This window comes from Cherax quadricarinatus, chromosome 16 (assembly GCF_038502225.1).
Source record: "Cherax quadricarinatus isolate ZL_2023a chromosome 16, ASM3850222v1, whole genome shotgun sequence".
Classification (NCBI taxonomy): domain Eukaryota; kingdom Metazoa; phylum Arthropoda; class Malacostraca; order Decapoda; family Parastacidae; genus Cherax; species Cherax quadricarinatus.
Window position 1 is genome coordinate 28,031,070 of NC_091307.1, and position 288,358 is coordinate 28,319,427.

A 288,358-nucleotide genomic window follows, 5' to 3' on the forward strand; every position below is an offset into this window, starting at 1 on the left:
ATTTAACAAGTTGCTGTGAGTTAACAGCGTAGTTGGGGGTACATAATAGCGACTTTTCAAAGCATATTGGCTGAAGATTTTCTTTCCCCTCAAGGAAGGTTCCTTGATGTTGGTGAGGGGCTCTTCATTTAGGGAATTGGATCTGTGCTCCAGTTCCCCGAATTAAGCCTGAATGCCTTCCACATCCCCCCCCCCAGGCGCTGTATAATCCTCCGGGTTTAGCGCTTCCCCCTTGATTATAATAATAATAATAATGAAGATTTTCTTTGCCTTTCACAGGTTCATTAAATTTTCTATGGTATTCAAAATACCAGAGTTAATGAAAATACGACAGTACATACTGTAACGAACAAATACAGCAAAAAAATCAATTATAACATGAAACTTACTAAAACTTGGCCAAAAACTAGAAATTCTAGTGATGCCGGCCATTATCCCTGCTTGCTGCTGCTGCTGTCAAGTCAACTTCTTAACACACTTAAACTCTCATTTGAAACTTTTTTAGCTCATTTTGTATATATGTACATAAAAATTTGTGTACATAATATATATATATATATATATATATATATATATATATATATATATATATATATATATATATATATATATATATATATATATATATATATATATATATATATATATATATATATATATATATATATATATATATATATATATATATATATATATATATATATATATATATATATATATATATATATATATATATATATATATATATATATATATATATATATATATATATATATATATATATATATATATATATATATATATATATATATATATATATATATATATATATATATATATATATATATGTCGTGCCGAATAGGTAAAACTGGTCAGTTAGCAAGAGCTCATTTCAAATTAAATCCTTTCTAAAATTTTCTCTTATACCCTTATACCTAGAGAGGGTTCCGGGGGTCAACGCCCCCGCGGCCCGGTCTGTGACCAGGCCTCATGGTGGGTCAGGGCCTGATCAGCCAGGCTGTTACTGTTGGCGGCACGCAAACCGACGTATGAGCCACAGCCCGGCTGGTCAGGTACCGACTTTAGGTGCTTGTCCAGTGCCAGCTTGAAGACTGCCAGGGGTCTCTTGGCAATCCCCTTTATGTGTGCTGGGAGGCAGTTGAACAGTCTTGGGCCCCTGACACTTATTGTGTTGTCTTTTATCGTGCTAGTGACACCCCTACTTTTCATTGGGTGGATGTTGCATCGTCTGCCATAATACCAGCTTACCTCATAATTTGTAATATTTTACAATTAAGAATAAAACTAAGTATGCCCGAAATGCCTAGCCATGCTAAGCGTTCTAGTGGTACACTCTGTAATCACAATTTTACTACATGTAAACCAAACAATAACCAAATTTCTGTAAACTCAGCATTGTAATCCTTATAGAGAATAAACTTTGAATTTGAATTTGAATTTGAAATTTTGCTTTCGTAGGGAGTGGTTTTCATATACAAGTTTGGTACTGATCTCTCTAGGATTTTCCAGGTGTATATAATCATGTATCTCTCCCGCCTGCGTTCCAGGGAGTACAGGTTCAGGAACTTCAAGCGCTCCCAGCAATTGAGGTGTTTTATCTCCGTTATGTGCGCCGTGAAGGTTCTCTCTACATTTTCTAGGTCAGCAATTTCACCTGCCTTGAAAGGTGCTGTTAGTGTGCAGCAATATTCCAGCCTAGATAGAACAAGTGACCTGAGGAGTGTTATCATGGGCTTGACATCCCTAGTTTTGAAGGCTCTTAGTATCCATCCTGTCATTTTTCTAGCAGATGTGACTGATACAGTGTTATGGTTTTTGAAGGTGAGATCTTCCGACATGATCACTTCCAGGTCTTGTACGTTAGTTTTTCGCTCTATTGTGTGGTTGGAATTTGTTTTATACTCCGTTGTAGTTTTAATTTCCTCACATTTTCCATATTGGAGTAATTGAAATTTCTCATCATTGAATTTGTATTGTTTTTTGCAGCCCATTGAAAGATTTGGTTGATGTCCGCCTGGAGTCTTGCGGTGACTTCACTGGAGGACACTGGCATGCAAATTCGGGTGTAATCAGCAAAAGAAGACACTGCACTATGGCTAATATCCCTGTCTATGTCAGATATGAAGATGAGGAACAAGATGGGAGCGAGTACTGTGCCTTGTGGAACAGAGCTTTTCTCCGTAGCTGCCTCAGACTTTACTCTGTTTACTACTACTCTTTGTGTTCTATTTGTCAGGAAATTATAGATCCATCTACCAATTTTTCCTGTTATTCCTTTATCACGCATTTTGTGTGCTATTACACTGTGGTCACACTTGTCAAAGACTTTTGCAAAGTCTGTGTATATTACATCTCAATTTCGTTTGTCTTCTAGAGTATTCAGGACCTTGTCATAGTGGTCCAGTAGCTGGGACAGACAGGAGTGACCTGCTCTAAACTCATGCTACCCTGGGTTGTGTAACTGATGGGTATCTAGATGGGTGGCGATCTTGCTTCTTAGAACCCTTCCGAAGATTTTTATGATATGGGACGTTAGCGCTATCGATCTGTAGTTCTTTGATATTGCTTTACTGACCCCTTTATGGAGTGGGGCTGTCTCTTTTTTTTTTAGCTGTGGGACGACCCGTGTGTCCATGAATGCACAGAATGCACAGTCACAATACAAGGCACATAAAAGGCCCGAAGATCTGGAACTCGCTACCGGAATAGGTCGAGGATCCTCAGACAGCTTATAAATTTAGGACTTTGCTAAAAAATCATCTTATCTCACACTATTAACCAAATCAACCAAACATCTGCTAACTAGTTTTATCATGTGACCTCTAAGCTCTTAATTCTGCAATCCATAAAATCATTTTGTTTCTCAGTATTAACGAAACCTGCCTGTGGAAAATACTGTATATATTTTCTGGAAATACGGTAATTTATAGGTAAATAGATGCCCTATATTGTATTTTTAAAAGAAGTATGTTATCGAAAAAAAGAAGAGACACTCGCCATCTTGGTATTGATTTTGTATTAGAAACGTTGGTGAATGGGGAAGAATTTTTCGTGCTCTAGAGGTTAAAATTGTGCTGACACCTCTCAAATAGGAGGCGAAATTGGTGGATATGCATTCCTGCATAACTTGAGATTTCAGACGACTGGACAAGACAGCTCCAGGAACCTCAGATAAGCTCTCTAGATTTGTGTATAATTCTGGCCAGTGTTTTCATAAATTTAGTTAGTGAGGTTTTTCTGAGTATGATACAACTTAATATCCAGTCAAATTGGTGAGTGATATTAAGATATATTTTCCTTCTGTTATGTAACTGTGTATATATATATAACCATTTATTATTTTTAATATACAGTCCACAAATTTATATATTTACCAGTATTCCTGGTGTACCTGGAGTTTACCTGGAGAGAGTTCCGGGGGTCAACGCCCCCGCGGCCCGGTCTGTGACCAGGCCTCCTGGTGGATCAGAGCCTGATCAACCAGGCTGTTGCTGCTGGCTGCACGCAAACCAACGTACGAGCCACAGCCCGGCTGATCCGGAACTGACTTTAGGTGCTTGTCCAGTGCCAGCTTGAAGACTGCCAGGGGTCTGTTGGTAATCCCCCTTATGTGTGCTGGGAGGCAGTTGAACAGTCTCGGGCCCCTGACACTTATTGTATGGTCTCTTAACGTGCTAGTGACACCCCTGCTTTTCATTGGGGGGATGGTGCATCGTCTGCCAAGTCTTTTGCTATCGTAGTGAGTGATTTTCGTGTGCAAGTTCGGTACTAGTCCCTCTAGGATTTTCCAGGTGTATATAATCATGTATCTCTCCCTCCTGCGTTCCAGGGAATACAGGTTTAGGAACCTCAAGCGCTCCCAATAATTGAGGTGTTTTATCTCCGTTATGCGCGCCGTGAAAGTTCTCTGTACATTTTCTAGGTCGGCAATTTCACCTGCCTTGAAAGGTGCTGTTAGTGTGCAGCAATATTCCAGCCTAGATAGAACAAGTGACCTGAAGAGTGTCATCATGGGCTTTGCCTCCCTAGTTTTGAAGGTTCTCATTATCCATCCTGTCATTTTTCTAGCAGATGCGATTGATACAATGTTATGGTCCTTGAAGGTGAGATCCTCCGACATGATCACTCCCAGGTCTTTGACGTTGGTGTTTCGCTCTATTTTGTGGCCAGAATTTGTTTTGTACTCTGATGAAGATTTAATTTCCTCATGTTTACCATATCTGAGTAATTGAAATTTCTCATCGTTGAACTTCATATTGTTTTCTGCAGCCCATTGAAAGATTTGGTTGATGTCCGCCTGGAGCTTTGCAGTGTCTGCAATGGAAGACACTGTCATGCAGATTCGGGTGTCATCTGCAAAGGAAGACACGGTGCTGTGGCTGACATCCTTGTCTATGTCGGATATGAGGATGAGGAACAAGATGGGAGCGAGTACTGTGCCTTGTGGAACAGAGCTTTTCACCGTAGCTGCCTCGGACTTTACTCTGTTGACGACTACTCTCTGTGTTCTGTTGGTGAGGAAATTATAGATCCATCGACCGACTTTTCCTGTTATTCCTTTAGCACGCATTTTGTGCGCTATTACGCCATGGTCACACTTGTCGAAGGCTTTTGCAAAGCAGTATATATTACATCTGCATTCTTTTTGTCTTCTAGTGCATTTAGGACCTTGTCGTAGTGATCCAATAGTTGAGACAGACAGGAGCGACCTGTTCTAAACCCATGTTGCCCTGGGTTGTGTAACTGATGGGTTTCTAGATGGGTGGTGATCATGCTTCTTAGGACCCTTTCAAAGATTTTTATGATATGGGATGTTAGTGCTATTGGTCTGTAGTTCTTTGTTGTTGCTTTACTGCCCCCTTTGTGGAGTGGGGCTATGTCTGTTGTTTTTAGTAACTGTGGGACGACCCCCGTGTCCATGCTCCCTCTCCATAGGATGGAAAAGGCTCGTGATAGGGGCTTCTTGCAGTTCTTGATGAACACAGAGTTCCATGAGTCTGGCCCTAGGGCAGAGTGCATGGGCATGTCATTTATCGCCTGTTCGAAGTCATTTGGCGTCAGGATAACATCGGATAGGCTTGTGGCTTGTGGTTCTCTCATAAAAAATTCATTTTGATCTTCGACTCTCAGTCTGGTTAGCGGCTTGCTAAAAATGAGTCATATTGGGACTTGAGTAGCTCACTCATTTCCTAATAAACAATAAACAATATCATATTCCTTATCACTGTCAACTGCCTCAAATGTTCTATTGAAGAACGTCAGTAAGTTTGTCAGGCAGGAACGACCTCTCTTGAATCCATGCTGAGATTCATTTATCAAGTTATGCTCTTCAAGGTGACTTCTGATAATGTCAGCTATAATTGATTCTAATAACTTGCCCACTATGGATGTCAGGCTTATTGGACGGTAATTTGAAGGAGTGGACTTCTCCCCTGATTTGAATATAGGAACCACATTAGCCATCTTCCACAACTCTGGCACAACACCGGTAAGGATGGACGCATTGATTACACTCGTTAATGGCTGACTAATCTCCATCTTGCATTCCTTAAGTAACCTGGAAAACAACTCATCGGGTCCCGGGGACTTATTTTGTTTCAGTTTGTCTATCTGTTTAATAACCATGTCCCTCGTGACAGTAATATTAGTTAACTTAAATTCATCAGGAACTAAATAATTGTTAATTACTGGAATCTCATTTACATCTTCTTGTGTAAAAACTGACAAAAAATAGTCATTAAATAAGGAACACATTTCCAGTTCATTATCCGTCAGCTGTCCATTCCCAGTTTTCAGAGGTCCTACTTTTTCCTTCACCTTCGTCCTATACACTTGAAAGAACCCCTTTGGATTCATTAGCAACTCTAATTTCATAGTCACGTTTAGCCTTTCTAATCGCCTTTTTTTTTTACTTCTCTTTTAAGCTGAACATATTGGTCAGTAAGGTTAACCTCTCCTCTTCTGATGCGCCTATAAATTCCCCTTTTCTCCCCTAATAGATGCTTTAGCCTCCTGTTAACCCATTTGGGATCGTTATTATTAGACCTAATTTCTCTCTGGGGAATGTATATACTCTGGGCACTGTGTACATTATTAAGAAAACAATCATAAGTATGATTGTCGTCAATAAAATCATTAGCTAGATAACCCCAATCAAGATTAGACAGATGTTCCCTAGGTCCATGTATTTATCCAACCTAAATTTGAAACTACCCAAAGTCCTAGCCTCAATAACCCAACTAGGTAGACTGCTCCACCCATCAACTACCCTATTTCCAAACCAATACTTTCCTATGTCCTTTCCAAATCTAAACCTGTCCAATTTAAATCCAATATAGGCCAATATCCAACTTACACCCTCTCTCTAAAATCTTCGAAAAATTAATTCATAAGCGAATCTATTCCTGCCTCATCTCCCACAACATCCTGACCAGCCGGGCTGTGGCTCGTACGTTGGTTTGCATGCAGCCAGCAGCAACAGCCTGGTTGATCAGGCTCTGATCCAACAGGAGGCCTGGTCACAGACCGGGCCGCGGGGGCGTTGACCCCCGGAACTCTCTCCAGGTAAACTCCAGGTAAACCCCTGTCAATTTAGGTTCAGGCCTAATAAAAATACTAATGATGCTATTATACACATGCTAGAACACATATACACTGCAATAGAGAAAAAAGAAGTCCCACTGGGGATCTTCATTGACTTACGTAAAGCTTTTGATACAGTTGACCATGACTTGCTCCATATAAAATTGTCGCACTATGGTATAAGAGGGCACTCCCTCAACTACCTAAAGTCTTACCTCAGCAACAGAAGCCAATATGTGTACACAAACGGGGCAAACTCTTCCGCACAGCCAATTACAGTTGGTGTCCCACAGAGAAGTGTCCTAGGCCCTCTTCTCTTTCTCATATACATAAATGACCCACCAAATGCATCGCAACTACTCAAACCAATACTATTTGCAGATGACACTACATACGTCTTCTCTCACCCGAGCCCAGTCACGCTAGCCAATACTGTAAATACCAAATTACAGAATATATCTACCTGGATGAGGACTAACAAACTTACTCTAAACATTGACAAAACCTACTTCATTCAGTTTGGTAACAGAGTTACAGACGTCCCCCTTAACATAATGATAAATGGATCACCTACCACAAAACTCACAGAGGGAAAATTCTTAGGAATCCACCTTGATAATAGACTCAAATTTCAAACACATATACAACAAATTTCCAAAAAAAAATCCAAGACCGTAGGCAGATCAGGCTCTGATCCACCAGGAGGCCTGGTCACAGACCGGGCCGCGGGGGCGTTGACCCCCGGAACTCTCTCCAGGTAAACTCCAGGTACTATCGAAGATACGGTACTATATCCCACAGTCAGCCCTCCTGGCCCTATATCACTCACTTATTTACCCCTATCTCACCTATGGAATTTGTGCATGGGGCTCAACAACAATAAACCATCTCAGACCATTAATTACCCAACAAAAGGCTGCAGTCAGAATGATAACAAATTCCCACTACAGACAGCACACTCCACCAATATTCAAAACTCTAAACCTACTCACAATACAAAACATCCATACTTATTACTGCAACTACTACATACATAGAACACTTAACTCTGACATAAACCCTCCCCTCAAACATCTTACCAACCTCAACAGAACACATGACCATAACACAAGGCACAGATCTCTCTTTGATGTTCCTCGTGTCCACCTCACGCTATGCAAAAACTCAATGCACATAAAAGGCCCTAGAATCTGGAATTCACTACCTGTGAATATAAAAGAAACACTGTTTATAAATTCAAGTCTCTTCTAAAAAATTACTTACTCACCCACAACTAAATAAATACTGAATAATTGTATCACATAAATTGTATCTCCTAAATGTTTCTCATTATTGTATATCAAAAATGTCTAACCTGTGACCCAATCAAACTTTGTTATTTTTTTTAATTACATTACCTAACAGAATACTCCGTTCTATTGAATGCACAGCAACACAGTAAATGACCATATGACCTGTCTTTGTAATACTCATTTGTGCTAAATTGTTATCTGTTTACAATAATGTTTTTACCACTGAATATATCATTGCTTAGTTAATCTTTAATTAATATTAAGCCTGCCCATAATGCTTTGCATACAAGGGGCTTTGGCATGTTGTACTTTAATAACTGTATCCCTTTGTAGTTCCCTGTATCATGTTCAAATTAATAAATAAATAAATAAACCTGGGATCCATATTTCTTTGTCCAAGTGATCCTTTATGTGGGTCTCTGTGAAAACCGCGAACATTGCGTTTAACTCTGTAAGCATTCCACGGATGAAAGGTATTTTGTTGTTCGTTGCTGGCTTTAGACCCTGTATATTTGCAAAGAAGAATGTCGTCGGATTGGTGGTATTGGGGGGTGGGGTCTTTTTTTCCTGGCACTAATATCTGTATCTGTTGTTTTGGAGTGAAGGCCATCAACTGTGATTCCACTCCAGAAATGATTGGATTTGGTGTACGATTTCTATCATTTTCTGCCAGCTTTTTTACATTCTTGGCACTAAAAACCTCTCTCTCTTGAGTGACTGTGGCTTTCCAGGTTTTCCCATGGTCTGGGTGTTATATTTTTTTCCCCTTTAGGTGGTGGCTAAAGCTCCCGCTTCACACACGGAGGGCCCGGGTTCGATTCCCGGCGGGTGGAAACATTTCGACACGTTTCCTTACACCTGTTGTCCTGTTCACCTAGCAGCAAATAGGTACCCGGGTGTTAGTCGACTGGTGTGGGTCGCATCCTGGTGGACAAGATTAAGGACCCCAATGGAAATAAGTTAGACAGTCCTCGATGACGCACTGACTTTCTTGGGTTATCCTGGGTGGCTAACCCTCCGGGGTTAAAAATCCGAACGAAATCTTATCTTATCTTATCTTATAGCACTGTCTTTCCTGAACTGAAGAGTGACACATTTCAAGGTGGAAAAACTTACAGGAAGGGAGGTTGCATTTTCCTTTTGTCATATGGGCACGGCATTTTCTAGGGTGGTCAAAGTTGCACGTCCCATCTGTTTTTTCCAGATATTCCATGCCTGCAGATATCAAGTGCATAGTATTTGCATAGGCCTGGTTTCTGTTTGCATTTCTTTTTGTGACTGTATTCCTTGCCGGTGCATGTTTTCCTGTCTCATTTCAATCTTCACTGGTACTAACAATGGAGCTTTCAACAGTTATTTCTGGTAATTTTCTTCACTATTTCTAGGGGCATCCCCTTGTTTACTATCTCCTGTGGTATTGCTAGTTTGTAATATTGGTTTTCTCATGTCCTTGACTACAACTGTTTCCCCGCTACAGCTGTCTCCATCCAGGCCACTAATATATATTTCTCCATGCTTGCAGTTACTGTCAACCAGGACAGCATCTCCAGTCTTACCGTTACTGTTTACCAGAACAGCATCTCCATGCTTGCAGGACATCATCTCCAGTCTTACAGTTACTGTCTGCCAGGACATCATCTCCAGTCTTACAGTTACTGTCTACCAGGACATCATCTCCAGTCTTACAGTTACTGTCTGCCAGGACATCATCTCCAGTCTTACAGTTACTGTCTACCAGGACATCATCTCCAGTCTTACAGTTATTGTCTGCCAGGACATCTTCTCCAGTCTTACAGTTACTGTCTGCCAGGTAAACATGCACCAACAGGGAATACAGTCACAGAAACCCAAGGCAAACGGAAACCAAGCCTGTGCACATACTATGCACATGGTATCTGCAGGCATGGGAAATCTGGAAAAACAGATGGGACGTGCAACTATGACCACCCTAGAAAATGCCGTGCCCATATGACAACAGGAAAATGCAAACTCCCTTCCTGTAAGCTTTTTCACCCTGAAATGTGTCCCTCTTCAGTACAGGAAAGATTGTGCTATAACTTAAATTGCCAGGCACACCATCTAAAGGGGACAAAAAGATACAAAACATCCAGGCCATGGGAAAACCTGGGTACCCACAGCCACTCAAGAGGGAGAGGTTTTTTAGTGCCAGGATAGAACAAGTGACCTGAAGAGTGTCATCATGGGCTTGGCATCCCTAGTTTTGAAGGTTCCCATTATCCATCCTGTCATTTTTCTAGCAGATGCGATTTATACAATGTTATGGTCCTTGAAGGTGAGATCCTCCGACATGATCACTCCCAGGTCTTTGACTAACTGATAAATAATAATTATCTTTGTTCATTTACTGTTATGTAAATAATGATACATCCAAGTAAATGCAATTTTCCACAGTAAGTATGTAAGTTTATTCAGGTATACACAAACACAGTTACATAGAATTATCATACATAGCAGCATATAGTCCTGACAAACAGAGACTGTGACCTCTTTCACTGTCGTATCTCTCTTGGTGGAAACGTAGGATCTGACCATATCCCTGTCATAATACAACTACAAACTTGTCCATTTAGAATGCCTGTACCTCCTAAACCCAACCTCAACTCCCTAGGAATTTTTATTGACCTAAGAAAAGCTTTTGACACAGTAGACCACGACATCCTACTCCACAAACTTGACCATTGCGGTATAAGAGGCCATGTGCTTGCATATTTCAAATCTTACCTTACTAATAGGTATCAGTATGTCACCATTAAAGACACAGCATCAACAACACGGCCACTTGATACTGGAGTTCCGCAGGGAAGTGTCCTTGGTCCCCTGCTCTTCCTCATATACATCAATGATCTTCCAAACGTATACCAACACCTGAAACCCATTCTCTTTGCTGACGACACGACTTATGTCATCTCTCACCCTAATCTTGCCACCCTCAACACCATTGTTAACGAGGAGCTGATCAAAATATCGACTTGGATGACAGCCAATAAACTTACGCTTAACACTGACAAAACCTACTATATTATGTTTGGTAGCAGAGCAGGAGATGCACAAATTAACATTAAGATCGACAACACTCTAATTACCAGACATAATGAGGGCAAATTCCTAGGCCTATACCTTGACAACAACCTGAATTTCAGCACCCATATCCAACACATAACCAAAAAAGTATCCAAAACGGTTGGGATCCTCTCCAAGATACGATACTACGTGCCGCAAAATGCCCTTCTCACACTATACCACTCACTTATTTATCCATACCTCACCTATGCTATTTGTGCTTGGGGATCAACTGCAGCAACACACCTAAAGCCAATAATAACCCAACAGAAAGCTGCAGTAAGAATAATCAATACTGACACATAATAAACACATTAAAACGCTGGTAACTCCAGAAGTTAGTTTAATATGTTTATTATGCACCCCATACCCATCCTGTGGGCGGTAGTCAAAAGATTACAGAGGTACATAATTGGTCCAGGGACTGGGCCTCAAAGTTTTGATAGCTGAGCAAGTTACAGAGGTAATGAATTCACAATTTACAAAGGTAATGAACTCACAATTTACAAAGGTAATGAACTCCAGGTAGGTCTAGTCACAATCATGACAAGTTACAAAGGTATTTACAGATTACAGAGGTACACAATGGGTCCAGGGACCGGGCTCCAAAGTTTTGATGGCTGAACTAGGTACAAGGTAATGAACTCACAAGTTACAAAGGTAATGAACTCACAAGTTACAAAGGTAATGAATACTGTAAGAATGGTTACTTACGTTTATACATGGCTGCAATCATGAACAAATTTTAGAGTAATGAGCAATTCACACTTCCACACCCGGTCACAACTGTAGTGAGTTATTGGTGCAAATGTTGATTGCTGAGTCTCTCTCTCTCACACACACACACATACAAATTCATACACACACACACATAAACACACACACACACACACACACACACACACACACACACACACACACACACACACACACACACAAACTCATACACACACACGCACACACACTCATACACACACACACACTCATACACACACACACACTCATACACACACACACATACACACACACACTCATACACACACACACATACACACACACACTCATACTCACACACACACACACACACACACACACACACACACACACACACACACACACACTCACACACTCACACACATACACATACACACAAACACACACACACACACACACACACACACACACACACACACACACACACACACACACACACACACACACACACACACACACACACACACACACACACACACACACACACACACACACACACACACACACACACACACACACACACACACACACACATGCACATATGTGGTAATGCTTTATTTACAGCTAGCAAAGTCAGGGTATTTCTCCAGAATGGTCTGTAATATACCACTGTGGATAAAATACTTAGCCATTTCTTGAACACTTCTGAGTGAGTTGTTTCTAAATTCATTAATTTTATCACACTCCAGTACATAATGACGCAAGGTGTGACAATAATCCATCTGGCAAAGTTTACATTTCGTTTGGTCTACATCTGGTGGTGGTGATTTAACCTGCCAAAGATACTTGTAACCCAGCCGGAGCCGGGCGGTAGTGACATCCAAGAGTCTGCTTATTTTGTTGGATGCACCATAGACATGTGGCTCCTCCTGCATGATAGAATGATGATAGATGGACTCACTGGTGTCAATCTCCCTGAGCCTTAAGTCCATAAAATTCAGCTGAAGTTCTTTTCGTATTATTGTTCTCAAACTACTACCTGACAAGCCAAGATTGTAATCTACTCCCTCTTTGAAAGCATACAGCTTAGCCAATTTATCAGTTCTATCATGCATCTGAAGACCAATGTGAGATGGAATCCACAGCATGTGCACTCTGACTCCACTGTCCACAATCCTACCATACCCCAGAAGCTGGGCCTAGTGTGTGACCTTGAGAAGTTCAGTGTGTTTATTACGACCAGCGGTGTACCACTCTCACCTATATTTACATCAACAAAAGTGTATTCTAAGTGATAAAGTGTACACTTGGTGTACTTGGTAACACTTGTCATACATAGTAACGCGTGTGTAAGTGAGATTGTTTAGGTACTGGTTCAAAAAAAGCTGCAGTAAGAATAATCACTAAATCCCATCCCTGGCAGCACACCCCCCCCCCCACTCTTCAAAGATCTAAACTTACTCCCAGTTCAGTACATCCACACTTACTACTGTGCAATCTATATCTACAGGGCCTTAAACTCTAATATCAACCTTGACCTAAAACGCTTTCTTGATAGTTGTGACAGAACCCACAGGCATAACACCAGACACAAACATCTCTACGACATTTCCCGTGTCCGACTAAACCTTTACAAAAATTCAATGTATGTCAAAGGCCCTAAAATCTGGAATACCCTACCTGAGAACTCTAGAACTGCAGACACATTCATCACCTTCAAAACTATCATTAGAGAACATCTTATCTCCCTGATACACCCCGTCAACTAACTACACGAATACCACCTGGTGGTTCACACTTACACTCGCTCACTCATTTGACCATAAACAGACATATTAATCTCAGTCTTAAAATAATGAATCCTGTGATACTCCAATACTGAAACTATATACTGTGCCAAAACAAAAGCATTCACATTGCTATACTCATAAACTAGTATTTAGTCACTTAGCCATAATACCAACTTACCTCATAATTTGTAATATTTTACAATTAAGAATAAAACTAAGTATGCCCGAAATGCCTAGCCATGCTAAGCGTTCTAGTGGTACACTCTGTAATCACAATTTTACTACATGTAAACCAAACAATAACCAAATTTCTGTAAACTCAGCATTGTAATCCTTATAGAGAATAAACTTTGAATTTGAATTGAATTGAATTGAATCTATCTACAGCTGCACACTTATGCTTGCATACATGTATAACATAGTAAAGTGTGAGTTACCCAGGATGGACCAAGGAAGTCGACCAGAGTGATTTATCTCATTGTCATTGTAACATTACCTAGTTTTTTTTTTTTTTTTTTTTTTTTTTATTAATACTGTTTACAATCTATGGTTGGGGTAAGAGGTTGTCTTCAGCATTCATTGTGATGTCTGCTATATTATTATTTCAGTGAGGTACATTAGGTGACAGTAGCCTGAACTAACTCAAGTGGAAGTTATCATTGAATTTGAACCTCATGTTTAATGTGATGTATGTCAGAATTCTAATTTTATGCTCAATATTACCTACTTTGTCTCTCTCTCTCTTTTCATCTTTGTAATTTGTGATAAGGTGTAAGACCTCGCCTGTACCATCCATTATATCATTATATGTACCATATTATTAACACACATACAAGAGGTCTCTGAGTGTGTTTTTGGTGGGGTGTGTGTCGTATTGAGTGGTGGTGGTCTGGGTTGAGTATGGTTGGAGGTGTTCATTGAACTTGAGCACTTGTGTCTTGTGATCTATTTTGGACTTCTGACTTTGTAGTGAATATTTGCTCTTGCATAAGCTATAAGCGAGGAATTCTTGTGTTGTGAGTCTTACACCAGATATCATCACTGGCAAACATGGCAACTGTCATAGAGGAACCTATTTCTGCAGGTGATGGAAATGATGATAGCTTCCAGACCTTTAAAAGTAAACAAAAGAGAAAAAGTGTGAAAGGGCTAGAGCGTCGACGTAGTCAGACTCACTTGACTCGTACACAATGTGATACTAAACGTCCTTGGTGCACAGAGGCTGCAAGAAGTCTTTCTTCAAAGGAAGAATGTGTTAAGCTGAACTTCCCTGACAACACCCCGCTGCCTGCTAAGTGTGCATGGCTAATGGAAGCTGTAAACAAGCATCCTAACTCAAGGATCCAATTTAGGAAAAACACACACAACTTTGTGTTTGTGGAACAGAATAAAGAGCTGATCAATGATCTACTTAGTACACCTTATGGGGATATTAAGCTGCTCCGACCTCCATCAGACACTCACCACTTTAAAAAATGGGTCAGTATCATAATCTTTGGATACCCTCTCTGCATGGACCCATCCCATCTGACTCTAAGTGAGCATATCATCAAGCCTAAAAGACTTAAAGGAAAATCCCAAATTATTGCCAATTGGGTAGGTCCTGTGCCCCTCCCCCGGAATATCTGGGTGCATGGTTTACGTTTCCTAAACATCGAAGTGTACCTACCCCCTAAACGTAGATGTTACAAATGCCAGCACTATGGCCATGTTGCAGTAGACTGCGGAATACTACATTCTTGGTGTGATAAGTGTGCTGGGAAACATTCCACTAGAGAATGCACAGTAGGCCCTGACAGCCGAAAATTTAAGTGTATTAACTGTAAAGAAGTTGGGGTTACAGTTTCCCACAAGGACTGCAGTCAGAACCCAAACAACCTTCGATGTAAACCTGATAACAGTCCTTTAATGGTAACTGAGGATGGGGCCATCCAGTCTACCACAGCCAGATCTGAGACTGAACCTCTGCAAAGTGTGCAAGAACCCCACCTCACTGCAAAGGATTCTGGTGATACCAGAATGCCATCACACACACCAGCTGTGGAGGAGCTAGCCATCCCTGCTAGCACATATGGAACTACTGGTCTGCCACTACAGATACCTATGGCTACACCTGAATATGGGGATGAGTTTGTCATTTCTCCCAATACACACAACTACAACAGTCAGACGGACACCACACAGGTAACCTCCCTGGAAATTGGAGATGAGTCAGATGCACAGGACCTACCTGCAATGAATGATGAAACAGAGAACACTAATGTAACCATGGTACCTGTTAAGGTGATAGGTGTTAAGGAAAGCACTAACCCAGAAGTGCCATCCTCCGGAGAGGCATTGGATTCGCCTGACCTTCCTCATATTATAACAACTTTCCAGAAAAAAATTGAGCATCTTGAACAGATCCTGACAAGTTTAATAAATCAGGATGATGCTCTTGAGCATGGTGATGATGTCAAAAGTGCAGCAATCTCCGTTCAGCTTCCAGCAATTTGTGAGAAAGAAGCCCATAACTCTTGCCTTCAAGACTTGCCATATAACTGGCTGCCAAAATGCCGAAAAATGCTTAAAAATAAAGGTCCTGAAGATAAAGACGTACAAACTATGCTATTTGCTCTTAAGTATCTGCACACTGTAGTCAAAGCATAATAGTTTTACCATCTTATGAGCAAGAGATTGTAATAACTCACTACAATGGATACATTACAAATCTTTTCATGGGACATTGCTTCCATCAGGAAGCGGTTGCCTGACTTACATCATATTAGTGCAACTAAGAATATTGATGTCATCTGTTTGCAGGAATGTAGATTGAAAGATGGAGCACCTCCACCAAACTTGCCTGGATATGCAGCTTATAACCTAAGGTCAACCAACTGTTGTGTGATGTATGTCAGAAAGAGCTTGCCACATTCACTCCTTTCCTTGCAGAGTCGAGTTAACATGCAGTATCATGGTGTCAAAGTATATGCAGGTGATTTTTCCATAAACATTTTTAATCTCTATGCCCCAGCGAACCAGCTTCGACCTGATGCTTTACCAGATCGCATCAATAGTGAACCTACCATCATTCTTGGAGATTTTAATGCCAGACATAAGAATATTGGTGGGTCTATAACAAACACCAATGGAACTAAACTAGTGAGATTGCTAAATGAGCATGATAATGTTCGAATTGTGGGCACTACTGAGCCTACTCACATATATGGTGGCATACTAGATCTGTGTCTTGGATTTAATACATCATATACGATGCATGACTCTGTCATAGTTGATGATCTTCTATCTGATCACTTCCCAAGACTAACAACTGTCAATCTTGATCACATCTCCAGACACAAACATCTCTACGACATTCCCCGTGTCCGACTAAACCTTTACAAAAATTCAATGTATGTCAAAGGCCCTAAAATCTGGAATACCCTACCTGAGAACTCTAGAACTGCAGACACATTCATCACCTTCAAAACTACCATTAGAAAACATCTTATCTCCCTGATACACCCCGTCAACTAACTACACGAATACCACCTGGTGGTTCACACTTACACTCACTCACTCATTTGACCATAAACAGAAATATTAATTTCAATCTTAAAATAATGAATCCTGTGATACTCCAACACTGAAACTATGTACTGTGCCAAAACAAAAGCATTCACATTGCTAAACTTACAAACTAGTATTTAGTCACTTAGCCATAATACCAACTTACCTCATAATTTGTAATATTTTACAATTAAGAATAAAACTAAGTATGCCCGAAATGCCTAGCCATGCTAAGCGTTCTAGTGGTACACTCTGTAATCACAATTTTACTACATGTAAACCTCACAATAACCAAATTTCTGTAAACTCAGCATTGTAATCCTTATAGAGAATAAACTTTGAATTTGAATTTGAATTTGAATCAAGGAGCTAAATACAGAAGGAGGAAACTTATTCTCAAACCAGAACACAGAGACAACTTTATTAACCACTTGGATCAATGGTATAAGAATTACGAGCCCATTGGCACACAAAAATTTAATGATGATTTAATTACCACTATTGAGAGTGTTCTCACAGATCAAGTGGGCAGGAATAGGAAACAAAAACCCTCCACTATAAATAACAATAAAAACCAATGTAAATACTATAATGATCCACAGCTGCGCAATCTAACACATGCAGCTAGGAGGATTGGTAAAGCATACCGTGAATGTAGAACCCCAGACCTGCTCAGAACGTTCCAAGCTGCACTAACAAATGCAAGGAATAGAAAGGAAGAACTTAGGCAACAGGAATGGGAACAGTTTGTTAGTGGATTAAATAGGTCCACCCCTTTGAGTTTGGCTTGGAAAGGTATAAATAAAATAACCAGGAAAAAGACTGGCAATGTTGCTCATCCCTTTCCTCTTGAAAAAGCAAATGACCTCATAAATGACTGGTCCAAAACATCCAGGCATGAAAGCCTTCCATCTCATATTATAAAAAATTTAGAGAGTACTTCTGAAGAAATGTTGAAACTGATTAATTTTATGAGCCAAAATATTGATGAGAGTGATTGCCTCTTTACCGAGTATGAATTAGATAATGCATTAACCAAAGGTCGATCAACTGCTCCTGGAGAGGATGGTATAACCTATGATATTCTCAGAACTCTAAGGCACGTGCCTGATAACCCTTTGTTGGCACTGTATAATCTCAGTTACATTGAGGGCGTTCTTCCTACTTCCTGGACCAATAGTCTCATTGTGCCTATCCCTAAGCCCCAACAGCCTGATACATTTAGGCCGATCTCCTTAACTAGTTGTCTTTGTAAAACTTTTGAAAGAATGATGCTTAACAGACTGTACTACAGAATCAGACATCAACTTTCCCCCTACCTCTATGGGTTCATGAAAGGTAAAAGTGTGCAGAACTGTATTTCCACCTTTCTCAATGCACACACCTCTACTAGTTTTACCACTTTTCTTGATCTAAAATCTGCATTTGATATTGCGAACAGAACCGTTATACTACATGAACTAGCCAAAATGAATTTTGGTGGTAGCTTACTCTGCTGGATAATAGGATACCTGTCAAATAGAGTATCCTCTGTCCTTTACCAAGGCTTCAGAAGTGATTCTAAAGAAATGTCTTTAGGTACACCGCAGGGAGGAGTTCTTAGTCCCATGCTATTTAATATTCTGATTAATGCTCTCCTAAATGCTCTACCTGCCTCACCTAAACATATAGCTATAAGCTATGCTGATGATATCATGATCCATACAACAGGGCATAAGAAGATGAATACCATTCTTAATGAAGTTCAAGCAATTTGTAATCGACTAGGCCTCATAATATCTTCCTCTAAAACTAAGATATTAACAAGCAAACGACATCCCCCACCCATCTATTTGCAGGGTGAAATCATTAGCTACGTTAAAACTTACAGATATCTTGGTGTAGATGTACCCTTTAACAAATCCACTATACCACAACTAAACAAGAAATGTAAAGCTAGGCTAAATGCTCTCAAAGCTGTTGCTGGCTACAATCCCAACTATGGTGCAAATGTGAGAATCGTGAGAATGATGTACATAGCCTATGTTAGGTCCTTAATTGATTATGCTGCTCCCATTTTGATATTAGCTAGAGAAAGTTCTCTCCGACCCTTGGAGTTAATGCAAAATGAAGCTCTCAGGATTATTCTTGGCTGTCCCAGATCTACAAAAGTTCTTAACATGAGGAAGGAGCTTGGTATTTCTAGTATCAGTGATAGGATTGTTGAAATTAACACTGTACTCGGTATTAGAATGTTGAGAAACGAACCAGACACTGTCAAAGTGAATCTTACCAAGTGTCTAGAGGTAAATACACACAGATCTAAATGGATTGTGAAAACGTGCTATTGCATTAAGTTTTATAACCTGCATGAACTGTATCACTGTAGGCAACAAGAGCATTTCACCCCTCCATGGAAGATGTGTTCATTTAATATCACATACCTACAAGTCCCTCCCAAGAAGCTCATTGCTAGTAATCCCTTCCTTAAATCTCTTGTTAGAGCAACTGCTCAAGAAGAAATTTCTCACCTAGCTGGTAGTAACAAGTTATCACAAGTTATATACACTGATGGATCTAAACAGGAGTCTTCTGGCAGGGCTGCATCTGCTCTTGTTGCCACCTCCCTAGTTAAGAACGATAATAAATTTGTTGAGTTAGGCATAAGAATTAACAACTGGGCGTCTACACTGCAAACTGAATTGTTTGCAATCCTAATGGCGCTAAAGCTAACCTATGACACTGAGCTTGACTCTATCATCATTACTGATTCTATGTCATCATTGAAGGCTCTTGGCTCATATAATGACTCCAACAACATGCTCTTTGGGGAAGCCAGGTATAGATACTCAAAAATTAGGGACAAAGGAATTAATGTACAATTGCTATGGATCCCATCACACATTGGATTACTCCTTCATGATAAAGTTGATATGTTAGCCAAGAAGAGTATCGAGAAGGAGAATGTAGAATATAACTTTGGTATAACTGTGTCTAGCATTAGGAATAATATTAGGAGAGAAGTAAATAATGAAAATGATTGTTATAGGAATGCAGTTAGAAGCCTGAGTAGATCTATAACCCACTATGATAACATGAACGTAGATAAGTATGTTTATGGAGCAACTTAGGCTTGGTTACAAGTACTTCTGGCAGTTTGGGAGACACACAGATGATGATCAAACTAAATGTAAATTATGTGATCAGGCATATGGTCACTCTCTTGAACACTATGTGCTTAATTGTCCACTTATTGAGGAATACAGAGACAGACAGTATAATAACCTATGTGACATGTCAAGATATCTTATTAATGAAAATAAGATACCAGATATACTAAGCAAATTTCTTAAATTTGCTTGTAACAGATAAGTGAACTATAGATATGTAGATATAAATCCATATGTATTCCTGTTAACCCTTTGGGGCCTAGTTCCTAGGCCTTTTGTGTATCCATTTGCTCTCGCGCTACCGTCGACAGGATGGATATGGGGTGCACAATAAACTAGCCACTTCGGTGGTAAAATCTAAAATCTAATCCTGTTCAGTACATCCACACTTACTACTGTGCAATCTACATCTACAGGACCTTAAACTCCAATATCAACCTTGACCTAAAACGCTTTCTTGATAGTTGTGACAGAACCCACAGGCATAACACCAGACACAAACATCTCTACGACATTCCCCATGTCCGACTAAACATTTACAAAAATTCAATGTGTGTCAAAGGCCCTAAAATCTGGAAAACCCTACCTGAGAACTCTAGAACTGCAGACACATTCATCACCTTCAAAACTACCATCAGAAAACATCTTATCTCCCTGATACACCCCGTCAACTAACTACACAAATACCACCTGGTGGTTCACACTTACACTCACTCACCCATTTGACCATAAACAAAAATATTAATCTCAATCTTAAAATAATGAATCCTGTGATACTCCAATACTGAAACTATATACTGTGCCAAAACAAAAGCATTCACATTGCTAAACTCACAAACTAGTATTTAGTCACTTAGCCATAATACCAACTTACCTCATAATTTGTAATATTTTAAAATTAATAATTAAACTAAGTCTGCCCGAAATGCCTAGCCATGGTAGGTGTTCTAGTGGTACACTCTGTAATCATTATTTTACTACATGTAAACCACACAATAACCAAATTCTGCAAACTCAGCATTGTAATCCTTATAGAGAATAAACTTTGAATTTGAATTGAATTTGAATTCGGATTTGACCCCTTTAGGGCATTTCTGGGTGAAGATGAAATTGTGTCATTGGAAAATCTACCTTCCACTGCAATTGTCGACGCGATCAGGTCCCTTCACAATCGAATAATTGATGCTACTAATGCAACTTGCCAATTAGCTTCCACAAAGATCTACCAACAATATAAACCTACGAGGGAAATTAGAGACGGTATTAGAAATTATCAAACAGAATGTCGAAGGCATCTTCAAACGCGGCAACCACCAGTAGCCACATTGTATAGATTGAGGCAAGAATTAATTAACATGATTAGTCATCATAAACGTGACTTATGGAAATTGCTAGTTCTAAAAGCTAATCAGTATAAACGAGAACCTGCAAAATTTTGGAGTAAGATTCGGCAAATTTTAGGTGCAAAACACAAGGCTCCTTCCTACCTAATTCGTACCTTCACTGATGATGATGATGAAGAGGTTGAGATTAAACTTGATGATCCACAGGACCAGGCTAATTTGATGGGTGATGTATGGGAGAAAATTCTTTCCCACAATAACAGTCGTCGATTTAATAATAATCACTATCAGTTGGTCAATGAATGGAGAGATGAGAACCGAGCTGATCTACAACCACTACCTTTCATCGATACATCAACTCTTGAAGACGACCACCCGCTTACTAGACCTATTATACTACTTGAGATGAGTCAAGTTATTGGAAGAATGCGAAATAGAGCCCCTGGCCTCTCTGGAATAACAATGAAACAAATAAAGTTCCTACCCAGAAATTGTAAACAGTCTTTGGTTAATATCTTTAATGCCATCTTGGCCTCCGGACATTTCTCATTGGTTTTTAAGACTGCTAGGATGATCTTTCTTGCTAAAGCCAATAAAAACATCCATCAACCAGAAAACTATAGACCTATATCCTTACTTGAAGTCACTGGGAAAGTTCTTGAAAAGATCATTTCCAACAGACTGAACTACTATATGGAGTTTAACCACCATTTTACTGAAAAACAGTTTGGCTTTAGGACACATAGAGGTACCCATCATGCAATAAATATTATTTTTGATACTGTAGCGAGTCTGAAACATCAGGGCAATCTTGCCCTAATTGCCACCAGAGATATTCATAAAGCTTTTGATAGCTTATGGCATGATGGTCTTATATACAAACTTGTTGACCTACCTGACTATAACTGGACATTTCTCAGATTTATATATAACTTCTTAACTCAAAGAAAAATCATTCCTACCTTTCATGGCAAGTCAACAGAGCCTTTTATACCGACAGCTGGTGTCCTACAAGGTTCTTGTCTTAGTCCAATTCTATTCAACATTTATGTGAATAATCTTCCTCAACCAGAGTTTAATGATACAATTATAACGCAATTTTTCCTGTTACTCCTGTAACAGGAAAATACAAATATGAAAGAGTCATAGAAAAAATGAATATTGAACTTCGTCGAACATCCAGTTGGGAAAAGAAATGGAGAATTATGACTAACCCTGACAAAGTCCTGGTTAGCACGATAGGATGTTTTGCATCAACCATCGAAGATAAGAGGGGTATCTCCATCAGAGGTACACCTGTAGCCATTAGAAATCCTAACAAGATCTTGGGATATGAAATAGACAGGCTGCTCCACTCAACATCTCACGTCAATAAAAAGATCAACATAGCCAAAGCCGGTCTTAGCAGTCTCTTTAGATTTAATCAAGCCCCTTCATATGTTAGTTAGTTTAATATGTTTATTATGCACCCCATACCCATCCTGTGGGCGGTAGTCAAAAGATTACGGAGGTACATAATTGGTCCAGAGACTGGACTCCAAAGTTTTGATAGCTGAGCAAGTTAGAGGTAATGAACTCACAATTTACAAAGGTAATGAACTCACAATTTACAAAGGTAATGAACTCCAGGTAGGTCTGGTCACAATCATGACAAGTTACAAAGGTATTTACAGATTACAGAGGTACGTAATGGGTCTAGGGACTGGGCCCCCAAAGTTTTGATAGCTGAACTAGGTATAAAGGTAATGAGCTCACAAGTTACAAAGGTAATGAATTCTGTAAGAATGGTTACTTACGTTTATACATGGCTACAATCATGAACAAATTATAGTGTAATGAGCAATATGTTAAAAAAAATCTGTATAAAATGATGATAAGACCAATACTCGAATACCCATGTGTCCCAATGTCGTTAACAACAAAGACCAACATGCTAAAGTTACAACGGGTCCAGAATAGAGCTCTCTGCTTTATTACGGGTACCAGGAGAGACAGAGTCAAAATAGCAGATTTACACGTACAACAGGATATTACTGCCTTAAATGTACGCCTTGATACACTGAAGATACAGATACTACAGATACTACAGATACAGATACTAATGCCGGAAAAAAAATCCCCCCCCAGTACCAACAATACCACCAGTCCGATAACATTCTTCTTTGCAAATATACAGGGTCTAAAGCCAGCAACAAACAACAAAATACCTTTCATCCGTGGACTGCTTGCAGAGGCAAAGGCAATGTTCGCGGCTTTCACTGAGACCCACATAAAGGATCACTTGGACAACGAAATATGGATCCCAGGTTACAACCTATACAGATGTGACAGAGTGAACAGGCAAAAGGGGGGGGGGGGGGGTTGGCCTGTACAATGCAGAGTCACTTGTTTGCACAGAACTGCTTAATGCCTCAAATGATGTAGTGGAAGTTTTAGCAGTAAAGGTCGAGAACCAAAACCTAGTCATTGTGGTAGTCTACAAGCCTCCGGATGCAACATCCCAGCAATTCCAGGAACAGCTGTTAAAAATTGACCACTGTCTGGAAAATCTTCCAGCTCCTGCACCCAACATCTTGCTCCTGGGGGACTTCAACTTAAGGCACCTAAAATGGAGGAATATAGCAAATAATATTGTTGCAGTAATAACACCAGGAGGCAGCTCTGATGAAAACTCACACTCACACGAGCTTTTAAATCTCTGCACAAAATTCAATTTAAACCAGCAAATAATAGAGCCTACTAGACTGGAGAATACACTAGACCTCATCTTCACTAACAATGATGATCTGATAAGAAATGTCACCATATCAAAAACAATATACTCAGATCACAACATAATTGAGGTTCAGACATGTATGCGTGGAGCCCCAGACCGACAAAATGAGACTAGTCACGAGTGAGCATTCACCAAATTCAACTTCAATAACAAAAACATAAAGTGGGACCAAGTAAACCAAGTCCTAACCGATATAAGCCGGGAAGATATACTAAGCAACACAGACCCAAACTTATGCCTAGAACAGATTAACTCGGTGGCACTCGATGTATGCACAAGGCTTATTCCTCTAAGAAAAAGGAGGAGTAGATGTAAAATAGAAAGAGACAGGCGCTCCCTTTACAGGCGACGGAAAAGAATAACAGAGCGGCTAAAAGAGGTCAATATATCTGAAATGCGCAGGGAGACACTGGTCAGAGAAATAGCAAGCATCGAACTTAAGCTAAAAGAATCCTTTAGGAGTCAGGAATCGCGGGAAGAACTAAAAGCCATAAATGAAATCGAAAGAAACCCAAAGTATTTCTTCTCCTATGCCAAATCAAAATCGAGAACAACGTCCAGTATTGGGCCCCTACTTAAACAAGATGGGTCCTACACAGATGACAGCAAGGAAATGAGTGAGCTACTCAAGTCCCAATATGACTCAGTTTTTAGCAAGCCGCTAACCAGACTGAGAGTCGAAGATCAAAATGAATTTTTTATGAGAGAGCCACAAAATTTGATTAACACAAGCCTATCCGATGTTATCCTGACGCCAAATGACTTCGAACAGGCGATAAATGACATGCCCATGCACTCTGCCCCAGGGCCAGACTCATGGAACTCTGTGTTCATCAAGAACTGCAAGAAGCCCCTATCACGAGCCTTTTCCATCCTATGGAGAGGGAGCATGGACACGGGGGTCGTCCCTCAGTTACTAAAAACAACAGACATAGCCCCACTCCACAAAGGGGGCAGTAAAGCAACAGCAAAGAACTACAGACCAATAGCACTAACATCCCATATCATAAAAATCTTTGAAAGGGTCCTAAGAAGCAAGATCACCACCCATCTAGAAACCCATCAGTTACACAACCCAGGGCAACATGGGTTTAGAACAGGTCGCTCCTGTCTGTCTCAACTACTGGATCACTACGACAAGGTCCTAAATGCACTAGAAGACAAAAAGAATGCAGATGTAATATATACAGACTTTGCAAAAGCCTTCGACAAGTGTGACCATGGCGTAATAGCGCACAAAATGCGCGCTAAAGGAATAACAGGAAAAGTCGGTCGATGGATCTATAATTTCCTAGAGGGACTAGTACCGAACTTGCACACGAAAATCACCCACTACGAAAGCAAAAGACTTGGCAGACGATGCACCATTCCCCCAATGAAAAGCAGGGGTGTCACTAGCACGTTAAGAGACCATACAATAAGTGTCAGGGGCCCGAGACTGTTCAACTGCCTCCCAGCACACATAAGGGGGATTACCAACAGACCCCTGGCAGTCTTCAAGCTGGCACTGGACAAGCACCTAAAGTCAGTTCCGGATCAGCCGGGCTGTGGCTCGTATGTTGGTTTGCGTGCAGCCAGCAGCAACAGCCTGGTTGATCAGGCTCTGATCCACCAGGAGGCCTGGTCTCAGACCGGGCCGCGGGGGCGTTGACCCCCGGAACTCTCTCCAGGTAAACTCCAGGTAAACAGAACACAGAGAGTAGTCGTCAACAGAGTAAAGTCCGAGGCAGCTATGGTGAAAAGCTCTGTTCCACAAGGCACAGTACTAGCTCCCATCTTGTTCCTCATCCTCATATCCGACATAGACAAGGATGTCAGCCACAGCACCGTGTCTTCCTTTGCAGATGACACCCGAATCTGCATGACAGTGTCTTCCATTGCAGACACTGCAAGGCTCCAGGCGGACATCAACCAAATCTTTCAGTGGGCTGCAGAAAACAATATGAAGTTCAACGATGAGAAATTTCAATTACTCAGATATGGTAAACATGAGGAAATTAAATCTTCATCAGAGTACAAAACAAATTCTGACCACAAAATAGAGCGAAACACCAACGTCAAAGACCTGGAAGTGATTATGTCGGAGGATCTCACCTTCAAGGACCATAACATTGTATCAATCGCATCTGCTAGAAAAATGACAGGATGGATAATGAGAACCTTCAAAACTAGGGAGGCCAAGCCCATGATGACACTCTTCAGGTCACTTGTTCTATCTAGGCTGGAATATTGCTGCACTCTAACAGCACCTTTCAAGGCAGGTGAAATTGCCGACCTAGAAAACGTACAGAGAACTTTCACGGCGAGCATAACGGAGATAAAACACCTCAATTACTGGGAGCGCTTGAGGTTTCTAAACCTGTATTCCCTGGAACGCAGGAGGAAGAGATACATGATTATATACACCTGGAAAATCCTAGAGGGACTAGTACCGAACTTGCACACGAAAATCACTCACTACGAAAGCAAAAGACTTGGCAGACGATGCACCATCCCCCCAATGAAAAGCAGGGGTGTCACTAGCACGTTAAGAGACCATACAATAAGTGTCAGGGGCCCGAGACTGTTCAACTGCCTCCCAGCACACATAAGGGGGATTACCAACAGACCCCTGGCAGTCTTCAAGCTGGCACTGGACAAGCACCTAAAGTCAGTTCCTGATCAGCCGGGCTGTGGCTCGTACGTTGGTTTGCGTGCAGCCAGCAGCAACAGCCTGGTTGATCAGGCGCTGATCCACCAGGAGGCCTGGTCACAGACCGGGCCGCGGGGGCGTTGACCCCCGAAACTCTCTCCAGGTAAACTCCAGGAAGAAGAGACAACTCTATGCAATGCAAGAACTCTACATACCAGATAGAGAACATCCTCTCCAAGTTGAAAATACCACTGACTATATCATTAATACTGCTCCTCACAGGACCCAAAGAATGACTCTCCCACAGAGGGTGCGTCGCTTCATCCATAAAGACGATTACCATCGACCAATGATCTTGAGCAACCTCCCTGCAGATGAAGATGATTGGGTAACACCAAAACCCTTCTATGTCTACTAAGAAAATCATCGCCCCTAATTAGGGAGATATCTTGTATAACATTTCTACTGTTATAAATATGCTACATTTACTATGGCGGGACACCACCCTGAAAGAAGCTAACGTGTCAAGTAATTCCTTACGAACTGTCCAGACAATTACCGCCTTGTCTTGTCGTTTAAATATTCGTTATGCAATCGAAAAAAAAGCAATTGCACCTTGTATATCTACTACTAATTCAGAGTCATGTACCTAAATATCTATTATATCTATGTGACTCTAATGGGTTAGTATTATACCCCTTAAGAATATTCTATTATTACACATACACTTTTTAAATTGCACCAAAGTGGTTGGGCCACTTACCTTTTATATTCTACCTCACTTTCCCCTCCCACCACTTTCCAATATTTCCATCCTTACCCATCCTTCTTCCTTACCCATCTTACCAAAGACTCTGGTCATATGAAGGTGGAAACGTTGGGTATGTTTCCTTACACCTGCTGTCCCTGTTCACCTAGCAGTAAGTAGATACCTGGGTGTTAGTCGACTAGTGTGGGTCTCATTCTTGGAGACAAGATTGAAGGACCCCAATGGAAATAAGACAGACAGAGAGTAAGATTTCCTTCGGATTTTTAACCCCGGAGGGTTATCCACCCACACTTGTCGACTAACACCCAGGGTGCCCTGCAATGCATAACATCATGGGCCACCACCTGGGGTTTAGAGGTTAGTGACACTAAGTCCAAGCTCTTATGCTTTACTAGACGCCGACTCCCCACTCTTCCATCAGTCTCATTGAACCAGACGCCAATCCCTTTGGTCTCTTCTCATCGTTGGTTGGGAGTCACCTTAGATGCACCATTCTTGACATGGAGGAAACACATAGCGACCCTTCACCTTCACATTGCACGTCACATTGCACTTATGCGCCGGATCTCTGGCACCAAGTGGGGGGCGGATCGAGACCTTCTCTATAAGTTCTATATAGCTATGGTTCGCAGCAAGCTCACTTATGCGAGTGAGGTGTATGGCTCGGCTTCTTCCTCCTCTCTTCATCGCTTAGACATTCTCCAGAATTCAGCCATCCGTAATATGCTGGGGGCATTCCCCTCCGCCCCTATCGCAGCCTTGGAGGCAGAGTCGGGGATAGTCTCTCTCTCGTCGGTGAGGACAGCGAGGAACTGTTTACGACTCCATCATATGGCCTCTCTGCCTTGTACTCACCCCTGTCGCCTCTCTTCACAGATGTGGGAGACAGCCTCTGTCCCCCCACGTTTGACTCAGCCTTCCTTTGTAGTCAGAGCCCAGCGTTCTCTGTCCTGCCTTACTCTTCCTGCACTTGTGATGACTCCCTCCCCTCTCCACTCTCCGGCACCCCCCCTGGCTGGACCTGACACGATACATTCACCTGGATTGGCACTACAGGAACAGGGAACCCCCTCATTTAGTTGCACTTCTATTTGAAGAGTTTCGCTCTGTTACATACGGCTCTTCATTCTCCGTCTACACGGATGGCTTGGCACGGTCCTCAACCCCTTCCACATCATCTGCGGCCTTCTTCGCTAATCTCTCCCTGTGTCAAACATGGCGGTTGGACCCTGCTCATTCTGTTCTGGCAGGGAGCTCTTTGCCATTCACCAGGCTCTGGCTTTTGTCCTAGACCACATTCCCTACAACCATTGGTTCTCTTCTCAGATTCCCAATCTTCCCTGGTACTTTTGTGCTCTGCCCGTCCACGATCACTGCGCGTCCTCGTTCGTCGGACACAATCTCTCCTGCGCTTCTTGTGGAGCCCAGGTTGGAGCATCTCCCTTCAGTGGGTTCCCACCCATGTTGAAATCTGGGGTAATGAAGTGGCAGATTGGGCGGCCTCCCTCACGCACACACTTCCTACTCTTACCCCTCTTGCCCTGGGCCACAGTGATTTCACAAGGGCTGTTTGGAAGGGAATCCGTCATCAGTGGCAAGAGGGCCTTGCACATTCCCTCTCTTCTTCGGCGTTGGGCTCTGTCCGAACTTTTAATGGCCACTGCCCTTGGGCTCGCCATCCCAACCGCTCAGTGGATGCTGCACTGACTCGCCTTCGAGTCGGGCACTCGCGACTGGCGGCTCATCTATATCGCCTTCGGATGACGGACTCTCCGTACTGCCCGTGGTGTCCCTCACAGCCTGAGACGGTGGAACACTTCCTGCTGTGGTGCCCACGTTATCACTGCACGGACTACTCTCCGTGCGGCCTTGCGCACACTTGGGGTGCACTTTCACTCTACCTGTCCTCCTCAACTGGGAGGGGTTTCGCCCTCTGGACTTTCAGGAGATATTGGCCTGTACCTGCTCCTTCCTGCTGGCTTCAGGGCGTATCAGAGACATATGATACATAGTTATTAGTCAAGACATTCTTCCACTTTGGTCGATACTCCTTCTCCTAGCACTGAACGGACAGGCTCGATACGGCGTATGCTGTCAGTGGCCCTGAAACCCAACAGAAGAAGAAGAAGAAGAAGACTAACACCCAGGTACCTATTCGCTTGCTAGGTGAACGGGACAACAGGTGTAAGGAAACACGCCCAATGTTTCTACCCTTGCCGGGAATCGAAACTCGAACACTCAGCTTGTGAAGCGAAAGCTTTGCCTACCAGGCCACAGGCCAGCGTGTGATAGCTGCCACCTTCGGGAAGTTCTACGGCAGTCAGGGTGGCCCGGTGGTCTTAGGGTGGCCCGGTGGTCTGGTGGCTAAAGCTCCCGCTTCACACACGGAGGGCCCGGGTTCGATTCCCGGCGGGTGGAAATTCCGACACGTTTCCTTGCACCTATTGTCCTGTTCACCTAGCAGCAAATAGGTACCTGGGTGTTAGTCGACTGGTGTGGGTCGCATCCTGGGGGACAAGATTAAGGACCCCAATGGAAATAAGTTAGACAGTCCTCGATGACGAACCGACTTTCTTGGGTTATCCTGGGTGGCTAACCCTCCGGGGTTAAAAATCCGAACGAAATCTTATCTTATCTTATCTGTCAGACACACTGTTAGAACGCTCCCTGGCTGACCTTTACTGCTGTTGCACTCTAGCATCGTGGCCTGACAGAAGACACCTGCTTCTCCCAGGGTGCCTCCCTGGGTCGTCACCCACGTCCCATTTATATTATAATAATTATTTATATTATAATAATAAGGTAAAAGGACCCCAATGGAAATAAGTCTCTCTGTCTGACTTTTTTATGTTATCCCAGGTTCTCTACACATATGCTGCTATGTATGATAATTCTATGTTCTCTTATTTGTGTATACCTGAATAAACTTACTTACTTACTTAGGCAGGATCGTCAGGGCAATTTTTCCCCGAACGCACTGAAAAACAAGGCAGGAGATTTAAATACCTTACCACCCTTTATATACAAAAAAGCGTCACAAGTACTATCACCAATCATTGCAACACTCTTTAACAAATCCATTGAATCCTCCACCTTCCCTACAGTTCTCAAAATAGCAAGGGTCACCCCGATCCATAAAGGAGGAGACCAAACAGAGTTGAATAACTATAGGCCAATATCCAATTTACACCCTCTCAAAAATCTTCGAAAAATTAATTCATAAACGAATCTACTCCTACCTCATCTCCCATAACATTCTCAACCCCTGCCAATTTGGATTCAGGCCTAATAAAAATACTAATGATGCTATTATACACATGCTAGAACATATATACACTGCAATAGAGAAAAAAGAAGTCCCACTGGGGATCTTCATTGACTTACGTAAAGCTTTTGATACAGTTGACCATGACTTGCTCCACGTAAAATTGTCACACTATGGTATTAGAGGGCACTCCCTCAACTACCTCAAGTCTTACCTCAGCAACAGAAGCCAATATGTGTACGCAAATGGGGCAAGCTCTTCCGCACAACCAATTACAGTTGGTGTCCCACAGGGAAGTGTCCTTGGCCCTCTTCTCTTTCTCCTATACATAAATGACCTACCAAATGCTTCGCAATTACTCAAACCCACACTTTTTGCAGATGACACCACATACGTCTTCTCTCACCCGAGCCCAGTCACGCTAGCCAATACTGTAAATACCGAATTACAGAAAATATCTACCTGGATGAGGACTAACAAACTTACATTAAACATTGACAAAACCTACTTCATTCAGTTTGGTAGCAGAGCTACAGATGTACCTCTTAACATAACGATAAACGGATCACCTATCACAAAGCAAACAGAGGGAAAATTCTTAGGAATCCACCTCGATAATAGACTCAAATTTCATACACATATACAACAAATTTCTAAGAAAATTTCCAAGACTGTAGGCATACTATCGAAGATACGGTACTATGTTCCACAGTCAGCCCTCCTGGCCCTTTATCACTCTCTTATTTACCCCTATCTCACCTATGGAATTTGTGCATGGGGCTCAACAACAACTAACCATCTCAGACCAATAATTACCCAACAAAAGGCTGTAGTTAGAATGATAACAAATTCTCACTACAGGCAGCACACTCCACCAATATTCAAAACACTCAACCTACTCACCATACAAAACATCCATACTTATTATTGCACTTATTACATACATAGAACACTTAACTCTGATATTAACCCTCCCCTCAAACATCTCCTTGCCAACCTCAACAGAACACATGACCATAATACAAGGCAAAGATCACTCTTTGATGTTCCTCGTGTCCATCTCACGCTATGCAAAAACTCAATGCACATAAAAGGCCCTAAAATCTGGAATTCATTACCTGTAAATATAAAAGAAACACTACCTGTTTATAAATTCAAGTCTCTTCTCAAAGTTCACTTACTCACTCAAAACCAAATAAATACTGAATAACTGAACCATATAAATTGTATATCCTAAATGTTACTCACAATTTTATCACACAAATGTTAAACCTAACTTTGTTATTTTTTTTTTAAATACACTACCTGAATGAACAGCAATGCATGCAACCATATGACCTGTCTTTGTAATACTCATTTGTATTTTATAGTTATCTGTTTACAATAATGTCTTATCACTGATTTCATCATTGCTTAGTTAATCTTAAGTTAATTTTAAGCCAGGCCGTAATGCTATGCATATAAGTGGCTTTGGCATGCTGTTCTTACCTGTATTTTTTTGTACCTCTGTATGTATGCTAAAATTTATAAATAAATAAATAAATAAAATAAACTCCCGGGCGACAAGACTTAATAAAACGTTATCTTTGGTGGCCCTGAATAACCCCAACAACAAGAACAAGACTGTAGTCGTGGTAGATAAATTTTCTGTTAACTTAGTATTGCAGCAGTCAATACTTTACCCTGGATATAGGTACAGGTAAGGAGAGTGGTGTATCGTGTTGAAACTGTAGAACACCTGTAGGGAAATACCACTGACACTGATAAATGACTGATGACATTGAGTACAATATTGACTTTAGTTTCATTGTGCACACACTATGAAGTATATAAAATTAAAGGATCCTAGGTCAATATTACACTCTAGTTATGTAGAGCATGATATTGGAATAAAATGATCAAACTGCTACACATAACAAGGACCCCAGTGGAAATAAGCGCCTCAATAGAAATAACAAGGTCCCCAATGAAAATAATCGAGGACCCAATGGAAATAATGAAGGGTCCCCAATGTAAGTAATCAAGGATCCCAATGGAAATAACCAAAGACCCCAATGGAAGTAATCAAGGACACCAATAGAAATAAGTCACTTCGACTTTTTAGGTTATCCATATGTTACAAGTATAATAATTGTACTCATGTACACTTGTACCTAAATAAACTTATTTACTAACCTTTGAATCTTTAAATTCCATGTACTACTCTATTAGTCCATATGCACTAATAAATGTTATCCAGTTTTGTAACAAAGTACTTTGTGGAAGTAAATGTATTATGTATTGTTATTATCATTGTGGGTTTACCTTGAGGGTATTCCGAGGGTCAGTGCCCCCACAGCCTGGTCCATGACTGGGCCTTGTGGTGGATCAGGGCCTGATCAACCAGGTTGTTACTGCTGATCGATGTACACAGACCGATGTACGAACCCCAGCCCTGCTGGTCAGATACTGAGTTCAGGTGTCTGTCTAGCTCCCTCTTGAAGACATCCTGGGATCTGTTGGTAATCCCCCTTATGTATGCTGGGAGGCAGTTGAACAATTTTGTGTGCCTGATGCTTATTGTATTGTCTCTTGGCTGGTGCGGATATTGGCCAAATTGGATTTTGGCTGCTTTTTTGGCCGAAATTCTATCCTGGATTTCAGCCAGCAACTCGGAAATTGGCAGTATTGGACGTGTCCGTCCGCCACACTGTGTGCGTGAGTCAGTCTGGCTGCCTCTCTCATTGAGTGAGCAACACTCTGCGCATTTATCCAAACATTTCATTATAATCCATTGTTTTTTGTGGTTGTTTATTAAGTGTGACTGCAAAATAAGCCACCATGGGCCCAAAGAAAGTTCCCAGTGCCAGCCCTTTGGTAAACAAAGTGAGGAACACAATAGAAAGAAAGAAGTTGTAGCAAAGTACAAAAGTGCTGACCACTGAAGAGCTCTCAAGCTGGTCTTAGTGCCAGTAAAAGACAAAGAAAGGAAGTAATCCCAGATAGGGACTTGATACTTGAAGCTCTTATGGAGGGGATTCCTCTTCCAAACAATAATCAGTCCTCCCTCTCTCCTCCTCCTTGTCTTCCATATGCCAGCAAGAATCTTCAATAGAGATAAAAGTGATGTTAAATGTTCATTTATCCATTTCATTAATAATTTTATTTAGTTCTCATTGTTTTGTGTATGTAAAACTATAGTTAATCTTTAAAAAATGTATTTTTTGTTAATATTTTTGAGTGTCTGGAATGGATTAATTGCATTTACATTACTTCTTTTGGGAAATACTACTTCGGTTTTCAGCCTTTTCGGATTTAGGCCGACCTTCTGGAACGGATTACGGCCGAAATCCGGGGTTCCACTCTATTAATATTCACTTCCAACCTTCCTGGAGTTTACCTGGAGAGAGTTCCGGGGGTCAACGCCCCCGCGGCCCGGTCTGAGACCAGGCCTCCTGGTGGATGAGCCTGATCAACCAGGCTGTTGCTGCTGGCTGCACGCAAACCAACGTACGAGCCACAGCCCGGCTGATCCGGAACTGACTTTAGGTGCTTGTCCAGTGCCAGCTTGAAGACTGCCAGGGGTCTGTTGGTAATCCCCCTTATGTGTGCTGGGTGGCAGTTGAACAGTCTCGGGCCCCTGACACTTATTGTATGGTCTCTTAACGTGCTAGTGACACCCCTTCTTTTCATTGGGGGGATGGTGCATCGTCTGCCAAGTCTTTTGCTTTCGTAGTGAGTGATTTTCGTGTGCAAGTTCGGTACTAGTCCCTCTAGGATTTTCCAGGTGTATATAATCATGTATCTCTCCCTCCTGCGTTCCAGGGAATACAGGTTTAGGAACCTCAAGCGCTCCCAATAATTGAGGTGTTTTATCTCCGTTATGCGTGCCGTGAAAGTTCTCTGTACATTTTCTAGGTCGGCAATTTCACCTGCCTTGAAAGGTGCTGTTAGTGTGCAGCACTAATAAAAAGGTTTTCTTCTTTGCTTGGTGGTTATAATTAATTTCCCCTGTTTGCACATTATTATTATAATCAAAAAGAAGCGCTAAGCCACAAGGGCTATACAGCGCTGCAGGGTAGGGAAGGAAGCGAGGGTATTGGGCGGCAGAAGGGGGGAGGGATGATCAGTAGGTTACAGAAAACAGCGGAGCAGGGGATAGTGCGGGGGTAGAGGGTAGCAAGAGATTGAGGTAGAAAGGGCTGAAGTTATCAGAGTTTGTGAAGTAAGTCAGTTGTTGTCAAAAAGTCAGAGAGAGAGTCCGGATGAAAGGTGGGTCCATCAGCGAGAAGGGAAGGTAAAGAGAGAGCAGCGGAGCGAAGACGACGACGGAGGTAAATTCTGCGTGCTCGTTGATAAAGTGGGCAGTCTAACAGAATGTGGCTGACTGATAATGGAACCTGACAATTCTCACAGAGAGGAGCAGGGCGCCTCTCCATGAGATATCCATGAGTAAGACGAGTATGGCCGATGCAAAGACGGGAGAGAGTAGTCTCCCGACCTCAACACTGGTGACAAGAAGACGGCCAGTAACCTATACTCGGGTTAATAGATTGAAGTTTGTTACCGAGCATAGTAGACCAATGTTGTTGCCAACAGGTGTGAAGGTGGGTAGCTATTGCAGCAAAATAGTCCGTAAATGGAATACCTCTATATGAAACTGGTAGGTCATGTACTGCTGACCGCGCAGCAGTGTCTGCCTGTTCATTGCCCTGTACGTCAACATGACCAGGGACCCAACAAAAAACAATATCTTTATGCTTGGTAAAGATGCGTCGTAGTCAAAGTTGGATACAAAGGACTAAGGGGTGAGGTGTGTCAAATTTCTGTATAGCCTGTAAAGCACTAAGGGAGTCTGAGACAACCACAAATGACGACACAGGTATAGATGCAATACGGATAAGTGCTGCAAGAATGGCATACAATTCAGCAGTCAAAATACTAGCCGAAGATAGTAAATGCCCTCGTACGACGCTGTCCGGTAACACTGCTGCGAATCCTACGCCGCCAGAAGACTTAGAGCCATCTATGTACACTGCAATGGCATGAGAATGAGAGTGGAAGTGGTCGAGAAAAAGAGAGCGGGAAGTGACCGTAGACAGTTGGGCTTTCGAGCAAGGGAGAGAGAAAGAACAGACTCGAACAGCTGGAACTTCCCAGGGGGGTAGGGAAAAGTGAGATGCTACATGAACATAGAAAGGTGGTAATTGAAGAGAAGACAAGAGCGAATGTAGGCGAAGAGAGAAGGGACAGAGTAAACAGGGACGGAGAACAAATAAAGAATGTCTACTAATATCAGTGACCATTCTATAAATGGAAGGATTGCGGAGATCATGAGAGTGTACATAGTAGCGAAGGCAATGGGCATCATGGCGATCGGATAAGGATGGAACGTTCGCTTCTGCATAGAGGCTCTCAACAGGGTAAGAGCGAAAAGCACCAAGGCATAAACGTAATCCTTGGTGATGAATGGGGTTAAGGCTAGAGAGAGTAGTAGGAGAGGCCGCTGAATAGATCTGGTCACCATAATGCTGTATAGCCCTTGTGGCTTAGCGCTTCTTTTTGATTATAATAATAATGATCACCATAATCAAGTTTCGATAAAATGAGGGTGGAATGTAGGCAAAGGAGAGTTCGACAATCAGCTCCCCATGAAAGATGAGCAAGGGTTTTAAGAAGGTTCAGACGGCTGTGACAAGTTGCCTTCAGAGAGGTAATATGAGGTTTCCAGGATAACCTACGGTCAAAGAGGAGGCCCAGAAACCTTACTGTATCACGTTCAGGGATACGGGAGCCATAGAGGTACAAAGGATGATCGGAGATGACAGAGCGTCTAGTGAAAGTAATTTGGTGCGTTTTGGTACTGGAAAATTTAAACCCATGTGTGGTGGCCCAATTGGAAACACGGTCGACCGCATGCTGGAGAGAAACTGTAATGAGGTGACAGTCAGTGCCTGCACAGGCAATAGTAATAGCGAAGTCATCGACATAGAGTGATGACCAAATATTTGATGGAAGACTAGAGGCCAAATCATTTATAGCAAGGAGAAAAAGTGTTGTGCTCAGAACACATCCCTGGGGGACACCTTCAGCTTGGATAAAGTCTGGGGAGAGCACATTATTAACCCGAACATGGAACTGTCTGTCAGTTAAAAAGTTCTTAAGGAAGGATGGTAGATTGCCTCGGAGGCCTAAGGAGTAGGCTTGGGTCAAAATGTTATACCTCCAAGTTGTGTCATATGCCTTCTCAAGGTCAAAGAATATGGCAATAACTGAGTGGTTATTCGCAAAGGCAATACGAACATACGTATCCAAGCGTAGTAAGGGGTCTATGGTAGAACGTCCCTTACGAAATCCATATTGACGAGTGGAGAGACTGTTGTGTGTCTCTAAATACCACACTAAACATCTATTTACCAGGCGTTCCATCACTTTGCAAACTGCACTGGTAAGAGCGATGGGACGATAGTGGGAGGCTTCATGTCCTGTAGTACCCGGCTTGTGGAAAGGGAGAACAATGGCAGATTTCCAGGGCTGTGGAAGAACTCCTTGTGACCAAATGAGATTGAAAAGGCGTAATAGGACTGCAAGGGCTGACTGATGTAAATGTCGTAGCATACGAATATGAATGTTGTCGGGCCCAGCTGCCGATGATCGGCAAGCTGAGAGTGTTGCCTCCAGTTCTTGAAGTGTAAAAGGCACATTATACTGTTCTTCTCTGAGAGAAGAAAAGTCCAAGGGTGCTAACTCTCTGGCAGACTTTGAGGAAAGAAACGAGGGGCATAGATGGAGCCCCTGAGAAATACGGACCAGATGATTGCCGATTTCATTGGCAACATCTGGTGGGTTTGCTATATCAACACCGGCAACCCTCAGAACAGGAGCCGGGTCAGAATATTTACCACTCAGTTTTCATACTTTTTCCCAGACTGCACTCATAGAGGAAGCAGAGGTGATGGTGGAGACATAATCTCACCAGCAAGTGCGTTTATCGTCACGGATGACACGGCGAGCAATTGCACGCTTCTGCTTAAAATGAAGAAGTCTCTCCATGGTTCTGTTGTACCGGTACCTGCCCCACGCAGCGCGTTTCAAACGTACACGAGCACAAGCAGGAGACCACCAAGGCACGCATTTCTGAGAATGCCTGCCCGAAATTTGGGGTGTAGAATGAGAAGCTGCAGTTAAAACGGAGGACGAGAAGAGTTTATTCTCTATAAGGATTACAATGTTGATTTTACAGAAATTTGGTTATTGTGTGGTTTACATGTTGTAAAATAGTGATTACAGAGTGTACCACTAGAACGCTTAGCATGGCTAGGCATTTCGGGCAGACTTAGTTTTATTCTTAATTGTAAAATATTACAAATTATGAGGTAAGTTGGTATTATGGCTAAGTGACTAAATACTAGTTTGTGAGTTTAGCAATGTGAATGCTTTTGTTTTGGCACAGTACATAGTTTCAGTATTGGAGTATCACAGGATTCATCATTTTAAGATTGAGATTAATGTTTCTGTTTATGGTCAAATGAGTGAGTGTAAGTGTGAACCACCAGGTGGTATTCGTGTGGTTAGTTGACGAGGTGTAAAAGCTCATCAATGGAGGACGAAGAAAGAACCTCACTAAAAACAGTTAGTTGTGAGTAAAGGTTCTAATTTGCCTGATCAAATTGCCAGCGTGGGATACGAAGAGGTGGTGAATATGAAGGGAAAGTAAGAATGATTGGGAAATGATCGCTGTCATGTAAATCCGGGAGAACAGACCAGGTGAAGTCTAATGCAGCGGAGGAAGAGCAGACTGAGAGATCGATGCAAGAGAGAGTGTGAGTCCGAGGATCAAAATGGGTGTGAGTACCTGTACAGTGGACCCCCGCATACCGATTTTAATCCGTGCAAGAGGGGTAATTGTTATGCGAAATAATCGGTATGTGAATGAATTTTCCCCATAAGAAATAATGGAAATAAAATTAATCCGTGCAAGACACCCAAAAGTATGAAAAAAAAATTTTTTTTACCACATGAAATGTTAATTTTAGTACACAAACTGAAAAAGGCATGCACAATTACATGACACTTACTTTTATTGAAGATCTGGTGATGATTGATGGGATGGGAGGAGGGGAGAGAGAGTGTTAGTGTTTAGAAGGGGAATCCCCTTCCATTAAGACTTGAGGTGTCGAGTCCTTTTCTGGGGTTACTTCCCTTCTTCTTTTAATGCCACTAGGACCAGCTTCAGAGTCACTGGACTTCTTTCGCACAACATATCTGTCCATAGTGGCCTGTACCTCTCGTTCCTTTATGACTTCCCTAAAGTGTTTCACAACATTGTCAGTGTAATAATCACCAGCACGGCTTGCAATAGCTGTGTGAGGGTGATTTTCATCAAAAAAGGTTTGCACTTCAAGCCACTTTGCACACATTTCCTTAATCTTTGTAGTAGGCAACTTCTTCAATTTCTCTCTCCCCTCCTCTGAACCAGTTTTCTCAGGTCTGGCCTCTTGCTCTTGAAGTTGATCTATCAGCTCATCAGTGGTTAGTTCTTCATTGTCCTCCTCCACCAACTCTTCCACATCCTCCCCACTAACCTCCAACCCCAAGGACTTTCCCAATGCCACAATGGATTCCTCAACTGGCATAATCCTCTCAGGGTTAGCCTCAAACCCTTCAAAATCCCTTTTGTCTACACATTCTGGCCACAGTTTCTTCCAAGCAGAGTTCAAGGTCTTCTTAGTCACTCCCTCCCAAGCCTTACCTATAAGGTTTACACAATTGAGGATATTAAAGTGCTCTCTCCAAAACTCTCTTAGAGTCAGTTGAGTTTCTGAGGTCACTACAAAGCACCTTTCAAACAGAGCTTTTGTGTACAGTTTTTTGAAGTTTGCAATAACCTGCTGGTCCATGGGCTGCAGGAGAGGAGTGGTATTAGGAGGCAAAAACTTCACCTTAATGAAGCTCATGTCCCCATAAAGTCGCTCTGCCACGTCTGTAGGATGACCAGGGGCATTGTCTAACACCAGGAGGCACTTAAGTTCTAATTTCTTTTCAGTTAGGTAATCTTTCACATTGGGGGCAAATGCATGGTGTAACCAGTTATAGAAAAAGTCCCTAGTGACCCATGCCTTACTGTTTGCCCTCCACAGCACACACAAATTATCCTTGAGGACATTCTTTTGCCTGAACGCTCTGGGAGTTTCAAAGTGATACACTAATAAAGGCTTAACTTTGCAATCACTACTAGCATTGGAACACATCAACAAAGTAAGCCTGTCTTTCATAGGCTTATGTCCTGGGAGTGCCTTTTCCTCCTGAGTAATGTAGGTCCTGCTTGGCATTTTCTTCCAAAACAGGCCTGTTTCATCACAATTAAACACTTGTTCAGGTTTCAGTCCTTCAGTCTCTATGTACTCCTTGAATTCATGCACATATTTTTCAGCCGCTTTGTGGTCCGAACTGGCAGCCTCACCATGCCTTATCACACTATGTATGCCACTACGCTTCTTAAATCTCTCAAACCAACCTTTGCTGGCCTTAAATTCACTCACATCAGCACTAGTTGCAGGCATTTTTTAAATTAAATCCTGATGCAACTTCCTAGCCTTTTCGCTTATGATCGCTTGAGAGATGCTATCTCCTGCTAGCTGTTTTTCATTTATCCACACCAATAAGAGTCTCTCAACATCTTCCATCACTTGCGATCTTTGTTTCGAAAACACAGTTAAACCTTTGGCAAGAACAGCTTCCTTGATTGCCTTTCTGGTGCCCACAATAGTAGCGATGGTTGATTGGGGTTTCTTGTACAACCTGACCAGGTCGGCGATACGCACTCCACTTTCATACTTATCAATGATCTCTTTCTTCATTTCTATTGGAATTCTCACCCTTATTGGTGTAGGGTTGGCACTAGAAGCTTTCTTGGGGCCCATGGTCACTTATTTTCCAGAAACAGCACCGAAAACACTGTAATAATACGAAATATTCCGATTGTATGCTTGAATGTTACCGCGGAGGCTGGCTGGTAAACAATGGCACGGGCGGCACATGTGAGGCTGGCTGAGGGCGCACATTGGACGCGTCTCGGACGAAAATCGGTGAGCGGGTTTTTAAGTGGTATGCGAGGCAAAATTTTTGCGATTAAAGCAAGCGGTATGCGGATTAATCGCTATGTGGTGCCATTGGTATGCGGGGGTCCACTGTATTTAAAACATGGAGGGGGTGGGTAGCAAGAAAAGCCTCTAACTGAATGCCACGGGAATCACAGTGAGACCCCTCCCCGGAGGAAATGACGGGCATTAAAATCGCCAAGTAACAGAAGCAGTAGCAGTAATGACGAAAAAAGAAAGGCAATATCCGGAATAGATAATGCCCGAGAAGGAGAGAGATATAAAGAACAGAGCGTATACCACCTATGCAAGTGGATACGGGCTGCTGTGTAATGCAGCGAAGTACGAACAAATAGCTGATGGTACGGAATATCAGTGTGTAGAAGAAGGGCACTTTCATTAAAGGTCCCATCAGGAAAAGGATCTGAAGAATACAATAAATTATAGCCTGAGATGGGATAGATAACAGCAGAGTGTAATTTTGGTTCCTGTAAGCAAACACCAACAGGGGAAAACTGGGAGAGTAACATCTGAAGCTCACCCTGATTACCCCTGAGGCCGCGTATATTCCACTGTAAATAGGCCATGATTGGCAACGATAAAGATACCTGAAATCTGCAGGTAAGGGTTCCTATGGACTAGAGGGGTTAGAAAAGTCCACATGCGGAGGCAGCGGAAAGCGTTCAAGCAGCGAAGGAACGGTGCGCTGTGAAGAAAGGAGTTGTGCAGATGAAGGAGAGGAGAGAGAAGGAACAGAGGGTGGATCAGTGTCCATTGATGGTTTGGTCTCTGCAATATATTTAGAGATTGCTTCAGGTATTTTGGAATTCAGAGACGTCGTATGGGAGACAATATTGGAGATGGTAGGGGGAGGATGAGTAAAGATTGGAACTGTAATAGACTGTACCAAGGTAGGGGGGGGCAAAAGGGTGGAGGGAACTGGAGAAGAAGCGTGGAAGGGGACAGAAGAAGCAGAAACCTGGGAGGTGGCACAAGAGGAAGAAACTTGGGAGGGAACAGGGGAGGAAGGTACAGTACAAGGAGGAGGGTGAACCTCTACACTTGTAACAGAGCCAGTGAGAGGGAAAGAACCAGGTACAGAGACAGGGAAGGTAAAATGAGGAGGTGGAAGAAGGGAAGGAGGGGTTAAAGGACCTTTTTTTGACTTCTGAGAAGTAGAGGGACGATTGGGAGGAGGTGTCGTATGAGATCTCGTCGATACTGAGGTTTGTGAGGGAGAACACGAAGAAGCGAGAACAGACTGAGGCGTTGAAGTAGGGACGTCTGAGCCTAGGACAGCAAAAGAATTAGATACAGAAGTGACTATGGGAGAGGTAACCACAGAGGAGGCTGCAGAAGATGGGACCCCAGAAGTGGGGGGACGTTTTGAAACACGGGAATAAGAAACACGAGGTAGTCTCCCTTGGAGGCGGAGATGAGAAACTGCCATGGCATAAGGGAGACCTTCTGCCTCTTTGAGGTAACGGATTTCCCGCTCATTTAAGTAGACTTGGCAACAGCGAGAGTACGAAGGGTAAGCCTCATGACAATTAAGGCAAGAGGGAGGTCGATTGCAAGACTCATTAGAATGGTCATCGGCACCACAGACTGGGCATTCGGCTATAGATCTGCAATATTTCGCTGGATGGCCAAATCGCCAGCAATTTCTACACTGTTGCGGTGTAGGGATCACCTTTCGAACTTGTAACCGATGTCCTGCTACATAAACTGAGGATGGGAGTTCATGGCTGTCAAAAGTTAAACGAGCCACATTGCTAGGGTATCGTCTCTGCCCACGGGCAGGAAGAACATAAGTATCTACCTTGAGGACTGGGAGATCTTGGAGTTCCAGCTGTTCAAGAATGTCATTGCCACATGTCTGGAAATTTTGTTGAACTATGGTATGGGGCAGAATGACAGTACCACTACAAGAATTGAGGGAATGATGTTTTTCAATAGTGACAGAAACAGTATCGATATGGGAAAGAAGAGAAAGATCATGAGCTTGGGTAGCATTCTGTACAGTGATGATGCGTGTACCGCTCTTAAGAGCATGAAAAGAAATATCTTTACCAACATGGCATAGGAGTGCCTTGCCAATACTATGGTCGGAAAGATAGGCAGTAGAGGAAGTCGGTCGTAAAGTGAAGAATTTAGTCCATTGTGCATTCTGAAACTGAGCGTGGAAAGGGAGTGCAGGACGTGTCGATCTTTTCTGAGAAGAATGAGAAGGTGGAGAAGTATCATCAGCAGGTAATTGTCGTTGGCGTTTAGGAGTGGAACCAGAGTTGGTCCGACGTGGAATGGGCCGGTGATTCGAAAATTGCCGCACCGTAGAGGGAGAGGCCGGAAGCATAGTCAAAGGAGAGCAGAGGTCAGATAAATTGAAGGAGTCAGTCGAGACCTCAGTACCTGAAGAGGGTGAGGAAACAGCACCGGCAAGAGGTACAGAGGCATTAGGAGTGTCTGAAGAGTGGTCCAAAGACGAGGCGGGGTCAGAACGGCATGAGGTATCAAGAAGGGGCCCGGGGGTAGCAGGTTCATGGACTAGGGCTGCCATGGTTAGGTTACTTCTTTCTTTTTGTTTTTAAGAAAAAAAAAAAGAAAGAAGAAAAGAAAATAAAAATAAAAAAAAAGAATAAAAAAAGGGGGGACCAGGGAGGGATAGTTCCTAGGAGGAATGAAAGGGCCAGAAATCTCCCTCTGCACCCAAGAGAACCTCAGCACCGCAAGTAGTGCAGATGCAGCATGGAACCCGTGCCATACCCTACCCATCATGCCAGTAAACCAGCAATCCGGGATAGCAACCTCACATCTGCTGAGCTACCTCGGTGGACAAAAGAGAGGGCGGCCGGATATCAGCTACAAAGGATACCTCCTTCGGCCACCACCCCCGGAATTCGAAAGGTGGCTTCCAGAGACAAACCCGTCACCCGAGAGACACCCAAAGCCACCCTCCGGGATACCGGAGAGGGATCGGGACATCCCCAGGCAATCCAGATTCCATGGCAAACTACGCCACCGCCAAGAACCTCAACGGAATGGGATAGACCCTGGTACCCTTTCCCCTACCTAAGAACTAGCGTGCCTGTGGGAAAAAATCCCAAAGGCCAAAAAGGAAGGGCAAAAAGTAGGGGTGGGGAGGAGGAGGAGGAGGAAAGGAAAAAGGGGAGGATGAGAGAGGGAAGGGGGGATTGGGGGGTAATTAGGTTTGGTCTGAGGAAGGAGACCGACAGGTCTAATTCCTCAGACCAAGAGCCTCTTCACCATGCCAAGGAGCCCCCCTTGAAGAGGCCCTGTTTGCACAGGTCTTCAGCAGTTTTGGTACGTATCACTGGCTCATTAATTACTGTGCACACATGGCAGTGCTGTTTAACTCTTTGACCATGTGTCCTTAGATACTTTTGAAGAATATGCCCAAATGTTTCGCACTGACAGCAGCCCACACAGCTGATATGGTACAGAGTTCTGTTGCCTTGTGACTTTTTTTTTTTTTTTTTTTTTTAGTTGGCATAAGATGGTATTGAATCCTAAGAAGATCAGTGTAATCTGCTCATTTCATTAGTGTTCTACCATTTCTCATTCCTGCATGCCAGCACTGTCTACTGATGGGACAAAACAGTTGCCATGCTTTATCTATCTTCTTTCTGGAATAAACTATGATGCTTTTTATTTTATTCCTGCTAGTAGACCTCATCATATTTGAGATATTCAGGTGTTCAACCACCTTGTACCAGCTGAATGACGGGGAGCTCCATGCTGTGGAGCGAGTTTAGTCTGTTTCTTCCTATGAAAGCTTCATGGAACTCTTCCATTAGAACTAACTGATGGATCACAGATCCTGGTCCTCCTTTAGCCTCTTGATATCTACATTAATACTTCTCTAGAAAGTGAGTGTGACATCCATACACAGGGACCATTCTCTGTTTACTGTGCTTCTGAGCTACACCATAGAGATGATACCAATTTCTGACCACATTCACAGGAACACACTTGTTTTAAGTGTTATGATTGTAAAAAAGCACTTTGCTTTCATCAGTATCACTCTAAGCAAAAAGGTGGTCCTAGTGAAGTATCAGTCGAGTGCTTGTTGGTTGAAAATATCAATACCTTCGTGATGTATTTCTCTACATAAATTTTGAAATTAATCTTAGATTCTAGGACTGTTTTTTTCTCATTTTATTTATTCCATCATCATTGTCGGGATAAAGCTGTTAGAGTACTGTTATATATGTATTTTTTAATACGTCAGCCATTTCCTACCGATACAAGGTGACACTAAAAGAAAGAAAAAAACTCTCATCATCATTCAGCACTTTCACCATCACTCATACATGATCATTGTCTTTGCAGAGGCGCCCAGATATGACAGTTTAGACGTCCCTCCAAACAGCCAATATCCTAAACCTCTCCTTTAAAGTGTAGGCATTGTACTTACCATTTCCAGGACTCCAGTCTGGCTAACTGGTTTCCCTGAATCCCTTCACAAAATATTATCCTGCTCACACTCCAACAGCTCATCAGGTCCCAAAAACCATTCATCTCCATTTACTCCTAACACGCTCATGCACGCTTGCTGGAAGTCCAAGCCCCTCGCCCACAAAACCTCCTTTACCCCCCTCCCTCCAATCTTTTTTGGGGATGACCCCTACCCCGCCTTCCTTCCCCAATCATTTTACACGCTCTCCAAGTCATTCTAGTACTTTGTTCCATTCTCTCTAAATGACCAAACCACCTCAACAGCCCCTCTGGCTAATACTTTTAGTAACTCCACACCTCCTAATTTCCACACTACGAATTCTCTGCATAATATTTACACCACACATTGCCCTTAAACACGACATCTCCACTACCTCCAGCTGCCTCCTCACTGCAGCATTTACAACCTATGCTTGAAACCCATATAAGAGTGTTGATACCACTACACTCACAAACATTCCCTTCTTTGCCTCCATGGATGATGTTCTTTGTCTCCACAGATATCTCAGTTCACCACTCACCTTTTTTCCTTCATCAGTTCTATGGTTTACCTCATCGTTCATAATCTCATCCACTGACAAGTCAACTCCCAAATATCTGAAAACATTAACTTCTTCCATACTCCCTCCCTCCAATATGATATCCAATTTTTCTTTATCTAAATCATTTGATACCCTCATCACCTTACTCTTATCTACATTCACTTTCAACTTTCCACCTTTACTCACCCACCCAAACTCGTCCACTAATCTTTGCAACTATTCTTCAGAATCTTCCAAACACACAGTATCATCAGCAAAAAGTAACTGTGTCAACTCCCATTTGATATTTGATTCCCCATAATTTATTCCCACCCCAGTCTCCAACACCCTAGCATTTACTTCTTTTGCAACCCCATCTATAAATATGTTAAGCAACCATGGTGACATTACACATCCCAGTCTAAGACCTACTGTTGCTTGGAAGTAATCTCCCTCTCTCCTACACACCCTAACCTAAGCCTCACTATCCTCATAAAAACTCTTTACAGCATTTAGTAACTTACTACCTGTTCCATACACTTGCAACATCTGCCACATTGCTCCCATATCCACTCTATCATATGCCTTTTCTAAATCCATAAATGCAATGAAAACTTCTCTACCTTTATGTAAATACTGTTTACCTATATGCTTCAATGTAAACACCTGATCTCCACATCTGCTACCCATTCTAAAGCCTCATTGCTCATCTGCAATCATGCTCTCTGTCTTACCTCTAATTCTTTCAGTAATTACCCTACTATACACTTTACCTGGTATACTCAGTAAACTTATTCCCCTATAATTTTTACAGTTTCTTTTGTCCCCCTTCCCTTTATGTAAAGGAATTATACACACGCTCTGCCAATCCCTAGGTACCTTCCTACGTTTAGTAAACAAAAATACCAACCAATCCAACACTATATCTCCCCCTGCTTTTAACATTTCTGTCATGATCCCATCATTTCCAGCTGCTTTACCCCCTTTCATTCTATGTAATGTCTCACACATCTCCCCCACACAAACATCCTGCTCTTCTTCACTCCTAAAAGATGTTAAACCTCCTGGCCAGTGCACGAAATTACTACCTCCCTTTTTTCATCGACATTTAAAAGTTCCTCAAAATATTCCCACCATCTACCTAATACAGTGGAACCTCGACTTACGAGTTTAATCTGTTCTGTGACCTAGCCTTTAACTCAATTTGCTCATATATCAAATCAATTTTCCTCATTTAAATTAATTGAAATGTCATTAATCCGTTCCACTGGAATTCCTGCTCTTGGGAGGCAGGACAAAATACTTCAATATGACACTAATATCAACTCTACGGCTTATTTATCTATTACAATTCGTCTAATATGACATAACAAACAATAAAAGTAATATAGAAACATGATATGTACTCTAGAATGAATGAAATATGTCATTACAGTAGATTGTCATTTAACACAGTTGTTACTTTCCTGAAAAATGCCATGTTAGGTGAAACTGTTAGATGTACTGAAGAACTTATGGGAAAAATAGGGTTATGTTCCTAGGAGCCCCCAAAAAGCTAAACGACTTTTTTTTTTTAGACCAACAGATCTTACAAAAATAAAAGTGAATATGTAATTGTAGTTCATTGTTGTGATGTATTATGTTATTTTCACTGCTTAAGATTACAATGCAACAGAAATCATAGTATTTCTTACCTTAAATTGTGGGTGCTTGTGTTTGTGGATGACTGGAGAGTGGAGAGTTATGCTGTGGTCCTACTGGGCTGAGGTGGATGGTAGAGGTTCTGGTACTAAAGTCAATGGTTGTACTTGAGTGTGCATAAATTCCGTAATGGATTTCTGCTCTATTTTACCCAGTAGTACATTATACAACTGACGGTAAGGCATCAGCTGCTCTAGACACCGTTTCTGGATCCTCTTCAGTGAAAAAGTCTAACTTTAGGTCAATCAGTAAATCAAGCCAATTCAGTAAATCAGACAGTCAAGTCAGTAAGTCAGTCAAGTCAGTAATACAGTCAGTAAGTCAATAAGTTAATCAGTAAGTCAGTCAGTCAGTCAGTAAGTCAGTCAGTCAGTCAGTCATCACACAAGCTCGTATTTGAAGATTGAGACAGTTATGCAACATCTGGGAATCTTTATTAAGGAAACATTTCGCCACACAGTGGCTTCATCAGTCCAATATAAAACAGAAGGTGCAAGGAGAGGAGGAGTTTGAGATAATCAGTCCCTCAGCCTGGAGTCGATGTGTTCAGTCCATCAATCTTGTAGAAAGTACAGCATAGGGCCGTAGACGTGGCTTATATACTGTAGTCAGGTGAGGCGAAGCAGGAGGAGGTGGGGTCATAGTGATAAAATCCACTAGTCAAAGAAGGTCTTCATCCAAAGATTGGACAAGTTTTGAAGAATTCTTTGTATCAAGATTCCATGATGATGCAGTGTCTGACAGTTGTGTTGAATGGTTTTGAAAACCAACAAGTTGAAGATTGAGACAGTTATGCAATATATGGGAGCCTTTCCTTAATAAAGATTCCCATATGTTGCATAACTGTCTCAATCTGCAACTTGTCGGTTTTCAAAACCATTCAGCACAAACTCGTATTTACCTCATTCTTATGTGCTGACACACAACAAGGCAGCAGCTTGAGCTGGGGAAATTTTTTCCCTGCCCACAAATGGAATCATGTAAAGTTAATTTTACAAGGGTTGTATAAAATTGTGCCGCAATTTTTCAATCGTGCTATAACCAAATCGTGCCAAATAAACTCGTATTAAATGATGGTCTACTGTACGTGATGGGCGGTGGCGGCCATTGCCGCTCCCGCATTGACCATGCTTCTCCTTCAGAGGTATTATTATAAGAGACAGCTAAGAGACTGAACAGTTTCTGGCTAACACCCAGCATTCTCAAATCCATAAATACAAAACACCGATATGAAAAACAGTACAGAATGGGTCACATAACCAGAGACCAAACAAAACGTTACTCGTCAATCCTAACCAGCCTGATAAGAAGGGCAAAAAAATTGTATTATGAGAACAGATTATCCAACTTACGAGGTGATATAAAAAAGACCAGGAAGACCCTATCAGAAATTCTGGGAACAAAAAAGATATCACGACAGCGAAATAAAATTAGCAAAATCAGATGAACCCCAACTCCCACCAACAGAAACAGCAAACAGACTCAATGATTTCTTCTCCACTATAGGTCAAAACCTTGCCAATAATATCCCAAGCTCAGATACCCCACCAAATGACTACCTCACTGGCAACTACCCGAACACACTGTTCCTATCTCCGACTAACCCATACGAAGTCTCCCTTATTATCAACGCACTGAAAAACAAGGCAGGAGATTTAAATACCTTACCACCCTTTATATACAAAAAAGCATCACAAGTACTATCACCAATCATTGCAACACTCTTTAACAAATCCATTGAATCCTCCACCTTCCCTACAGTTCTCAAAATAGCAAGGGTCACCCCGATCCATAAAGGAGGAGACCAAACAGAGTTGAATAACTTTAGGCCAATATCCAATTTACACCCTCTCTCAAAAATCTTCGAAAAATTAATTCATAAACGAATCTACTCCTACCTCATCTCCCATAACATTCTCAACCCCTGCCAATTTGGATTCAGGCCTAATAAAAATACTAATGATGCTATTATACACATGCTAGAACATATATACACTGCAATAGAGAAAAACGAAGTCCCACTGGGGATCTTCATTGACTTACGTAAAGCTTTTGATACAGTTGACCATGACTTGCTCCACGTAAAATTGTCACACTATGGTATTAGAGGGCACTCCCTCAACTACCTCAAGTCTTACCTCAGCAACAGAAGCCAATATGTGTACGCAAATGGGGCAAGCTCTTCCGCACAACCAATTACAGTTGGTGTCCCACAGGGAAGTGTCCTTGGCCCTCTTCTCTTTCTCCTATACATAAATGACCTACCAAATGCTTCGCAATTACTCAAACCCACACTTTTTGCAGATGACACCACATACATCTTCTCTCACCCGAGCCCAGTCACGCTAGCCAATACTGTAAACACCGAATTACAGAAAATATCTACCTGGATGAGGACTAACAAACTTACATTAAACATTCACAAAACCTACTTCATTCAGTTTGGTAGCAGAGCTACAGATGTACCTCTTAACATAATGATAAACGGATCACCTATCACAAAGCTAACAGAGGGAAAATTCTTAGGAATCCACCTCGATAATAGACTCAAATTTCATACACATATACAACAAATTTCTAAGAAAATTTCCAAGACTGTAGGCATACTATCGAAGATACGGTACTATGTTCCACAGTCAGCCCTCCTGGCCCTTTATCACTCTCTTATTTACCCCTATCTCACCTATGGAATTTGTGCATGGGGCTCAACAACAACTAACCATCTCAGACCACTAATTACCCAACAAAAGGCTGCAGTTAGAATGATAACAAATTCTCACTACAGGCAGCACACTCCACCAATATTCAAAACACTCAACCTACTCACCATACAAAACATCCATACTTATTATTGCACTTATTACATACATAGAACACTTAACTCTGATATTAACCCTCCCCTCAAACATCTCCTTGCCAACCTCAACAGAACACATGACCATAATACAAGGCAAAGATCACTCTTTGATGTTCCTCGTGTCCATCTCACGCTATGCAAAAACTCAATGCACATAAAAGGCCCTAAAATCTGGAATTCATTACCTGTAAATATAAAAGAAACACTACCTGTTTATAAATTCAAGTCTCTTCTCAAAGTTCACTTACTCACTCAAAACCAAATAAATACTGAATAACTGAACCATATAAATTGTATATCCTAAATGTTACTCACAATTATATCACACAAATGTTAAACCTAACTTTGTTATTTTTTTTTAAATACACTACCTAACAGAATACTCCATTCTACTGAATGAACAGCAATGTATGCAACCATATGACCTGTCTTTGTAATACTCATTTGTATTTTATAGTTATCTGTTTACAATAATGTCTTATCACTGATTTCATCATTGCTTAGTTAATCTTAAGTTAATTTTAAGCCAGCCCGTAATGCTATGCATATAAGTGGCTTTGGCATGCTGCTCTTACCTGTATTTTTTTGTACCTCTGTATGTATGCTAAAAATTTCTAAAATAAAATGGAATTTGTGAGGCTAACTGCAGTAAATCACTAGTTTCAACCCCAACAACAAAGATAGGCAGAGGAGATTGGAGGAGTTCATTTCGTTTCATGCTTCTATCACTTAATTGCTTAACTTACTTGCTACACTCTTAATGCTACACTTTATCGCTGAACTTAATTGCTACACTCTTAATGCTACACTTGATCTCTTAACTTAATTGCTACACTTAATGCTTAATGTGAGGCAGCACCAGCATAGCAGAAGTATATACTATGCTCGTACTGCCTCACAAGCAACCTGCACACCTTACACCTCACTCGTGTTTATCTATGATTTCATGCTTTAATTCCATGGACATCATCTTTTTATTCTCAGCACTGTCCTTTGAACTTTCTTTTTTAGGACCCATGGTTAGAAAAAAGAAATTTGGCAGAATAACTACACAAAATGCAAGCAAACACGAGAGAAATACTTCCACATTGAGATAAACAGTACATTGTGCCAGCTAGCGGCATTCTGAAGCTCCTCGTCATTATTATTATTATTATTATTATTATTATTATTATTATTATAAATTTAGAAAACTGAAGCTTGCTCGTTATTATTATTATTTTTATTTTTAATTTAGGGAATTGGATCTGTGCTCCAGTTCCCTAAATTAATAATAATAATAATAATAATAATAGTGATCGAGCTTCAGTTCCCTAAATTAATAATAATAATAATAATAATAATTATTATAACAACAATAATAATAATAATGAGGAGCTTCAGAATGCCGCCAGCTGGCACAGTGCACTGTTTATCTCTCTGTGGAAGCATTTCTCTCGTGTTTGCTTGCATTTTGTGCAATTATTTTGCCAAATTTCTTTTTTCTAACCATGGGTCCTAAGAAAGTAAGTGCAGAGGACAGTGCCGAGAAGAAAAACAAGATGACGTCCATAGAATTAAAGCATGAAATCATAGATAAACAAGCGAGGTGGGTTGTGGGTTGAGGGGAACGCTCCCTTGTAACTCGGATGTTGGGTCGTAACTCAGAGCAAAAAATTGACCGAGTAACGGCTTGTATCTCGAATGCTGTATCTTGTATGCTTGTATCTTGTATGCTGGGATTCTCGTAAGTCGAGGTTCCACTGTACCTCCAGCTCTCCATCTACTAACTCCCCTACTCTGTTTTTAATTGACAAATACATTTGTTCCCTAGGCGTTCTTAACTTGTTTATCTTCAGAATTTTTTCTTATTCTCAGCAAAATTTCTTGACATTGCCTCTCCCACTCTATCATTTACTCTTCTTTTGCACTCTCTCACCACTCTCTTCACCTTTCTTTTACCCTTCATATAGTCTGCCCTTCTTATATCACTTCTGCTTTGTAAAAACCTCCCATAAGCTACCTTTTTCTCTTTTATCACACCCTTTACCTCATCATTTCACCAATCACTCCTCTTTCCTCCTGCACCCACCCTCCTATAGGAAGGTGGGTACCCCATATTCTATGGGTGCCCCATATTCTATGGGTGCCCCATATTCTAATACTGCATTTTTAAAACTATCCCATACCTCTTCAACACCCCTCTCCCCTACCCATACTTGCACTAACCCACCTTTCTGCCAAAAGTTACTTATATCTCACCCTAACTTCCTCCTCCCTTAGTTCATAAACTTTCACCTCTCTCTTACTGGCTGCTGCCATTTTCCTTTTGTCCCATCTACCTCTTACTCAAACTGTAGCTGCAACTAGATAATGATCCGATATATCTGTTGCCCTTCTATAAACATGTACATCCTGAAACCTACCCATCAACCTTTTAACCACCAATACATAATCTAGCAAACTACTTTCATTATGTGCTATATCATATCTTGTATACTTATTTATCCTCTTTTTCATAAAATATGTATTTTTTATTACCAAACCTCTTTCTACACACAGTTCAATTAAAGGCTCCCCATTTTCATTTACCCTTGGCACCCCAAATTTACCTACTACTCCCTCTACAATATTTTACCTACTTTAGCATTGAGATCCCCAACCACAAGTTCTCTCTCACTTGGTTCAAAACTCCCCATGCACTCACTCAACATTTCTCAAAATTTCTCTCTCTCCTCTACACTTTTCTCTTCTCCACGTCCATAAATACATACTATAACCCACTTTTTACATCCAGCCCTTATTTTACTCCCCATAATCCTTGAATTTATACATTTATATTCCTTCTTTTCCTACCATAACTTATCCTTCAACATTATTGCCACTCCTTCCTTAGCTCTGACTCTATTAGAAACCCCTGACCTAATCTCATTTATTTCTCCCCACTGAAACTCTCCTACCCTCTTCAGCTTTGTTTCACTTAGAGCCAGGACATCCAGCTTCTTTTCATTTATAACATCCACAGTCATCTCTTTCTTATCATTCACACTACAACCATGCACATTCAAACATCCCACTTTGATTGTTTTCTTCTTTTTTTCTTTTTAGTAGGCTGTACGGGAAAAGGAGTTACTAGTCCATTGTTCCCGGCATTTTAGTTGACTTTAACAACACGCATGACTTACATATTTAGTTGCAGGGGTATCATAAAGTTGTCTCTTCATGATTCTTGTTCTTTTAGGATGGAGTCCATGCTTAATAAACTGAGGTCCAGTGTGAGCAGTGCTGCTACAAGTGCAGTATCTAATGCCGTTCAAATTGCCTCACAAGTTTCAAATTACCTACCTGGGAACCCAGTAACAAGGGAATTTGAGGCTACTGCACACACAGCATCGGCTGGACCTGGTAAGTGTATTCAAGGATAAGTTACAATACTGTACATTAAACCCTTGATTTAATGGACCTCAATTGAACAAACCTCATACACAATAATAATAACAATTACAATTTTATTTTAGCATGATACATGTTTGTACAAAGGAGTGTAACAATTTGGTGAACATGCCAAAAGTCCCTTTATATGCAGAGGATTTCAGGCAAGCTTAACCCTTTGACTGTTTTGGTCGTATATATACATCTTACGAGCCAGTGTTGCAGACGTATACATACTCAATAATTCTAGCGGCTTCAAATCAAGCAGAAGAAAGCTAGTAGGCTCACATGTGAGAGAATGGGTCTGTGTGGTCAGTGTGCACCACATAAAAAAATCCTGCAGCATGCAGTGCATAATGAGAAAAAAAATTGACAGTTTTTTGGATTAAAATGCTGACTTTGAGGTGTATTTTTGTATAGTATTTATCATTGTATTCTCGTTTTCATGGTCTCACATGATAAAATGGAAAACACATTACAGAAATAGAGATGATTTTGATTAGTTTCACGATGAAAACGACCTTGAAATTGAGCTCAAAGTAGCGGAAATGTTAGATTTTTATAAATGTTCAAGAGTAAGCAAATCACACCACACGTCCAATACACGTCAACTGGGGAGTCTAATTTTGTTTCACTAGTGCACTGATATTATTTATACCATTTTTATAATAATGCAGTAGTCTGCATAACAGTAAAGTTTGTATTTTTTATATGAATAAAAAACCAAAATAGAAAGCAATAGTAATATAAGAGGGACCTAGAGATGTGGCTAATGAACAGAGGATATGTTATTTTAGTGCCAAGAATGTCTACATTGTTTATTCTGAACCCTACTTTGAAATTGGCATCTTTTTTAATTTGCGTGAAATTGGCCAAATTGCCAATTTCTTACCACTTTATTGGGTACTTCAAATCGGTAAAAGGGCGGTTTCTTGTACTCAATTGATAGGAAAAATGGAGTTCTAAAGAAATAGCTATGAGTTTGGTCAACTGGAACAACGGAATTGGCCAAAAACAGGGCTCGAAGTCGGTGAAATCACCGATGCGTATATGTCGCCAAGACCGCTAACTTCGCAGGAGCGTAATTCCGTGAGTTTTCGACCAAATTTTGTACTTTTGGCGTCATTACCATCGGAAAAAGATTATCATTTCATAAGAAATTTTTTTTTTCCCAAAAATTTTGCGACATAGAATGAGTTTCAGAAAGGGGCTTGCGACAGTCAAAGGGTTAAGACTAACTGAAATTCTTGGAACTAAAATGTTATCCAAAAACAAAACAATCAAATTAACAAAATCAGACAAACCCCTACTCTCACCAACTGAAACAGCAAACAGACTCAATGTTTTCTTCTCCACCATAGGAAAAAATCTAGTGAACAAAATACCAAGCTCAAACACCCGTCCATCAGACTACCTCATAGGTACCTACCCAAATACGCTATTCCTAGCTCCAACCAACCCACCAGAAGTCTCGCTCATCATCAACACCCTTAAAAACAATGCAGGAGACATAAACAACTTGCCTGCTTTTATGTACAAAAAAGCTTCACAAGTATTGTCACCAATTATTGCAACGCTCTTTAACAAATCCATTGAATCATCTACCTTCCCAACAATCCTCAAAATAGTGAGGGTCGCTCTGATCCATAAAGGAGGTGACCAAGCTGACTTGAATAACTACTGACCAATATCTAACTTAGCACTGCTCTCTAAAATCTTTGAAAAATTAATTCATAGACGGATCTATTCTTACCTCGTCTCACACAACATATTAAACCCTTGTCTGATTGGATTCAGGAATAATAAAAGCACAAATGATGCTATCATACACTTGCTAGAACTAATATATACCGCACTCAAAAAGAAAGAAGTTCCGCCGGGCATTTTCATTGATTTACGTAAAGCTCTTGATACAGTCGACCATGAACTGCTGTACTCTAAATTAACGCACTATGGTATCAGTGGCCACTCCCTCAACTACCTAAAATCATACCTTAGTAACAGAACTCAATGTGTGTATGCAAATGATGCAAACTCTTCCACCCAACCAATCACAGTAGGAGTCTCACAGGGAAGTGTCCTTGGACCACTCCTCCTTCTCATCTACATCAGTGGTCTACCGAATGCATCACAGCTACTCAAACCCATATTACAATATGTATTTGCAGATGACACTACATACGTCTTCTCCCACCCAAACACTGTCATACTAGCAAACACAGTCAATGCCGAATTGCAGAAAATATCTGCCTGGATGATGACTAATAAACTTACCCTGATTACTGATAAAACCTATTTCATTCAGTTTAGAAACAAAGCTGCAAATGATCTGATTAACTTAACGCTAAATGGATCATCAGTCACAAGACTCACAGAGGGAAAATTCCTAGGTATCCACCTTGACAGTAGCCTAAAGTTCCGGACACACATACAACAAATAACCAAGAAAATCTCCAAGACTGTAGGCATACTATCAAAGATAAGGTACTACGTTCCACAATCAGCTCTCCTGGCACTGTACCATACACTCATATACCCTTATCTTACATATGGAATTTGTGCATGGGGATCAACAACATCCAATTGCCTAAAACCCCTAATAACCCAGCAAAAGGCAGCAGTAAGAATGATAACGAATGCCCACTCTCGCCAGCATACTCCACCAATTTTCAAAAGTCGGAATCTGCTCACTATTAAGAACATCCATACTTATTCATGTGCCTGCTACATACACAGAATAATACATGCAAATATAAGCCCTCCACTCAAACTTCTTACCAACTTAAACAGGACACATGACCACAACACAAGACACAGATCTCTTTTTGATATACCTCGTGTGCTTATCACACTGTGTAAAAGCTCTATGCACATAAAGGTCCCCAAAATATGGAATTCATTACCAGAAGATATTAAAGTAACCCAGTCTGAAAATCAATTTAAGACTCTTCTCAAAAGCCACTTAATCACCCTAGACTAAACGCTAAATACTCAGTACACACATACAGTAGGGCCCCACTTATATGGCAGGTTAGGTTCCAGGCTACCGCCATAAAGCGGAAATCGCCGTAAAGTGGAACACCCTTTTTTTCCACTTATAAATGCATACAAACACTAGATAACAAGTTTACACTAACATATATTAAGTTAGCAATAGAACCAGGCATCAAAAAACAATAAAAAAGTACAATACACACATAGTGCACTCATTACTTACCTTAAAATATTTATAGTCTTAATCTAAGATGAGACAAGTAGTATTTATTGTAAGAAATCAAGTGTGGTATGTATGGTAGTCAGCCGGGCTACCATACCAGACCACATAATACAGTGGACCCCCGCATAACGATGGCATCACATAGCGATTATTTCGCATACCGCTTACTTTAATTGCAAAAATTTTGCCTCGCATACCGCTTAAAAACCCGCTTACCGATTTTCGTCCGAGACGCTTCCAATGTGCGGCCTGAGCCACGCTCACATGTTCCGCCGGTGGCATTGTTTACCAGCCAGCCTCCGCAATAACATCCAAGCATACAATCGGAATATTTCGTATTATTACAGTGTTTTCGGTGCTGTTTCTGGAAAATAAGTGACCATGGGCCCCAAGAAAGCTTCTAGTGCCAACCCTGTGGTAAAAAGGGTGAGAATTAGTATGGAAATTAAGAAAGATTTTGAAGGGTTTGGGGCTAACCCTGAGAAGCCTATGCCAGTTGTGGAATCCATTGTGCCTACTTCAAAAATTAAGGAAATGTGTGCACAGTGGGTTGAACTGCAAACCTTTATGGATGAAAATCACCCTGACACAGCTGTTGCAAGCCGTGCTGGTGACTATTTCAATGACAATGTTGTGGCCCATTTTAGACAAATCGTAAAGGAACGGGAGGTACAGAGCTCTATGGACAGATTTGTTGTGCGACAGAGGTCCAGTGACTCTCAAGCTGGTCCTAGTGGCATTAAAAGAAGAAGGGAAGTAACCCCGGAAAAGGACTTGCTACCTCAAGTCCTAATGGAAGGGGATTCCCCTTCTAAACAGTAAGAAGATAATGCTCTCCCCTCCTCCCATCCCATCAATCATCACCAGATCTTCAATAAAAGTAAGTGTCATGTAAGTGTGCATGCCTTTTTCAGTTTGTGTGTATTAAAATTAACATTTCATGTGGTAAAAAATTTTTTTTTTCATACTTTTGGGTGTCTTGCACGGATTAATTTTATTTCCATTATTTCTTATGGGGAAAATTCATTCACATAACGATTATTTCGCATAACGATTACCCCTCTTGCACGGATTAAAATCGTTAACCGGGGGTCCACTGTATTCTATTACATTTAAGCATCCCAGAGTGATAAAATGCATATACAGTTTACTCATTACTTACCTTAAAATATTTGTAGTCTTAATCTAGGGTGAGATGAGTAGTATTTATTGTAAAAAATCAAGTGTGGTATGTATGGTAGTCAACCGGGCTACCATACCAGGCCACTCCACCCACACATACTATTCTATGATATTTAAGCATCCCAGAGCGATAAAATGTATATACAGTTCACTCATTACTTACCTTAAAATATTTGTAGTCTTAATGTAGGGTCAGGAGTAAGTAAATGAGACAAAACGAATAAATGAGGGAGAGAGAATGAGTGCATGAGAGAGGACAGGCGCAGAGTTATGTAAACAAACCTGGCGAACGTAAGTTTTTTTAAACAAAAAAGTGTACACGTCTGGTTTGTGTACAAATTACATTGTGTACAAGTTGTCTCTACACTGATACGGTAGAATAAATAAAGAAGAACACTCCCATTCTCATGTAACATCATTTTGAGAAGAAATGATGCTCTGAGTGAAGGCAATGGAAATAAGCCACTCTGACTTTTTTGGGTTATCCTAGGTTCTCTACACATATGCTGTTATGTATGATAATCTATGTAACTATTTGTGTATACCTGAATAAACTTACATACATAGGAAAGGAATAATTTTCTACAGTTACCCCCAGTAACACATTTTCTCTTATGTTAGATTAGAGAAAATATTATTCTTGCCATCACTTGTACAAGTTATCTGGCTACTCATCTCATATTTGTTTATTTATTTTATTGTGGAGTGTATTTATCATCTTTATATGTTATGTATCGAGTTTATTATATAATTTTGAAATAAACATCATGGATGGATTAATGAAAATGTGTATATTAACGTAATACGTTATCATTTCTAGTATGGCGTCACTTGTGCAAGTCATCTGCTACCACATCTCATATTTATGTTTATTTATTCTACTGTGGGGTGTATTTATCATATTTATATGTTATGCATCGTGTTTATTATATAATTTTGAAAAAAATATCATAGATGGATTAGTGAAAATGTGTATATTAACGTAATATAAGACATTTAATGAGACTCGATGATTATTATTATCATTACTAATATGACATCTGGAGACATAAGACAGTTTTACTGATTTTAATGTGTACCTGCATGCCAGCACAGTGTGTAAGTTTATTTAGGTACAGGTATACATAAGTAAGAGTATATATAAAATATTAAATAACTTTTAAAAACACTTGAAATTTTGGAGTTTCCAGACAAAATGGAGAGACTTAGTGCTGACGGATCTCACAGAGAATGTAAACAAACCGGGTGGGGCGCAGTGACCGTATTAGAAAGGCAGGTGGGGGGAGCCGTATAGCGAATTTTGGTCATAATTTGAAATGACCGTATTAGCGGAACGCCGTAAAGCGAAACGCCGTAAAGCGGGGCCCTACTGTACTCACTTATGTACTCCCACATCATAACTTCAAGAATCACTTTGAACCTTTTATCCGTTGTTGACAGGAATATAATTGAATCATTGTTTTCACAAAAAGCATTTTAGAATATATGAATATATCTTTTGTCTTATACAAATTTGATTCACTTATAATTAATAATCTACTGTACAACTATGAAATAATTACTATCCTACTGTACAACTATGATATACTCCTTAGTGTTAAGTAGTCTGTAAGCCAATAATGTTAAGTTAGCCCATAATGCTTAAGCATAATAGAGGCTCTCTTTGCATTGCAACCCACTATTGTAAATACAAAATCTCAGTGTACTGTTTGCAAAGACATAAAATAAAAAATAAATAAAATAAATAAATACACCTACCATCCGACTTACGACCGAGTTCGGTTCCGAGAAACCGGTCGTAAGTCGAAATGGTCGTAAGTTGAACTTTACTACTGAATATCAACAAAACATTTTTGTAATGACTTTATTTTATTGTTTTATTTTGGTATTTCATGTTTTACTTTACTTTTTATGTTGTTAGTACTGTATTTTATACTGTAAGGTTTAGGATAAACACTGTGTACAACACAAATAGTTGTTTATTTCCCAGAAATTTGGCATAAAAAACACGGTCATAAGTCGAGTGGTCGTAAGTTGAGCAGGTCGTTGGTAATCTTGGCCAGCAGTCCCTTACATTGAGTTGTCCTTCCTCTTGCAGTGTATCTTAGACATTTTTTTATTACTTCTGCAGAATTAGTTGCATCTCTTTTATTTCAATTTTAGCATTTTGTATCATTTTTATTATTCATTATTTTTTGCCTTATTTGTTCTTGCTCAACTTCTTTGCCATTATGCCTCACATACCTTCAAGTGATACTTTAGTGAATGGCGACACTCAGACCTCTCGGGCTACTGCTGCTTCTGTCCTCAGTGCTCATAGTTCCTTATCAACTGACAGACCGACCCAGACACTGAGACACTATAGTTTTACTCGTGATTCCCTTGATGCGTTACCTTTATTCAATGGCCATGTACATAGTCTTGAAGCATGGTTTACTGCCATTCGTTCTCATGTTAATGCTCTAGTTGACGGTCCTCCTTCAGAGGAAAGTCTTATCAGACTTGCGAAAGAAGCTCTTCATCGGTCCCCTGCTGCTGTTCACGTTGTTGACCTCCTTGAAATGCGAGACTTCAGGAATCTTACTAAGTGGTCACAATATGAGGAACTGATTCGTTCTTTCCTTGTACCAGTAAAAACAGCTGATCCATATGTCGTTCTTCGGGAACTCGTGAATGCTACACCCATAACTAATGAATCATTGAGTGCATTTGCTGTTAGGTTAGATAAACTTTTATCATCATTTATCAGTGCTGTCCAGTCCTCAGCTTTTGTCCCTGACGAGGATAAACCATCAATAGCATCGTTTGCTAAAATAGCAGCTTTTGGAGCAATCAAAGAACTAATGCCGCCTGCTTCTGTGTGTGCTTATGAGGCTAATCCTCCAACTGTGACGATGGAACCACTTACAGCCCTAAATCATGTATGTTCCTTGTGCCCCCAGGGTACTTTCCCATGTATCAAAAGTAACTTCACACCTATGCCTCAGTCTGCACCACCTCTTGTTTGTGCCACAACAACTCCTGGTCGTCAACCATCACAGCGATCACCAAGGACCAGTCATTGTAAACCTCGTAGTATTCTTAGTACAGTGGACCCTTAACCAGTGATGGCATCGATTAACGATAAATCTGACTAGTGATACATTTTAACGCAAAAATTTTGCCTCAACTAGCGCTTAAAAACCCGACCAGCGCTATTCGTTCCGTACCATACGCGTCCACTTTGGCCTGAGCGCGCCTCACTTGTCCCTTGGATGCCAGTGTTTACAAGCCAGCCAGCCACCGTGGTCACTTCCAAACATACAACAACTGGAACATTTCATATTATCACAGCCTTTGTAGTGATTGTACCTGCAAAATAAGTCACCATGGGCCCCAAGAAAGCTTCTAGTGCCAACCCTACAGCAAAAAGGGTGAGAATTACTACTATGGAGATGAAGAAAGAGATCATTGCTAAGTATGAAAGTGGAGTGCATGTCTCTGAGCTGGTCAGGTTGTATAATAAACCCCAATCAACCATCGCTACTATTGTGGGTAAGAAAACAGCAATCAAGGAAACTATTCTTGCCAAAGGTGCAGTTGCTACTGCACCACAGTCAGCTGTTGTTGCTGCTGCACCACCATCAGCTGTATTACTCGAAGATGTGGAGAGAGTGTTGTTGGTGTGGCTTAACGTGAAACAATTACTGAGAAACGATTAACCCCGGAGGGTTAGCCACCCAGGATAACCCAAGAAAGTCAGTGCATCATCGAGGACTGTCTAACTTATTTCCATTGGGGGTCCTTAATCTTGTCCCCCAGGATGCGACCCACAACAGTTGACTAACACCCAGGTGAACAGGAAAAAATGCCTGGAACTAGTGCTCATATTGGTGAGGTTAGTGGGGAGGATGTGGAAGAGTTGGTGGAGGAGGACAATGAAAAACAAACCACTGATGAGCTGCTAGATCATCTTCAACAGTAAGAGGGCAGACCTGAGGAAACTGCTTCGGAGGAGGGGAGAGAGAAATTGAAGAAGTTGCCTACTTCAAAGATTAAGGAAATGTGTGCAATGTGGCTTAAAGTGCAAACCTTTTTTGTTGAAAATCACCCTCACACAGCTATTGCAAGCTGTGCTGGTGACTATTACACTGACAATGTTATGAAACACTTTAGGATAAAGGAACGAGAGGTACAGGCCTCTATGGACAGATATGTTGTGCGACAGAAGTCCAGTGACTCTGAAGCTGGTCCTAGTGGCATTAAAAGAACAAGGGAAGTAACCCCAGAAAAAGACTTGCTACCTCAAGTGCTAATGGAAGGGGATTCCCCTTCTAAACACTAACAAGATCAACGGTCTCCCCTCCTCCCATCCCATCAATCATCACCAGATCTTCAATAAAGGTAAGTGTCATGTAACTGTGCATGTCTTCTTCAGTTTGTGTGTATTAAAATTAATATTTCATGTGGTAAAATTTTTTTTTTTCAATACTTTGGGGTGTCTTGCACGGATTAATTTGATTTCCATTATTTCTTATGGGGAAAATTAACTTGACTAACGATTATTTCGATTAACGATGAGCTCTCAGGAACGGATTAATATCGCTGGTTGAGGGTCCACTGTACATTCAGTAACCATTGTCAGTGGACTTGTTACAACTGTGGTTTCCGTGGCCATATTGCAATTAATTGTCCTGATAGTCACCCTAAGAGGCGTCGTACTGATGATGAGTACCAGTCAGCTCTTCCCTACTGTACTTATCATAGAGTACATGGACATGACACATCTGAGTGCAATGCTCTCTACAACCTTCAGTACTCTAGATCTTTCCATGGCCGTTCCAACCGCAGAACCAGGAGAGGAAACAGACGTCGTGGTTCTCAAACTAACCAGAACCAGGCTCATTCTTCCAATTCGGGGGAATTCGAGCGCCCCAGTCAAACCATCCCATGGTGACAGTAGGTGATAATGAGTACACCATCCCCATTCACAATTCCTTTGAAGCCTTAAGCAGTCTCGAGAATGACAGTCCTGCTGATGATGTTGCTTCACATGTCTCTGACGTAGATGATTTTGGGGATGAAGTGGAACAAATCTTTTCTGATGACAATCCACCTTTTTGTTTGCACATAACTTCCAATGCAACCATAGGCCCTATAGTGCAAGCATCTGTTCATAATGCGCTCGTTCATTTGTTCATGTACTCTGGTGCGCAAGTCAATATTATCAGGTCTAGTTTGTTTAGGGATAAGCAGTTATGACATGTCCTTCTCGTAGAACCGACTTGTGTGTCCTCCCTTAGTGGAGTAGCTGGTTCTCACCTGCGTGTCCGAGGTCGGACTTCCCTCACCTTTTCTATCCAAGGTAGAGACTTTACTGCTTTCTTCCTTGTTGTCGACCAGATTACTTTCCCTGGTGACCTTCTACTGGGATTTGCTTCCATGCGAGACTTACTCATTGTGCTCGACCCTTATCGATGGCATGCCCAAATTGATGACTTGATCATACCATTTTGGGGTTACCAGCTTGGATCCGAGATCTGCCATACTGCCGCAGAGTACGACGTTCTGATTAAGTCCTTACAGGCCAGTGCATTTTCCAGTAGCGTACCCAAGCGGTCAGGCACTGGTGATCCTGTCACTCCTGTCTGTGTTCCTGCAACTTCAGGCTTGGAAGATAGTGTCCAGTTACCTCAAGTGTCCGAGGACGCTCTGACTACCTTGAGTGCTGAGCCTATCCCTGCAATGTCTGCTAGTTCAAGTAGTAGTTTCTCCACAGGGGACGCCTTGTCGGAAAATGATTACTTGCAGCTAGTAATGCCATCTCTTGTTGATGTCACATGCCGTCTGCAGAAAGACGTTTCTGTCACGGCTAGTGACCTCACTAGAGTGTCTGTTGTTGTGCCTAGTGTTCCAGATGGTGATAATGTCCTAGTTGACAGTGATTCTTGCAAAGTAAAGGGTCTAATTGTTGAACCATCCTTACATGTTGTAAGAGATAGTAAGATCCATTTCTTCCTAGCTAACACTTCTGGTCACAGTGTTCATCTCAGAACAAATACCAATCTTGTTGACCTTGTTCACTATCCTTACCCTGTTCAGGTAGAGGATGAGTTGTCACCTGACCAGTGGGTCGGTGCTATTTCTACCGGGGAGACCTCATCCACTTCACTGGATCAATCTGTTCCACCAGTTGAGGAGAAAGACTTAGCTCCCACTGACTTCCCAGACGAGGTCAAGCGTTTGTTGACTCTGTTGAACGAACGTCGTAAAGCCATTGCCTTACCAGGTGAGAAGATGGGTATAATGAACTTATTGTCCCATCGTATTCCACTTGAACCTGGTACTAGACCTATCTACATACCTGTGTACAGAATGCCTCATTCACAAGTTGCTGTCGCAGAAGAATTGATCAATCAAATGCTTGATGATAGAGTTATTGCACCTAGCAATTCACCTTGGAATGCTCCGTTGATCCTAGTGCCTAAGAAGGATGGTACTTGGCACCCAGTGATTGACTTTAGGAAGTTAAATGCGAAAACTATTCCAGATCGCTTCCCACTTCCTGTACTGGGTGAACTTTTATATAACATTGGAGGTTACAAAGTCTTTTCAACCCTGGACTTGTTACAAGGGTTTTGGCAAGTTCCTCTTCACGAGGACAGCCAAGAGCTAACTGCATTCTCCACTCCTACAGGTCATTATCACTTCCTCCGTATGGCCTTTGGATTACGATCCTCCCCTATCATGTTCTCAAGGCTCATGACTAATATGTTTAGAGGTCTCATAGGTAATGCACTTATGGTGTACTTAGATGGTGTAATCGTCATGTCTAAAGACATGGATACACACTTGAAAAGACTTGATGTAGTACTTGGTAAGCTTGAAGAAGCCAATTTAAAGATGAAACTGTCTAAATGTCAATTTTTCAGATCAGAAATTAAGTTTCTTGGTCACGTAGTCACTCCTAGAGGGGTTACGACTGACCAAAGTAAAGTAACTGCGGTACTAAATTTTCCAACTCCCAAAACTGCTGATGCCGTAAGATCCTTTGTGGGCTTAGCAGGCTTTTATAGATCTTTCATTGCCAATTTTTCTTCCATAGCTGCTCCTCTAACTGAGTTGCTTAAGAAAGATGCTCCTTTTGTTTGGACCTTCTGTCAAGAAAGAGCATTCCAAACTCTAAAAGAAAAGCTAACATCTGCTCCAATTTTGAAATTTCCAGATTTTTCTAAGCCCTTCTATCTGACAACTGATGCTAGTTCTATTGGCATAGGTGCCGTACTAGCTCAGAAGACTGATGGCAAGTACAACGCAGTTGCATTTGCTAGCCGAGTCCTTACGAAGGCTGAACATAATTATACAGTAACTGAGCAAGAAGCTTTAGCAATAGTATGGTCTTTAAAGCACTTCCAAGACATTATTTATCAGTACTCTGTTCATGTCTTGACAGACCATGCTCCACTGATACCTTTATTCCAGAACAAACAACCTACTGGAAGGTTAGCCAGAAGGACCTTGACTATCCAAGAGTTCAATCCCACCTTTGAACACTTACCTGGCAAGTCAAATGTAGTCGCAGATGCCTTATCGCGACATGTTAGTATAGTAACTGCAGACCCTCCATTTACTGCCGAAGATGTAAAGAATGCTCAACGAGCAGATCCCATGTGGTCTGGTGTGATTCGATTCCTACTCCAGGAAGATCTTATTCTGACTGTGAAGCCACCAGCACCCATCAGTGACTTTGTCATGAACTAAGAATTACTGTATCGAACAGCCGAGTTGGGTACTCCTAGCAGAAGAGTATACCAGTTAGTAATTCCACAGTCACTAGTGAATGTAGCTCTACAGCTAGTTCACGATGCACCAGGTGTTGCACACCCTGGTATGGATCGTTCAGTAAAACAAGACAGATTGAAATACTTTTTGCCTCGTATGGCAACTGATATTTCTGAGTATGTTAAGAAATGTACTGTCCGCATGCAACATAAAGGTAATGCTAATGGTCCTAATCCAGTCCAAGTGTATCCAACTACTAGCGAACCGTGGGAAAGGGTTGCGCTAGATCTGTTAACTAATTTCCATTGTTCCCTCCAGGGCAACAAACATCTGTGTGTTATGGTAGACCATTTCACCAGATATTGTGAATTAGTTCCTATTGCAGATAAGACTGCTGAGACAGTAGCTAAAGCATTTAAAGAACGCATTATCTGCAGGCATACCACCCCTAAGTCCCTAGTAACAGATAATGGAGATGAATTCTGTAATGAGATTCTTGAAAATTTGTGTACCTTGTACAAGATCTCTAAATCCACCATTGGTCCTCATCATCCTGCCAGCAATGGGTTAGCGGAACGAATCAGTAAGAAAGTACTTGATGTCTTGAGAGCCATTATCAATCCCAACAGTGAAACTTGGGATGAAGTTATACCTGAAGTGCAGTGTGCTATAAATTCTGCTTGCAATGTTTCTATAGGTGACACTCCACATTATGCATTGTATGGTGTAGATAAACGCTTGCCTTACAAGTTGCTATATTCTAATCCGAAACCAAATTACAACCCTGATGATTTCATAGCAGCTCGTACCAACTTAGCTCAAAGCGTCTTTAGAAGAATCCGTGAAACACTTCATAAATCAACAGCAGAATTTACAAGAGTCGCAAACACTCGAGCAAAGCCATCCAAAATCAAAGTAGGTTCGAGAGTTATGCTGACTAACTTTAACAAAACATCTGCAGTGCCAAAGCTTGATCAAAAGTTTGTTGGTCCTTATCGAGTAGTTGAACATATCACTGGCAATAAATATAAGGTTAGAGAAATTAGTAGTACTGGTCAGTATAAAGAATCTCATTTAGATCATATGAAGTTAGTATGTGATGATAATGATGTTCCAACCCAGACTGATGTGACAGACTCTGACAATCCTCCTGATCCTGTACTTTCTACCTCTAATACTCAGTCAGATGATCAACCTGAATGTTGTTATTCCCTACGTACACGACAGGTATTGAGAAATCCTCAAGTATCATTTGTAACTACCAATTCAGATTTGCCTCAAATACGGCATGAGTTAGCCAGTGCAACAGAGTTTGATCCTCCCAGAGATGACACCCATTCTGCATATGTCAATCTCACCCTAGCAGAGTTGGGGTTAAATGTAAATAACCTGTATAGATGAATAATTACAGTATCAACTTATCAGTATTCAAGAATTTTTTTTTTTTGTGGTCACGTTCTCTCCGAATTCTGAGATTTAACAGTCTAGATTTGAGTGCACCGAATCTGCCTTTCTGTTAAACACTTCTTTCTTTGTATATATATATTTCTTCCTCAGAATCCGTAGATCACATGAATACAGATCGATCGATCAAAAAATTTTTTTTATCACTTCTATTGTGTAATCCCAATGTTGAGTGTCATTCGATGAGTTGTGCTATATTATACCTTATAATGCATTACAGTTTCATTGCAATAAGTTTCATTATAGTCAATTACATAAGCTTCCATTCCAATATTCTCCTTATGTTATAATGTTCAATTGTTGTGTACTTTGACATTGTATAGAATTAGCCAAAGCCATACACCTGCCGTCTCTAGTTTGTATTAGCTGTATGTCGGGATGACATACATTAGTGTCGCCGAGCTCTCAGTAGTAGTACTAGTTACCAGCAACCAGTTACCAGTAGATGACTCATTACCAACCGTCTGTGTGAATCACTGACTGTTATTCATGTTGCTGCTGACCATTGCATGTTTTTGAATGCCGTTCACCTGCTAGGCACTGGTGGGTCAGTCTGAGATAGAGAGCAGAGAGAGGCAGGTCGGCTGATGGTGCTTCCCATACTTTCCGTTATAATTATACGTACTAACCAGCCTACATGAGTATTTTTACCCCATCCACGTTATCGAACCCACATGACAGAGAATTTGTAGTTTGGAAGTTAGGAGGAGGTGCGGGATTGCCAAAACTGTTGTCCAGAGGGCTGAGGAAGCGTTGTTGAGGTGGTTCGGACATGTAGAGAGAATGGAGCAAAACAGAATGACTTCAAGAGTGTATCAGTCTGTAGTGGAAGGAAGGTGGGGTAGGGGTCGGCCTAGGAAAGGTTGGAGGGAGGGGGTAAAGGAGGTTTTGTGTGCGAGGGGCTTGGACTTCCAGCAGGCATGCGTGAGCATGTTTGATAGGAGTGAATGGAGATAAATGGTTTTTAATACTTGACGTGCTGTTGGAGTGTGAGCAAAGTAACATTTATGAAGGGATTCAGGGAAACCGGCAGGCCGGACTTGAGTCCTGGAGATGGGAAGTACCGTGCCTGCACTCTGAAGGAGGGGTGTTAATGTTGCAGTTTAAAAACTGTAGTGTAAAGCACCCTTCTGGCAAGACAGTGATGGAGTGAATGATGGTGAAAGTTTTTCTTTTTCGGGTCACCCTGCCTTGGTGGGAATCGGCCAGTGTGTTAATAAATAAAAAAATAAATTGTTTAGAAAGCATATGTATTGCTCAGGGCAGCACTTGCTTTAATCTGCTCCTGTTGGTAAGTCCAATAATTTAACTTTAACCCTTTGAGGGTTTTCGTCGTACTAGTACGTCTTATGCGTAGGGGTTTTTGACGTACTAGTACTCATAAATTCTAGCGGCCTCAAATCTAGTGGGAGAAAGCTGGTAGGCCTTTATATGAAAGAATGGGTCTATGTGGTCAGTGTGCACAGTCTAAAAAAAATCCTGCAGCACACAGTGCATAATGAGAAAAAAAAAACTTTGACCATTTTTTTTTAATAAATCAGCGACTTTGCAGTGTATTTTCGTATGGTATTTATTGTTGTATTCTAGTTTTCTTGGTCTCATTTTATAGAATGGAAGACATATTACTGAAATTGAGATGATTTTGACTGGTTTTACAATGAAAGGTGCCTTGAAATTGAGCTCAAAGTAGCAGAAATGTTCGATTTTTACCAAACTTCAAAAGTAAACAAATCGTGCCAAGCGTGCAATACACGTCAACTGGTGAGTCTAATATTCTTTCACAAGTGCACCAATAATATTTATACCATTTTTTACACTAATGCAGTAGTCTGCATAACAGTAAATCTTATATTTTTTGTGAGAATAAAAATTCAAAGTGGAAAGCAAAAGAATATAAGAGGGGCCTTGAGACGTGACTAATGACTAGAGGAAATGTCATTTTAGTGCCAGGAATGTCTTTCTTGTTTATTCTGGACCCTATTCCGAAATTGGCATCTTTTGAAATTTGTGTGAAATTGGCAAAATTGCTAAATTCTGACCACTGTACTGGATAGTTGAATTTATAAATGGGTGGTTTCTTGCACCCATTCGATAGAAAAAATGGAGTTTTAGCGAAATATTCATGTTTTTTGTCGACTAGTACAGTGAAATTGGCCGAAAATGGGGCTCAAAGTGGGCAAAATCGCCGATGCGTAAACATCGCCGAGACCGCTAACTTTGTGAGAGCATAATTCCGTAAGTTTTCTATCAAATTTCAAACTTTTGGTGTCGTTATGATCGGGAAAAGATTCTCTATCTTTTCATAAGAGAAAATAATTTTTTTTTTTTTTAAATTTGGCCGACCCTGAGAACGAGTTTCGGAGAGGGCCTGTCGACCCTCAAAGGGTTAATGATATCTTTAAGAATTTTGGAATTTATCTTTAATTTATTTAATTTCAGGCTTAGTTTGGAAAGTGTACAAAGGATTTAAGAAGTCCACAAAACAGGAAGCAGCTATATTTGTGTTTGAGAAGCGTCTTCTAGATAAATGGGATAAGCAAGAGAGAGAAACTATGTTGGACAAATTAAGGAAAGGTGTATCACAGCTTACACGATTAAGACATCCACAGGTAATCTTTATATGTAATTGCCATTGCTTATACATTGTGATCTAAAGGTTAAAGTATGTACATGTGTAATAAAAGAAGCCAGGAAAGGGAAAGGACAATCAGGGAACACAGAAGTAGGTTTTTATTTATTAACACATTGGCCATTTTCCAACAAGGCAGGGTGGCCCAAAAAAGAAAAACTTTCGTCATCATTCATTCCATCACTGTCTTGCCAGAGGTGCGCTTACACTACAGTTATAAAACAACAACATTAACACCTCTCCTTCAGAGTGCAGGCATTGTATTTCCCATCTCTAGGACTCAAGTACAGCCTGCTGGTTTCCCTGAATCCCTTCATGAATGTTACCTTGTTCACACTCCGACAGCATGTGAAGTCCTAAAAATCATTTGCCTTCATTCGTTCCTATCTAACATACTCATGCATGTTTGCTGGAAGTCCAAGGACCTTGCACACAAAGCCACTATCATGCCGGGGCATTTCAGGCAGACTAATCCTAGTACATAATAATTACTACTTAAATCTAGACAAGATAATTGGTTAGTTTTTATTAAAATCTTTATTTAATCTTAATATTAATGCAAGGTAGTCAAGGTGAAGGTTTATAAGAATAATAATCTTGAAGTTGCATATAATAAAAGCAATATTACAGTTAATGGTTCATGCAGTAATATTTCATGGATTCGCCGATGTTTAACCCATAAACTGTCCAAACGTGGATCTACGTTCACTTTTGCAGCCCTCCGAATATTTTGAAAAATAAAAAAATTGTTTTTTTTTTAAATGAAGAGCACATTTTTAGAAATGTTATAGGGCAAAAAAAAAAAAAAATTAGGGCCAGTACTTACCAAGGTTATAAGAGGGTGGGGGCAGGAGGAAAGAGGAGTGATTGGTGGAATGATGAAGTAAAGGGTGTGATAAAAGAGAAAAAGGTAGCTTATGAGAGGTTTTTACAAAGCACAAGTGTTATAAGAAGAGCAGAGTATATGGAGAGTAAAAGAAAGGTGAAGAGAGTAGTGAGAGAGTGCAAAAGGAGAGCAGATGATAGAGTGGGAGAGGCACTGTCAAGAAATTTTAATGAAAATAAGAAAAAAATTTGGAGTGAGTTAAACAAGTTAAGAAAGCCTAGGGAAAGTATGGATTTGTCAGTTAAAAACAGAGTAGGGGAGTTAGTAGATGGGGAGAGGGAGGTATTAGATAGATGGCGAGAATATTTTGAGGAACTTTTAAATGTTGAGGAAGAAAGGGAGGCGGTGATTTCATGCACTGGCCAGGGAGGTATACCATCTTTTAGGAATGCAGAAGAGCAGAATGTAAGTGTGGGGGAGGTACGTGAGGCATTACGTAGAATGAAAGGGGGTAAAGCAGCTGGAACTGATGGGATCATGACAGAAATGTTAAAAGCAGGGGGGGGGGGATATAGTGTTGGAGTGGTTGGTACTTTTGTTTAATAAATGTATGAAAGTGGGGAAGGTACCTAGGGATTGGCAGAGAGCATGTATAGTCCCTTTATATAAAGGGAAAGGGGACAAAAGAGATGGTAAAAATTGTAGAGGAATAAGTTTACTGAGTATACCAGGAAAAGTGTACGGTAGGGTTATAATTGAAAGAATTAGAGGTAAGACAGAATGTAGGATGGCGGATGAGCAAGGAGGTTTCAGAGTGGGTAGGGGATGTGTAGATCAAGTGTTTACATTAAAGCATATATGTGAACAGTATTTAGATAAAGTTAGGGAAGTTTTTATTGCATTTATGGATTTAGAAAAGGCATATGATAGAGTGGATAGAGGAGCAATGTGGCAGATGTTGCAAGTACAGGAAGGCCCCACTTATACGGCTGGTTAGGTTCCAGGCTACCGCCATAAAGCGGAAACCGCCGTAAAGTGGAACACCCTTTTTTTTCCACTTACAAATGCATACAAACACTAGATAACAAGTTTACACTAACATATATTAAGTTAGCAATAGAACCAGGCATCAAAAAACAATAAAAAGTACAATACACACATAGTGCACTCATTACTTACCTTAAAATATTTATAGTCTTAATCTAGGGTGAGACAAGTAGTATTTATTGTAAGAAATCAAGTGTGGTATGTATGGTAGTCAGCCAGGCTACCATACCAGGCCACCCCACCCACACATACAATTCTATGATATTTAAGCATCCCAGAGCGATAAAATGTATATACAGTTCACTCATTACTTACCTTAAAATATTTGTAGTCTTAATGTAGGGTCAGGAGTAAGTAAATGAGATAAAACGAATAAATGAGAGAGAGAAAGAATGAGTGCATGAGAGAGTACAGGCGCAGAGGTATGTAAACAAACCAGGCGAAGGTAAGTTTTGTAAACGAAGTGTACACGTCTGGTTTGTGTACAAGTTACATTGTGTACAGGTTGTCTCTACACTGATACGGTAGAATAAATAAAGAAGAACACTCCCATTCTCATGTAACATCATTTTGAGAAGAAATGATGCTCTGAGTGAAGGCAATGGAAATAAGTCACTCTGACTTTTTTGGGTTATCCTAGGTTCTCTACACATATGTTGTTATGTGTGATTATCTATGTAACTGTATTTGTGTATACCTGAATAAACTTACTTACATACATACGAAAGGAATAATTTTCTACAGTTACCCCCAGTAACACATTTTCTCTTATGTTAGATTAGAGAAAATGTTATTCTTGGCATCACTTGTACAAGTTATCTGGCTACGACAATCTCATATTTGTTTATTTATTCTATTGTAGGGTGTATTTATCATCTTTTTATGTTATGTATCGTGTTTATTATATAATTTTGAAAAAAATATCATGGATGGATTAATGAAAATGTGTATATTAACGTAATATACAACATTTAATAAGACTCGGTGATTATTATTATTATTATTAGCATTTCTAATATGGCGTCACTTGTGCAAGTCGTCTGCTACCACATCTCATATTTATGTTTATTTATTCTGTTGTGGGGTGTATTTAACATCTTTTTATGTTATGTATTGTGTTTATTATATAATTTTGAAAAAATATCATAGATGGATTAATGAAAATGTGTATTCAACGTAATATACGACATTTAAATGAGACTCGATGATTATTATCATTACTAATATGACGTCTGGAGACATAAGACACTCTTACTGATTTTAATGTGTACCTGCATGCCAGCACAGTATGTAAGTTTATTTAAGTACAGGTATACATAAGTATAATTATCAGAGTATATATAAAATATGAAATTACTTTTAAAAACATTTGAAATTTTGGAGTTTCCAGACAAAATGGAGAGACTTAGTGCTTACTGAGCTCACGAAGAATGTAAACAAACAGGGTGGGGCACGGTGACCGTATTAAAAAGTCAGGTGGGAGGAGCCGTATAGTGAGTTTTGGTCATAATTTGAAATGACCGTATTAGTGGAACGCCGTAAAGTGAAACGCCGTAAAGCAGGGCCCTGCTGTATATATATCAATACAGTGGACCCCCGCTTAACGATCACCACCAAATGCGACCAATTATGTAAGTGTATTTATGTAAGTGCGTTTGTACGTGTATGTTTGGGGGTCTGAAATGGACTAATCTACTTCACAATATTCCTTATGGGAAAAAATTCGTTCAGTACTGGCACCTGAACATACTACTGGAATGAAAAAAGTTCGTTAACCGGGGGTCCACTGTATATATATATATATATATATATATATATATATATATATATATATATATATATATATATATATATATACATACATACATACATACATACATACATATACACATACATACATACATACATACATACATATACACATACATACATATACACATACATATATACATACATACGTACATACATATACACGTACATACATATACACATACATACATATACACATACATACATATACACATACATACATATACACATATATACATATACACATACATACATATACACATACATACATACATACATACATACATACACAGTGGAACCCCGGTTAATGATATTTTTTCATTCCAGAAGTATGTTCAGGTGCCAGTACTGACCGAATTTGTTCCCATAAGGAATATTGTGAAGTAGATTAGTCCATTTCAGACCCCCAAACATACACGTACAAACGCACATACATAAATACACTTACATAATTGGTCGCATTGGGAGGTGATCGTTAAGCGGGGGTCCACTGTATATATATATATATATATATATATATATATATATATATATATTTTCAACAAGTCGGCCGTCTCCCACCGAGGCAGGGTGACCCAAAAAAGAAAGAAAATCCCCAAAAAGAAAATACTTTCATCATCATTCAACACTTTCACCACACTCACACATAATCACTGTTTTTGCAGAGGTGCTCAGAATACAACAGTTTAGAAGCATATACATATAAAGATGCTCAACATATCCCTCCAAACTGCCAATATCCCAAACCCCTCCTTTAAAGTGCAGGCATTGTACTTCCCATTTCCAGGACTCAAGTCCGACTATATGAAAATAACCGGTTTCCCTGAATCCCTTCACTAAATATTACCCTGCTCACACTCCAACAGATCGTCAGGTCCCAAGTATCATTCGTCTCCATTCATTCCTATCTAACACGCTCATGCACGCTTGCTGGAAGTCCAAGCCCCTCTCCCACAAAACCTCCTTTACCCCCTCTTTCCAACCCTTTCGAGGACGACCCCTACCCCTCCTTCCTTCCCCTATAGATTTATATGCTTTCCATGTCATTCTACTTTGATCCATTCTCTCTAAATGACCAAACCACCTCAACAACCCCTCTTCTGCCCTCTGACTAATGCTTTTATTAACTCCACACCTTCTCCTAATTTCCACACTCCGAATTTTCTGCATAATATTTACACCACACATTGCCCTTAGACAGGACATCTCCACTGCCTCCAACCGTCTCCTCGCTGCTGCATTTACCACCCAAGCTTCACATCCATATAAGAGTGTTAGTACTACTATACTTTCATACATTCCCTTCTTTGCCTCCATAGATAACGTTTTTTGACTCCACATATACCTCAACGCACCACTCACCTTTTTTCCCTCATCAATTCTATGATTAACCTCATCCTTCATAAATCCATCCGCCAACACGTCAACTCCCAAGTATCTGAAAACATTCACTTCTTCCATACTCCTCCTCTCGAATTTGATATCCAATTTTTTTTTTATCTAAATCATTTGATACCCTCATCACCTTACTCTTTTCTATGTTCACTTTCAACTTTCTACCTTTACACACATTCTCAAACTCATCCACTAACCTTTGCAATTTTTCTTTAGAATCTCCCATAAGCACAGTATCATCAGCAAAAAGTAACTGTGTCAATTCCCATTTTGAATTTGATTCCCCATAATTTAACCCCACCCCTCTCCCGAACACCCTAGCATTTACTTCTTTTACAACCCTATCTATAAATATATTAAACAACCATGGTGACATTACACATCCCTGTCTAAGACGTACTTTTACCGGGAAGTATTTTCCCTCTCTTCTACACACCCTAACCTGAGCCTCACTATCGTCATAAAAACTCTTAACAGCATTTAGTAACTTACCACCTATTCCATATACTTGCAACATCTGCCACATTGCTCCTCTATCCACTCTATCATACGCCTTTTCTAAATCCATAAATGCAATAAAAACTTCCCTACCTTTATCTAAATACTGTTCACATATATGCTTCAATGTAAACACTTGATCTACACATCCCCTACCCACTCTGAAGCCTCCCTGCTCATCCGCAATCCTACATTCTGTCTTACCTCTAATTCTTTCATTTATAACCCTACCGTATACTTTTCCTGGTATACTCAGTAAACTTATTCCTCTATAATTTTTACAATCTCTTTTGTCCCCTTTCCCTTTATATAAAGGGACTATACATGCTCTCTGCCAATCCCTAGGTACCTTCCCCTCCTTCATACATTTATTAAACAAAAGTACCAACCACTCCAACACTATATCCCCCCCCCCCTGCTTTTAACATTTCTGTCATGATCCCATCAGTTCCGGCTGCTTTACCCCCTTTCATTCTACGTAATGCCTCACGTACCTCCACCACACTTACATTCTGCTCTTCTTCACTCCTAAAAGATGGTATACCTCCCTGGCCAGTGCATGAAATTACCGCCTCCCTTTCTTCCTCAACATTTAAAAGTTCCTCAAAATATTCTCGCCATCTACCTAATACCTCACTTTCCCCATCTACTAATTCCCCTACTTTGTTTTTAACTGACAAATCCATACTTTCCCTAGGCTTTCTTAACTTGTTTAACTCACTCCAAAATTTTTTCTTATTTTCATTAAAATTTCTTGACAGTGCCTCTCCCACTCTATCATCTGCTCTCCTTTTGCACTTTCTCACCACTCTCTTCACCTTTCTTTTACTCTCCATATACTCTGCTCTTCTTATAACACTTGTGCTTTGTAAAAATCTCTCATAAGCTAACTTTTTCTCTTTTATCACACCCTTTACTTCATCATTCCACCAGTCACTCCTCTTTCCTCCTGCCCCCACCCTCCTATAACCACAAACTTCTTCCCCACATTCTAATACTGCATTTTTAAAACTATTCCATGTATATATATATATACAGTGGACCCCCGCATAATGATTACCTCCGAATGCGACCAATTATGTAAGTGTATTTATGTAAGTGCGTTTGTACGTGTATGTTTGGGGGTCTGAAATGGACTAATCTACTTCACAATATTCCTTATGGGAATAAATTCGGTCAGTACTGGCACCTGAACATACTTATGGAGTGAAAAAATATCGTTAACCGGGGTTCCACTGTATATATATATATATAATATATATATATATATATATATATATATATATATATATACTATATATATATATACCTAGGGATTGGCAGAGAGCATGTATAGTCCCTTTATATAAAGGGAAAGGGGACAAAAGAGACTGTAAAAATTATAGAGGAATAAGCTTACTGAGTATACCAGGAAAAGTGTACGGTAGGGTTATAATTGAAAGAATTAGAGGTAAGACAGAATGTAGGATTGCGGATGAGCAAGGAGGTTTTAGAGTGGGTAGGGGATGTGTAGATCAGGTGTTTACATTGAAGCATATATGTGAACAGTATTTAGATAAAGATAGGGAAGTTTTTATTGCATTTATGGATTTAGAAAAGGCATATGATAGAGTGGATAGAGGAGCAATGTGGCAGATGTTGCAAGTATATGGAATAGGTGGTAAGTTATTAAATGCTGTAAAGAGTTTTTATGAGGATAGTGAGGCTCAGGTTAGGGTGTGTAGAAGAGAGGGAGACTACTTCCCGGTAAAAGTAGGTCTTAGACAGGGATGTGTAATGTCACCATGGTTGTTTAATATATTTATAGATGGGGTTGTAAAGGAAGTAAATGCTAGGGTGTTTGGGAGAGGGGTGGGATTAAATTATGGGGAATCAAATTCAAAATGGGAATTGACACAGTTACTTTTTGCTGATGATACTGTGCTTATGGGAGATTCTAAAGAAAAATTGCAAAGGTTAGTGGATGAGTTTGGGAATGTGTGTAAAGGTAGAAAGTTGAAAGTGAACATAGAAAAGAGTAAGGTGATGAGGGTGTCAAATGATTTAGATAAAGAAAAATTGGATATCAAATTGGGGAGGAGGAGTATGGAAGAAGTGAATGTTTTCAGATACTTGGGAGTTGATGTGTCGGCAGATGGATTTATGAAGGATGAGGTTAATCATAGAATTGATGAGGGAAAAAAGGTGAGTGGTGCGTTGAGGTATATGTGGAGTCAAAAAACGTTATCTATGGAGGCAAAGAAGGGAATGTATGAAAGTATAGTAGTACCAACACTCTTATATGGGTGTGAAGCTTGGGTGGTAAATGCAGCAGCGAGGAGACGGTTGGAGGCAGCGGAGATGTCCTGTTTAAGGGCAATGTGTGGTGTAAATATTATGCAGAAAATTCGGAGTGTGGAAATTAGGAGAAGGTGTGGAGTTAATAAAAGTATTAGTCAGAGGGCAGAAGAGGGGTTGTTGAGGTGGTTTGGTCATTTAGAGAGAATGGATCACAGTAGAATGACATGGAAAGCATATAAATCTATAGGGGAAGGAAGGCGGGGTAGGGGTCGTCCTCGAAAGGGTTGGAGAGAGGGGGTAAAGGAGGTTTTGTGGGTAAGGGGCTTGGACTTCCAGCAAGCGTGCGTGAGCGTGTTAGATAGGAGTGAATGGAGACGAATGGTACTTGGGACCTGACGATCTGTTGGAGTGTGAGCAGGGTAATATTTAGTGAAGGGATTCAGGGAAACCGGTTATTTTCATATAGTCGGACTTGAGTCCTGGAAATGGGAAGTACAATGCCTGCACTTTAAAGGAGGGGTTTGGGATATTGGCAGTTTGGAGGGATATGTTGTGTATCTTTATATGTTTATGCTTCTAGACTGTTGTATTCTGAGCACCTCTGCAAAAACAGTGATAATGTGCGAGTGTGGTGAAAGTGTTGAATGATGATGAAAGTATTTTCTTTTTGGGGATTTTCTTTCTTTTTTGGGTCACCCTGCCTCGGTGGGAGACGGCCGACTTGTTTAAAAAAAAAAAAAAAAAAAAAAAATATATATATATATATATATATATATATATCCTAGGTAGTAGGTTGGTAGACAGCAACCGCCCAGGGAGGTACTACCATCCTGCCAAGTGAGTGTAAAACGAAAGCCTGTAATTGTTTTACATGATGGTAGGATTGCTGGTGTCCTTTTTTTCTGTCTCATGAACATGCAAGATTTCAGGTACGTCTTGCTACTTCTACTTACACTTAGGTCACACTACACATACATGTACAAGCATATATATACACACCCCTCTGGGTTTTCTTCTATTTTCTTTCTAGTTCTTATTCTTGTTTATTTCCCCTTATCTCCATGGGGAAGTGGAACAGAATTCTTCCTCCGTAAGCCATGCGTGTTGTAAGAGGCGACTAAAATGCCGGGAGCAAGGGGCTAGTAACCTCTTTTCCTGTATATATTACTAAATGTAAAAGGAGAAACTTTCGTTTTCCTTTTGGGCCACCCCGCCTCAGTGGGATACAGCCGGTGTGTTGAAAGAAAGAATATATATATATATATATATATATTTTTTTTTTCAACGTCGGCCGTCTCCCACCGAGGCAGGGTGACCCAAAAAAGAAAGAAAATCCCCAAAAAGAAAATACTTTCATCATCATTCAACACTTTCACCACACTCGCACATTATCACTGTTTTTGCAGAGGTGCTCAGAATACAACAGTCTAGAAGCATACACATATAAAGATACACAACATGTCCCTCCAAACTGCCAATATCCCAAACCCCTCCTTTAAAGTGCAGGCATTGTACTTCCCACACACACACACACACACACACACACCCTTATGGCTTTTCTTCTATTTTCTTTCTAGTTCTTGTTCTTGTTTATTTCCTCTTTTCTCTATGGGGAAGTGGAATAGAATTCATCCTCCATAAGCCATGCGTGTCGTAAGAGGCAACTAAAATGCTGGGAGCAAGGGGCTAGTAACCCCTTCTCCTGTATATATTACTAAATTTGAAAGGAGAAACTTTCATTTTTTCTTTTGGGCCACCCCACCTATGTGGGATACGGCTGGTACGTTGAAAGAAGAAAGAAGCATAAAACAGTGGTACATTGTTATCGCATTTAAGTTTTTGAAGTCTGTATAGAAGGTTCTGTCCCTTTCTGGTTAGCCACTCATTAGCATACACATTAGTTTTTTTCTCGATGGAGGCACTTATTAGTTTTTTTTACAGCAATTTAATTGAATCTTAACACTTTGCTTTTGACCCGGCCCTGCCAAGCAGTCAGGCCTCCTTGATAGGGCTGGTTTCAATGTTGATATGTATCTCATCTTTTATTAGCTGAAGTGCTTTGTTGGTGCAGTTGTCATGGTTTGTATCTGATGGTAGGTTAGAGCTGGTTAAAATAAGAGTCTAGGAACTTGTCTTGTTCAATCATGTCCCTTTGATACTGGAAGCATGCACTCTATTGGGATTCCATGTTTAACCTCCAATCTTGTGCAGCTTCTGACAACTTGGTGGTAAGGGAATCTAGTTGTTCAGTATGTGTGGGTATGGTTGTTTGCAGGTTTGCATGTTGCTTGGCCATATTTGTTAAGAGTGTTAGTTTGTCTTGTAATTCACTAATCCTTGAGTTTTGTTTCGTTAGATGGCGCTCTGGGTTGTTAATCCCTGTGTTTTGGGTAAATATAGAGTGCTCCAGGTCTGCAAGTTGTACCTAAGCTACTCTCTCCTATGTGCAGGTTATTTATGTATTGTTCCAGTCACAGTATTGTATCTTTTTGTTATTTCTGTGTAATCATGTTTCTCATATGAAATTTTTTTTTTATATCTTTATTTCTTTAAGTACATGTACAAGGTATACATGTCTAGTTAACATCAATGACATACTACTATATAGAAGTTCCCTTGTTATGCAGAGCACTTCGGGCAAATTATGTCAGTTTTGTCTCAGGATGCGACCCACACCAGTCGATTAACACTCAGGTACCCACTTTTGCTGATGGGTGAACATGGACAACCAGTGTAAGGAAACACACCCAGTGTTTCTACCCTCACCTGGAATTGAACCAAGACTCTCGGCGTGTGAAGCAAGAGCTTTTGCCACCAGGCCACATGTTGGGTCTTACTGACATCCTCCATTGTGCAGTATTTTTACATGTACATAACATAAGCAGACTTCTTTTGTGGGCCTTGTTGTTTCAGGTGATATTGGCCCACTACACTAGGGTGTGTAGTGTCTTACATGTGCATAGGGTTAAGTAGAGTCCTTGTGTGGGTCATTTTATATTGGGTCATGCTACTCCACTGTAGAACTGTATATATTTTTTACATGGTCATACCATACACTAGTCTCTTGTTTGGGCACAGTAGTGTCAGCTTGTATTTGCAGGAGTAGAGCAAACCTTGTGTCATCCTGTCTTCAGTATTTAATCTGCCATACAGCTGTAAAATCTTTATGATAATTTCCTCTTGTAAACTTTCATTGCTATATCATTCCATTTACAATAAAACTTTCTATTTTTTAGACAGCTCTTGGTAATAGTTATAGCCATTTATTCTGCCAGTTGATAGGGTTAGGAAGGCTTCCTTGTCAATTCTTTAATTTTTTCAACACGCCGTCCATCTTCCACTGAGGCAGGGTGACCCAAAAAAGAAAGAAACACTTTCACCATCATTCAACACTTTCACTACCATTCACACATAATTACTGTCTTTGCAGAGGTGCCCAGATATGACAATTTAGGTGTCACTCCAAACAACCAATATCTTAAATCCCCCCTTTAAAGTGCAAGCATTGTACTTCCTACCTTCAGGACTCGAGTCCGGCTAACCGGTTTCCCAGAATCCCTTCACAAAATTTTACCCTGCTCACACTCCAACAGCTCATCAAGTCCCAAAAACCATTCATCTCCATTCATTCCTATCTAACACACTCACACATACCTGGTACATGTCCAGGCCTTTTACGACACGCATGGCTTATGTAGGAAGAATTCTGACTCAGTAAACTTATTCTTCTATACGTTTTACAATCTCTTTTGTCCCACTTTCCCATATATAATGGAATTATACATGCTCTCTGCCAATCCTGAGGTATCTTCCCCGCTTTCACACATTTACTGAACAAAAATACCAACCACTCGAAAACTATATCGCCCCCTGCTTTTAACATTTCTGTCATGATTCCATCAGTTCCAGCTGCTTTACCCCCTTTCATTGTACCTAATGCCTCACGCACCTCCCTTACACTCACGTCTGGCTCCCCTTCTTTCATATCCTGTTTTAATCTTGAATGTGGTTATTATGTCTCCTCTTTTCTTTGTATCAGCCAAAGATAACTTTTTCCTTATATCAGCCAAAGATATCTCCAGTTTCTTTAGAATATCTTCATAGCTCATATTTTTAGCTCTGAGATTTATTTTTTACCTTGTCTTTGAACTTTTTCTAGCTTTCCCACAAGTTCTTTTAGGTGTGGATAGTGTACTTCAGTGTATATTTGCCAGTACCACATGTTGTGAACAGTCATTTTTCTGCTCTTGGCAGTCAGCCATTTTCCTGGGCCTTCACTGTTGCTCCATGTTGCCCTTTGGGGCCTTGTGCCTGTCTCATCTGCTTGGAGTCCTTGTCAATGGATTCTCCTATACTTTTCTAGCTGCTGGTGGGCTCGGAGCCAATATTTGTATTAACCTTCTTGGCATTGCTGTTATTTTGTCTATGGCACATTTATGCTGTGGCTCATCTCTGTCTCCTTGCCCTTTCGTGCATGGATGCTCTTTAATCTCCCACAGCCCATACTGCTCCTTGGCAATTTGTAGGTTTGGACCTGGTAGCCCACATCCTTTTGCCTCGGCTTTATGGCTTGTTCTCCAGCAAATTATGAATTCTTGGGTGATTTTTTTTTTTTCAACAAGTCGGCCGTCTCCCACCGAGGCAGGGTGACCCAAAGAAAAAGAAAATCCCCAAAAAGAAAATACTTTCATCATCATTCAACACTTTCACCTCACTCACACATAATAACTGTTTTTGCAGAGGTGCCCAGAATACAACAGCTTAGAAGTATATACGTATAAAAATACACAATATATCCCTCCAAACTGCCAATATCCCAAACCCCTCCTTTAGAGTGCAGGCATTGTACTTCCCATTTCCAGGACTCAAGTCCGGTTATATAAAATAACCGGTTTCTCTGAATCCCTTCACTAAATATTACCCTGCTCACACTCCAACAGATCGTCAGGTCCCAAATACCATTTGTCTCCATTCACTCCTATCTAACACGCTCACGCACGCTTGCTGGAAGTCCAAACCCCTCACCCACAACGCTTCCTCTACCCCCTCCTTCCAACCTTTTCGAGGACGACCCCTACTCCGCCTTCCTTCCCCTACAGATTTATACGCTCTCCATGTCATTCTACTTTGATCCATTCTCTCTAAATGACCAAACCACCTCAACAATCCCTCTTCAGCCCTCTGACTATTACTTTTATTAACCCCACACCTTCTCCTAATTTCCACACTCCGAATTGTCTGCATAATATTTACACCACACATTGCTCTTAGACAGGGCATCTCCACTGCCTCCAACTGCTTCCTTGCTGCAGCATTTACAACCCAAGATTCACACCCACATAAGAGTGTTGGTACTACTATACTTTCATACATTCCCTTCTTTGCCTCCATAGATAACATTTTTTGCCTCCACATATACCTCAATGCACCACTCACCCTTTTTCCTTCATCAATTCTATGATTAACCTCATCCTTCATAAATCCATCTGCTGACACGTCAACTCGGGTGATGTACACATTATTTTCTTTCCTCTGGGGTTCCTGCCCCAGCATCCTCTTTACACTTGAGGTGGGTCTGTCTGCTCTGTGCCATGTGTCATGTTTCCAGATTTTTGTGTGACTTAAGCAAGTGAAGGATGGTCCTCTGAGCACCTCTTCCCTTCACTGCACACCCAAAAATATTGGCTACATATTCTTAGGCTGGGATTCCATATGCTCTATTGACAGTTTCCAGGACAAAAACAGCAGTTCTCAGTTAGGTCACTGTTCTCACCAGGGCATCCAAGCCTGATGAGGTTAGGTCTTTTAATGCACAGCTAAACTTCTATAGCCCCAGCACCTTATACCAGGAACCTCTTGCAGTCTAGTGGTTTAAAGATTTGGGGTGCTTGGCTCTAAGGACTATCAGGAATACCTGTTATGAACCATACAGGTGTATTTGTGTCCTTAACCTTTTTGATTGTACTTGCATTCTTATCTGATGCCTACAGTTCTGGTGCTTGTGTGAATGCAATGGCAGGGTCTTTTGGCCTCACAGGATGTCTAGGCTTACTGTATTCCAATGATGGCTCAGTCGTGGGCCAAGTATAGAGAGCCTCTTTTACACTGTTTCTGGTGTGATTTTTTAGTGTCAAAATAAACTGACTTGTGAGTTTCTTGTTTATACTAATTTGTGAATGAAAGACTTATTTGAGAAGCTTTGATTAACACTTGTTTCATTCAGTGTATCCTACTTATGCCTTTCTGGTTTGTGCTTTTTTGTTTTATACCTGCTTTGATTTTGCCTCTATGTAACAACTGCTACCTCCATTATGATTATCATTGAAACCTCTATGGTCCTTAATAGATTAATATGTTCTGACTCGAGAAAAGTGTATGTCACCTAAACCATACCCCGGCCGGGATTGAACCCGCGGTCAGAGAGTCTCAAAACTCCAGACCGTCGCGTTAGCCACTAGTCTGGAGTTTTGAGACTCTCTGACCGCGGGTTCAATCCCGGCCGGGGTATGGTTTGTTTGCAATCGTGTCATTACGATTTCGTGAGTCATGTATGTCACCTCTTCCCATAATTGTCTTGTTTCCAGATGCCAGTTGCATTGCTATGGTTTGATGGTCTCAACTGATTTGTGTGCTCTACAACATTCAGATAATGACTGTTTGAGAAGTCAGATTAAGGCTTGAGTATCTCGGACCATACTGGCATTATCTGAGGTAATAGTTAAGAAAAGGTGTGACATACAGTATTAAAAGGTAGTGGTGTATTCCCACAGATATGTTTTTCAAACTTAAGTTTTATGATAGATTTATATTTTTCAGGTTCTCACAGTCCAGCATCCTCTTGAAGAATCAAGAGAAACTTTAGCATTTGCAACTGAGCCAGTGTTTGCATCATTAGCAAATGTTCTTGGAAATAGTGACAATATGCCTATACCCCCACCACTTAAGCTAAAAGATTACAAACTTTATGATGTTGAAATTAAGTATGGTTTGATGCAGGTAAGTGTTGGAGTGAGGGGGAGGGAAAGTGTGTGTGACAGTGGGAAGAATGAAAGAAGGTAAAGTAGCTGGGATAGATGGGTTTAAGACAGAGATGGTAAAAGCAGGTGGGTATACAATGTTAAAGTAGTTGGTATGTTTGTTCAGTATATGCCTGACAGAAGGAAAGGTACCAAAGGATTGGTAGAGAGTATGCATAGTTTTGTTGTATAAGGAAAAAGGGGTCAGGAGAGAATGTAAGAATTATAGGGGATAAGCCAGCTGAATATACATTGTAAAGTTTATGGTAGGTTTATTATTGAAAGGGTTAGAGGTAATGTTACAAATTGCACTCTGTCAGGCCAGGAGTCCATCTCCTAACCTGACAGGAGCCTGTTTCAGTGATTGTAACACTAAAGTACAGTTACTCTCTGGAATCAGTTAAATAAGCAATTCATAATATTTTCAGTAAATGGCAAGGGAGAATGAAAAGAGAGACAAACTTTTAATAAAACTTTGCAGTGAGTAATGTACAGTACAAGATTCAGGAGTTATTGTGTACATTGACAAATGTCCAGATAGTAAACAATATGTCCAACTAGAATATAATAAAGAGCAATGGACGAACCATAACCTTACCAACTGTAGGAGAAACTTCCACCTAGGAAACAGTCCATAGTAAAACTACACACATTTAAAGAAAAGCAAAGGTAGTATGGGAGTAATAGGCCAAGAATTCTAATATCAAAAAATGAGAAACTTTTTGATATAAAATTGTATTTTGCAGGTTAGTGAAGGATTGGCCTTTTTACATAATTCTGTGAAGATTGTCCACTGTAATGTCTGCCCTGAAAATATTGTGCTAAATCATCAAGGTGCATGGAAGCTCTTCGGATTTGACTTTAGTGTGGCTAATCAAGCATCTCCAGATCAGCCTGTAAGTCACTAAAGGATCTTTACACTATAGTGGAACGTAGAGTTGTGCCAAATAGACGTCAGTTAAACTCAGCTTGCCTGACAAAAATCATTATGAAAATCTAAGCAAAATTTTCAAGGGAAAATTTACTGGAGAAAAAGATACAGAAGTGTTTAGGGTTTGAAGTCAGTTGAAGCAGGTGTTCTCAGATAATACACAAATGCTTCGGAGGAAGAAAAAAAAAAGAATAATTTTAATCACTCATTTAGAGACACAGTAGAATATATCAAGTTGCACATTCATAACTTGTTTGTCAAATCTGAAATTGTCATAAAAATAAAGGACATTTATGATTTAGCAGATAAAGTTCCTTATATCTGAAATTAATTTGTCCAGCAGATCAGAAGAATAATGAGCAATTCTGCTTCCAAATATTGTTCAGCCACAGATTTTGTTTGTTAAATCTGAAGTCCATTTAATGGGGGTCTGTTAAATCAAGGTTCTACTTTATTTGTGAACGAATGATGAGTATTGTTCTCAAATGTATTTCAGTCTTCATAATTCTCAGTTGATGTGATATGAAAGATTTCATTAACTTTGCTGAGAAATGTGAATTTTTTCCTCAGCCATATTGGCCATTTGAAGAGTATGATTCAAGACGACACCCTAATTGCCAGCCTCATCTCAACTACTTGGCACCTGAGTATGCACTCACTCACACATTGGACACTGCTGCTGACCTTTTTTCACTGGGAGTCATCATTTATGCACTCTTTAATGAAGGAAGACCCATCTTTCATAACAATCAAGATTTTGGAACTTTTAAAAGAAACTGTTGTGAAGTAAGTCCAAGTTTACACACAGTATTTCTGCTTAACAAATTTTGTTTGTGGAGTCAAGTTTCAGCTCATGGGCACTGCCACTAATTGTCTGACATCATGCTTCCATATTCCCTTTTGTAGGGTGTCCAACTCAACCTCATCCTCTAGTTCATTGACTCCCAACCTTTAATTTGTGATATTACATTTCAAAATTGTTGAAACTCCTTGAAATTAAAACAACTTATTCATAATTAGGTATTTTGTTGAAACTAGAGCACCATGAAAACTGTAGTTACTTTATGTGAAAAATATAAGAATACAATCTATGAAAGCAATATTCAAACTGAGATTTTTAATATAGCTGAATACATTTATTCCTACAAAATTGGCTGAGGGTTATATTCCTAGAGGTCCTGCTAACCTAAAACTCATAAATAATGCAAAATTTAACCTGCATAGCAAATTTAGTTTCATTTTAGGCTCTTTTTGTTTTTTAGACCACATTTCTTAAATATCTCGCTGATTTGTTTAATTCACGAGAAAGTCATAAGAAATAATGATCAGTGCACAAATAACCTGTACAGACGCTACCCTACTTATGAACATTTAAGTTACGAACATTCAGACATACGAACAGACTGCCATATTAGTTTATTGTACCAATTAAAAAGGTAAGAAGTTTTTTATTATAGTATTTATTATTAATGTTGAAGGATAAGCTATGGCAGGAAAAGAGGGACTATAAATGTATTAATTCAAGGATTATGTGGAGTAAAATAAAGGTTGGATGTGAAAAGTGGGTTATAGTAAGTGTATATGCACCTGGAGAAGAAAGAAGTGTAGAGGAGAGAGAGAGATTTTGGGAAATGTTGAGTGAAGTGTGGTTGGGGATTTCAATGCTAAAGTGGGCAAAATGTTGTGGAGGGAGTAGTAGGTAAATTTGGGGTGCCAGGGGTAAATGAAAATGGGGAGTTTTTAATTGAGCTATATGTAGAAAGAGGTTTGGTAATAAGTAATACATATTTTATGAAAAAGAGGATAAATATGCAAGGTATGATATAGCACGTAATGAAAGTATTTGTTAGATTATGTATTGGTGGATAAAAGGTTGATGGGTAGGCTCCAGGATGTACATGTTTATAGAGGGGCAACTGATATATTGGATCATTATTTAGTTGTAGCTACAGTGAGAGTAAGAGATAGATGGGAAAAGTGGAAAATGGCAACAACAAGAGGGAGGTGAAAGTGTATAAACTAAGGGAGAAGGAAGTTCAGGTGAGATATAAGCCACTATTGGCAGAAAGGTGAGCTGGAGCAAGTTTGAGCAGTAGGGGGGTTGAAGAGGGCTGGAATAGTTTTAAAAATGCAGTATTAGAATGTGGGGCAGAAGTTTGTGGTTATACGAGGGTGGGTGCAGGAGGACAGAGGAGTGATTGGTGGAATGATGAAGTAAAGGGTGTGATGAAAGAGAAAAAGTTAGCTTATGAGAGGTTTTTACAAAGCAGAAGTGTTATAAGAAGAGTAGAGTATATGGAGAGTAAAAGAAAGGTGAAGAGAGTAGTGAGAGAGTGCAAAAGGAGAGCAGATGATAGAGTGGGACAGGCACTGTCAAGAAATTTTAATGAAAATAAGAAAAAAATTTTGGAGTGAGTTAAACAAGTTAAGAAAGCCTAAGGAACGAATGGATTTGTCAGTTAAAAACAGAGTAGGGGAGTTAGTAGATGGGGAGATGGAGGTATTGGGTAGATGGCGAGAATATTTTGAGGAACTTTTAAATGTCGACGAAGAAAGGGAGGCGGTAATTTCATGCACTGGCCAGGGAGGTATACCATCTTTTAGGAGTGAAAAAGAACAGGATGTGAGTTTGGGGGAGGTGCGTGAGGTGTTACGTAGAATGAAAGGGGGTAAAGCAGCTGGAACTGATGGGATCATGACAGAAATGTTAAAAGCAGGGGGATATAGTGTTGGAGTGGTTGGTATTTTTGTTTAATAAATATATGAAAGTAGGGAAGGTACCTAGGGATTGGTGAAGAGCATGTATAGTCGCTTTATGTAAAGGGAAGGGGGACAAAAGAGATTGCAAAAATTATAGAGGAATAAGTTTACTGAGTATACCAGGAAAAGTGTATGGTAGGGTTATTATTGAAAGAATTAGAGGTAAGACAGAATGTAGGATTGCCGATGAGCAAGGAGGTTTTAGAGTCGGTAGGGGATGTGTAAATCAAGTATATATGTGAACAGTATTTAGATACAGGTAAGGAAGTTTTTATTGCATTTATGGATTTAGAAAAGGCGTATGATAGAGTGGATAGAGGAGCAATGTGGTAGATGTTGCAAGTATATGGAATAGGTGGTACGTTACTAAATGCTGTAAAGAGTTTTTATGAGGATAGTGAGGCTCAGGTTAGGGTGTGTAGAAGAGAGGGAGACTACTTCCCGGTAAAAGAAGGTCTTAGACAGGGATGTGTAATGTCACCATGGCTGTTTAATTTTATTTATTTATTTATTTAATGTCTTTGCAAACAGTACATTGAGATTGTGTATATACAATAGTGGGTTGCAATGCAAAGAGAGCCTCTATTATGCCTAGGCATTATGGGCCTATGGGGTTGTAAAAGAAGTAAATGCTAGAGTGTTCAGGAGAGGGGTGGGATTAAATTATGGGGAATCAAATACAAAATGGGAATTGACACAGTTACTTTTTGCTGATGATACTGTAACTATCAGAGATTCTAAAGAAAAATTACAAACGTTAGTGGACGAGTTTGGGAGTGTGTGTAAAGGTAGAAAGTTGAAAGTGAACATAGAAAAGAGTAAGGTGATGAGGGTATTAAATGATTTAGATAAAGAAAAATTGGATATCAAATTAGGGAGGAGGAGTATGGAAGAAGTAAATGTTTTCAGATATTTGGGAGTTGACATGTCGGCGGATGGATTTATGAAGGATGAGGTTAATAATAGAATTGATGAAGGCAAAAAGGTGAGTGGCACGTTGAGGTATATGTGGAGACAAAAAACGTTATCTATGGAGGCAAAGAAGGGAATGTATGAAAGTATAGTAGTGCGAACACTCTTATATGGGTGTGAAGCTTGGGTTGTAAATGCTGCAGCGAGGAGGTGGTTGGAGGCAGTGGAGATGTCCTGTCTAAGGGCAGTGTGTGGTGTAAATGTTATGCAGAAAATTCGGAGTGTGGAAATTAGGAGAAGGTGTGGAGTTAATAAAAGTATTAGTCAGAGGGCTGAATAGGGGTTGTTGAGGTGGTTTGGTCATTTAGAGAGAATGGATCAAAGTAGAATGACATAGAGAGCGTATAAATCTGTAGGGGAAGGAAGGCGGGGTAGGGGTCATTCTCGAGAAGGTTGGAGGGAAGGGGTAAAGGAGGTTTTGTGGGCGAGGGGCTTGGACTTCCAGCAAGCGTGCATGAGCGTGTTAGGAGTGAATGGAGACAGATGGTTCTTGGGACCTGACGAGCTGTTGAAGTGTGAGCAGGGTAATATTTAGTGAAGGGATTCAGGGAAACTGGTTATTTTTATATAGCCAGACTTGAGTCCTGGAAATGGGAAGTACAATGCCTGCACTTTAAAGGATGGGTTTGAGATACTGGCAGTTGGGATGATGTGTAATAGGATGGTGTACATATATGTATAATTGGGGCTCTAATATCATATTCTGTATGAAGTTTATTATATTATTTCAGGTCACTTTTTATATTGTATCTTTATATATGCTTCTAAGCTGTTGTATCTGGGCACCTCTGCAAAAACAGTGATTATGTATGAGCGGGGTGAAAGTGTTGAATGATGATGAAAGTATTTTCATTTTGGGGCTTTTCTTTCTTTTTGAGTCACCCTGCCTAGGTGGAAGATGGCTGGCTTGTTGAAAAAAAAATTAACACTTGCTGTCTCCCACTGAAGTAGGGTGACCTGAAAATGAAGAAACACTTTCACCATCACTCAATTCACCACTGTCTTGCCAGAGGTGTGCCAACATTACAGTTCAGATGCAACTACAAGCTGCAGTAACCCCCCCCCCTCCTTCAGAGTGCAAGCACTGTACTTCCTGCCTTCGGGAACACCAGCTAACTGGTGTTCCCGATTCACTTTATAAATGTTACCTTGTTCACACTCCAACAGCACATCTCATTAAAAAGTAGTTGCCTCCACTCTCTTCAATCTAACATTCTCACACACACACCTGTTGGATGTCCAAGTCCCTTTGCATACAAAAATTTCCTCTACTCCTTTCTTCCACCCTTTCCTGGGATGATTCCTACCCCTCCTTCATTCCACTACAGATTTATACACCCTTCAAATTATCCTGTTTTGCTCTATCATCTCTAAATGGCCAAACCCTTCTCAGCCCTCTGGATAATACTCTTAGTAACCCTGCTCAAACCTCTTTCTCTGCAGTGTTTAAATCTCATGCTTCAAACTCATTATTACATTTTATTCCCAAGTGGATATATTAATTTGTATTTTATTCAACAGTTGAAGAATCCAAATGCACTGAAGCTAACATCCATCCCAGAGGGTTTAAGGGATCAAGTGCGACTGCTACTCCATGCAACACCTCAGTTACGACCGGATTCATTACAGTTCTCCAAGGTAAAATAATTATTTAAAATTATCAGTTGTTTCATTTCAGATATATATATTTCTGCTGTGGGACCCTGGGAAAGGTCTAATTGGAAGATGTTCTGCTTATTTTTTACATAATCTTCTCTCCTAGTCCCCTTCATTGAAGGTGTCTTGATGCTGGTGAAGCGTTCTTCATCCAAGGAATTGGAACTACCCTCTCCTTTCTCAGATCAAGCCTGATTACCTCTTGTTCCCTACATATTGCATGATCCCAACAGGGTTAGCACTTCTCCATGAATATACAACCTCTCTTAGCTCCTGTAATGTCTAGGTGCTCAGTTATATCCTCAGTCACTTCTACTCTTGTGGTGACATGCAAGTCCTAGCTGTGGCTTGTGTGAGTAAACAAAGCACTTTCACCTCTACTTCTTTATTACATTCTCATCAGCTGCTGCTGCTGCTTCTACTTTGTTTAACTAGGTCATTAAGGATGTATAGGTTTTCTTAACTTACCTACTCTTTGACTTTGACTTGACTTTGACTTAACCTGTGCCTTTGTATCCCAGAGCTGTAGCATCATGTTGCTGGCCCCTCTCATCTGTATCCCACTAAAGCAGGCAGCTCACCAATATGTCATAATGTGAGGCCTATGCATTCCCCAAGGTCTCTATGTTTTCTCCAGGCATGTATCTTCTAGCCTGGCTAGCCTTCCTCCCATGCCCCTCCTAGCTTGGCTGTCCTTCCTCCCATGTCTGTCCTAGCTTGGCTGTCCTTCCTTCCATGCCCCTACTAGCTTGGGTGTGCTTCTTCCCATGCCCCTCCTAGCTTGGCTGTCCTTCCTCCCATGCCTGTTTTAGCATGGCTGTCCTTCCTCCCATGCCCCCCCTAGCCTAGCTGTCCTTCCTCCCATACTCCTCTTGATCTTGTAGGCCTTTCTCTCATAGCCCTTTTTCCCTTGCCAGCCTTCCTCCCATTCTGCTTCTAGCTTTGGTGGCCTTCCTATGCCCCTAATGGTTGTTCTCAATGGCGCATAGTTTATAAGGCAGTCATTCAGTGCCAGTATTCCACAAGGCAGTATGCTTGGTCTATTGTTATGGAATGTCTGTTTCAGTGGCCTGCTTCATCTCATCCCAGAATCCCATGCCTGTGTACATTACTGTGGTTTATACCTATGCATGAAAGGATATGCCATCTGCTCTCAGGCACATTAATCCCAGTTTATAGCTATATTAACCTTGGAAAAAACGTGGCAGGCTGTATTTACTTTTAGGATAACACAAATGATGATCTCTAGACAGTATGATGGTAATGATGGAGCTGTAGTATTAATGAACAGGAGAGTGTTAGAACCCAGGGATAAGGTGGGTATCCTAGGAGTGACATGATTTCAAATATGACTATGAAGAAGCTACCAACATTATGACATAACTCGTACCTGCTCAGCAGCAGAGGCTGCAACACTTGGCATTAGGCACAAGTATACTCTCACCTTGTGTATACACCACTTTCCTGGACTGCTTGCCTTTGTCTACTGCAAGGTGATTTGTTTTTTGTCTGAACCCAGTTTCACTGGATCTGTCATTTCAGCTGATCCTTCAAAACTGGAAAGATGTGGGTAGCCTTATTTTGTGTGTACAAGACCAATGTTATCAAAGTGCCTCACTTTGTGGATAGTGGGAAGACAGCTTCTGTTCCAAGAGAGAGGAAGGAAATTGCAACTACATTCTGGCTGTGGCCTTCACAAGCACATCACTTTATTTACAATTTTTCATTCTTAGAATGACTTGAGTCTGGAACATCTTTATACAGCTTACACACATCAGTGAAATAAAGTCAGATCTTTCTTTCAACACACCGGCCATATCCCACCGAGGTGGGGTGGCCCAAAAGGAAAAACGAAAGTTTCTCCTGTTACATTTAGTAATATATACAGGAGAAGGGGTTACCAGCCCCTTGCTCCCGGCATTTTAGTCGCCTCTTACAACACTCATGGCTTGCGGAGGAAGAATTCTATTCCACTTCCCCATGGAGATAAGAGGAAATAAACAAGAACAAGAACTAGAAAGAAAATAGAAGAAAACCCAGAGGGGTGTGTATATATATGCTTGTACATGTATGTGTAGTGTGACCTAAGTGCAAGTAGAAGTAGCAAGACATACCTGAAATCTTGCATGTGTATGAGATAGACAAAAGACACCAGCAATCCTACCATCATGTAAAACAATTACAGGCTTTCGTTTTACTCTCACTTGGCAGGATGGTAGTACCTCCCTGGGTGGTTGCTGTCTACCAACCTACTACCTAGGAAATAAAGTCAGATGACCACACAATATACCCATGGAAATGACTTCATCTTGTTCCCTAATTGTATTTTTCATAACAATAAAGGTTTTATTGTAGAGTGGGAGGGAAGGGGAGGAGTAAACCCCATGCATAGTGCCGGTTTGGCTAAACAGTATTAAAAAAATTGCAGCTTTTTTCATAGAGCAGGGAAATCTTTCATATTATGCTCCATAAAGCTAAAAAAAATTAAGAACAGTAACTTGCAAAGTTGGATTGTAACCTTAATAGACTTTCACAAACTACTAATCATGCCACAAGCAGTGCTCCCACCTGCCCTAAACCTCCTATCCTTATTGCCAAGCTATAGGAAATCATGTCCACTAGAGAGCATGTTTCCAACAAAACTGGTAACAGTTTTCTCAAATTTGTATACCTTAAAAATGCTTAATTTATATAAAAAGGTTATAGATAATATTCAGTGAATCAATATTCAAGAATTTTCAGAAATTCAGTAGATTAATACTAATGGGATTTATTAACTCTAAAGGCTAGTATATTAACCCAGTAATGTACTTTATCATAATTGCATATAATTATGCATTTCTGCGGCTTTAACAGTAATGTAATTATAGCTGTAAAAATACATGTTGAACATGTTAATGAGTGATAACGAGGTATGAAAAGCTATTAAGGGAAAACATTGTGTAGTGATGGTGTGATCCTGACTGAGGTGCAGCCATGACAGATTTGTTTGCATTGAGGGGTTAATAGGGCTTCCACATCTTTCACTGTATTAAGCTGTATCGACTTAAAGTTAACACCTCTCTATATTTCCCAGACAAACTCCAACACCACTGGGAGTAGGACTCATGAAGCAAGCCCTTGTAACCTTTGAAAAACAGCAGCAACCACCTCCCATACCCTTTTTTTTTTGGTGGGAACTAGTGGGACCTCCCACCCGGAGTTCCCACTAGTCCCTACTTGTACGAGCTACATTGGCTTCCTATCAAGGCAAGAATTGAATTTATACTCTATTTGTTAAAATTATAGGCTGTTATGTTTAAAGAAACCAAGTGTCTGTCTCATGCACTTGTACTTTTTACATCTGGCTTGTGAATGTTTCTACTAATTGTCATGGACCCTTTCAGACTGATTAAACTTCATTCTGGTGAGAAGAAATCATTATATAGTCTGAGAAGTATGTAGTTCTCAGACTGTATAACAGGTTGATAGTTAAGACATGTGCAATAGTTAGGTATCTTTATTCCAAAATGTTTCACCTACACAGTAGATTTCTTAAGCCAAATACAGAGGAGGCAGCAGAAACAGTAAAGATGTAAAGACGATGTAATCAGTCCATCATCTGTTAAGATTCAGGAATCTGTTAATGTTTTTATGTCTGAGTTGAAAGCACATCTCATTTCTAGAGCTTATGATCCTGATGACCATATATCACTCTTGAATTTAATAGTTATATCTTTTTATTATTGTTATTGCATTTATTTATTTATAGCCCAAGGACCTTTTTTTTTGAGTGTGTAAAGCTACTTATCCTAGAATTTTGAGTATGTTGGATTAAAACTCCCAAGCCTCTTGAAGGTGTGGTTTTCCAGCTTATGGATCTCTTGCATGGTGTGATCTATTGCTCCTTGTTATCTTTAGGAAGTTTAACTGCAGCTAGTCTGACTCTTCTATGTTTTGAGGTACAGCCACAGTACAGTACTATGCCTCTTGCATGCATTAAGATACAAGAGCTGGAGTTTTGGAATAGGGGGGATATCTCTCTAGCTAGAGATACTTCCATTACACTGGGGCTCAAAAAAAATGATATTGAGCTAATGAGGCATTTCATATTTGAAGGCAACCATCCAGGGCTCCTTATTCAGAATTGTGCTACTCAAATTAAATCATGCTTTTCTATACCTCTCTGAATCTCTGTATATAAAATATCACTGAGTCAGTATTTTTTGCCTTTGTAGACAAATATGTATTTTATCTTGCAAATGCCAATAACTGAATTTTCATAATTTTAAATTTCAGAAAATAAAAATTAGTAATTTCTTTGATTAAAAGCATGTTTACCTTCATTTTTTCAGATATCATATTTTGAAGATGTTGGAGTTAAAACATTAAGCTACCTTGACCAGATGTTTCAGTGGGATAATATCCAGAAATCACAGTTTTATAAAAGTTTACCTCAGATTATTCCTCAAATACCACACAGGGTATGCGTGTTGAGGTGAGTTAATTGTTCATTAAATTTTGACCTGCTTGTTAAAGCTGTAGGAATGATTACAGCTGTAGTTATTGTGGAGACATTCAGTTTATTTTAAATTTCCTTATGTAGCATGTCCTCTCTAGAGGTTCAGTTGAACCCTACTCCTTCCTTTTTTTGCTGTCCATAGACAAATGCTAGATAATGCCACTAATTTTGTAGCGGGTGCACAATATTTAAAGGAGTTACAGAAGAATAATGATGCACAATCTGTGTTAACCCATTGAAGATGTGCCTGGAAATTTATTACACCCAGAGTTCCTTGGCAGGATGGGTTCTGGTGAGAGGTTAGACCATCACAGTAGTGATGTAGTGGAGGTGGGACATTGATACCTATGAAGAATTCTTTTTATTTGACTTCTAGTTTCACTCTTAATTTGCTTGCTTCCAATATTACATTACTCATACTGGTCACCAATTAGCCCATCCTCCAACTTAAACATAAATTGTTGTGTTACTATCACTTTATGGAGCAACAATTCATTCCGTGTTGCAAGAGGTAAACTGTCTGTTTATTTTCTTATTAGCAGTTAACTACAGTTTATATAAAATAGGTTAATTTAAATAAAAAATAAATTTTATTTTTACAATGTACATAATTGTTACAAAATTAGATGACATTTTGAAAGGCCCCTGGTTATACAGAGCATTTCAGGCATACTAAAAGTAGAACTTAATAACTATTTGACATTATGCAGTTGTGTAGTTGAAGTTAGTTTATGACTTACTGTAATAGTGGTTCCAGATGGACTGAAATGGCTTCATGAGTTTCCTTTCCTGAGTGCTTGTTATTTGTGGATTATTCGAGTACTAGTTTAATATAATTAAGTTGACCTAAGGTATGATTATTTAATGTAATGATAGTTTTAAGTAATAAAACTATATTAAAACAACAGTGTTAATATGAAGAGATAGTAGTACAAAATTGTAATGGCAGTTTTGGTTAAAATAATAATTAGTGAGGTAGAAATGTAGTGGTAAGCATGAGTACATGAATATGAATATTAATTTGAATCTGTGTAATTAGATTGTATGATATACAGCCTCTCTTCACAATAGTATAAGATAGATTTAGAAGTGCAGCAGCACTTGAAAGAGGAAAAACAAGAGGAAAATTGAAGTACAAAGGAAGTTCACTGCAAAGGGGTTAGCTGGTGTGTTCGTCTGTGTTTATATTCTCTGCGTCTTTCATGGCATCTTAAGAAATTATTAAACTCATGGAACAAGGTATGTCAATGGTAATAAAAATTATAATAAAAATAGTAAAAAAAATTATGATAAAAATAGTAGGTTGGTAGACAGCAACCACCCAGGGAAGTACTACCGTCCTGCCAGATGACTGTGAAACAGAAACCTGTAACTGTTTTGCATGATGGTAGGATTGCTGGTTTCTTTTTCTGTCTCATAAACATGCTAGATAACAGGGATATCTTGCTACTCCTACTTACACTTTGGTCACACTTCACAGACATGCACATGCATATATATATACATACATCTAGGTTTTTCTCCTTTTTCTAAATAGCTCTTGTTCTTCTTTATTTCTTCTATTGTCCATGGGGAAGTGGAAAAGAATCTTTCCTCCGTAAGCCATGCGTGTCGTATGAGGCGACTAAAATGCCGGGAGCAATGGGCTAGTAACCCCTTCTCCTGTAGACATTTACTAAAAAAGAGAAGAAGAAAAACTTTATAAAACTGGGATGCTTGAATGTGTGTGGATGTAGTGCGGATGACAAGAAACAGATGATTACTTACGTTATGAATGAAAAGAAGTTGGATGTCCTGGCCCTAAGCGAAACAAAGCTGAAGGGGGTAGGGGAGTTTCGGTGGGGGGAAATAAATGGGATTAAATCTGGAATATCTGAGAGAGTTAGAGCAAAGGAAGGGGTAGCAGTAATGTTGAAGGATCAGTTATGGAAGGAGAAAAGAGAATATGAATGTGTAAATTCAAGAATTATGTGGATTAAAGTAAAGGTTGGATGCGAAAAGTGGGTCATAATAAGCGTGTATGCACCTGGAGAAGAGAGGAATGTAGAAGAGAGAGAGAGATTTTGGGAAATGTTAAGCGAATGTATAGGAGCTGTTGAACCAAGTGAGAGAGTAATTGTGGTAGGGGACCTGAATGCTAAAGTAGGAGAAACTTTTAGAGAGGGTGTGGTAGGTAAGTTTGGGGTGCCAGGTGTAAATGATAATGGGAGCCCTTTGATTGAACTTTGTATAGAAAGGGGTTTAGTTATAGGTAATACATATTTTAAGAAAAAGAGGATAAATAAGTATACAAGATATGATGTAGGGCGAAATGACAGTAGTTTGTTGGATTATGTATTGGTAGATAAAAGACTGTTGGGTAGACTTCAGGATGTACATGTTTATAGAGGGGCCACAGATATATCAGATCACTTTCTAGTTGTAGCTACACTGAGAGTAAAAGGTAGATGGGATACAAGGAGAATAGAAGCATCAGGGAAGAGAGAGGTGAAGGTTTATAAACTAATAGAGGAGGCAGTTAGGGTAAGATATAAACAGCTATTGGAGGATAGATGGGCTAATGAGAGCATAGGCAATGGGATCGAAGAGGTAAGGGGTAGGTTTGAAAATGTAGTGTTAGAGTGTTCAGCAGAAGTTTGTGGTTACAGGAAAGTGGGTGCAGGAGGGAAGAGGAGCGATTGGTGGAATGATGATGTAAAGAGAGTAGTAAGGGAGAAAAAGTTAGCATATGAGAAGTTTTTACAAAGTAGAAGTGATGCAAGGAGGGAAGAGTATATGGAGAAAAAGAGAGAAGTTAAGAGAGTGGTGAAGCAATGTAAAAAGAGAGCAAATGAGAGAGTGGGTGAGATGTTATCAACAAATTTTGTTGAAAATAAGAAAAAGTTTTGGAGTGAGATTAACAAGTTAAGAAAGCCTAGAGAACAAATGGATTTGTCAGTTAAAAATAGGAGAGGAGAGTTATTAAATGGAGAGTTAGAGGTATTGGGAAGATGGAGGGAATATTTTGAGGAATTGTTAAATGTTGATGAAGATAGGGAAGCTGTGATTTCGTGTATAGGGCAAGGAGGAATAACATCTTGTAGGAGTGAGGAAGAGCCAGTTGTGAGTGTGGGGGAAGTTCGTGAGGCAGTAGGTAAAATGAAAGGGGGCAAGGCAGCCGGAATTGATGGGATAAAGATAGAAATGTTAAAAGCAGGTGGGGATATAGTTTTGGAGTGGTTGGTGCAATTATTTAATAAATGTATGGAAGAGGGTAAGGTACCTAGGGATTGGCAGAGAGCATGCATAGTTCCTTTGTATAAAGGCAAAGGGGATAAAAGAGAGTGCAAAAATTATAGGGGGATAAGTCTGTTGAGTGTACCTGGTAAAGTGTATGGTAGAGTTATAATTGAAAGAATTAAGAGTAAGACGGAGAATAGGATAGCAGATGAACAAGGAGGCTTTAGGAAAGGTAGGGGGTGTGTGGACCAGGTGTTTACAGTGAAACATATAAGTGAACAGTATTTAGATAAGGCTAAAGAGGTCTTTGTGGCATTTATGGATTTGGAAAAGGCGTATGACAGGGTGGATAGGGGGGCAATGTGGCAGATGTTGCAAGTGTATGGTGTAGGAGGTAGGTTACTGAAAGCAGTGAAGAGTTTTTACGAGGATAGTGAGGCTCAAGTTAGAGTATGTAGGAAAGAGGGAAATTTTTTCCCAGTAAAAGTAGGCCTTAGACAAGGATGTGTGATGTCACCGTGGTTGTTTAATATATTTATAGATGGGGTTGTAAGAGAAGTAAATGCGAGGGTCTTGGCAAGAGGCGTGGAGTTAAAAGATAAAGAATCACACACAAAGTGGGAGTTGTCACAGCTGCTCTTTGCTGATGACACTGTGCTCTTGGGAGATTCTGAAGAGAAGTTGCAGAGATTGGTGGATGAATTTGGTAGGGTGTGCAAAAGAAGAAAATTAAAGGTGAATACAGGAAAGAGTAAGGTTATGAGGATAACAAAAAGATTAGGTGATGAAAGATTGAATATCAGATTGGAGGGAGAGAGTATGGAGGAGGTGAACGTATTCAGATATTTGGGAGTGGACGTGTCAGCGGATGGGTCTATGAAAGATGAGGTGAATCATAGAATTGATGAGGGAAAAAGAGTGAGTGGTGCACTTAGGAGTCTGTGGAGACAAAGAACTTTGTCCTTGGAGGCAAAGAGGGGAATGTATGAGAGTATAGTTTTACCAACGCTCTTATATGGGTGTGAAGCGTGGGTGATGAATGTTGCAGCGAGGAGAAGGCTGGAGGCAGTGGAGATGTCGTGTCTGAGGGCAATGTGTGGTGTGAATATAATGCAGAGAATTCGTAGTTTGGAAGTTAGGAGGAGGTGTGGGATTACCAAAACTGTTGTCCAGAGGGCTGAGGAAGGGTTGTTGAGGTGGTTCGGACATGTAGAGAGAATGGAGCGAAACAGAATGACTTCAAGAGTGTATCAGTCTGTAGTGGAAGGAAGGCGGGGTAGGGGTCGGCCTAGGAAGGGTTGGAGGGAGGGGGTAAAGGAGGTTTTGTGTGCGAGGGGCTTGGACTTCCAGCAGGCATGTGTGAGCGTGTTTGATAGGAGTGAATGGAGACAAATGGTTTTTAATACTTGACGTGCTGTTGGAGTGTGAGCAAAGTAACATTTATGAAGGGATTCAGGGAAACCGGCAGGCCGGACTTGAGTCCTGGAGATGGGAAGTACAGTGCCTGCACTCTGAAGGAGGGGTGTTAATGTTGCAGTTTAAAAACTGTAGTGTAAAGCACCCTTCTGGCAAGACAGTGATGGAGTGAATGATGGTGAAAGTTTTTCTTTTTCGGGCCACCCTGCCTTGGTGGGAATCGGCCAGTGTGATAATAAAAAAAAAAATAATAATAATAATACATAGGTAGTAGGTTGGTAGACAGCAACCGCCCAGGGAGGTACTACCGTCCTGCCAAGTGAGTGTAAAACGAAAGCCTGTAATTGTTTTACATGATGGTAGGATTGCTCGTGTCCTTTTTTCTGTCTCATGAACATGCAAGATTTCAGGTATGTCTTGCTACTTCTGCTTACACTTAGGTCACACTATACATACATGTACAAGCACATATATACACACCCCTCTGGGTTTTCTTCTATTTTCTTTCTAGTTCTTATTCTTGTTTATTTCCTCTTATCTCCATGGGGAAGTGGAACAGAATTCTTCCTCCCTAAGCCATGCGTGTTGTAAGAGGCGACTAAAATGCCTGGAGCAAGGGGCTAGTAACCTCTTTTCCTGTATATATTACTAAATGTAAAAGGAGAAACTTTCGTTTTTCCTTTTGGGCCACCCTGCCTCGGTGGGATACGGCCGGTGTGTTGAAAGAAAGAAAGAATAATAATAATAATTCTAGGTAGTAGGTTGGTAGACAGCAACTGCCCAGGGAGGTACTACCATCCTGCCAAGTGAGTGTAAAACGAAAGCCTGTAATTGTTTTACATGATGGTAGGATTGCTGGTGTCCTTTTTTCTGTCTCATGAACATGCAAGATTTCAGGTATGTCTTGCTACTTCTGCTTACACTTAGGTCACACTGCACATACATGTACAGTAAGGCCCCGCTTTACGGTGTTTCGCCTTTCGGCGTTCCGCTAATACGGCGATGTCAAATTATGACCAAAATTTGCTATAGGGCAAGTGGAATAGGAATAAGATGGACGAGTTGAGATTAGTTGCTAGTGTAGGTAACGTTGATGTATTTGCAGTGAGGAGGTGGTTGGAGGCAGTGGAGATGTCCTGTCTAAGGGCTATGTGTGGTGTAAATATTATGCAGAAAATTCAGAGTGTGGAAATTAGGAGAAGGTGTGGAGTTAATAAAAGTATTAGAGGGCTGAAAAGGGTTGTTGAGGTGGTTTGGTCATTTAGAGAGAATGGATCAAAGTAGAATGACATGGAGAGCGTATAAATCTGTAGGGGAAGGAAGGCGGGGTAGGGGTCATTCTCGAGAAGGTTCGAGGGAGGGGGTAAAGGAGGTTTCGTGGGCAAGGGGCTGTTGAAGTGTGAGCAGGGTAATATTTAGTGAAGGGATTCAAGGAAACTGGTTATTTTTATATAGCCGGACTTGAGTTTTGGAAATGGGAAATACAATGCCTGCACTTTAAAGGAGGGGTTTGAGATACTGGCAGTTGGGATGATGTGTAATAGGATGGTATACATATATGTATAATTGAGGCCCTGATATTATATTCTCTATGAAGTTTATTATATTATTTCAGGTCACTTTTTATATTGTATCTTTATATATGCTTCTAAGCTGTTGTATCTGGGCACCTCTGCAAAAACAGTGATTATGTATGAGTAAGGTGAAAGTGTTGAATGATGATGAAAGTATTTTCATTTTGGGGATTTTCTTTCTTTTTGAGTCACCCTGCCTAGGTGGGAGATGACTGGCTTGTTGAAAAAAAAATTAACACTAGCTGTCTCCCACTGAAGTAGGGTGACCTGGAAATGAAGAAACACTTTCACCATCACTCAATTCATCACTGTCTTGCCAGAGGTGTACCGACATTACAGTTCAGATGCAACTACAAGCTGCAGTAACCCCACCCCTCCTTCAGAGTGCAAGCACTGTACTTCCTGCCTTCAGGAACACCAGCTAACTGGTGTTCCCGATTCACTTTATAAATGTTACCTTGCTCACACTCCCACACTTCCACCAAGCGTCCGTGAGCGTGTTAGATAGGAATGAATGGAGATGAATGGTATTTGGGACCTGATGAGCTGTTGGAGTGTGAGCGGGATAATATTTAGTGAAGGGATTCAGGGAAACTGGTTATTTTATATAGCCAGTCTTGAGTCCTGGAAATGGGAAGTACAGTGCCTGCATTTTAAAGGAGGGGTTTGGGATATTGGCAGTTTGGAGGGATATGTTGTGTATCTTCATATGTATATGCTTCTGAACTATTGTATTCTGAGCACCTTTGCAAAAACAGTGATTATGTATGAGTGAGGTGAAAGTGTTGAATGATGATGAAAATATTTTCTTTTTGGGGATTTTCTTTCTTTTTGGGTCACCCTGCCTCGGTGGGAGACAGCCGACTTGTTGAAAAAAAAAAAATCTAAAGCTTGGAGATTAGGTGTGGGGTTACCTAAAGTACATTTCAGAGGGCTGAGGAGGGGGTTGTTGAAGTGGTTTGGACATTCAGAGAGGATAGAGAAAAAGAGGATGACTATGATGGTTTATAAATCTGGGGATGAAGGAAGGTTGGAGGGAGGAGGTAAAGAAGTTTTGAGTGCTAGAGACTTGAACATCAAACAGGCCTGTGTGAGTGCATTAGATTGCAATGAATAGAGACAAGGAGTGTTTATGATTTGATGTCATGGGTAATGTGTTAAAAAATTAATAACAGTTTAAACTTTCAAAGATATAATCATTATTTTCTGTAATTATGTATTTTAAAATTTTTTTTTTTTTTTTTTTTTTTTTTTTTTTTTTTTTTCAACAAGTCGGCCGTCTCCCACCGAGGCAGGGTGACCCAAAAAAAAGAAAGAAAATCCCCAAAAAGAAAATACTTTCATCATCATTCAACACTTTCACCACACTCACACATTATCACTGCTTTTGCAGAGGTGCTCAGAATACAACAGTTTAGAAGCATATATGTATAGAGATACACAACATATCCCTCCAAACTGCCAATATCCCAAACCCCTCCTTTAAAGTGCAGGCATTGTACTTCCCATTTCCAGGACTCAAGTCCGACTATATGAAAATAACCGGTTTCCCTGAATCCCTTCACTAAATATTACCCTGCTCACACTCCAACAGATCGTCAGGTCCCAAGTATCATTCGTCTCCATTCACTCCTATCTAACACGCTCACGCACGCTTGCTGGAAGTCCAAGCCCCTCACCCACAAAACCTCCTTTACCCCCTCTTTCCAACCCTTTCGAGGACGACCCCTACCCCTCTTTCCTTCCCCTATAGATTTATATGCTTTCCATGTCATTCTACTTTGATCCATTCTCTCTAAATGACCAAACCACCTCAACAACCCCTCTTCTGCCCTCTGACTAATGCTTTTATTAACTCCACACCTTCTCCTAATTTCCACACTCCGAATTTTCTGCATAATATTTACACCACACATTGCCCTTAGACAGGACATCTCCACTGCCTCCAACCGTCTCCTCGCTGCTGCATTTACCACCCAAGCTTCACATCCATATAAGAGTGTTGGTACTACTATACTTTCATACATTCCCTTCTTTGCCTCCATAGATAACGTTTTTTGACTCCACATATACCTCAACGCACCACTCACCTTTTTTCCCTCATCAATTCTATGATTAACCTCATCCTTCATAAATCCATCCGCCGACACGTCAACTCCCAAGTATCTGAAAACATTCACTTCTTCCATACTCCTCCTCCCCAATTTGATATCCAATTTTTCTTTATCTAAATCATTTGATACCCTCATCACCTTACTCTTTTCTATGTTCACTTTCAACTTTCTACCTTTACACACATTCTCAAACTCATCCACTAACCTTTGTAATTTTTCTTTAGAATCTCCCATAAGCACAGTATCATCAGCAAAAAGTAACTGTGTCAATTCCCATTTTGAATTTGATTCCCCATAATTTAATCCCACCCCTCTCCCGAACACCCTAGCATTTACTTCTTTTACAACCCCATCTATAAATATATTAAACAACCATGGTGACATTACACATCCCTGTCTAAGACCTACTTTTACCGGGAAGTATTCTCCCTCTCTTCTACACACCCTAACCTGAGCCTCACTATCCTCATAAAAGCTCTTTACAGCATTTAGTAACTTACCACCTATTCCATATACTTGCAACATCTGCCACATTGCTCCTCTATCCACTCTATCATATGCCTTTTCTAAATCCATAAATGCAATAAAAACTTCCCTACCTTTATCTAAATACTGTTCACATATATGTTTCAATGTAAACACTTGATCTACACATCCCTTACCCACTCTGAAGCCTCCTTGCTCGTCCGCAATTCTACATTCTGTCTTACCTCTAATTCTTTCAATTATAACCCTACCATATACTTTTCCTGGTATACTCAGTAAACTTATTCCTCTATAATTTTTACAATCTCTTTTGTCCCCTTTCCCTTTATATAAAGGGACTATACATGCTCTCCGCCAATCCCTAGGTACCTTCCCCTCTTTCATACATTTATTAAACAAAAGTACCAACCACTCCAACACTATATCCCCCCCTGCTTTTAACATTTCTGTCATGATCCCATCAGTTCCAGCTGCTTTACCCCCTTTCATTCTACGTAATGCCTCACGTACCTCCACCACACTTACATTCTGCTCTTCTTCACTCCTAAAAGATGGTATACCTCCCTGGCCAGTGCATGAAATTACCGCCTCCCTTTCTTCCTTAACATTTAAAAGTTCCTCAAAATATTCTCGCCATCTACCTAATACCTCCCTCTCCCCATCTACTAACTCCCCTACTCTGTTTTTAACTGACAAATCCATACTTTCACTAGGCTTTCTTAACTTGTTTAACTCACTCCAAAATTTTTTCTTATTTTCATAAAAATTTCTTGACAGTGCCTCTCCCACTCTTTCATCTGCTCTCCTTTTGCACTCTCTCACCACTCTCTTCACCTTTCTTTTACTCTCCATATATTCTGCTCTTCTTATAACACTTCTGCTTTGTAAAAACCTCTCGTAAGCTACCTTTTTCTCTTTTATCACACCCTTTACTTCATCATTCCACCAATCACTCCTCTTTCCTCCTGCCCCCACCCTCCTATAACCACAAACTTCTGCCCCACATTCTAATACTGCATTTTTAAAACTATTCCAACCCTCTTCAACCCCCCCACTACTCATCTTTGCACTAGCCCACCTTTCTGCCAATAGTCGCTTATATCTCGCCCGAACTTCCTCCTCCCTTAGTTTATACACTTTCACCTCCCTCTTACTTGTTGTTGCCACCTTCCTCTTTTCCCATCTACAAAGTAGAAGTGATGCAAGGAGGGAAGAGTATATGGAGAAAAAGAGAGAAGTTAAGAGAGTGGTGAAGCAATGTAAAAAGAGAGCAAATGAGAGAGTGGGTGAGATGTTATCAACAAATTTTGTTGAAAATAAGAAAAAGTTTTGGAGTGAGATTAACAAGTTAAGAAAGCCTAGAGAACAAATGGATTTGTCAGTTAAAAATAGGAGAGGAGAGTTATTAAATGGAGAGGTAGAGGTATTGGGAAGATGGAAGGAATATTTTGAGGAATTGTTAAATGTTGATGAAGATAGGGAAGCTGTGATTTCGTGTATAGGGCAAGGAGGAATAACATCTTGTAGGAGTGAGGAAGAGCCAGTTGTGAGTGTGGGGGAAGTTCGTGAGGCAGTAGGTAAAATGAAAGGGGGTAAGGCAGCCGGGATTGATGGGATAAAGATAGAAATGTTAAAAGCAGGTGGGGATATAGTTTTGGAGTGGTTGGTGCAATTATTTAATAAATGTATGGAAGAGGGTAAGGTACCTAGGGATTGGCAGAGAGCATGCATAGTTCCTTTGTATAAAGGCAAAGGGGATAAAAGAGAGTGCAAAAATTATAGGGGGATAAGTCTGTTGAGTGTACCTGGTAAAGTGTATGGTAGAGTTATAATTGAAAGAATTAAGAGTAAGACGGAGAATAGGATAGCAGATGAACAAGGAGGCTTTAGGAAAGGTAGGGGGTGTGTGGACCAGGTGTTTACAGTGAAACATATAAGTGAACAGTATTTAGATAAGGCTAAAGAGGTCTTTGTGGCATTTATGGATTTGGAAAAGGCGTATGACAGGGTGGATAGGGGGGCAATGTGGCAGATGTTGCAAGTGTATGGTGTAGGAGGTAGGTTACTGAAAGCAGTGAAGAGTTTTTACGAGGATAGTGAGGCTCAAGTTAGAGTATGTAGGAAAGAGGGAAATTTTTTCCCAGTAAAAGTAGGCCTTAGACAAGGATGTGTGATGTCACCGTGGTTGTTTAATATATTTATAGATGGAGTTGTAAGAGAAGTAAATGCGAGGGTCTTGGCAAGAGGCGTGGAGTTAAAAGATAAAGAATCACACACAAAGTGGGAGTTGTCACAGCTGCTCTTTGCCGATGACACTGTGCTCTTGGGAGATTCTGAAGAGAAGTTGCAGAGATTGGTGGATGAATTTGGTAGGGTGTGCAAAAGAAGAAAATTAAAGGTGAATACAGGAAAGAGTAAGGTTATGAGGATAACAAAAAGATTAGGTGATGAAAGATTGAATATCAGATTGGAGGGAGAGAGTATGGAGGAGGTGAACGTATTCAGATATTTGGGAGTGGACGTGTCAGCGGATGGGTCTATGAAAGATGAGGTGAATCATAGAATTGATGAGGGAAAAAGAGTGAGTGGTGCACTTAGGAGTCTGTGGAGACAAAGAACTTTGTCCTTGGAGGCCAAGAGGGGAATGTATGAGAGTATAGTTTTACCAACGCTCTTATATGGGTGTGAAGCGTGGGTGATGAATGTTGCAGCGAGGAGAAGGCTGGAGGCAGTGGAGATGTCATGTCTGAGGGCAATGTGTGGTGTGAATATAATGCAGAGAATTCGTAGTTTGGAAGTTAGGAGGAGGTGCGGGATTACCAAAACTGTTGTCCAGAGGGCTGAGGAAGGGTTGTTGAGGTGGTTCGGACATGTAGAGAGAATGGAGCGAAACAGAATGACTTCAAGAGTGTATCAGTCTGTAGTGGAAGGAAGGTGGGGTAGGGGTCGGCCTAGGAAGGGTTGGAGGGAGGGGGTAAAGGAGGTTTTGTGTGCGAGGGGCTTGGACTTCCAGCAGGCATGCGTGAGCGTGTTTGATAGGAGTGAATGGAGACAAATGGTTTTTAATACTTGACGTGCTGTTGGAGTGTGAGCAAAGTAACATTTATGAAGGGATTCAGGGAAACCGGCAGGCCGGACTTGAGTCCTGGAGATGGGAAGTACAGTGCCTGCACTCTGAAGGAGGGGTGTTAATGTTGCAGTTTAAAAACTGTAGTGTAAAGCACCCTTCTGGCAAGACAGTGATGGAGTGAATGATGGTGAAAGTTTTTCTTTTTCGGGCCACCCTGCCTTGGTGGGAATCGGCCGGTGTGATAATAAAAATAAAAAAATATCAGTTGCCCCTCTATAAACATGTACATCCTGGAGCCTACCCATCAACCTTTCATCCACCAATACATAATCTAACAAACTACTTTCATTACGTGCTACATCATACCTTGTATATTTATTTATCCTCTTTTTCATAAAATATGTATTACTTATTACCAAATTTCTTTCTACACATAGCTCAATTAAAGGCTCCCTATTTACATTTACCCCTGGCACCCCAAAATTACCTACTACTCCCTCCATAACATTTTTACCCACTTTAGCATTGAAATCCCCAACCACCATTACTCTCACACTTGATTCAAAACTCCCCACGCATTCACTCAACATTTCCCAGAATCTCTCTCTCTCCTCTCCACTTCTCTCTTCTCCAGGTGCATACACGCTTACTATAACCCACTTTTCACATCCAATCTTTATTTTACTCCACATAATCCTTGAATTTATACATTTGTAGTCCCTCTTTTCCTGCCATAGCTTATCCTTCAACATTATTGCTACTCCTTCTTTAGCTCTAACTCTATTTGAAACCCCTGACCTAATCCCATTTATTCCTCTCCATTGAAACTCTCCCACCCCCTTCAGCTTTGTTTCACTTAAAGCCAGGACATCCAGTTTCTTCTCATTCATAACATCCACAATCATCTCTTTCTTATCATTTGCACAACATCCACGCACATTCAGACTTCCCACTTTGACAATTTTCTTCTTCTTATTCTTTTTAGTAATCTTTACAGGAAAAGGGGTTACTAGCCCATTGTTCCCGGCATTTTAGTTGACTTTTACAACACGCATGGCTTACGGAGGAAAGATTCTTATTCCACTTCCCCATGGATATAAAAGGAAAAGTAATAAGACCAAGAACTATTAAGATAAAATCAAAGAAAACTCAGATGAGTGTGTATAAATAAACGTGTACATGTATGTGTAGTGTGACCTAAGTGTAAGTAGAAGTAGCAAGACGTACCTGTAATCTTGCATATTTATGAGACAGACAAAAGACACCAGCAATCCTACCATCATGTAAAACAATTACAGGCTTTCGTTTTACACTCACTTGGCAGGACGGTAGTACCTCCCTGGGTGGTTGCTGTCTACCAACCTACTACCTACTACAATTACTGTACCTATTTCACTTCATGAGGAGTGAGTGCCAGCTCTTTGTCCCTCATCACAACAAGCCCATTTTTATAGGCATAATACTCCTTATTCTCCATAGGGAAGTGGAACCGAATTCTTCCTCCATAAGAGGCAACTAAAATGCCAGGAACAAGGGGCTAGTAACCCTTTCTCCTGTGTACATTTTTAAAGTGAAAAAGAGAAATGTTTGTTTTTCTTTTAGGACCACTCTGCTTCAGTGGGATATGGCTGGTTTGTCGAAAGAAGAAGAATTTTCCTCATGCGATAAGATGTGCGGTACCGTTCTGTGATTATAATGTCCTAAATGAATTTTTGTTTTGGGCTCTAGAAAAAGTAGTTTGTTTTGCACATACCACTGAAATTATATGGCTGATATGAGCTGGTGATATACTGAGTAGGATGCTTGCTCTCACATCTTTAAACTTATATTGTCTACAGCTTCACACCTACCAGGTTGTATTAACTGTTTGATTTTTCTCATTTCTATTCTCAGTATTTTGTTCTGGGGCTACTTGGAATGAGCACAGCACCCATTGGATAAAATTGCCCAAGAGACTGAGTATTCAGAATTTATACAGTTACTTTATTATAAAAGGAAATTTATTATAAATCTATTAATGTTTTATTTTGTTTTCGTGTTGGTTACAGAATTGTACCTTCCTTGATGAAAGAGTGTATCAATGCAACTATGGTACCTTTTGTTCTTCCTGTCATCTTGTTGGTAGCTGAACGTGCAAGTAAGGAAGAGTTTGTGGAACACATCCTCCCTCACCTTAAGCCAATCATGAAGCTTTCCGAGCCAGTACAGGTATTGTGTCCATTGCATGTAACTGGTTAACCTTTAATTGCATGTAACTATTTTTTTGGTGAGCAGTACTTTGATAAAGGTAAGGGGCAGATGTTGCAAATGTATGGAATATGAGGTAGGTTACTAAAAGCAAATGAGTTTTTTATTCATAGACCGAGGCCCAGGTTAGGGTATGTAGGAGGGACAAGGACTGTTTGTTAGTAAAAGTAGTGTTAACATAGGAATGTATGATGTTACCGTGGTGGTTGAAATTTGCCCAAAATGCTCTGCATATAAAGGGGCTTTTGGCATGTTCACCCAGTTGTTACACTCCTTCGTACAAACATGTATCATGCTAAAATAAAAACATTATATTATTATTATTATTATTATTATTATTATTATTATTATTATTATTATTATTATTATTATTATTATTATTATAGATAGGGTTGTGAAATAAGAGATGGAGTTTGGGACTGAAAGATGTTTGATCTGATAAAAGTGGGAGCTATCCCAGTTGCTCATTGCTGATGACTCAATTCTTTAAGGGGATCCTGAAGGTAAATTACAAAATTGGTTGATAAAGTTGGGATAATATGTCAGAGAAGGAAATTAAAATTGATTATAGAAAACAGCACAGCAATGATAGATGAAATATTAGATTAGAGAGGAGGAGTCTAAAAGAAGTGGATGTACATGATTTAGATATTTGGAAGTGGACATGTCAGAAGATGGGTCTATGAAAAATGAGGTGACCATAGAATAGATGAGGGGAAAAAAGTGGTTGTTTTGTTGAAATATCTGTAGAGAGAAAGAAGCTTGTTAATGGAGGCAAAAAACATGGAATATTCCAGAGTTTAGTGGTACCAATGCTTATATGGGTGTGAGGCATGGGTTTTGAATGTTGCAATGAGGAGCCTGGAGGCTGGTAGAGATGTTATCTTTGAAAGTAAAGTGGTGTGAATATCATGCAGAGAGTTTGCAGCATAGAAACTAAAAGGTGATGTGTGGTGCAGAGGGGTTGTCAAAGTGGTTTGGGCATGAAGAGAGGATGGACAGGGAGAGGTATAAAGGTAAGGTGAAAGATAGAAGAAGGACAGGGGTTGTGTCAGGAAATTGGATGAAGGGGGTACAAGAGGTATTAAGGTTTAGGGGCTTAAGCATTTAGCAGGCTTGTGTGAGTGTATTAGATAGGAGTGAGTAGTGATGGGTGATTTTAGTGGACATTCTGTTGGAGTGTGAGCAGAGATACTTTTATAAAGTAATTCAGGGGAATTAGCCAGACTCGAGTCATGGAGGAGCATTCCTGGAGTATACCTGGAGGGGGTTTTGGGGGTCAACACCCCTGTGGCCTGGTCTGTGACCAGGCCTCATGGTGGATCAGGACCTGATCAACCAGGCTGTTAGTGCTTGCCATACATAAACTGATGTACGAGCCACTGCCTAGCTGGTCAGGTACTGACTTTAGGTGTGGGGACACATGTATGTACCAGGTGTCACCATGCACGTCTCCTTCTTGCTAGAATTCCTCAGCAACTGCACAATGAGGGTTAAACCTAGAGTAATTACTCTTTCCCCAAGATAGCAAGGGTCACACCAATACACAAAGGTGGTGACCCCACAGATGTAAGCAACTACAGGCCAATATCAAACTTACTGTTGCTATCCAGAATCTTCGAGAAGCTTTTGCACAAGAGATTATATTCCTTTATAACAGCACAAAGCATCCTCAACCCTTGCCAGTTTGGCTTCAGGAAAAGCAAAAGCACAAACGATGCAATTGTAAAAATGTTAAACCTGCTTTACACAGCACTTGAAAAAAATTAATATCCATTAGGACTCTTTATCGACCTAAGGAAAGATTTTGATACAGTAGACCACAGCATCCTACTCCACAAACTTGATCATTATGGCATAAGAGGCCGCGCACTTACGTATTTCAAATCTAACCTTACTGACAGGCATCAGTATGTCTCTATTAAGGACACAACCTCATCAGTAAGACCTCTGGATACTGGAGTACCACAAGGAAGTGTCCTTGGTCCCCTGCTCTTCTTCTTATACATCAGTGATCTTCCTAATGTATCACGACACCTTAAACACATTCTCTTTGCTGACAACACGACTTATGTCATCTCCCGGCCTAATCTTGCCTCACTCAACACTATTGTTAATGAGCTTGTAAAAATATCAACCTGGATGACTGCTAATAAACTTCACTTAATATTGACAAAACCTTCTACGTTTTGCTTGGGAACAGAACAGGTGTTGCCCAGCTGAACATAACAATTGACAACACTCTTATTGTTAAACATAATGAGTGCAAATTCCTGGGCCTGCACCTTGACAGCAAACTGAATTCAACACCCGTATTCAAAAAATAACAAAAAAGCATCCAAAACAGTTGGGATCCTCTCGAAGATATGTTACTACATACCACAATCAGCCCTACTTACACTATACTATTCACTCATCTATCCTTACCTCACCTATGTTATTTGTGCCTGGGGATCAACAGCAGCAACTCACCTAAAGTCAATAATAACCCAACAGAAAGTCGCAGTAAGAATTATCACGCAATCCAATGCTAGACAACACCCCCCCCCCCCACTCTTCAAACCCCTAAACCTACTCACTGTACAGAACATTCACACCTACTACTGTGCAACCTACATTTACAAAACCATATATTCTAATATTAACCCTGTACTAAAACACTTTTTTCATAGTTGCAACAGGACCCATAGACACAATACCAGACACAAAAATCTCTGTGACATTCCTCGTGTTCGGCTGAACCTCTACAAAATTTGATGTACATTAAAGGGCCTAAAATCTGGAACTCCCTGCCTGAAAACTCTAGAACTGCAGACCCATCCACCATTTTCAAAACTACCATTAAAAAACTACTTATAGTGGAACCCCGGATTTTGTACTTAATCTGTTCCAGAAGGTCATTCTAAATCCGAAACGTACGAAATTTGAAGTAATATTTCCCATAAGAAATAATGTAAATCTAATTAGTCCATTCCAGACACCCAAAAATATTCACAAAAAATTTATTTTTTAAAGAATAACTATAGTTTTACATACAGAAAACAATGAAAAATAAATATAAAGCACTAATTTTAATGATAAATGAAAACTCTTGTTGGCGTATTGAAGAAGGCGAGGAGGGGAGAGGCTATCTCTATCACCATCACTACCACCCTCTACCACAATCACTACCACCCTCTACCACAATCACTACCACCCTCTACCACCGTCACTACCACCCTCTACCACAATCACTACCACCCTCTACCACCATCACTACCACCCTCTACCACAATCACTACCACCCTCTACCACTATCACTACCACCCTCTACCACCATCACTACCACCCTCTACCACCATCACTACTACCCTCTACTGCAGTCACTACCAACCTCTACCACCATCACTATCACCCTCTACCACCATCACTGCCACCCTCTACCACCATCACTACAACCCTCTACCACCATCACTACCACCCTTTACCACCATCACTACCACCCTCTACCACCATCACTACCACCCTCTACCATCATCACTACCACCATCACTACCACCATCACTACCACCATCACTACCACCCTCTACCACCATCACAACCACTACCACCATCACTACCACCCTCTACCACAATCAGTTGTATCGTGTTTCTTACTTTTTTTACCAAAGGGCTGGCACTAGGAACTTTCTTTGGGCCCATGGTGGCTTGTTTCGCACTCGCAATCAATAAGCAAGCACAAAAATTGTGAAATGTTTCAGATGAATGCTCACTCAACCAGTGACAAAGCCAGACTGAGGCGGCGTCCTAGTGGGCGAACATGTCTGATACGTATGATTCCTGGGACAAGGTACGAAATCCGGAGCAAAATTTTGCCCAAAAATGTGTTCTAAATCCTAAACATCCGACATCCGGTGCGTGCGAAATCCGGAGTTCCACTGCATCTCCCTAACACACCCCATCGTCAGCTAACCAAATGAAAACCACTTAATCCTCTTTTTTGCATCATGAACACATCCAAAACAATATAGTCTTACTCTCGTTTTCTGTAATTCCCCCTAATTTACACTTACGCTCACCCAAATCAAACAAATAAACAAAGTTTATTTCTTTGCAAGGTTACATTGAGATTATGAAATTACAATAATGGGGTACAGTGCAAAGAGAGCCACTATCATGCCTAGGCATTATGGGCAGACTTATTTTAATGGCTTACATACTGCTTAATACTAAAGAAATTTATACATCTTCTTTGTTTAAAGCAGACAGTAGTTTTACTCTGATTACAGTAGTTTCAATAATGAATACTGAAATTAAATTATGGGAAAATAACATTGGGAGTTGTTGAAAGTAGTTTAAAGTATGAGAATGCTACAGTTGGGTGTAAGACAGTATTATTTTGGGTAGGTATTTATACTACAAAGTAGGATTAATAATGTATGAGCATTGGGCGTCTAGATTCGAAGTTTTAACATGACCTCCTGGCACTCCTTCAGTCACTAAAAACACCCTTCTCCTGCATTATTCTTATTTAGACCTGGCTTAAGCAGGACACAATAGATATCTACCCTCTACCAGGATACACAGCAATCCACAACTGCAGACCATACCAAGTTGGGGGTAGTATTGCAATCTATTACTCTAACCAACTATCTTGTATTAGCACCACTTGCTTTAGTGATGAATATGGGGAATACTTTTTTGCTAATTTTACTGTAAAAAACCTTAAGACGCCTATAACAATCGGTGCTATTTACCGGATACCCCACACAAACATCCCAAATTTCAGTGAGAAATTAAAGTCACTAATAACAAACAGACAAATGAGCAAGCACCACCTTCTCTTAGCTGGAGACTTCAGTATCAACCTTGGCCTACTAGATGATCAGCTTGTAACTGATTTCATCAACAATGTGAACAACACACTTCTCATACCAACAATAACTAAACCAACCAGGCTCACTGAGACAAGTGCAACCATAATAGACCACATATGGACCAATATACTAGCCCCCCTTAAATCAGGGATAATCACAGACAACACTACAGACCACTACCCTACCTTCCTCTTGACAAACATTAGTAAACCACCACTGGAATACAACAAAGTTTCATTTAGACTCCATGACGAGGGCTCAATAAGGAATTTCACAGCTGACCTAGAGACTGTTGACTGGCCTACAGAATTCTCCAAGGCCAATGGTATTGATGACCGGACGGACATTTTTCTCAACAAATTACTTAGACTATACAAAAAACATTGTCTTATAAAAACGAAACAGATCACGAATAAACGGCTTGGTTGCCCATGGCTAACCAGCACCATTCTGAAATCCATTGATAAGAAACACTAATATGAAAAGCAATATAGACAGGGCTTAATACACAAAGATATTCTTAAACACTACTCATCAGTTCTCCCCAAAGTAATAAGGAAAGCCAAACAACTATACTACTCCAGCAGATTCACTGACACAAGAGGAGATACAAAAAAGACCTGGAAAACACTCCCAGATTCTAGGGACCCACAAACTGAAAAAAACAAGAATATTGTCCTAACTAAACCTAATGAAACACCACTGCATCCCACTGACACAGCTAACAAGATAAACGACTTCTTCTCAACCATAGGATCTAATCTCGCCAATAAAATCCCACATACCAATGCCCATGCCGGGGACTACCTAGATGGGAATTTCCCAAATTCCTTCTATCTTGTGCCAACTTAGCCCACGGAAGTCACTGAGATTATAAAGTCACTTAAAAATAGCTCAGGGAATCTGTCTCATGTCCCACCATTATTGTACAAGCGAGCGGCCCATGTCCTTTCGCATGCTATTTCATTACTTTTTAACAAGTCACTAGAAACTAGCACCTTCCCGAAACTACTCAAGACAGCAAGGGTTACAATAATACATAAAGGTGGTGACCCTACAGATTTAAACAACTATAGGCCAATATCAAACTTACCATTGCTATCCAAAATCGTAATAAAGTTGGTAGAATTAACGACAATATGTAAAGTAAAAGGACACAAGTGCAACTAATGTGACATTTATTGTGGCAACGTTTCGCTCTCCAGGAGCTTTATCAAGCCATTGCAAACAATACATGGACACAGAGGGTATATAAAGGCTCAGAGTGAGGTGCAATGCTAGTGAGGTACCATTTCGATGTTCACTAGTGGTAGTAGTAGTAGTAGTGACAAAAGTAATACAATATGGTAGAGCAATTACGAATTAATTGTATGAATTAATTGCTCTACCATATTGTATTACTTTTGTCACTACTACTACTACTACTACCACTAGTGAACATCGAAATGGTACCTCACTAGCATTGCACCTCACTCTGAGCCTTTATATACCCTCTGTGTCCATGTATTGTTTGTAATGGCTTGATAAAGCTCCTGGAGAGCAAAACGTTGCCACAATAAATGTCACATTAGTTGCACTTGTGTCCTTTTACTATCCAAAATCTTTGAGAAACTCGTGCACAGGAGACTATATTAATTTATAACGGCACAAAACATACTCAACCCCTGCCAATTTGGATTCAGGAAAAATAAAAGCACTAATGATGCAATTATAAAAATGCTAGATCTGCTTTACACAGCACTGGAAAATGAGGAATATCCGCTAGGAATTTTTATTGACCTAAGAAAAGCTTTTGACACAGTAGACCACGGCATCCTACTCCACAAACTTGACCATTATGGTATAAGAGGCCATGCGCTTGCATATTTCAAATCCTACCTTACTAATAGGTATCAGTATGTCACCATTAAAGACACAGCATCATCAACACAGCCACTTGATACTGGAGTTCCGCAGGGAAGTGTCCTTGGTCCCCTGCTCTTCCTCATATACATCAATGATCTTCCAAATGTATCCCAACACCTGAACCCCATTCTCTTTGCTGATGACACGACTTATGTCACCTCTCACCTTAATTTTGCCACCCTCAACACTATTGTTAACGAGGAGCTGCTCAAAATATCGACTTGGATGACAGCCAATAAACTTACGCTTAACACTGACAAAACCTACTATATTATGTTTGGTAGCAGAGCAGGAGTTGCGCAAATTAACATTAAGATCGACAACACTCTAATTGCCAGACATAATGAAGGCAAATTCCTAGGCCTATACCTCGACAACAACCTGAATTTCAGCACCCATATAAAACACATAACCAAAAAAATATCCAAAACTGTTGGGATCCTCTCCAAGATACGATACTACGTGCCGCAAAATGCCCTTCTCACACTATACCACTCACTTATTTATCCAAACCTCACCTATGCTATTTGTGCTTTGGGATCAACTGCAGCAACACACTTAAAGCCAATAATAACCCAACAAAAAGCCGCAGTAAGAATAATCACTAAATCCCATCCCTGGCAACACCCCCCCCCCCCACTCTTCATAGATCTAAACTTACTCCCTGTTCAGTACATCCACACTTACTACTGTGTAATCTACATCTACAGGGCCTTAAATTCCAATATTAACCTTGAACTAAAACACTTTCTTGATAGTTGTGACAGAACCCACAGGCATAACACCAGACACAAACATCTCTATGACATTCCCCGTGTCCGACTAAACCTTTACAAAAATTCAATGTATGTCAAAGGCCCTAAAATCTGGAACACCCTACCTGAGAACTCTAGAACTGCAGACACGTTCATCACCTTCAAAACTACCATTAGAAAACATCTTATCTCTCTGAAACACCCCATCAACTAATTATATGAATACCACCAGGTGGTTCACACTTACACTCACTCACCCATTTGACCATAAACACAGATATATCAATCTTAATCTTAAAATAATGAATCGTAACTAGTCATAAGTTGGCCTGTGATACTCCAATACTGAAACTATGTATTGTGCGAAAACAAAAGCATTCACATTGCTAAACTCACAAACTAGAATTTAGTCACTTAGTCACATTGTCCTATAAAAACGAAACAGATCACGAATAAATGGCTTGGTTGCCCATGGCTAACCAGCACCATTCTGAAATCCATTGATAAGAAACACCAATATGAAAAGCAATATAGACAGGGTTTAATACACAAAGATATTCTTAAACAATATTCAACAGTTCTCACCAAATTAATGAAGAAAGCCAAACAACTGTACTACTCCAGCAGATTCACTGACACAAGAGGAGATATAAAAAAGACCTGGAAAACACTTTCCCAGATTCTAGGAAACCACAAACTGAAAAAAAACAAGAATATTGTTCTAACTAAACCTCATGAAACACCACTGCATCCCACTGATACAGCTAACAAGATAAACAACTTCTTCTCAAACATGAGATCTAATCTCGCCAGCAAAATCCCACATACCAATGCCCGTGCCGGGGACTACCTAGATGGGAATTTCCCAAATTCCTTCTATCTTGTACCAACTGAGCCCACGGAAGTCACCTCGATCATAAAGTCACTTAAAAATAACTTGGGGAATCTGTCTCACGTCCCACCATTATTGTACAAGCAAGCGGCCCTTGTCCTTTCGCATGCTATTACATTACTTTTTAACAAGTCACTAGAAACTAGCACGTTCCCGACACTACTCAAGACAGCAAGGGTTACACCAATACATAAAGGTGGTGACCCTACAGACGTAAAAATCTATAGGGCAATATCAAACTTACCACTGCTATCCAAAATCTTTGAGAAACTCGTGCACAGGAGACTATATTCATTTATAATGGCACAAAACATACTCAACCCCTGCCAATTTGGATTCAGGAAAAATAAAAGCACTAATGATGCAATTATAAAAATGCTAGACCTGCTTTACACTTTCAAAACTACAGTTAGAAAACATCTTATCTCTCTGATCCACCCTGACAACTAACTACATGATAACCACCTGGTGGTTCACAATTACACTCACTCACCCACAGACTATAAACCCAGAAATACTAATCTTAATCTTAAAATAATAAATCCTAACTAGTCATTAGTTTGCCTATGATACTCCAGTATAGACACTTTGTATTGTGCCAAAACAAAAGCATTCACATTGCTAAACTCACAAATTATGATGTAGTCACTTAGCCTTCATACCATAATCTGTAAGGATTTAATATTAAGAATTAATCTAAGTCTGCTCGAAATGCCTAGCCATGCTAGATGTCCTAGTGGCCCCCTCTGTAATTAGTATTTTATAACATGTAAACCACACAATACCCAAAACCTGTAAACCCCACATTGTAACCCTTATAGAGAATAAACGTGAATTGAATTGAATTGAATAATACCAACTTACCTCATAATTTGTAATATTTTAAAGTTAAGAATTAATCTAAGTCTTCCCAAAATGCCTAGCCATGCTAGGTGTTCTAGTGGCCCCCTTTGTAATTAGTATTTTAAAACATGTAAACCACACAATATCCAAATTCTGTAAACTCAGCATTGTAATCCTTGTAGAGAATAAACTTGATTTGATTTGATTTGATTTGATTTGGATAATTTTTTTGGTAGAGTTAAATATTGAGTATTTAGTTTAGGGTGAGTAGGTGGTTTTTGAGAAAAGCCTTAAACTGGTGCTCAGACCTGGTAATGAATTCCAAATTTTGGGGCCCTTTATGTGCATTGTGCTTTTACACAGATATGGACATGGGGTACATCAAAAAGAGATCTGTGTCTTGTGTTGTGGTCATGTGTCCTGTTAAGGTTGTTGAGGAGAAGTTTGAGTGGAGGGTTTATGTTTGACTGTAAACATAAAATTCCTAATATAGCTATTGCCTATTAAATCTTAAGTTAGTCCTAAGTTTGCCTAAAATACTCTTATAATATATGAGCTTTAATAGAACAGTGTATCATGCCAAGACAAATCCAATCCCATTACTAAATAGTATGTAACTAATAATGTATATTAAAATGTACTGCTCCATAACCTATACCAATATAGAGTAAGAATTAGTAAGTAAGTAAGTAAGTTTATTCAGGTATACACAAATACAGTTACATAGAATTATCATACATAGCAGCATATGTGTAGAGAACCTGGGATAACACAAAAAAGTCAGACAGAGTGACTTATTTCCATTGGGGTCCTTTTACCTTATTATTATAATATAAAGGTTATAATATTTTCTTATTATTCTATAATGAAGATAACATCTTATTATCATACTAAAAAGACTATATACTACACGAGGGTCATTAAGACTATCTACAATACGAGGGTCATTACTAGGAATAAGGTAAAATTTACACGTATGTTAGCTAAAAAATAGAAAATCATTCCCCTCCCTTTCTGTAGCTACATTCATCAGACATCTTTTGGCACTCTTCTTGAACTGGTTCATGCTATGACTGGCTTTGACATGTGCGGGTAGTCTGTTCCATTCCTTTATTGCTGTACAATAAAAAGTGTTTGAAGCCTGGCCAATGACTGTGGGTACTACAAAGTTGTGCTCTCTCCTCCTAGTACTATGATTGCTTTGGTTCCCAACCTTGACAAAATTGACAGCAAGATATTCTGGACACTGTTTGTGAGCAATTTTATAAACAAGGTTTAGCTTCAGTTGTTTTACTCTGTCTTCAACATTCAGCATATCCAACTGCTGTAATTCATCCTGGCCTACATGTTTTCTTGGTCCCAGCCCCAGGATGAATCTTACGATTTTGTTCTGGGTGATTTGCAGTCTATCTTTCAGTTTTTTTGTCAATGCAGAGTACCATGAAGAGCAAGCGTAATCCATATGGCATTGTATAAGGGCTAGACATAGGGTCCTGCGAGCCTCAATAGGTAGACACTGTGCTTGTCTATACAGGAACTTCAGTCTGGCATTCGCTTTCTTTACTACACTGTTCCTTATCAATTCTCCTGACATGCATGGGTCAAAGGGGATTCCCAGATATTTTACTGATGAAACCAAAGTGATGGGCTCCCCATTACACTGGACATTAACATTATTTACCCTTCTCAGTTTATGTTTTGTGCCAAAGAGAATGGCTTCAGTTTTCCCGAGGTGTAATGATAGTTTGTTGTCTACTAACCATTTGCTGCAGGACTCCAGTTCCAGTGTTAAAACATTAGCTATATCTTGTGGGCCTTTACCTGACACTAACAGGGCACTGTCATCTGCATACAGTAGGAGTTTGCACTTGACACTGATAGGCATGTCATTGACATAACATAAGAATAATAAGGGACCCAGAATACTACCTTGGGGAACTCCACATGTTATCGGCAGGGGTTCTGATTCCATTTTGTTGATTTTGACAATTTGTCTCCTGTTGCTAAGGTAGGACTTAAACCAGTCTACAGAACCTATACCGATAGCTTGAAGTTTCTTACATAATATATTGTGGTTGACAGTATCGAAGGCCTTTTGCAGGTCTAAGGTTACCACACCTATGAGGTTCCCCTTTGACATTTCAGTTCTCAGGTAATCCATCAGATTAATTAGGGAGGTGTCGGTTGAGTAAGATCTTCTAAAGCCCGATTGGTAGCTATGGAGAATGTTGTTGTCATTAAGGTACTTAACTACTTGAGAGTACACCGCCCTCTCTAGAATTTTGGATATTATGCTGAGTATACTAACAGGCCTATAGTTGCTGACATCAGACCTACTAATTTTCGTGAAGATAGGAGTAACTCTGGCCTCCTTGAACCCCTCCGGTACGGTATTAGTGGTGATTGATAGATTTATTATGTGAGCAATAGGGATTGACAGTTCAGAAGCACCATCTTTTAGGAACTTAGACGGGATGTTATCAGGGCCTGTGCTCCTAGTTGGGTTTAACCTGCTTAGTTCTTTTTGAATAAAGTCATGAGATACACTTACTAGTTGACAACTGTTTGGGGTTACCCCTTTATTGGTATAGTATGTTTGAAACTTGTCAGAGTCTGTGTTAAAGGTATTTGATGCAGCTGGTAGTTTACTTGCTAGTGTTGATGCAACAGATGTGTTGTAGGAATTAAAGCAATTTGCCACCTTAGATGTTTCGTGGCATACCTCATTATTGATAGTGAGTACTATGTTAGACCTATCTACTGGCTTATGGCTATACCCCAACTGTTTTAGTTGTTGCCAGAGCTTTCTGGGGTTGTGCTTATACTCTTCAATTTTTGAGCAGTAGTGCTTTGCCTTTGCTCCTTTTATAAGTCTCTGTACTCTGTTCCTCACCCTTTGGAATTCATTTAGTGCTGCAATATCCTGTCTGTTTGCTTTAAATCTTTTTAGCAGCTGGTCTCTGAATTTCATATTATCTAATATCTTAGTATTCATCCAGGGTTCAGTTCTTCGTTTAATCCTAACCTCTTTAACTGGTGCAATATTATCAAGGATGGTACTGAACATTGTTTTGAATTTTTCCCAGGCATCGTTTATGTCCGTGCAACTTGTTATCTCTGTCCAGTCACAATTTTGTAGCCTATTTACCAGTGTTTCTTTACTGTAGTTTCTAGTTGACCTCATTTTTATTGTCCTGTGTAGGCCTATCCTATCCCTAGTGATTTTCCTGGTGCAGTAAATGATGAAATGATCACTAAGACCTGTGGTAATGACGCCTGACTGACTAATGTTCTCAGCGCGGTTACAAAGTATGTGGTCAATTAGGGTGGCTGAGAACTGTGTGATCCGGGTTGGTGTATTAATTGGTTGAGTGTAACTATTTAAACCTAGAATTTGCTTATACCTTTTGCATAGCCCGTTATTTTGCTGCTGAAAACAGATATTGAAGTCGCCCAGTATTATTGTCTTGCAATTGTTTTCAAGTCCGGACAATACTCTAGAAAAGTCTTCTAAGAACTGGTCCTGGGTAGGAGGGCGGTAACTAGTTCCTACTAAGATGGGTTTGGTCTTGGGAAGTAGCACTTCAAACCATAGAATCTCCAGTTTATTGTTATTTAAATCAGGTCTTGGGTTGTAAGCTAAGTCATTTCTAATGTAGGCACATACTCCACCACCCTTTCTGTTCCTATCTAAGCGTTTTATATTGTAACCTTCTATTTTGACCTCGTCGTCAGTCACCATGTCATCCAACCAGGATTCAGAGATGGTTATAACTGCCACCCTAATTTTGTTAGCTAGAATCTTAATCTCTGCCAATTTAGGAAGAAGTGATCTTGCATTGACATGAATAAAGTGAAGGCCTGTTTTCATAAAACAATTATAATCATCAATATATGACAATGGGTCATTTGTATTAAAATTAGGTAAATCAATGTCATCATTGCTAAAGAGTAACTGTGCCAAAGTGCATTTGTTACACACAAAATGAATTCTGGCACCATTGCTATAATTGTACATACATCCATCATGCACCCACCCCTTACACATTTTACATAAGGTGCCTTTTCTGTTTTTCATGCATACTTTAGTACAGTGTATGCACCTGTTTGGTAGTGTTTGAGATAATAATGGCTGTATTGTCTCACATTGACCTATGTATGCATTACATATGGAGTTAAGGTTATCATTCCTAGCTACTAGACCGTCATTATCACCGTCATTTATCTGTCTGTTTTGCCTCTGCACAATAGTTTGAGGTCCTGGATTAATTCGGATATTACCACTTAAGAGCGCTACAATAAGAGCTGTGTGCCACTGTTTTTGTTTGGGTATGCGGTGTTGCCATACCTTGCGGCGATAGTGACATTTACTTTTCTGGTAGGATGGCAACTGTTGGTCTTTTACTGTCCAGGGCGCTGTTACTCCATTCACCTTTTCCAGCCCCGATGACTGATTTCTTTCTTCATGGAATTGAAGAAGAAAGATAAATATAATTATGGCAGCCTGTACCCCCCTAATGCCTGCCATTTTCACTCTTCGCTCTTTTACTCATATACAATAATATTTATTTCTCTTTTCCAGTCACCTAGTACATTTAGTATCTGCTTTACCAATCACCACTGAATTACTAGCAAATTTTCTTCTTCAAAACCCTCTTCACTGCTCACTTTTCCCTTAACTTCACAAATCCCTTTCAGTTAACCCCTTATTACACACTCCCCTTCCCACCTCACTTCACAGTCCGGCTTCACCTATTAACTTCTAACTCCTTTCCATTCTGGTAGACCAGAAAGGTTTAATCAATGATTTTATCCTTCCAAATTCCCCTCAGTTCCATTTATCGGGGGTTGTGTCGTGTTGTTGACTCCTGACCTGGTCTGCTGACTCGGCCATTTTTAAAACACTGAGGGAAGTAAACGCCACCTACAACCTGACTTTCCTTGAGCTAATAGATATATTTGGCGTTTCCTGCTATGATTCTCTCACTGTACACTGGTCAGCTGAATATTCACCTATTTACCTATTCACTTCTTTCCCACGACTGGCACTGAGGGATAACCGTCCTATAACCTTGGAGTTTTGTACTGTTGATTTGACGATGTCTCCTGTGTTTCCCTCTCGTTAGCACTGGTACAGGTGATATGATGATGGTACATATATGATGCTACTGTCAACAGATGAACGTCAGTAAAGATGAGAATTTCACTTCACTAGTTGTACGTCTGGCAGTAGCTGGTGTGTGGATGCCGGTCAGCCATGTTTAAATGCTCATTTCTTTCCCTTGTTTGGCACTGAGGAAAAAAGTATTAGTCTGCCCAAAATGCCAAAGCATACTACTGGCCTTCTTTGTAACACATAAACCACATATTGTGAGCTTCTACAAGGAAATAAACATTTGAATTTGAAAAAATTAAGGGAAAGCCTGCACCCCACTTAGTCTACAAGTCAGGGGTGTTATAACTATTAGCCCACAGCTAAATGACAGGGAAACGACCCTCTTGTGTTAATCCTTGTCACAATGTGTAGCAAGGAAGGTATATAAAGCTGAGTTCAGCATTTTCCTTTGTGGGACAAGGGTTGAGGGTGCCAGGCAGGACGGCAAACTAGGTTGAATTCAAACATGAGAGCGTGAATACATCACAAATCTCCCACTGAGAACAAAGAAAATAATGATTGTATGATAAACTCTGAAATACTGTCAATCTTGACTAGGAAAACTAGTGTTAAAAACAAATGCGAGTGTAGTAATCCACAGTATAAATTACGATAAAGTGTAAGTTAGCATGTGACACCGTGGCATGCACTCAGTCCTAACCAAAGGGACAAAATATCACCCTATTGTGAATCGAATGGTGTTACTAAAGACTGAGGCGTTATGAGTAAGGACAATATAACTATGCAACTGTAGCAGCCTACTCAAGACATCATTCTCAGCCTTAATGGCTCTGTCATTGCCATATGCTCCTGTTACATGAGCTAGGTAAGTCTTAATCTCACTTGTATCGCCAAAGAAGTACTGTAGTCCATAGGTAGACACGAGTTGATTAGGGCTGCCCTATTCTAGGCATCATCTACAGGCTTTAAGTCCTGTAGCTCGATCACTAGCGCACTCAGCTCACACACTGAGGTGCGGGATTCAAATCTCCTCCAGTACGGCTGGAAAATATTAGGGACATGTTTCCATAAGACACCTGCTGTCCCTGTTCACCCATCAGTTCAAAATGGGTACCTGGGTGTTAGCCGACTGGTGTGGGTCGCAAAACTGACCTAATATGCCTGAAATGCTCAGCATAACAAGTGGCTTTCTAATTAGTAGTACATGTATATCATTGATGTCAGCTAGGCCGTATATCATGTACAAGTACTTATAGTAAATAAAGATACGTATTATTATTATAAAACCAGTGAGTACCACTACGCATTTCAGTCAGTTGTGAAATGCTGGATATATGCTCCTTTGGGGCAAATTGTAATATTTTATTCACTACTCAACAGCCATTATGGACACTACTACAACAGATATGAAGGCAATTTCATGGAGAGGCTGCTGAAAATCATGCTGTTACAAGATAAGTACCACTCTTTGTTATCATGTGTTTATTATCATGCAGGAAAGTATACTTATCTAACCAGTTCCTTCACATTAGGTGCCTGTCCAGTGCCTTCTTGAAGACAGCCAGGGGTCTATTGGTAATTCCTCTTATGTATGCTGGGAAGCAGTTGAATAGTCTTGGACCTTTGACACGTAGTGTGTTGTTTCTTGGCGTACTCGTGGTGCCCCTGCTTTTCATTGGGGGGATGTTGCATCTCCTGCCAAGTCTTTTGCTTTTGTAGGGAGTGATTTTCATGTGCAGATTTGGGACTAGTCTCTAGGATTTTCCAAGTGTCTAGTATTATCATGTATCTTTCTCGCCTGCATTTCAGGGAGTACAAATCAAGGGACTTCAACCATTCCCAATAATTTAAGTGCTTTATCATACTTATATGTGCCATGAAAGTTCTCTGTATATTCTGCAGTCTTTAATTTCACCTGTCTTGAAAAGAGCTGTTAGTGTACAGCATTAGTCCAGCCTAGAGATAACAAGCAGTTTGAAGAAAATCATCATGGGTAGACAGGGCAGTGCTTGCACTGTGAAGGAGGGGTAGGGATATTGCAGTCGGAGGGGTCAACTGATTGTGATGTCTTTGTAAAGATGGGGATTGAGTGAATGTTGTTGAATGCATTTTTTTCTTTGGGTTACCCTGCCTTGGTAGGAGACAGCTGTTGTAATACAAAAAAAAAAAAAAAGGAATCCTGGAGGTGGGATGTACAGTGCCTGCACTCTATATGAAAGGTGGGGATATTTGCTGTTTGGAAGATCATTTGAACTGTCATATCTGTGTGCCTCTGGCACGATAGTGGTAATGTAAATGATGGTGAAAATGTTTCTTTTTCAGGTCACCCTACCTTGGTAAGAGACAGCCAGTGTGTTAACAAAAAAAAAAAGCAATAATGAAGTTATTGAGCACTTTTAATTTTTCCCTGGAGAACTGGCACTTGTTGGAAACTAACCAGGTGATGCATGATGCAGTGAAATGGTAAAAAGATTTTCAGCCAGTAAGACAGCAAGATCTTTTACACTCTCATCAACTTTTTGATGATAGCATATTTTTTGTATCGGCAGATAATGTTGCAGTTGATGCAAAAGATGGAGTTACTACTTGTAAAAACTCCAGGTGATGATGTGAGAAGTGATGTCTTACCTCTGCTGTATCGTGCCTTGGAATGTGACACACAACAGATTCAAGAGTTATGCTTAAGTGTCATACCAGCATGTGCACAGCTAGTAGAAAACCATGCCATGAAAAATGCTCTTCTTCCCAAAATTAAAAAGCTTTGTCTGGGAACTGGATATCTCTCAGTAAGTAGGAAATATACATTCTGTATTGTATTCTTTATCTGTACTGTAATATGCAGTGCCAACTGAAAAAAATGTGAAAGATATTTTTATTGATTTTTTTTTTAATTTCTTTTTCCCCCATTCCTTATTTCTCACCAAGGTAGAGTGAGTTAAAGAAGGAAACACACTATTCTAATACTAGGTCTTCTACTTTCAACAAACTGGCCGTATCCCACTGAGGCAGGGCGGCCCAAAAAAAAAAACGAAAGTTTCTCTTTTTAACTTTAGTAATGTATACAGGAGAAGGGATTACTAGCCCCTTGCTCTCGGCATGTTAGTCTCTTACAACATGCATGGCTTACAGAGGAAGAATTCTGTTCCACTTCCCCATAGAGATAAGAGGAAATAAACAAGAAGAAGAACTAGTAAGAAAATAGAAGAAAACCCAGAGAGGTGTGTGTGTATATATATGCTTATACATGTATGTGTAGTGTAACCTAAGTGTAAGTAGGAGTAGCAAGACGTACTTGAAATCTTGCATGTTTATGAGACAAAAAAGACACCAGCAATCCTTCTTCTTTCTTCTTTCAACAAACCGGCCATATCCCACCGAGGCAGGGTGGCCCAAAAAGAAAATTTATACAGGAGAAGAGATTACTAGCCCCTTGCTCCCGGCATTTTAGTCGCCTCTTACAACACGCATGGCTTACGGAGGAAGAATTCTGTTCCACTTCCCCATGGAGATAAGAGGAAATAAACAAGAACAAGAACTAGAAAGAAAATAGCAGAAAACCCAGAGGGTTGTGTGTATATATATGCTTGTACATGTGTAGTGTGACCTCAGTGTAAGCAGAAGTAGCAAGACGTACCTGAAATCTTGCATGTTTATGAGACAAAAAAGACACCAGCAATCCTACCATCATATAAAACAATTACAGGCTTCCGTTTTACACTCACTTGGCAGGACTTTAGTACTTCCCTGGGTTGTTGCTGTGTACCAACCTACTACCTAGGGTGAATTATTTATTTTTTTATTTAGTTAAATGTTTTTAGATTTATATATGTAGGGGAAACAGCCAGATCTCTGGACATTAGGATCGCAGAACACAAAAATGCTTGCAGAAATGATGACTGCAAAAATGCGTGTGTTCAACATAGGGACGATGTTGGACACCTCATGAAATTCAATGAAGCTAAATTAGTGATTAAAGAAGACGACTTAAGACGGAGAAAATGCACTGAAGCTGCACTAATCACTGTCAGTAACACTATAAAGGAAAAATCCGGTAGTTACAGTATTTCAAAATTACTTATCAAGAAGATATTACCCATCCTGGGAACTGCTGTTACATGATGTCAGCAGGTCCCTCTCTAACCTCACCTCCTTAGTTCCACTACTACTACTACCACCTCTACCCATGCGTCACTTCACCTGACTCCTGCCACTATATATATGCGTTTTCTTAGTTTTCTCTGTATTAGGACTGAAAAAGCCACTCGTGGCAAAACGTTTCCTTTAATAAATGTCCTGAACTGTATATAAGTGTCTTTTTCCACATCTTGTCGGTATCACCATACCATTTTCTCAAGAATATAAGAACTTAAGAAAGTAGGAACGCTGCAACAGGTCTGCTGGCCCATACTAGGCAGGTCCTTCACAAATCCAACCGACTAACAGAACAAATGCTACCCAAGCAATAAGCTCAGGTGCAAGTCCGACTCAAATCCAACCCCTCTCACTCATGTACGTATTTATCCAGCCTAAATTTGAAACTTCCCAAGCCATAGCTTTTAGAACATAAGAAAGGAGGAACACTGCAATAGGCCTGTTGGCCCATACTAGGCCGGTCCTTCACAAATCCAACCCACTAACAGCATAACTGCTATACCCAAGCAATAAGCTTTGATAAACCTATTTACTCATGTGCAAGACCGATTCAAACCCAACCCCTCTCACTAATGTATTTATCCAACCTAAATTTGAAACTACCCAATGTTTTAGCTTCGATCACCCTACAAGGCAGACCGTTCCACTCATCAACTACCCCTATTACCAATGTTCATTTATACATTTTATTAGTGCTTTACATTTATTTGGCATTCTTTTCTGCATGTAAATCTATATTTAAGCTAGGTAAGTGACCCCTGAAGTGACCTAGAGCCATAAGAACATAAGAAATGAGGAACACTGCAGCAGGCCTGTTGGCCCATACTAGGCAGGTCCTTTACAATTCATCCCACTAACAAAACATTTGCCCAACCCAATTTTCAATGCTACCCAAGAAATAAGCTCTGATATGCAAGTCCCACTCAAATCCAACCCCTCTCACTCATGCATTTATCCAACCTATCCTCAAAACTCCAGCCCGTCGCGTTAGCCACTAGACCAGCTAGCCACAATAAGATTCATCCAACTAGGTATATTTCTACACCATAGGAAAGTTAGCACAGGCACCTCTGTGACCACAAATGCAAGTTTTTACAGACGAATCTCCAGCTAGCATGGCCGTGACGAACTCTAGCTCGAGTCCCTTCACTGCCGTCAACATGACTCAAGAAATCGTAATGACACGATTGCAAATAAACCATACCCCCGGCCGGGATTGAACCCGCGGTCATAGAGTCTCAAAACTCCAGCCCGTCGCGTTAGCCACTATGGAGGGGGATTCCCCTTCCAAACAATAACCTCTCTTCCCTCTCTCCTCCTCCCTGTCTTCCATTCATCAACAACAGCCTTCAATAAAGGTAACTGTCATGTTGAATGTTCATTTTTTTGTGCATGTAAATCTATCTTTAAGGTAAAAAAAAATTGTTGATACTTCTGGGTGTCAGGAACGGATTAATTGTATTTACATTATTTCTTATGGGGAAAATTGATTAAAAAAATCGTAGATTTCGATAATAGTAGCACCTCCAGGAACGGATTAATTACGAAAAGCGAGGGACCACTGTATTCCAAAACATTATACATTGGTATCTAATGCAATACTCTTTACGTACATATATCTAATGCAATACTCTTTACATATACTGTACACTTTCTCAGTGCTGTGATTGAGTGTTTGGTATGGGAGGAATGGAATGACAGGTATAGGGGCAGGCAGCAGCTGGATTGCCTCCCTCTCTTTCTCACTCTTTCTCACTCATCATATCTAATCCAAGACTCTTTACATATGCTCACTACTCCCTCATTGTTTTGGTGAGAGTTAATGTGGTTGGGTATAAAGTGTTGAAAAGTAGTGGTTTGGATAGTTGCGTGAGGGAGGGCATGGCATGAGCTACCACTGTCCTGTACCTCACCTATGGACACGTCCAGTATGCAGGCAACAGAGATGGTTATTACTATAGAATGTAGATATTTTATCCATAATTCTTAACAAATCTCTACCAAAAATTATAAGTTCTTGCTTATAGCCTCTGCAAAAGAAATCTTTGCAATTAAATGCAAAAAAGTTTGCCAGTGATTGAGCAACAAACAATATTTCATATTTCCAACCAGGTAAAGAAAATTAATTAGAAATAGTCATACGCCTGGCAGCACCCTAACTCTGATAACATGACGTAGTAGTATGGCACTTTCTTAGTAACCCACAGCCCATAGTAGATGGAGATGTTACACTTGTAATTCATTCCTTTTGGCCTGTATGATTGTCTACTTTTTTCACCATCTAAAGCTGTTTCTGTAAATAATAATGAGTTGGTATAGGCTTTGTATGGAGGATAAGACTCTTATCATTACTCCTGAATGAGGGAGTCCTGTGAAGAATATTGCAGACATGTTGGGATGCACTTCAGAGTGTATCTGGAACCTCAACAAAGCTGTAAGAAACTTGTCTCATGGTACCACTTCCATTAGAAGAGAGGGCCTAGGAGGCCCCTGAAGACCAGCTCATGCACTGACACTCTTCAGAAGGGGTAAGCTAGGCTAAACCTTACAATTACTGTTCAGGAATTAAAAAATAAACATCCTGATGTCCTGGGAGAAGTGGCTGTATTCTTACTGAAAAAGTATCTGAGGATGCCATGTCATAGTGCTGGCAAGAAACCCCCTATCTCTGAGAGAATGTGCAAAGAACACCTTGCTTTCATGGCAAGCATAATGATTGGGGATGATAGATGATTGGAGGAACATCATGTTTAGTGATAAATAAATTTTTTGTTTCATCAGGAATGTCTCTGGGTGGGCTCATCATTCATGTAGCTCATCGAGGTTTGATCCTTGCTTCACAATCAAAACTATCAACAAACCCTGCCAAGGTCATGGCTTGGAAGTGTTTTAGCAATAACAGTGACCATGATGACCATTATTTCCTGCCCAAGGGTGATATGATAAATGGGGAGAAATATTTACAAGTCCTTGATGATAAACTTTTCACTCATTACCATATTCATGGCACCAGCACTTTAATGCACAATGGAGCCTCCTGCCACTACAGTATATTCCCAAATAAAGCTCATTAAATTGTTTTATGTTTTTAATTTTTTTTGCAGCAAAGTTTTTTTTTTGCAGAGACTGTATATTGGTACATAAAAAATACACAAAATACCAATGTATTTGGTAATAAACTAACGTAATTTTTTTTTAATTTGTCAACTTCAAGAGCCTGGCCAAACAGGTAGTCAGCAAGGAAGACTAGCCCCAGGCTGGTTTTATGAGGATAGATAACCCTCAAATCTGGTCACAGGTGTATGCACTTATGCATATATGTATGTATGTATATACTCATCTATGTGTACTTGCTTGCATTGGCTGTAGGGATTGCATATTAGCTCCTGGCCCTGCCTCTCAACTTGCTGCTTACCAGATTCACTCCAAGCCTTGTTGGTTCTATCATACCTGCTCTTAAAACAATGTATGGTGCCTACCTCAATCACTTTTTCACCGAGCTTATTCCACTTTCCAACCATCCTGAGACTGAAGAAATAATTTCTGACATCCTTGTGACTCATCTGTGTCTTTAATGTCCAGCTTATTCCCTGAGTTCCCATTTATCATCTCTCAAACAGCCTGTTCCTGTTTGCCCTATCAATTCCTCTGAGTACCTTGTATGTTGTTATCAGGTCTCCCTTGCTTCTTCTGTTCTCCAGTGTCACTAGATTCTATTCCATTAGCCACTCCTCCTCATAGCTCATGCCCCTTAACTCAGGAACAAGCCTTATTGTGGACTTATGCACTTTGTCCAGTTTTTTAACATTCTTTCTCAGGTGTGGGTTCCACACTGGTGCTGCATACCCCAAGATGTGTCTCACATGTATAAAATGCCTGGTAAGACTTTGTTGAGATTCCAAAAGGCTATTGTTAAATAGCACCTGTTCTCCCTAACATAATTGATACAGCTGTGTCACACAAAACCTGCTCATCGTGTTCTTCTTCCATCTTCCTTCAACACCCATAGAAGATTGGTTGTACATATTGTTCCATTATATTTCTACTGTAACCAAGTAACTTTCTGTATCTTTACCATCTCAATTCAATCACTCCCCAAAACAGAAAATCATTGAATCAGTTCAAAATAATAAGTCATACTTCTGAAAGTGTACCATTTAATACCATTTAATAGTCTATGTCTAATTCCTAAGTAATCTTTTAGCATTAGGATTAGTTTGCCAAAATTGTTTTGCATACTCATGGGTTTCTTTTGTGATTCCAGTATTTTACTACATGTAATCTACATTATTTTTGTACCACAAAAGAAATAATATATGAATTTGAATTAGCTAGATATCTAAGCTTTGGCTTTCCTTTAGTATTCACATATGGCACTTAGGGTTTCTGATAGTTACTGACATCAGGCAAGGAATCATGAGTAGTAGTATAGTATCATACATATCAGCCACCTTTACTGCATCTGTAAAGGAAATAATTTAATTTTAACAATTATAGACTGGATTGGTTGTGGCATACAGTTATAAAATTCTTCAAGCACAGTACTTTTAATTCAAACAATTTGCCATAACTTTTCCCCACATTTGCTGCCCCATAACAACAACAGATTAGAGCAATTTTCTTAGCCAGTGGAAAACCAAGTAAGATTGTTGGTATAGTATCTTATTCTCCATATTTTTTTTACATTTTGGATAACCACATTTTAGTTAACATAATTTAACGTTTACAGATCAGAGTCAACTGTCTAGTATGTGTGGGCAAAATACTGGAATATCTTGACAAGTGGTTGGTTATGGATGACATTTTTCCATTTCTGGAGCAGATACCATCACGGGAATCTCCTGTAGTCATGGCTATTGTTGGTGAGTTGCCTATCATTGTGATGTTGAAGAGTGTCTAAGCAGTCCCATGTAAATATTCAGTAATCTTCTAATTCGGCAAGATCACAAGAAAAAAGTGATATCTTAACCCTCTGACTGTCGCAAGCCCCTTTCTGAAACTCATTCTATGTTGAGAAATTTTTGGAAAAAAAAAAAAAACTATTTTTTCTTATGAAATGATAGAGAATCTTTTCCCGATGGTAATGACAACAAAAGTACGAAATTTGATTGAAAACTTATGGAATTACACTCCCTCGAAGTTAGCGATCTCGGCGATATATACGCATCGGCGATTTCGCTGACTTTGAGCCCTATTTTCGGCCAATTCCATTGTTCCATTTGACCAAACTCATAGCTATTTCTTTAGACTACATTTTTTCTATCAATTGAGTACAAGAAACCACCCATTTACCAATTTCAACTACCAAATAAAGTGGTCAGAAATTGGCAATTTGGCCAATTTCATGTAAATTAAAAAAATGCCAATTTCAAAATGAGGATCAGAATAAACAGTGTAGACATTCTTGGCACTAAAATAACATATCATCTGTTCATTAGTCTCATCTCTAGGCCCCTCTTATATTACTCTTCCTTTCTATTTTTATTTTTTATTCACACAAAAAATAGAAGATTTACTGTTATGCAGACTGCTGCATTATTGTAAAACTGGTATAAATAATATCAGTGCACTAGTGAAAGAACATTAGACTCCCCAGTTGACGTGTATTGGACGTGTGGTGTGATTTGCTTACTCTTGAACATTGGTAAAAATCGAACATTTCCGCTACTTTGAGCTCAATTTCATCATGAAACTAATCAAAATCATCTCTATTTCTGTAATATGTTTTCCATTCTATCAAATGAGACCAAGAAAACGAGAATACAACCATAAATACTATACAAAAGTACACCTCAAAGTCAGCATTTTAATCCAAAAACACGGTCGGAGTTTTTTTTTCTCATTATGCACTGCGTGCTGCAGGATTTTTTTATACAGTGCAAACTGACCACACAGACCCATTCTCTCACATGTGGGCCTACCAGCTTTCTCCTGCTTGATTTGAAGCCGCTAGAATTATTGAATATACAGTATATATACGTCCGAAACACTGGCTCATAAGACGTATATATACGACTGAAACAATCAAAGGGTTAATATGAATCTTAAACAGTTTGAAAGGGAATTAAATTCCAAGGACCCTCATCATATCTTAATCACATTCTTGAGGAATGTGACTTGATGGATTACAAAGGCGCTCGAAATTCGTTTCTCTTTTAAAGTAATTAAGTTACATGCTATTCTAACCTGCTCTTAAGTTTTTTAATCCATCATGGGACGTTTTCCATTTTTACTCATTTTTTTTGTATTTTGAATTCTCAATATCCAAACCATCAAAGTATGTTTCTTAACTCATCCTATAAACTAAAATTTCTAAAGTTATATGCTTGCATACCTAAAGTCTTATCTTAGCAATAGACACCAGTGCATGTCCACTGCCAAATACAGTCCAGGCAGGCCCTGCTTTATAGCGCTTCGCTTTGCAGCATTTTGCTTGACAGCATTTCATTAATGCATCAGTTTCAGTTATATCCATTCTTCATTTATTCAGACTTTCTACAATAAATATATTCACCACTCATTATAAGCTAGGGATGAAAATGCCTTAATGTTAGTAATGTGTGTACAGTAGACCCTCAACCAACGGCATTAATCCGTTCCAGAGAGCTTGCCATTAGTCGAATTTGCCGTTGGTCGAATTAATTTTCCGCATAAGAAATAATGGAAATAGAATTAATCCGTTCCTGACACCCCAAAGTCTGATTTTTTTTTTTTTACATGAAATATATTATTCCTTACACCAGAACAAATGGGACATGCAAAATAAAAAATAATCCATACCCCCGGCCGGGATTGAACCCGCGGTCATAGAGTCTCAAAACTCCAGCCCGTCGCGTTAGCCACTAGACCAGCTAGCCACAATAAGATTCATCCAACTAGGTATATTTCTACACCATAGGAAGGTTAGCACAGGCACCACTGTGACCACAAATGCAAGTTTTTACAGACGAATCTCCAGCTAGCGTGGCCGTGACGAACTCTAGCTCAAGTCCCTTCACTGCCGTCAACATGACTTAAGAAATCGTAATGACACGATTGCAAATGCCTCTTACCTTTATTGTGGAGTTGTTGATGAGTGATGTGCCAGCAGCAGGGGAGATTCAGGATTGTCTATTGCTTGGAAGGAGAATCCCCTTCCATAAAGACTTCAGGTACCAAGTCTTTTGGTGGGGTTACCTCCCTTCTTGGTTTTTTAATGCCACTAGGACCAGCTTGAGAGTCACTGGACCCCTGTCGCACAAAATATCTGTCCAGAGAGCTCTGTTTCTCACATGCCCTTAGGATTTCCCTAAAATGGGACATGAGAGTGTCATTGTACATGTTGCCAATGCGGCTTGCAAATTCTGTGACAGGATAAAATTCTTCGATAAATGCTTACACCTTCGTAAACATTGAACGCATTTCCCTAATCCTTGACGAAGTCATCTTCCTCCCTCTTTCTTCATCCTGCTCTGTAGAGCATTCCTGAGATGTGATCTGTTGCTGTTGCACCTGAAGCTCTTGCAGGTCTGCAGTGGTTAGTTCTTCCTCATCATTCGGCACCAACTCTCCCACATCCTCGTCACAAACCTCCAACCCCAAGGACTTCCCCAATGACACAATAGCTTTCACTACTGGCATAGCCTCCTGAGGGTTAGCCCCAAACCCTTCAAAATCCCTCTCTTCTACACATTCTGGCCAGTTTCCTCCAAGCAGAGTTCAAGGTCCTCTTAGTCACTCCCTCCCAAGCCTTACCTATAAGGTTTACACAACTGAGGATATTGAAGTGACCTTTCCAAAACTCTCTTAGGGTCAATTGAATGTCTGAGGTCTCTTCAAAGCACTTTTGAAACACTGCTTTTGTGTAGAGTTTTTTGAAGTTTGAAATGACCTGGTGGTCCATGGGCTGGAGGAGAGGAGTTGTATTAGGAGGCAAAAACTTCACCTTAATGAAACCAAACTTCCCTGCAATTTCCTCTTGCAAGTTGTGAGGATGAGCAGAAGCATCATCCACTACCAGGAGGCGCTTGAGTGACAATTTCTTTTCCTGGAGGTAATTTTTCACAGTGGGGCCAAACACACCATAAAACCAGTCCAAGAAAAATTCCCTAGTGACTCATGCCTTACTGTTTGATCTCCACAGCACACACAAATTACCCTTGACGATATTGTTTTTCTTGAACACACTGGGAGTATCAGAGTGATACACCAATAAAGGCTTCACTTTGCAATCGCCACTAGCATTACTACGCAACATTAATGTCAGCCTATCTTTCATAGGCTTATGTCCTGGGAGTGCCTTTTCCTCCTGAGTAATGTAAGTCCTGTTTGGCATTTTCTTCCAAAACAGGCCTGTTTCGTCACAATTAAACACTTGTTCAGGTTTTAAGTTTTCAGTCTCTGTGTATTCCTTAAAGTCCTTCACATATTTTTCAGCCGCATTTTTGGTCACCACTGGCTGCCTCACCATGCCTTACCACATTGAATATTAAATCTCTCAAACCAGCCTTTGCTGGCCTTAAATTCATCAGCAGCAGCACTATTTTGAGGCATTTTCTTAATGAGATCATCATGCAACTTCCTTGCCTTTTCACAAATTATAGACTGAGAAACACTATCACCTGATAATTGTTTTTCGTTTATCCATACCAATAACAGTCTCTCTACCTCTTTAATTATTTGTGGTCTCCGTTTTGAAAACATACTTGAACTTTTCACAGCAACAGCTTCCTTGATTGCCTGTCTGTTAGCCAATATAGTACTGATGGTTGAATGTGATTTGTTGTATTGCCTTTCCAACTCAGCCATATGGACTCCACTCTCGTATTTTTCAATGATCTCCTTCATTTCCATCATAATTCTCATCCTTTTTAACACAGGCTTGGCACTAGAAGCTTTCTTGGGGCCCATGGTGGCTTATTTAGTGGTTACAAGCACTAAAAACAGTGGAATAATAGAAAAATATATGGGAGGCACACATGGAAACCAACCGCAACAGCTTGTAAACAATGGCACACTGAGTCTTGGAGTGGCTGGGCCTGCTCAGGTCGTGCTCCCAGCACATGGACATGTTCTGGATGAACGTCGTTGGTAGAGACTTTTTTTATGCCAAAAAGCGCCATTAGACGAAATTGCTGTTACTTAATGCCACCATTAGTTGAGGGTCCACTGTACTGTACAGTGGATCCCCGGTTATCAGCCTGTGCAGATGTCAGCCAAATTGGATTTCGGCCGCTTTTTTGGCTGAAATTCTATCCTGGATTTCAGCTGGCAACTCGGAAATTGGCCATATTGGACGCATCTGCCCGCCATACTACTGCATGCGTGAGTCGGTCTGGCTGTGTCTCTCGGTGAGTGAGCATCACTCTACACATTCATCCAAACATTTCGTTATAATCCATTGTTTTTTGTGGTTGTTTATAGAGTGCGGCTGTGAAATAAGCCACCATGGGCCCAAAGAAAGTTCATAGTGCAAGCCCTTTGGCAAAGAAAGTGAGAAACACGATAGAATTCAGTGACAAAACCTTGTCCCACTTCAGGCAATTCTTAAAGAGATGCCAGAAACAGACCTCTCTGGACAGTTTTTTGTGCAACAGGGGTGCAGTGACTCTCAAGCTGGTCCTAGTGCGAGTAAAAGACAAAGAAAGGAAGTAACCCCGGATAGGGACTTGATACCTGAAGTCCTTATGGAGGGGGATTCCCCTCCCTAACAATAATCAGTCCTCCCTCTCTCCTCCTCCCTGTCTTCCATACGCCAACAAGAATCTTAGTTATTTTATTTAGTTCTCATTGTTTTGTGTATGTAAAACTATAGTTATTCTTTAACCCTTTGACTGTTTTGGTCGTATATAATATGTCTTATGAGCCAATGTGTTTGACATATTAATATGCCAAAATTCTAGCGGCTTCAAATCAAGCGGGAGAAAGCTGGTAGGCCCATATGTGAGAGAATGGGTCTCCATGGTCATTGTGCACAGTATAAAAAAAATTGGGGAGCCAGTGGTGCATTGTGGAAATGCCATTTCAGTAGTCCTTGTTCAGCATGCCTAGGGGTAAGAAATATCTGACTCCCTGGCAAATCTGGGCCTCTTCTCTTCCCAAGTGATTGCTCTAACACAGATGAAAGTGTCAGTGAAGATGAATTTCATGGTTTTGAGGAGTTTGTGACCGAAAGCAATGCTCAGGATGCCAGAAGAAAGAAAGAAAGAAAGAACAAAAGTGAAAAAAGGAAAGAAAGAAAGAGAAAGAAAAGAAAGAAAAAGAAAGAAAGAGAAAGAAAAAGTGTCGCGTGGGTACTTAGTGGAGATGTAGGAGTAAGGAATACACTCATGGGACGGTTGGTACATGTATATTGGCAGAGTCTTGAGGGGAGTGTAGCCCAGCCTACCTGTTCTTGTCTGTGCCTGAGAACAGAGTGAGAGTGGGTTTCTCTCATACCCTACTCACATAGGTGTAGCTTAGTGACATCACAAGCTAGTCATTGAGCCTAGCAAGGGATCCTATATATAATATGGTTGATACAACTTACGATATACTACACAAGTATATTACATTAGGAATTCAGTAACCCTACTGACAGTGGGACCAGATGAGTGTAGGTGGGGGCAGGGGAATGTGAGTGGGACTGGGTGAATGTTTGTTACATGGGGTTCGAAACATGGATTGGGTAATAAACACTCACATTGGATGTTCTCGTATGTATATTGAATGGAATATATGGGAACGCCAGGCCTGACCTGTCTCCTCTCTTGTATCTGATACTAGTAGTATCAGTTACCAATAGTGTCAGTAGTAATGACTCATACCAGCCGTTACTGATTCACCACCTTCTGAATGACTGTTATATCAAGAAAGAAAGAATGAAGAAAGAAAGAATGAAGAAAGAAAGAATGGAAGAAAGAAAGAATGAAAAAAAAAAGAAAGGTAGGTAGGTAGGAATGATGACACTTGACCATTTACCTAGATAACTACCTAACACAAATGCCTGCTACTACTTTGAAGAAAACTGCTCAGACAAGGTGCTTTGTCTGTGCACATACAAAAAAAAAACAACAAAAACTCAGAGGTACTTGTTTTATGTGTGAGGAATGTAAAACACCATTGTGTATGAAACCATGTTTCAAAGAGTTCCACAAGCTGCAGAACTTCTAGGAACATGTCCAGTGACTGTACATTTGTATATATATTATAGAACAATAGTAATAAAAAATTTTTTGTATTGTTGGTTTGTGTAAACAAGTTTTCTAAACAATATAATGATAATAATGTTTGTGCGGTTATTGTGTTGCATACGATTGTATATATGTACATTGCAGGCCACATAAGTTATTTGGAAAAAAAAATATTGGAAAATACAAGAAACCTTCGAATGGGAGTAAATATAAGTGTACCGGGTGAGTGACATTCATTGCTGTTGCCATATGCTGCTCATTTTCTACCAACTTTGCACCTCTATATCTCGGTAAGTAATGATCGCAAAAAAAGTTTTTAGGCTTAAAACACTCAGCAGGTTAATCCTAACATTTTGGTGAGAAAAAATAATTTTTTTATTTTTCGAATATTTTTCGACATAGGAAGACAGTTTCAGAAATGGGCTTGCGACAGCCAAAGAGTTAAAAAATGTATTTTTTGTTAATATTTTTGGGCGTCTGGAATGGATTAATTGTATTTACATTAATTTGTATTTGCATTTATGGGAAATATTACTTCGGTTTTTCAGCCTTTTTGGATTTAGGCCGACCTTCTGGAATGGATTACGGCCGAAATCCGGGATCCCACTGTATATGCATTTTTTAGGCCTAGCTCTATTGCTCACTTAATATATGATAGTGTAAACATGATATCAGGCTTTTATATGCATATGAAAGTGAGAAAGGGCTGTTTCACTTTACAGCAATTTTCACTTTACAACAATAGCCTGGAACCTAACCTACTGTATAAGGAGGGCCCTTCCTGTATATAAATACTGTACATTCACCTCCTCCATATTCCCTTCATATTATAAGACATGTTGAACATAGTAATTGTTTGTTATATTTTAATGATACTTGTAACTCATGGAAAGCATATAAATCTATAGGGGAAGGAAGGCGGGGTAGGGGTCGTCCTCGAAAGGGTTGGAGAGAGGGGGTAAAGGAGGTTTTGTGGGCAAGGGGCTTGGACTTCCAGCAAGCATGCGTGAGCGTGTTAAATAGGAGTGAATGGAGACGAATGGTACTTGGGACCTGACGATCTGTTGGAGTGTGAGCAGGGTAATATTTAGTGAAGGGATTCAGGGAAACCGGTTATTTTCATATAGTCGGACTTGAGTCCTGGAAATGGGAAGTACAATGCCTGCACTTTAAAGGAGGGGTTTGGGATATTGACAGTTTGGAGGGATATGTTGTGTATCTTTATATGTGTATGCTTCTAAACTGTTGTATTCTGAGCACCTCTGCAAAAACAGTGATAATGTGCGAGTGTGGTGAAAGTGTTGAATGATGAAAGTATTTTCTTTTTGGGGATTTTCTTTCTTTTTTGGGTCACCCTGCCTCAGTGGGAGACGGCCGACTTGTTGAAAAAAAAAAAAAACTTGTAACTCTCACTTAAAATGTATTAAATTTAAAATAATTCGATTTTCAGCAGAAGAGTTCAGCCCTTGTATCCATCACATATTTTAATAGAAAGCATTGTGGAAAAGATACAAATGTATTAGTACAGGAATACATTGCTAAAAGAGTTAATGATATTTAATGAAAGGTACATGATGAGATAGGTTTGTCACAAAGGAACTTTATTGAGTGTTGAGATAGGTAAATGTTTTCTAAAGATAAACTTGCTTGTACACTATGTTTCTGGTTTAGAAAAGTACTGTATCAAATATGATATTGTGATGAGCAAGTATGTTTAATATTGAGTAACATTAATCATTCTTTATGCAGGTATCTTCAAAGTTGCACTGAACCATAAGAAATTAGGCATCACCAAGGAGATCTTAGCAACGAAGTCTCTACCATTCCTCTTTCCTCTCAGCATCGAAAACTCTCTCACACCTTCTCAGCACTCAGCAATTATGGCACTCATTAAGGTTTGAATGATAAACTTGCCAAAAATGAGAAATTTTGTAACTTATTTTTTCTGTATGTCATAATATTTAGACACCATTTATATTATTATTATTATTATTGTTATTATTATTATTATTGTTATTATTATTATTATTATTATTATTATTGTAGCAGTAGTAGTATATTATAATCATGGAGAAGTGCTAAATCCATAGGGGTCATATACTGGCTGCAGAATGGAAGGTAATCAGATTTGATTGAAGGAAGAGGAAGGCTGCTCTAGTTTGTTGAATCAAAAGCCCTTCAGCATCGAGGCATCATCCCTTCTCCTTGAAGGGTTATTAGCAGCAGAGACACAAAAATCATGTGTACTTTCACATTTATTCTAATTGTATGAATGATCATATGCAGATGTTATCTAGTTATGAACTTTTGAGTTACTAGCTCTTGCTTCACATGGCGAGGGCCTGGGTTTGATTCCCAGCCAGAGTAGAAATATTGGGTACCTGGGTGCTAGTCAACTGGTGTGGGTCGCATCCTGGGACACTGACCTAATTTGCGCGAAATGTTCAGCTTAACAAGGGGATTGATGTCAGCTAGGCCTGTATACCATGTACATTTACTTGTAGGAAATAAAGATATTATTATTATTATTATTATTATTATTATTATTATTATTATTATAATAAAATTAGAATTTTTTTTTTATTAACACATCAGCTGATTCCCACCAAGGCAGGGTGGCCCGAAAAAGAAAAACTTTTATCATCATTCACTCCATCACTGTTTTGCCAGAGGGGTGCTTTACACTACAGTTATAAAACTGCAACATTAACACCCCTCCTTCAGAGTGTAGACACTGTACCTCCCATCTTCAGGAACTCAAGTCCGGCCTGCCGGTTTCCCTGAACCCCTTCATAAATGTTACTTTGCTCACACTCCAACAGCACATCAAGTATTAAAAACCATTTGTCTCCATTCACTCCTATCAAATACACTCGTGCACACTGGCTGGAAGTCCAAGCCCCTCGCACACAAAACCTCCTTTAACCCCTCCCTCCAACCCTTCATTGGCTGACCCCCTCCTCCCCCCCTTCCCTCCACTACAAATTTATACACTCTCGAAGTCATTCTGTTTTGTTCCATTCTCTTTACATGTCCGAACCATCTCAACAACCCCTCCTCAGCTCTCTGGATAATAGTTTTGGTAATCCCACACCTCCTAATTTCCAAACTACGAATTCTCTGCATTTTATTCATACCACGCTTTGCCCTTAGACATGACATCTCCACTGCCTCCAGCCTTCTCCTCGTTGCAACATTCATCACCCATGCTTCACACCCATACAAGAGTGTTGGTACAACTATACTCTCATACATTCCCCTCTTTGCTTCCATGGACAAAGTTCTTTGTCTCCATAGACTCCTAAGTGCACCACTCACCCTTTTCCCCTCATCAATTCTATGATTCATCTCATCCTTCACAGACCCATCTGCTGACATGTCCACTCCTAAATATCTGAATACAGTCATCTCCTCCATACTCTCTCCCTCCAATCTGATATCCAATCTTTCGTCACCTAATCTTTTTTGTTATCCTCATAACCTTACTCTTTCCTATATTCATTTTTAATTTTCTTCTTTTACATACCTTACCAGATTTATATACCAACCTCTGCAACTTCTCTTCAGAATCTCACAAAAGCTCAGTGTCATCAACAAAGACCAACTGTGACAACTCCCACTTTGTGTTTTTTTCTTTATCTTTTAATTCCACACCTCTTGCCAAGACCCTAGCATTCACTTCTCTTACAACCCCATCTATAAATATATTGAACAACCACGGTGACATCACACATCCTTGTCTAAGGCCTACTTTTACTGGGAAATAATCTCCCTCTCTCCTACACACTCTAACCTGAGCCTCGCTATCCTCATAAAAACTCTTCACTGCTTTCAGTAACCTACCTCCTATACCATACACCTGCAACATCTGCCACATTGCCCCCTTATCCACTTTGTCATATCTTCTTTCAACACACCGACCGTATCCCACCAAGGCGGGGCGGCCCAAAAGGAAAAATGAAAATTTCTCCTTTTATATTTAGTAATATATACAGGAGAAGGGGTTACTAGCCCCTATACTCTCACTAGCCCATCTATCCTCTGATAGTTGTTTATATCTTACCCTAACTGCCTCCTCTCTTAGTTATACACCTTCACCTCTCTCTTGTTGGTAGACAGCAACCGCCCAGGGAGGTACTACCGTCCTGCGAAGTGAGTGTAAAACTGAAGCCTGTAATTGTGTTACACGATGGTAGGATTGCTGGTGTCTTTTTTTTTCTATCTCATACACATGCAAGATTTCAGGTATGTCTTGCTACTTCTACTTACACTTAGATCACACTACACATACATGTACAAGCATATATATACACACACCCCTTTGGGTTTTCTTCTATTTTCTTTCTAGCTCTTGTTCTTGTTTATTTCCTCTTACCTCCATGGGGAAGTGGAACAGAATTCTTCCTCTGTAAGCCATGCGTGTTGTAAGAGGTGACTAAATTGCCAGGAGCAAGGGGCTAGTAACCCCTTCTCCTGTATATATTACTAAATGTAAAAGGAGAAACTTTCGTTTTTCCTTTTGGGCCACCCCGCCTCGGTGGGATACGGGCGGTGTGTTGAAAGAAAGAAAGAATGTAGCCTAAACATTAAACTGTTTCTAGGTACATGTACTGTCTTTATTATTTTTAGAATTTTACCTTTTCCTAACTTCTTGCATCACTAGTAATGTTTCTGAGTGCTATAGTTAATATGTATACAGGTGCTCTTCACTTTACAATGGTTAGACTTACAATATTTTGATTTACGATGGTGTGATAGCAATGCACATTTGTACTGTACAGTACTGTATATTTATTGATAGGATAAACTTTTTTTTTTAACACATCGGCTGTTTCCTACCGAGGCAGGGTGACCCAAAGAGAAAGAAAAACTCAAAAGAAAGAAAAAACTTTCATCATCATTCAGCACTTTCACCATCATTCATACATAATCACTATCTTTGCAGAGGCACTCAGAGATGACAGTTTAGACGTCACTCCAAACAGCCAATATCCCAAACCCCTCCTTTAAAGAGCAGGCATTGTACTTCCCATTTCCAGGACTCAAGTCTGGCTAATCGGTTTCTTTGCATCCCTTCACAAAATATAAGAATATAAGAAAGAAGGAACACTGCAGCAGGCCTACTGACCCATGCGAAGCAAGTCCATGTCACCCTCCGGCTTAGCCCAATGACTGACCTAGTTAGGTCATTTCCACTTAAGGAAGGAGCACGGCATCAGACCTAGTAGCACAAGCTAGTCAGGTCCAATTCACACCCATCCATGCCCACTCATGTATTTATCTAGCCTATTTTTAAAACTACACAACATTTTAGCCTCTATAACTGTTCTCGGGAGTTTGTTCCACTTATCCACAACTCTATTACCCTGCTCACACTCCAACAGCTCGTCAGGTCCCAAAAACCATTCATCTCCGTTCACTCCTATCTAACATGCTCACATATGCTTGCTGGAAATGCAAGCCCCTTCCCCACAAAACCTCCTTTACCCTGTTCCTCCAACCCTTCCTAGAATGATATGATAAACTTGTATTCATTTACTTCTCAATACTGGTACAGTGGTCCCTCAATAATCGTCCGGCCTGAAAGTCATCCATTTTGGAAATAGTCCCATTATTTCGTCTAAACATTGGCTTGCAAATGGTCCATTAACTCACTAATCGTCCTGCGTCTGGGACGCGTACTCACGCTCTGAGCCGCCTGGGCCTGCCTTCCCAGCCAGTGTGCCATTGTTTACCAGTGAGTGATGGTCCCCTCACTTGCTCCTACGAAATATTTCATAATATTCCATTGATTTTAGTGCTTGCAAGTGCTAAATAAGCTACCATGGCTCCAAAGAAAGCTTCTAGTGCCAGCCCTTTGGTAAAGAATATGAGAAACACACATAATTTATGAAAAAGTTTGGTAAACACTATGACATATTTATTAGAAAACGTTTCGATCCTGGGACCTTGATCACTTCTAACATACAGAGGTAGAAAGACATTATATATATATACAGTGGACCCCCGCATAACGATCACCTCCAAATGCGACCAATTATGTAAGTGTATTTATGTAAGTGCGTTTGTACGTGTATGTTTGGGGGTCTGAAATTGACTAATCTACTTCACAATATTCCTTATGGGAAAAAATTCGGTCAGTACTGGCACCTGAACATACTACTGGAATGAAAAAAGTTCGTTAACCGGGGGTCCACTGTATAGGCGGAGAGTGAGGTGTGAATGACTCATGACCTGAGGAATATCATGTTTTGATGAGGACGGGTAGACGATGAAATCATGTGACTCCTGTGTTGTTGGGTTGGTGGTGCTTAAGTATCACGTATGCCAATGTTTTTGAAATTTTGTAGTTTCCAGTGTTGCGTTCTATAGTGTCGGTGACGGCGATTAGTGAGGCTTCTAGGCACCGTCGGCGTCTGAGGTTTGGTTCGGTGAGAACGAGTTGTGCCTCATTCGAGTTCATCAAATGCCCCGTGGAGTCTTTCTGGAGGACACAGGCATACCTTTCATCGTCTCTGTTAGAGGCATTTCGATGCTCATTCAGGCGGACTGCAAGATCTCTGTCTGTCTCGCCTACATATTTCTTGGGACAGAACCCACAGGGGATAGTGTAGACGCCTGCTGTAGAAGTTAGAGGTGTGGGGCTGCGTTTCATAGTGAAGTCTTTGATAGATGATGTGTTTATGGTGGAAACATTGATGTTACTCATAGCAAGTGCCCGGCGAGTATTCGTGGCAACATGAAAAAGTTAGTAGAAAAATACAAAGGTGGTGGTGGTGGTGGTAGAGTGGAAGCAGTTGTGATAGTGGTTGATGGTGGTAGAAGGTAGTAGTGATGGTGGTAACAGTTGTAATAGTGGTAGAAAGTCGTAGTGATGGTGGTAGAGGGTTCCTTCTTTAGTGATTCAGTGATTCTATCAACTCCTCCAGTGTTGATAAATTAGACACATGTGCAACTCTTGGGTATCTTCATTAACTCTTTGAGGGTTTCGGACGTACTAGTACGGCTTATGCGCAGGGGTTTTTTGACGTACTAGTACGCATAAATTCTAGCGCCATCAAATCTCACAGGAAAAGGCTGGTAGGCCTAGATGTTAGAGAATGGGTCTGTGTGGTTGGTGTGCGCAGTAGAAAAAAAATCTGGGACCCAGTGGTGCATTGTGGGAATGCCATCTTAGTACACAATGTCCACCATGCCTCACGGCAAGAAGTTCCTCACTCCTCGGCGAATTGGGACACTTTTGTTCCCCAGTGACAGTTCTAATACAGATGGAAGTGCCAGTGAAGATGAGTTTCAAGGTTTTGGTGAGGTTTTGACCGAAACTAATGACCATAATATCGGTAATAGTGAGGAAAACCCAGACGACCCTCAGCCTTCCACCTCTGGTGCTGGGCTGTCTTGTTCGTGTTCAGTTGTACCAGAATCAAAGAGGAAACTCCTATTTTCCCAAATCCCAGACTCAGATGTGAGCATTTGTGATGATAGTGATAGTGATTATGAACTACAAGCTCTTGAAAACAGTTCCAGTAGTGATAGTGAAGTGCAATATTCCCAGTGAAGCGTCAGTATATACGACGATATATGCGCTCTGGTAGTGTGCCATATGCTATTCCAAGGGGAAGGAGTACATCTTGGAGTACATCCCGTGGCTGTACAACAGGAACAGACAGTGAAAATGACGATGATAGTGTTGCAATTGGGATGGAAAGTGTGCATGGTGGTGGTAGTGGTGGTGACGGCCGTGAGGCACCAGCAGTGGGCCATGCTGCCACCCACGCTGCCACCCACGCCGCTGCCTCAGCTGATCTACAACAAAGGCCACCATCCCCCACCCACCCACCACACCAGCCTCCAAAACCATAACCTCCACAACCACAACCACCTGTCATTGTCCAATACCCACCAACAGACCATACCTGGGATTGGCAGGAAGCTAGCAATTTTGTTCCAAATGCCCACCAGTTTGATGACAGCCAAAGTGGAATACGGCCATCTTGTACACTTGGGAACAATGCCACTGAACTGGAATGTTTCGAGTTATTCTTTGACGAACCCTTGATCGAAAGTATTGTCATGGAAAGTAACACATACTACGAGTACACCATAGCAAACACAATACTTTCACCAAAATCACGTCTACACCAGTGGAAGGAGGCAACTGTGGTTGAGATGTATCTTTTCTTTGCCACAATAATGCTTATGCCACATGTGTATAAGCACAAAGTGAAATCATACTGGTCAACAGACCGCCTGATTGCAACCCCAGGTTTCAGTGATATAATGCCAGTGAATCGATTTGTGCTAATGTTACGTATGCTTCACTTCTCAGACAAAACCAGGCCTGACAGAAACGACAGGTTGTATAAGATTAGGCATGTGTTTGTGTATGTGAAAGAGAAATTCAATATGTATTTTTATCCCTTCAGGAAGCTTGTAATTGACGAGTCTTTGATTCTGTTCAAAGGAAGACTCTTTCAAGCAGTACATACCAAGCAAGAGGAAACGCTTTGGTATAAAGTTGTTTGTGCTTTGTGATTGTTACAGTGGTCTGGTATTGGATATTATTGTGTACACTGGAAGTTATACATTGCAAAATACCATGAATTTATTGGGCATCTCTGGTGATGTGGTTAGAACAATGATAGAACCATACCTTGGTAAGGGGCATATATTATATATGTACTGATAACTGGTACACAAGCCCCTCACTCAGTGATTTTTTTGTGAGTGAACATGACAGATGTGTGTGGCACAGTGCATGTAAATCGGAAACATATGCCCAGGTTTGACGCTGGCACTCGTAGAGGTGAGGTGCAGGCGTTTGCTGCCAATGACATCATGGCATTTCGGTGGCATGACAAACGAGATGTCACACTGTTGTCATCAGTTCACCCTAAGGAAATGGCAGACACTGGCAGGCAGCATAGAGAGAACAATGAACCCATTCTAAAACCTGCAGCTGTGATTGATTACACCTTCAATATGCGTTCAGTGGACAAATGTGACATGCAGATTGGGTTTGCTGATTGTGTTCGCAAGAGTTATAAGTGGTACATAAAACTCTTTTTTCCATCTTCTGGACATTTCCACGCTCAATGCTTATAATATGTATAAGATGAGGACCAGAAACAAACCACAATACGGCGAATTCTGTTTGTCTGTCATCAGACAAATAGTATTCAAGTACCAAGGAAGAACACCTGCAATAGACCGCCCACCAAATTATCAACAACTACCTTCTCGTCTGAAGCATGGTGATCACTTCCTGGTAAAACTGCCTGCTACTGCTTTCAAGAAAAAGGCTCAGAAGAGGTGTTACGTCTGTGCACATACAAAAAAACGCCCACAACAACACAGAGACACTCGTTTTATGTGTGAGGAGTGTAAAACACCACTGTGCATGACACCTTGTTTCAAAGACTTCCACAGGCTGCAGAACTTCTAGAAACATTCCCTGTGACTGTATACGTGTATATAAAATATAGAAAAATAGTAATAAACAACATTTCATATCGTTTGTTTGTGTAAATATTTTTTATAAACAAAACAATAACAACAGTGTTTACGCCCTTATTGTGTAGTATTGAAAAAGAAAAAACTTACAAAATACTGATCATATTGGTCTCACAGGCCATAAAAGTTACTTGGAAAAGGAAAAATTAAAAAATAATAGAAATTAGTACATAAGAAAGTAAATAAAAGAATACCGGGAGACGGCAGTCAGCGATGTTGCCACATTGTCCCCCTTTTTCATCAACTTCACGCCTCCATGTATTCGTAAGTATTGATGGTAAAAAATTTTTGTTTAGCCCATAATATTTAGAAAAAACAAACTTTATTTTTTCATAAGAAAAAATAATTTTTTTTTTTGGAAATTTGGCCGACCCTGAGAACGAGTCTCTGAGAGGACCTGTCGACCCTCAAAGGGTTAAGGAAACGTTTCGCCACACAGTGGCTTCATCAGTCCATACACAGGAGAAACTTGAAGAACAGGAGGAGAATGAGGTAATCAGTCCCTCAACTTTGAGTCGATGTGGTCAGTCCATCAATCTTGAATAGAATACGGCATATGAGCAGAGAAGCAGCTTATAAACCGTAGGGAGGAGAGGTGCAGCAGTCGTAGGTGGTGTCACATTTGCCCAATGTGGAAGTAGGTCGTGCCCAAGGGTTAGGCAAGCGAAGAATTCCCAAGTATTAAGATCCCAAGAAGTTGCAGTGTCTGACAGGATTGTAGATTAATGGTTCACAGAATCGACATGTTGATAAATTGCCTAACCTTTGGGCATGACCTACTTCCACATTGGGCAAATGTGACACCACCTACGACTGCTGCACCTCTCCTGCCTACGGTTTATAAGCTGCTTCTCCGCTCATATGCCGTATTCTATTCAAGATTGATGGACTGACCACATCGACTCAAGGTTGAGGGACTGATTACCTCATTCTCCTCCTGTTCTTCAAGTTTCTCCTGTGTATGGACTGATGAAGCCACTGTGTGGCAAAACGTTTCCTTAATAAAGATACCCAAGAGTTGCACATGTGTCTAATTTATCAACATGTCGGTTCTGTGAACCATTCATCTACAATCCTCCAATGTTGTTGGAGTTATATAGGGCTACAGAAAACACCGCTGCCTCAGCTGCTGCTTCACCACCATTATGGACGGCTTACTCTCAGTAGCCCTTATATACCCAACAACAACACAACACAGCACCTCTCGTGACATACGTAATGACTTATTTTATTCATTCTAGAGTATATTCCATGTTTCTATGTTTTTAATATTGTTTATTATGTCATATTAGTTGAATTGTGATAGATAAATAAGCCGTAGAGTTGATATTAGTGTCATATTTTCCAACAATAAACTTACCATCCCTCCCTCACACAAACAAGTCTTCAATAAGAACATAAGAAAGGAGAAACACTGCAGTAGGCCTGCTGGCCCATACTAGGCCAGTCCTTCACATATCCAACCCAATAACAGAACAAATGCTACCCAAGCAATAAGCTCAGGTGCAAGTCCGATTCAAATCCAACCCCTCTCTATCGTGTATTTATCCAACCTAAATTTGAAACTACCCAAGCCATAGCTTTTAGAACATAAGAAAGAAGGAACACTGCAATAAGCCTGTTGGCCCATACTAGGCCGGTCCTTCACATATCCAACCCACTAAAAGAACAAATGCTACCCAAGCAAGAAGCTAAGGTGCAGGTCCGACTCAAATCCAACCCTTCTCACTCGTATTTATTCAACCTAAATTTGAAACTACCCAATGTTTTAGCTTCGATTACCCTACTAGGCAGACCGTTCCACTCATCAACTACCCCTATTACCAATGTTCATTTATACATTTTATTAGTGCTTTACATTTATTTGGCGTTCTTTTCTGCATGTAAATCTATATTTATGCTAGGGAAGTGACCCTGAAGTGACCTAGAGTCCTTATGGAGGGGGATTCCCCTTCCAAACAATAACCTCTCTTCCCGCTCTCCTCCTCCCTGTCTTCCATTCATCAACAACAGCCTTCAGTAAAGGTAACTGTCATGTTGAATGTTCATTCTTTTGTGCATGTAAATCTATCTTTTAGGTAAAAAAAAAATTGTTGTTGATACTTCTGGGTGTCTGGAACGAATTAATTGTATTTACATTATTTCTTATGGGGAAAATTGATTCAAAAATCGTCTATTTCGATAATAGTCCCACTTCCAGGAACGGATTAAGGATAATAATTGAGGGACCACTGTATTTAGTTACAGTAATTCTTCTTTCTTTCAACAAACTGGCCATATCCCACTGATGCAGGGTGACAAAAAAAAAAATGAAAGCTTCTCTTTTTAACTATAGTAATTTACAGTAGGGCCCCACTTATACGGCAGGTTAGGTTCCAGGCTACTGCCGGAAAGTAGAACGCCATTTTATGCACTTATAAATGCCAGATAACAAGTTTTCACTAACATACATTAAGTTAGCAATAGAACTTGGCATTATAAAAGTAAAATACACACACAGTACACTCATTATTTACCGCAAAATATTTGTAGTCTTAATGGAGGGCAAAAGATGAGTAGTATTTACTGTAAGAAGTTAGGTATGGTAGCCCTCCTGGCCACCCCACCCCCACATAATAGTATACTATGACAATGCTTAATACCCCAGAGAGTGATAACATACATATACAGTACACTCATTACTTACCTTAAAATATTTGTAGTCTTAATGTAGAGTGAAAGGTGAAAAGTATTTATTTGTACAAAGTGGCGTGGTAGGTAGGGTAGTGTAGGGAAGCCAACCTGGCCACCCCACCTACTATGTAAGCAAACAGATGATGCGTCTGGTTATGGTTCATAAACATACATACAAACACCTTACATTGTGTACAAGTTGTCTCCACAGTGGTACAGTAGAATATATGAAGACCAAGACTTCCATTCTCATGTAATTTTTAGAAGGAATGATGCTCTGACATATTATTCTTATTCTTATTCTTATTATTATTATTATTAATTATTATTTATTATTATTATTATTACGTATTTTTTTTTTTTTATTATCACACTGGCTGATTCCCACCAAGGCAGGGTGGCCCGAAAAAGAAAAACTTTCACCATCATTCACTCCATCAATGTCTTGCCAGAAGGGTGCTTTACACTACAGTTTTTAAACTGCAACATTAACACCCCTCCTTCAGAGTGCAGGCACTGTACTTCCCATCTCCAGGACTCAAGTCCGGCCTGCCGGTTTCCCTGAACCCCTTCATAAATGTTACTTTGCTCACACTCCAACAGCACGTCAAGTATTAAAAACCATTTGTCTCCATTCACTCCTATCAAACACGCTCACGCATGCCTGCTGGAAGTCCAAGCCCCTCGCACACAAAACCTCCTTTACCCCCTCTCTCCAACCTTTCCTAGGCCGACCCCTTCCCCGCCTTCCTTCCACTACAGACTGATACACTCTTGAAGTCATTCTGTTTCGCTCCATTCTCTCTACATGTCCGAACCACCTCAACAACCCTTCCTCAGCCCTCTGGACAACAGTTTTGGTAATCCCGCACCTCCTCCTAACTTCCAAACTACGAATTCTCTGCATTATATTCACACCACACATTGCCCTCAGACATGACATCTCCACTGCCTCCAGCCTTCTCCTCGCTGCAACATTCATCACCCATGCTTCACACCCATATAAGAGCGTTGGTAAAACTATACTCTCATACATTCCCCTCTTTGCCTCCAAGGACAAAGTTCTTTGTCTCCACAGACTCCTAAGTGCACCACTCACTCTTTTCCCCTCATCAATTCTATGATTCACCTCATCTTTCATAGACCCATCCGCTGACACGTCCACTCCCAAATATCTGAATACATTCACCTCCTCCATACTCTCTCCCTCCAATCTGATATTCAATCTTTCATCACCTAATCTTTTTGTTATCCTCATAACCTTACTCTTTCCTGTATTCACCTTTATTTTCTTCTTTTGCACACCCTACCAAATTCATCCACCAATCTCTGCAACTTCTCTTCAGAATCTCCCAAGAGCACAGTGTCATCAGCAAAGAGCAGCTGTGACAACTCCCACTTTGTGTGTGATTCTTTATCTTTTAACTCCACGCCTCTTGCCAAGACCCTCGCATTTACTTCTCTTACAACCCCATCTATAAATATATTAAACAACCACGGTGACATCACACATCCTTGTCTAAGGCCTACTTTTACTGGGAAAAAATTTCCCTCTTTCCTACATACTCTAACTTGAGCATCACTATCCTCGTAAAAACTCTTCACTGCTTTCAGTAACCTGCCTCCTACACCATACACTTGCAACATCTGCCACATTGCCCCCCTATCCACCCTGTCATACGCCTTTTCCAAATCCATAAATGCCACAAAGACCTCTTTAGCCTTATCTAAATACTGTTCACTTATATGTTTCACTGTAAACACCTGGTCCACACACCCCCTACCTTTCCTAAAGCCTCCTTGTTCATCTGCTATCCTATTCTCCGTCTTACTCTTAATTCTTTCAATAATAACTCTACCATACACTTTACCAGGTATACTCAGCAGACTTATCCCCCTTTAATTTTTTGCACTCTCTTTTATCCCCTTTGCCTTTATACAAAGGAACTATGCATGCTCTCTGCCAATCCCTAGGTACTTTACCCTCTTCCATACATTTATAAAATAATTGCACCAACCACTCCAAAACTACAGTGGACCCACGCTTAACGATCACCTCCCAATGCGACCAATTATGTAAGTGTATTTATGTAAGTGCATTTGTATGTGTATGTTTGGGGGTCTGAAATGGACTAATCTACTTCACAATATTCCTTATGGGAACAAATTCGGTTAGTACTGGCACCTGAACATACTTCTGGAATGAAAAAATATTGTTAACTGGGGGTCCACTGTATATCCCCACCTGCTTTTAACATTTCTATCTTTATCCCATCAATCCCGGCTGCCTTACCCCCTTTCATTTTACCTACTGCCTCACGAACTTCCCCCACACTCACAACTGGCTCTTCCTCACTCCTACAAGATGTTATTCCTCCTTGTCCTATACACGAAATCACAGCTTCCCTATCTTCATCAACATTTAACAATTCCTCAAAATATTCCCTCCATCTTCCCAATACCTCTAACTCTCCATTTAATAACTCTCCTCTCCTATTTTTAACGGACAAATCCATTTGTTCTCTAGGCTTTCTTAACTTGTTAATCTCACTCCAAAACTTTTTCTTATTTTCAACAAAATTTGTTGATAACATCTCACCCACTCTCTCATTTGCTCTCTTTTTACATTGCTTCACCACTCTCTTAACCTCTCTCTTTTTCTCCATATACTCTTCCCTCCTTGCATCACTTCTACTTTGTAAAAACTTCTCATATGCTAACTTTTTCTCCCTTACTATTCTCTTTACATCATCATTCCACCAATCGCTCCTCTTCCCTCGCGCACCCACTTTCCTGTAACCACAAACTTCTGCTGAACACTCTAACACTACATTTTTAAACCTACCCCATACCTCTTCGACCCCATTGCCTATGCTCTCATTAGCCCATCTATCCTCCAATAGCTGTTTATATCTTACCCTAACTGCCTCCTCTTTTAATTTATAAACCTTCACCTCTCTCTTCCCTGATGCTTCTATTCTCCTTGTATCCCATCTACCTTTTACTCTCAGTGTAGCTACAACTAGAAAGTGATCTGATATATCTGTGGCCCCTCTATAAACATGTACATCCTGAAGTCTACTCAACAGTCTTTTATCTACCAATACATAATCCAACAAACTACTGTCATTTTGCCCTACATCATATCTTGTATACTTATTTATCCTCTTTTTCTTAAAATATGTATTACCTATAACTAAACCCCTTTCTATACAAAGTTCAATCAAAGGGCTCCCATTATCATTTACACCTGGTACCCCAAACTTACTTACCACACCCTCTCTAAAAGTTTCTCCTACTTTAGCATTCAGGTCCCCTACCACAATTACTCTCTCACTTGGTTCAAAGGCTCCTATACATTCACTTAACATCTCCCAAAATCTCTCTCTCTCCTCTGCATTCCTCTCTTCTCCAGGTGCATACACACTTACTATGACCCACTTCTCGCATCCAACCTTTACTTTAATCCACATTATTCTTGAATTTACACATTCATATTCTCTTTTCTCCTTCCATAACTGATCCTTCAACATTAGTGCTACCCCTTCCTTTGCTCTAACTCTCTCAGATACTCCAGATTTAATCCCATTTATTTCCCCCCACTGAAACTCCCCTACCCCCTTCAGCTTTGTTTCGCTTAGGGCCAGGACATCCAACTTCTTTTCATTCATAACATCAGCAATCATCTGCTTCTTGTCATCTGCACTACATCCACGCACATTTAAGCATCCCAGTTTTATAAAGTTTTTCTTCTTCTCTCTTTTAGTAAATGTCTACAGGAGAAGGGGTTACTAGCCCATTGCTCCCGGCATTTTAGTCGCCTCATACGACACGCATGGCTTACGGAGGAAAGATTCTTTTCTACTTCCCCATGGACAATAGAAGAAATAAAGAAGAATAAGAGCTATTTAGAAAAAGGGGAAAAACCTAGATGTATGTATATATATATATGCATGTGCGTGTCTGTGAAGTGTGACCAAAGTGTAAGTAGGAGTAGCAAGATATCCCTGTTATCTAGCATGTTTATGAGACAGAAAAAGAAAACAGCAATCATTATTATTATTATTATTATTGTTGTTGTTGTTACAAATTATAATTGTTATTACAAATTATTATTACAAGTTGTTATTATTGCAAGTTGTTATATTAAAATCATAATAAAAATAGAAGCACTAAACCCACAAGGGTCGTGAATTGCTATATATAGAGTGAAGGCATACGAAAGGAATATTTATCTACAGCTATCCTCCAGTGTTTGACTAGAGAAAATGTAATTCTTCTGACACTCCTACAAAGCTGCTTTGTAAACAAATCTCATATTTATGTCAATTTTTATTCTGTGGGTGTATATATAATGTTTATATGCTATGTTACATGTTTCTTATATAATTTTGAAGAAAATATCATAGATAGATTAATGAAACTGTCTATATTAACGTAAAATAAGACATTTAGTGTGTCCAAGAGAGATTATTATAACGTAGTATTTCTATGGCGTCATGAGTAGAGAGACTCTTAGTAATTTTAATGTGTACCTACATGCCAGCACAGTGTGTAAGTATATTTAGGTACAGGTACACATAAGCATAATTATCAGAGTACATATAAAATACACAGTAACTAGGTAGTAGGTTGGTAGACAGCAACCACCCAAGGAAGTACTACCGTCCTGCCAGATGACTGTGAAACAGAAACCTGTAACTGTTTTGCATGATGGTAGGATTGCTGGTGTCTTTTTCTGTCTCATAAACATGCTAGATAACAGGGATATCTTGCTACTCCAACTTACACTTTGGTCAAACTTCACAGACATGCACATGCATATATATATACATCTAGGTTTTTCTCCTTTTTCTACATAGCTCTTGTTCTTCTTTATTTCTTCTATTGTCCATGGGGAAGTGGAAAAGAATCTTTCCTCCGTAAGCCATGCGTGTCGTATGAGGCGACTAAAATGCCGGGAGCAATGAGCTAGTAACCCCTTCTCCTGTAGACATTTACTAAAAAAGAGAAGAAGAAAAACTTTATAAAACTGGGATGCTTGAATGTGCGTGGATGTAGTGCAGATGACAAGAAACAGATGATTGCTGATGTTATGAATGAAAAGAAGTTGGATGTCCTGGCCCTAAGCGAAACAAAGCTGAAGGGGGTAGGGGAGTTTCGGTGGGGGGAAATAAATGGGATTAAATCTGGAGTATCTGAGAGAGTTAGAGCAAAGGAAGGGGTAGCAGTAATGTTGAATGATCAGTTATGGAAGGAGAAAAGAGAATATGAATGTGTAAATGCAAGAATTATGTGGATTAAAGTAAAGGTTGGATGTGAGAAGTGGGTCATAATAAGCGTGTATGCACCTGGAGAAGAGAGGAATGCAGAGGAGAGAGAGAGATTTTGGGAGATGTTAAGTGAATGTATAGGAGCCTTTGAACCAAGTGAGAGAGTAATTGTGGTAGGGGACCTGAATGCTAAAGTAGGAGAAACTTTTAGAGAGGGTGTGGTAGGTAAGTTTGGGGTGCCAGGTGTAAATGATAATGGGAGCCCTTTGATTGAACTTTGTATAGAAAGGGGTTTAGTTATAGGTAGTACATATTTTAAGAAAAAGAGGATAAATAAGTATACAAGATATGATGTAGGGCAAAATGACAGTAGTTTATTGGATTATGTATTGGTAGATAAAAGACTGCTGAGTAGACTTCAGGATGTACATGTTTATAGAGGGGCCACAGATATATCAGATCACTTTCTAGTTGTAGCTACACTGAGAGTAAAAGGTAGATGGGATACAAGGAGAATAGAAGCATCAGGGAAGAGAGAGATGAAGGTTTATAAACTAAAAGAGGAGGCAGTTAGGGAAAGATATAAACAGCTATTGGAGGATAGATGGGCTAATGAGAGCATAGGCAATGGGGTCGAAGAGGTATGGGGTAGGTTTAAAAATGTAGTGTTAGAGTGTTCAGCAGAAGTTTGTGGTTACAGGAAAGTGGGTGCGCGAGGGAAGAGGAGCGATTGGTGGAATGATGATGTAAAGAGAGTAGTAAGGGAGAAAAAGTTAGCATATGAGAAGTTTTTACAAAGTAGAAGTGATGCAAGGAGGGAAGAGTATATGGAGAAAAAGAGAGAGGTTAAGTGAGTGGTGAAGCAATGTAAAAAGAGAGCAAATGAGAGAGTGGGTGAGATGTTATCAACAAATTTTGTTGAAAATAAGAAAAAGTTTTGGAGTGAGATTAACAAGTTAAGGAAGCCTAGAGAACAATTGGATTTGTCAGTTAAAAATAGGAGAGGAGAGTTATTAAATGGAGAGTTAGAGGTATTGGGAAGATGGAGGGAATATTTTGAGGAATTGTTAAATGTTGATGAAGATAGGGAAGCTGTGATTTCGTGTATAGGGCAAGGAGGAATAACATCTTGTAGGAGTGAGGAAGAGCCAGTTGTGAGTGTGGGGAAAGTTCGTGAGGCAGTAGGTAAAATGAAAGGGGGTAAGGCAGCCGGGATTGATGGGATAAAGATAGAAATGTTAAAAGCAGGTGGGGATATAGTTTTGGAGTGGTTGGTGCAATTATTTAATAAATGTATGGAAGAGGGTAAGGTACCTAGGGATTGGCAGAGAGCATGCATAGTTCCTTTGTATAAAGGCAAAGGGGACAAAAGAGAGTGCAAAAATTATAGGGGGATAAGTCTGTTGAGTATACCTGGTAAAGTGTATGGTAGAGTTACTATTGAAAGAATTAAAAGTAAGACTGAGAATAGGATAGCAGATGAACAAGGAGGCTTTAGGAAAGGTAGGGGGTGTGTGGACCAGGTGTTTACAGTGAAACATATAAGTGAACAGTATTTAGATAAGGCTAAAGAGGTCTTTTTGGCATTTATGGATTTGGAAAAGGCATATGACAGGGTGGATAGGGGGGCAATGTGGCAGATGTTGCAGGTGTATGGTGTAGGAGGTAGGTTACTGAAAGCAGTGAAGAGTTTTTACGAGGATAGTGAGGCTCAAGTTAGAGTACATAGGAAAGAGGGAAATTATTTCCCAGTAAAAGTAGGCCTTAGACAAGGATGTGTGATGTCACCGTGGTTGTTTAATATATTTATAGATGGGGTTTTAAGAGAAGTAAATGCGAGGGTCTTGACAAGAGGCTTGGAGTTAAAAGATAAAGAATCACACATAAAGTGGGAGTTGTCACAGTTGCTCTTTGCTGATGACACTGTGCTCTTGGGAGATTCTGAAGAGAAGTTGCAGAGATTGGTGGATGAATTTGGTAGGGTGTGCAAAAGAAGAAACTTAAAAGTGAATACAGGAAAGAGTAAGGTTATGAGGATAACAAAAATATTAGGTGATGAAAGATTGGATATCAGATTGGAGGGAGAGAGTATGGAGGAGGTGAATGTATTCAGATTATTTGGGAGTGGACGTGTCAGCGGATGGGTCTATGAAGGATGAGGTGAATCATAGAATTGATGAGGGGAAAAGGGTGAGTGGTGCACTTAGGAGTCTGTGGAGACAAAGAACTTTGTCCTTGGAGGCAAAGAGGGGAATGTATGAGAGTATAGTTTTACCAACACTCTTATATGGGTGTGAAGCATGGGTGATGAATGTTGCAGCGAGGAGAAGGCTGGAGGCAGTGGAGATGTCATGTCTGAGGGCAATGTGTGGTGTGAATATAATGCAGAGAATTCGTAGTTTGGAAGTTAGGAGGAGGTGCGGGATTACCAAAACTGTTGTCCAGAGGGCTGAGGAAGGGTTGTTGAGGTGGTTCGGACATGTAGAGAGAATGGAGCGAAACAGAATGACTTCAAGAGTGTATCAGTCTGTAGTGGAAGGAAGGCGGGGTAGGGGTCAGCCTAGGAAAGGTTGGAGAGAGGGGGTAAAGGAGGTTTTGTGTGCGAGGGGCTTGGACTTCCAGCAGGCATGCGTGAGCGTGTTTGATAGGAGTGAATGGAGACAAATGGTTTTTAATACTTGACGTGCTGTTGGAGTGTGAGCAAAGTAACATTTATGAAGGGGTTCAGGGAAACCGGCAGGCCGGACTTGAATCCTGGAGATGGGAAGTACAGTGCCTGCACTCTGAAGGAGGGGTGTTAATGTTGCAGTTTAAAAACTGTAGTGTAAAGCACCCTTCTGGCAAGACAGTGATGGAGTGAATGATGGTGAAAGTTTTTCTTTTTCGGGCCACCCTGCCTTGGTGGGAATCAGCCAGTGTGATAATAAAAAAATAAAATAACTTTAAAACACTTGAAATTTTGGCAAGTTTCCAGACATAATGGATGTGCTCATGGAGAATGTAAACAATTGGGTGGGGTGCACCGTATTTGAAAGACCGCTTGCCGTATAGCAAATTTTGGTCATAATTTGAAATTGCCGTATTAGCGGAACGCCGTAAAGCAGGGCCCTACTTTATACAGGAAAAGGGGTTACTAGCCCCTTGCTTCTGGCATGTTAGTTGCCTCTTACGACACACATGGCTCACGGAGGAAGAATTCTGTTCCATTTCCTCATGGAGATAAGAGAAAATAAATAAGAACTAGTAAGAAAATAGAAGAAAACCCAGAGGGGTGTATGTATATATATGCTTGTACATGCAAGTGTAGTGTAAGATAAGTGTAAGTAGAAGTAGCAAGCTGTACCTGAAATCTTGCATATTTATGAGACAAAAAAAGACACCAGCAATCCTACCATCATGTTTACCTGGAGTTTACCTGGAGAGAGTTTCGGGGGTCAACGCCCCCGTGGCCCGGTCTGTGACCAGGCCTCCTAAAACAAGTACAGGAGTTACAATAATTATTTATTTATTTACTTATTCAGTGACAGTAGTTACAGGAGGTCCCTGCTTATATGGCAGGTTAGATTCCAAACTACCACTGTAAAGAGAAAACCGCCGTAAAGTGAATCACCTTTTTTTTCCCACTTTTAACCCTTTGACTGTCGCAGGCCCCTTTCTGAAACTGTCATTCTGTGTCGCAAAATATTAAAAAAAAAATTTTATTTTCTTACCAAAATGTTAGGATTATTTTACTGAGTGTTTTAAGCCTAAAAAATTTTTTTTGCCATCAGTACTTACCAAGATACAGAGGCGCAAAGTTGGCAGAAAATGAGCGGCGTATGGCAACAGTGGCGAATGCTGCTCACCCGATATTCTTTTATTTACTCCAATTCGAAGGTTTCTTGTATTTTCCAATATTTTTCTTTTTTAAGTAACTTATGTGGCCTGTGACACCAATGTAAGGTGCATTGTTCAAATATACACTCATTGTTTACAACACAATAATTGAACAAACATTATCACTATTAGATTGTGTACAAAACTTGTTTACACAAACAATCAATACAAAACATTGTTTATTGCTCTTCTTTCTTTCAACACACCGGCCATATCCCACCGAGGCGGGGTGGCCCAAAAGGAGAAACAAAAGTTTCTCCTTTCTCATTTAGTAATATATACAGGAGAAGGGGTTACTAGCCCCTTGCTCCCGGCATTTTAGTCGCCTCTTACGACATGCATGACTTACGGAGGAAGAATTCTGTTCCACTTCCCCATGGAGAATTGTTGATTACTATTGTTCCATAATATATATACATATGTACAGTCACTGAACCCTAGAACTGCTACAGCTTGTGGAACTCTCTGAAACATGGGTGTATGCAGAGTGGTACTTGACACTCCTTTCACATAAAACAAGTGTCTCTGCGTGTTTGTGGGCATTTTGTGGTATGTCCACATACAAAACACCTCTTCTGAGCACTTTTCTTGAAAGCAGTAGGAGGCAGTTGTATGGGGTAGTGATCACCAGGCCTCAAACGAGATGGCGTGTGTTGGTAATTTTGTGGGCACTGGTCTATTGCAGGTGTTGCTCCTTGGTACTTGGCGATTATTTGTCTGATGACTGACAAACAAAATTCACCATATTTTGGTTTGTTGTTGGTCCTCAACTTGTATATGTTATAAGCATTTAGCATGGAAATATCAAGAAGATGGAAAAAAAGTTTCATATACCACTTATAACTCTTGCGTACACAATCAGCAAACCCAATCTGCATGTCACATTTGTCCACTAAGCGTATATTGAGGTTGTAGTCCATGACAGTTGCAGGTTTTAGAATGGGTTCATTGATCTATCTGTTGTGCCTGCCAGTGTGTGCCATTTCATTTCGATGAACTGATGTCAACAGTGTGACATCACATTTGTCATGCCACCGAAGCATCATGATGTCATTGGCAGCAAAGGCCTGCACCTCACCTCTGTGAGTGCCAGCGTCGAACCTTGGCATATATTTACGATTACCACGCACTGTGCCACACACGTCTGTCAGGTTCACTCATAAGAAATCACTGAGTATGGGGCTTGTGTACCAGTTATCAGTATATAATATATGCCCCTTACCAAGATATGGTTCCATCATTGTTCGAACCACATCACCAGAGATACCCAATAACTTCCTGGTATCTCTCAATGTATTACTGCCAGTGTACACAATGATATCCAAAATGAGACCACTTTTGCAATCACACAGTACAAATAACTTTATACCAAAGCATTTCCTCTTGCTTGGTATGTATTGCTTGAATGAGAGTCTTCCTTTGAATAAAATCAAAGACTCGTCAATAACAAGCTTCCTGAAGGGATAAAAATACTTGCAACACTTTTGTTTCAGGTACATAAACACATTTCTGATCTTATATAACCTGTTGTTTCTGTCAGGCCTTGTTTTGTCTGAAAAGTGTAACATACGTAACAGTATCAAAAAATGATTCACACCTATAATATCACTAAAACCTGGGGTTGAAATCAGGCGTTCCATTGCCCAGTATGTGGTGACAGTGTGCTTATACACATGTGGCATAAGCATTATGGTGGCAAAGAACAGGTACATCTCTGCCACAGTTGTGTCCTTCCACTGGTGTAGCCGTGATCTTGGTGAGAGAATTGTATTTGCTATGGTGTACTCATAGTATGTGTTGGTTTCCCTGACAATAATGTCCATCAGGGGTTCATCGAAGAATAACTGAAAGCATTCCAGTTCAGTAGCATTGTTCCCAAGTGTACACGATGGCTATATTCCACTTTGTGCTTCATCAAAGTCATGGGGACTGGGAACAAACTCGTCACCTTCCTGCCAATCCCAGATGCGGTCTGCTGGTGGTTTCTGGATATTGAAATGTGGTTGTGCAGGTTGTGGTTGTGCAGGTTGTGGGAGTGTGGGGTTGGGTGAGGCTGGTTGTAGTTGTGCAGAGTCAGCAGCGTCGGTAGTAGCGTGGCCCGCTGCTGGTGCCATATGACTCATGCCACCATCACTATCACCACCACCACCACTTGCTGCCTCACTCACATCATTCGTACCCATTGTAACAATATTGTCATCTTCACTATCAGGTCATGTCACTCACGTCATTCATACCCATCGTAACAATATTGTCATCTTCACTATCAGGTCATGGTGTAGGGCCCCAGGGTGTGCTCCGAGATTTACTCCTTCCTCTTGGAACGGCATATGACACACTACCAGACCGCATGCTACGTCATATATACTGCTGCTTCACTGGGGAATATTCACCCTCAATGTCGCAACTAGAACTGCTTTGAAATCACTATCACTATCACTTTCACTGCTCACATCTGAGTCTTGTACATGGGCAAATAGTTTCCTCTTTCATCCTGGTACAGGTGAACGTGAACGAGCCGGCCCAGCACCAGAGGTGGAAGGTCGTGGTCATATGAGTTTTCATCACTAATTACGTTATCCTGGGCACTGTTTTCGGTCACACCCACTTGAAAACCATGGAATTCACTTTCACTGACACTTTCATTGCTGTTAGAGCTATCACTTGGGAACAAAAGACCTCCAAGGTCTTTTGTTCTTCTTTGTACTTCTCACTGCGAGGCATGGTGAAAATGGACTACCAAGATGGCATTCCCACAATGCACCACTGAGTCCCAGATTTTTTTTCACAGGGTGCACACCCACCACTCAGACCCATTCTCTCTCATGTAGGCCTACCAGCTTGCTCCTGCTTGATTTGAAGTCGCTAGAATTTACACGTATAAATACATCAGAAACAGTGGCGCGTAAGACGTATATATACGACCGAAACAGTCAAAGGGTTAAATGCGTATAAATGTTTACATTATCACATATTAAGTTAGCATTAGAACTAGGCATAAAAAACAATAAAAAAGTAAAATATATATACAGCACACTTAATCTTAATGTAGTCTTAATGTAGGGTGAGAGTTGAGTAGCATTTATTGTAGGAAGTTAGGAGGTGGGGTAGCCTGCCTGGCTACCATACCTCACAATTATGTTAGTTTGTTTTACTATGGTTGTATATATTTTGTTTATACAATATGTAATGTGTTTTTATATAATTTTGAAAATTGTCATAGATGGATTAATGAAAATGTCTATAATAATGTAATATATGACATTTAAGGCATTTGGAGCAATTATTATTATTATTGTTATTATTATTATTATTATTATTATTATTATTATTATTATTATTATACTTATTGCATCTTCAACACTAGTGAGACACTCTTAGTGATTTTAATGTACCCAAAGTTTATTGTGTAAGTTTATTTAGGTACAGGTACACATAAGTACAATTATCTGAATGTATATAAAACATGCAATAACTTTTAACCCTTTCACTGTCAATGCCGTATAGATACGTCTTACGAGCCAGTGTTGGTGATGTATTAATATGCTAAAATTCTAGAGGCTTCTAATCTAGCGGGAGAAAGCTGGTAGACCTACATGTAAGAGAATTGGTCTGTGTGGTCAGTATGCGCAGTATAAAAAAGTTCAGGGCACCCGCATTGCACTGTGGGAACGCCATTTCAGTAGTCCTTGTTTACCATGCGTCAAAGTAAGAAATATCTCACTCCCCGGCAAATTTGGGACTCTTCTCTTCCCAAGTGATAGTTTTAACACAGAGGAAGTGTCAGTGAAGATAAATTTCATGGTTTTGAGGAGTTTGTGACCGAAAGCAATGCCCAGGATACCAGATACAGATAGTGAAAAGGGAAGGCAGCTTGAGTGTTCGGGAAGGCAGCTTGGGTGGTGGGGAAGGCAGCGTGGATGATGGGGAAGACAACATGGATGTTGGGAAGACGGTGTGGGTGGTTAGGAAGACAGTGTGTAAGTAAGTTTATTTAGGTACACACGAATACAGTTACATAGATTATCACACATGGCCGCATGTGTGGAGAATCTAGGATAACCCAAAAAAGCCAGAGTGACTTATTTCCAGCATGGGTGGTGGGAAAGACAGTGTGGGTGTTGGGGAAGGCAGCGTGGGTGGTGGGGAAGATGGTGTGGGTGTGGAAAGCAGCGTGGGTTTATGTAAACAAGTTTTGTAAACATTATGATGATAACAATGTTTTTGCGGTTATTGTGTTGCACACATCGAATAGATATATATATATACATTATGCATTATATTGGTCTCACAGGCCACAAAAGTTACTTGAAAAAATAAAATATTAGAAAAGAAAAGAAAAAAGTAGAATAAAAGTAAAAATATTATTATGTACTGAGTGAGAGGCAGTTGCCAATGTTGCCATAAGTGGTTCACTTTCTGTGAACTTCAAGCCTCTATATCTCAGTAACTACTGATCTCAAAAGTTTTTTTTTCTTTTAAAACACTCAGGAAAATATTCTTAAGATTTTGGTAAGAATTTTTTTTTTTTTTTTTTTTTTAAATATTTTCCAACACTGAGAGCAGGTTTGTGAAAGGGTTAAATGCATGAAACTTTGGAAAGTTTCCAGATATAATTGAGAGAGACACTGAGTTCATGGAGGATGTAAGCAAACCATGTGGTTCGCTGATGCCATAATAGCGAATCAGGAGCCATATAAACATATTTTTGGATATAATTTAAAATGTCCTTACTAGCAAAGTGCTGTAAAGCAAAGCAACATAAAGCAGGGACTGCCTGTATGTCATTCTGCTGGTCAGTTATGTGACAACTAATTTGTCCAGTCTGCTTGACAATAATTAAAATACTACTAACTCTTCTATTTCCATTAAGAACTGGGGGCAAAAACACAAAAGCAACTTTACCATTAGCACAGGAGTATGTATACATAATACCAAACGGGGGGGGGGGGGGGTAACAAGATATTTGTAGGGGCAAACAGCAAGATCTCTGGAGATTAAGATCCACGAACACAAGAACGCCTACAACTGTGCTGACCATAAAACTACTTGTGTCCAACACAGATGTTGGACTCCTTACAAAGTTCAATGAAGCTAAGTTGGTTATTCAGAAAGATGATTTATGGAGATAAAAAGTAAAAAAGAGGCAGCTGTAATTGCTGTCAGTAACACAGTATCTGAGAAGTCTGGCAGTTACAGCATATTCAAATTTTAACCAACATCATATTGCCCATTTTGGAGCTGACCATCATGTATTACCTCTTAAACAGTGTATAGAGGAGCACTACAGCCCATGCTGACAGGGCCTTCTCAAACCCTACCAATTTCACTGTTGCTGCTGCACCCTTCCCCCTCTCCCACTTCCTCTTTCTACATACTGTCTGACTCCTGCCACTATATATAACACTGTTTTCTTAGATGTCTCTATATTAGGAGTGAAGAAGCCACTTGTGGTGAAACATTTCCTTTAATGTTTATCCTGAACCCTACATGAATGTCTTCTTCCATATCTATAAGGAAAGTTTAGTCAAAAGATAATATAAAATAAGCTAATGAAGGAAGAAAAACTACACATTATATCGAGTGTTCAGTTATTAAGGCTACTGGAATAACATGCTGCATATTCTGTATGTTGATTTAATATTTCATGTACAGTACCACAGGCAGGGTTAGAACCCGCGATCAGAGAGTCATAAAACTCCAGATCGACCCGCTAGCCACTGGGCCAGCTGGCTACAACAAGATTCGTCCAACTAGGTATATTTATACACCATAGGAAGGTTAGCATAGGCACCGCTGTGACCACAAATGCAAGTTTTTACAGACGAATCTCCCGCCAGCATGGCTGTGATTAGCCCTAGCTCTGTATTTTAATTTTCTACATAGTAATGATAACTTCTCATTTCAGGATATGACAGATAAAGTAGAAGCAGAGCACAGAACTAAACTGATTCAGTTGCACTCAATACAGGAAGAAAAGAAGTAAGTATAATGGCTTTTAAGGCATTCAGATTGTAATTCCACACCTGTTCCTCATACTAAGAATTTTTTTTTTCAGTGCACCAGCCATCTCCCACCGAGGCAGGGTGACCTAAAAAGAAAAACAAAAATTTTCCTTTTTACATGTAGGAATTTATACAGGAGAAGGGGTTACTAGCCCCTTGCTCTTGGTATTTTAGTTGCCTCTTATGATATGCAAGGCTTACGAAGAAAGATTCTCTTCCACTTCCCCATGGAAATAAAAGGAAGTTAATAAGAACAAAAACTATTAAGAAAATAGAAGAAAAACTTGATATCGATAGGTGTGTAAAGGAGGGCCCCGCTTATACAGCAAGTTAGGTTCTAGGCTTCTGCTGTAAAGCAAAAATCAGTGTATAGTAAAACATAATTTTTTTTTCACTTTCAAATGCATATAAAAGCCTGATGACATGTTTACACTATCATATATTAGGTGAGCAATAGAGTTAGGAATGAAAGATGCATATACACGTACAGTGCACACATTACTTGTAGTTTTGGAATGGTTGATACTTGTATTTAACCCTTTGAAGATCAGAACCCATGATGAAACTTGTTCTCAGGGTTGGAGAATTTAAAAAAAATAATTATTTTTCTCATGAAATGATGGGGAATCTTTTTCCGAAGGTAATGAAATGAAAGGTGTGAAATTTGATGGCAAAGTTAGCGGTCTTGTCTATATGTAACCCTTAAACTGTTCAAACGTAGATCTACGTTAGTACTGCTAGCGCTCCAAACGTAAATCAGCATTTTATTATTCCTGCCTCCAAATTTGGGACAATTGGCCTGAGATGCTTAGTCAGTATAGAATGGGTCTTAACACTTGGTGTGTGCAGTATCATAAAATCTGAGACAACTTAGTACCTTGTGGGAGCACCATTTCAATTGAGCACCAGCTAGAGCAAAGAGCGTGGCAAACACTAGGGATTCACTAACGTCATGTTGTATTAATTCTCCCCTTTGAAGAGGAAAGTGATGTTGACTCAGAGTTTAGTGGCTTTGAGATGGATGTGGCCACAAGTGGTCAAGGAAATATCAAAAACCTCGATAATAGCCCATGCGCAACATTTGTGCAACATCTTCTCAGTTTTAATACTGCTGGTAGTGTCATCCTACCAGAATGTCCTATAACCTATACCCTAAGTGAAGAGAAACCATTCTGGAACGCGTAATATGTGTTTGGGAGGCCATGTGACTGGCTGGCCGGGTGACTGGCTGGCCGGGTGGCTGGCTGGCCGGGTGGTTGTCTGGCCAGATGGCTGGCAGGCCAGGTGGCTGGCTGGTCGGGTGGCTAGCAGGCCGGGTGGCTGGTTGGCCTAGTGGCTGGCTGGCCTGGTGGCTGGCTGGCCGGGTGGCTGGCTGGCCGGATGACTGGCTGTTTTTCAAATTTCAGAATTTTTCGAATTTCAGAATGAAGGTGGGGTCTAGGCCAGCAGGCCTACTGCAGTGTTCCTCTTTTCTTATGTTGTTATGTACCCATGACACCAATCATACCCAGAGTCTCCCACTCATATATTTGTCCAATCTCTTTTTAAAGCTACCCAAGTTCCTATCGAAGCTAAAACCTTGGTTAGTTTCAAAATAAGGTTGGATTTGTGGAGGACATGCCAAGTATAGGCCAACAAACCTACTGCAGTGTTCCTCCTTTCTTATGTTCTTATGTTAATGAGTGGAACAGTCTGCCTCGTATGGTTATAAGAACATAACATAAGAACATAAGAATGGAGGAATACTGCAGAAGGCCTACTGGTCCATACAAGGCAGGTCCTAATCAAAACGACCCCTACTCAAAGCTTCCCAAGAATATCCTTAGGTACCCAATGACACCAATCAAACCTAGCCCCTCCCACTCATATACGTATTTGTCCAATCTCTTTTTAAAGCCACCCAATGTCCTAGCCTCGATCACCCTACTCGGGAGATTGTTCCACGCATCCACAACTCTGTTAGAAAACCAGTACTTACCTATGTCCTTTCTAAATCTAAATTTTCTTTCTTTCTTTCAACACACCGGCCGTATCCCACCAAGGCAGGGTGGCCCAAAAAGAAAAACGAAAGTTTCTCTTAAATTTAGTAATTTATACGGGAGAAGGGGTTACTAGTCCCTTGCTCCCTCTTACAACACGCATGGCTTACGGAGGAAGAATTCTGTTCCACTTCCCCATGGAGATAAGAGGAAATAAACAAGAACAAGAACTGGAAAGAAAATAGAAGAATACCTAGAGGGGTGTGTATATATATGCTTGTACATGTATGTGTAGTGTGACCTAAGTCCAAGTAGAAGTAACAAGACATACCTGAAATCTTGCATGTTTATGAGACAGACAAAAGACACCAGCAATCCTACCATCATGTAAAACAATTACAGGTTTTCGATGTACACTCACTTGGCAGGACGGTAGTACCTCCCTGGGCGGTTGCTGTTTACCAACCTACTACCTAGGAAATCTAAATTTATCCAACTTAAATCCATTATTTCTGGTTCTTACCTGGTTTGACACTCTCAGTACTTTATTAATATCACCTTTGTTTATACCCATCATCCACTTATACACTTCAATGATATCTCCCCTCATTCTACGTCTCTCCATAGAGTGGAGATTCAAGGCTCTAAGTCTGTCTTCATACGGGAGATTCCTTACAGAGTAAATTATTTTAGTCATTCTTCTTTGTATGTTCTCCAGTGAGTCTATATCCATCCTGCAGCAGGCCTGTTGGCCCATACTAGGCATGTCCTTCACAAACCATCCCACTAACAGAATATTTGTCCAACTCACGAGGGATAATATTACTGTCACAAGGGACATGGTTATCAAACAGATAGGCAAACTGAAGCAAAATAAGTCCCCGGGGCTCGACGAGTTGTTTTCCAGGGTACTTAACCCTTAAACTGTCCATGTGTAGATCTACGTCCACGTGCAGGGGGCTCCGAATGTAGCTCTATTTTTTTTTTCATGTGAACGTAGATCTACGTTTAGACAGTTTAAGGGTTAAGGAATACAAGATGGAACTTAGTCAGCCATTAACGAGTGTGTTTAATGTGTCCATCCTTACTGATGTTGTGGAAGATGGCTAATGTGGTTCATATATTCCTGTTAGTGGGATGGATTGTGAAGGACCTGCCTAGTATGGGCCAACAGGCCTGCTGCAGTGTTCCTCCTTTCTTACGGACATAAACTCATTAGAAAACATTCAGCGTAGAATGACTAAATTAATACATAGCATTAGAAATCTTCCTTATGAAGTAAGATTGAAGACCCTTAAATTACATTCACTTGTTAGACAAAGAATGAGGGGAGACATGATCAAAGTGTATAAGTGGAAAATGGGTATTAATAAAGGGGATATAAATAAGGTCTTGAGGATATCTCTCTAAGAGAGAACCCACAGTAATGGATTCAAATTAGACAAGTTTAGATTTAGAAAGGATATAGAAAAGTATTGGTTTGGAAATAGGATAGTTGATGAGTGGAACAGTCTACCTAGTTGGGTTATTGAGGCTAAAACCTTGGGTAGTTTCAAATTTATGTTGGATAAATACATGAGTGAGAGGGGTTGGATTTGAATGGGACTTGCATATGAGAGTGGATAGAGTTATGAGAGCTTATTTCTTGAGTGGCATTGAAAATTGTGTTGGGCAAATGTTTTGTTAGTGGAATGGATTGTAAAAGACCTGCCTAGTATGGGCCAACAGGCCTACTGCAGTGTTCCTCCTTTCTTATGTTCTTATGTTATGGTCTTATGACACAACTGGTGGTACTGGAGTTATGTAGAGATGACTGACAATCCACACTCCATGAAAAAACTTCGGTTTTTGGAACTTTTCGAATTTCAGAATTTCAGATAAAGGAATGGGGACTGTATAAGGCATAATAAGCGTGACTAGCAAGTAATACGCATTTTCAGTTGTTCAGGAATCAGACGTGACGACTCTGCATCTCTGCATCGTGTGTAATACTTGTTAGTTCTGAGACAGACAGAGAGACAAGCAGAGACAGGAAGACGAACACATAGGCAGACAGATTAGCAGAGACAGAGATAAAGAGACAGAGCTAGACAAATAGACAGACAAATAGACAGACAAACAGACAGACAGATAGACAAACAGATAGACATGTTTATATGTCAAAGTGAAAACAAACAGCCAAGGCAGTGCATGATCATCAAGTGTCACGTGTCCACTGCTGCTCTGTCAGCAGTGCAGTGACACTCTTCTTACATGATGCTTCAAGGAGTTTCATATATACTCTAGCATGTCTAAAACATTGCTAGGACCTATAAATACTTTGCATAGTATTCCTAGACAATAGTAGGTGACCAAGGCAGGTGAAAATGTTCACCTGTCAGTGTGTTTGTGACTATTTGAGTACTATTTCAGTACCTAATATTAGTGTCAGAACAAAGATTGGTTATGAAATCACAAGAACTACTATAAATTGTAATTATCAGAACATAAAAATTATATAAATTAAAATAAAAATAAGAAAAAAAGGTATATTGGCAACACTTCTACAAGTGGCAGGACTCGATGTTGCTGTCATGTGAGCATCCAGCACCAACTTTGCAGTCTTATACCTCGGTAAGTACTAGTCCTAAAATTTTTTTGTGTCTTATTGCACACAAAAAATTGCCCTCTTTAATATTCGGGGCGCTGGGCCTAAATGATCCAAATGTATATATACGTTCTCTTGCCCAGTGCCCCAAATATTTTGAATTTTTTTTTTTTTATATAGAAATAAAGATAACATTTTTCTAAGTGTTATAAGATTAAAATAAAAAAAATTAGCGTCAGTATTTACCGAGATATGATGCTGCGAAGTTGGCACTTAATGCTCACTTGACGGCAATGAGTCCTGCCACTTGCAGAAGTATTACCGATATACCTTTTTTTTCCCATTTTTATATTATTTTATATACGTAATTTTTATGCTCTGATAATTACAATTTATAGTAGTTCTTGTCATTTTGTAACTAATCTTTGTTCTGACACTAATATTAGGTACTGAAATGGTACTCAAATTGTCACAAACACACTGACAGGTGAACATTTACACCTGCCTTGGTCACCTACTATTGTCTGGGAATATATACAAAGTATTTATAGATCCCAGCAATGTTTTGGATATGCGGGAGTATATAATAATAATAATAATAATAATAATAAGAAGGATAACTTCCCGTGAAGCATGATGTAAGACAAGTGTCAGTCCACTGCTGATAGTGTAGCGATAACATAAGTGGTAACATATGATTAGCATCCAGTGAGGGTGCAGTGATAAGTGGTGATATTTGATGAGCCCATGCTAGGGTGCAGTGATAAGATAAGTGGTGACATTTGATGAGGTCTGTGCTTTATTTGTTTTCACTGTTACACATAAACATGTCTGTCTATCTGTCTGTCTGTCTAGCTCTCTGTTTATCTCTTTCTCTGCTTATCTGTCTGTCTGTCTGCTTGTCTCTCTTTCGGTCTCTGCTTGTCTCTTTTTGTCTCAGAGAGAGCCACTGTGAACCAACAGGTATTCTTATGCATTATATCTACAAGCACAATATAGCACCTTTGTCTGGATTTTTTGGGTTATCCTATGTAATTTATGCTATGTATAATTGTATTTATGTGTACCTGTACCTGTAAGATAGAGATAGAAAGAGATAGACAGAGACAGACAAAGGGACAGATAGACTGAGATAGACATAGATACAGACAGACAGACGGAGATAGAGCCAGCAGCCAGCCAGCCAGCCAGCCAGCCAGCCAGCCAGCCAGCCAGCCAGCCAGCCAGCCAGCCAGCCAGCCAGCCAGCCAGCCAGCCAGGCAGCCAGCCATACACACAGCCAGCCATCCAGTCAGCCAGCCATTCATCCAGCCAGCCATTCATCCAGCCAGCCAGGCATCCATCCATCCATCCAGCCAGCCAGCCATCCATCCATCCATCCAGCCATCCATTCGGCCAGCCAGCCATCCAGCCAGCCATCCATCCATCCATCCATCCATCCATCCAGCCAGCCATCCAGCCAACCAGCCAGCCATCCAGGCAGCCAGCCAGCCAGCCAGGCATCCATCCATCCAGCCAGGCATCCATTTATCCATCCAGCCAGGCATCCCTCCATCCAGCCAGGCATCCCTCCATCCAGCCAGGCATCCATCCATCCAGCCAGGCATCCATCCAGCCAGCCAGCCATCCAGGTAGCCAGCCATCCAGACAGCCAGTCATCCAGCCAGCCAGGCATCCATCCAGCCAGCCAGGCATCCATCCATCCAGGCAGCCAGCCATCCAGGCAGCCAGCCATCCAGGCAGCCAGCCAGCCTGCCATCCAGCCAGCCAGCCAGCCAGCCAGCCAGCCAGCCAGCCAGCCAGCCAGCCAGCCAGCCATCCATCCATCCAGCCAGCCAGCCAGCCAGCCAGCCAGCCAGCCAGCCAGCCATCCAGCCATCCAGGCAGCCAGGCATCCATCCATCCAGGCAGCCAGGTATCCATCCATCCAGCCAGGCATCCATCCAGCCAGGCATCCATCCATCCAGCCAGGCATCCATCCATCCAGCCAGGCATCCATCCATCCAGCCAGGCATCCATCCAGCCAGCCAGCCAGCCATCCAGGTAGCCAGCCATCCAGACAGCCGGTCATCCAGCCAGCCAGGCATCCATCCATCCAGCCAGCCAGCCAGCCATACAGCCATCCAGGCAGCCAGCCAGCCAGCCTGCCATCCAGGCAGCCAGCCAGCCAGCCATCCCTCCATCCATCCATCCATCCATCCATCCATCCAGCCAGCCAGCCAGCCATCCACCCAGCCAGCCATCCAGGCAGCCAGGCATCCATCCATCCATCCAGCCAGGCATCCATCCATCCAGCCAGGCATCCATCCAGCCAGGCATACATCCATCCAGCCAGGCATCCATCCATCCAGCCAGGCATCCATCCATCCAGCTAGGCATCCATCCATCCAGCCAGGCATCCATCCAGGCAGCCAGCCAGCCAGCCATCCAGGCAGCCAGCCAGCCAGCCAGCCATCCAGGCAGCCAGCCAGCCAGCCACCCAGGCAGCCAGCCAGCCACCCAGGCAGCCAGCCAGCCATCCAGGCAGCCATCCAACCATCCAGGCAACCAGCCAGCCAGCCAGCCAGCCATCCAGGCAGTCAGCCAGCCAGCCAGGCAGTCAGCCAGGCAGGCAGCGAGCCAGCCAGACAGCCATCCAGACAGCCAGCCAGCCATCCAGGCAGCCATCCAGGCAGCCATCCAGGCAGCCATCCATCCAGCCATCCATCCAGCCATCCATCCAGCCAGCCAGGCAGCCAGCCAGTCATCCAGGCAGCCATCTAGGCATCCATCCATCCATCCATCCATCCATCCATCCATCCAGCCAGCCAGCCATCCAGGCAGCCATCCAGCCAGCCAGCCAGCCATCCAGCCAGCCAGCCATTCAGGCAGCCAGCCAGCCATCCAGGCAGCCAGCCAGCCAGCCAGCCATCCAGGCAGCCAGCCAGCCAGCCATCCATCCATGCAGGCAGCCAGCCATCCATCCAGCCAGCCAGCCAGCCAGCCAGCCAGCCAGCCAGCCAGCCAGCCAGCCAGCCAGCCAGAGAGCCAGCCAGCCATCCAGGCAGCCAGCCAGCCAGCTAGCCAGCCAGGCAGCCAGCCAGCCATCCAGACAGCCATCCAGGCAGCTAGCTAGCCAGCCAGCCAGGCAGCCATCCAGGCAGCTAGCTAGCCAGCCAACCATGCAGCCATCCAGGCAGCTAGCCAGCCATTCAGGCAGTCAGCCAGCCATCCAGGCAGCCATCCAGGCAGCCATTCAAGCAGCCAGCCAGCCAGCCAGCCAGGCAGCCATCCAGGCAGCCAGGCAGCCATCCAGGCAGCCAGCCATCCAGGCAGCCAGCCAGCCAGCCATCCATCCAGGCAGGCAGGCAGCCAGCCATCCAGCCAACCATCCAGGTAGCCAGCCAGCCATCCAGACAGCCATCCAGCCAGCCAGCCAGGCAGCCAGCCAGCCAGCCAGTCAGGCAGCTAGCTAACCAGCCAGCCATGCAGCCATCCAGGCAGCTAGCCAGCCATTCAGGCAGTCAGCCAGCCATCCAGGCAGCCAGCCAGCCATCCAGGCAGCCATCCAGCCAGCCATCCAGCCAGCCATCCAGCCAGCCATCCATCCAGCCAGCCATCCATCCAGCCAGCCAGCCAGCCAGTCAGCCAACCAGCCAGTCACTTACTTATTGCACGTTCCAGAATTGTTTCTCTTTACTTAGGGCATAGGTTATAAGACATTCTGAAAGGGTGTTGCACAAATGTTGCACTTGGGTTATTATCGAGGTTTTTGATAATTCCTTGATCACTTGTGGCCACATCCACCCCAAAGCCACTAAACTTGGTGTCAACATCACTTTTCTCTTAAAAGAGGAGTGTTAATACGACATGACATCAGTGAATCCTGGGTGTTTTCTCTAGCTGGCACTCAATTTAACTGGTGCTCCCACAAGGTACTAAGTGGTCCCAGATTTTTTTAATACTGCACACATTGAGTGTTAAGACCCATTCTATGCTGACCAGGCATCTCAGGCCAATCATGCAAAATTTGGAGGCAGGAAAAATAAAATGTATATATACGTTTGAGGTGCTAGCGGTAGGAACGTTTATGTACGTTTGGACCATTTAGGGGTTAAGGGTTAAACATTGGAGATTTTGCCCACATTGATCTTTATTTTCAGTCAATTCCATTGTTCTAGGTGACCAAACTCATAGCTTTTTCACTTGTATTCCTACTGTTCTATTGATTGACTATAAGAAACTGCCCATTTATTTAATCTGACTACCAATAAAGTGATCAGAAATCAGTAATTTGGCTACTTTCACGAAAATTAAAAAATTGCTAATTTAAAAATAGGATCCAGAATAAACAATGTAGACATTCCTGGCACTAAAACAACATTCCCTCTGTTCATCAGGCATCTCCTATATGAGACTTGCTTTCCATTTTGAATTTTTATTCACACAAAAAATAAAAGATTTACTGTTATGCAGACTACTGCATTATTGTAAAAATAGTATAAATAATGTCAGCACATTTATGGACATGTATTAGACCGACCAGTTGGATGTGTATTGGACAAGTGGTGTAATTTGTGTACATTTGTGGACACGTATTAGACCGACCAGTTGGATGTGTATTGGACAAGTGGTGTAATTTGTGTACATTTGTGGACACATATTAGACCGACCAGTTGGATGTGTATTGGACAAGTGGTGTAATTTGTGTACAGGTGCTCCTCAGCTTACGATGGGGTTATGTTCTGATGAACCCATTGTAAGTCGAAAATATTGTGAATCTAATATGAATATGATATGCTAAATAAATAAGTAAATAAATAACTACTGTCACTGAATAAGTAAATAAACAAATAATTACTATAACTAACTCTTGCACCATTGTAAAGGTGAAATATCGTAAGTTGAACCATTTTAAGTTGAGCACCTGTACTCTGGAATATTGGCAAATATCAAACATTTCCACTACTTTGAGCTCAGTTTCAAGCTACTTTCAGTCCAGATACCAATCAAATCATCCTATTTCTGTAATATATTGTCTACTTTATCATATGAAACCAACAATACAAGAATAAAAACCATACGAAAATACACTGCAAAGTCGCCATTTCAAACCAAAAACAGTCAGTGTTTTCTCCATTATGCATTGCTTGCTGCAATTTTCTTTTTAAATGGTTCACACTACATAGACCCACTCTCTCATATCTAGGCCCAAATTTACCGCTCATAGCTTATCAGAGTGAGCTGAGCTTATGGCATAGAATTTGGGACCGACCCAGGCTTCAAAGCCATAGAACTACGGGACTGACCCTTAAAGGGTTAATAAATGTATGGAAGAGGAGAAGGTACCTAGGGATTGGCAGAGAACATGCATAGTTCCTTTGTATAAAAGCAGAAGGGTCAAAAGAGAGTGTAAAAATTTTAGGGGAATAACCCTGATGAGTATACCTAGTAAAGTGTAAGGTAGAGTTATTATTGAAAGAATTAAGAGTAAGACAGAGAGCAGGATCACAGATGAACAAGGAGGCTTTAGGAGTGGTAGGAGGTGTGTAGACCAAATGTTTACAGTGAAGCATATACGTGAACAGTATTTAATAAGGGCTATTGTTGCATTTATGGATTTGAAAAAGGCATATGATAGGGTGGATAAGAGAGCAATTTGGCAGATGTTGCACATGTATGGAATAGGTGGTAGTTTACTGAAAGCAGTTAAAAGTTTTTATGAGGATAGTGAGGCTCAAGTTAGGGTATGTAGGAGAGAGGGAGATTGTTTCCCAGTAAAAGTAGGCCTTAGACAGGGATGAATGATGTCACCATAGTTGTTCATAGATGGGGTTGTGAGAGAAGTGAATGCTTGGGTATTGGCAAGAGGTGTGGGACTGAGAGATAAAGAATCTAACACGAAGTGGGAGTTGTCACAGTTGCTTTTTGCTGATGACACTGTGCTTTTGGGAGATTCTGAAGAGAAGTTGCAGAGGTTGATGAACGAGTTTGGAAGAGTATGTAAAAGAAGGAAATGAGAAGTGAATGTAGGAAAGAGCAAGGTGATGATGATAAAAAATTATGGTAATGGAAGATTGGATATCAGATTGGAGGGAGGGAGGGAGTATGGAGGAAGTGAATGTATTCGGATATTTGGGAGTGGGTTTATGAAAGATGAGGGAATCATAGAATTGATGAGGGGGAAAAAAGTGAATGGAGCATTAACAAGTCTGTGGAGACAAAGAAGCAAAGAGGGGAATTTATCAGTGTAGTGGTACGAACACTCTTATATGGGTGTGAAGCATGGGTGGTGAATATTGCAACAAGGAGAGGGCTGGAGGCAGTGGAGATGTCGTGTCTGAGGGCAATGTGTAGTGTGAATATAATGCAGAGAATCTGTAACTTGAAGATTAGAAGGAAGTGTGGAGTTTCCAAAAGTATTATCCTGAGGGCAGAGGAAGGATTGTTGAGGTGATTTGGACATTTAGAGAGGATGGAACAAAATAGAATGACTTGAAGGGCATATAAATCTGTAGTGGAAGGAAGGCAGGGTAGGGTTCGTCCTAGGAAAGGTTGGAGGGAGGGGGTGAAGGAGGCTTTGTATGTAAGGGGCTTGGACTTCCAGCAAGAGTGCATGAGTGTGACAGATACGAGCGAGTTGAGATGAATGGTTTTTATAACATGACGTGCTGTTGGAGTGTGAGCAAGGTAACATTTCTGAAGGGATTCAGGGAAATTGGTAGCTGGATTTGAGTCATGGAGGTGGGAAGTACAATGCCTGCACTCTGAAGGAGGGGTGTTGATATGTTGCAGTTTTTAACTGTAGTGTAGGCATGCCTCTGGCAAGACAGTGATGAAATGAATGATGATGAAAGTGTTCCTTCTTTTTCTGGTCTCCCTGCTTTGGTGGGAAATGGCCAATGTGTTAATAAAAAAAAAAAAATTACTATATAACTGAAAACTGTTGCATTAGCAAAACACTGTAAAGTGAAGCTCCATAAAGCAGGGGCCCTACTGTATATATATACGTATTCATGAATGTGTAGTGTGTCCTGAATGTAAGGAGAAGTAACAAGATATACTTGTTATCTTGCATGTTTATGAGACAGAAATGATACCAACAATCATACCATTGTGTAAAATTACAGGTTTCCACTTCAATCACATTTGACAGGACGGTAGTACAGTCATACCCCGCTCTGTGTCATTAATTGGTTCCAAAAGCCATGACATAACCCTGTTTTTGACATAAACTGGACGTAATGCCTTCAAGTGATGACAAACTAGTTTAACCCTTTGACTGTTTCAGTCGTATACGTACGTCTTACGCACCACTGTTTCTGACGTATTTATATGCGTAAATTCTAGCGGCTTCAAATCAAGCAGGAGAAAGCTGGTAGGCCCACATGTGAGGGAATGGGTCTGTGTGGTCAGTGTGCACCACATAAAAAAAATCCTGCAACACGCAGTACGCAATGAGAAAAAAAAATGGACCGTTTTTTTTGGATTAAAACACCGACTTTGAGGTGTATTTTCATATAGTATTTATCATTGTATTCTCGTTTTCATGGTCTCAGGTGATAAAATGGAAAACATATTACAGAAATAGAGGTGATTTTGATTACTTTCAAGATGAAAACGACCTTGAAATTGAGCTCAAAATAGCAGAAATGTTCGATTTTTACCAATGTTCAGGAGTAAGCAAATCACACCACACATCCAATACACTTCAGTTGGGGAGTCTAATATTTTTTCACTAGTGCACTGATATTATTTATACCATTTTTACAATAATGCAGTAGTCTGCATAACAGTAAATTTTTTATTTTTTTGTATGAATAAAAAATCAAAATAGAAAGCAGTAGTAATATAAGAGGGGCCTAGAGATGTGACTAATGAACAGAGGATATGTTATTTTAGTGCCAAGAATGTCTACATTGTTTATTCTGGACCCTATTTTGAAATTGGCATCTTCTTTAATTTGCGTGAAATTGGCCAAATTGCCAATTTCTGACCACTTTAATGGGTAGTTCAAATCGATAAATGGGCGGTTTCTTGTACTCAACAGATAGAACAAATGGAGTTCTAAAAAAATAGCTATGAGTTTGGCCAACTGGAACAACGGAATTGGCCAAAAGCAGGGCTCAAAATCGGCGAAATCGCCGATGTGTATATGTCGCCAAGACTGCTAACTTCGCGGGAGCGTAATTCTGTGAGTTTTCGACCAAATTTCGTACTTTTGGTGTCATTACCATCGGGAAAAGATTTTCTATCATTTCATAAGAAAAGATAATTTATTTTTTTTCCAAAAATTTATCGACATAGAATGACAGTTTCAGAAAGGGGCCTGCAACAGTCAAAGGGTTAAATAATTAGCCAAAGAATATAACTATTGCTAAACCTTAAAGAACACTAAAAACACATTTTCCAGTCGACCAAATTCTTAGCAATTTCACTAGTATTACTTCTATTCTGTTGATTGAGCACAAGAAATCGCCAAGTCAACTGTTTCAACTACAAAATAAAGTGATCGGAAATTGGTAATTTGGCCAATTTAACACAAAGTTCAAAATATTCCAATTTCAAAATAGGGTCCAGAATAAACAATGTAGGTATTCCTGGCACTAAACTAATATTTCCTCTGTTCATTAGTTATGTTTTGAGGCTTTACAAATAAATTCCATTTTGATTTTTTATTCATAGTAATTGTATAAATATCATCACCACATTTGTGAATGTATATTGGACCCACCAGCTGGTGTGTATTAGACGTGTGAGGTCGTTTGTTCACTCTTGAATATCGGCAAAAATTTAACATTTCCGCTACTTTGAGCTCAGTTTCAAGCCATTTCCAGTTCTAAAACCAATCAAAATCATCTCTATTTTTGTAATATGTCTTCCATTCTATCAAATGAGACCAAGAAATCGCAAATACAACCATAAAAAACATAAAAAAAAACCCTGCAAAGTCGCTGTTTTAATCGAAAATCACAGTCTGTTTTTTTTTCTCTCATTATGCACAGTGTGCTGCAGGATTTGCTTTATGTGGTGCACACATACCACATAGATGCATTCTCTCATATCTAGGCCCAAATTTACCACTCACAGTTTATCAGAGTGAGCTGAGCTCATGGCGTAGATCTACGGTTTGGACCCTGAACGTAAAGCCATAGATCTACGGGACGGACCCTGAAAGGGTTAATATATTTGGGTGTCTGGAATGGATTAATTGGATTTACATTATTTCTTATGGGAAATATTACTTCGGTTTTCGTCCATTTCTGATTTCGACTGACCTTCTGGTCGTCCTTAACCCTTTGAGGGTTTTCGTCGTACTAGTACGTCTTACGCGTAGGGGTTTTTGACGTACTAGTACTCATAAATTCTAGCGGCCTCAAATCTAGTGGGAGAAAGCTGGTAGGCCTTCATATGAAAGAATGGGTCTATGTGGTCAGTGTGCACAGTCTAAAAAAAATCCTGCAGCACACAGTGCATAATGAGAAAAAAAAAACTTTGACCATTTTTTTTTAATAAATCAGCGACTTTGCAGTGTATTTTCGTATGGTATTTATTGTTGTATTCTAGTTTTCTTGGTATCATTTTATAGAATGGAAGACATATTACTGAAATTGAGATGATTTTGACTGGTTTTACAATGAAAGGTGCCTTGAAATTAAGCTCAAAGTAGCAGAAATGTTCGATTTTTACCAAACTTCAAAAGTAAACAAATCGTGCCAAGCGTGCAATACACGTCAACTGGTGAGTCTAATATTCTTTCACAAGTGCACCAATAATATTTATACCATTTTTTACACTAATGCAGTAGTCTGCATAACAGTAAATCTTATATTTTTTGTGAGAATAAAAATTCAAAGTGGAAAGCAAAAGAATATAAGAGGGGCCTTGAGACGTGACTAATGACTAGAGGAAATGTCATTTTAGTGCCAGGAATGTCTATCTTGTTTATTCTGGACCCTATTCGGAAATTGGCACCTTTTGAAATTTGTGTGAAATTGGCAAAATTGCTAAATTCTGACCACTGTACTGGATAGTTGAATTTATAAATGGGTGGTTTCTTGCACCCATTCGATAGAAAAAATGGAGTTCTAGCGAAATATTCATGTTTTTTGTCGACTAGTACAGTGAAATTGGCTGAAAATGGGGCTCAAAGTGGGCAAAATCGCCGATGCGTAAACATCGCCGAGACCGCTAACTTTGCGAGAGCATAATTCCGTAAGTTTTCTATCAAATTTCAAACTTTTGGTGTCGTTATGATCGGGAAAAGATTCTCTATCTTTTCATAAGAGAAAATAATTTTTTTTTTTTTTAAATTTGGCCGACCCTGAGAACGAGTTTCGGAGAGGGCCTGTCGACCCTCAAAGGGTTAAGGACGAAAACCGGGGTTCCACTGTATTTTTAAAGAATAATGAACACAATTAAAAAAAAATTTATTTTGTGATTTACTCTTAAAAATGCCTTAAGTATGATTAAAAACATATAAGGGGACCCTAAGGGATATGCTGTTACCTACATTTTTTCACCTTTTTTCATACCTTTTAATCATATTTAGCTTGTCTTCCATTGTAACCACATTACACTTGGAATCACTAGCACTATCCTTCCTATGATCCATGGCTAACAGACACAGGAAAGGAATCACAAAAATAACAGCAAAAGGCAAAACAAGCACACAATTGCAGCATGAGCAAAAATGGATATGGCATGGCCCTTGTTTTGAATGAGAACCAGCAGCAATGCTGCCATGCAACAAGGTGGTGGAACTACATAATGACAGACATTTGTTTACAATGTTTACAAGTTTTACACGATGGTAGGATTGCTGGTGTCTTTTGTCTGTCTCATAAATATGCAAGATTACAGGTATGTCTTGCTACTTCTTCTTACACTTAGGTCACACTACACATACATGTACAAGCATATATATATACACACACCTCTGGGTTTTCTTCTATTTTCTTTCTAGTTCTTGTTTATTTCCTCTTCCTCTGTAAGCTATGCGTGTTGTAAGAGGCAACTAAACTGCCAGGAGCAAGGGGCTAGTAACCCCTTCTCCTGTATATATTACTAAATGTAAAAGGAGAAGCTTTCGTTTTTCCTTTTGGGGCCACCCCGCCTCGGTGGGATACGGCCGGTGTGTTGAAAGAAGAAAGAATTTTCAATGTAAATATTTTATTGTGTATGTATACACTTTTTTATGTTTTAATGTTTTTATTGTATTTTAAATTGTTTTCTGAGCTTGTTTTATCTTTTATTGTTAATTTTTATGTGTGTTATTTATTTTAAATATATTTTTAAGGAAAAATTTATTTATTTCACATTGTTTTATTATGACATAACATCGGATGTAATGATGTTCGCTGAACTAAAGTTTACTTTAGAAAAGTGGTGTAAAAGTGAATTTGATTTACAGTGGAACCTCAAATATCGAACTTTTTTCTGTCCAGAAGGCTGTTCGAGTGCCTTTACCGAATGAATTTATTCCCATCAGGAATAATGTAAATTAGATTAGTCCATTTCAGACCCTCAAAATACACTTATAAAAGCACTTACAAAAATACACTTACATAATTGGTTGTGTTGGGAGCAGTTCGATTTTTGAGGTTCCACTGTAAGCCGAAATGATGTAAAGTGGGGTATGACTGTACCTTCCTGGGTAGTTTTGATTAGAAATATACATGTAAATATAATATTAAACAAGATCTTGGAATGATGGGAGCATTAAAAAAGATTTTGATGGCAGTGGAGCTAGCACGTTTCATTCAAGTTGGGATATCTACTAATTCTTTTTCAAATAGAAGCAATGTTACATTAAAATGGAACACCGAAAACTCAGCTTAAGTTGGGCTACAGGCAGTCTTAGACTTTTGATTGTCCAAGGCAACTAATTGCGATGATCTAGATGAAATTTCTGAGGCAAGAATTGGAAGATACATTTAAACAGACAGACATACAAATTTACTTTTTATGATTATTCATTGTATAAGAGATTAAATAATATGGTTTTGTCATGCATAGAAATCCTCATGAAATACATATTTTGGCATAATTAAAATTAAGCAAACTTTAAAAATTTATAAGAACATAAGAAAGAAGGAACACGGCAACAGGCCTACTGACCCATGCAAAGCAGGTCCATGCCACCCCCCCCCCCCCTGGTCTAGAACAATGACCACCTAGTCAGGTCACTTCCACTTAAGGAAAGAGCACAGCACCAGACCCGGTAGCCCAAGCTAGTCAGGTCCAACTCACACCCGCCCACACCCACTCATGCATTTATCCAACCTATTTTTAAAATTACACAACGTCTTAGCGTTTATGATGGTACTTGGGAGTTTGTTCCACTCATCCACAGCTCTATTACCAAACCAGTGCTTTCCTATATCCTTCCTGAATCTGAACTTTTCCAACTTGAAGCCATTACTGCGAGTCCTGTCTTGGCTGGATATTTTCAGCACGCTATTTACACCCCCTTTATTTATTCCTGTCTTCCATTTATACACCTCAATCATATCCCCCCTAATTCTATGCCTTTCTAGAGAGTGCAGATTCAAGGCCCTCAGTCTATCCTCATAGGGAAGATTTCTGATACATGGGATCAACTTTGTCATCCTCCTCTGTACGTTTTCCAGTGCATTTATAGATTCTGAAGAGAAGTTGCAGAGATTGGTGGATGAATTTGGTAGGGTGTGCAAAAGAAGAAAATTGAAAGTGAATACAGGAAAGAGTAAGGTTATGAGGATAACAAAAAGATTAGGTGATGAAAGATTGGATATCAGATTGGAGGGAGAGAGTATGGAGGAGGTGAATGTATTCAGATATTTGGGAGTGGACGTGTCAGCGGATGGGTCTATGAAAGATGAGGTGAATCATAGAATTGATGAGGGGAAAAGGGTGAGTGGTGCACTTAGGAGTCTGTGGAGACAAAGAACTTTGTCCTTGGAGGCAAAGAGGGGAATGTATGAGAGTATAGTTTTACCAACGCTCTTATATGGGTGTGAAGCATGGGTGATGAATGTTGCAGCGAGGAGAATGCTGGAGGCAGTGGAGATGTCATGTCTGAGAGCAGTGTGTGGTGTGAATATAATGCAGAGAATTTGTAGTTTGGAAGTTAGGAGGAGGTGCGGGATTACCAAAACTGTTGTCCAGAGGGCTGAGGAAGGGTTGTTGAGGTGGTTCGGACATGTGGAGAGAATGGAGCGAAACAGAATAACTTCAGGAATGTATCAGTCTGTAGTGGAAGGAAGGCGGGGTAGGGGTCGGCCTAGGAAAGGTTGGAGGGAGGGGGTAAAGGAGGTTTTGTGTGCGAGGGGCTTGGACTTCCAGCAGGCATGCGTGAGCGTGTTTGATAGGAGTGAATGGAGACAAATGGTTTTTAATACTTGACGTACTGTTGGAGTGTGAGCAAAGTAACATTTATGAAGGGGTTCAGGGAAACCAGCAGGCCGGACTTGAGTCCTGGAGATGGGAAGTACAGTGCCTGCTCTCTGAAGGAGGGGTGTTAATATTGCAGTTTAAAAACTGTAGTGTAAAGCACCCTTCTGGCAAGACAGTGATGGAGTGAATGATGGTGAAAGTTTTTCTTTTTCGGGCCACCCTGCCTTGGTGGGAATCGGCCAGTGTGATAATAAAAAAAAAAAAAAATAATAATTATATCCATTCTGTAATATGGTGATCAAAACTGTGCAGCATAATCTAAATGAGGCCTAACCAAGGATATATAGAGTTGAAGAACAACCTGAGGACTTCTATTATTTATACTTCTTGATATGAAGCCAAGGATTCTGTCAGCTTTATTGTGAACACTTATGTACTGTTGTCTTGGTTTCAGATTACTGCTAACCAGAACTCCTAAATCCTTTTTGCAATCATTAGTATTAAGAACTACATTATTCAGTTTATAAGTGGCATGGTTATTGTCCTGTCCAACATTTAGAACTTTTCATTTGTCTGTATTAAACTGCATCTGCCACTTCTCCGACCACTGCATCAGTCTATTCAAATCATCCTGGAGTGCACTAATGTCCTCAATAGAATGAATTGGACGGCCTATTTTGGTGTCATCAGCAAATATGCTTATGTCGCTATTTATTCCCTCATCTATATCGTTTATGTAAATTGTGAACAACAAGGGGCCCAACACTGACCCCTGTGGAACACCGCTTGTTACGTGCCCCAATTCTGATTTCTCCACATTTAAGCAAACTCTTTGCTGCCTATTTGTCAACCATGCCTCTACCCAGAAAAAATTTCTTCTCCTATTCCGTGTGCCTTAAGTTTCTTCAAAATTCTCTGATGTGGAACTCTATCGAATGCCTTACTGAAGTCCATATACACAATATCATATTCATTACCATGATCTACCTCCTCAAACGCCTTAGCGAAAAAAGTTAGTAAATTCGTAAGACAGGAACGCCCCTTAGTAAAACCATGTTGAGATTCATTTATCAATTTATGCCTATCAAGATGGCTACGAATTGCCTCGGCAATTATTGATTCCATAAATTTTCCCACTATGGAGGTAAGGCTTATTGTTCTATAGTTCGAAGCTAAGGACCTGTCACCTGCCTTGTAAATAGGTATTACATTTGCCATTTTCCACTTAACAGGTACTATGCTAGTTTGTAGTGATATGTTGAAAAGATTAGCCAAAGGTTTGCAAAGTTCCTCTTTACATTCCTTTAAAACCCTTGCAAACAATTCATCAGGGCCTGGAGATTTTTTAAGTTTTAATTTCTCTATTTGTCTGAGGACCATGTCACTAGTTACAGCAATCGTGCATAGTTTATTATCGTCCTGTTCTACATAATTTATTATTTCTGGAATTTCGCTAGTATCTTCTTGAGTAAAGACTGAGAGGAAGTAAGAATTGAAAATTTCACACATATCCCTATCATTGTCAGTGATCGGGCCTGAACTAGTCTTAAGTGGGCCTATCTTGTCTCTAATCTTACTTCTGTATTCCTGAAAGAACCCTTTTGGGTTAGTCTTTGAATCCTTTGTGACCTTAGCCTCATAATCCCTTTTTGCTTTTCTTATTCCTTTCTTTAGTTCTCTCTTTAATTGAATATATTGATTTCTTAACTGCCCATCCCCTCTTTTGATATGCCTATATATGCCTCTCTTTTGACCTATGAGATGTTTTAATCTATTGTTCATCCATTTGGGATCATTTTTGTTAGATCTAATCTCCCTACTCGCAACAAAAGTTAACTGAGCAGCTAGAACTATGCTCTGAAAAATGTCATATTGGCAACCAACACCAGCTACCTGATCCATAGTCAGATCATCCCAATTTAGCCCACCCAGGTAATTTTTCAGTCCCAGGAAATCAGCCAATCGAAAGTCTGGGACAGAGACTTGATTGCAGTTTACTGGGTAATTCCATAATATATTGAAACTAAGTGATTTGTGATCACTTTCCCCAAGCTCATCATTAACCTCAAGATTATTAATTAGTGAATCTTTGTTGGCAAGAACCAAGTCAAGCAGACTGTTTCCTCTAGTTGGTTCTGTCACAAACTGTTTTAAAAACAATCCTGAACTGTATCAAGAAAGCCACTAGACTCAAGATTTTCTGACAAATTGTTCCAATCAATTTGTCTAAAGTTAAAATCTCCCATTAACACAACATTTTCATATCTAGATGCCTTATGAATTTCGTCCCAAAGCAGCTTACTGCAGTCCCGGGGCCTATATATCATACCCCTCGAGAAACTGTAGCCAAACAGATTCTGTGTCCGATGTTTCTATTCTTATATCATGTCTAACACAACAAGTTAAATTATCTCTGACATACATCGCCACTCCACCACCCTTCCTGTTGACCCTATCAGTGTGGAATAGTTTATAACCCTTTATGCTGCATTCAGAAGGTATTTCTCTATCCTTCAAGTTGAGCCAGGTCTCTGTTATAGCAATAAGATCTATATTACCTGCACTTGCAAGTAATCTTAGCTCATCTATCTTATTTCTTAGACTCCTACTATTTGTATAGTAAACCTTAAGGGAGCTAGTCACTCGTCACCCTCTACTCTCTCTCTGTTTGTTGATCAGTTGCTTTGTCTTTATTAGGAACTTTATTTTGAATACTGTCTTTTAAACATATTCCTGAAGTGTGCTGCCAATATCTGCTGTTTCCAACAATAATATTGCAGCCTGATTGTTTCCCACAAACACCCATACCTCTATAATCTATCAGTTTAAAGTCCTAGACAAGTCATTAATGACCCCCTCAATCGTGTCGAAGAAAAAGGAAATCAAGGAAGCTGTTGTTGCAAAAGGGGTAGATCTGCTCACCAAAAAGAGATCGCAAATACTCAAGGTTTTGAGAATTGGTTGTTAGCATGGATCAACCAAAAACAATTAGCAATTGCATAAGCCATATAGGCAAGGCTTGGCAGGAACTGACTTCGAGGACTTTGAACTCTGCATTAAGTAAATTGTGGCCAGAATGTGTCCTCAACAAAGATTTTGAAGGGTTTGAGGCTGACCCAGAACAGTTCATGTTAGATTACAGATATCATCTTTCTGTTTTTCAGTCATATCCCTCAGCTTCTTCTATATAACATCTGCCCTCTATATTGAATCCATCATCACACACAGACTTAGTAAAACCTCACAAAACAAACCTGAGTGGAGGGGCCCTGCCCTTCCTCAGGAAATTTTCCAAAATAGACAATTTCTGCCACTTTGAGGCCTATTTAAGGCTATCATTACTCACAGAATCATAATAATGTGATTGCAAACAAACCATGGTATGGGTGGGGTTAGAACTCATGTCAAGTGAGTTGTAAAGCTCAAAGCCAATGCATAAGCCACTGGGTCAGCTGGCTATAATAAGATTCATCCAGCTAGGTATATTTATGCACCATAGGGAAGTTAACATGGGCCCCACAGTGACCACAAATGCTAATTTTTACAGATAAATCTCCCGCCAGTGTGGCCATGATGAACTCTTGCTAGAGTTCATCACTCATGCTGACCTCTCTGTAGTGTATAAATATACCTAACTGGATGAATCTTATTATAGCCAGCTAGCCCAGTGGCTTACGCACTGGCCTGGAGTTTTACGACTCACTTGCTATGGGACCTAACCCCACCCGTATTGTGATCTACTTCAGGCTACTTCCATTCGGGAATTGGCCAAAATCTTCTCCATTTCAGTAATATATCTTTTGGTCTGTTTATTTACACCAAGAAACAGAGAGTAAAATCATAAAAAACACCTGGGAAAGCATACCAGAATCACTATTTTAATCCAGACTCTGGTCAGAAGTAAGCTGCTCCCATTATGCACTGCATGGGGCAGGAATTTTTGTTACACTGTGCACACACACTTCACAGACCCATTGTCTCATGTCTAGATCAAAATTTGCCACTCACATAAATTTAAGGGTACTTTTATGTACTCATATATGTATGTAAGCAACACTGCCGCCAGTCATATAAATTTATGTGACAGTAGTGAGAGGGTTAAAAGGCAATTTGGCATCAGAAGACTGAAACAATAGGTTGATGAAGAGGCTATATAGATTAGGGGTAGAAGGTTGGAGGGGATAGGGGTGGTCCCGAGAATTGGTTGAAGTCCTGGGGGTAAAAGAGGATTTGAGTGTTACGGGCTTGAGCATCCAGCATGTTTCTGTGAGTGTGTTAGATAGGAGTGAATGGAGATAAATAGAGTTTATTGGGTGTGCTGTTGGAGTATGAATAAGGCAACTTTTATGAAGGTATTCAGAGAAGCTGGTTAGCTTGACTTAAGTCCTAGAGATGGGGAGGGCAGTGTTTGTAATTCAGTCTGAAGGAGTGGTGGGGAAGTTGCAGTTGAATGGTAATATGATTGTGATGTCAGTACACTTTTAAAAAGATGGTGATTGAATGAATAATAATGAATGTGTTTTCTTCTTCAGGTCATCCTGCCTTGGCAAAAAATGGCTTCTGAGTTTAAAAGAAAATTCTCCAAATTTTTTGTTGTAAAAAGAGGGAGCACTGTCTCTTCAAATAATATCACACAGTGTTATATTATTACTATGTTTTTCTATACATAGTTCACGAAACTCTTAACATTATAAGTTATTGTATTCATTTTGAGAAGAATGCACAAAATGTACATGTATCTTTAATTTGGATTTCATCGAAACTGTTTTTAAATTTATCTGAATTCCTATACAGCACACTTCAGATGGCAATGCCAACAAGTATATCAGTAAACAGTAGTACTAGCAGTGGATCAGTGGTCTCAGCAGCTGATGTGAACACAGGAATGTTTTCTGGACTGGGACTGAACCAGTACATGAAAAAAGAGTCAATGAGCAGCCCAAAATCACAGAATTCGGTGCAGAATACTTATCCTAATCCTGATGTGCTTACCTTGGAGGACAAACAAAGGCAAGTTTTTTTTAATCATCACTTATTTAGCTAAATTTGCTTTATATAAATTTTATTTTCTCTTATATATGTAGTTAAATGTAGCTAAATGAATTATATTACTCATGTACAGCCTCTCCTCACTTAGCGACGTACTCATTTACCGACGCCTCAAACTTACGATGGGCTCTCTGACCAGTATTTATACCTAAATAATGTATATTAGAGCTGATTTCCAATATTTCAATATACAGTGCACTACTGTATAAACATTTAAAAATATACCAGAATTGTTATAAATTGTGCAAAGGTGGCATTAAAACAATATCAGAGATGGTTGACACAAACCTACTACCATTATAGTATGCTTCTCACTTAGCGATGAATTTGTTTTACAACGTGGTCTTAGGAGTGTAACTCCATCGTTAAGTGAGGAGAGGCTGTATTAACAAATAAACTTTGTAATAGATTACATAATTTGATTTTTATTGCTGTGAAATTTTACTTAAGAGCATTTATTTATCAGGATGGTTAAGGAGCAAGGAATATATGATAGAGATCAACAGCAGCCTATCTCTTTTCCATCGCCTCCAGCTCCTTACAGTAGTATTAAGAAATTAAATGAAAATCAAGTGCCTCGATGTCAGATCTCAACTCCCTCATCACAAGTAGCTGACAGCTTCACATCATCATTAATTGATTCCAGTTTGAGTATGATGATTAATCAGTCCTCTCAACCATCACTAGCTTCAAAAACTTTTCCACAAAGAATGCCCTCCTCTTCAGGTATTATGAACAGCATAAATAACTGCAGCATGAACTATGGGGGAAGATTAGGGGGTGTTACGACATTGCCTGAAAGTGGAGTGAGTTCTTGGGCAAGTCAGGCTACATCTCAGAGTGTAAGAATGCAAATGCCTAATTTATCTACATTTGATAATTTGCTTTCCTCACAGTCAAAACCAGTTAGCATGAACCAGATAATGAATCCAATAGGTAACACAAATGTTGCATCATCTGTGAGTACCTTTAGTTCCATGATATCTCCCATGCAGCCCATGAATACTTCATCTTTCTCATCAGTTTTACCTACTGGGGTTAAACCTTTAAGTTCTTCAGATATCAATGAACTGCTCAGCTGAAGCTTGAAATAAATCATTATTTTTACCACACTGTTTATGTAAATGGATATTAAATAGATTTTTTGCTTAGTATTCTCTTCATGTTCTACAAGTTTTTTAAGATTGTGAATATAAAGACTTATGTTTCACCTGCAAGTGATTTTGAAGGTACTATTACCATCACAGCCCAGCCTGAGCCAAGCTTCTTTGTGATTGTTTTATTGAGCGAGCTGTTGTTACTATTAACCTATATAAGTCTACGTACAGGTGTATATAAGCTTCGTAACTTGACTAATCTTGTCATGCTGACAAGGTAGTTGTTCGGTTTCCTCTTACAACCTTCTACTTTTGTTCTGATAATATTTATGATACCTGTTGGTTTTAGGTTGAAGTGTTATGAACCATGAATGTTAACACAGTGTTCTGTAACTATGTCTTCTGTATGTATTATTCCTTATCTGAATGAAAAGTGATTATATACATGTACTATTATATTTTTTTTTTTTTTTTTTTTTTTTTTTTCAACAAGTCGGCCGTCTCCCACCGAGGCAGGGTGACCCAAAAAAGAAAGAAAATCCCCAAAAAGAAAATACTTTCATCATCATTCAACACTTTCACCACACTCGCACATTATCACTGTTTTTGCAGAGGTGCTCAGAATACAACAGTCTAGAAGCATACACATATAAAGATACACAACATATCCCTCCAAACTGCCAATATCCCAAACCCCTCCTTTAAAGTGCAGGCATTGTACTTCCCATTTCCAGGACTCAAGTCCGACTATATGAAAATAACCGGTTTCCCTGAATCCCTTCACTAAATATTACCCTGCTCACACTCCAACAGATCGTCAGGTCCCAAGTACCATTCGTCTCCATTCACTCCTATCTAACACGCTCACGCACGCTTGCTGGAAATCCAAGCCCCTTACCCACAAAACCTCCTTTACCCCCTCTCTCCAACCCTTTCGAGGACGACCCCTACCCCGCCTTCCTTCCCCTATAGATTTATATGCTTTCCATGTCATTCTACTGTGATCCACTCTCTCTAAATGACCAAACCACCTCAACAACCCCTCTTCTGCCCTCTGACTAATACTTTTATTAACTCCACACCTTCTCCTAATTTCCACACTCCGAATTTTTTGCATAATATTTACACCACACATTGCCCTTAGACAGGACATCTCCGCTGCCTCCAACCGTCTCCTTGCTGCTGCATTTACCACCCAAGCTTCACACCCATATAAGAGTGTTGGTACTACTATACTTTCATACATTCCCTTCTTTGCCTCCATAGATAACGTTTTTTGACTCCACATATACCTCAACGCACCACTCACCTTTTTTCCCTCATCAATTCTATGATTAACCTCATCCTTCATAAATCCATCCGCCGACACGTCAACTCCCAAGTATCTGAAAACATTCACTTCTTCCATACTCCTCCTCCCCAATTTGATATCCAATTTTTCTTTATCTAAATCATTTGACACCCTCATCACCTTACTCTTTTCTATGTTCACTTTCAACTTTCTACCTTTACACACATTCCCAAACTCATCCACTAACCTTTGCAATTTTTCTTTAGAATCTCCCATAAGCACAGTATCATCAGCAAAAAGTAACTGTGTCAATTCCCATTTTGAATTTGATTCCCCATAATTTAATCCCACCCCTCTCCCAAACACCCTAGCATTTACTTCCTTTACAACCCCATCTATAAATATATTAAACAACCATGGTGACATTACACATCCCTGTCTAAGACCTACTTTTACCGGGAAGTAGTCTCCCTCTCTTCTACACACCCTAACCTGAGCCTCACTATCCTCATAAAAACTCTTTACAGCATTTAATAACTTACCACCTATTCCATATACTTGCAACATCTGCCACATTGCTCCTCTATCCACTCTATCATATGCCTTTTCTAAATCCATAAATGCAATAAAAACCTCCCTATCTTTATCTAAATACTGTTCACATATATGCTTCAATGTAAACACCTGATCTACACATCCCCTACCCACTCTAAAACCTCCTTGCTCATCCGCAATCCTACATTCTGTCTTACCTCTAATTCTTTCAATTATAACCCTACCGTACACTTTTCCTGGTATACTCAGTAAGCTTATTCCTCTGTAATTTTTACAGTCTCTTTTGTCCCCTTTCCCTTTATATAAAGGGACTATACATGCTCTCTGCCAATCCCTAGGTACCTTCCCCTCTTTCATACATTTATTAAACAAAAGTACCAACCACTCCAACACTATATCCCCCCCTGCTTTTAACATTTCTGTCATGATCCCATCTGTTCCAGCTGCTTTACCCCCTTTCATTTTACGTAATGCCTCACGTACCTCCCCCACACTTACATTCTGCTCTTCTTCACTCCTAAAAGATGGTATACCTCCCTGACCAGTGCATGAAATTACTGCCTCTGTTTCTTCCTTAACATTTAAAAGTTCCTCAAAATATTCTCGCCATCTACCCAATACCTCCATCTCCCCATCTACTAACTCCCCTACTCTGTTTTTAACTGACAAATCCATATTTTCCCTAGGCTTTCTTAACTTGTTTAACTCGCTCCAAAATTTTTTCTTATTTTCATTAAAATTTCTTGACAGTGCCTCTCCCACTCTATCATCTGCTCTCCTTTTGCACTCTCTCACCACTCTCTTTACCTTTCTTTTACTCTCCATATACTCTGCTCTTCTTATAACACTTCTGCTTTGTAAAAACCTCTCATAAGCTACCTTTTTCTCTTTTATCACACCCTTTACTTCATCATTCCACCAATCACTCCTCTTTCCTCCTGCCCCCACCCTCCTATAACCACAAACTTCTGCCCCACATTCTAATACTGCATTTTTAAAACTATTCCAACCCTCTTCAACCCCCCCACTACTCATCTTTGCACTAGCCCACCTTTCTGCCAATAGTCGCTTATATCTCACCCGAACTTCCTCCTCCCTTAGTTTATACACTTTCACCTCCCTCTTACTTGTTGTTGCCACCTTCCTCTTTTCCCATCTACCTCTTACTCTAACTGTAGCTACAACTAAATAATAATTGTAATTATATAATAGTAAGATATTGTTATATAGGGTAAGATAAAAACAACTGTACGGTGGTCCTTGATTTATGATGGGGTTGAGCTACAATAATTTTCAGGTACACTTTACCCTCGTCAAGAAATTTTGTTTTGAATTATGAAAATTTTGAGATAAAATATGTGTATGATGGTCGGCACGCATGGGTGGGTGGGCCTCAACCAACCAACTATGCAGTACTTAGCTTGCCTCTTGAGAAGCATCTGAGCCAATAGGAGTGTGTGGGGGTGGTTCAGCAGCTGGTCAGTGATGGGAATGAATGTTTCTAGGGTAGTATCTCAGCTAATAACAGCATTTGTACTACAGTTTATTGTTTCCACTTCAGTTTCAAGCTACCACGTGTGTGGCCCCTGCACCAGCTCTGGATTATTTAATCTTCATAACTGTATTTATGATTTAATTACACCATCTTTTGTATTACCAAGTCACTGCAGTCTCTAAAGTGTGCAGAAAATAGTCAATTTCTCTGAAAGTTAAACAAGAAATTGTTCAAATACACGATGAAGGAGTTAGAATTAGTGCACCAGTGCATGAGATGGTACAGTAAGGCACAGTGGACCCTCGACCAACGATGGCATTGACTAACGATAAAATTGGTTAATGATGCGTTTTTGCGTAAAAATATTGGCTCGACCAACGATGAAAAACTCGGGTAAGGACATTCATCCTGAATGCGTCCGCCTGTCCATCCAGCCTAAGCGCGCCTCAGCTGCCCTGCCTTCAGCTAGTGTGCCATTGTTTACAAGCCAGTCTGGACGCTTCCACGTGCACCTGCGATACATTTTGTATTATTCCATTGTTTTTAGTACTACTTGTCATTGCAGTTTGGAGGGATATGTTGTGTATCTTTATATGTGTATGCTTCTAAACTGTTGTAGTCTGAGCACCTCTGCAAAAACAGTGATAATGTGTGAGTGTGGTGAAAGTGTTGAATGATGATGAAAGTATTTTCTTTTTGGGGATTTTCTTTCTTTTTTGGGTCACCCTGCCTCGGTGGGAGACGGCCGACTTGTTGAGAAAAAAAAAATTGCTAAATAAGCCACCATGGGCCCCAAGAAAGCTTCTAGTGCCAATCCTGTGGTAAAAAGGGTGAGAATTACTATGGAATTGAAGAAAGAGATAATCACAAAGCGTGAAAGTGGAGTGCATGCCTCCGAGCTGGCCAGGTTGTATAACAAACCCCAATCAACCTTTGCTACTATCTTGGCCAACAGAAAGGCAGTCAAGGAAGCTGTTGTTGCGAAAGGTGCAAGTATGTTTTCAAAACAGAGATTGCAAATACTCGAAGATGTAGAGAGACTGTTGTTGGTGTGGATAAACAAAAAACAATTATCAGGAGATAGTGTTTTTCAGTCAATAATATGTGAAAAGGCAAGGCAATTGCATGCAGATCTCATTAAGAAAATGCCTGGAACTAGTGGTGATGTTAGTGAATTTAAGGCCAGCAAAGGTAGGTTTGAGAGATTTAAGAATCATGGTGGCATACACAGTGTGATAAGGCATGGCGAGGCTGCCAGTTGTGACCAAAAAGCAGCTGAAAAATATGTGGAGGAATTCAAGGAGTACATAGACACTGAAAAATTAAAACCCGAACAAGTGTTTAACCCTTTCAGGGTCCACTGGCCCTCTCCCAGTCTTGTTCTCAGGGTCCTCCAAATTTCAAAAAAAAAAAAAAAAAAAAATTCTTATGAAAAGATAGAGAACTTTTTCCCCGATCATAATGACACCAAAAGTATGAAATTTGATGGAAAACTTACGGAATTATTCTCTCGCGAAGTTAGCGGTCTCGACGATGTTTACGCATCGGCGATTTTGCCCACTTTGAGCCCTATTTTTGGCCAATTTCAGTATACTAGTTGACAAAAATCATAACTATTTCACTAGAACTCCATTTTTACTATCGAATGAGTACAAGAAACCACCCATTTACTGATTTCAACTATCCAATACAGTGGTCAGAATTTAGCAATTTTGCCAATTTCACACAAATTTCAAAAGATGCCAATTTCCAAATAGGGTCCAGAATAAACAAGAAAGACATTCCTGTCACTAAAATAACATTTCCTCTGTTCATTAGTCACGTCCCAACACCTCTCTTACATTCTTTTGCTTTCCACTTTGAATTTTTATTCTCACAAAAATAATAGGAGATTTACTGTTATGCAGACTACTGCATTAGTGTAGAAATGGTATAAATAATATCAGAGCACTTGTGAAAGAATATTAGACTCGCCAGTTGACATGTATTGGACACTTGGCATGATTTGTTTACTTTTGAACTTTGGTAAAAATCGAGCATTTCTGCTACTTTGAGCTCAATTTCAAGGTACTTTTTATTGTAAAACCAGTCAAAATCATCTCAATTTCTGTAATATGTCTTTCATTCTATAAAATGAGACCAGGAAAACTAGAATACAACAATAAATACCATATGAAAATACAGTGCAAAGTCGCTGTTTTCATCCAAAAACACGGTCAAAGTTTTTTTTTTCTCATAACACACTTTGTGCTGCAGGATTTTTTTTATACTGCGCACACTGACCACATAGACCCATTCTTTCAAATGTAGGCCTACCAGCTTTCTCTCACTAGATTTGAGGGCGCTAGAATTTATGCGTACTAGTACGTCAAGGACCCTGGCGCGTAAGCCATACTAGTATGGCCGAAACCCTGAAAGGGTTAATTTTGACGAAACAGGCTTGTTTTGGAAAAAAATGCCAAACAGGACCTACATTACACAGGAGGAAAAAGCACTGCCAGGACACAAGCCTATGAAAGGCTAATTCTAATGTTTTGTAGTAATGCTAGTGGGGATTGTAAAGTGAAGCCTCTACTCGTGTATCACTCTGAAACTCCCAGAGTGTTCAAGAAAAACAGTGTCGTCAAGGCTTATTTGTGTGTGATGTGGAGGGCAAACAGTAAGGAATGGGTCACTAGGGACATTTTCTATGATTGGTTCTATCATGTGTTTGGCCCCACTGTGAAAAATTACCTCCTGGAAAATAAATTGGACCTCAAGTGCCCCCTGGTATTAGATAATGCTCCTGCTCATCCTCCAGACTTGCCAGAGCAAATTGTGGGGGAGTTAAGCTTCATTAAAGTGAAGTTTTTGCCTCCTAATACCACTCCTCTCCTCCAGCCCATGGACCAGCAAGTCCTTTCAAATTTAAAAAAAAACTTTACACCAAAGCAGTGTTTCAAAAGTGCTTTGAAGTGACCTCAGACACTGAATTGACCATAAGAGAGTTTTGGAAAGATCACTTTAGTATCCTCAGTTGCATAAACCTTGTAGGTAAGGCTTGGGAGGGAGTGAATTGCAGGACTTTGAACTCTGCTTGGAGGAAATTGTGGCCACAGTGTGTACAAGAGAGGGATTTTGAAGGGTTTGGGGCTAACCCTGAGGAGCCTATACCAGTTGTGGAATCTATTGTGTCATTGGGGAAGTCCATGGGGTTGGAGGTTAGTGGGGAGGATGTGGAAGAGTTGGTGGAGGACGACAATGAACTAACCACTGATGAGCTGCAAGAGCATCTGCAACAGCAAGAGGCCACAACTAAGGAAATTGCTTCAGAGGAGGGAAGAAAGAGATGGAGGAAGTTGCCTTCTTCAATGATTAAGGACATTTGTACAGTGTGGACAAAGGTGCAAGCCTTTATGGAAGAACATCACCTTGACACAGCTATTGCAAGCCGTGCTGGTGACTTTTACAATGACAATGTTGTAGCCCATTTTAGGAAAATCTTAAAGAAATGCCAGGTACAGAGCTCTGTGGACAGATTTTTGGTGCTACAGGGGTCCAGTGACTGTCAAGTTGTTCCCAGTGGCATTAAAAAAGAAGGGAAGTAACCCCAGAAAAGGACTTGGTACCTAAAGTCCTTATGGAATGGGATTCCCCTTCCAAACAATAATACACCACCATCATCTCCCCTCCTATCTCATCACTACATCTTCAATAAAGGTAAGTGTCATTTATTCTTCATGTAGTATTTATTGTGCATGTATCATTGTTTTCTGTGTAGGAAAATGTATATGTCATGTGAATTTTTTTTTTTTTTATACTTTTGGGTGTCTGGAACGGATTAATTGGATTTCCATTATTTCTTATGGGGAAAATTAATTCGGCTAACGATAAATTCAGCTAAGGACAAGCTCTCTGGAACGGATTAAAATCGTTGGTTGAGGGTCCACTGTACTATAAAAGTTGCACTATTTGGTTTTGGATTTAATTACTTTAAAGCCATGTACAGGAGGGTTCCGTTTTTTCAGCACCCTCTTTTCAGTGTACCACGATTTCACCCGTTTCCATTTGAGCCATTGATCATTATGTTCGGTACTCTTTATATTTTTTCTGCCATTTTTGCATGACAGTTGTGTTAAGGATAGGCATTCAGCCCCATATTTTATGGTAAGTATTGTATGTACTGTATAGTATTTATTTTACTTTTATATCTTTTTTTTTTTTTTGACCTAGCTGTGTTGAGCACTTAATATAATGTAAACATGTTTTCAGGCACTTTAGATGCATTCAATATTGACAAAACTGCACTTTTCCACTCATCAGCAATTTTTGCTTATCGGCCTGAGTCAGGAGCCTAAGTGCCGTACAAATGGAGCCCTCCTGTATTTTGGGGTTTGAGTTACAAATGGCGTTTATGACTTGACATGCTGTTGGAGTGTGAGCAATGTAACATATATGAAGGGATTCAGGGGAATTGGTTAGCTGGACTTTAAGCCTGGAGGTGGAAGTATAATATTTGCTCTCTGAGGGAGGGGTGTTGATGTTGCAGTATAAGTGTAGTATAAGTGTGCCTCTGGCAAGACAGTGATGGAATGAATGATGATGAAAGTTTCTTTTTTTTTTTTTTTGGATCACCCTACCTTGGTGGGAAACAACCAGAGTGTTAATAAAAAAAAAAATCTTGAATGGACTAATATAACTCAAGGGACCAGTGCATAGGTAACAAGTAGGAGGTCAAAGAGGTATGGGGTATATTTAAGAACAGTTTTAGAATGTGCAGCAGAAGCTTGTGGATATAGGAGGGTGGGTGTGGGATGGAAGAGAAGCAGTTGGTGGAATGATGAGGTAAGAGAGAAAAGTTAGCATGTGAAGGTTTTTTACAAAGCAGAAGTGATACAAGAATGGTGTGATATATAAAGAGAGAATAAAAAAGAAATTCAGAGAGTGATGGAGGAGTGTAAAAGGAGAGCAAATGAGAGAGTGAGTGAAATTTTGTTAACAAAAATTTGCTGAGAATAAGAAAAAGTTTTGGAGTGAGATTAATCGGTTGAGAAAGCCTAGGGAACAAATGGATTTAGCAGTTAAAAACAGAAAAGGAGTGCTATTAGATGGGGAGTTGGAGGGATTGTGAAGATGGAGGGAATATTTTGAGCTGTTGTTAAATGTTGATGAAAAGAGAGAGGTAGTGGTTTCATGTACTAGCCAGAGAGGTATAACATCTTTTAGGAGTGAAGAAGAGCCAAATGAGAGTGTGGGGAAGGTTCTTGAGTCATTGGGTAAAATGAAAGGGAGTAAAGCAGCTGAGATTGATGGGATCAAGACACAAATATTAAAAGCAGGTTGGGGCATAGTTTTGGAGTGGTTGAAGTATTTGTCAAATTAATGTTAGAAAGGAGGGAAGGTACCTATGGATTGGTAGTGTGTATGCATAGTTCCTTTGTATAAAGGAAAAGGGGATAAAAGAAATCATAAGAATTATAGAGGAATAAGTCTTTTGATGATGATGATGAAAGTATTTTCTTTTTGGGGATTTTCTTTCTTTTTTTGGGTCACCCTGCCTCGGTGGGAGACAGCCGACTTGTTGAAAAAAAAAAAAAGTATTTTGAGTATACAGTTGGACATCCATATCCACTGTTTCTGCATCCATGGATTCAACCAACTGTAGATCAAAAATATCTTAAAAAAATTCCAAAAAGTTCCAAAAAGCAAAAATTGAATTTGCCGTGTGCCCAGTACTACTCTGAATCCGTGCGAATGAAGTGATGCGTAGGCAATACTGAGGGAAGACTATATATGCATAAACAGCCATCTGACATTTCTTCTTTTTTTGTGATAGTTCTTAATAGGTGTGGTTGTTGGTGACAGTGTGGGTGGTGATTGATGAATGACTGGGTGGGTGAGTATACAGTTGGTGTAGGCAGTAATGAGGGGGACAGCATGATTAAGTGATTAGGTATGTGGACTGCTTGTTAGGGTGAAAGATTGAGTAAGTTGTTGGTGTGAGATAGTGGGGGAATGGTGTAAGTGCAGGCATGTAGCTGTGGGAGGAATTATATGAGTGGGTTGTGTATAGAGATGGGGTTGTTGGTTGGATGGTGTGGCCATGGGGAGTTGTGTAGGTGGAGGTTGTTGGTTGGAATGGTGTGGGTGAAGGTGTGTAGCCATGGGGGAATTATAGGGGTGGGTGGGAGGAGGCAGGCATGGGATGGATATATGGTTGAAGGCATGTGGCTGTAGGGGAATTATAGGGGTGGGTGGTATGAGTGTGTAGCGAGGGCACATGACCACAGAGAAGGGAAGAGTTGATTGAGCAGTTGGAGTGGGTAGAGGTGTGTGGCCAATGTATGGTAGATGCATATGAACGGAGGAGAAGGTATGGTGTTAAACACTTATGAACGGAGCCCTGAGCCTCACTGCCAGATGGAGGATGAAGAACCAAGCTCTATAACCTTCTCCCACTACACTCACCATGGGATGTATAGTGGATGAAGGGAATGCGGGACTTAAGCATCCACAGATTTTGGTATCCTCAGGGGTTCCTGGAACCAATCTCCCCGTGGATACCAAGGGATGACTATACCAGGTAAAGAGTATGGCAGTTATTATTTAAAGAATTAAAAGTAAGGTGGAAAGCATGATTGAAGATGAACAAGGAGGTTTTAGGAAGGGTAGGGAATGTGTAAACCAAGTGTTTTAATCAGAAATAAAATCAGATTATATTTAGATAGAGATAAGGAAGTTTTCATTGCATCATTGCACTTAGAAAAGGCATGTAATAGGGTGGATAGGGATGAAATGTGGCACTAATATTAATTTTTAAAAGGGTAGTCTGGTAAGTTTGCAGAAGCCCTCGGTTAAATGACCAAAATCTCCAGTATGTGACTAAGGCCTGTGTTAGGAAGCAATTGTCTTGTTTCCTGACAAATCTTACCTAACCTAGCCTAGCAGTGTGGCAAATGTTCCACAATCTACATTACACAATCTACACCTGGAAAATCCTAGTGGGACTGATTCCAAATCTGCTCATTAATCACTCCTTACGATAGCAAAAGACTAGGCAAACTGTACAACGTACCCCCAATGTGGGGGCATTAACCCACAGAGCAACCTCCAGGTAGATCCTAGGTAGTGAATAGAATAGGTGGTAGGTTACTTAACCCTTAAACTGTCCAAACATAGATCTACGCTTGAGCGCATAGCGGTCCGACCTTAATTTTCTCCATAAGAAACAGTGTAAAAAAAAGTAGATCTACATTTGGAGCACTACGCGAGCAAACGTAGATCTACATTTGGACAGTTTAAGGGTTAAAGCAGTTAGAGAGGTTTTATGAGGATAGTGAGGGAGTTTGTAGGAGAGAGGGAGACTATTTTTTAGTAAAAGTAGGCCTTAGACAGAGATGCATGATGTCACCATGGTTGTTCAACATATTTATATATGGGGTTGCAAAAGAAGTGAATGTTAGGGTGTTGGGAAGAAGTGTGGGATTAAAAGATAGAGAATATATTACAAAGTGAGAGTTTTCACAATTGCTGTTTACTGATGACACTGTGCTTTCGGGAGATTCTGAAGAGAAGTTGCAGAGGTTGGTGACCAAGTTTGGAAGGGTATGTAAAAGAAGGAAATTGAAAGTCAACATAAGAGAGAGCAAGGTGATAAAGGTAATAAAATTTTAGGTAATGAAAGACTGGATTTCAGATTGGAAGGAGGGAGTATGGAGGAAGTGAATGTATTCAGATATTAGGGAGTGGGCCTATTAGCAAATGGGTCTATAAAAGATGAGGTGAACCATAGAATTGATGAGGAAAAAAAGGTGGGTGATGCACTGAGGCATCTGAGAAGACAAAAAATGTTATCCATGGAGGCAAAAAAGGGAATGTATCATAGTGGTTCCAGCATTCTTATATAAGTGTGAAGCATTGGTTTTAAATGTTACAGTGAGGAGAAGGCTTTAAGCAGTGAAAATGTCATGTCTGCAGGTAATCTGTGGTGTAAATATTATGCAGAGAATTAATAGTTTGAAGACTAGATGGTGCAGGGCTGAGGAGTGGTTGTTGAGGTGGTTTGAACATTTAGAGAGGATGGAGAAAAATAGGATGACTTGAAGGGTGTATAAATCTGTAGTGGAGAGAAGGGAGTGGTAGAGGTTATCCTAGGAAAGGTTGGCCTCTTCAAGGGGGTCTCCTTGTTATGAAGAGGCTTTTGGTCTGAGGAGTTGGACCTTTTGATCTTCTTTCTCTGACTTGACCTAACTACCCCCCACTCCTCCCTTCCCTGACCCATCCTTCCTTTCCCCATCTTTCCATTCTTACCTCCGCTGACAATATTCTTCTCACAATTCATGAACACATTTCTTTCAATTCTTGCAGTGGAACCATAGTTTTTCCACATACAATTGTTCAACTTGATTTGTTCAACATGATTTCCTGACTTGTGATGCAGACATTATGGAGCAACATGGGCTCCAAGACTTTCCAATTCTTAAAGTGGACACTTATGTACTACCTGCCCATAGGTAGAGACGCTTTCCCTGCAATACAGCTCGGTTAACTTTTGACTGCCGTGAACTTCCTCCGCCTTCTGTTTGTATTGTGAGACACCGTTTACAAGTATGAGAATTGATCCTTATACCACAATAATGTGGAAATTGCTGGAGCTTTGGCCACCTAGCAAAAAATTGCATGTCCATGGCAGAATGCCTGGTCTGTGGTGGTGCTGACTATAGCAATACATCCTGCAGCCAACCTCCCTCTTGCCTAAATTGTAATGAGGCTCACCCTGCTCATTCTTGTCGTTGCCATGTTTTCTTAAAGGAATGGGAAATCCATTGTCTCAAAGAAAAAGAGACTTTCTCTTATGCCATGGCAATCTTCCATCTCTGCCTACAAGGGAGACTTCCATGGCTTTCGTATTCTAGAGCTATTCGATGGCCTCAAACCTCAGTGGTATCTATTTCCACAATCTTCTCTGTAGTCGCAACTTCCACAGTCACCTGTGTCTAACTCTTTTGCAGCCCTGGGCTCTAAGGTACCTACCTTTTCGACTCCTCCTGTTCTTGCCTCTTCATCCTCTTGCTCGCATGTTTCAATATCTACATGACCTCCCGCAAATACACCATCACCTTGCATCTCTACTTCTCCAAAGTTTCAATCTCCTTTAACCCCTCTTACTATATCTGTTACTGGTGCGGAGGTTCATCCTACCCCTCGTACAGTTCTTTCCTCTCTTGTCCTCTCCCAAGTTTCTTCCCAAGTTCCTTCTAACCTCTCATCCCCCTCACTTCTGTGGTAACTTCCATTGTCTCTCCATTCTTTACTCACCCTCCACCCTCTACCTCTGATATCGTACTACCTGCTGCTTCCTTGTTATCTGAAACAATTGAAGTCATCTCCATATACATATTGAAGAGAGAGAACCTATGTTGGACACCGATGCACCTCCCATTACTCCTTCACACCTTACTCAACCTTCTACACAACTCCTCTCTTTGCAGCATTCCAATCTTCACTCCTTAGCAATTATCTGCTGTCTCCACATGTAGACTTTATTAACCCTTTCAGGGTCAAGAGGCCTTCTCCTAAACTTGTTCTCAGGGTCGAAAATTTTTCGGAAAAAAACAGTTATTTTTTCTTAGGAAAAGATAGAGAATCTTTTCCCGATCATAATGACACCAAAAGTATGAAATTTGATGGAAAACTCACGGAATTATGCTCTTGCGAAGTTTGTGGTCTCGACGATGTTTACGCATCGATGATTTTGCTCCCTTTGAGCCCTATTTTCAGCCAATTCTGGTGTACTAGTCGACAAAAATCACAACTAATTCGTTAGAACTCCATTTTTTCTATCGAATGAGTACAAGAAACCACCCATTTACCGATAACAACTATCCAATAAAGTGGTCAGAATTTAGCAATTTTGCCAATTTCACACAAATTTCAAAAGACGCCAATTTCCAAATAGGGTCCAGAATAAACAAGACAGACATTCCTGGTACTAAAATAACATTTCCTCTGTTCATTAGTCACGTCCCCAGGCCCCTCTTACATTTCTTTTGCTTTCCACTTTGAATTTTTATTCTCACAAAAAATGGTAGATTTACTGTTATGCAGACTACTGTTTTAGTGTAGAAATGGTATAAATAATATCAGTGCACTTGTGAAAGAATATTAGACTCACCAGTTGATGTGTATTGGACGCATGGCATGATTTGTTTACTTTTGAACTTTGGCAAAAATTGAACATTTCTGCTACTTTGAGCTCAATTTCAAGGTACTTTTCATTGTGAAACCAATCAAAATCCTCTCAATTTCTGTAATGTCTTCCATTCTATAAAATGAGACCAGGAAAACTAGAATACAACCATAAATACCATACAAAAATACAGTGCAAAGTCGCTGTTTTAAACCAAAAACACAGTCAAAGATTTTTTTTTCTCATTACGCACTGTGTGCTGCAGGATTTTTTTTATACTGTGCACACTGACCACATAGACCCATTCTTTCATATGTAGGCCTACCAGCTTTCTCTTGCTAGATTTGAAGGCACTAGAATTTAGGCATACTAGTACGTCAATAATCCTGGTGCGTAAGCCGTACTAGTACGTCTTATGTTTCATGTCACCAGTATGCATCTACAGTGGACCCTCGGTTAACACCTTTAATCCATTCCAGAGAGCTAGCCTTTAACTGATTTAGCCTTTAACCAAATTAATTTTCCTCGTAAGAAATAATAGAAATCCAATTACCCAAAAGTATTAGTATGGAAGGGGAATCCCCTTCCATAAAGACTTCAGGTAACAAGTCCTTTTCTGGTTTGTGTCCTGGGAGTGCCTTTTCCTCCTGAGTAATGTAGGTCCTGTTTGGCATTTTCTTTCCTAAACAGGCCTGTTTTGTCACAATTGAACACTTGTTGGGGTTTTAATTTTTCAGCCTCTATGTACCCTTTAAAGTCTTGCACATATTTTTCAGCCACTTTTTTGTCAGAACTGGCAGCTTCACCATGCTTTATCATACCATACCACCATCAGAACCACTACCACCACCATCGCTACCACCCTCTACCACCATTGCTACTACCCTCTACCACCACCCTCTACCACCATCACAATCACTACCACCCTCTACCACCATCACTACCACCCTCTACCACCATCACTTCCACCCTCTACCACCATCACTTCCACCCTCTGCCACCACCACTACCACCACCACCCTCTATCACCATCACTACCACCCTCTACCACCACCACTTTCGTATTTTTCTACAAACGTTTTATTAAATTATGTGTTTCTCACATTCTTTACCATAGGGCTGGCACTATAAGCTTTCTTGGGGCCCATGGTGGCTTATTTAGCAGTTACAAGCACCAAAAAACAATGGAATAATACAAAATATATCGCATGTACACACGGAATCGTCCTCACTGGCTTTGTAAACACACTGGCTGGTACACGGAGTGAGTGGCCGTGCCCACTCAGGCCGCCATGCTGACACGTTCGGGATAAAAGCTCCTAACCGAGTTTTTAGGTATCCGAGCCAATTTTTTCACGTCAAGTTGAGGCGTTATCCGATTTTGGCACTATCCGATGCAGGCATTAACTGTATTTGTAATTCATGACTTACAGTGGAATATTCGAAGCCTTGGGTAATCGAGGTGAGCTTCAGATGATGCTCTCCTAGTTTTCCTTGTTTGTGTCTGTTTACAAGAACCTAAATTGCACTCTGCTGTTATCTGTCCTGTCTTGGACTACGTCTTATTGCATTCATTGGATCCTTTTCTCGATGGAACTTTTTATGAAAGTTCACTTCTTGTATGCACCAATATACCACACACTCAGATCTTTGTTCATACTTCGCCGCATTACATTGCAGCCCATATCTACTTGAACAAGTGGTATACAGTCTGCTCTTTGTATTTTTCTCCTTCATGAACATTATCTATTACTGATTTTGCATTTCTGGTTTCTTCCCTACCTCCACCTCTCCTCTTATTAGATGATTTAATTATCATCATTTCCACTGGGGAAGGGGTCTTCATGTGACTCTCATGGCAATCAGTTGGAGGCTCTTCTCACTTCTTTTCTCCTCCATGTTTTAAATATGGGTACTCCCATCCATTTTGGCTCTTGCACTCAAACTCTCTCTTTCATAGATCTCTCAGTTTGCTCCTCCTCAACTGCCTTTGACTTTACCTGGTCTTTGCTCCCAGATTTACATGACAGCAGTTGTTTTCCTATTGTCCTTAATTCCCATTCATATTCTCGCCCTCCTCGTAGCCCACATTGGCAGTTTGAATGGGTGAATTGGATCCTTTACTCATGTCAAACCATTTTTAGTGAGGAACCTTCTCCTTCATCCTCCCCTAATGAGTTTTTTGACCTCGGTTTTAACCGTGTCTTCACATACAATCCCCCAAACCTCAAGTAGGCACTCTTAGAAATGCATGCCTTGGTGATCTCGCACTTGTGCTCGTGCAGTGTAATTGAAATGTGTTTCGTGGGGCCAATATCATTACTATAGGAGCACAGAGCTGCTCTTCGATTTTAAGCATGTGAGGGTGGTAGCCCACCGTGTAATCTGTGAAGCTAACAGGATTATGTTTCTACAATCATTTCCACAGAAATTGAGTGGCAGGTACTCTCCAGCCCCCTACTCTTGTTCTTAGGGTTGCCAATGTCATCATTGCAAATCCTATTAAGGCTGCCACAGCAGCTGGAAATCATTTTGTCCATATCTCTCCATCTATCCCCCTTGTTTCCTTCCTCCAAATGTACCAGAGAGTTGCCACCTTTAGACTTTTCTTCTAGCAGAGGGGAGTCTTATAATGTTCCTTTTATGCTTCCAGAACTTGAGTTAACACTTTTCACTTGCTGATCTTCAGCAGCTGGTCCTGATGGCATTCATGTCAGTATGCTCCAGCATCTACATCCATCAGCCCTCACAGTCCTCTTATGTCTTTTTAATCTGGTTTGGTCACAAGGAGTTCTTCCCCTTTCCATGGAAAACTGCCTAAACCAGGTACTTCAGACCATGATGCCTCCCACTGTAAGCCCATTGCTCTTATTGGTGCAGTTTGCAAGTTGATAGACCGTCTAGGAAAAAGATGTTAGTGTGGTATTTAGAGACAGACAACAGTCTTTCTACTTGTCAATTTGGCTTTCATTAGGGCCATTCCACTCTTGACCCCTTACTCCATTTTGATTCCTATGTTTGTAATGTCTTTGCTAGTAACCACTCGGTTATTGTAGTCATGTTTGATCTTCAAAAAGCATATGACACTACTTGGAGATATAACATCTTGGCCCAAGCTCATTCTTTAGGCCTCCAAGGCAATCTGCCACTTTTCTTTAAAAACTTTTTGTCTAAAGGACATTTCCATGTTCATGTTGATAATCTGCTTTCCCATGACTATCCAGGCTGAAGGTGTCCTTAGCACCACTCATTTTCTCCTAGCTATTAATGATCTGGCCTCTGTTCTCCTATCTGATATTTGGTCATCACTTTATGTTAAGGACTTTGCTGTAGCTTGTGGAAGCATTAACTGCCACCTGGTAGCAGCCTCTCTCCAGAATGCTATTGACCGTGTTTCTCATTGGGCCACTACTCATTGGTTTAACCCTTTGACTGTTTTGGCCGTATATATACGTCTTACGAGGTACTGTGTTTGACGTATATAGTATACTCATAAATTCTAGCGGCTTCAAATCAAGCAGGAGAAAGCTGGTAGGCCTACGTGTGAGAGAATAGGCCTGTGTGGTCAGTGTGCACCATATAAAAAAAATCCTGGAGCATGCACTGCATGCTCCAGGATTTTAATTTTTAATTAAAATGCCGACTTTGTCGTCTATTTTCGTATAGTATTTATGGTTCTACTCTCGTTTTCTTGGTCTCATTTGATAGAATGGAAAACATATTATAGAAATAGAGGTGATTTTGATTGGTTTTACTAAAAAAGAACCTGGAAATGGAGCTCAAAGTAGGGAAAATGTTTGATTTTTGCCGATGTTCAAAAGTAAACAAATGATGTCATTGTCCAATAAATGTCCAACTAGCCATTCTAATTTGCAGTCATGAATGGGTTGACATTATTTGTGCAATTATTACAATATTGCAGTAGTCTGCATAACAGTAAATCTTCTATTTTTTGTTTGAATAAAAATTCAAAGTAGAAAGCAAGAGTAATATCAGAGGGGCCTGGAGACATGGCTGATGAACAAAGAAAATGTTATTTTAGAGCCAGGAATGTCTGCATTGTTCATTCTGAACCTTATTTTGAAATTGTCATATTTTTTAATTTTCGTGAAATTGGCCAAATTGCAAATTTCTGACCACGTTATTGGGTAGTTGAAATCGGTAAATGGGCAGTTTCTTGTACTCAATCGATAGAAAAAATGGAGTTCTAAAGGATTTAGGTCGACTGGAACAAAGGAATTAGCTGAAAATAGGGCTCAAAGTGGGCGAAATTGCCGATTTGTAAATATCGCCGTGGTCGCTAACTTTGTGAGAACGTAATTCCGTCAGTTTTCCATCAAATTTCGAGTTTTTGGTGTCATTACAATCGGGAAAAGATTCTCTCTCATTTCATAAGAATTTTTTTTTTTTTTTTTTTTTTTTTTTTAATTTTGCGACACCAGGAGACACCTCAGGATTGGGGGTTGCGACAGTCAAGGGGTTAAATTTTTTTATACTAAAATTCACCAGGTTACCTTACTAGATGTTGTTCTCTTATCTCTAATACTCTGTTGTACCTCTATAGTTCCTGGATCTCTGAACATGATTCGGTCAGATTTCTCTGTCTTCTGTTTGATCACCGGCTGTCCTAGAAACCTCAAATTACTTCTCTGAAAGCAACTTGCCATAGCCAGCAGAGCTCCTTTAAACCCTCGCTCATCTCTCTTCGGGGGTGGATCGTTGAATTCTCCTTTGACTTCATTTGGCCCTAATTCTATCGAAACTAGATTATGGCTACCAGATATATTCTACAGCTTCTCCTGCAACTCTTTCTCAACTTGATCCCATTCATCATCAGGAATTATGTTTGTGTCTAGGTGCTGTTCATTCCTTCCCTGGCAAGAGTCTATATGCAGAGGAGAATGTTCAGTCTTTGACCGATCAGCGTGATGCCCATTGCCTCCAATATTTTGTCCACTTTCACAACCCTTGCAATCCTTCTATGTACTGGATGGTAATGAACGTTAGTACAAGTCCTTTATTTGACTGCCACCCCTGTTTACTCCATCCCCTTTTCTATTCATATTCACTCGCTCTTTGCTTCTCTTCAGTTGCCCCTTTATATGTTCATCTAGCATCTAACTTTTCTCTTTTTCCATGGGAGGCTCCAACATTTTGAGTCTGTTCTTCCCCACTGCTGTGCACGAAAGCTCAAATACTGACAGCTGCTTCTTGCTCCCTTTTTCTTAATCACTTCCAGTCTCATTCTCATGCCACTGAAGTTTACACTGATAGTGCTAAATTCTCTGACAATGTCAGGTTTGAAGCAGTGTGAGGTCACTCATTAGACCTGGCTAGCATTTTCACAGCTGAACTGTATGCAGTCCTCGTAGCGATTATACGTATTGCGTCCAGGCCTACCTCAGCATGCATAAGGGGATACATTACCAACAGACACGTGGCTGTCTTCGAGAGATAACTTTGTTGAAATGAAATTTATCATCATCACTTATCAATTCTTGATCAGCTAGGCTATGATTCTTACATTGGTTTGCATTCAGCTAGCAGCAACAGCCTAGTTGATTAGGCCTTGATTCACTGGGAAAACTGGTCTGGGACTATATCATGGGGGCATTAACCCCACAAAACATCCTTTAAGTATCAACCACAACATCTGTTACAATGCCAAGATCAACCACAACAACCCAAACAACAGTTGGAACAACAGCCATAACTTCAGCCACAGCAACAGATGCAACAACTGTAACCCATCAACCATAATTGCCTCAACTGTAATAGTTATAACAACCACAATAACAAGTACATCAACCACAACAATTTCAGTAAGAACCACATCACCACAACACCACCAGAACCCCACTTAACAAAGGCTATTTTAAAACATAATAATACAGATATAGATCTACAAGTGAGTTTTTATCAGAGCTCTAGTAACACCGGTATTCCAATAGAAAATAAATCCAGATTCACTTAATAGAGCTGTCTATGTTAATATTTCTATTTTAGAATAAAAATTTAAAACTGTAATTGTAGTTTAACTGGATGGTTATTGATATTTTTGACACATGGAAATGTTTCTCCCAGCATTACAATTTAAATTTTTTTTTTTTTTTAACTGTATTTGAAGCATCTAGTCTTCACATACTTCATAAATGAAAGAAATGATCAAATATTCATTGAATGATTTTGAAAATATAACACTGATGATGAAATTTTTGTCTTTTTTTTTTTTAATACAGTACGTATACAGTAGGGCCCCACTTATATGGCAGGTTAGGTTCCAGGCTACTGCCAGAAAGCAGAATGCCATTTTTTTCCACTTAAAAATGCCAGATAACAAGTTTACTCTAACATATATTAAGTTAGCAATAGAAGTAGGCATTAAAAACCATAAAAAGTAAAATACACACACAGTACACTTATTACTTACTTTAAAAAATTTGTAGTCTTAATGTAGGGTGAGAGGTGAGTAGTATTTATTTGTAGGAAGTCAGGTGTAGGAGTTATGGTAGCCAGCCAGGACACCCCACCCAGATGTAATACAGTGGAACCTCAAATTTTGAACGTATTGCTTATTGAACTCTTCGAAAATCAACCACTTTTTTTGAACCAACTTTGTCCCTGTTATCAAACTCGCCCCTATTTTCGAACCTCCGGGTACTGGACCTGTCTGCCAGCCCACTCTGTCCGCGTCCCTGCGCAGGCACAAAGCATCAACAAAGCCAGTCTGGCTTTGTTGATGCTTGAGTGAACACTAACCTGCGCTCTCATTCAAACATTTTATGATTAATTCATTGTGTTTAGTGCTCGTGGGACTGTGAAATAAGCTACAATAGGCCCAAAGAAACTTGCTAGTGGTACCCCTGTGGTAAAGAAAGTGAGAAACACCCTAGATGTGAAGAAGGAAATAATACAGAGGCACCAGAAACAGAGGACTGTGGACAGTAATTTTATAAGACAGGGGTCCAGTGACTCTTAAGCTGGTCCTAGAGGCATTAAAAGACAAAGAAGGGAAGTAACCCCAGAGATACCTAAAGTCCTTATGGAGGGGGGTTCCCCTTCCAAACGGTAACCTCCAACTCCCTCTCTCCTCCCTAACTTCCAGATGCCATCACCAGTCTTCAATAAAGGTAAGTAAAAATGTTATTTTATATGTTTATTTAAATTTATTAATACATAATTGTACACTATATTTGTTGTGTATATGTAAAACCATAATTAATTTCTATAAAATGTATTTTTTTTGTGTGTGAATATTTTTGGGTTTCTGGAACGGATTAATTGTATTTCCATTATTTCTTATGTGTAATATTGCTTTGCTTTTCAAACTTTTCGAATTTAGAACTAGCTCCTGGAACGGACTAAGTTCGAAATTTGAGGTTCCACTGTATTCTACAATATTTAAAGCACCCCAGAGCGATAAAATGCATATACAGCACATGCATTACTTCCCTTAAAATATTTGTCGTCTTAATGTACCTGGTACAGTGAGAGGTGAGTAGTACATATATTTATTTGTAGGAAGTCAGGTGTAAGAGTTATAGTAGCCAGCCAGGATACCCCACCCACACGTAACATACTACAACCTTTAAAGTGCCCTAGAGCGACAAAATGCATATACAGTACATTCATTATTTCCCTTAAAATATTTGTAGTCTTAATGTAGGATAAGACATGAGTAGTATTTATTTGTAGGAAGTCAGGTGTAGGAGGTATGGTAACCAACCAGGCCAGGCCACCCCACCCCACACGTAATATACTACAACATTTAAAGTGCTCTGTAGCGATAGAATTACTCATTACTTCTTCTTCTTCTTCCCACAAACCAGCCGTATCGAGGCAGGGTGGCCCAAAAAGAAAAACAAAAATTTCCCTTTTTAAATTTAATAATTTATTCAGGAGAAGGGGTTACTAGCCCCTTGCTCCCGGCATTTTAGTCGCCTCTTACAACATGCATGGCTTACAGAGGAAGAATTCTGTTCCACTTCACCATGGAGATAACAGGAAATAAACAAGAACAAGAACTAATAAGAAAATAGAAGAAAGCCCAGAGGGGTGCGTGTGTATATATACAGTGGACCCTCGACCAGCGATATTAATCCGTTCCTGAGAGCTCATCGTTAATCGAAATAATCGTTAATCAAGTTAATTTTCCCCATAAGAAATAATGGAAATCAAATTAATCTGTTCCTGACACCCCAAAGTATTGAAAAAAAAAATGTTACCACATGAAATATTAATTTTAATACACACAAACTGAAGAAGACATGCACAGTTACATGACACTTACCTTTATTGAAGATCTGGTGATGATTGATGGGATGGGAGGAGGGGAGAGTGTGGATCTTCTTAGCGTTTAGAAGGGGAATCCCCTTCCATTAGGACTTGAGGTAGCAACTCTTTTTCCGGGGTTACTTCCCTTCTTCTTTTATTGCCACTAGGACCAGCTGAGAGTCACTGGACTTCTGTTGCACAACATATCTGTCCATAGAGGCCTGTACCTCCCGTTCCTTTATGACATTTCTAAAGTGTTTCACAACATTGTCAGTGTACAGGTTGCCAACACGGCTTGCAGTAGCTGTGTCAGGGTGTTTTTCATCCATAAAGGTTTGCACTTTAAGCCACATTGCACAGATTTCCTTAATCTTAGAAGAAGGCAACTTCTTCAATTTCTCTATCCCCTCCTCCGAAGCAGTTTCCTCAGGTCTGGCCTCATGCTGATGAAGATGATCTAGCAGCTCATCAGTGGTTAGTTCTTCATTGTCCTCCTCCACCAACTCTTCCACATCCTCCCCACTAACCTCCAACCCCAAGGACTTCCCCAGTGCCACAATGGATTCCTCAACTGTCATAGGATTCTCAGGGTTAGCCTCAAACCCTTCAAAATCCCTTTTGTCTACACATTCTGGCCACAGTTTTTTCCAAGCAGAGTTCAAGGTCCTCTTAGTCACTTCCTCCCAAGCCTTACCTATAATGTTTACACAATTGAGGATGGTAAACTGATCTTTCCAAAACTCTCTTAGAGTCAGTCGAGTTTCTGAGGTCACTACAAAGCACCTTTCAAACATAGCTTTTGTGTACAGTTTCTTGAAGTTGGAAATGACCTGCTGGTCCATGGGCTGCAGGAGAGGAGTGGTATTAGGAGGCAAAAACTTCACCTTAATGAAGCTCATTTCCGCAGAAAGTTGCTCTGCCACGTCTGAAGGATGACCAGGAGCATTGTCTAATACCAGGAGGCACTTCAGGTCTAATTTCTTTTCAGTTAGGTAATTTTTCACAGTGGGGGCAAATGCATGGTGTAACCAGTCATAGAAAAAGTCCCTAGTGACCCATGCCTTACTGTTTGCCCTCCACAGCACACACAAATTAGCCTTGAGGACATTGTTTTTCCTGAACACTCTGGGAGTTTCAGAGTGATACACCAATAAAGGCTTCACTTTGCAATCACCACTAGCATTGGCACACATCAACAGAGTAAGCCTGTCTTTCATAGGCTTATGTCCTGGGAGTGCCTTTTCCTCCTGAGTAATGTAGGTCTTGCTTGGTATTTTCTTCCAAAACAGGCCTGTTTCGTCACAATTAAACACTTGTTCAGGTTTGAGTCCTTCACTGTCTATGTAATCCTTGAATTCATGCACATATTTTTCAGCTGCTTTGTGGTCCGAACTGGCAGCCTCACCGTGCCTTATCACATTATGAATGCCACTACGCTTCTTAAATCTCTCAAACCAACCTTTGCTGGCCTTAAATTCACTCACATCACCACTAGTTGCTGGCATTTTTTTAATTAAATCGTCATGCAACTTCCTAGCCTTTTCACATATGATCGCTTGAGAGATGCTATCTCCTGCTATCTGTTTTTCGTTTATCCACACCAATAAGTCTCAACATCTATCACTTGCGATCTCAGTTTTGAAAACATTGCACCTTTGGCAAGAACAGCTTCCTTGATTGCCATTTTCTTGCCCACAATAGTAGCGATGGTTGATTGGGGTTTACTATACAACCTGACCAGCTCGGAGACACGCACTCCACTCTCATACTTAGCAATGATCTCTTTCTTCATCTCCATAGTAATTCTCACCCTTTTTGCTGTAGGGTTGGCACTAGAAGCTTTCTTGGGGCCTATGGTGACTCATTTTGCAGGTGCAATCACTACAAAGACTGTGATAATATGAAATGTTCCAATTGCATGTTTGGAAGAGACCGCGGTGGCTGGCTGGCTTGTAAACACTGGCACCCATGGGACAAGTGAGGCGCGCTCAGGCCAAAGTGGACACATCTTGAACGGAACAAATAGCGTTGGTCGGGTTTTTTAGCGCTAGTCGAGGCAAAATTTTTGCGATAAAATGTATCGCTAGTCGGATTTATCGTTAATCGATGCCATCGTTGGTCGAGGGTCCACTGTATATATATATGCAGTGGACCCCCGCATAACGATATTATTTCAATCCAAAAGTCTGTTTTGGTGCCGTTACAGACCGAATTTGTTCCCATAAGAGACATTGTGAAGTAGATTAGTCTGTTTCACCCCCAAAAATACACCTACAAAAGCACTTACAAAAATACACTTACATAATTGATCGCGTTGGGAGTTGATCGTTATGCGGGGGTCCACTGTATATTTTTTTTTTTTCTTTTTTTTTCAACAAACCAGCCATATCCCACCAAGGCAGGGTGGCCCAAAAAGAAAAACAAAAGTTTCTCTTTTTAAATTTAGTAATCCATACAGGAGAAGGGGTTACTAGCCCCTTGCTCCCGGGATTTTAGTTGCCTCTTACAACACGCATGGCTTACAGAGGAGGAATTCTGTTCCACTTCCCCATGGAGATAAGAGGAAATAAACAAGAATGAGAACTAGAAAGAAAATAGAAGAAAACCCAGAGGTGTGTGTATATATATGCTTGTACATGTATGTGTAGCGTGACCTAAGTGTAAGTAAAAGCAGCAAGACATACCTGAAATCTTGCATGTTTATGAGACAGAGAAAAGACACCAGCAATCCTGCCATCATGTAAAACAAGTACAGGCTTCTGTTTTACACTCACTTGGCAGGACGGTAGTACCTCCCTGGGCAGTTGCTGTCTACCAACCTCCTACCTATACTCATTACTTACCTTAAAATATTTATAGTCTTAATGTAGGATGAGAGGTGAGTAAATGAGGTAAAACGAATAAACAAGAAAGAGAGAGAGAATGAGTAAATGAGAGAGGAGAGAGAAACGGATAATGTAAACAAACAGACGAACGCGTCTGGTTTTGGTTCATACACGTTCATCTACACTACTGCGGGATGTATTCATCATGTTTACATGTTACATAGCATGTTTATTACAGTGGACCCCACCTTACGATATTAATCTGTTCCTGAGAGCTCATCGTATGCTGAAATTATCGTAAAGTGAATTAATTTTCCCCATAAGAAATAGTGGAAATCAAATTAATCCGTGCAAGACACCACAAAGTATGAAAAAAAAATTTTACCGCATGAAATATTAATTTTAATACACACAAACTGACACTTACCTTTATTGAAAATCTGGTGATGATTGATGGGATGGGAGGAGGGGAGAATATAGAAGTTGTTAATGTTCAGAAGGGGAATCCCCTTCCATTAGGACTTTAGGTAGCACTTCCTTTTCAGGAGTTACTTCCCTTCTTTTAATGCCACTAGGACCAGCTGACTGTGGTGTAGCAACAGCTGACTGTGGTGTAGCAGCAGCTGACGGTGGTGCAGCAGCAGCTGACCGTGGTGCAACAGCAGCTGACCGTGGTTCAGCAACAGCTGACTGGTGCAGCAAGAGCTGACCATGGTGCAGCAACAGCTGATGGTGGTGTAGCAGCAGCTGACTGTGGTGCAGCAGCAGCTGACCATGGTGCAGCAGCAGCTGACCGTGGTGCAACAGCAGCTGACCGTGGTTCAGCAACAGCTGACTGGTGCAGCAACAGCTGACTGTGGTGTAGCAACAGCTGACCGTGGTGCAGCAACAGCTGACCGTGGTGCAGCAACAACCGACTGTTGTGCAGCAACAGCTGACGGTGGTGCAGCAGCAGCTGACCATGGTACGATAGTACGTATTTCTCACCCTTTTTACCACAGGGTTGGCACTAGAAGCTTTCTTTGGGCCCATGGTGGCTTATTTAGCAGTTACAAGCACTATAAACAATGGAATAATACAAAATGTATCGAATGTATGCATGCAACGGCCACCCTGGCTTGTAAACAATGACGGCAGTCCAGTTGAGGCGCTCAGGCTAGACGGACAGGTTCGGGACGAGTCATGTTGGTCAGAAACAGCTGATGGTGGTGCAGCAGCAGCTGACTGTGGTGCAGCAGCAGCAGCTGACCGTGGTGCAGCAGCAGCTGATCATGGTGCAGCAGCAGCTGACTGGTGCAGCAGCAGCTGACCGTGGTGCAGTAACAGCTGACCATGGTGCAGCAACAGCTGACAGTGGTGCAGCAGCAGCTGACCATGGTGCAGTAACAGCTGATGGTGGTGCAGCAGCAGCTGACCATGGTGCAGCAGTAGCTGACTGTGGTGCAGCAGCAGCTGACCGTGGTGCAGCAGCAGCTGACCGTGGTGCAGCAGCAGCTGACTGTGGTGCAGCAACAGCTGACGGTGGTGCAGCAACAGCTGATGGTGGTACAGCAACAGCTGACCGTGGTGAAGCAGCAGCTGACCGTGGTACAATAGTACATATTTCCCACCCTTTTTACATATGATCGCTTGAGAGATGGTATCTCCTGCTATCTGTTCTTCGTTTATCTACACCAATAACAGTCTCTCAACATCTTCGAGTACTTGCGATCTCTGTTTTGAAAACAAACTTGCACCTCTTGCAAGAACAGCTTCCTTGATTGCCGTTTTCTTGGCCACAATAGTAGCAATGGTTGATTGGGGTTTGGTATACAACCTGGCCAGCTCCGAGACATGCACTCCACTTTTGTACTTAGCATTTATCTCTTCATATCCATAGTAATTCTCACCCTTTTCCCTGCAGGGTTGGCACTAGAAGCTTTCTTGGGGCCCATGGTGACTTATTTTGCAGGTACAATCACTAAAAACGCTCTGATAATATGAAATGTTCCGATTGTATGCGTGGATGCAACTGCACTGGCTGGCTTGTAAACACTGGCACCCACAGGGCAGCTGAGGCGCACTCAGGCCACACATGGGATGCGTCTCAGACGAATCGCGTGAGGTGAGGCAAAATTTTTGCGTTGAAATGTATTGTATGGTGGATTTAACATAAGGTGATGCCATCGTATGGTGGGGGTCCACTGTATATTCTTTTTCTGTATTATTTTTCAGATATCTGTATTTAAAAGACTTCTGCACAGTTTTGAATGGCAGATGACCAATTGCTGGATAATCAATGATGCATTTATTTAGCCACACAGTTGTGTGCATGATAATGCGTATAAATAATGTGTATAAATGTGAAGGATGAGGATGTTCCATATATTAAGCTTTACAGGGCATCAACATGACACTGTATATCTCTGAATTCATATAGGTAATGAATAACAGCATTTTTTTGCCTTTCTCATAATTCAGGATTATACAATAGCATTGTACAATCAATGCCATTTTGTGATGTAGTGCTTGTGAGGTCACTAAGGGAGACGTAACTCCAATAAAGTATCACACACCTTGCCGTGACAAATAGTTGTTAGACATGCCTCTCGGCTTAAGTAAGTTCTTGAACTGGTGTCAGGTCGTAACACGTGGTCTACGCCTTATGGGAAAGGGGGGTGCTTTAAGGACCGTATAAGCTCAAGAAAACAGCTAGAGAGAGAGAGAGAGAGAGAGAGAAGTTGGTGACAGGTCTGGTGAGTGGGAGCCCTGGACAGCCGTGTGTGTGTGTGTGTGTGTGTGTGTGTAGTGGGCGGCGCTTTGCGAATCTCGGGTCAGCTGGTCGGTGAATTAAGAGTGAGTACACGTCTTGTGTTACTGATAACATCTACCCTTCCCCTGGTAATAAGTCTCATAGGTCAGTTTTTTTGTTTTTCTCTCCCAACAAACTGGCCGTATCCCACCAAGGCAGGGTGGCCCAAAAAGAAAATCGAAAGTTTCTCTTTTTAAATTTAGTAATTTATACAGAAGAGGTTACTAGGCTCTTGCTCCCGGCATTTTAGTCGCCTCTTACAACACACATGGCTTGCGGAGGAAGAATTCTGTTCCACTTCCCCATGGGGAGTCAATTGTTATATAATGTAATTTTCTGTCAGGATGTGTTGTATTCTCGCTCTTTATGTTATTAAGTAAACTATAGCCATAGTTCCCATTTTTATTTGTACCCTCTTATGCCATTCCTTATTCTGTTAAGCACTGGGATAATACAGGATACAGGCTCACTTGCTGGGATACCTCAGGCAGCAGAAGTTTTTTCAATGTGCCAGCCATGTCCCACTGAGGCAGGGTGACCTAAAAAGAAAAACAAGTCTTTTTTATATATAGTGATGTATACAGGAGAAGGGGTTACTAGCCCTTTGCTACTGGCATTTTAGTAGCCTCTTATGACATGCATGACTTTCAAGGAAAAATTCTTTTCTTACGGTTAGATGTAATGGTGTAGCAGTGTGGTACAGCTGTCTAAGGCATGGAACAATGATGTATAAAGCCAGGATTACCTATACATTTATCATTTACAAATTATAGTAATGGTATAGACATGTACAATATAGTACAGTACAGTGGTACCTTGGGATACAAAATTAGTTTGTTCCAGAAGGCTGTTTGAGTGCTGATACTAAACGAATTTGTTCCCATAAGGAATAACGTAAATTAGATTAATCCATTTCAGACCCCCAAAAATAGACTTACAAAAGCACTTACATAAATACACTTGCATAATTGTTCAAGTTTTGAGCTTTGTATCCCGAGGTACCACTGTACTTTAGTTTGGTTAGTGTGCATCTAGTGGGCCAGAAGTTTTAATATAATATTATATAATATTAATTATGAGGCTTGTATATAACAGTGATGTTGATATGTCAGGAAGATTGCAAAACTCAAACATTTATTATAAAACTGCAATAATCATCATCATTACAAACTGCAGAGAGAATCCCATGACAAACTTCCATACATCCAAAGGACAAAGTAGAGCAATATGGAAAAATAGACACAAATAAAGTGTAAGGTGATCCTTTATTGACTGTGTTTCACACACACACTGGCTTTATCAAGATGTGTTTGTGACACTGTGGTTTTATCAAGATGTGTTTGTGACACACTGACTTTATCAAGATGTATTAGTGACACTGTGGCTTTATCAAGATGTTTTCTACGTTCATGTAGCATCTCACTTTTCCCTGCCCACCTGGGAAGTTCCAGCTGTTCGAGTCTGTTCTTTCTCACTCCCTTGTGCGAAAACCCAACTACCTACAGTAGCTTCCCGGTCTCTTTTTCTTGACCACTTCTGCTCTCATTCTCATGCCATCACAGTGTACACAGATGGCTTGAAGTCTTCTGACGGCGTCTGATTCGCAGCAGTGTTTCCAGACAGCGTTGTGCAAGGGCATTTACTATCCTCGGCTAGCATTTTTACTGCTGAATTGTATGCCATTCTTGCAGCACTTATCCATATTGCATCTATGCCTGTGTTATCATTTGTGGTTATTTCAGACTCCCTTAGTGCTTTACAGGCTATACGAAAATTTGATACACCTCACCCCCTAGTTCTCCATATCCAACTTTGGTTATGCCATATCTCTACTAAGCATAAAGATATTGTTTTTTGTTGGGTCCCTAGTCATGTTGACGTACAGGACAATGAAGAGGCAGACACTGCTTCGTGGTCAGCAGTACATGACCTTCCAGTTTCATATTGCTGGAGACCTGGAGAGAGTTTCGGAGGTCAACGTCCCCGCTGCCTGGTCTGTGACCAGGCCTCATGGTGGAACAGGGCCTGATCAACCAGGCTTTTACTGCTGGCTGTACGCAATCCAACGTACGAGCCACAGCCCAGCTGGTCAGGTACCGACTTTAGGTGCCTGTCCAGTGCCTGCTTGAAGACAGCCAGGGGTCTATTGGTAATCCCCCTTATGTATGCTGGGAGGCAGTTGAACAGTCTTGGGCCCCTGACACTTATTGTGTTGTCTCTTAGCATGCTAGTGATGCAACATCCTCCCAATGAAAAGCAGGGTGCTTTTCATTGGGGGATGTTGCATCGTCTGCTGAGTCTTTTGCTTTCGGAGAGAATGATTTTCGTGTGCAAGTTTGGTACTAGTCCCTCTAGGATTTTCCAGGTGTATATAATCATATATCTCTCCCACCTGCATTCCAGGGAGTACAGGTTCAGGAACTTCAAGCGCTCCCAGTAATTGAGGTGTTTTATCTCCATTATGCATGCCGTGAAGGTTCTCTGTACATTTTCTAGGTCAGCAATTTCACCTGCCTTGAAAGGTGCTGTTAGTGTGCAACAATATTCCAGCCTAGATAGAACAAACGACCTGAAGAGTGTCATCATGGGCTTGGCATCCCTAGTTTTGAAGGTTCTCATTATCCATCCTTTTTTTTTTTTAGCAGATGCAATTGATACAATGTTATGGTCCTTGAAGATGAGATCTTCCGACATGATCACTCCCAGGTCTTTGACGTTAGTTTTTCGCTCTATTGTGTGGCTGGAATTTGTTTTATACTCTGATGAAGTTTTAATTTCCTCATGTTTACCATATCGGAATAATTGAAATTTCTCATCGTTGAACTTCATATTGTTTTCTGCAGCCCACTGAAAGATTTGGTTGATGCCTGCCTGGAGCCTTGCAGTGTCTGCAATGGAAGACACTGTCATGCAGATTTGGGTGTCATCTGCAAAGGAAGACATGATTCTGTGGCTGACATCCTTGTCTATGTCAGATATGAGGATGAGAAACAAGATGGGAGCAAGTACTGTGCCTTGCGTAACAGCTTTTCACCGTAGCCACCTCAGACTTTACTCTGTTGACTACTACTCTTTGTGTTCTGTTTGTGAGAAAATTATAGATCCATCTACCAGCTTTTCCTGTTATTCCTTTAGCACGCATTTTGTGAGCTATTACGTCATGGTCATACTTGTCGAAGGCTTTTGCAAAGTCTGTATATATTACATCTGCATTCTTTTTGTCTTCTAGTGCATCTAGGACCTTGTCGTAGTGATCCAGTAGTTGGGACAGACAGGAGCGCCCTGCTCTAAACCCATGTTGCCCTGGGTTGTGTATTTGATGGGTATCTAGATGGGTGGTGATCTTGCTTCTTAGGACCCTTTCAAAGATTTTTATGATATGGGATGTTAACGCTATTGGTCTGTAGTTCTTTGCTATTGCTTTACTGCCCCCTTTGTGGAGTGGGGCAATGTCTGTTGTTTTTAGTAACTGTGGGACGACCTGTGTCCATGCTTCCTCTCCATAGGATGTTAAAAGCACGTGATAGGGGCTTCTTGCAGTTCTTGATGAACATGGAGTTCCACGAGTCTGCCCTGGGGCAGAGTGTATGGGTATGTCATTTATCACCTGTTTGAAGTCATTTGGTATCAGGATAACATCAGATAGGCTTGTGTTTACTAAATTCTGTGGCTCTCATAAAAAAAATCATTTAGATCTTTGACTCTCAGTCTGGTTAGTGGCTTGCTAAAAACTGAGTCATATTGGGACTTGAGTAGCTCACTCATATAGAGGTGTTCCATTTATTGACTATTTTGCTGTAATAGCTACCCACCTTCACACCCTTGTCATCAGTGTTGTGGCTAGGAGACTACTCTCTCCCGTCTTCGCATTAGCCACACTCGTCTTACGGGTATCTCATGGAGAGGTGCCCTGCTTTCTGTGAGAATTGTCAGGTTCCAGTATCAGTTAGCCACATTCTGTTAGTCTGCCCACTCTATTAACAAGCATGCAGAATTTACCCTCGTCGTCGTCTCCGCTCTGTTGCTCTCTCTTTACCTTCCCTTCTTGCTGATGGACCCTCCTTTAATCCGGACTCTCTCATTGACTTTTTGACAACAACTGATTTATTCCACAAACTCTGATGATAATACCTTTAGCACTCCCCTCAGCCCTTTCTACATCAATCTCTTGCTACCCTCTACCCCTGCACTATCCACTGCCCCGCTGTTCTCTGTAACCTACTAATCATCCCTCTCCCTTTTGCCACCCGATACCCTCGCTTCCTTTCCTGCCCTGCAGCGCTGTATGGCCCTTGTGGTTTAGTGCTTTTTTTTATTATAATAATACCCCAGCTCCCCTTCAGGTGCTGTACAATCCCTACAGGTTTAGTGCTCCCCATAATTTTTTATTAACACATTGGCTGTCTCCCACCAATGTAGGGCAGCCCGAAAAAGAAAAACTTTCATCATTCCCTCCATCACTGCCTTGCCAGATGCGTGCTTACACTACAGTTATAAAACTGCAACATTAACACCCCTCCTTCAGAGTGCACTGTACTTCCCATCTCCAGGAATCAAGTCCAGCTTGCTGGTTTCCATGAATCCCTTTATACATGTAAATGTTACCTTGCTTACACTCCAACAGCACGTCAAGTCCTAAAAACCATTTGTCTCCATTTGCTCCTAACATGCTCACGCATGCTTGCTGGATGTCCAAGCCCTTCGCATACAACATCTCCATTACCCCCTCCAACCTTTCCTAATCTCCCTCTCTCCTACATACTCTAACCTGAGCCTCACTATCCTCGTAAAAGCTCTTCACTGCTCAATACAAATACATAATATAAATTTTGAAGCAGATAACTACCAGGACATACCATCACTACCTAACATGTTAATGTGCCTCAAGATCTACCGTAGCATGGGACAGTAGGCCTACTGCCATACTTCTCTAATATTTACACTTCTGTTTCTCCAGCCTATAAACTGTGGGAATGCTTGAAGTTCCTAAACCTGTACTCCCTAGAATGCAGGAGGGAGAGATACATGATTATATACACCTGGAAAATCCTAGAGGGATCAGTACCAAACTTGTATATGAAAATCTCTCCCTATGAGAGCAACAGACTCGGCAGACAGTGCAACATCCCCCCAATGAAAAGCAGGGGTACCACTAGCACAATAAGTGACAACACAATAAGTGTTAGGGGCTCAAGACTGTTCAACTGCCTCCCAGCATACATCAGGGGGATTGCCAATAGACCCCTGGCTGTCTTCAAGCAGGCACTGGACAGGCACCTAAAGTCAGTACCTGACCAGCCGGGCTGTGGCTTGTACGTGCAGCCAGCAGTAACAGCCTGGTTGATCAGGTCCTGATCCACCATGAGGCAGGGGCATTGACCCCCGGAACTCTCTCCAGGTATACCAGATATGATGTATCACAATAAATTCTGATACAAGATTATTGTTGTCTTAATCCCCTCAAGGGAGGTTCCTTGATGCTAGTGATGGGCTCTTGATCTAGGGAATTGGATCTGTGCTCCAGTTCCCTAAATTGAGTCTGAATACCTTCCACCCCCCCCCTTCTACATGCGCTGTATAATCCTACGGGTTTTTATCGCTCCCCCATGATTATAATTGTCTTAATAAAGTTAGTTATTCTGTGTCTACAACTACAGATCCCCTCAAGGAAGGTTCCTTGACACTGGTGAGGGGCTCTTGATTTAGGGAATTGAATCTGAGCTCTAGTTCCCTGAATTAAGCCTGAATACCTTCCACATCCCCCCCACAGGTGCTGTATAACCCTACAGGTTTAGCACTTATGCTTGATAATACAACTACAGATTGCACCTATAACATTGCACTTTGGTGCCATCTCGTATAAGGAAAATGATAGTGCTTGGCATCATTAAGTCACTACACTGCATTTGGGGTGCCATTTAGTGCAGGGAGACAGCACTGTATGACCTGGGTGGGTTTAGCATTTAGTTTTGATAATGGTAGTTAATGAAAAATGGCACTAGGTTGCCATCTATGGGAGGAAGAATACACTAAATTAGTTTATTTTTTGCACAATAGATGACACTAAAAATTACTAATGAAAATGGCACTTTGGCTGCCATCCATTGTTGGAATTATTTACTAAATCTAGTTCAGTTTTTGCATAATAGATGGCACTATAAGTTAACGAAAATGGGAGGATAAACTAGTTTGTTGGATTATGTATTGGTAGATAAAAGACTGTTGAGTAGACTTCAGGATGTACATGTTTATAGAGGGGCCACAGATATATCAGATCACTTTCTAGTTGTAGCTACACTGAGAGTAATAAAAGGTAGATGGGATACAAGGAGAATAGAAGCATCAGGGAAGAGAGAGGTGAAGGTTTATAAACTAAAAGAGGCAGTTAGGGTAAGATATAAACAGCTATTGGAGGATAGATGGGCTAATGAGAGCATAGGCAATGGGGTCGAAGAGGTATGGGGTAGGTTTAAAAATGTAGTGTTAGAGTGTTCAGCAGAAGTTTGTGGTTACAGGAAAGTGGGTGCGGGAGGGAAGAGGAGCGATTGGTGGAATGATGTAAAGAGAGTAGTAAGGGAGAAAAAGTTAGCATATGAGAAGTTTTTACAAAGTAGAAGTGATGCAAGGAGGGAAGAGTATATGGAGAAAAAGAGAGAGGTTAAGAGAGTGGTGAAGCAATGTAAAAAGAGAGCAAATGAGAGAGTGGGTGAGATGTTATCAACAAATTTTGTTGAAAATAAGAAAAAGTTTTGGAGTGAGATTAACAAGTTAAGAAAGCCTAGAGAACAAATGGATTTGTCAGTTAAAAATAGGAGAGGAGAGTTATTAAATGGAGAGTTAGAGGTATTGGGAAGATGGAGGGAATATTTTGAGGAATTGTTAAATGTTGATGAAGATAGGGAAGCTGTGATTTCATGTATAGGACAAGGAGGAATAACATCTTGTAGGAGTGAGGAAGAGCCAGTTGTGAGTGTGGGGGAAGTTCGTGAGGCAGTAGGTAAAATGAAAGGGGGTAAGGCAGCCGGGATTGATGGGATAAAGATAGAAATGTTAAAAGCAGGTGGGGATATAGTTTTGGAGTGGTTGGTGCAATTATTTAATAAATGTATGGAAGAGGGTAAGGTACCTAGGGATTGGCAGAGAGCATGCATAGTTCCTTTGTATAAAGGCAAAGGGGATAAAAGAGAGTGCAAAAATTATAGGGGGATAAGTCTGCTGAGTATACCTGGTAAAGTGTATGGTAGAGTTATTATTGAAAGAATTAAGAGTAAGACGGAGAATAGGATAGCAGATGAACAAGGAGGCTTTAGGAAAGGTAGGGGGTGTGTGGACCAGGTGTTTACAGTGAAACATATAAGTGAACAGTATTTAGATAAGGCTAAAGAGGTCTTTGTGGCATTTATGGATTTGGAAAAGGCGTATGACAGGGTGGATAGGGGGGCAATGTGGCAGATGTTGCAAGTGTATGGTGTAGGAGGTAGGTTACTGAAAGCAGTGAAGAGTTTTTACGAGGATAGCGAGGCTCAAGTTAGAGTATGTAGGAAAGAGGGAAATTATTTCCCAGTAAAAGTAGGCCTTAGACAGGGATGTGTGATGTCACCGTGGTTGTTTAATATTTTTATAGATGGGGTTGTAAGAGAAGTAAATGCGAGGGTCTTGGCAAGAGGCGTGGAGTTAAAAGATAAAGAATCACACACAAAGTGGGAGTTGTCACAGCTGCTCTTTGCTGATGACACTGTGCTCTTGGGAGATTCTGAAGAGAAGTTGCAGAGATTGGTGGATGAATTTGGTAGGGTGTGCAAAAGAAGAAAATTAAAGGTGAATACAGGAAAGAGTAAGGTTATGAGGATAACAAAAAGATTAGGTGATGAAAGATTGAATATCAGATTGGAGGGAGAGAGTATGGAGGAGGTGAATGTATTCAGATATTTGGGAGTGGACGTGTCAGCGGATGGGTCTATGAAAGATGAGGTGAATCATAGAATTGATGAGGGGAAAAGAGTGAGTGGTGCACTTAGGAGTCTGTGGAGACAAAGAACTTTGTCCTTGGAGGCAAAGAGGGGAATGTATGAGAGTATAGTTTTACCAATGCTCTTATATGGGTGTGAAGCATGGGTGATGAATGTTGCAGTGAGGAGAAGGCTGGAGGCAGTGGAGATGTCATGTCTGAGGGCAATGTGTGGTGTGAATATAATGCAGAGAATTCGTAATTTGGAAGTTAGGAGGTGCAGGATTACCAAAACTGTTGTCCAGAGGGCTGAGGAAGGGTTGTTGAGGTGGTTCGGACATGTAGAGAGAATGGAGCAAAACAGAATAACTTCAAGAGTGTATCAGTCTGTAGCGGAAGGAAGGCAGGGTAGGGGTCGGCCTAGGAAAGGTTGGAGAGAGGGGGTAAAGGAGGTTTTGTGTGCGAGGGGCTTGGACCTCCAGCAGGTATGCGTGAGCGTGTTTGATAGGAGTGAATGGAGACAAATGGTTTTTAATACTTGACGTGCTGTTGGAGTGTGAGCAAAGTAACATTTATGAAGGGGTTCAGGGAAACCGGCAGGCCGGACTTGAGTCCTGGAGATAGGAAGTACAGTGCCTGCACTCTGAAGGAGGGGTGTTAATGTTGCAGTTTAAAAACTGTAGTGTAAAGCACCCTTCTGGCAAGACAGTGATGGAGTGAATGATGGTGAAAGTTTTTCTTTTTCGGGCCACCCTGCCTCGGTGGGAATCGGCCAGTGTGATAATAAAATAATAAAAAAAACTAGGGTAGACTAAATTAAATTTTTTTCAGTTCACTTTTTGCTCAATAGATGGCAAAAAAAAAAATTGAAAATGGGAGGATAAACTTGGGAAGACTAAACTAAATTTATTTTAGTTCACTTTTTGCTCAATAGATGGCAAAAAAAAAAAGTTGAAAATGGGAGAATAAACTAGGGGAGACTAAACAAAATATTTTTAGTTTATTTTTTGCACAATAGATGGCACTGAAAACTAATAATGGAAATGGCACTTTGCTGCCATCTATTGTGAAAATTCTGAACTAAACTTTTGGTTCATTTTTTGCACAATAGATGGTGCTGAAAATTACTAATGAAAATGGCACTTGGATGCCATCTAGTGTGAGAATTATGAACTAAAAATATTTTATTCAGTCTCCCCTAATTAATCCTCCCATTTTCAATTTTTTTTTTTTTTTGCCATCTATTGAGCAAAAAGTGAGCTAAAACATATTTAGTTTAGTTTCCCCTAATTCATCCTCCCATTTTCATTATTTATAGTGCCATCTGTTATGCAAAAAATGAACTAAAGATTTAGTTCATATTATTATAATCAAAAAGAAGCGTTAAGTCACAATGGCTATACAGCGCTGCAGGATTGGGAAGGAAGCGAGGGTATTGGGTGGCAGAAGGGGGGAGGGACGATCAGTAGGTTACAGAAAACAGCGGGGCAGGGGATAGTGAGGGGGTAGAGGGTAGCAAGAGATTGAGGTAGAAAGGGCTGAAGTTATCAGAGTTTGTGAAGTAAGTCAGTTGTTGTCAAAAAGTCACTGAGAGAGTCCAGATGAAAGCTGGGTCCATCAGCGAGAAGGGAAGGTAAAGAGAGAGCAGCAGAGCGAAGACAACAATGGAGGTAAATTCTGTGTGCTCCTTGATAAAGTGGGCAGTCTAACAGAATGTGGCTGACTGATAATGGAACCTGACAATTCTCACAGAGAGGAGCAGGGCACCTCTCCATGAGATATCCATGAGTAAGACGAGTATGGCCAATGCGAAGACGGGAGAGAGCAGTCTCCCAACCTCGACACTGGTGACAAGACGGCCAGTAACCTATACTCGGTTTAATAGATTAAAGTTTGTGACCGAGCATGGTAGACCAACGTTGTTGCCAACGGGTGTGAAGGTGGGTTCATTTAGACTCCATGATGAGGCCTCAATAAAGAAGTTCACAGCTGACCTAGAGACTGTTGACTGGCCTACAGAATTCTCCAAGGCCAATGGTATTAATGACTGGACAGACATTTTTCTTAACAAATTACTTAGACTATACAACAAACATTGTCCTATAAAAACGAAACAGATCACAAACAAACGGCTTGGTTGCCCATGGCTAACCAGCACCATTCTGAAATCCATTGACAAGAAACACCAATATGAAAAGCAATATAGACAGGGCTTAATACACAAAGATATTCTTAAACACTCTTCATCAGTTCTCACCAAAGTAATAAAGAAAGCCAAACAACTGTACTACTCCAGTAGATTCACAGACACTAGAGGAGATATAAAAAAGACCTGGAAAACACTCTCTCAGATTCTAGGGACCCACAAACTGAAAAAAAACAAGAATATTGTCCTAACTAAACCTAATGAAACACCACTACATCCCACTGACACAGCTAACAAGATAAACGACTTCTCAACCATAGGATCTAATCTCGCCAATAAAATCCCACATACCAATGCCCATGCCGGGGACTACCTAGATGGGAATTTCCCAGATTCCTTCTATCTTGCACCAACTGAGCCCACGGAAGTCACCGAGATTATAAAGTCACTTAAAAATAACTCAGGGAATCTGTCTCATGTCCCACCATCATTGTACAAGCGAGCAGCCCATGTCCTTTCGCATGCTATTTCATTACTTTTTAACAAGTCACTAGAAACTAGCACCTTCCCGAAACTACTCAAGATGGCAAGGGTTACACCAATACATAAAGGTGGTGACCCTACCATTGCTATTCAAAATCTTTGAGAAACTCGTGCACAGGAGACTATATTCATTTATAACGTCACAAAACATACTCAACCCCTGCCAATTTGGATTCAGGAAAAATATGAGCACTAATGATGCAATCATAAAATTGCTGTGGAATATTTTTGATTTTCCGAAGCTATAGTGCCTAATAGGTGTTTAATGTGTCGATATGAGTCAAAAATGTATTTGACAATAGGATAGAACCAAGAGTTCCCTTTGCGCATGCGCGGATGTGCGGGGGTATAGGTTGACTCGGGCCATGGGGCTGGCAGGAGTGTTTTGAATGTGGTGAGGAGGCTGTGAAAACATGGAACCAGGAAATTGGCATTCACGGCGGCCTAAGGATTAATATAGGCCTCATTTCATAATAGGAAGTGTCATAACTGGTCCTGGTGAAGAGTGAGGGAACGTGATTTATGGGACCACCGTAAAAAGGTGGTAAAATTAGTGAATAATGTTCGACCGGGGTGTGACTGGTGCGCGGCCATTGTGTGTGTCCAGGGGAAATACCCGTGTGTTAATCCTCACTCATCGGCCTCAGATCTTAATGGAGTGACCTCTAATGTGTATAATAATTATGAGACGTTAAATCGTCCTGTGAATGGTAATGTAATCAGTGATAATAACATTGAGTTAAGAGAATGCAGGATGTGAAATAGATCGCCCTGCTCCGAGTGAATGCGTGATTCTCGTACCGGGGATAATGAAGCTTTATGGAATCACGACTTCTAAACCGGGACAAACCGACGGATACCTCGTCCTGCCGGAATAAGAACCATGTCGGTGTAGCAGGACTTCGAAATGAGATGGGAATGGAGGAAATAAGGAGTATCAATCACCCACAGTTAAGTAACCTTTCTAGTTATAGCAGACTGATGCTGGCCAGTTAGGTATGTTGTGATTAGATAGGTTATGAGTGATCCAGCTACATCAAGTGACCACCAGAGAATATCTGGTAAGTGGAGAGATTATGTACAAGTGGTTTTCCTTGATGGATATATCCATGTGTAACCTACCCCCCCCCTCTTCATTCAGTTACACTAATATAATCTATACAGTCCACAATTAATTAGTAGCACCGTACTTGTGGGTGCTATCCAATCCATACTGGTCTCGGATAGATATGGATAAGATTGTGAGGTCGAAGGAACCACTTGCCGCGACCAGGGGTGGTTAAGTTTTCTCACATGTCTACACGGGGTGACTACGGTAAACAATATGGTTGTCTCCCAATGAGTTTACTGGTATGTATATAATGTTGAGGTACATACAGGTAAGCACCCTAGAAAATTTTCCATAAGTGTCAACGCTGGGGCCACATCGCCAGGAAATGCCCATCTAAGTCACACTGGTGTGCAGTGTGTGCCAATGCTCATCCTTCTGAACGGTGTTATGCTATGATCAAACAGCAACAGACTGTTGCTAAACAATGTATCAATTGTAAGACCTCAGGAGTCACAGCAGCTCATGCTGACTGCAGTGTGAGGGCTGATCGCATCGCAGCCAACCACACTTCACCCTGTACCCCTCATAATGGCCCCCCAGGACTACCAGGTACCTCGGGTCTGAATACTGGCTCATGCCTGCCCTCAGACAATGGGGTTGAGCACCTCACCTGGGGAGTACGTCAACAGACCTCCATCACGTCGGCTGTCAATACCAGCCTAGCTGAGTCAGCTGACAGTCAGCCAAATAGCTCAGCTGACCGGGACTTCACGTCTCCAGATGTTCCAAGTCTTGCTCCTGTGGTATACAACCTGATGTTGCGCATAAAAATACTGGAAACACAACAATTTCTCCTGAAACAACAACTTGAACAACACAAGGAAAGATGTGTAGAGTGTACCAATAACAAGATTGTCACAATTTGTGAAAGCAAGTGTAAGGCTGCTGAACAAGGTGGTGGTGGTGTTCTTAATCACAGAAATGACGAATATAATACTTGTGTTGATAACTGTAGTGAGCATCATAACGAAGGCTATGGTGTCAATGATGTTAGTAATAGTGATGACCGTAATATAAGTGGTGGTGAAGAGTGTGATGAGGGCAATGGTGTCTATAATGTTAGTAATAGTGATGAGCGTAATTTAAGTGGTGGTGAAGAGTGTGATGAGAGCGGTGGTGTCTATAATGTTAGTAATAGTGATGAGCGTAATTTAAGTGGTGGTGAAGAGTGTGATGAGAGCGGTGGTGTCTATAATGTTAGTAATAGTGATGAGCATAATATAAGTGGTGGTGCAGAGTGTGATGAGGTTAGTCACATAGACATTAATGTTGAATACAATACTGTTGACAAATGTAATGAACACAATGTTGGTAGTGGCGCTGGTGATGACAGTTGTAGTGTTGCGTGTAATGTTAGTGGAGGAGGGAATGTGAGTGGTGGTGGTGTCACCTATCATACATTCACACATAAACAGCGTCATGCTCTGGGTTTACGAAGACTCCCACGAGGCCTTACAACTGGAAGTGCACTTACAAAACTCATGGACAAGGGTAGCACTGTTGACATTGATAAGGTCTGCTATTTATATGAACAATTTTTTTCATTATGCTGAGAAACTCAACAAGATCCCAGGACTACTATAATGGATCAAAACTCGTATAAACTTTCTATATTAAGCTGGAACATTGCATCACTTAGAAAAAGACTTCCTGAACTTCATCATATAGTAACCACCGAACCCATTGATGTTGTGTGTCTACAAGAGTGCAGAGTCCCTGAAAAATCCCAACCCCCTAAATTACCATCATTTGTTGCATATAACCTCAAATCTACTAACTCTTGTGTTCTATATATTAAAAAATCACTTCCCCATCACCTTCTTGCACACAAGAAAACAGAGGGGCTACAATATCACGGTGTTAGGATTTATATAGGGAACTCTGCTCTCAACATATTTAACTTGTATGCTCCTGCTGATAAATTTAATTACTTGGAGCTCCAAACTTGTGCTCATTCTGAGCCTACTCTTATTATTGGCGATTACAATGCGAGACACAAAAGCATTGGAAACTCACAGTTTGGTAATCGTAATGGCAATCAACTGTTGTCACTCTTAAACAGTCATGATAATGTCCAAATTGTAGGTGACCTTGAACCCACACATATCTATGGAGGCGTCCTTGATCTGTGCCTGGGCTTCAACATTACTTCTGCCAGCTGTGAGTCTTCCATTGTAACAGATATAGCGTCTGATCATTTCCCTAGGCTAACCTCTCTAGATATTGGTAATACTATCCTTCCTGGTGGGATATTCAAACGGAAACGTTTTAATGTTCCCACAGATCAGCATGATGACTTTGTTGCACATGTGACTGACTGGTATAATTCCTATGAGTGTTCCTCTGTAGAGACCTTTAACAATGATCTTGTGAGCAGTATTCAGAACTACTTAGAGCCGCCACTGCAACCTCTTGGTACTCTAAACCCAACAAACTTCCATAATAATCATACCTCCTTCAAAAACCATACTCATTACAATGATTCTAAACTTCGTACACTGAAACGTACTGCTCGCAGACTAGGCCTAGCCTATAGAAAACATCGTACCCCTGGAATGCCGAGGCTCTTCCAAACTGCCCTTGCTGCTGCCAGAGAGCGTATGACAGAGCTGCGGCAAACCGACTGGGAAAAATTTGTCAACGGTCTTAATGCTCACACCCCACTTAGCCGGGCATGGAGGGACATAAATAGAATTAAGGGTAACCGAACTGGGCAGATCGCGCACCCTCATCCCTTGCATAGGGCAAATGAGTTAGTCAGTGCTTGGGCTGCTACATCTAGCTATGACAATCTTCCCAGTACCACACAGGCAAAATTAAATGACAAATATGATGCAAGGGAGAGACTTGTTTGCTTTATGCTCAGTAAGGCAGATGATTGCAACATTCCTTTCACTAATTATGAACTTGATGCAGCGCTAACTAAGGGCAACTCCACGTCTCCTGGTGAGGATGGTATTACTTACAACATACTCAGATTGCTGTGTCGAGTACCAGGTAATCCATTACTTGAATTATATAACATGAGCTATGTAACTGGGGAGCTCCCTCAATCTTGGACCAACAGCCTCATCATTCCAATTCCTAAGCCCAATCAACAAAATGCATTTCGCCCAATATCTCTTACTAGCTGCTTGTGTAAAACATTTGAGAGAATGATTCTTAATCGTCTCATGTACAGAATCAAACAATTTTTGTCTCCCCGGTTACATGGTTTCATGCATGGAAGGAGCGTGCATCATTGCATAGCCACCTTTCTCACCCTGCACACTGACAGCTCCTACACTACCTTCCTTGACCTTAAATCCGCTTTCGATGTAGCCAATCGACATGTAATAATTAGTGAACTTGCCAGAATGGATGTTGGAGGATGGCTTCTCCGCTGGATTAAAGGCTACCTGTCCAACAGAAAATCGTCTGTGTTGTTCCAGGGACATAGAAGTGTAACTAAAGACTTTGAATTAGGAACCCCACAGGGAGGTGTGCTCAGTCCCACACTGTTCAATATTCTAATTAATGCATTACTTAATGCTATGCCTAGTCAGCCCCATAATTATGTGATTAGTTTTGCTGATGATATAATGATTCACACCACCGGATTCTCCAACACCCAAAACATTCTTAATCATGTACTAGCCTCGTGTCAGGACCTGGGGTTGATAATCTCTACTGCTAAAACAAAGATACTCAATAGGCGTCCTCCTCGACAGAGAGGCACAGTTCGTCAGATCCAATTGCATGATGGGTCTCTTCTAGAATATGTAAGCAGATACAGGTATCTAGGCTTTGAGGTTCCACTACTTGGACCTGTTGTAACAAGACTTTGTCGCCAATACAAAGAACGACTAAGAGCACTTAGAGTTGTGGCAGGGCTTCACCCCAGGTATGGTGCTAATGTTAAAATTGTGAAAATGATGTATCTTGCTTATATTAGATCATTGGTTGATTATGCTGCGCCACTACTTGCTCTTGTGTCTGACTGGAAGCTTGGAGGGCTGGAAAAACTGCAGAACGAAGCAATGAAGATCATCCTAGGATGCCCTCGTACTGCCAAAATTTTAAATATGCAAAAAGAACTTGATATTCCAAGCATCAGAGATCGTGTTACTGAAAGAAATATCCTAATTGGGGTTAATATGCTCAGGCAAGCTCATTCAAACCCCTGCACAGAAGCCCTCCAAACTTTCCTCAGCACTGGTGAACACTCCTCCAGATGGATCGAAAAGACTGGAACCGACCTCCGCATGAATCAGATACATGATCTATGTCAAGTAAGACAACAGCGGCACTTCTCCGCTCCATGGAATATTACCCCATTCCAAACTACCATTCCTCCATTTCCCCCCAAACTACTTCTTAAATCACAACCAAAACTTCGCCTTGAAGCCAAACATGAGGCCTTAAGCTGTATTGATAACTTAGTCACACAGCACACACTCTCGCAAATTATTTACGTTGATGGTTCTGTTCACCAATCCACTGGTGCAGCTGGTAGTGCTGCTGTTGTCGTACAGAGTGATGGCTCTCTTAAAGAAATTGGAGCACGCATCAATAATTGGGCCTCTACCCTTCAGACAGAACTGTTTGCCATACTCCTTGCACTGAAATGCATCTATGTATCAAAGATTGACAGTTTAATTGTAACTGATTCTCTGTCATCCATAAATGCTCTCAACTCATTAAGCATAAATTGTGGCATGCTTGTGTCAGAAGCCAGACACAGGTATGGTAGGATTGTGGACAGTGGAGTCAGAGTGCATATGCTGTGGATTCCATCTCACATTGGTCTTCAGATGCATGATAGAACTGATAAATTGGCTAAGCTGTATGCTTTCAAAGAGGGAGTAGATTACAATCTTGGCTTGTCAGGTAGTAGTTTGAGAACAATAATACGAAAAGAACTTCAGCTGAATTTTATGGACTTAAGGCTCAGGGAGATTGACACCAGTGAGTCCATCTATCATCATTCTATCATGCAGGAGGAGCCACATGTCTATGGTGCATCCAACAAAATAAGCAGACTCTTGGATGTCACTACCGCCCGGCTCCGGCTGGGTTACAAGTATCTTTGGCAGGTTAAATCACCACCACCAGATGTAGACCAAACGAAATGTAAACTTTGCCAGATGGATTATTGTCACACCCTGCGTCATTATGTACTGGAGTGCGATAAAATTAATGAATTTAGAAACAACTCACTCAGAAGTGTTCAAGAAATGGCTAAGTATTTTATCCACAGTGGTATATTACAGACCATTCTGGAGAAATACCCTGACTTTGCTAGCTGCAAATAAAGCATTACCACATATGTGCACGTGTGTGTGTGTGTGTGTGTGTGTGTGTGTGTGTGTGTGTGTGTGTGTGTGTGTGTGTGTGTGTGTGTGTGTGTGTGTGTGTGTGTGTGTTTGTGTGTGTGTGTGTGTGTGAGTATGAGTGTGTGTGTGTGTATGAGTGTGTGTGTGTGTATGAGTGTGTGTGCGTGTGTATGAGTTTGTGTATGTGTGTGTGTGTGTGTGTGTGTGTGTGTGTGTGTGTGTGTGTGTGTGTGTGTGTGTGTGTGTGTGTGTGTGTGTGTGTGTGTGTGTGTGTGTGTTTATGTGTGTGTGTGTATGAATTTGTATGTGTGTGTGTGTGTGAGAGAGAGAGACTCAGCAATCAACATTTGCACCAATAACTCACTACAGTTGTGACCGGGTGTGGAAGTGTGAATTGCTCATTACTCTAAAATTTGTTCATGATTGCAGCCATGTATAAACGTAAGTAACCATTCTTACAGTATTCATTACCTTTGTAACTTGTGAGTTCATTACCTTTGTAACTTGTGAGTTCATTACCTTGTACCTAGTTCAGCCATCAAAACTTTGGAGCCCGGTCCCTGGACCCATTGTGCACCTCTGTAATCTGTAAATACCTTTGTAACTTGTCATGATTGTGACTAGACCTACCTGGAGTTCATTACCTTTGTAAATTGTGAGTTCATTACCTTTGTAAATTGTGAATTCATTACCTCTGTAACTTGCTCAGCTATCAAAACTTTGAGGCCCAGTCCCTGGACCCATTATGTACCTCTGTAATCTTTTGACTACCGCCCACAGGATGGGTATAGGGTGCATAATAAACGTATTAAACTAACTAACTGTCTCCCAATGAGATTACTTGTATGTATATAATGTTGAGGTACATACAGGTAAGCACCCTAGAAAATTTTCCATAAATGCTAGATCTGCTTTACACAGCATTGGAAAATAAGGAATATCCACTAGGAATTTTTATTGACCTAAGAAAAGCTTTTGACACAGTAGACCACGACATCCTACACCACAAACTTGACCATTACGGTATAAGAGGCCATGCGCTTGCTTATTTCAAATCTTACCTTACTAATAGGTATCAGTATGTCACCATTAAAGACACAGCATCAACAACACGACCACTTGATACTGGAGTTCTGCAGGGAAGTGTCCTTGGTCCCATGCTCTTCCTCATATACATCACTGATCTTCCAAACGTATCCCAACACCTGAAACCCATTCTCTTTGCTGACGACACGACTTATGTCATCTCTCACCCTAATCTTGCCACCCTCAACACCATTGTTAATGAGGAGCTGATCAAAATATCGACTTGGATGACAGCCAATAAACTTATGCTTAACACTGACAAAACCTACTATATTATGTTTGGTAGCAGAGCAGGAGATGCACAAATTAACATTAAGATCGACAACACTCTAATTACCAGACATAATGAGGGCAAATTCCTAGGCCTATACCTTGACAACAACCTGAATTTCAGCACCCATATCCAACACATAACCTAAAAAGCATCCAAAATGGTTTGGATCCCAAGATACGATACTACGTGCCGCAAAATGCCCTTCTCACACTATACCACTCACTTATTTATCCATACCTCACCTATGCTATTTGTGCTTGGAGATCAACTGCAGCAACACACCTAAAGCCAATAATAACCCAACAAAAAGCTGCAGTAAGAATAATCACTAAATCCCATCCCTGGCAACACCCCCCCCCCACTCTTCATAGATCTAAACTTACTCCCTGTTCAATACATCCACACTTACTACTGTGCAATCTACATCTACAGGACCTTAAACTCCAATATCAACCTTGACCTAAAACGCTTTCTTGATAGTTGTGACAGAACCCACAGGCATAACACCAGACACAAACATCTCTACGATATTCCCCGTGTCCGACTAAACCTTTACAAAAATTCAATGTATGTCAAAGGCCCTAAAATCTGGAACACCCTACCTGAGAACTCTAAAACTGCAGACACATTCATCACCTTCAAAACTACCATTAGAAAACATCTTATCTCCTTGATACACCCCGTCAACTAACTACACGAATACCACCTGGTGGTTCACACTTACACTCACTCACCCATTTGACCATAAACAGAAATATTAATCTCAATCTTAAAATAATAAATCCTGTGATACTCCAATACTGAAACTATGTACTGTGCCAAAACAAAAGCATTCACATTGCTAAACTCACAAACTAGTATTTAGTCACTTAGCCATAATACCAACTTACCTCATAATTTGTAATATTTTAAAATTAAGAATTAAACTAAGTCTGCCCGAAATGCCTAGCCATGCTAGGTGTTCTAGTGGTACACTCTGTAATCATTATTTTACTACATGTAAACCACACAATAACCAAATTCTGCAAACTCAGCATTGTAATCCTTATAGAGAATAAACTTTGAATTGAATTGAATGTTTGTTTTTGTTGTTGTTAAGAGTCACTATGGCTCCTACACAAACTTCTTATAAGTAGAAGATGGACATAAATAAACCAGATAAATAGAGGCCATCCTTTCAAGAAATGACTTGAAATAATGCATTAAAACTGGATAAATTTAAATTTAAAGACGATATAGAATAGTAGTGATTTAAAAATAAGATACGACAAGGACCCCAATGGAAATAAATTTGGTACACCCTGAGTTTCGTATGCTTCGAGTTTAGAACTGTTTTTTCGGCTCAATTTTGTCCCGAATTTCACACTGTGCCTCGTGTTTCATCCCACATGCCAGACCTGTCCACCTGCCTACCTCCCCACGCAGCCATCGTGAGTCTGAAGAATTGAGACACTTATGCAACACATGGGAATCTTTATTGAAGAAACGTTTCGCCACACAGTGGCTTCATCAGTCCAATACAACTCATCTCACCGCAGTATATAAGCCACCTCTCTGGCCCTATTCTGCACTTCCTACAAGAGTGATGGACTGAACACATCGTTTCCAGGTTGAGGGACTGATTACCTCGAACTTCTCCTCTCCTTACCCATTTCTACTTTGTATTGGACTGATGAAGCCACTGTGTGGCGAAACGCTTCTTCAATAAAGATTCCCATGTGTTGCATGTCTCACTTCTTCAACTTGTCGGTTTTCAAAACCATTCATCACATCGTGAGTCTGCCTGGCTTTGCTTCTCCTCGAGTGAACATTACATTATATACTAGGCATTTAAAGGGCCCTAGAGTGATAAAATGCATATACAGTACACTCATAACTGCATATCAGGGTTTTATGTTATTTATATTGTTTATTATGTGATATTAGATGAATTATGCTAGATAAATAACCCATAGAGCTGATAATAACGTCATATTGAAGTACTATTTTGTCATGCCTCCTGACAGCAGGAACAGATTAATTGGATTTACATTATTTCTTATCAGAAATATTGCTTTGACTTTAGTATGTTTCGACTCTAGTACTAGCTCCTGGAATTTATTAATTAAGTACGAAACTTGAGTTACCACTGCATCTTTATTTCTACATGTACATTACAAGGTAAACAGGCCTAGCTGACATCAATGACATACTTGTTATGCTGATCATTTCGGACGTATTAGGTAAGTTTTGTCCCAGGATGCGACCCATACTAGTCGACTAACTGGGACAGCATGTGTCTTATGGAAACACCTCCCTAATGTTTTCCAGCTGTACCAGAGATTCGAACTCCGGACCTCAGTGTGTGAGCTGAGTGCGCCAGCAATTGAGCTACGGGACACATTGAGCTACTACACACGTCGTGTGAAAATCAAGCCAGCAAATGGAGCAATTAACAACTCCACCTTTGTCATGTAGGGGGGTATTGGTTTGGGGAATATGGGGGTAAGCGGAGGGAGTCAGTAGGTAGGGGACAGGCGGGCGAAGTGGTAGGAGAGATGATTAGCGGAGGTTGGTAGGTAATGTGAAGTCACTGGTGACTACAACTTCCACCTTCCATTACTCTACCCACCACACTACTCACCCTCTCACTACTTTAACTAAACATAATAAAATATAAGAAATAGGAATAGCAAATAACGGGGACCGTGAATATTACTATTCTACTCAAACACAGTTTATTATTAAGTCTTTGTATAATAATATATTTGGGAACAGGAGAACATTATTGTGGTTTAGATAACTAGGGTGGTACACATAAGCAGTGAGACAGGGAATACAATCAACTTGACCAAAATGAATATAACTTACAATATAGTTCAGAGGACAGTTCACTACAGGAACTAAGCCACAGGTCCCAAGACCTACACAACACGAGTACTGCGCCAAGCCAGTACTCTGCCCAGTGCCTCCAACAGTCTCCTCCAGAGACTTCAGCAGCCTTCTCCCGAGCCCTGCGCCCCAGCAGCAGCTCTGCTTGAATCTCTGCTCAGGAGCTCTGCACCCCAGCAGTAGCTCCGCTCGAATCTCTGCTCAGGAGCTCTGCACCATAGCAGCAGCTCTGCTCGAATCTCCGCTCAGGAGCTCTGCACTCCAGCAGCAGTTCCGCTCGAATCTCCTCTGCTCAGCTGTTCCTTGGGCTTATATCGTGGTCCAAGCACCCTCCACAACCATGTGTACGACCTGACGCCTAGGTCTGACGCCGTCAAGAACAAAAGACCTCAGACGTGGGCTTGGCTACAGACGTTTGCCAAGGCAAGGTGTGACCATATAATTGGTTAAATTAGGTCTCCCTAGAGACCTCACAAGCCCAGCTGAACTACATCACACCTTTAGCTACTGCCATAAGTACCTGCTTGCACATCAAATTTGTCTTGATCTGCTCATTGAAGGACTCCATCATTGTCATTTGCACTGATGACACTGAAGCATCTAAGCTCACATATGACTCTACAGTCAAGACCCTACAAGCCAGACAGTTTACCATATTTCCATCTCCATTCTTGAAGGGAAACAGATCAGTCTTTATGAAACAGCATGACAAGATCCTCAGCTGAAGCACTGAAGACATGTGTCAAGGAACAAAACACCTGGGCTTCAGTAGATAGCATTACCAAAACCTATAATGTCTAAAGATAAACATCACTTTCTCAGACATCTCCGTGGCTGCCCAATAACTAATAACTAAAAAAATAACTAAAATAACTAAAAAATAAAATATAAATTATAAATTATGAAAATAACTAATAGCAAAAAACTAAAAAATAACTAAAAATAAATAAAAAATAACTAAAATCAATTAAAATTAACTAAAAAATAAATAAAAATAAGTAATAACTAACAATAACTAAAAAGAAGTAATAAGTAAAAATAACTAAAAATATAATTAATATAACTAAATATAATAAATAAAAAATAACTAAAATTAACTAAAAAATAAAGAATAACTAAAAATAACTAACAAAAATTAACAAAAAATAACTAAAAATATCTGAAAATAACTGAAAGTTACTAAAATTAACTAATAACAAATAACTAAAAATAATAAAAATAGCTGAAAAGTAAATAAAAATAACTGGAAAATAACTAAAAATCATTAATAACTAAAAATAACTGAGGAGGGAGAGAGGGACACACAGGTAGAGAGGGGGGAGGGAAACACACACAGGCAGAGGGGGGAGTTGAGGGGCATTCACACAGGTAGAGAGGGGGAGGGAGAGACACACACAGGCAGAGAGGGGGGAGGGAAGGACATACACACATAGGCAGAGGGGGGAGTTGAGGGGCACCCACACAGGTAGAGAGGGGGATGGAGGGACACACAGGCAGAGAGGGGAAAAGGAAGGACACACACACAGGCAGAGGGCGGAGTTGAGGGGCACCCACACAGGTAGAGAGGGGGATGGAGGGACACACAGGCAGAGAGGGGGAAAGGAAGGACACACACACAGGCAGAGGGCGGAGTTGAGGGGCACCCACACATGTAGAGAGGGGGATGGAGGGACACACACACACAGGCAGAGAGGGGGGAGGGAAGGACACACACACACACAGGCAGATAGGGGGAGAGGTGAGGCACATGCACAGGCAGAGGGGAGAGGGACACACATAGGCAGAGAGGGAGGAGGGACACATACTGGCAGAAGGGGAAGGGAGGGACACATACAGGCAGAGAGGGTGGGAGGAAGGGACACATACAGGCAGAGTGTTTATTTTTTAATAACAAACACTTTGGCAAATTTACATAGCACTTTCCCACTACCTTCCAGATCCAACAAAGTGGTATTCAAATGGCCAACATATGACTTGAAGTCATTTGCATTTACTTGAAATGTCCTAAACCTATCCAACACATATTGAACAAAGGACACGTGTTCATCCCACGTATGAACAACTACAATTATAACAGTCAGGTAACCTTTCAAAAATATTTCTAAGACATCAATCTGCCTCACTTTAACAATTAAACAATAATACATACCAGGTAGTTTCCACAGGCTTCCTATTCTAGTTTCCACTTGCTGCCTCAGGTTTGCACTCACTCCCTGTGATTTCGACTCACAGCTTCTGGCTACCTCTTCTTGGCTATGGCTTCCCTTACTTCAAAATCACATTCATCAACTGTAAGACAGAAGAAACAAATGCATTTCAAAAATCTAAGAAACAAATTATTTCTATAAGAGATATTTAACATACTTAAAGCCTTTTCAAATCCACAATCTTTGTAGCAACTTTTTATCAAGAGCAAATGGATAATTTTCAATAACAAAAACTTTGGCAAATTTTCTTGCCACTACCTACGTCATGACCCAACAAAGTTATACTAAAATGGCCAACAGATGATTTCTAGTCATTTACATTTACTTGAAATGTACTAAATCTCTCCAAGAGATATTCAAAATGGGACGCAGGTTCATCCCATGTATTACAAACTAACTTCAGTTATAACAACCAGGCAAGCTTTAAAATTGTACAAGAGCCTCATTGATAAATATTATAAAGATAGAAATCTACAATACTACATACTTGGTAACTTTAAAGAGACCTACTTTACAAACCAAAAGACACGGAAACTGAAATGTCTGCTGTGACCCTCGAAAAAGAAGGCATGATCATGGACTTTTCATATGATTTACAAGGCCCTAGCCAGAATTCCTTGTAAAATAAACTGTCTAGCCTTAGATAAAATCCTCCATGGTAAGGTCAGCATAAGAGAAGTTTGTGTTATTGCAATGGGCTCAGAGCTGCATCTACAATTTAATGCAATGATGCCAAAACACAGCATCTTTCAAGAGAATCATCATCTCCCAGACACCTACATACACTTAAATACCCAGTGTAATCGTTGCTTTTAACAAAATAGTTAAGCAGTACGGTCCATTATTCCAGAAGTTAGATGCTTCAATGGGACACATTTGTATAGCTTAAGGGAGATTAGAATATACAAAAACATGCATACCATACAGTTCTTTCCTCTAGTTGGTGCAAGCAGCTTTCATGCGATCAGGTGAAGACTGCTTCGGCCATTTTGTTGTCTTCTCATCATTGTTGATTTTCAGGAATGCTTTGTTTTCCAATTCACAGGTCAGTCAATGATCTATGATGAACTCTGCCCCTACAATGTTCCTGGGAAGGAAAAAAAGAAGAGACCGCACACAAAAGAAGCAGTTGGCCGCAAGTCTAAACTCCCTTCATACCAGTTATGACCAAAATGGTCTTTGGAAAACACAAGAACCTCTGGTCCAACTGGTACTAACCCTAGGAAATCCAGGTACAGAACCTCTGAAGAAGCCTTTTAGGTTCCATATAGTGTGGGTGTCATAAGAGTCTTTGTTGAACTCTTCAATGACCGAAGGACAGACGCTCCATCTTGCCCCTTAATATAAACATCTGCTGCTAACACAGAAAAGAAAGGGATGAGCATAGACTTTTAACTAGATTTACGAGGCTCTGTCCAAAATTCCTCGTAAAATAAACTGTCTAGCTTTGGATAAAATTCCTTCAAAGTAAGGTCAACAGAGGAGAACATGCTTCTGTTCCTGCAGTGGGCTAAGAATTGCAAGCATTGATGCCAAAAAACAGCATCTTTCATGAGAATTTTTATCTCCCAGACAGCTACATACACTTAAATAACCAGTGTAATCCTTGATTTTAACCAAATTGTTCAGCATCTGCTGCAGCCTGGTCCCTAAACATCTTTCTGCAATATGGCTGTAGGTGGTCCTGTTTATTGCAACATGTACAGCAATAAGGTTAAAAAGCCTCCAGCCCACAATGGGTGGAGCCCTTGACCCTGGGGAACTGGGCTCCTCCTAGCTGTTCCCTGTAGTCCTGGACCTGTGATGGCTGACTTAAAACTTTCCTGGGCATGTACTGGAGAATTAGGCTTATTAACCCTTTCAGGGCTTCTGACGTACTAGTACGGCTTACGCACCAGGGTTATTGACATACTAATATGCCTAAACTCTAGCACCTTCAAATCTAGTGAGAGAAAGCTGGTAGGCCTACATATTCAACCAGGTGACATTGTGTTGATTGATACTGAACAACATCGAACATTGTGGCCTCTGGGCAAAGTATTGACATTGTACCCAGATGCACAAGGTGTTGTCAGGAATGTCAAAGTGTTGTGTCGTGGCCAGGAAAGTTTACGCACAATTAATAAATTGATTCCCTTGGAATTAAATGGTGTTCAATCAAACGCAAATGAAAATCTGAGGGAAAGTGACACGAGTGATATGGAAGATAACGCTGACCAAGTGATGCCGGAAGATGAAATCGTAGTAAGACCTACTAGGAGAACAGCCACTCAAGCCAGAACCGGCTGGAATCATCTCCTAAAGGAAGGAGTAATTTGAGTCGTTTAGCAATGAACTCCGGCCGGCCGCAGTGTGGAAAATAATGTATTTTCCAGAAGAAATACAGTGTATTTGTTATGTAAATTAGTGTAACATATTGTATTTAATAAAAATTTATATCATAAAAAATGGGAAGCCTGTGCCTGCGCAGAGGACTCGCCATGTTTGAACTGGTTAACACAAACGTTAGTGAATATTGGGAAGAATTTTCGTGCTCTAGAGGTAAAATTGGGCTGACATCTCTCAAATAGGAGGCGAAATTGTTGGATGTGCATTCCTGCATAACTTGAGATATCAGGCGACTGGACAAGACAGCTCCAGGAACCTCAGATAAGTCTGTTTATGTTTAACTCTGGCCAGTGTTATTTCACGTATAGACAGTGAGGTTTTCTGAGTATGATACATATTAATCTCCAGTCAAATTGGTGAGTGATATTAAGATATTCTCCTTCTGTTATGTAAATTGTTTATATATATATATATATATATATATATATATATATATATATATATATATATATATATATATAATCATTTATTAATTTTAATATACAGTCCACAAATTTATATATTTGCCAGAATTCCTGGTGAGTTTACCTGGAGTTTACCTGGAGAGAGTTCCGGGGGTCAACGCCCCCGCGACCCGGTCTGTGATCAGGCCTCCTGGTGGATCAGAGCCTGATCAACCAGGCTGTTACTGTTGGCTGCACGCAAACCAACGTACGAGCCACAGCCTGGCTGGTCAGGAACCGACTTTAGGTGCTTGTCCAGTGCCCGCTTGAAGACTGCCAGGGGTCTGTTGGTAATCCCCCTTATGTATATTTCATTTGTAATTATAGGTCTAGAGCACCTTGTGGATATGACAGTTGTCGGTATCGAAGGGGGACATTTTTGTGACCTAGGTGTCCCAAATTCCTACTTGTCTATGTAACTCTGATAAATAATAAATATCTTTGTTATCATTTACTGTTATGTACATAATGAGTTACATTCAGATAAATGCAATTTTCCACACTTCTAATAAGTTATTAACTAGCTATCTGCTGCGCAGCTGACTGAACCAGTGTCATATCTTACTAGACGTACCTGGGTATTTGTAGCTGACCCATAACTTTATCCCTGGCTCTTGACAAGGCTGCAACCCGTTATCGCTGTCTTGATTGAAGTCGTAGTATTCTATGGTGCACTGTTAGTCTATAAAGATAGTTCTCAGTACACACTGTTACATTACACTGTCTTTCAGTCTTCGTCCTTTCACAGTAATGTCAACTGAGGAAGATAGGTATACTTCACTGTATTTGTTCTACCGCAAAAGTTGAGATTGTCTCTGATGTACAGAAACGCGCAATTTGCTTGCACCAGTACGTAAAGCAATGTACCCTGTGGCGCGCCCTCTCAGTCCTTACTGCCTTCTTACAAAGGATCTGCTGATTCCAGCGTTATTTCCCTTCCTTGCTAAACGCTGCAACAGTAGTTAACACATGATGCTTGATTTCTTGCTGTCTGGGCATAGAAAACAGTTTATGATAGCCTCAACTTGTGAACGAAGTGGGTGCAGAATTTTCTATAATTTTCCTGCTAAGTAAAGAGAGTCCCTTTTCCTCACTTCAGTATCACTCAATTGCAGAACACTATGGTGCAAGGAGAGTAAGTAACTTCTGACTGGTACACGGTGTAGCATCTACTTCCAATTACTGATCATGCGGAAGCAAGAGAGGCTATTAGCCCCTCTGGAGGGCTGAGTCCCACAGGGGGCTGAAAGGGGCTGATACCCCCACCTCTTGGGGAAAATTTCTCCACAGCTACTGTCAGCGAAGATGATTCACACTTTTGAATCCGAATTAGCAAATCATGAATTATAAGTGACAATATTACAAATAATAAAATTATAATAATAATAATAATAATAATAATAATAATAATAATAATAATAATAATAATAATAATAATAATCATAAATTACCCACTAATTACCCAACAAAAGGCTGCAGTTAGAATGATAACAAATTCTCACTACAGGCAGCACACTCCACCAATATTCAATACACTCAACCTACTCACCATACAAAACATCCATACTTATTACTGCACCTATTACATACATAGAACACTCAACTCTGATATTAACCCTCCCCTCAAACATCTCCTTGCCAACCTCAACAGAACACATGACCATAACACAAGGCACAGATCACTCTTTGATATTCCTCGTGTCCATCTCACGCTATGCAAAAACTCAATGCACATAAAAGGCCCTAAAATCTGGAATTCATTACCTGTAAATATAAAAGAAACACTACCTGTTTATAAATTCAAGTCTCTTCTCAAAGATCACTTACTCACCCAAAACCAAATAAATACTGAATAACTGAACCTTATAAATTGTATATCTTAAATGTTTCTCACAATTATATCACATAAATGTTAAACCTAAAACCCAATCTAACTTTATTATTTTTTAAATACACTACCTAACAGAATACTCCATTCTACTGAATTTATAACAATGCATGCAACCATATGACCTGTCTTTGTAATACTCACTTGTGCTTTATAGTAATCAGTTTACATTAATGTTTTTCACTGATTTCATCATTGCTTAGTTAATCTTAAGTTAATTTTAAGCCAGCCCGTAATGCTATGCATAGTATAAGTGGCTTTGGCATGCTGCTCTTATCTGTATTTTTTTTTGTACCTCTGTAAGTGTGCTCAAATTATAAATAAATAAATAAATAAAATAAATAAATAAATAAATAAAATTATTATTTACGACCACTGTCAGCCTCAGAGTTATCACGTGGAGGCCAGTGGTTCGTCTTCAATGTCCACCCCCCCCCTCGCCTTCCCCAGGTTCATGTGTCCAGGAATCCATCCGTGGGCCCCCGGATGTCTTCCCTTCCTCACTTCCCTAAGGTCAGCCTCACCAACCTGTATTCTTGCCTTCCCCAGGTTCATGTATCCAGAAATCCATCCGTCTCCCGCCAGATGTCTTCCCTTCACCACTTCCCCAAGGTCAGCCTCAACTGCGTGTATTAATGCATTCCTCGGGTTCATGTATCCAGGAATCCATCCGTTCGCTCCCGAATGTCTTCCCTTCCCCACTTACCTGAGGTCAGCGAGTGAGGTCGGTGCCTTCCCCGGATCAGTGTCTCCAGGAGTCCACTTGTGTCACCTCAGGTAGACTCCCTTCCCCACTTCCCCAGAGTCAGCGGTATTCTTGCCTTCCCCAGGTTCATATGTCCAGGCTGACCCAAGGTCAGCCTCAACAGCAACCTTCCCCAAGTTCATGTATCCAGGAATCCATACGTTCCCTCCCGGATGTTTTCCCTTCCCCACTTCCCTGAGGTCAGCGAGTGAGGTCGGTGCCTTCCCCGGATCAGTGTCTCCAGGAGTCCACTTGTGTCACCTCAGGTAGACTCCCTTCCCCACTTCCCCAGAGTCAGCGGTATTCTTGCCTTCCCCAGGTTCATGCGTCCAGGAATCCACCCGTCCGCCTGCGGATGTCTCCTCTTCCCCACTTACCCAAGGTCAGCCTCAACTGCATGTATTCATACCTCTGCTTAAAGCTATGTATGGATCTGCCTCCACTACATCGCTTCCCAAACTATTCCACTTCCTGACTACTCTGTGGTTGAAGACATACTTCAATCCCGGCCGGGAGTATGGTCTGTAATTCATCTGTTTCTTCAACTTCCAACTGTGTCCCCTTATTGCTGTGTCCCATCTCTGGAACATCTTCTCTTTGTCCACCTTGTCAATTCCTCTCAGTATTTTACATGTCGTTATCATGTCCCCCCTATCTCTCCTGTCCTCCAGTGTCGTCAAGTCGATTTCCCTTAACCTCTCCTCGTAGGACATACCTCTTAGCTCTGGAGCTAGTCTTGTTGCAAACCTTTGCACTTTCTCTAGTTTCTTTACGTGCTTGGCTAGGTGTGGGTTCCAAACTGGTGCCGCATACTCCAATATGGGCCTAAAGTACACAGTGTACAGGGTCCTGAGCGATTTCTTGTTAAGATGTCGGAATGCTGTTCTAAGGTTTGCTAGGCGTCCATATGCTGCAGCAGTTATTTGGTTGATGTGCGCCTCAGGAGATGTGTTCGGTGTTATACTCACCACAAGATCTTTTTCCTTGAATGAGGTTTGTAGTCTCTAGCCCCATAGACTGTACTCCATCTGTGGTCTTCTTTGCCCTTCCCCAATCCTCATGACTTTGTACTTGATGGGGTTGAACTCTAGGAACCAATTGCTGGACAAGGTCTGCAATCTGTCCAGATCCCTTTGTAGTTCTGCCTAGCCTTCGTCCAAATGAATTCTTCTCATCAACTTCACATCATCTGCAAACAGTGACACTTCGGAGTCTATTCTTTCCGTCATGTTTTTCACAATTACCAGAAACAGCACTGGTCCTAAGACTGACTCCTGTGGGACCCCACTTGTCACGTACCATGACTCGCTGTTGTCTTCCTGACAAGTATTCCGTGATCCATTGTAGTGCCTTCCCTGTTATCCCTGCTTGGTCCTCCAGTTTTTGCACTAATCTCTTGTGTGGAACTGTGTCAAACGCCTTCTTACAGTCCAAGAAAACGCAGTCTACCCACCCCTCTCTCTCTTGTCTTACTGCTGTCACCCTGTCATAGAACTCCAGTAGGTTTGTGACACAGGATTTCCCATCCATGAAGCCATGGTGGCTGCTGTTGATGAGATCATTCCTTTCTAGGTGTTCTACCACTCTTCTCCCGATAATCTTCTCCATGACTTTGCATACTATACATGTCAGTGACACTGGTCTGTAGTTTAGTGCTTCATGTCTGTCTCCTTTTTTAAAAACTGGGACTACATGTGCTGTCTTCCATACCTCTGGTAATCTCCCTCTTTCGATAGATGTGTTGAATATTGTTGTTAGGGGTTGTTAGGGGTGTGTGTGCGTGTGCGTGTGCGCGTACTCACCTAATTGTACTCACCTAATTGTGGTTGCAGGGGTCGAGACTCAGCTCCTGGCCCCGCCTCTTCACTGATCGCTACTAGGTCCTCTCCCTCTCTGCTTCCTGAGCTTTGTCATCCCTCTTCTTAAAACTATGTATGGTTCCTGCCTCCACTACTTCACTTGCTAGGCTATTCCACTTCCTGACGACTCTATGACTGAAGAAATACTTCCTAACGTCCCTGTGACTCGTCTGTGTGTGTGTGTGACCCAACAATTAATATTTGCACCAATAACTCATTACAGTTGTGACCGGGTGTGGACGTGTGAATTGCTCATTACTCTATAATTTGTTCATGATTGTAGCCATGTATAAACGTAAGTAAGTAAATTTGCTTGCTTACATGATTCATTATACCTAGTTCAGCTATCAAAACTTTGGGGGCCCAGTCCCAGGACCCATTATGTACCTCTGTAATTTGTAAATACCTTTGTAACTTGTCATGACTGTGACCATATCTACCTGGAGTCCATTACCTTTGTCACTTGCTTTGCTATCAGAACTCTGGGGTCCAGTCCCTGGACCAATTATGTACCTCTGTAATCCTTTGACTACCGCCAACAGGATGGGTATGGGGTGCATAATAAACATATTAAACTATCAGCTAGGCCTGTATACCTATAGCAATGACTAGGAATACGCGTTAAATATGCCAATTTGCTACATCGCGTTGCTAATTAGACGCCTCAGAAAACGATATAGAATGTAGTAATTAAAACTGACATAACAAAAGACTACACAAAATTAAGATGAAGGCCTTAAAAAATTCACAAGATGTTATGAAACCTCCATTCCTGTGAGAGTCGACAATAAGTTTGTTATCGCTACGCAAGCAAAGAAAACATTGATCCTGACGTACAACAGAGAACGAAGTAAACATTTGAGACACTGCGTTAATATCTTACATTACACTCAAACGCTAGGAAGGAAGGAAGGAAGGAAGGATGAACGTAACGCATAAAAACTTAAGATAAGAGATAAGATAAGATTTCGTTCGGATTTTTAACCCCGGAGGGTTAGCCACCCAGGATAACCCAAGAAAGTCAGTGCGTCATCGAGGACTGTCTAACTTATTTCCATTGGGGTCCTTAATCTTGTCCCCCAGGATGCGACCCACACCAGTCGACTAACACCCAGGTACCTATTTGCTGCTAGGTGAACAGGACAATAGGTGTAAGGAAACGTGTCGGAATTTCCACCCGCCGGGAATCGAACCCGGGCCCTCCGTGTGTGAAGCGGGAGCTTTAGCCACCAGACCACCGGGCCACAACTTAAGAAAAAACTATCAAGGATAAGAGAACTGTTTTTTTTTTGTGGAAAATAATAATAGATATATAAACTAGTAATCGATAATAAAGAGAGAAAGGTTTAAATCAGTTTTAAGGAAAGCTTTTCTTTTTTTATTAAATAAACCTAACTTAAAAAAAAAATGGACTAAACAAAAATAAAATTAATTCTCAACGGAGAAGCAAATACACGTTTTTTGGGATGTGTGATCGTGGCTTGGTTAACAGGATCGTCAGTTCACACACCAGGCAAGGGTGAAACATTGGGCACGTTCCCTTACATCTGCTGCACCTGTTGAATCCTGGGAAACAGGCTTAACCTAAGTTTCCTCGAAATACTCTATATAACCAGGTTTTTCTGTATAGTATGCCAATCATATCAGACAGGGCAGTAATAGTTGCATCATATACATGTAGAAATAAAGATTATTATTATTATTATTATTATTATTATTATTATTATTATTATTATTATTATTATTATTATTATTATTACTGTTGTTGTTGTTATTATTATTATAAGTCCGGGTCATTTGTTGACGACAATCAAGGTGATTAAAGCAGTGTAAATATACCCTGAGAATCAAGAGTGGTCCGATGTCCTCGCCATTTGATGAGCTTGTGAATATTGAGCAGTAGGTGGGGATAACAAGGTCGTTCAGACACCTCCGTGTCACAGTCAGTTCACCGGCAGACGATTGATAATTTTTTTTCTTTTTTATATTTTATTTAAAACCAATACAGTTTAACATAAAAATAAAAATAAAGAAACAGTATGGATCTCAATCAGATTAACTGACAAATGGCAGTCACTTAGCCATAATACCAACTTACCTCATAATTTGTAATATTTTACAATTAAGAATAAAACTAAGTCTGCCCGAAATGCCTAGCCATGCTAAGCGTTCTAGTGGTACACTCTGTAATCACTATTTTACTACATGTAAACCAAACAATAACCAAATTTCTGTAAACTCAGCATTGTAATCCTTATAGAGAATAAACTTTGAAACGGATTCCACCTATATGCTCGCAAGATATTGCTGCAAAATATGCAACAATAACTTACGGCAAAGAACATAGCTCCAAAAAAAAAAAAAAATACGGTCGAGGTTCCTAAACCTGTATTCCCTGGAACGCAGGCGGGAGAGATACATGATTATATACACCTGGAAAATCCTAGAGGGACTAGTACCGAACTTGCACACGAAAATCACTCACTACGAAAGCAAAAGACTTGGCAGACGATGCAACATCCCCCCAATGAAAAGCAGGGGTGTCACTAGCACGTTAAGAGACCATACAATAAGTGTCAGGGGCCCGAGACTGTTCAACTGCCTCCCAGCACACATAAGGGGGATTACCAACAGACCCCTGGCAGTCTTCAAGCTGGCACTGGACAAGCACCTAAAGTCGGTACCTGACCAGCCGGGCTGTGGCTCGTACGTTGGTTTGCGTGCAGCCAGCAGCAACAGCTTGGTTGATCAGGCTCTGATCCACCAGGAGGCCTGGTCACAGACCGGGCCGCGGGGGCGTTGACCCCCGGAACTCTTTCCAGGTAAACTCCAGGTAAAACAGAGTCGTGAACTGACATATATACACATTCTTGAATCAAAACCTTACATATATATAAAGTTACATATAACATGGCATCTGACAAAGGCTCAATACACTAGAAAAGTAAATATACAAAGAAGTTATATCAATTAAATCCCAACCTTCGCATTAATCAATAAACCAAAACCTAACATCATAATCTTACTAGAACATCTACATACGTATCCCTAACAATACAGCTTTACATATACCAACATACAAATAAACATAAAAAGAATACAGCTTAGAACTCAAAAACTGAAGGCGCAATACTGTTACAATAAACCCATATACATAATCTTAGACACAAATGGACTACGTCACTAAACTGTCTAGATATGTCTGTATACCATACAGACTGAAACTTACATCAAGAACTTAGCATGACACCAAACCGGTATCAAGGTACAGACCATAATTATAAACTTAAAAAAGAATCGAATCATACATATATAAAGTTTTAAATAACGTCTGACCCATGACAAAGGCTCAATACAATAGAAAGGGATACACACACACACACACACACACACACACACACACACACACACACACACACACACACACACACATACACGCAAAATGTATCACAAAACCACATTAGTCAGATGCACTGTATGCACAAAGCAAAACAGTATATAAGATATCACGAAATAGCGAAATTAAATTAACAAAATCAGATGAACCCCAACTCCCACCAACAGAAACAGCAAACAGACTCAATGATTTCTTCCCCACTAAGGACAAAACCTTGCCAATAAAATCCCAAGCTCAGATACCCCACCAAATGACTACCTCACTGGCAACTACCCGAACACACTGTTCCTAGCTCCGACTAACCCATACGAAGTCTCCCTTATTATCAACGCACTAAAAAACAAGGCAGGAGATTTAAATACCTTACCACCCTTATATACAAAAGAGTGTCACAAGTGCTATCACCAATCATTGCAACACTCTTTAACAAATCCATTGAATCCTCTACCTTCCCTACAGTTCTCAAAATAGCAAGGGTCACCCCGATCCATAAAGGAGGAGACCAAACAGAGTTGAATAACTATAGGCCAATATCCAACTTACACCCTCTCTCAAACATCTTCGAAAAATTAATTCATAAACGAATCTACTCCTACCTCATCTCCCAAAACATACTCAACCCCTGCCAATTTGGATTCAGGCCTAATAAAAATACTAATGATGCTATTATACACATGCTAGAACATATATACACTGCAATAGAGAAAAAAGAAGTCCCACTGGGGATCTTCATTGACTTACGTAAAGCTTTTGATACAGTTGACCATGACTTGCTCAACGTAAAATTGTCGCACTATGGTATTAGAGGGCACTCCCTCAACTACCTCAAGTCATACCTCAGCAACAGAAACCAATATGTGTACACAAATGGGACAAACTCTTCCGCACAACCAATTACAGTTGGTGTCCCACAGGGAAGTGTCCTTGGCCCTCTTCTCTTTCTCCTATACATAAATGACCTACCAAATGCTTCGCAATTACTCAAACCCACACTATTTGCAGATGACACTACATACGCCTTCTCTCACCCGAGCCCAGTCAAGCTAGCCAATACTGTAAATACCGAATTACAGAAAATATCTACCTGGATGAGGACTAACAAACTTACACTAAACATTGACAAAAGCTACTACATTCAGTTTGGTAACAGAGCTACAGATATCCCTCTTAACATAATGATAAACGGATCACCGATCACAAAGCTAACAGAGGGAAAATTCTTAGGAATCCACCTTGACAATAGACTCAAATTTCATACACATATACAACAAATTTCTAAGAAAATTTTCAAGACCGTAGGCATACTATCGAAGATACGGTACTATGTTCTACAATCAGCCCTCCTGGCCCTATATCACTCTCTTATTTACCCCTATCTCACCTATGGAATTTGTGCATTGGGCTCAACAGTTAACCATCTCAGATCACTAATCACCCAACAAAAGGCTGCAGTCAGAATGATAACAAATCCCCACTACAGGCAGCACACTCCACCAATATTCAAAACACTAAACCTACTCACAATACAAAACATCCATACTTATTACTGCACCTATTACATACATAGAACACTTAACTCTGATATTAACCCTCCTCTCAAACAACTCCTTGCCAACCTCAACAGAACTCATGACCATAACACAAGGCACAGATCACTCTTTGATGTTCCTCGAGTCCATCTCACACTATGCAAAAACTCAATGCACATAAAAGGCCCTAAAATCTGGAATTCATTACCTGTAAATATAAAAGAAACACTACCTGTTTATAAATTCAAGTCTCTTCTCAAAGATCACTTACTCACCCAAAACCAAATAAATACTGAATAACTGAACCTTATAAATTGTATATCTTAAATGTTTCTCACAATTATATCACATAAATGTTCAACCTAAGACCCAATCTAACTTTGTTATTTTTTTAAATACACTACCTAACAGAATACTCCATTCTACTGAATGTACAGCAATGCATGCAACCATATTACCTGTCTTTGTAATACTCATTTGTGCTTTATTGTTATCTGTTTACAATAAAGTTTTATCACTGATTACATCATTGCTTAGTTAATCTTAAGTTAATTTTAAGCCAGCCCGTAATGCTATGCATATAAGTGGCTTTGGCATGCTGCTCTTACCTGTATTTTTTTTGTACCTCTGTATGTATGTTCAAACTATTAAATAAATAAATAAATAAATATCTTATCGTGCAAAAACCCAGCACGAAACATAAATACAAACTAAAACACACTTCATATCGCAAAGAACTTATTACTCAAGAATCAAAATAATACATAAAAAAAAACCTACTATATTATACCTACATTCCTGAAAAGTGTTATATCGATATAACGAGTCCTTGAGCTCTACATCCACACTTGGCAAGATAACCACAAGGTGGCTGCCATAATGTCTCAATGAAAAACAGGAAACCATACCAAACCCACATTCACAACACTCTCACGAGCCCCCTCCCCCCCCAAGGAGGCGAGCCCGCTGTGACCCCCTGACTCCCTCGCAACCTATGAAAACCCCTTCACTCACTCATTATCATTCACAGATTTACGAGAATCCCTAACGTTAGCATTTTATACCCCTCTGAGAAAGCCTGATCCCACCTCCTCCCATACAAATCTCTGTTACGACACATCGTACGATAGAACGTTACCGCAAGAACTTTCCTTCGCTTTTCACTATCCCCTCTCCCCCTCATCACCCACGACATATATATATATATAATCTACCATGATATAATCTAAAGCTCTTATGACACCCTCGTCTAACCCACCCATATCTAGACTTAAAGCACGCAAAACCGACACCCCACGGCCCCCCACCCTCTGTACCAACCTACTTAACCAGCACCTAACCTCCTCTAGCCCTTCACAAAAGTAAACTACATGAAACGCAGTCTCATCCCCTCCACAGATACCACACCCCCCACCCTCCACAACCTTTCTGTTTCGTAGTATCTCACCAGATGGAATGATCCCATGCAGAAATCGAAACATCACCTCACGTGCCTGAGGGTTTAACTTCATTTTACTAAATCTAAACCAAATACTCTTCCACGCATGCATGGGGAACAAACCCTCAACTGGGACAACGCACCTACCTACAAGCAACCTACACAAATCCCTTATATGAATCTTTCTCAGTTCCCTAACCAACATCACGGCCCTCAAAACGATTTCGCATTCCCTCAACTCCATTCCTCGATACCACATACCCAGCCTGTCGTGTATCCTTCCCAACTGCCCCGCGTTCACACCCTCATGCAACACTTCCCATTTAATACACACACATTTAGCCCTCTGCCTCAAATCCATCAACCCCAACCCACCCTGACTTACAGGTAACATTACAACTTCTCTCCTTAACCAATTGCAACGTGAACCCCACAAAAATTTGTACACCCATCTTAGAATTTCTGCAATTGCTGTCCCTGTAATTGGGAACACAGCTGCGACATGCCAAATCTTACTATACAATAAAATGTTTACAACTATCACTCGCTGTATAAGAGTTAGGTGCTGGGGTCTCAAAACACCTATATGCCCCATGATCCTTTCCACTAACCTATCCGAGTTTTCCACCTGTGCCGCAACCATGTCATCCCTATAAATAATACCACAAATCTGTAAAGACACCGCCCATTCTTTAACAACATTACATCTCCCCCCCCACCCCCTCACCCAAGAACCCATCCCCATGCACCTTGACTTCGCACTATTTACCTGCATACCCGTGGCACTTCCAAATAATTGCACAACCTCGTCCAACACTCCCATTGACATCCCTTCACGAATGAGAACAGTGGTGTCGTCAACATATCCAATTAAACCCGGCCAGGCCCTCCCACCCCCCCACACTTCCCTCACCTGGAGTACATAAGCTATGGTTAACCATTCTATAAAAGGGGTCCTGGAAACACGCAAACAATATTTGGGACATGGGGTATCCCTGTCTAAGGCCTCTACCCATTGCAATCTCCCTCCCCATACATCCATTAATTTGTATCCTCATTTTCGCCCCCTTATACAACGTATTTACCCACTCGACTATTTCCTCCCCAAAACCCTGTCTCCTAAGTATAACCTGCAAAGCTCCCCTTTCCACTCTATCATATGCTCCCTGCCAATCTAGAGCCAACAAAGCCGCCCCTCCACCCCCACCCTTAGCTTCTACAAAACTTCTCAGTATCCCATGTCCTTCAATCATCGACCTTCCCGGCAACCCAAACTGAGATTTTGACACCACCCTCCCCACAACACATTTGAACTTATTACCTAAAAGTTTTGCAAAAACCTTATAGTCTGCACACATCAGCGATATGGCTCGGTACTCCCGTAGGGTGGGCTGCCCCTTGCCCTTCGGGACCAACACTACAACTGCTGTTACCTGCTTTTCCCCCAACTTACCCTTCTCCTTCATATGATTAAATAACCTAACTATAAATCCCTGTATTAACGTCCAATGTTGTAAATAAAATTCTACCAGGAGACCGTCAATACCCGGAGCTTTCCCCTTCCTCATTCCCCTTAACGCATTCTCTATTTCCTCTGCCATAATAGTCCCACCTAAAGCCTTTCTATCACTATTTCCTAAATTACACATCACATATGTACACACCTTGTCTAACGCCACATCACCCACCCCCCCACTTTTCCAGTACTTCTCATACCAAGCCTCTGCATATGCACACATCCCCTTCATGGTTCGTATCTCCTGCCCTGCTCTATAATTCCCAACCATCTCTGTTACCTCTAAACATGGGATAGCCGTCACCGCCTGCCTTTGCTTTTGATGCAGCAAAACACACGCTGACGGCTTGTCGCCCCAAAGCACTTCTTCCACCCCTGCCTGCACCCTTACAGCTTGAAACCTTTCATTTTGCAACACCCTCAACCTCCCCTTTATTTCAGCTATTTCATCCATAGGAAAATTATTACCAACCATCCCCGCCCATAGCAACCTCTTAACCTATCCTCTAAATAGTTAGCCAGTCCATATTTTAAATTATTAATATGTTTTCCTTCTCTCACATGAAACTTTCTAATCCTTTCCTTTGCAACACAATCCCACCATGTCACAATGTTATCCACTCCCTGTTCTTCTACACTAAGCTCCCTCCATAGGACTGAAAACCCCTCCAACCCCTCCTCATCACCTAACACACTTATATTCAATTTCCAATAACTTCTATATATGTCCGCGAGCGTCCCCCACCCAACCTCCACCACCACTGCCCTATGATCTGACATTGTAGCTTCAACAGTACTGAAAGATTTCACATCCACTCCCTGAGAAAGGTACACTCTATCTAGTCTCGCAGCATATCCACTCCTAACAAACGTATATTCAGTCTCCCACACCGCCCCCCCCCAAAGGCATTACGTAACCTAACATCCCTTAATAAATCCCTAAGAGCCACAGACATATATCCAGCCCCTTTTGGGTCCACATCAGCCACCCTGATTACACTATTCCAGTCCCCACCAACTATTGCCACCTCTGGCAGTGCACTTAAGAAAAACACAAGATCCTCACACACAAAATCATTCTTTACCTGTATGTTATTTTCCGCCGGCGCATACACACTCACAAAAGACACACTCTTACCCATCCACCACCCATCCACACGCAACACCCTCCCTCCCCCTCCCCCCTCGCTTCTCTGCAAAACAAACGGGCTCATCTTTCTTATTAAAATACCCACACCACCTTTTAGATGGGGAGATGGCAGGGTAACTACTCGAAATCCTGTCACCTCCAACACCCTACACTTTTTAAAATTGTGCTCCTGCAGGAACACAACATCCACTCTAGATTTATTCAGGAAATTACGAAACCAATCTCTCTTCATACTGCTACATAACCCATTAACATTTACAAACATACACCTAAGGCCTATTAAAGTTTCCACCCCTGCCTCCTCTCATCACTCTTTACAACTCCAGAACTTGAATTTAAGTTTGACACCTTCAGAGTGCTCTCTTTCCCCCCCCCCTCTTCCGTTGCCTCCTATCATGGCTACCACCACCTACACCACTACCTTCACACTCCACCTCAGTCTGTTTCCCAGGCCTTTGTGCAGGCGTTAGGACGTCATCAGAATCTGATGTAGCCGCCCTCTTTCTCGTGACAGTCATGTTACACATGTCTTAGTCAGGTGTTGCCTCTCGATGAATCTCCACCTCCACCTGAGAATGGTTTAGTGATTCAACGGACGACTCCAAACCACCATCACATCCCAAAATATCACATCCCCGACTTTCTGGAAGCGACGACTCTCCGATGACACCACGCTCAGATGTAACGTTCCCCTCAGGCGGTGACAAAGTCTTCAAAACCTCGACCAATTCCTCCTCAATCTCAAGAACCTTCTCCTGTAATTGCTGCTCCTCCTTATCCACAGGAGACGACACCTGATCAGGCAGCTGGGGGAGGGACTCCAACTCACCGCCAGTCCTGTGTGCCCGATCCACTATCTCGCTCCACAAGACACCACGCCCTCCGTCCGATGTTTGTTCCTCACCTGCCACCTTTGAAGCAGGGGCTGCGACGTCCACCACAGGTCCAGGCACACGTCTTCGCTTGTCACAGGTCTCTGCTATGTGATCATACTCACCACATAGGCGGCACGTACGTCGTTACCCTGGGTACATAACCATAACCTGCATGCTGAATTCTTGTAGATAAACATAGGACGGTACTGGGTGCCTCAAAGTCATTTTGAGGTTGAAAGAGCCCTCTGGCAGACCAGCATAGGCGCCTGTCGCCCACGTGCCATGTTGAGCATAATGCACCGTCCCATACGTCTCAAAAACTTTCCGGATATCCGCCTCGTCCGCCTCAAAGGGAACGTTGCGTATCTTGATCCACAAATAATACTGTGAAACATCTATCATTCTTACACTGACAGCTGGTGTGACGTTAAGACTTACATCCTGAAACCTGGTGACCAACGATTCATAAACCGTTGCCGATAGCAGTTTGACGAAAATTCTTTGGCCTCCATTTAATGCTACTCCATACAAGTCACTATCTTGTATGCCATGTCTCCCGGATGATCTTTGGCAATAAGACTTGCACAGAACTAGGCGTTATCGTTTCTCTAAGTAGCTCAATGCCTACAGTATTTATCCGGCATCTCAGACTAACAGCCATCTTGACAATCGCAGTGCACTTATATTGTTAGCAGAGGTGCGACAGCACCACTTCACACCACTGCAGCCAGGTAACTGACAAGGGAGCTCGCCTACAAACAGCAGAGGGGTGCAGAGCACAACCGCGCTCTACCGTGGTCAGGCAGCGAATGAATGGTTGATAAAATTAGTGAAGATTGTTAAGAAGCCGTAAGTAAAATCTAGGAAGTTCCCTTGAAGATAAATCCTTAATAGAAAAGAGTAAAGACGTAGGACGAAACAGAAATTAAGAGATTTCCCTCTCTAGATAGTGCCACATGCGGCTCCTCTCTCGAAAGAACTGAAGACCCAAACAAGCGGACTTCAGGAACACGAAACAAACATATATTTTCTACTCTTTTCTTTTACAAAACATCTTTACCAAGTTCTTAAGCTCGGGAAGCTCTAAGAACATAGCCAAAGGAAACGGGTGTCGTCCTCTGACTGTAAAAAGGTCTTAACCAACTGAGCATCAACTCAGCCAGTCTCAAAAATAATTTGTAGTATGCCTAGAGTCCATCTTAATAACCTATAACTTGCTGTTGAATCTATTAAAATTTTTCAAATACTACAAGAGTTGATGATCAGCTTTAAGTATAAAAGTTTTGTCGAAAAGATAATATTTTAATCGCTTCATATCCCAAACGATAGTAATACTTTCCTTATCCACAATCAAATAATTTAACTCTCGGGAAATAGGATATTATCATGATATTGTTAAAGTTCTGCGTCAAATCCTTTATTAGATGCAGCTACGCCAAGACAAAATGCTTAAGAAATTTCATGAAGGATAAGAAAAGAGGCTCTTTAGTAGTCTTTTTTAAGGTACTCTGGAAGACGAAAAGTTATATTTGATAAGTCTGGTACAAACTTACGACAAAGTTTGACACTTCTAGAAAACTTCTCGTAAGTTTCTTGGTCTCGGGAAACCAAGAAACTTATGAAACCTAGAAAAGATTTGCTCGGCTCCGCAGTTCGTAAAACTAAAGAGAAGGAATTATTCGCAGATAACCCGTACATAGGAGAGAGGAGCTTACAACGGCTTCTCGGTCCTACTTGGATCATTTGCAAAGTCACAGTGTGACTTTGTAAATGGTTCAATTACAAAGACACACTGTTACTTTGTAAATGGTCCAAGTTGGACCGAAACGTCGTCGTAAGCTCCTCTCTCCTAGGTGCGGGTTATTTATGTATTGTTCCAGCCACGGTATTGTGCCTTTTTGTTATTTATGAGAAGGAATTAATATGTTCTTTCCAAGAAGGAGTCATACTATAGACATTGACTAAATAACCAGATACGTCAGGAAGATTTTCAGTACCATACACATTAGTCTAATGTACTTGCCATATTTAGTTACAAATCTAAATAGCATCATGCAACAGTGTGTGATGCCCTAATAGTCGGAAATGCAGTGAACTGCTGGGAATCAGGTTGTAAAAGAATTTGGTGATGTGTCTAAGTATTCCCAGTTCTGAAAATTAACTTGAATTAACAAATTGATGAAGAAGATATTCAGTAACTGGTATGGGTTCTGAAACTCGTTTTCTTACTGAATTAAGACCTCTAAAGTCTTGGGCAATTCTGTACGAATTATTGGGCTTCTTAATGACTACTGGAAACCAATAAGAAATGGATGGTTTAATTATCTTCAATTTCAGAAATTTGTCATCTTCTCAGTCAAAGACAGACCTTAAATAATCATGTATTGGGAACATCTTTATTTAAATAACGTTTGTGTTCGATTTTAGAAAACTGCGTCACTTGACTGCGTCACTTCAACTTTCTGATCTGTGGACAACTCGGTATTAATATTCACCCCTGACTGAATATCGGCTTAATCTAAGCTGATTATATCAGGACCATCATCTTAAGTTCTGGTCTGAAATAAAGTTTATAACACACTCATTAACCTGGTATCCTTTTAAAACAATATATAATCTTTGTGAGAATCGTTCAGAACAAAATTATTAACTCTACGGTGATATTTCTAAAGTGCATTGATATGTCTTAAAAATTTAACATCAATTACATTATCCACCTTATTGTATTTCTTCAGTACTTTATACGATTTTCCCTAAGAAAATAATAATTTATTACTCTAGCATCAACACTGTTCTTTATCCTGTATCTTAAAGCCAATTTTCTGACACGTCAAATCAAAGTAAGTTTTGTAAGCGTTCTTAGTAACATTTAAATTTTGATTTAGAATCTCAGCAATCTCTTCTAGCCTGTATCTCAATCTAAAACAAACTGATAAGTGGTTTACATCTTTAGACTGGTATTAGAATTAGTCAGAACTTCATTAAAGATACATACAAGGACTAAAATGGAGAAAATCCTTAAGAATCAGTAGCTATCTCCCTCACTGTAAACCCGGCACATGGCAAACATCTATTCCATGCTGATGGTTTTAGTTTTCATAATTTCTTAAGAAATTATTTCAGATATCCTGCCGTTACAACCAGGATGATAAGGCACCATAAAGAATGATTTAATACTTAAGAACTGAAGTACTGGATCAGTTAGATCCGATGGAAACTGGGCTCACTGAACCGTCAGAATTTGACAAGGGATTTTTAAAATGGAAAATATTGACATGAAGGATTCTGCCACATCTATGGAGGTGATATTCGTATGAGGAATTACTGCTGGGGAAACGAGAAATGTAGTCAATCTTCGTTAAGATATGTCTGTGCCCCTCTGAAGGAGACAAAGGGCCAATTATATCATCAGTAAAACGGTCATTAGGAACGATGAAGATTGGGACTTTCTCCATTGGAACATATCTGAGAAGGTAATTGACAAATATGACAAGATCTATAGCAATTTCGCAAATCGGAAGTCATTCCGGGCCAAAATTAATTATCCTTAATTTTGTTACAAGTTTTCCTATATGAAAAATGTCCCGAAACTGGAAGATCATGGGACAGATTAAGCATTGTCTCGAGGGACACAGAAGGGACACCTAGAAAGTACTTCTCATCATCCTTGATATTGTAAGTAATTTCTTGCTTAAACAAAATATCACCAATGTATCAATACTTATAGAAGTTGTTAACTAAAGTTCCACTCTGAGCTAAATGTCTACACTTCTCAGGGATGGACATTTCTGTTGAGTGTTAAAATCCATCTGAGGAAGGTCCAAAAGGCTTGATATCCAAAGCAATCAAAGGACAATCGGGAATACCCTTACCTGTGCTCTAGTCATCGCGTTCACCGTGGTGGAGGTTGAAACATGAGGTTCCGAGTTCAAAGGTACTCGGTCAGAAATGTAAGAAAATTCTGGAACATCTTAAATAAGATACTCATTAGTAGAGACGTCTTCAACAGATCGAGGGATAACACTTGAATTATGTATATTAATCATAACAGCCTTATCTACTCCTGGTTCATTTAATTCTGGAACCATAATGAAAATAGAATCAGAGTTACTGAAAACAAATTATTGGAAGCAATCAGAGGTACAGTTGAACTGTCGTTTATGGTGGGATGCTACGCGCCTTCGATATTTCACGTTATTACAGATTTTTTTTATAAGAACCAACGTAGCATCATTCCAACCTGTAAACCAGTTACACAAAATGAAACAACTAAGCGTAGGAAAGCTATCTGCACTCCGAGGTAGTCTGTTAATGTACCTAGATCAGTCTAAATTAGGAAATAATTTATCCGAGAGAATCACACAGGAACAACCTGCTTTTCTCTGAACAGTGTGTATCCGCATAGCGTTAAGAGATCCATTCAAGAAGGGAACTATTTTCACAATCCATTCAAGAAGGGAACTATGGTCACAATCCATTCAAGAAGGGAACTATGGTCACAATCCATTCAAGAAAGGAACTATGGTCACAATCCATTCAAGAAAGGAACTATGGTCACAATCCATTCAAGAAGGGAACTATGGTCACAATCCATTCAAGAAGGGAACTATGGTCACAATCCATTCAAGAAGGGAACTATGGTCACAATCCATTCAAGAAGGGAACTATGGTCACAATCCATTCAAGAAGGGAACTATGGTCACAATCCATTCAAGAAGGGAACTATGGTCACAATCCATTCAAGAAAGGAACTATGGTCACAATCCATTCAAGAAAGGAACTATGGTCACAATCCATTCAAGAAGGGAACTATGGTCACAATCCATTCAAGAAGGGAACTATGGTCACAATTCATTAAACAAAGGAACTATGGTCACAGTCCATTCAAGAAGGGAACTATGGTCACAATCCATTCAAGAAGGGAACTATGGTCACAATTCATTAAACAAAAGAACTATGGTCACAGTCCATTCAAGAAGGGAACTATGGTCACAGTCCATTCAAGAAGGGAACTATGGTCACAATCCATTGAAGAAGGGAACTATGGTCACAATCCATTCAAGAAGGGAACTATGGTCACAATTCATTAAACAAAAGAACTATGGTCACAGTCCATTCAAGAAGGGAACTATGGTCACAATCCATTCAAGAAGGGAACTATGGTCACAATCCATTAAACAAAAGAACTATGGTCACAGTCCATTCAAGAAGGGAACTATGGTCACAATCCATTCAAGAAGGGAACTATGGTCACAATCCATTCAAGAAGGGAACTATGGTCACAATCCATTCAAGAAGGGAACTATGGTCACAATTCATTAAACAAAGGAACTATGGTCACAGTCCATTAAAGAATGAACTATGGTCACTATGTGCTTAATTGTCAACTTATTGAGAAAAATAGAGATAGTCCTATGTGATATATCAAAAAAATCTCATTATCGAAAAATAAGATACCAGACATATAAACAAATTTCCTAAAATTGTTTTTAACAGATTAGTCAATTGTAGATATAAATCCAGATATAATCCTGTTAGCCTTTATGAGGCTTAGTTCATAGTTCACATGCTTTTGCGCTATTGTCAACAGGACAGATATGGGGTGCACAATAAACTAGCCGCTCGGCGGCAAAAATCTCAAAAAAAAAAAAAAAAAATATCACCCGAGTCACCACAACTGAAATAATGACAAACGCTGGAACCTGTCTCCTCAGATTTAGGTGACCTGTACTTTACTTTTTCCAGAATCATGAGGATAGCAAGAATGGGCTGAGGTATATAAATCAGCGTCATCCACCATTTCTGCAGCTGAGGTAAGACGACACATATGTGATTGGTAAATGTGAAAAATTTGTCTCCTACCATGAAATCAGGTAAGGAATCATACTTTTTTTTATGCCTGATCTGTCAGTTCAATAATCGAATACTCTGAAAAGCTTTTTAAGAAATTGGTGTCAGTCTCGTTAGGAGAAATTTTGCTATATTTAAATAAATTTCAATAATGACAATGTTTTCTTAAATGCATTTGAATGGCTTCCTTTAATTAACATTCCATAATCTGCAACAACTTTTGCTGATAAAGTTGAATAAATCTTTAAAGCCAAACCAAAGCTAGGCGAGTGAACCTGGAATCTGCAGGTCACTCATATAAAGTACAGGTAGCCTCTAACCTCTTGATATGCTATGTCATCTTCAGTGTAGGGAGGGATCTGAGGAATATGAATATTAGGCCCATGTAATAACACTAATAATTTCCTCTACCTTTTTGTTAGCCAACTCTAGCAACTCTATCTTCCAACTCTATCCGTGGCTATGCATGCTTCCTCTGCACAGTGGTTCTTCACTTGTGAGTCATTAAGGTTGACCAGTTGACAGTGTCACAGGCAGACCATTAATCAGATAAATGAATATTGTTAAGATGCCTTCCGTGAAGTCTGAGTAAGTCCGTTGAGATCAATGCAGATCACGCTATGTTCACTTTCCGTTCAGAATTCGTTTAAGACCATTCATGTCTATAGACAGTTACAAAAATGTTTTCCCCATCGCTCTCTCTCTGTCTGTCTGTCTGTCTGTCTGTCTGTCTGTCTCTCTCTCTCTCTCTCTCTCTCTCTCTCTCTCTCTCTCTCTCTCTCTCTCTCTCTCTCTCTCTCTCTCTCTCTCTCTCTCTCTCTCTCTCTCTCTCTCTCTCTCTCCACGAGGAACTAAGCCATGAACTGAGGACTGGGAGGAAACGAAAAGATTAAAATACATGACGTGGAAAGACAAGGCACAATACGACAATGCTTAGTTCAGTAATGAAGTCTACTCGGAAACTTTAAAACACAAGAAAATTCCAACACCAGTGCAACACTAACAATTACGAGGATTGTGGGGCTGGAGTAAGATGAGAATGTGGAGACAAATGTTGCCTCACCTGAAGAAAGTTTGGCCAACCTACCCGGTTCGGCTTAATAGGCAAGAAAATTTTAGAAAGGACTTAATTTAAAAGGAGTTCCAGCTAATTGACCAATTTTACCTATTCGGCACGACATAGCAAGTTTTACCTATTCGGCACGAATAGGTATGACAATGGAAGATCCTCTCTCACATGTCCTTAGTAATTTGTATGTTGATTTTTTTGAAACAAGACTGCTTAATTAAATACTTCCCAACAGAGTTGAGTGGTACAGATATGTTGATGGTGTTTTATGTCATATACGCAAGAATATAGATATAAATTAAATAGTCTAATTCATTCCATAAATTTTACTGTTGAGTTTGAACAAAATAACTCATTGCCTTTTCTAGATGTTTAATTTATTAAGAGGGATTTTAAGTTTAAAATTTACAGAAAACCAACAAATAATTGTTCTTATGTGCACCATTATTCTTCACATCCTCACAGAGTTAAACTTTCTGTTTTCTCATCAATGTTTTTGAGAGCTGTGCGCACTTGTAGCCCCGAGTTCATAGATGAAAAAATCTTGACGATTTATGAAATAGCTAATGATATAAAATACCCAAAACACTTAACTGATAAATCTTTTAAAATTGCTAGAAATACATTTTACAATTCAAAAAAGGACAGTCATCCCTATTCAGCTAAAAATATGTTGGTTCTCCTTTACCATGAGAACTTTCTTGATATACTTTTTCTACCCAAGAATGTTAATAATAAAGTTGTATTTAAAAATCTTGATACAGTAAAATGACTTCTGATAAAAAAAATCCCCCAAAATATGCTGATGGCTGTGTCTACAAAATTGCTGGTAAAAAATGTTATAAAATATTGGGAAAAGTCTTGAACTAAGATTAAAACAACATAAATATAGCATAGGAGGAGAAGAAGAGTCTATTGCCCTGTTTATTCATGTAAGAAATATTAAGCAATCAGATCGACACCATGCCCAGCCTTTCTAGGGTAGGGTAGGTGCCTGAGCCAGAGCTTACAGCTCACAAGACTCATTCCCATTAGCCCCCTTGAGGCGGGGTTGGCAGACCAGAGATGCCTAGCTTGTGGCTAGGCCTGGGGACAGTTGGTCCCAAAGATGAGGAGGTACTTGTGCCTCCTCCCATGGGAGACTTAGGTCTCAGACACTCCCTAAAGAGGGAGCCAAGGCCGGGCCACCACTTGGAAAAGGCCCGGGCCAGGAGAATACCGGCGAATCTTTAATAATAATAAGCATCCAGTTGATTTTCGAAAGGCCGAGAAAGTTATATCAAGTAGGTCTATGGTTGATAGAAATACATACACACACATATATATATATATATATATATATATATATATATATATATATATATATATATATATATATATATATATATATATATATATATATATATATATATATATATATATATATATATATATATATATATATTGTGTTATATGCTAAAGATCCACAGGAATTTAGCTTATACTTAAAATTATGTTTTAAGTATTGACGGCCCCCTCAACCCCTTCTCACTATCTGTCTGTCTGTCTGTCTGTCTGTCTGTCTCTTTTTTTTTTATTTTTGTATGTTTTTTTTTTTTTTTTTATTTTTTTTACTTTTTTTTTTTTTTTACACAGGGTTTGACAAGGTTAAGGATCCCTAGCTTTATTGACAGCTATTTACAGGTTAAGGATTCCTAACTTTATTGGCAAGCTAAGAGCTGTTACCTACATCAGCTCATTTGAAAGCATTTTTATTGTTATGAGACATACAAGTAGGAAACAGGATGAAGTTGGAGCCATCTGTGGGCCAGCATTTTCATTTGATCAACTGACTTTATCTCGTTGACATCATTATCCTGTACGAATGTGTGCCATACTCGAGTCATCCTGGGTATGTATGATCTCAGATGGAGTGATGTTCTGGAGAAGGGTACAGCCAGAGTGAAGTTGCTGCTTTCTGCCCGTCTTGTGGCATAAAAGCTTGTTTCACGCTGTCCTCGAAGTGGATCCAAGTGTGGTATTTTGACAATATTGGCCTTGTACATAACAGTAAGGCCACCCACATCCCTCCTATTTTTGAAGGCCCTGCTGAAATGACAGATCTATCCAGGATGGGTCCAGGCGACAGATGAGACGTCGTGCTCTGTTCTTTACTCTGTCAAGCAGTCGCAGATGAGAGGGGGGGCAAGCAAACCAAGAAAGTGGAGCATACTCAAGGTGCGAGCGTACTTGTGCCTCGTACAGGATCTTGCAACCCCTACTGTCAAGCAGATGATACGGCGAAGTGCTGTAAGCTTCCTGGCTGCCTTGTTTGCAAGATTTACAACATGGTTCTTCATGGTTAGTTTGAAGTCAAATTTCACCCCAACAATATCAACTTCTTCTCCAGGTGCCAACATCCTCCCATTCATCCTTACTACTGCACCAGCATTACCATCATGGTGCCTAGAGACGATCATCATTTGCGTTTTCTCAGGTGCAAATGTTACTTGCCATTTATTTCCCCAAGCTGATATAGCTCTCAGCTGGTGATTGATGTAGCTTAGAGCAGCTGGCATTTCTTCTCTTGGATAAGTGAATGTCAGTGTACAGTCGTCTGCATATGCATGTGATTCTGGGATGAGATGAAGAAGGTCGTTGAAGTAGACATTCCATTACAATGGACCCAGCACGCTTCCTTGTGGAACACTTGCCCCAATAGGATGTCTTGCTGATTCCGTTCCTTTGAGAACTACACTTAGAGATCTACCATGAAGGTAGTCACTGAGGAGACATAGTGTAGAGCCTGCAATTCCCAGTGCTTGAAGTTTTGCTAAGAGGCCCTGGTGCCACACCCGGTCGAAAGCGCCAGCAATGTCCAGTGCTACCACACAGCTGACTTTGGATTCATCCAGTGACTGGTGCCACTTAGTGGAGAGGTTTAACAACAGATCAGCAGCAGAGTAACCTTTCCTGAAGCCATATTGACGATCACAAAGTAGTGAGTGGTAGTCAAAAAACTCTGTCATTTGTCTTGAGATTATTGTCTCAAGGATCTTACCAGTGATTGACAGGAGTGACACTGGTCTGTAGTTGCTGATTTCTGCTCTGCTCTTCTTTTTGTGAACAGGGACTACATTTGCCTCTTTCCATAGAGAGGGCCATTTACACTGTACTAGGCAGTGCTGAAAGATGCGAGTTAGAGGTGTGCTAGCTGGTCTGCACATCTTCTCAACAATCTTGGGCTCAACTTGTCTGGGCCCACAGCCTTTTCTTGGTCAAGCGATTTAAGTAGGAAATGCACCTCCTCCTGCCTTATTGTCACCACTGACAGTTTTGACACAGTTCTTGCAGCTAGCCAAGGAGAGTTCCTTGCTGGATCAGGAACTTGCATTTTGGTAGCAAAGTGTTCAGCAAAGAGGTCCGCCTTCTCTTGACTACTAGTAGAGGTGGTCCCATCCTGTCGATTTAGAGGTGGAATAAGTTCATCAGGCAGATAACCTTGTCTGTCCTTGACCAGGGACCACCAGGTTTTGGAGCCCATCCCTACCTGATGCTAATTTTCTTTTAGTGTCCACCTCCCATTTAGCAATGGCCCACTTTTGAACATCACCCATATGCCTACAGGCTTGCATGTGCAAGTTCCTGTTATAGGTGGTAGGATGTCTCTTATACCTTAGCCATGCTTTGTACTTAGCAGTAGCAGCCTCTACAACGAAAGCCAAACCAAGGCTGATCTGTAGGCTTCGTCACATATTGCCGGTGAGGAATGTGTTCTTGTTGTAGATTAAGGATGTGTCCAGTGAAGGCTTTCACTTAGTTGTCAACATCCCCTTGGAGAAGAGCATTCCAGTCGGTGGTGGCGAGCTCAGAACAATGGGCTGGCCAATTACCTCTTTCCCATAGCCAGGTTGTGCGTGTGGACTCCTCACCTCGTTCTGTTGGGATCTTAAGTGTGGTAAAAACAGCCTTGTGGTCAGACGATCCAACGTAGCCGAGGGGTTGACAAGTGACTATGCCTTCTGCCAGATCACTCACTACTGGGTCAAGGGAGGAGCCAGAGATATGAGTAGGGAAATCAACAAAGTTTCTCATGTCAAACACTGCAAGAAGGTCATCAAAGTCCCTCTGTATAAGGTGCTGGTTGAGGTCACCAACAATTATAATATGTTGACAGTTGTGTTGTAGCAGAAGGGAGTCAATATTTTCCATTAGGAAGTTGATAGGGTCTGCATGTTGCCACTGAGGTCTGTACATTGCACATGCTAGTACAGAGGTACTAGTGTTTATACAGAGCTTGAAGAACATCATTTCAAGTTGTGTAGGGGTGGCAACATCAATGTGCGGGGCATGAACACTTTTAGAGAAGCACACAGCAACACCTCCTCCTTGCCCTTGCCTGTCTCTTCTCATCCATGAGGTGTAGCCAGCAATTCTTGCAAAATTTTCTAGTGTCCTGTCATCCAAAAATGTTTCAACAACAGCTATCATGTCTGGACGTCGAGTGTTCACAAAGCTATGTGTGAGCTTTCCAACATTAGTAATGAAACCTCTAATGTTGGCCGACAGGATGCTGATAGACTGGCTCCTCATGATGAAGTGGTCAGCTTGAGGTGGTGGGTGTGTAGGGAATGTAAGGTGCCTGCCCTTGAGAGAGGTAGGGTACTGAGGCAGGTGCAGGGATGTAGGTCTGTGGTCTTGTATAAGGCACAATCCCACCTGCTGGGCTGGGCTCTCTCTCTCTCTCTCTCTCTCTCTCTCTCTCTCTCTTTTTTTTTTTTTTTTTTTTTTTTTTTTTTTTTTTTTTTTTTACACAGGGTTTGACAAGGTTAAGGATCCCTAGCTTTATTGACAGCTATTTACAGGTTAAGGATTCCTAACTTTATTGGCAAGCTAAGAGCTGTTACCTACATCAGCTCATTTGAAAGCATTTTTGTTATGAGACATACAAGTAGGGAACAGGATGAAGTTGGAGCCATCTGTGGGCCAGCATTTTCATTTGATCAACTGACGTTATCTCGTTGACATCATTATGCTGTACGAATGTGTTCCATACTCGAGTCATCCTGGGTATGTATGATCTCAGATGGAGTGATGTTCTGGAGAAGGGTACAGCCAGAGTGAAGTTGCTGCTTTCTCTTTTTCTCTTTCTTTCTCTTTCTCTCTCTCTTTCTCTCTCTCTCTCTCTCTCTCTCTCTCTCTCTCTCTCTCTCTCTCTCTCTCTCTCTCTCTCTCTCCTTCTCTTGCCGAATACAGTATTTGAATTACATTATATATGCCTAGAGAAAGAGGCAGAGTCACGTTACAGTATTAATATTATTATTATTATTATTATTAGTAGTAGTAGTAGTAGTATAGTTTTAAGACTCCGTTTTCGGGCTTTCCTCTACAAGGTGTCTATAACTTGTCTTAGTACAATATTTGGACTGACGCCTTTTCTTTCTGTAGACTTTAATCAAGGTTAACAATGACTTAACAAGGCTTAGAAGAAAGAAAAAGCTTGTTTACATAAGAGATTGTTCTGCACCTGTGTCTTTTCTTCTATACTCATGCAGTATTTTTATGTAGGACATCCACCATCGGTTGTCCAAACATGTCAGGTCTCCCTAAGTAGAACAACACTAGCTCAGTGATAATTTTAGTGGAATATCCGCCATTGTCCGCTCCAAACCTGCACTCTGACCACTTGTGTTTCCACTAGAGTCAACAAGATACCTGTGTCTTGCATTACAAATCTATGAAAGTAAAACCACTGCAACTGTTTCAGTTATTAATGGGTTTCGGATTTTCGGTCAGTGTATTTAGGGTTAGAATGAACCTCATGGAGGTCCGAGTTTTACAGGCTACGTCGGTTATGTGAAGAATGTGTTTGAGTGAATGTTTTTATCTCTTTCACTAAACATTGACAATGTTTCTATAGCACTACGTCTTCCCTACACATCACCATCACCACCTCATTTACCTCTCATTTTAAAATCGTAAAAGGATTACAAACACACGGAAATTTACATAGCAGTCCCACAATTGACACAGGATTTAGGTAAACAAACCAGTAACAATGAAACGTATCCGACCAGATGGAGGGAAGTCCCACAGTGGTTCCCACGGGAGGTACCCACAATAAGCGCCAGGTAGGCCTAGCTCCCATACAATAGCTGGAACGAATGTTTATATGTAAAATGACACTAATTATTTTCTCCTTAGGAAACCGGTTTCTTCCTCTTTAACACTACATTACTCTCTCTACTGACTCGCCTCTAAGCCTCTCCTAATTTGCAATTATTTGATATATGAAACCCATTCTGTGTAATGGAATCTGGCGGGAAAGCATAGATAGCTTTTCTTCCCACAGTTTAGCTGTCATACAGAGTATGGTAGCAGAACAGTGATGATGTAGAAAATTTTCTTTATTCATTTCTCATCTAAACGGCGAGAAGCGCTAAACTGTTAGGGTCATATAGTGCCTGGTGATTGAAAGACAATCAGGTTAGATCCAAAGATCTGAATCAAGAACCTCTAGCCGGCATAAATAAAAAGAAAAAACAGAGAGATTGAGGGTTTTTCCTGCACTTCAAGATCTTTGCTACTAGAAGCAATTGGAATCCAGTGAAGATCACATTAATACACAAGATATTTTACATCCAACTCATGAACTGAATATTGCTGAGAAACTTTGAGGTTTGTATATTAACATGACTCTAGTATGTTTCTCTCTCCAACCTTCATTATTGTAATATATTATAATAATGAATTATATTTTAATATTATATATTACTTTCCTGTTGTTTATTTATCGCCGCCGCTGCTCACACGAGACCAAGCTTCATTGTTGATAACCTGATCAATCAGGCTGTTGGTGCTAACTGCACCCAACTAAATGTATGCACAGTAACCAGCTGCTCAGAAACTGGCTCAAGAACCTCATCAGGTTCCCTTTCGAAGATACAAGTAATTCCTTCTCTACATTTTTATTATGTATGTTGAAACTCTGTTTTCCGTACGGGAATTTTGTCCTGTATGTTGAACTTCTTATTCCCATAGGCAGTAATTTCACTGAGCAGATTTGAAAACAAATCCTCCAGTATTTCGCAAGTATAGATTATGAATATCATTTTATTATATTAATTGTATATTATTTTATTTTAAATTATATTTCATTATATTATATTAATTATTGCATAATGATTGACTTTCTTGTGAATTTAACGTATAATGATATGAATATAATATAGATAATGAAGTGTGGCGTAGCGGCCGTGGCCGACATGTGGTGAACAAGACATACTGCGAACACAGACTTATTAGCATATTTCACCTATGTGAGGCTTTATCATGTACATAATATTTGTTAAACAATGAGAACCATTATCAAGTACATAATATCTGATATACAACATGAGGTTTATCATGTTTGATATACAACATGAGGGGTTTATCAAATACTAGAATTTAATAAAACCTCATGAAGGCCTTCATCTGTATATTTTATAATGGAGATTCTGTCACATAATATTTAAAGTGGTCATTAACATTCACATAATGGTGAGGAGATTATAGAATCCACTTTAACCCGTTTTTTGCTGACGATCGTCAATACGATAAATCCCCGCTTCGGAAGTGTGGTATTCCTTTCGTTGACAAGCTGAACATAATACACAAGCTCGTTGATCTTTTATCGCATTTCTCTCATTCAGAGATTAGTGCGATTGGATTTCTTTGATGCGACTGAAGCCTGGGAACTGCGTCGATTGTCTCGTTGATTGAGGGAGAGTCGGCGAGAGGCAGGAGTCTCACGGTTGGATCATGATCTCTAGTTCTTTTCTGTTAAGCTGTACATTATCTGCTTACCAGGTGAATACACAGAGGGGCGTATATCTTTCTGTGTAAATATATTCATATATATGTAATTATTTTACACAATAGTAAAAATGCTGGTGTCTTTTTGTTCTGACTCGTAAACATACAAAGTAACAGGTACATCTTGTTACATCTACTTATATTTAAGTGAAGCTACAAATGCATGTACATGTAAACACAATCACCAGAGTTTTCTACTATTTTCTTAATAGTTCTTGTTCTTATTTATTTTCCTCTCGCCTCTATTTAGAAGTTGAAAAGAATCCTTCATGAGTGATCCATACGTGTCTTAAAAGGTGACTAAAATGCCAGGAGCAAGAGGCTGGTAACTTCTTCTTCCGTATAAATTACTAAATTTAAGAACAACAACTTTATAAATATGGAATGTTTGAATGTCCGTGGATGGAGTGCAGATAATGAAGAGATGAATGCCATTGTTATGAGTGAAAATAATCTGGATGTCCTGGTTCTAAGCAAAACATGGCTGAAGGGGGATAGGGGAGTTTCAGTGGAGAGAAATAAATTGGATTAGGTGAGGTGTATTTAATAGGGCTAAGGAAGCAGTAGGACTGAAGGAGCAGTTATAGCAGAAAAATGGGAATATGTATTTATAAATTAAATGATTATGTGAATTCAAATAAGAGCCGGATGCAAAACACTTGCTTAATACTAAGTGTTTATGCACCTGGAGAACAGAGGAGTATAGAGGAGAGAGAGAGACAGACAGACAGACAGAGACAGACAGAGAGAGAGAGAGAGAGAGAGAGAGAGAGAGAGAGAGAGAGAGAGAGAGAGAGAGAGAGAGAGAGAGAGAGAGAGAGAGAAAGAGAGAGAGAGAGAGAGAGAGAGAGACAGACAGACAGACAGACAGACAGACAGACAGACAGAGACAGACTGACTGAGAGAGAGAGAGAGAGAGAGAGAGAGAGAGAGAGAGAGAGAGAGAAAGAGAGTTGAAACATTTTTGGACTACAGGACACTAAAAAATTTTGCAATAATTGCTGGCTACACCTCATGGATGAGAAGAGACAGGCAAGGGCAAGGAGGAGGTGTTGCTGTGTGCTTCTCTAAAAGTGTTCATGCCCAGCACATTGATGTTGCCACCCCTACACATCTGGAAATGATGTTCTTCAAGCTCTGTATAAACACTAGTACCTCTGTACTAGCATGTGCAATGTACAGACCTCAGTGGCAACATGCAGACCCTATCAACTTCCTAATGGAAAATATTGACTCCCTTCTGCTACAACACAATTGTCAACATATCATAATTGTTGGTGACCTCAACCAGCACCTTATACAGAGGGACTTTGATGACCTTCTTGCAGTGTTTGACATGAGAAACTTTGTTGATTTCCCTACTCACATCTCCGGCTCCTCCCTTGACCCAGTAGTGAGTGATCTGGCAGAAGGCATAGTCACTTGTCAACCCCTCGGCTACGTTGGATCGTCTGACCACAAGGCTGTTTTTACCACACTTAAGATCCCAACAGAACGAGGTGAGGAGTCCACACGCACAACGTGGCTATGGGAAAGAGGTAATTGGCCAGCCCTTTGCTCTGAGCTCGCCACCACCGATTGGAATGCTCTTCTCCAAGGGGATGTTGACAACCAAGTGAAAGCCTTCACTGGACACATCCTTAATCTACAACAAGAACACATTCCTCACCGGCAATATGTGACGAAGCCTACAGATCAGCCTTGGTTTGGCTTTCGTTGTAGAGAGGCTGCTACTGCTAAGTACAAAGCATGGCGAAGGTATAAGAGACATCCTACCACCTATAACAGGAACTTGCACAGGCAAGCCTGTAGGCATATGGGTGACGTTCAAAAGTGGGCCATTGCTAAATGGGAGGTGGACACAAAAAGAAAGTCAGCATCAGGTAGGGTAGGCTCCAAAACCTGGTGGTCCCTGGTCAAGGATAGACAAGGTTATCTGCCTGATGAACTCATTTCACCTCTAAATCGACAGGATGGGACCACCTCTACTAGTAGTCAAGAGAAGGCGGACCTCTTTGCCGAACATTATGCTACCAAAATGCAAGTTCCTGATCCATCAAGGGACCCTCCTTGGCTAGCTGCAAGAACTGTGTCAAAACTGACAGTGGCGACAATAAGGCAAGAGGAGGTGCATTTCCTTCTTAAATCACTTGACCAAGAAAAGGCTGTAGGCCCAGACAAGTTGAGCCCAAGATTGCTGAGATGTGCAGACCAGCTAACAGCACCTCTAACTCGCATCTTTCAGCACTGCCTAGTAGAGTGTAAATGGCCCTCTCTGTGGAAAGAGGCAAATGTAGTCCCTGTTCACAAAAAGAAGAGCAGAGCAGAAATCAGCAACTACAGACCAGTGTCACTTTTGTCAATCACTGGTAAGATCCTTGAGACAATAATCTCAAGACATATGACAGAGTTTTTTGACTACCACTCACTATTTTGTGATCGTCAATATGGCTTCAGGAAAGGTTAATCTGCTGCTGATCTGTTGTTAAACCTCTCTGGATGAATCCAAAGTCAGCTGTGTGGTAGCACTGGACATTGCTGGTGCTTTCGACCGGGTGTGGCACCAGGGCCTCTTAGCAAAACTTCAAGCACTGGGAATTGCAGGCTCTATGCTATGTCTCCTCAGTGATTACCTTCATGGTAGATCTCTAAGTGTAGTTCTCAGTGGAACGGAATCAGCAAGACATCCTATTGGGGCAAGCGTTCCACAAGGAAGCGTGCTGGGACCATTATTATGGAATGTCTACTTCAACGACCTTCTTCATCTCATCCCAGAATCACATGCATATGTAGACGATTGAACACTGACATTCACTTATCCAAGAGAAGAAATGCCAGCTGCTCTAAGCTACATCAATCACCAGCTAAGAGCTATATCAGCTTAGGGAAATAGATGGCAAGTAACATTTGCACCTGAGAAAACGCAAATGATGATAGTCTCTAGGCACCATGATGGTAATCCTGGTGCAGTAGTAAGGATGAATGGGAGGGTGTTGGCACCTGGAGAAGAAGTTGATATCCTTGGGGTGAAATCTGACTCCAAACTAACCATGAAGAACCATGTGGTAAATCTTGCAAACAAGGAAGCCAGGAAGCTTACAGCAATTCGCCGTATCTCGCATCTGCTTGACAGTAGGGGTTGCAAGATTCTGTACGAGGCACAAGTACGCTCACACCTTGAGTATGCTCCACTTTTTTTGGTTTGCCTGACCCCCCTCCCCCCCGTCTCATCTGCGACTGCTTGACAGAGTAGAGAACAGAGCAAGACGTCTCATCTCTCGCCTGGGCCCATGCTGGATAGATCTGTCATTTCAGCAGAGCCTTCAACACAGGAGGGATGTGGGTGGCCTTACTGTTATGTACAAGATCAATATTGTCAGAGTACCACACTTGGATCCACTTCGAGGACAGCGTGAAACAAATTTTATGCCACAAGACGGGCAGAAAGCAGCAACTTCACTCTGGCTGTACCCTTCTCCAGAACATCACTCCATCTGAGATCATATATACCCAGGATGACTCGAGTATGGAACACATTCGTACAGCATAATGATGTCAACGAGATAAAGTCAGTTGATCAAATGAAAATGCTGGCCCACAGATGGCTCCAATTTCATCCTGTTCCCTACTTGTATGTCTCATAATAATAAAAATGCTTTCAAATGAGCTGATGTAGGTAACAGCTCTTAGCTTGTCAATAAAGTTAGGGATCCTTAACCTTGTCAAACCCTGTGTAAAAAAAAAAAAAAAAAAGGAGAGAGAGCGAGAGAGAGAGAGAGACAGACAGACAGGCAGACAGAGACAGAGAGACAGAGACAGACAGTCAGACTGAGAGAGAGAGAGAGAGAGAGACACAGAGAGACAGAGAGAGAGAGAGAGAGAGAGAGAGAGAGAGCTATGAAGCGAGTGTTTAGGTAGTTTTGAACAAAGTGAGAGAATAAGTGTGTAGAGGGTTTAATAGGTAAGTTTGAGGTGCCAGGGATAAATGATAATGGAGGACCTAGGAATGAACTTTGTATAGAAAGAAATTTTGTAATAGGTAATACATATTTTTAGAAAAAGAGGATAAACAAGTATATGAGTTATGATATAAGGCATTATGAGAAGAGTTTGTTGTATTATGTGCTGCTGAATAAAAAGTTGATGGGTAGACTTCAGAATGTGTATGTTTATAGAGGGGCAACGGATACATCAGATCATTATTTAGTTGTAGCTACAATGAGAGTAAAAGGTAGATGGGATACAAGGAAAATGGCATCAGGAAGTAACTCGCCGAAGTGGCAAGTTTGGCCTAATTGCCGAATCAGCAGAATGAAGATTTGTTTTTGCCGTAAGTCATCAATCTGAACATAAAAAAATATATCCCTGATTTTAAATAATATTAAATCAGCTTAAACTGACCTATGCAGAATTGACCTATAGCAGAATTAAGCTATAAAAAAAGTACGCTAATTTATGTAAGGTTAGTTGAGGTTTTTAAGTTAGGTTTGGTCCAGAAATGAAACATGTTATATCATTGTCACTGAAAAATATTATCTTTAAATGTATAAAAAAAAAAATTTTAAAGTCCAGTTATTAAGGACTTCGGCCTATTTGCCAAGTTCAGCTTATTAGGTACAGTATATATATATATCATCAAACAATGCTCACCAGTGCCTTAGGAAGACACCACATTCAGATTTCCTTTTAGCTGTTTCTAATTCCTCCTTGGGCATTCGCCTTTACCCTCAGGTCATTCGGATTGGAGTAACTCTTCGCCTAGCTGCCCCCAGAATCACCCAACATTTGCGTCTGCAGCAGGGCGTCTGCTGATCAATTTGGGCTTCATGGTCTCGTCTCTCAAACGTAGGAACGGAAGTAAAAGCCAGAAACGAAAAGGTCAATAACATTATTGAACAAACTCACCACAGCCCGTTGCCCAACAGAAAGGGAACCTCAGGAACTGAGGCGTGAAGCTTACCTGCAGGTTACATGTCAAGTAAAATTTTATGAGTGACATATCAAACATAGCTTAAATTCCTCACAAATTTTATTAATTATAAATGAATCTAATTTATATAACTCTGAACTTACATTCATATTGAAATCAGAACTATTTTTTTACGATATTAGACTTGATAATAATATACTTTACCATGGACTTGCTTGGTACAAATTTCTCGGCCTTCTGAAAAACTATTGGGTAGTTAAAAACTCTCACATGAGCAAACAGAACATTAGACTCTTCTCCAACTCTAATACTATCTTTATGTTGTTTATTCATGTATATATATATATATATATATATATATATATATATATATATATATATATATATATATATATATATATATATATATATATATATATATATATATATATATATATATATATATATATATATATATATATATATGTCGTGCCTAAAAGGTAAAACTGGTCAATTAGCAAGAACTCATTTAAAATTAAGTCCATCGACACCATGCCCAGCCCTTCTAGGGTAGGGTAGGTGCCTGAGCCAGAGCTTACAGCTCACAAGACTGTTATTCCCATTAGGCCCCTTGGGGCGGGGATGGCAGACCAGAGAGGCCTAGCTTGTGGCTAGGCCTGGGGACAGTTGGTCCCAAAGATGAGGAGGTACTTGTGCCTCCTCCCATGGGAGACTTAGGTCTCAGACACTCCCTAAAGAGGGAGCCAAGGCCGGGCCACCACTTGGAAAAGGCCCGGGCCGGGAGAATACCGGCGAATCTTTAATAATAATAATAATAATTAAGTCCTTTCTAAAATTTTCTCTTATACGTTTAAAGATATATTTTTTCATTAATGTTGATGTAAAAATTTTTAATTTTGTACCAAAAGTAACTTAGAAAACTTACCTAACCTTATTATAACAAGCGCAATTTATTTTAGCCTAACCCAACTAAATATATTTTAAATACGTTTACAGTAATTTAATACTAAACAAGCACAGTGAAATATATTTTTTTTCGTTAGGTTCAGAATGATTTTGGCGAAATTATTGCATACACAAATTTTCACTTGTCCTATATGGCAAGATGAGCGTTGCTATTTAAGCCAAGATCGCAAGTTCTGCCTATTCGGCACGACATATATATATATATATATATATATATATATATATATATATATATATATATATATATATATATATATATATATATATATATATATATATATATATATATATATATATATATATATATATATATATATATATATATATATATATATATATATATACATTGATTAAATATCACTATACCACTTGTTACTGGTTACAATACCATATGTACTTCTTGTAGAGGCTAGTACAACAAACGGGGTATAGAATTAAATTGGCTCTGAGGTACTCACACCACTTTATGTCCTTGCAACATGAAGCAAGCCTAGTTGGCTAGGTTCAAGTTGTTTGTAGGATTGTATGGTAAAGTGGTTTAGAGCTTCGTGAATTTTCGCTTTCTTCCCACAAGGCCCTAAAACAACACGGGTTCGATCCCCCGGCTAGCCTCAGTGTGTTATTGATTAAATACAACGTTCTGAACCTAACAAAAAAAATATATCTCATTGTGTTTTATTATTAAATTATTGTATACTTATCTATAATATATTTAGCTGGATTAGGCTAAATTAAATTGTGCTTGTTATAATAAGGTTAGGTAAGTTTTCTAAGGTTCTTTTGGTACATAATTATTAATTTTTACTTTAACATAATTGAAAAATAATACATATACGTATAATAGAAATTTTAGAAAGGACTTAATTTTGAATGAGGTGTGTATACACCGAAAACTATATTTCTCACTGTTTTAATTCCTAGATGTGTTTTTTTCTATTACTGTATGAACATCGAGAGGTACTCACCTAGTTGTACTCGCCTATTTGTGGTTGCAGGGGTCGATTCATAGCTTCTGGCCTCGCCTCTTCACTGGCCGCTACTGGGTCACTCTTCCTGCTCCATGAGCTTTATCATATCTCTTCTTAAAGCTATGTATCACCTGCATCATTTCCCAGACTATTTCACTTCCTGACAACTCTGTGACTGAAGAAATACTTCCTAACGTCCCTGTGGTTTATCTGAATCGTCAGCTTCCAACTGTGACCCCTTGTTGCAATGTCCCATCTCTGGAACATACTGTCTCTGTCAACCTTTGTCAGTTTTTTATAAGCCGTTATCATATCCCCCCTATCTCTCCTGTCCTCCAGTGTCGTCAGGTCGATCTCCCTTAATCTTTCCTCGTAGGACATACCAATTAGCTCCGGGACTAATCATGTTTCAAATCTTTGCATTTTATCTAGCTTCCTTGCATGCTTGGCTAGGTGTGGGTTCCAAATTGGTGCTGCATACTCCAATATGGGTCTGACGTACACGGTGTACAGGGTCCTGAACGAGTCCTTATCAAGATGTCGGAATGCTGTTCTGAGGTTTGCTAGGCGCCCGTATGCTACAGCAGTTATTTGGTTGATGTGCGCCTCCGGAGATGTGCCCGGTGTTATACTCACCCCAAGATCCTTTTTCCTTGAGTGAGGTTTGAAATCTCCGTCTGGGGTCTTCTTTGCACTTCCCCAATCTTCATGACTTTGCATTTGGTGGGGTTGAACTCCAGGAGCAAGTTACTGGACCATGCCTGCAGCCTCTCCAGATCCCTTTGTAATTTTGTCTGGTCCTCATCCGAATAAATTCTTCTCATCAACTTCACGTTATCTTCAAACAGGGACACTTCGGAGTCTATTCCTTCCGTCATGACGTCTTCCTACCTGGAGGTCATTCCGGGGATCAACGCTCCCGCGGCCCGGTCCACGACCAGGCCTCCCGGTGGATCAGGGCATGATCAACGAGGCTGTTACTGCTGGCCGCACGCAATCCAACGTACGAACCACAGCCTGGCTGATCCGGCACCGTCTTTAGGTATCTGTCCAGCTCCCTCTTGAAGACAACCAGGGGTCTTCCCGTAATGCCCCTTATTGCTGGTGGGAGGCTGTTGAACAGTCTTGGGCCCCGGACACTTACTGTGTTTTCTCTTAGTGTACCAGTGACGCCCCTACTTTTCACTGGGGGTATGTTGCATCGCCTGCCAAGTCTTTTGCTTTCGTATGGAGTGATTGCTGTGTGCATATTAGGGACCAGTCCCTCCAGAATCTTCCAGGTGTAGATTATCTCTCTCTCGTCTGCTCTCTAGTGAGTACAAGTCAAGTCTTCCAGGTGCTCCCAGTAGTTAAGGCGTTTGATGGAACTTATACGTGCAGTAAAGGTTCTCTGTACATTCTCTAGCTCTGCAATTTCACCTGCCTTGAATGGGGATGTTAATGTACAGCAGTATTCCAGCCTAGAGAGAATAAGTGATTTAAAAAGGATCATCATTGGCTTAGCATCTCTTGTCTTGAATGTTCTCAGTATCCATCCTATCAGTTTCCTAGCAGATGTGATAGTGGCGTTGTTGTGGTCCTTGAATGTCAGGTCTTCGGACATTACCACACCCAGGTCCTTCACATTACTTTTCTGCTCTGTTGTGTGATTGGAGTTTGTAGCATACTCAGTCCTAGTTATTATTTCCTCCAGTTTTCCGTAACGGAGAAGTTGGAAACTTTCTTCATTGAACATCATATTGTTCTCTGTTGCCCATTGCAAAACTTGGTTTATATCTTCTTGGAGCTTTGCTGTGTCCTCAATGGATGACACTCATGCAAATCCTAGTATCGTCTGCAAAAGATGATACAGTGCTGTGGTTTACATCTCTGTCTATGTCTGATATGAGAATAGGGAACAGGATAGGAACGAGTACTGTGCCTTGTGGGACAGAGCTCTTCACTATGGCAGCATCTGATTTAACTCTGTTTACCACTACTCTTTGTGTGTGATTGGTTAGAAAGTTGAAGATCCATCTGCCTACTTCGCCGGTTATCCCTTTAGCACGCATTTTGTGATGCTATTACACCATGGTTGCACTTGTCAAAGGATTTTGCAAAGCCTGTGTATACTATATCCGCATTCTCTTTGTCTTCCAGTGCATCTAGGACCATATCATAGTGGTCAAGCAGTTGCGACCTGCTCTGAAACCATGTTGCCCGGGGTTGTGCAATTTCTGGGAGTCCAGGTGGTTTGCTATCCTACTATTTCTAGAACTCTTTCAAATATTTTTATGATGTGGGACATTAAGGCTATTGGTCTATAGTTCTTAGCTACTGCTTTGCTGCCGCTTTTATGGAGTGGGGCTATATATGTTGTTTTTAGTGACTGTGGAATGTCGCCTGTGTCTAAGTTCCTTCTCCATAGCATACTTAGGGCCCGTGAGAGTTTTTAATGAACACTGAGTTCCATGAGTCTGGGCCTGGGGCTGAGTGCATGGGCATGTCGTCGTTGGCTTTCTCAAAGTCTAGTGGAGTTGGGGTTATGTCATAAATCTGGCCTACATTGGCAGGGTTTTGAGGCTCATTCATGAAAAAATTGTTTGGATTGTCTATCTTTAAACTGTTTAGTGGCTCGCTGAACACTGAGTCATACTGCGATTTCAGTATCTCGTTCATTCCTTTGTTGTCGTCTGAGCAGGAGCCCTATTCTAGAAGTGGTTTTTGACTTGTTTTTGGCATATGAAAAGAAATATTTCGAATTTCTTTCAATTTCATTAATCGTTTTTAGCTCCTCTTGTCTCTCCTGGATCCTGTATTAGTTCTTTAACTTTAGCTCAATATTTTCCACTTCCCTGGTTAGCACTTCCTTCTGTGTATCAGATAATCTGGCATTCTTGAGGAGCTCAATGATTCTTCGTCTTCTTCTGTAGAGGGAGCGTCTCTCTCTTTCCAGTTTAATTCTTAATTCTTTTGTTTTATAGGATTATACCTTGAACATACTTCAGCTACCAGGAGGGTGATCTTTTCGAGGCATTGGTTAGGGTCCATGTAATTTAAGATATCCTCCCAGCATGTTTCACTTAGGGCATAGTTTACCTGATCCCAGATGATGTTCTTGTTGTTGAAGTTGAATTTGGTAAAGGTACCTCATAACTGTATGCATCTTGCCGATCAGGACTCCTGTGCATGCAAGTCTGGACTTCGATTAGATTGTGATCAGAATTTGTTGTTTTGGATATTGTTATATTCCTTACCAGGTCCTCATTATTTGTGCAAATAAGGTCCAGTGTGTTCTCCAGTCTTGTTGGCTCCACTATCTGCTGACTTAGGGTGTGTTTGTTGCAGAAATTCAGCAGCTCCTGTGTGTGTGACCTTTCATCTGAGCTACCTCCAGGGATTATTTCTGCTGCAACATTATTTGCTATATTCTTCCATTTTGTGTGTCTTAGATTGAAGTCACCAAACAGCAAGATGTTTGGGGATGGAGCTGGAAAGTTATCCAGACAGGAGTCAATTTTTGACAGTTGTTCTTTGAACTGTTGGGAAGTTGCATCCGGTGGCTTATATACAAGTACAATGACTAAGTTTTGGTTCTCGATTTTTATTGTCAGAACTTTAACTACATTATTTGTGGTGTTCAGTATCTCTGTACAAATGAAAGACTCTTTGACATACAGGCCAACACTCCCTTGTTGCCTGTTCTTTCTGTCGCATCTGAAAAGGTTGTATCCAGGTATTCATATTTCACTGTCAAAGTAATCTTTTGCGTGGGTCTCTGTGAAGGCTGCCAACAGTGCATTTGACTCCCCTAGAAGTCCACTAATGAAAGGTATTTTGTTGTTGGTGGATGGCTTAAGGCCCTGTATATTAGCAAATATAAGTGAGGTTGTGTTGCATGTTTGTTGGGGGATTTTGCTATTGGCATCAGTAGCTGTGAGCCCGGAGGGGCCACTGGCTGTGCCTCCAGTCCAACAAGGCTCCAAAGTGGTGGACTATTTTGGTCATCTCTTTCTATTTTCTTTCTTCGTTTCCTCCCACTAAAAAATCACTTTGGGTGTCGTCATAGCTACCATAGCTATGATGTGTTGTACGGAGTGTGTGCCTCCTGGTCACATTTAGATGGTATGAAGTGCAATTGGTATCGTAACATTGCTTTTCAAGGACTGAAGACTGACACATCTCAGGGTGGAAGTATTTGCAAGAGGTAGAACGACACAATACCCTAGACAGGAGGTCACAGCATTTTTTGGGATGCTCAGAGTTGCATGCCCCATTCTTTTTCCCTGATATTCCATGTTTACAGATGCCCCAAACATAGAATTTGCACCATTTTGTTTTTGGCTGGGTACAATTCGTTCTGGATGTATTCCTAATCTGTGCCGGCCCTAGAGCTGCACTACAGTCCTCCATAGCCAAACCAGAGACACCACCATCTGTTGTCATGGCACCAACATTTTTCCTGGAAGGGGACTCCCCGACTACATCTGTACTAGGTGTAGTAGAGGAGGGCTCCTGTACTACATCTGTACTAAGGGCTATGGCGTTGGTGGCTGTGGAGGAGTCTCTAACTGAATCCGGATTTTCACAATGGCTGTGGGCTGGGTCTGGGTCAGCCCTAAGGCTGGGGACTGAGCTAGATGTTATTTTTGTTTACTGTGTTTTTTCCAGTGTGTATCTGCTAGTTTTTGGGTCAGTTGTTGTAGACTGGGCATTCTGTGTGTTATACTTTACTTCTCTCCTATCTTCCCATGCTTTATATATTCCAGGTAGACTATTCAATAGTTCTTCTTTTTTCGTGTTTATTGTTTATTAACCTGAGTGCTTTCCTGATATCTGTCCATAGTTCCACATCCCTGTTGCAGATCCAGAAACACCTATCTAGATAGATGTCATTTTTGGTTGCAGTATTTATTCTTGTACAGGTAACATGATGTTTTGAAAAGCAAAGGTTGCATGTGATTCTAGATTTTTTCCCAAGAGCCTTTTCACATGTCCCACAGGTATACTGTACTGCCATCCTGCTTGTATCCTATTTGCAACTGGGTACCACAAGAACCTGATCTTCACTTTATCTTTCAGCTCTGCATGCAGGTGTGGGTGTTATAGGTCAATGCATGGGTATGTGGGATGTAATTAGTATGGAGACTTATTACACATTATAAACTTTTATGCTGTATATCATCATATATCATACATCCTACAGCATCTGATTCCTGTCATGATCACTGCTATTCATCTTATCCTGGGCTTCACTTTACGTTTCAGCTCTGCACACAGGTGTGGTGTTATGTGATCAATGCATGGATATGTGGGATGTAATTAGTATGGGGACTTATTACAAATTAAAAAAAAAAATTTTATGATGTATGACAGCATATATCATACATCCCACAGCATCTTATTTCTGTCATTTTTTTTTTATTCGCCGGTATTCTTCCGGCCCGGGTCTTTTCCAAGTAGTGGTGGCCTGGCCTTGGCTCCCTATCTGGGGAGTGTCTCGAGACGTAAGTCTGTCATGATCACTGCTGTTTATCTTGTCCTGGACAGTTATATGTAGTGGTGGTGGCTGGGTTTCGGTGATGAAAGGTAGTTCGGTGGTCAGGGGTATGGGTGCCAGGGGGGGGGGGTGAGGACCATCCCCGCTGGTTGGGGTGTCGGAGGGGGAGGGTGGCGAGAGGATTTGGTGGTGGTTTATCCTTTTCCACTATCTAATTACTGCATGTTCAATCAATCAATCAAGTTTATTCTTTATTAGGATTAAAATACGGGGTTTACAGATTTTGGATATTGTGTGGTTTACATGTTATATAATATTAATTACAGAGGGGGCCACTAGGACACCTAGCATGGCTAGGCATTTCGGGCAGACTTAGATTAATTCTTAACTCTAAATCATTACAAATTATGGAGTAAGTTGGTATTATGACTAAGTGACTAAATTATAGTTTGTGTTTCCCTGCACACCGATCCACTATCTCTTATTTTGTTACTTTTACTATGCTTAATACTCATCCAGTTTGTATCCCCACGTCTGCACTTTGTTTGGTTTGGTGATGAGGTGGGTCCATGGTATGGATGCCAGCAGGGGGGGAACCACCCCCGCTGGTTGGGGTACGAAGGGGCGGGGGAAGAGGTGAGGGGATCTGTGGGCTGCGCAGTATGTTCCCATATAATTACACCATAGCTTACACTAGCACTCGGATTTAAAAGAATTTAAAAGGATTACTCTCATCCACAATTCAGTACACCATATCACTGCCTATTCAAATCCTTTTTCCTCGTTATAACACCTGTACGATACTTTACATTTCTCTGTCGCCTCTGGCAATAATTTTCCTGGTGGTGGTCGACCCATATATATTCCATATATTGTACACTATGTATTGGGTATTTGACAGATTACTATAATCCACAATTTCAGATCACTATATCACTGAACATCAATACCTCGCCATTCACTATATTTCTTATATGGTATGAGAAACAATCCTTAATTATTAATTAATTAATTAATTAATTAATACTTTCTCTGTCCATATTACAAGCTTATATTTCTTTAAATACTATTAATTGCTATTACTTACCAAATTTATTATCAAACACCATTATTTCCTATCAGTACAATTTACTCTTAACATTTTTGACATTATTTTAGTTACCATTACTTGTTTAATTACCATAACCTGTTTTAATACCACATTTACTATCTTAGAGTAGTTCCTGACTCTTAAATACCTTGTACTGACAATTAACCTCTAGTATAACTACCACTACAATATTGAATCCAAATAACTCTTCTTAAAATTTAGTACTTGAAATAGACATTTCTTTTTTCATTTTATTTTTATTAATTAATATTTCTTGTAATCATTATTACTTACTAAAATTTTATTAAACACCATATTTACTACCAGTCAATTTTACTTTTGTACATTAATCAGTATTTTATACTTTTCTTAACCTTTTGTTGCCAAATTTTCAAGTTTGTATATTCACCTCCAACCTTTATATTGTCCTGTGCACCTGTGTACCTGTGTATCTGTGTACCTGTGTACCTGTGTACCTGTATCCCTCTGTACCTGTGTATCTGTATCCCTCTGTACCTGTGTACCTCTGTACCTGTCTACCTATGTACCTGTGTACCTGTGTACCTCTGTACCAGTGTACCTGTGTACCTGTGTACCTGTGTACCTCTGTACCTGTGTACCTGTGTACCTATTTACCTGTGTACCTGTCTACCTGTCTACCTGTCTACCTGTCTACCTGTGTACTTGTGTACCTCTGTACCTCTGTACCTCTGTACCTGTCTACCTGTGTACCTGTCTACCATCTTACTATCATATTATAACCAAGTCATTGTCATTTTTATTTTTCTATTTTAGTCTTTTGGAACATTAATTTGTGTATTTTATCTTGTCAACTTCAATCTAGTTATACTCTTGTTCTTGTTAACAACTTATATTAGACCTTA

The 288,358-nt window shown here is 40.5% G+C and overlaps 2 protein-coding genes and 1 long non-coding RNA gene across 3 annotated transcripts in view; 1 reads left to right on the forward strand and 2 right to left on the reverse strand.

Moving 5' to 3' along the window:
- Positions 1-501, reverse strand: part of LOC128688918 (NADH dehydrogenase [ubiquinone] flavoprotein 1, mitochondrial) — a 59,719-nt gene extending 59,218 nt beyond the window's left edge. Inside the window, exon 1 of the mRNA XM_053776969.2 lies at positions 390-501. Within this exon, the coding sequence (XP_053632944.1) occupies positions 390-432 (43 nt within the window). The 5' untranslated portion in view covers positions 433-501. The remainder of the gene's footprint in view (positions 1-389) is intronic.
- Positions 502-32,529: 32,028 nt separating this feature from the next.
- On the forward strand, positions 32,530-191,168 carry LOC128688915 (SCY1-like protein 2). Its single transcript, XM_053776967.2, has 15 exons — positions 32,530-32,662; positions 53,821-53,984; positions 70,075-70,244; positions 84,936-85,115; positions 85,882-86,031; positions 86,637-86,852; positions 91,320-91,436; positions 95,789-95,931; positions 109,883-110,042; positions 126,998-127,234; positions 133,330-133,462; positions 141,500-141,645; positions 166,994-167,067; positions 189,807-190,022; positions 190,528-191,168. The coding sequence occupies exons 2-15, from the start codon at positions 53,822-53,824 to the stop codon at positions 191,141-191,143; spliced, it is 2,721 nt and encodes a 906-aa protein (XP_053632942.1). The 5' UTR covers positions 32,530-32,662; position 53,821; the 3' UTR covers positions 191,144-191,168.
- Positions 191,169-218,945: 27,777 nt separating this feature from the next.
- LOC138852772 (uncharacterized) lies at positions 218,946-245,770 on the reverse strand. The gene is made up of 3 exons (XR_011392077.1): positions 245,464-245,770; positions 242,001-242,140; positions 218,946-219,096 (listed from the first exon to the last, which is right to left on the reverse strand). It is a non-coding gene; the product is annotated as an uncharacterized lncRNA (long non-coding RNA).
- Positions 245,771-288,358: the final 42,588 nt, after the last annotated feature.

What these genes read in the sequence shown, in the direction of transcription:
- LOC128688915 (XM_053776967.2), top strand. Translation starts at nt 53,822, where the DNA reads ATGGAGTCCATGCTTAATAAACTGAGGTCCAGTGTGAGCAGTGCTGCT. An exon ending in TGTAGTCATGGCTATTGTTG is followed by an intron (nt 133,463 to 141,499) that starts GTGAGTTGCCTA and finishes TTCTTTATGCAG; the next exon opens with GTATCTTCAAAGTTGCACTG. An exon ending in CAATTATGGCACTCATTAAG is followed by an intron (nt 141,646 to 166,993) that starts GTTTGAATGATA and finishes TTCTCATTTCAG; the next exon opens with GATATGACAGATAAAGTAGA.